Below are 263,327 nucleotides of genomic sequence, written 5' to 3' on the forward strand. Positions count from 1 at the left end.
CCAATGAGGTTGTGAAGGACAGGTTGAGGGAGATAAATGATGAAGCAGCATCAGATAACTTCTCCTTTCTGAACTGCACACAAGGTTCTCTTCATTGATAAGCCCTTCAAAAACCAGAAAGTGCTGCTGAAAGTTAGTAATATTATTCTGAGGATGTGACAGTCTGGGTTGGCTCCACATCCTCCACATCTGTCTACAACAAAACCAAGGATTTGGCAAACGAGAGCACACAGTCAGCAAGAGTAGGTATAAATGTAAATGAATGCTTTTATGTACAAATAGTCATGGGTTCAAGACCCTTAACGGTGCAATAGTCCATAAATAAATGAATAATCCATCGATAAAATCAAGTGATCAGTGGAGGTTAAAACACAGGTCTTGACATCTCCTCTGCTTACTCCATAAGGGTCTTGCAGCAGTCTTGAGATGCCTGCTGACAGGTGCAGTCAACCATTAAAATCCGACTCGTGTCCCTCACTGCCATTCCCCAACATCTGTGGAAGCAAACACTGAGAGCATGGGTCCTGCCCCTTAAAGTGTTCAATAGGAGTGACTCTATTCAGTGCCATTGAGGGCTGCACACGCTCCCCCTTGCTGGGACATTCCTCACCACCTGCCACCATCCCAAAACAGCATCGCTCCCAATCCTGCCTCTCACTCTTGTTTTCCTATTGACTTCCCTTTTTGCCCTACAGGTTCCCTTTTATGCACCGATTAGATGCGGGTGCTACAAGCAGCTGCTCTGAGGTGTAAATGAAGCACTTGACTGATCCGTCCACTTTTGCATGTGAATACACATTCAGCCAAATACTCCAATCAACTTTGGAGCGATGCGTGCACCCTCATACGTGCACTTACACTAGCATGCACGTTCCTGGACTTCTGATTATTTATTTACAATGCACAGTGCCATGAACCATTCTACTTCACAGTGCATTCAAAAAGCTGGAACTGGAAGGACAGTCTGAAAACCTTCTACTATGTACGGTCCAGCAGGAGTTACAGGTGCTTCATGGGGTGGCTGTTTCATTCACCATTTCTCCAACTGAGGAGTACAAAATTCAGAGGGCATTTACAATTAAATAGTTAGGTTTAGCCAAGTACTCACCTTCAGCGGTCAACATCTGGGAGGTGTTCCCAACAGCAAACTGTCCTTTTCACACCCCTAGTAGTTCGTAACCGAGGATGGGCCAGCAATAAGTGAGTGACAACAACAAGGTTTCTAACTGTACTGTCCAAAAGTGCCAAGTGTGTATTAATTTACATAAACAAAGTATCCAAAGTCCAGTTAAATAAATATTCCATAAATAAATGTTTACAAAAGCCAAAAGCATCATAAATAGTTCAAATCCTTCCGTGCTATCTATACAAATGTCCCTCTTGTAACGCCATGCTCCAAAGAAGCATACATGTGCATACAATGCCATAAACCATGACTTCTTCACTTTATTTCACCACTTTCCCAATGAAAAAACAAGTGATTAATATAAGGTGTTACAGATCTAATTATGCAATTTTCATTACGCTATAACTTATTAAGTTTATTACATAGAAAATCACCCGAAAAATCCCGGACCATCTAGAAGTGTGTGAACTGACGACATGAAGAATTGTCTTGGCGCCAAGCTGGAGTCGTCCCTGCATAAATCAAAGTCATCCTGACGATCTGGATCTGCATAATTAGATCTGGACCACCCTGTATATTCTCCCGTATATTAGCATTGTTACATTGCAATTTCTATTGCCACACTGATCGCAGTTCTTCACTTAATAAATCGCCCCATCTCTGCTGCTCCACATCTGAAGCTCTGGCACCCTTCTCTGTGAAATCGGTCGTGCCTGCAGCTCTGCAATGCTACACCTAGTCAGTTCATAGGGAGCCCTCGGTGCTTCCTCTCAAAGAATATGATCTATTTCCACCATAACTTCTACCTCTGCAAACCCATTGCTGGTTTGACACTTTATCCAGACAAAGGAAACTGCAAACTACCACTAAAAATCATTTTGCCCCCTAACACTGAGTGCCACACACTCATCCAGGCAAAGCCCTCCAAAAAAAATACCATCAACTTAAAGGCCTTCCGTTACAGAATTTACAGGCAGTTAATCCCGTCCTTCTCATTGAATCAGACCAGAGAAAAAAAAATTACTTATTATTATCTGTGCAGAAGTGTTATTTCAAATTTTTTAATGCATTGTGATAGTGCCTATTGTTAAAGGTGCTGAAATAAACCCGATGTAAAACAATTGAAGCCTAACAGAAATCAAACTGGGAAATGGGGCCAGTCCACTTCAGGGCACATCTATTCATGTCGAGCTAATTTGAGCCACAATTTACATTATCACACACATCTTTGGGACGTGGCTGGAAAAACAGTACCTGGTATACATTTCACAGCAGTTCTTGCCACGGTGCCACCCTAAGCAAAACATCCATCACATTCTTAATCCCACTTCATCAAATCCAGTAGCATGGCTGGTGTTTCCTTTTTGGACTTTGATGATGTATATGGCACCACCCCAAGTTGAGAGAGGGCTCTGCTGCTAACAGTATCGCCTCATTTTTTCTCCTCAGTACCAAGCAGATGACTAGTGAGATCAACTGAGCCAAGCCCGCTATGTCCTAAAAAGTCCTGCCTCTTCCAGTCAATCCCTTTAAATACAGACATCCCCAGAAGGAGCTGTCTCAGTTGGGATGTAGATGCTCTGTATGTCGAGTGTCCCTGACTTTGATTCTCTCAATAGAGCACCCTTGGCTTACCAGGCAATTCTTTTTTCCTCTCTCAATTGCCAATTGTTTTGTGGACTTTGTCATTAAACGGGGTGGTGCCCCAACTAATCTTGTGTTCTCCTCAATTCCTTTGCCTGTTTACAGTAGCAATCCAGAAACCAACCCTGTATGGGATAGCAGTGAGTTAGGCAAATGTGTATACACACACACACACACACATACACACACACACACACACACAACCTCTCCTACTCAGACCTCTTCAATTTAGGCTCCCCTTTGTATTTAAACTGCACATTTGTGGGATGTGGAAGAAGAGAACATGCATGGCCCACACAAAGTAATCAGGCCAGTCTCCTTGAGCTGTGAGGCAGTTGGATGAACCACTGCACTAATTAAATTCCTCCTTTCCATTTAGACAGTGTTTTTATTTCATTATTAAAGTTCCTAGTTCAAAAAATGTTTTTGTTGCATTAGCTTAATGAATAAATGGTTTTTGATGCAATTTTTAAAACTTTTTCAGGCATTTCTCACTACATCAAAGCGCTTTACATAGAGAATGGGGAGTCAATTCAACCACCACCAATGTGCAGCACTCACCTGGATAATGCGATGGCAGCAATTATTGCACCGTTATGCTCACCTCATATGAGGTATTTAAGGGGGAGTGAGATAGCCAATTAGAGACAGGGGATGATTAGGGGGCCAGAATGACCAGGTCATGGAAGGCAATTTAGTCTAGACATTGAGATACACCCTACCCTTTACAAAGTGTGTCCAGGGTTCTTTAATCACCACAAAGAGTCAGGATTTCGGCTTCATGTCTCATCTGAAGGATGGTGGCATTTTTACAGCACAGTGTTCCCATCACCGCACAGGGTCATTGGGTTCCACACACAGACCACAGGGTAAGCTCCAACTGTTGGTCATTCCAACACCTCTTCCAGGTGCAGCCCAAGCTTTTCCTTGGTAAGGTAGATCCAGCAACATTCTTTCATCTTAAGGGTGAATCACATACTTGAGGACATCAGTGGAAGTTAAGAGGAAGTGCATTTACAACTTGAGCCAGAAAGCACTTCTTTATGCAAAGAGTTGTGGGACTATGGAACAAACTACTGAGACATGGAGCTGAAGCAGAAACCTTGACAACTTTTCAGAAAAATCTGGATGAGATGTTGGGACAGCTTTGCTATCAGCTAAAGAAACAAGATTGATGGAGTTAATGGTCTCCTCTTTTTGTCAAATTTCTTATGTTCTTATGTAGATGGTCTCCCACCTAAGTACTGGCTGGGCCCTGACATGCTTAGTATCAGGTGTATTATGTGTTCTGAAGTCCATGTGGATGGCTGCTGGCATGTTTTCCATGAGACTAACAGTATAGTGCTATATGCCTATAAGAGCAAAACAAGTAAAAAGAGAGCTGTATGGATTACAGAGAAAAAGTGATGCGCTTAATGAATAGTTTGCTTTGCTTTGCTACTTGTTTCTGGTTAAAGCTGAATGAACGTTCATTCATCCATTTTCTATGCACCTTTCCCCATTACATGGTTACTTGGTACCACAACCAATTCTGGTAGAACCAAAACAGGATAAAACACAAGTCATACTTTTACACAATTTGCAAAAATAGAATATGCAAGTCAGATGTTTAGAACTTAAGAGCATGCCAAATATTAGTGACCTACAGATGTTTATTCAGAAATTGCCTAATACTGCTATGCAATGCAAACATGTATCAGTTCCTTTGTGAGAGATGTCCACTTCTTTCAAATTTTGGTGTCCCTGGTCACTTACAATACCAGTATTCAAAAGCAATTGTTATTTCAGCTTTTCACTTTTGTCCAGTGTCAACATAAATGACTAGTTCATAACAGTAAAGGAGGAGGATATTTAATGATGTTTGTTTGCTTGCTCTAGAAGTGAAACAACATTTGGCAGTTTGAGTTTTGGTATTTTCAAAAAGAAATTGTCCAAGTCTGTGTTGTTTGTGAGATCTCAGAACTTATTTGGTCTCTTCAGCTTTTGTCCAGTTACTTCTTTTTTAAATGGTCCTCTAATATAACAAATTTCTTATAAGCCTCTACTGATATCAATGGTGTTGCATAAATTACAACTAAAATATTACCTCTTATCAGATGCGGCCTTAGGGGTGTGTGGGGGCTCAGGCTGACCAACTCCACGCGGGGCCGGTTACGCCAAATGCTGGTACTGGTATGTGTGGACTGTATAAACTTGCACGCGAATTTAATAAAAATAATGTTAACATACACCGGATTTTCTTATTTCAGTATTCAGCTACATTTTTGCAAGATAACACATGGACTTTATCAAAATATAACTAGGCTAAACATTAAGCCCATTACAATAACGGGCGCTAGAACAGTAGTGCATAAACATTAGTAGGAACAGTCTATATTAAATGGCAAGGACCTTGACGTCATTCTGTTTGTTGTCTTAATTTTTTTTATTTTTTTTGTCAAAAATATTTTTGCAAGAAGCCTAAAGTAAAATAATAATAAAAATAAAATAGAAACGTATATGACAACACAGTAAGTATAATTAATACTGTCTTAGTGTAAAACTTTGTACTTTGTAACAATCTGTAAGACACAATATCTGAAGAAGATACTGTATTTAGGTAAAATTTTCTATTTTTTTACCTCATGAAATTTTTCTATAAAATTTAATTACAGACAACATTTCTTGTAAATATTCTTTCTGAGTTTGGCCAGAGTTTGCCTTGTTCAGGAATCTCTACAACCTTGACAACAACATCTGGAAAACTTCTAACTCTTGATAATGCAACATATAACTGCCTGTGGCTGAATACTGGTTCTGGCAAGTAAATGCCAACTTTTTCTAAGGTTTGCTCTTCTGAGTCTTTCTCTTTTAGCGTTTTTCTGATGATCGGTTTCTTCAATCGATCTACTTGCTCGTATTTTTCTTTGTCTTTCAGCCTTTCTTTTGTTGATGTTTACATGTTGAGCTTATCGTTCTTCCAGGAGATGTTGCTTATATAGGATTTGTCCGTGTCTTTTTTCCTACTTGACGTTTCCTTTTTTTTGGGTGGCATGATGTTAGTAGATACGTCCGTAATATTTTCTCCTACAGTAATACTGACTTGTATGTGGCTGTAATATGCATCACTGTATTGTGTGTCTTTAATTTTCTCTCGCAGTAATAATGGTTTGTATTTCCGTAAAATGCCTGCAATTTTCTCTGACAGTAATACTGGCTTTGTTGTCCGTAATATGACTTTCATTTTCTGTCACAACAGTGGCAATCAGCAGAGTGTCCCCAGCAACTGATGTAATGTGTGGCGTGTAGCTGATAATCGTGCCCGTGGTGTCTCCCCAGAAAGTACTGTTTAGTTCCTCAGCAAGTATTTTAATCTGTGCTGGCGTGCAGCTGATTATTGTATGTGTGGCGTCTCCGCAGCAACGGATTTTATGTGCGCGGCCACGACTACCCAATCAGCACTCTCCCCAGCAATGTTGTCCTTTATTTCTTATCATGTGCGGCCATAGCAAGGCCATTCAATGTGTGCCCAGCTTCCAGTGTGTGTGCTTTATTTACTTATCATGCGCGGCAGCAGCTAGGCCATTCACTGTGGGCCCGCACATGCGCACTTCACCAAAAGACACACGCACGGACACCTGGACGCACACAGGGGTTTTATTAAAGAGGATAATATAACCTGACAACTCCACTTGAACGGACATGTGGACCTCAAAAGTGCGGCCCCCTTAGGCGCGGGGCCTGATACGGTCGCCCCACTTGCTACCCCCAAACGCCACTCTTGCCTCTTATTAGAAATTAGCCGTGGTACTTGTCATAGATAGGTAATAGAATAACCTCTGCATTTGCTTGGGTGTCTGAACATTTGTTAACCGGCACTCCCTTTCTGTGTTTTTGTGTTCCTATAAGGCCTGTTTCTCAGATTCATTATTTTCAACGCACCTTCCACACCTCCTGTCTGGTTTTGCACTTACTGCCTTTGAAGGCGACTCTGTCAACATGCGTCTTTACTCCTCTTCCTGCGTCTCACATCCGCACTTCCTTTTTGGTTGCTTTACCAAAGCCAAAGTGACCAATCCGATTACTCTGACAGACTGGACACACAGACTTTAGTGTTTTATTATATAGTAGATGAGCTGTTTTATGAAATAAGCAATGATATTAAAACTTAAGAGGTTAGAAATGTGGTATCACATACAGTACATATTTGAATTAATGCTGTTAAAGAATTCAGAAATCCTACAGCAGCAATAAATAAACAAAGAGAATGGCTGAGGAAGCTGCTCATGTATAGGAGAAGAGAGAAGCCACTAATTATGATGTTATACCCCAATCTGTTTTGGTGGTTAGAACTTTAAATGTGATCATTCACCAAACTGGAAACCATTATATTTCACTGCACACAGTCATATATATGAGAAGATTTTGTGAGTTCATTTAATAAGGAACTTATTTATCACTAGGCAGCTCTAAAAAATTAAAAATAGATCTAGTGGTATCATAGATTTTGCATAAGTAACCAATGTTTCCCATACTCATCAAAATTGTTTCCGTGCATGTACTATTTTATTCTGTAAAAGTTTATTCTGTAAACCTTTTATCATTTACCAGTAGTTTTTTTTTTTTTAAATAATATTAAAGATATATGAACAAATTATTATGTAGTCCTTCCGTGATCTATTTGGCTTGCAAATGATAAATCTCTATATATAATCTTCATTTGGATCTTGATCTTTGTTTGTCCGCGAATGAATTAGAAGAAGAAGCACTAGATGGCAGTAGAGAGACAGCTAAAACATAGGCATTGCATTAAGAATCTCCTCCAGGCTTATACTACTGAAGACTGTAGTACGCCAGTCACACCTCAAAACACAGACATTCAAACTAAACAAATTGTTGTGCTTTAAATTAACTAAAGAGATCTTCATTTAGATCCTGATCTTTGTTTGTCCGCGAATTCCACGCATGCGTAGACCACCTTCCAGTTTAATACATTGTTGTTACTCACGGATGTCAACAATGCGCTGGAATAACAAAAGGGTTGGTGGACAGTGTTACGCTGGTTAGCTCCTGAGGCCTGGTTAGAGAATGAGATTGCCGAAGATAAAAGGTACGTGCATACGTAACATATGAATGAAAGAAAGACAGTGGGTAAAAAGAATGACAACGTAACAGCATGTTCCGGAAATTATTATTGTTACGTTGTAGCTGGCGACTGCTGCGCGTCTCACAGTTGTACCGTGGCTTGCTCACATGTCAGTGAAGTGATCCCTATTTATGCTTTAAAGAGCCTGGATACCTATGTGTCCCCCTTTTATAACCATAGCTCCGTGTATATTGCCTTACTCTTTGGATTGCCACAAAGCAACCTGCGAGACTGGAGAAAGGTTGAGAAGACATCGTGAGAGGAAACGACAGCGTTGTGAAAACGAGACGGACTGTGAACGGACAGAAGCAGAAATGCTCCTACACCACCACATAATTACTATTCGGACAGAGATTCCGAGTAGGCCGTTCCTATCGAATCAATGTCCAAGGGTTTTCTTTTATAATTTTGTTTCCCTTATAAAAAATCATAATGCTGCGTGACGAAGGGCCCAGTTCACGACTGGCAGCCGCGTTTAAACAGGGAGCCCTTCACAGACAACTTTAACACGCGCAACGTAGTTGGGCACACATGGCTAGTACTGTATAATGTTAGATTGGTTTTTAAGTGAGCAGCACGGTGGCACAGTGGTAGCGCTGCTGCCTCACAGCTAGGAGACCCACGTTCGCTTCCCAGGTCCTCCCTGCGTGGAGTTTGCATGTTCTCCCCGTGTCTGTGTGGGTTTCCACCCAAAGACATGCAGGTTAGGTGGATTGGTGATTCTAAATTGGTCCTAGTGTGTGCTTGGTGTGTGTGTGTGTGCACGCCCTGAGGTGGGTTGGCACCCTGCCCGGGATTGGTTCCTGCCTTGTGCCCTGTGTTGGCTGGAATTGGCTCCAGCAGACCCCCGTGACCCTGTGTTCGGATTCAGCAGGTTAGAAGATGGATGGATGGCTTTTAAGTCGTATAAAGTAAGGCAATCTATTATACGCTATAGGGAAACAGGACTGAAATCCTGAATTTGAAAGTGAAAAAAGTATAAAAGAATTTTTCTGTTCAACTATATTTTTGTAGTTTGTCATAGGGCTTAGTCTATGTTTAAAGCAAGTCACAGTGCCTTGTTTTTCTTATGCTTAAGATTTACCAAGTGAACAACGAGCTGCACAGCTGTAGACTGAGCTAAGAAGGTTATAATTTTATCTCTTTGCACTCTTATTGTGAAGTGCATATGAGAACTAGGCCAACTACAATATGGGGTAGAAACACTTCAGGGGGCATATTGTGTCTGATAGATCAGTAAGCTGAGCGTTCCCACTAAACCGTATAAAGCAACAATAAGTTCTCAGAACTTTTTTTTTTCTTCAGCAATTGCAAAATCATATAGAGAGAAATCATAATGTTTTTAAAGCTCTTCTAAAAACCTCAAAGCAGGTACCTTGGTATTTAGAGTGTCTTTATTTATAATGATCTCATACAGTTTAAATTAAAAAAAGAAATGTGCTTAGAAATAGTACAAAGCACAAAGGAGAAAATTGCACAAAGACACAGGGTAGATATTTTCCAGTCTGAGTGTGAGGATCTAGATGACTCATATAAAGAAAGCAATCTGCATACTTGGATTTATTATTTAGTGTGATTTTTCTTTTGCTCTTCTAACAAATAGCATTCTCTATTGTTGAGAATGCTTGTCAGTTTTTAGTTGGTGGTTGTGTCAGTGAATCTTCTTGAATCTGTATATTTTTGTGAGTGTCAGCCTTTAAAGATAAAGATTTAGAAACCATCAAGACTCAGGTGCTGTTACCTTTATGGGTGGATCTACTGGTAACAAAAAGCAACTGCTGCTTTCATGGATCAGCCTGCTGCCAACAGAAAGCTGTGGTCACCTTTGTGAGTCAGCCTGCTAAATGAAAAAAAGCCAATTTGATAACTCAAAAAAGGTGGAATTCTTCTTTAGCTGTTGACTTACTGACAGCAAAGAGCAGCACCGGCCTAATCAGGACATTGGGCTTGACAAACATATGGCTGCCATCTTTGACAATTAGCCAGATGACAACTAAAACAAAATTATAACTTTAAGTCTACGTTTATGTTTCATTGACCAGTTTGTGATTCAAGAAGAAGAACAGCACCTTAAATCCTTTAAGTTTTCTTTCTTTCTTTCTTTCTTTCTTTCTTTCTTTCTTTCTTTCTTTCTTTCTTTCTCCCCACTTATACTATGTTTTCTTTTGCCATTAACACCCACAAGTTATTATTAATGGTGTCTTAGGCAATGGGTGGCACGGTGGTGCAGTGGGTAGCGCTGCTGCCTCGCAGTAAGGCGACCTGGGTTCGCTTCATGGGTCCTCCCTGCGTGGAGTTTGCATGTTCTCCCCGTGTCTGCATAAGTTTCCTCCCACAGTCCAAAGACATTCAGGTTAGGTGCATTGGCGATCCTAAATTGTCCCTAGTGTGGGTGCTTAGTGTATGTGTGTGCCCTGCGGTGGGCTGGTGCCCTGCCCAGGGTTTGTTTCCTGCCTTGCACACTGTGTTGGCTGGGATTGGTTCCAGCAGATCCCCGTGACCCTGTGTTAGGATATAACGGGTTGAATAATGGATGAATGGATGTCTTTGGCAATGTATATGCATCCATGTTGAATGTAGCGGCAAATAAAATTGTGACTTGGTGTCAAGAAGCATTAAGAAAAAAATCAAGAAAGAAAAAAAATAGAAGATCCATTGATTCTTGTAGCAGAAAATTCAAGTATTTATTTCTAAAGGTCCATGAATATGTGACATGGAAATAAACATTTTTAATAAAGAATAGCCACTATCATCATTACAAATGTCGCCACCTGCTGGACGTTCTTTATTACAACAGGCTTGAGCAAAGCTGCCCTGTGCTGCCTCTGTGTGTTAACAGAGACAAGACTGGATAATACTGTATAACAAAGTAATAACCTTGAGTAAGTTAGGTTCATTTGTATAACAGGATTCAATCAGCACAAAGATACAGTAGATGGCATAACCTTTATCACTTCTGCTGTGTATCTTTTGTATATTTAAAGGTCCCAACATAGCTAAACAGATTGAAAGTTATCTTGACACATTCATATCTAAAGAGGAACTTAAAAAAATAAAAGATATTAACTGTCATTAACTTATTGCTCTTATTTTTTATTTTTTTTCTCCAGCTTTTGGAATTTTTTTTTTCTGTCCACCCTGGCCATCGGACCTTACTTATTCTATGTTAATTAATGTTGACTTATGTTTATTTTTTATTGTGTCTTCTATTTTTCTATTCATTTTGTAAAGCACTTTGAGCTACATTTTTTTGTATGAATATGTGCTATATAAATAAATGTTGATTGATTGATTGCTCCTTCAGTAATATGTCGGGTACAAATGGTACAGAATGTCTCCGTTAAACTGGCAGGCAAAGTCAGAAGCAGGTTCACATAAAAATAATAAACTACACAATGGCATGTTTTGTTTTTCTGCTCTAGTATGGAAGCAATTCCTCTCCAGCAAGAAGAAAAAGCCAAATTGGCAGTTATAGTACCTAAAGAAGAGATTTTTTACTTGAGAGATGATAGAAAGGGGATAAAGCAGCTAGAGGTAAATATAAAGAGAAAGCTTAATAATAATTGCCAAAAGTAAGGAAACAGAAGAGGGGTCAATGGCAGCATTCACTTCAGTATTGATGTTATTTTATAGCCTGTAAATATTAAAAGTTGCTTAGTAATAAAATACCAGAATGTTGATTGTCAGGGAGTTGTGCAATATGCACAGCAAAAAAGTTTTTTTTCACTGATTTCACCAAGGAGGTAACATAACCACCCTCATTCCACATCTTTAAGTTCTGCCTCACTGCTGTAAGCGCATTAGGTTTTCACAGGCTGGCGTTTATTAGTACATTGGCTCTCAGCCTTTAATTCCTCCAGTGTACCCCAATGTTCTACTAGTATATTTGAAGGCCCTCATACACAGGATATAGCATTTCCTCTCTTGCTACAGTTAACAAATGTCTTCGTTTTTGAACTTATATCTATTAACGAAAGCATATTTGCTGCTAGTGTTACACTGCCTGTGTTTTTAAAGCATAATACAAAATTAATAGGCCATTTCAAAAACAGCTTCTTTTTTTTATTAAACTAGGGGGCTCTGCCCCCTGCTCGCTTTGCTCGCTTACCCCCGTATTTGGTTTACTGGATATACAATTTAAAGAGATTGTTATTTTCATGGGAAATGTTACATATGCATTATTTTCTCTTTTACTTTAAAAACATTTGTAAAAACAATACTTGTCCTTTATTTCCGGCCCTGGGCGTGGTTACATCTCTTTCTCGCAGGATGTATAACGCTGCTCGCGTTGTGAAGGGGGGTGGCTGAACGCACGCTAAGGAGATGCCGTCAGATCATCTGCTGTCTTTCTGCTGCTGGCGAGCTGCCTGTTCTGCTTGTCGCATGTCTTTGTTTTAAGAGCTGGGAGCACATGATGTGTGTCTGTCAAAAGAAATCCAACAACTGCTAGGTTAGATGTCCATGGACTTGTTTAAAATAATGGCTCACTGCCTTGTCTCGCGTGACGTTGTAAAAACAACACCTGTCTTTTATTTCCGGCCCCAGTGTGTTTAAATCTCTTTCTCGCAGGATGTATAACACTGCTCGCGTTGTGAAGGGGGTGCAGCTGCTGTTCTTTTTGCCACTTCGTGTCTCTGCTGCTCACAGTGTGAAGAGGGGGGATTAGCGTGGCTGAACGCACACAAGGAGAAGTGGTCGGATCATCTGCTGTGAACTGCGTGTTTTGCTTGTCATTGTTTTAAGAGCTGGGAGCAAATTAAAGTGTCTCTCGCGGGACTTCAAATTGTCTTCTGAGACGATCACGTCTCATCTCCCTAGTCTGCCTCCCCAAGATTTTTTTTTATAATAGGGAGATGGTATTTTACTAGTGCCTGAATTTCTTAATCACTTTTATATAAAATCCACGTCTGTCTGCTTTTCACAAGAGAACTGCTTAACGGATTTAGATCAGGTTTTTTCTATAATTTGCTTGAACATTCTAGTTGATTTTGCGACCTCCCTCATCGAGCTAAGTATCATAGTTTGCTTGCAGGAGCGATTTATTTGTGCAGCGTTTCTCAACCTTTAAGTATTTGCGACCCGAGTTTTCATAACAGTTTTAATCGCGCCCCCCGTAACATTTTTTTGAAATGTAGATTCATATTTTATTATACCTACTTAACTTTTATCGACATTTATCTAAATCTATATTTATTGCTCTAGTATCAGAATGTAGTTTAAGTTAATTTGTTTTGGTTTCAACAGATGTTTTTTTTCATATTTTTGATTGTTGTTTTCTTTTTTTCACATCTTCGCTCCCCCCTTTTTGTTACTTCGCGCACCCCTAGGGGGCCCGCCCCACAGGTTGAGAATCACTGTATTTGCGCGAATCGGAGAGACGCTGAGGGGAGGGGGGTAGGGGGGGCTCCTCACTCATGTGCCAGCCCTGGGGGCGTATCTTAAATCTGCTTAGCTAGCAAACGAGAGAACTACTTCACGGATTTAGATCGGGGTTTTTTCTAGAATTTTGTTTGAACATTACGAATGATTTTGCAACTTCTCTCATTGCGCTAAGAATCATAGTTTGCTTGCAGAAGGGATTTATTCATGCTAATCCGAGACAGAGGCTGTGGGCCAAGGGGAGGGGAAAGCATGACGTCAGGAGTGGGGAGCCGGGCAAGGCACTCCTCTGTCCTTTTTCACTTCTATGTGGGCGAAGCCATGGGGGATGGCTAGTCATAACATAAAACAAGTGGGCATCTTTTAGGGATAAATAATAACAAATATTTACCAAAATACAGAATTTGTCATTGAAGATGTTTTTGATAACAACAAAATTTGCTCACTACTCATTTAGATTAAGTATTGCATTTTAACTTAAGCATAAAAGTATTTCTGAAAATAAAAAATCAGTAATTTTTAAAATGCAGAATTAATTGCTGCAGATAATTACATTACAACAACAACAACATTTATTTATATGGCATATTTTCATACAAATAATGCAACTCAAAGTGCTTTACATGATGAAGAAAAGAGAAATAAAAGACAAAGTAAGAATTAGAATAAGACAACACTAATTAATATAGAATAAGAGCAAGGTCCAATGGCCAGGGAGTACAGAAAAAAAACAAAAAACTCCAGACGGCTGGAATATAAAATAAAATCTGCGGGGCTTCAAGTCCATGAGACCGACCAGTCCCCTCTTGGCATTCTACCTAACATAAATGAAACAGTCCTCTTTGTATTTAGGGTTCTCATGGAAGGACTTGATGATGATGATCATGTAGACTTCTGACTTTTGATCCATCAATGTAGGACATCACGGTGCTTTGATTAGGTTGTGATGGCGCAGGTCGCCACCACAGAAAACCATAAAAGAAGCAGAAGAGAGAGTAGGGGTCAGTACAGATTTTAGAGCCACCATGAATAGTTATCATACTAAATTGAATACACAGAGTATCAAGATTAAATGAAGGTGAAGTTATCAGAAAGCCATGTTAAAGTAATGAGTTTTTAGCAGTTTTTTAGCTACTTTGTTATCCTTTTGATTCAGAACTTGAGCTAAAATTGCAAATACATTTTCCATCCACATACAGCAATTGAATCCATGGAAAAGACAAAAGTATTATGCAGGGACATGGCAGCAGTCGGGTAAACCACGAAAGGGTGGCCAGCCCAGACACCTATATAGCTTAAAAAAGCAAGCACAATGGTGGCAACAGCGTTCCATCATGCTGTCAAATCTTTGCTATCATGCTAAAACGCTACATTTTTCATGGCCGCGAAGCATGTCACCTTCTTTTAACTCTTTTCTGATGGGTCGTTATGAGCAGCCCACTCCCATTTTAACTATGGATTAGTAGCTGTGATAAGCGGTGCTGTGTAGATAAACACAAGTGACCAGCAAACCTAGAACTTCTGTGTAATTGTGAACAACAACAACAACAACAACATTTATTTATATAGCACATTTTCATACAAACAGTAGCTCAAAGTGCTTTACATATTAAAGAATAGAAAAATGAAAGACACAATTATAAAACAAAATAAATCAACATTAATTAACATTGAATAAGAGTAAGGTTCAATGGCCAGGGGGGACAGAAAAAACAAAAAAACTCCAGACGGCTGGAGAAAAATAAAATCTGTAGGGATTCCAGACCATGAGACCACCCAGTCCCCTCTGGGCATTCTACCTAACATAAATGAAACAGTCCTCTGTGGATTTAGGATTCTCACGGAAGGGCTTGATGATGATGATGGTCACGTAGACTTCTGCCTTTTAATCCGTCCATCATTGTTGGAGCATCATGAAGCTTTGAGTAGGTGCCACCACCACAAAGAAACCAGAAAAAGAAACAGAAAAGGGAGTAGGGGTCAGTGCCGATTTTAGAGCCACCATGAATAGTTATTATGATGAATTGAACATATAGAGTATCAGGATTAAGTTAAATTAAGTTAAATTGAAGTTATAAAAAGGCCATGTTAAAGTAATGTGTTTTCAGCAGTGTTTTAAAGTGCTCCACTGTATCAGCCTGGCGAATTCCTATTGGCAGGCTATTCCAGATTTTAGGTGCATAACAGCAGAAGGCCGCCTCACCACTTCTTTTAAGTTTTGTTCTTGGAATTCTAAGGAGACACTCATTTGAGGATCTGAGGTTACGATTTGGAATATAAGGTGTCAGACATTCCGATATATAAGATGGAGCGAGATTATTTAAGGCTTTATAAACCATAAGCAGAATTTTAAAGTCAATTCTGAAAGACACAGGTAACCAGTGTAGTGACATTAAAACTGGAGAAATGTGTTTGGATTTTCTTTTCCTAGTTAGGATTCTAGCAGCTGCATTCTGCACTAGTTGCAAGTGATTTATGTCTTTTTTGGGTAGTCCTGGGAGGAGTGTGTTACAGTAATCTAGTCGACTGAAAACAAACGCGTGAACTAATTTCTCAGCATCTTTCGGTGATATAAGAGGTCTAACTTTACTTATGTTTCTTAAGTGAAAAAATGCTGTCCTAGTGATCTGATTAATATGTGATTTAAAATTCAGATTACAGTCAACAATCACCCCTAAGCTTTTTACCTCCGTCTTGACTTTTAATCCTAATGTATCCAGTTTATTTCTAATAGCCTCATTGTATCCATTATTGCTAATCACTAAGATTTCAGTTTTCTCTTTATTTAACTTGAGAAAGTTACTATTCATCCATTCTGAGATACAAATCAGACGTTGTGTTAGTGAATCCAGAGAATCGGGGTCATCAGGTGCTATTGATAAGTACAGCTGTGAAGCATCCACCAGATCTCAGTCACTGTAATCACAGTTTAATGTCGGGTGTAAATGTAGTCCAGCTAAGCTAACTAAGGATAAAATCTATGGATATATGAAACACATTTTAAAGAGGGTCTTTAAGAAGAATAATTGTCACTGCAGGCCATATGTAACATGTTCTGAATATTGATGAAGCAGGCCACTTTAAAAAGATCCCAGGGCTGGGTTTGACTTGAGGACCTGAGGCTTGACATTCCTGCTGTAACTTGATTTTTAGTGAATTAAGTATTTGCTGCTATTTTAATATTATTTTCAGTCATCTTGTGACTGCCTTGTAAGTTTACTGGGGCCCCGTTATGGACTGCAGCCCCCAGTCTCTTTGGATTACATGGGTGACATTTTGCAACCCAGGAAAAATTACACACCATAGTCTCTTTGAGATCCCCTCCTTTTCTCTTCTCCCTGATTCCCACATAATGAACACCATTTCTTATATTTACGTCTCCTAATTCAGAATTTTTAGATGAGAGATTTGTCACTTTCATCTTGAGTGTTCAAATCATTTTCTCCTGGCGGCTCAACCAATTCAGAAGATCTCCAAGATTGTTGGATATATATTTTGTTCATCTTCTACTTCTGAGATTTCCTGGCAGATTTTGGCAAGGTTTTCTTGAAAAGAGTTTCTTATTATTGCATACTGGTCTGTCATAAATGTTTGGAAAGCCTTACTGATTTTTGAATTCAAAGTTTTGGCCCTGATTCTCTTTATATAATCTAATAATTAATAATTATTATTTTTTGTTTGTGGCCAGGGATTTGTGATGGTTCCCCTCTCTCCTTTTGGGAAATGATCATAACACCTAGTGTGAACTGAGGAATACTGCAGACACAAAACAAATTGGGAAAAATTGTTCAAATGTAAAGAGCAAAATGTGTAAAGTAAATGTGTAAACTAAAATTTGCAATTGTCATGAACTAAGTCCCAAAAGCATTTCTAAAAATGCCCACTAGAGGGGGAAATTCTATCAAAAAACCCTGACTAGGTACAAAAGAGCCTTGTAGAATCTTTATAAAATTTAGAATCTTTTCCAATCACATCGAAGTTCTGTGGAAGCACAAAGGCAAAATGGAGTTGCTTGTAAAAAGATGGTCATCCAAGTCAAACAAGTCCCAATACAGATTCCAATAGCAAGGTTAGGGCACAAAGCAGAAGGTTGATAAAACCCAGAAAATCACAAAGAACTTTAAATTTACAAAAAAGCACAAAAACTCACCATTGCTAAGCATCACAAACTGTGAGAGACCCTCTTATAGGGTGGAGTGTACTTCCTGTCGGTGACTGGCAAGAGGCCCCACCACCCACTAAACGCATGGAACATAACACAGGCAAAGAAAATACAGCAAATAATTAACAAAAGTGACATTAATGTAAATGAATGGCACAACAAAGAACAAAAAGAGCCTAAAACAAGACTTTCAATCCCAGCCAAGGGAGGGACCTTGCCCATGATATAACATTAATGGCAAAAATGTGCAAATGAAATGAACGGATATCATTGACTGTGGTTTACTGTAGTACTACATTCTTAGAAATCACTCTTTCTGGACTGATACACTATTTCCAGATATATCCAAGAATTAATTTGGATGGTGACAGGAAGTACGTCTAGAATCTGTAAGTGGACGATTTCAATCTGTAAGCAAGTTAATTCAATTTATATTGGATAAGGTTGGACTAGAACAGGCCTAACTGTTAACCAAACAGTTTCCTCCAATTATATGAGTACAGTAATTGCAATAATATCTGTCTTTAGGCAATAACTTAATAACACCTGAAGATGATATGTTTTGTGACTTTAAACAATTAAAACTTCAGGGGCATTTTGCTCTCATGTGCCACTACAATCCACTGGAAGATCTACCATTTTCATTGTAATACTTTGCAGTCCTTGCTGTGAGAAGCTGAAATGAAACTAATTTAGTCTTGATAGATACATGGAATGAAGGGCAGGCCATAAATGCCTAGTCCTAGGAGTGTAGATATGGGCCGCAATTCTGTATTTAGCAATGGTGCATGCCCTTCCAAGCTTTTCCTAGCTCTAGCTCACCCCTCTTCATAGATATTTGCATCTAATTCTGTTTCCACTTCTGTGACAAGTTGGAGAGTGTGTGCGCATCATTAACTAGAAAAATAGACTTCATTGCTAACATTTCCTAGTCCTTCCTTCATCACAGTTTTTCCTGATTCATTTTTCCCAAGATCACTTAGCTAACAGTGTTGTGATGTTTTGAACATTATATGTAAATTATGGGTATTTTAACAAATATATTTGAAAGTTCTACATCAGTGAAAGTGACAATTTGTGTCATAATGAGCAACAAAGTAAACACAGTAAAAGTGATGATGCTGACTACCCTGTAATAGGAAATGCATAATCAAACCAGCAAGGGTGCACTTCTTGACAAACAGGATATGTTACTTGTGTTTATTCTGCAGTAAAAATAGTCTGCTGTTTCTTTCTAAATATCATTCAGGTTGGATATTTGATGTCAAAACAGATTTCAGACCAGTGGTTCTTCTTGTCATAAAAACAAAAACATCTAATTTCCCATCACAAATTCATCTGTCCTGCAGTGGGCTGGCGCGCTGCCCGGGGTTTGTTCCTGCCTTGTGCCCTGTGTTGGCTGGGATTGGCTCCAGCAGACCCCCGTGACCCTGTAGATAGGATATAGCGGGTTGGATAATCGATGGATGGATGGATTCATCTGTTCATTTTTCTTTGCCATTAGAAAGGCAATTGGGAGTTTGCATTTCTCACAAATCAGGAATAATTGTTGGATGGGATGCCAAATTTTGCATTGCCAATTAAATAACCCTTAATATAAATGAAACAGCCAAGAAATTTGAGTTCCCATGCCATGTAGACACACATAGAATATAGAAACAACTAAATGATGGTCACTAGGCTAGGAATTGAAGCCAAGTCACTGGAACTGTGAGGCAGCAGCAGTAGCCAGTGTTCTGCCATGACACCTTCCTGCTACTCCTTTAACCACTAAACTAAGCATGTTGTTAGTTATAAACTGAAACCTACAAGGAAAGGATCCCAAGATATTTATACACTTTAGTACAGTAGTTTTTTGGTTTCTTCAGTGAAGAGCTGGCACCCTATTGGTGATTGCACTTTCTCAGTATCCAACAAAATGACTTGAGAATGATTTTGAATTGGCTCCTACATTGAACTTGTCATTGATGGAATAAACACCAGGTACCTACAATCAATAAAGATGGGGTAGAAAATAAATGAATTGGGATTTTATAGAAGTATGTACCCCTATCTTTCTTCTTGTATGGGTCTTTTTATTCTGAACAGTTGGTTGGTTATGTTCTACTATACAATTAAAGTCCACTGGCTAGCCGACTGTAGTTTTAAAAAAGTTATGACGTTTTAGATAGATAGATAGATAGATAGATAGATAGATAGATAGATAGATAGATAGATAGATAGATAGATAGATAGATAGATACTTTATTAATCCCAAGGGGAAATTCACATAATCCAGCAGTTTTAGAAAGGTTGCTGGGAAATAACACAAAGCAAATAATACAGAATAAATTCTTCAAACTCCTTTTTCACAAATTAGTTGGCTTAATTAATTGGTATACAAAAAAGTTATTAAAAGCAACCTTTATTATTAAAATAAATATGAATATAGGTACAGTCAATTGAGCGTCTTTGGTCAAGATGTAAAACAATTTCTCACCACATGGGGGAGATATACTAAAATAATTCTGACTTCCAAAATCTTCCTGCCCTAGAACTAAAAGCATATGACCAGTGGATTCCAAGTTGTCATTCCCTTTCTACTGACTGGCGTATAGTATATCTTATTCCTTATAAAGCATATAAATTACTTTTATTGCACACAAAAATATCAACTTTAGTGCCTGCCAGATTATCTCTTAATAATATGGCCTAGTAGAAAAGTGGCTGCACACTAAAATACAAATTAGCCTATTCAACTCCCAATATCCATGTATCATTCATGGAACTGTGAGAAAATCACTTCATATTCATGTGCCCCAATTGTAGAAATATATTCTGTGTTTACTATGAAAGGTGCCAAATTAAAGGTTAGTTGTTCTTTGTTTAATTTATCAGTTTGTGGGAGAGAAAAAAGCTAAATATAGTGTTATTCCTTTGCATGTTATCTACCCATTTTCTTCACTCTCGTTTGTTTTTCTATTCCAGGATATTGGAAGCAGCATCTAGAACAAGCTGTTCACAAGACACACTCATGTCAGACCCCTAGTCAGTCGCCCCCCCTTTTATCTGAGAGTTGACAATAGTGCTCATAGTAAGTGGCCAAATGCTTTAGCATATTTTTCAGTTCTGTTTAGTTCTATATAGTGTATGTGAATAGGCTCAGATCACAGTATACATATAAAATAACAAAATAGCTCATATTAAAAAAAATAGCATTCAGTAAAGTGCAGAACCTCATGGAAAACACACACATGATAGATCTAGCTGTCATAACCACTTGGAGGATTCTGTGGACATCCAGATGGACTGACTATAATAGCTGAGTGACAGAACTTTTAATGCATTACAGAATGGAAGTCAGACATTGCCATAATGGAAACACTAAAGGTTAGTACAGAATCCCTCAAGTTTAATGAAAGTTAGCTAAAGTCAAAGTCACTAACCAAATCAGAATCATTACCAGAAAAACTGATTAAAAACATTTGTTCACTAAGGTGTTCCTTTATTTAGCACCAAGACTTTTATAGGATGGTTCCATTGTGATGCTTTTAACATGACATGTAACATAAAAGCAACCAGACACATAAAATGACAGCACCCATAAAAATCTTACTAAATGATGATATCAAAAATGGGTAATAATAAACTATAAAACAAACAGCTCTTTTTATTTGGGCAATCCTGATACTTATATACACACTTAGGATACATAAGGATTTAGTCATCACTTTTTTATACTTATATACTTTTTTATATATTCTATAGGCAGTAAATCAAAAAATTGAATGTTGTTTTTTTTCTGTAAAATTTGTGTATGGTTGGTCTGGTTTTGTGAGAAAAGTGGAGTAACTTGCAATAAGTACTTAGCACCATTCATAGGACATAAACTGTTTGGTGAGGGGCACAAAGACAACATATTTTAAAAGACACTACTTACAGATGAATTATCAAGATAGTATGCAGAATCTGAAGCAGGCTTTTTAATGAAGCACGTTTGAGTGTATGTACAGTGTATGAGTGGCCACTAATGGATTAATGTGCCTGCTAACCCTTACCTAGCATCAGTTCCTGCCTTGCATCTGATATGTCTTCAGAGATGGGCTCTAACCTCCCACAGCTCTGTACTGGAATAAGCTGGTTTAAATGATTAGACTGGATTTAGATAGATAGATAGATAGATAGATAGATAGATAGATAGATAGATAGATAGATAGATAGATAGATAGATAGTGTGAGATGTGGCTGGCTTGTCATCCCGGCCAGTACCCCCAGGCCGCCAGATGGAGCCCTCCCTGCAGTATGGAGGTGCCCCGAAGACCAGCAGGGAGTCATGGACGTTGTAGTTTTTATCCTCAGCCCTGCTGCATACCACAGGGGCCGCAAGAGGGAGCTGCAGGGAGGACCAAAGACTTATTTGTGCCCTATGACCTGGAAGTTCGTCAAGGGAAGAGCAACAGGCTTCCGGGGTGAAGAAAAGAATTTTTACCTGACCCGGAAGTGATACAGGATCTCATGGACTGGAGATTGGGAACACTTCCGGGTCAGGATATATAAAAGGACTACGGGAGCTCCCAGACGGCGAGCTGAGCTGGGTGGAAGGGTGGCAACGCATCTGGGAGCTGGAGGATTGGTTTATTGTTTATTATTGTTATTATATGAGTATAGTTGAGGAGAGGGTGCTTTGTGCACTGTGGCAATTTAATAAACTCAATATTTGGACTTTTACCTGGTGTCTGGAGTCGTGGACAGGGGTTCAAGGGAGCAAGAGTGCCCCCTATCTGTCACAATAGATAGATAGATAGATAGATAGATAGATAGATAGATAGTCACATATGTTGAGGTATGTAATTACCCACCAGGATGAGAGGAGGCACTGTCACTATTGTCATCTCTGGACAGTGGCGAGAAACTGCCCATTGAGGGCAACTGCCCAAGCTTCCTGCGAGGAGGTGTTATTTTTGGTAAGAGCTACCCACCAGATGGAACTCCTCTAGAAAATAATGTATCTTGTGGCTAACAAGCCAATAGGTTTAATTTGATTTTTCAACCCTGCTATTTTTGGGATATGTATTATTGGGCATTAAATGGGATGAATCAGATGGCACCTCAAATATTTCCCTTTGTGGAGCTATTATTCCTGAACCCACCACAATAGATAGATAGATAGATAGATAGATAGATAGATAGATAGATAGATAGATAGATAGATAGATAGATAGATAGATAGATAGATAGATAGATAGATAGATAGGAAGTGAATAATAGGGGCTGCTCAGCATCCCAATAATAATAAAAAAAAACAAACTAAGTCATGCTCGTAATGTTTACTTACAGGGATTTATAGAAGACTGTTTATGATCATACTGTTGAGGTGTCATGAAATCCTGGATTCTTGTTCCATTATGAAGAAAGATATAAACTGCTCAGGTTTTCCATATGGTTTTATAAACTTTAACAGTAGCAGGGGAAGTGAAATGTGACAACAAGTGTTCATCCATCCATCCATTGTCCAACCCACTATATCCCAACACAGGGTCATGGGGGTCTGCTGGAGCCAATCCCAGCCAGCACAGGGCGCAAGGCAGGAACAAATCCTGGGAAGGGCGCCAGCCCACCACAGGGCACACACACACACACCCACACACCAAGCACAGTGTTAATGCTCCTTATACTGGTGTCTGGTGTTACAAGTAAATGGTAATATAAAGTACATTAGACTAAGACCAGTTGACAGTGTAGGAAAAGAAAACAAAGCTCCAAAAGTGGCAAATCGAAACTGGATTTAGGTTCTTGTTCTGTGCCTGCTTGTTCATCTGGGGAGCGCTCCTAACTTCTATAAATCTCATCTTACACCAGCATCACAGTAGGACAAAACTTTACATAATATTCAGGAAGCTGTCGACTTGGGATCTCTTTTATATTCACCGTCATCTGCATTTGTTGTACTGCACTGTTTTTGGACTTTTGTCACGAGTGTTTACTGTTGATCGTTTTGTGCTTAGTGTATTGTTGGGTTGCATTTGTTCTGTGTTAGTTAATTAATTATTACAATTCAGGTTATTCTGGTGGGTTCCTGCATTTGTGTTAAGTGTGTTTGCCATCATTGTTTATTTAATATATATCAGCTCCCCTGGTATTATTCAATATATTACAATGCAGAATAACATCTTTTTTTTTTGTAGAATTTGAGAAATGTGCATGCTGAGCTTGCCCTTACTGATGTTAACATCATCCATGCCCTCTAAGGTCCTGTTCCAAAGCTGTGAGAGCCATGATACCAAGCACAAGCACAGGAAACTAAGAAGAGAAAGAGAACAGAAAACACTATGTAAAAGTGAAACATGATGACTTTCAGTATCTGCAGTAACAATAACATCTCTAACAGGATTACATACTGTAATATAATTTAATCCAATTCATTGTCACAAAGGGGCTGAAACCTATCATAGTAACACTGGAAGCAAAGTAGAAACCAATGTTTTGTCAGTGTGCCAGTCTGCTGGTATACACAACTGCACTCACACTGGGTCAACTAGGAATCTAACAGCAACAGGTTGCTGTTTACTAAAATACAGTAAGACAGCTAAACCTAAACAGTACAGAAATAGGCTAATCAATGCCATTTCAAGATATAGCACATTGAAAATTTTACATCAGGGCTTCCTGGTCTGCGGTGGGCTGGCCTGCTCGGGGCTTTGTTCCTGCCTTGCGCCCTGTGTTGGCTCGGATTGGCTCCAGCAGACCCACATGACCCTGTGTTAGGATATAGCGGGTTGGAAAATAACTGACTGACTTCCTGGTTTCACAAGAGAACTTACAAGATGGTGCAGTGAGTGACTTTGCCATCTTGCAGAGCTTAGGTTTACATGTCTTCGCTGTGTTGTGTGTGAGTTGCAGTTTTCTTGTACAGTCCAAAGACATTTTGTTTGACTGATCTTGCATTTATTCAGGCACCCATTTCATTAATTAGTACATCTAGATTTCTTAGGCCACTTTATTCATGGTACTATGAACACTATGCGGTCCAATATATGTGGGCACCCCTCCAAGATACTAAGGTTAGGTGTTTCAGCCAAACATATTTGCTAATAGGTGCATAAAATCAAGCATAGCCATGCAATCTTCACTGGAAGAGCTCAGTCACTTTAAATGTGGCACTGTCATGGGGTACCACCTTTTCTGCTTCGCTAGATCTTCCCTGTCAGCTGTAAGTGCTATTAATGTGAAATGGAAGTACATTATCAAGAAAGAACAACAGCTCAGCCATGAATTCAGAAGAGTGGGGCTGCCAAGTGTTGAAGCGCATAGCACATAAAAAACGCCTATTCTGTGTTGCATCACTCACAACAGACTTCCAAACTGCCTCTGGAGGCCACATCAATGCAGGATCTGTGCGTCTGGAGCTTCATGAAATGGGTTTCCATGGCTGAGGAGCTGCACACAAGCCAAAGATCACTATATGCATTGCCAGGCATCAGCTGGAGTGGTGTAAAGCAAACTACCATTGGACTCTGTGGAGAGGTGGAAATCTGTTCTCTGGGGTGATGAATCACACTTCATTATCTGGCAGCATGATGCACAAATCTGGGTTTGGTAGATACCAGGAGAACGCTAACATCTAGACTGTACAGTGCTTACTTTAAAGTTTGGTGGAGAAGCAATAATGGCCTGAGGGTGTTTTTCAGGGTAATGTAACACCATAGAAAGAAGTTGTATACAGTTTTGTGCTTCCAACTTTGTGGCAACACTTTAGAGAAATGCCATTTTCTTTTCCAGGATGACTGTGTCACTGTACACAAAGCCAGTTTCTTAAAGACACGGAGAAACTCAAGCGGCCTGCACAGATTCCTGACCAGAACCATATTGATCACCAAAGGCAGGCCAGGCCTTCTTAATTCACATCTGTACCCGACCTAACAAATATTTTTTTTTTGGCCGAATGGGCACAAATTCCCTCAGATACACTCCAAAATCTTGTGGAAAGCCTTCTCAAACAATGGAGGCTGTTACAGTCACAGAAGAGTTGGGGTGTGGGTGGTGCAACTCCAGATCATATAGGTATGAAGGCCACATTTCCACAAACGTTTGACCACATATTGTAAAGTAAATATTGTGTATTTGAGTATCTTCCAAAGTCTACATTTATCCAGGTAAGCTCTCAATTCCAAATCTTTTTCCAAAAATCATAAACCAAGGTGGGAGTGTAGAGAAATTCTGTGTTTGGTTTAAAGAATTTGTGTAATAAAAAATAGGGACAGTCAAACAAAAATTACAAAAAGTTCTGTTTTACTTATTCTTTTTTAGTAGTACATACTGTATAACAATAAAAATATTGCATATTTTTTTATTTTGTTTATGTCAACACATGTTTACCAAAGAGAGATGTTGTTGTGCCCTGCATACTTTGAGAAACTGCACCCTTTTCAAATAAATGTCTGTGTAATTTAATGAACTTGATAAAAAAAAAGCTATCAATGGCATGTATATGTTTGGCAATGATTATGCATCTATTCACTGAGGCAAAGAATCTTAATACCATCTCATCTAAAGTGTTTCTAGCAATAACAGGTTTGGAAATGCTAATAAGACTCTGGCAGTTAGCCATGAGGTGGATCGCATTTCTGGTATACCACAGTAAATAATTAAAAGCCACCAAAATGAAGACTTTTAAATACTCTTTCAAGTTTGATCTGAATATATACAGTATATATAGTTTTATACTATGTCTGTGTGATTATTTTCTAAAGCAGCAGACTTCTCTAATAATGTGCAGCATAGTCTTTATGAAAACCATATAGTGTAGTATTTTACCTTCTAGTGTTTTGACTTCTTACCTGTTTTCTTTTTCTGAATGTACTTTGTCTGTGCCCTTCCTGCCTTATGTTTTTTGACCTCTGCTTGAATTCTGACCTCATATTTTGGGCTCATAAATTATAAAATATATTTCTTTCTTTCTGTAGCTTGACCCCCTGCCTCACTCCTGCTGGTCCCAGTCTTCCAAATCAGCTCAAAATCCAGACTGTGAATGCCTAGGTATTGTTCTACTGTACGCCTGCTTGCTTGGTTTATGACTTTGATAGTCGATAACAGAGGGCTTTGTTGAGTGAGTTTGTTGAGTCTCTGTGCTCACGGTCAGTCACGATAGTCCAGTAATACAGATTAGGACAATCTTTAGTAAAGATATGAGGCATGATAAACCAAGATAGAGTCAGGATAAAAAAAAAATAAGAATCTTTGTCCATATTTGACCTAGAATTTTAAAAAAGGCTTCCTCAAGTCACTTTATTATGTATAAGAAAATAGAAGTCCTCATCACAGACATATCTGTTGAGATGGGAGTTGGGTACAGAGATGGATACCATATTGATTACTAGAGGGAAGGTAAATTAAAGAATGCTGGGTATGTGAGTTATCTGTAGTATGTTTTGTCTGATTGTGTTTTTTTGGCTTAAAACTGATTATTTATTTAAATTTATTCCACTAGTAATCAAGGTTCTTGGCATTGTAATAGAATATTCACTAGGTGTGCCTCTGAGGTTTGTTGAGGTTTAGGACACTAAGCAGGTGCAGGCCTGTTCAGTACTTTTAGGATATCTAAAAAATTCGGACATTCTGCGATTATTACCAATGGGTAATGGCATTCGTGCCTATCGGACGGTCTCTCTCAACGACACATTACAATTGCCTAGTTTTTGTGTGTGTGTGTTTTTTCTTAATGTTTTTAAATTGTTTTGCCATTTGTTTTGTATTTTCTAGATCTTATTCACCCTGCACACAGGTACTGAGATCATTTTTGTTCCATGATCGTCACTATTTTCAGTGCAAACACTATCATTATAGTTCCTTTTCAGAGTCTGCTGTTATGTCATTCAGTTTTCTCCAAACTCTTCATGCTCAGATTGATCCATTGATCCATTAAAAGACAAGGTGAATCTAGTTTAGGGTCATAGTCACTTAGTTCACCATATACTCACCATTCTCTATTACACATACTGTAGCAATTTAGAGTAGCCAATTAAGGTAATCTGAACATTTTGAGAGAAAAAATGGTGTAGCAAAAGAGAAGCTGCCAAACATAGGGAATCATGTCCCTCCGCCATGCAGACAGAAAGTGGATCGGGATTTGAATCCAAGATCCTAGGGCTGAAATATAGTAACCCTCCCTCAATAGAAGAGAAACCCATCACAGGCAACAATCATGTGCACATACACTTATTCATACAAGACCAGTTTAGAGTCTTCAGTTAATCTAACATGTATCTCTTTAGGATGCAGGAGGAAATCCTATGCAGGCATGGGAAGAGCATGTAAACATGGCAAAGAACAGGGGTCAAACTGAAACTCAGAGGCACCAGAGATAACAAGTGCACCACCATGCTGTCCCCATCTCAAATCAATGAACATTTTTCCTTTATTATAACACTAAATTCTCAAAACCAGTTAAACCAGTCTATGGTTTCAGAGAAGCTTTAGTCTATGCTGGTCATATTGGGTGCAAGGCAGGAAAGACTTTCATATAGGGCGCCTCTTCATTGCAGGGTCCACTCACCCACATACCTCAATCAGACCCACATATAGGCCAGTTCGGAACTGCCAAATTAACCTAAAGAACATATCTTTGGGCATGTGAAAACCTAGGCAGACTTGGAGAGGATGTGCAAATTCAACATAGGCAACAACAAGGTGCGATATTCAAACTCGAGATTCTGGATCCATGACGTGGCAGCAATCCCCAATGTAATGCCTCTGCTTTGAATCACTTTGTGGCAAAGTGTTCAATTTGATTCAATTTATTTTTGTAGAGTACAGGAGCAGGCATCATTGTGCTGGACTTTATAAAAGCCAAAATGACTTTTTTCATAGACTTTTTATAAAAGAGAAATCTTAATACTAGAGTGGAAATCATTGTGTCATTGTGATAAGTGTTTGCATTTCTCTTTTTCTCTTGGAGTCTTGTGGTGGCACTTGTTATTGTCAGCATTGTGACCAAATTATCCCTCCTGACTTTGGAAGACAACTTTGAAATGAATGTGTCATCACCAGTGAAAAACTCACTGTCAAATCCTAACTATATTCCTCTAACATTGTTAACAGAAAATTGTGACGTGTTAAATAACTGAATGTCCATTTAAGAGCTATAATGCCAGTTTCATATTCATTGTGAACTGCCATATTGTGACTGATTGTTAATTTTCTTTAAAATTTTTTGTATAATGGAATTTTATGTGGCTCTTATCTCTTGCCTGTAGGCCTTAACTTAATATATAGATTACTATATTACATTAACTGTGGTGGGCTAGCGCCCTGCCTGGGGTTTGTTTCCTGCCTTAAGCTCTGTGTTGGCTGGGATTGGCTCCAGCAGACCCCCATGACCTTGTAGTTAGGATATAGCAGGTTGGATAATGGATGGATGGATATACGTATTACATTAACCATCTAGTCTTTAGGTATATACACATACTGTATGTATAATTCTATTAGTATGAGCATTTTGTGAGTTTTGTTGGTATATTGTAGTGCCATTTCCACAGATTTCTTTGGTACTTTTTTGCTTGAGATTTTGTTTGCTTTTTTACAGTTATGCGGGTTGCATCCTGCCCCTCACAAACAAGTTCTCGCACATGACATCACAAACACAATTTTGAAAATTCGGGCCACAAGCATGGTCATAAGAAAATTATTCACAGAAAATACTAATGGAAGATAATAGTTTTTGTGTGGTTGATGGAGCCAATGCCCTTTTTTTAGATATGGATTACAGCTCTAGGAAAATAGATCAGAGCCTCTTGTTTTGGATTTTTTTTGGATTTGTTGGGAAGATATCTGATCCTCTACTGTCCAATTTTCCTGACAGTGCAGGTGAGCAGTGTGTAATGACGGAGAACAACACTTTGTGCTTTGTTACTTGTCTGTCGCTTTGTCTGAGGCAATAGTGAAAACACTCCCAAACAGAAGTCTGCAGGCCTTTACATCCTGTGTTTCTGTGCAGCCACCCAATGCTTAACCTTGGCAGCTGTAGACTTTGTTAATAGTCTATTCACACAGTCTTCTGGCCCTTGGCCACTTAGCAGCTGCAGCGTCCTGTTTGTCTGCGCAGCTGGGCCATCCATCTTGGCATTAGTTGACTTCTCTGTCTATGCAGTCTACCATCTTTTCCTCATGAGCAGCAGCTACGTAGATGAGAATTTAGTTCATTCTCTTAAACTGTCTGTTGGGCAGACCTCAGTTTGTGAAGCTCAAGGAATTTGTCTTGATGTGGTTGTGAGCAACACTTGAGAACCACAAGGAAGAGTTCTTTCTCCTTTTCTTTTTACTCTGTACACCTCTGACTATAAATATAACATCAGGTCATGTCAATTTCAGGAATTCTCAGATGATTCTGCATTTATGGGGTGTACTGATAAGAGAGATGAGACAGAGTATAAGAAGTCAGAAGGAGAATTTTGTTTCTTGGTACAAAGAGAATTTCCGGCAGCTTAACATCAGCAAAACTAAGGGACTAGGTGTTGACTTTCCCACACCCAAGAGCCTCTATGCCTGGTCATTATTCAGGGAGTAGATGTAGAGTTGGTGCACTCCTACATGTACTTAGGGGGGGTCCACGTTAATGACAGGCTGGACAGGTTTTCTTTACACAGATGAGCTATATAGGAAAGGGCAGAGCAGGCGCATTTTCCCTAAGAAACTGCATTCCATTAATGTGGGAAGTGACATCCTTCCTATCTTCTGCTACTCTGTGATGGCCAGAGCAATTTTCTATGCTATAGTGTGCTAGGCTGGTAACATAATTTCAAGAGAAGTCCACCAAATCTACAAGCTAATTAAATGGGCAGGCTCACTTATGGGTCATACTATGGACCCCTGGAGATAGCAGCTAAAGAAAGAGTTTAAACAAAACTGAATGCCATTATGAAAAATGCTGTACACTCTGAGACACTAACACTGAGGGCTTTCAGCCAATTAATTATTCACCATAAATTTGTCAAGAAACGCCACTGGGGGTCCTTTACACAACAGCAATACACCTGTATAATACCTGACTATCAGAAGTTTTGTTTTTTTATTAAAATGTCCTTCTTTTCAGTCATTCCGATGTGTGTCCAGACCATTTTATATATATATATATAAAATATATATATATATATACATATATATATATATATATATATATATATATATATATATATATAGGGTGGCATGATGGCGCAGTGGGTAGCGCTGCTGCCTTGCAGATAGACGACCCGGGTTTGTTTCCTGGGTCCTCCCTCTGTGGTGTTTGCATGTTCTCCCTGTGTTTATGTGGGTTTCCTCCGGGTGTTCCGCTTTCCTCGAACAGTCCAAAGACATGCAGGTTAGGTACATTGATGATTCTAAATTGTCCCCAGTGTGTGTTTGGTGTGTGGGTGTGTGTGCACCCTGCAGTGAGTGGGCTGGCGCCCTGCCTGGGGTTTGTTTCCAGCCTTGCGCCATGTGTTGGCTGGAATTGGCTCCAGCAGACCCCCGTGACCCTGTAGTTAGGATATAGCGGGTTGGATACTGGATGGATATATATTATTCTAATTATTTATATATTCGTTTATTTAAAGAGTTTCAGGTAAAAGCTTAGTTTTTCCTTGATGACAAATAATATTCTATCTATCTGACTATCTATCTATATATCTATTCGTAAATAATTCCTGGTTATAAGTCTTTCATAGCTCATGGATTAGATTTTACCTTTTTCACTTCAGTGAGACTCTCTCTGCTTTTGCATTTCTCTGTATTGACCCCTGCTTGCCCCAACACTAAGGTCTGGTTGCTCGTTTTGCTGTTATTTAATGTTTTCCTCAACTATAATGTTCCATCAGATATGAAACAAGAATATAGTGTCTTGGGCCCACTGAAATACCATTACCATTTATTTGTTATTACTCTGATTCATTGTACACATCTCACATACATTTGTTTTTAATCCATACTTCATACAGGGAGGAATTATTCTTTAGGATTTCAAAAGAAAAATGCATTCTAATATCGACAGAACATGTTTTGAGTGTTTTAGTGAAGATGTATGCCCATGTGGCTGTGCATCTGTGGTAAATATTTTGTGAGCACTCCTACTATAACTTGAGAAGAAATTAACTGATTGTTGCAAAATTTTGTAGACTACTTGCACTTGTTAAGTCTTCTTGATTAGGGTTTTTGTGAATTGTAGTTATTTAGTTTTGTGCTTTTAAAGAGGAAAATCTTAAAACCAAACCTACTATAACCAAATGACTGTTCAAATGTTCATAAAATTCACCAAACACATTTAGGAGTGTCGAATTTATCATTTGAAGGCCAAAATTTTTAAATGCAGTAATATCAGCAGCTAAACTCTAATTACAAAGAAATATTTGCATTCACTAAATTACCAGGAAGCACTAACGTATTGATCTAAAAAAAAGTTTTCTTGCTTTGTCTTTTGCACTCAGCATATTCAGTTTGTGAGGTGGGGATGTTTGCCCCAAACCATCCCAAGTGTGTTATGGTAGGGATGAGTTTCTACTCCTATAGTCTTTAAATGTGATTATGTATAATGCGAGAAGCACCTATTGCTATAGCCATGTCTGTCTGCCCATCTGTCCACATAAAACAACTCACCTCCAGTGGAGAAATTTTGTTGAAATGTGGCACACTTATTCGTCAAAGAGATTAGTAGAGACATAACAGATGTACAAAGTTTTGAAATTTCAAAATCTTACATTAAAAAGGGAATCTGCAACTTTGCCTTAAAACAGATAAACATTCTGTGTGACTCCTACGATATCGTCATAACACTGGACAACAGAGAGCACACACAGCGTATGCGACAACATATCGTTCACGTTTATCGTTTGTCCATTGATGATATTGAATGCCAAAAAGTATATAATCTGATGCTACAGAAAGGTTTTTCCGTTGCATTGGGTTATGTTTATTTTTAAAATGTACAATGTGCTGTCTACACATGCAGCACACATTTATATGTATGGTAGAGTTTTTTTAGGAGACTTTTCTAATGTAGGTGGTTCATCGTAAAAAAACGCTTGCTACCTATCAGACTAAGTTAACGAGAACACCTATGATCTTTGCAGTTCAAAATCACTGCCCCTACTTTGAGCACCACCTACATAAGGTGCTGGGTTTATTTAGAAATATAACACTCAATGAGCTGTCTAATTATTCCCACTTAGCTTTAAGTAAAATTCACTTATGGTTGTCTCCAGATGAATATATTATATGTCTGGCTTCAGCAAGACTACCTATCTGGAAATTAATGGAATACGCAAGAAATTATGTAAGTGTTGTTCAGTAACCGTAGAGTGAACTAACACGTCATCACTATTTACATTACAGTATAAGCTATCACATCTGCGGTGGGTTGGCACCCTGCCCAGGATTGGTTCCTGCCTTGTGCCCTGTGTTGGCTGGGATTGGCTCCAGCAGACCCCCGTGACCCTGTATTCGGATTCAGCGGGTTAGAAAATGAATGGATGGATAAGCTATCACATGTTTGCATTAACTGCACAAAATTTTTGAAAAGAACAAGCATCATCAACCTGCAACTAAAAGGTGTTTGAACTAATTAATCGCACATGAAGGTGCAACTTCCCTAAAGCCCCATTCACATTACTATGTTTTTGTTTAAAAATGAAGACATTTGTCTTCATTTTTAACTTTTGTCCACAGTTCTCCAACATTTTTAACCTCCAAAAAGAAATACATCTGATAACGTTGTCCAGAACAGAATAATTTTTAAAATCCTGGTGCAGCATTTCAGCATAGAATAGATGAGCAAAAATGAAGATTTCTGAAAACACTTAAGTATCCATCATTGGTTGGCTAATGCTTATTACAGTTGATTCCGGTTAAATGGACCACTGATTAATCGGACCAGCCGCTTATTCGGACCGAATCCTAAAGAACCGAAACAGATCATATTACATAAGCCTAATATTGTATTTTGTATTTTGTACCAAAATTCCATTTAATCTGACCAAAGAACGTGACAGAGAATAAGAAAAAGAAGCCACAAGTCGCCCACGGAAAGCGGATGTAAAGCGGGTCAGCGACATCGGGAGGATCCCTGGGCTCCCCAGGAGAATTTATGCTTTTATCAAAGGTCAGGAAGTCGTAAAATTTGTACCAAGTGCAAACTAGTAGGGGTGAAAATGCCTGCCCTTTCTTTCCTAAAACGGACCGCCCAGTAGCCGGCGACATGAAGTTGAGTGTAAACAAGTGCAGTGCGTCAACAGAATGCGTCAGATCACACTAGACAAGTTCTTCAAACGTTGACTGGAATTTGGTAATGTAACCTTTTTTATTGTGCTTCACATGCTGAGTGTCATATACATCGTTCGCCATACGCGTGTGCAGCACAATAAAAGTCATAATGACATTTTAATATGTTACTTATAGCATGTCCCATCTTGGTTGCACATGTATAGGGCATGTTTGTGTAATCAGACCAGCTGGTTATTAGGACCAAAATGATTGCGTCCCGATGTGGTCCGATTAACAGGAATCGACTGTACATGGATCTTCCCGATTGGAGGATACTCGTTTCAATATACCATTCTGTGATTGGTCATCCTTCATGGAAGAAAAACATTTTAGAGCATAACAGGCAAAGAAGAGTTGCTTTAAATAACTTTTTGTGCAGTTTGAGTGCTGTATACATGCACAAAAGACCAAAAATATATAAATATTTATCAATAGTGCTTGATGACCCTGACGTTCTTGGGTCTCTGATCCTGTGTCTTTCTTGTATTTCTGAATGGGTGAGCAGTAACTTTCTCAAACTAAATAAGGAGAAATCAGAAATCTTAGTTATTGCCAAAAATGAACATAGTGAGGGTATTAGAAATAAACTTCATCCCTTAGGTTTAAAAGTCAAGTCAGAGGTAAAGAATTTAGGGGTAACAATTGACTCTGACTTAAATTTTCAATCACATATTAATCAGCTAGGACTGCATTTTTTCACTTAAGGAATATAGCAAAGGTTTGATATTTTATAACCTTACAAGATGCTGAACAATTAATTCACAGTTTTGTCAACTAGATTACTGTAATGCACTCTTACTACCTAAGAAAGACATCAATCGGTTACAGTTAGTGTAGAGTGCAGCAGCAAGAATCTTAAGTAGAAAAAGAAAATTTGAGCACATTTCACCAGTTTTAGCATTGTTTCATTAGTTACTTGTGTCATATAGAATTGACTTTAAAATACTAAAGGTTTACAAAGCCTTAAATAATCATGGCCTATTCTTCTGTTAACTTTTAAGGCTATCCACAACCTTGGTCCTCCATATCTGTCTGACCTCCTCCATGTTGTCATTCCCTCCCGCACCCTTAGATCCTCTTCTTCCATCCACTTGACTGTCCCCTTCGTCCGTCTTACCACCATGGGGAGCAGTGCATTCAATTGCTCTGCTCCCCAGCTCTGGAACTCACTGACATCTGAGCTTAGAAATATTGAATCATTTTCACTTTTCAAATCTAAACTTAAAATTCATTTGTTTAAGACTGCTTTTTCTCTTTAATTACAATTGCTCTGTCTGATTTTAATTTTTGTATTTTAGTTTTGTTTACATTCTGTGTTTTATCGATTGTTCGGTGTCCTTGAGTGTTTAGAAAGGCGCCTACGAATAAATAAAATGTGTTATTATTATTATTATTATTATTATTATTATTATCCTGTATTTTGGAATGTTTGTCCTCTTACATTCCAAGTTGTAACCTCAGGTCTTCAAATAAAGGTCTGCTTATAATTCCATGAGCCAACCAGATAGGAAGTGGTGAGGCGGCCTTTTGCTGTTATGTACTTAAATTTGGGAAAACTTTACAGATAGAAATTTGCCAGGCTAATACTGTAGAATAGTTTCAAAAACTGCTTACATTAAACATTATTTTAAATGCCTTTTTTATGGCTACATGTTAATTGTATTCCTGTTAGTCTATATGGGCATTGAATTATCATTTTACTCTGGGTTCTGCAGTTCTGTACTAATTCAAACTATTCTCTGCTGTCTGATCAAGGTACTTTCATGTAGAGGCTGAAAACCATGAGGACTGATTTAGAACATCTGTGTTAGCTAGAATGCCCAGTTGGGGCTGGACAGTCTTTTGGCCTTGGAGCCCCTTCAGATTTTGTTTTTTTCTTTGGCTAACTTGAGTTTTTTTTTTCTATCCTCCTGGCCATCTGACTTTACCTTTTTCTTTGTTACATACTATATAATATTATTGTCTAATCTTGTTTGTTTATATTTTATATTAACTTCCTTTTAATTTCTTCTTTGCACTTTGAGCTACACTGTATAAAAATCAATCCATCCATCCGTTATCCAACCCACTATATCCTAACTACAGGGTCACGGGGATCTGCTGGAGCCAATCCCAGGTAACACAGGGTGCAAGGCAGGAAACAAACCCCGGGCAGGGCGCCAGCCTACCACAGTTGTATAAAAATGTGCTGTGTAAATAAATGTTGTTGTTGTATACTACTGTACACTACAATTATACTAAATACTAGTTGCATGGTTAAGGTTTTTTTTTTAATGTTTTTGATATCTCTTTTGTAATAAACAAATTCAGACGAGAGCGTCAATAGGCTTTGCTCCCTTGGAACCAAGTTACCCGAACTATTCTATAACATTGCAGTAATTATTTAATGCTCTGATACTGATCTTTCTGATCATAAAATAGGTCATTACAATAGCAATTGACGAGAAGAATGCATTATTAATTTCAGAATTACAGTATTTGATGGTTCCTCTAGAGAGCCTCTTTCTCTTGTACAATTTGGTTCAAAAACTAATCAGCACATCGCCATCTCATAACGGACTTAATTTTTGAGTTATTTTTCCATCCAGCCGTTTTAGTTCTAAACCGTCCTCAAGAAACTGTGACACACAAACACACAGACAAGTGCACACCCATCATCAATATTTTCAGTATCAGTGGACCCTAAAATGTTGAGATCCGTCGAAAACCAGAGACAGAAATTGTTGACAAATCTAAAGCTTTTGCTCATCCCCAGTTGATGATAAGGTATGGTGGAGGAGGGTGCAAAGCAAAAACTAACCTAACACTATTAAAAATAATGGCTCGTTGATGGCACTTGATAGTTCTTTATAGTTACTTGCAGAACTATTAATTGAAAAAAAACATGCAATTCTGGGATGGGTTCTTTGCATATGAAGTTGGTTCTTTGCGCTTTCAAAAACAGCCTAATATGTACATAAAACTGAAATCTTTAATGATTGGTACCTTACTTAGCAGGACACTATAGATTAAGAAAATCTGAATTTAGCGTGTGTGATAGTATGTATAAGAGTCCTTTCAAACTCATAACCCATTAGTATTTCACAGTTCTGTTACCATCTAGTCCTAGTTATTTAGTAAATTCCTGTTACGGATCTAAATAAATAATGGTTTCTTCTGGAATTTTCATGCAGATGGGTCTTTTGAGAACCAAAAAATGATTTCCCTATGGCATCACTCAGAAGAACCACTCTGGCACCTTTATTTTTTAAGAGTGTACAATTAATCCCAGACCTTCAACAACTATTACTTTAAAAATCCAAAGCCTATTTGTGATCCGTTTTTAACGACATGACTTTCGTTGTAAAGTGCTGCTGAAATTCAGGTATCTAATACAGTCTACTAACACATTTTCTCACATTCCGTTATCACTATCATTTTGAAGAAAGTTATGACCCGACTTGCCACGGCTGCAAGCGCTTTGCCTTGCTTAGCAGCCAATAGCGGGAACGTAGACAGACTGAGAGAGAGAGAGAAAGAGAAAGAGAGGGGGCGCTACTCGTAGCTTAGAGTGTCACGGCCAGGCGAGGGGCGTGGTATGCTAATTAGATAGATATTCTCCGCCTGCAGCCATGGCGTTGTCTGAGTGGTACGCTGTGTTTCTATGCCTCGCTTCTGTCTTCGGCGGTGTATTTTGCTTTTGTCTAAGGAACAGGGGCACGCGAAAGGGCCGTTGGATTAAGGGCTTGTTTTTTACGGTGATGGCCAGAACGGAGAAGCCGCTTTTCAAATTTGCGTGAGTAAAAAAAAGAAAACCCTTTGTATTACTGCTTTTCTGCTAGTCGTTCCGCTTTTTTTTTTAACTGCTTTAATGAATGAGCATAATGAATGCAAAAAAGCAAATAAATCTCCGCTGTCACATGCAACTTCTGTGCAGCAGGTCTGATTTGCCGTCAGATGTTACCCGCGCTGTCGATGCATGTCGTTTCAGAAGCAGGTGAGAGGACTGATCTATTTTACCTTGCACTTCCATTGTGAAATTTCTTCGTAAACTTGCTTTGGTTTAAAGTCGTATATTCTTATTAGGAATTAATCAGAAACACTGAAAATATATCAATCGAACTGACTAATTGGATTTTAACAGAATTCGTTTTAGCACAAATAAAATTCGCGTCAACGTTGTTTGTTGCCAAGACGGTTTGTAAAGATAAAGACATCCGTCATGTGGTGATGATTATCATCTTTGTAGCACGCTGTTTTAAACTAAATACTGCTTACATGTTTGTGTGAATACTATATAGCGACACATTCCGCGTGCTCATATCGGGTGAATGTCCAGAAACGACACCTACGAATGTATCTCTATAGCGTATATAGGAAGTTTTGGTCTTATCTATACAGCAGACCCCTGTGACCCTGTAGCTGGGATATAGCGGGTTGGATAATGGATGGATATACAGTTATAGTATACTTGAATATACGATGTGGTACACAGTGACACACAACGGACAGCGTACAGTATATTTGTTATGTATCAATATTTCTGTATATGTCACTTGTGATTTTGAATGCACTTTATACGTATGAGTGTCTATAGTAAAGTATCACGATTTAATTTCGACGCAGCGAAAACATTAAATCATGAAACATTTGCTGACATTGTGATATGTAATATTAGCTTGGCTAATTTTACACATAAATGGGTCAGCGTGGACCGTACGCTGCCAGACGTGTTTTGAAAAGTTTACTTCCTGTAAAGTATCGCTAGCGATGCCTGAAACCTGGTGCCAGATCATTAGGCTTTCCCCGAAGGGGAATACATTTTGTCACCTTTCAGGTAGATGCATGCCTGTAACTGATGAGAAGCCCCATTAGCCTGCAAAATGCATTCCTGCATTCTCCTGGGGGCGTTTATTGAACTTCCTGAAAATTTCTCCTAAATGACCTTGCACATTACTGTTTCATTATGTGTTTGTGTGTGTGTGCGCATTTTTCAGCCAAATAACTCGGCTTTAGTTGTTGTTTGCAACAGGTAGTTAGTATTTTTTATTTTTATTTTATTTAGTCGTTTCCTACACTGTGGCTCAGTCTAGGCTTAGAAGACAATGGTCCAGAAAGTGGACAACATCCAAAAATCTTTAGTTATTTTCAACAGCAACTGTTCACATCCACTGATACAAGGGTGTCTGCAAAATATGCTAAGCACAGACAGGAGCCGATGGTGGTTCAGTTGCCAGTCCATTGTAGGGCATGCATGCCCATACAGACCAATTTAGAGATGTCAGTCAACCCAACATGCATATCTTTGGGGTACTAAAGGAAAATGGAGCACCTGGTATAATCCCAGGCAAAGTCTGCGAGAGTGCCAAATTCATGCAGACGTTAGCCATGCCAAGAATCAAACCTGAATAATAAAGTATTTATGCATTTGAAATAATGGAGGATTGGGTGTTTTTCCAGTGTCACTTTGTGAGTCAGTGACCAGGACTGAACAAATAATTTTGCGGGCCTTGGTTACCAGACCATGTTTCTTGCCAATTGAACAGCTTCTCAAGAATGTCATTATTTACTAAGAAATTAATTTTGATTATTCATGCTTTTGCTAAATTTCATTTATGAAACAACTGCATGATTTTTGAGTGTCCAGAAACTGACCAAAGGTTGGAATGGTAGGCAGGTGCACAATAAACTATGTATAGTTTAAATTACATGTTTGAAAATACATGACTGTATATGTGAAATAGGACTAGGTGAGAAACCAACAGATAAAGTGCTCAACCATTTTCTTGTTTTGCATGTTTCAGAAAATTAGATCACCCTGCATAGTGTTAAAAAACAATACAACAACCTTTTTCTGTACCATTCTGGTCAAAGGGCCATGGGCAGACCATCCTTGCTAGTTTCAAATTCTGACCAATGCTGCACTACCACTGATGTACTGTATGTTGGAACTGGAACAAAATAAAGAATGGTCTGGATAAGTTCATATTTACCTCCGCAGCATTCTTTAGGGTAAAGTCTTATGTTCTTGGTTAATGGATTACTCTGTTGTAAACTGTAAAGCATAACTAACTCATGTAAAACAAGTTACAGTTTATTTATTAATGTTTTTATATGCAAGCTTTCATTAATTAAAGATGTCTTAGCCACTCTTCTAAACTAGATCGATTGTGGATGTGTGGTTGGACTTATCTACTTTAAAATAACTTGCTTATTGCAGAAAGATTTGCTTCATTTGCTATTCTGAATGTTAATGAATTACTTTACTGTAATCTCAAATTTGTGTTAGAGAGCTGAGAGTTGAATATGTAGTTGTTTCATTACTTAAACACAATAGTAGGTGAACCAAACCTAAACAAATTAAAGATTTTTTTTATGTACTGATTTTGTTTGAGAAATATTTTATTTGAATACTAAATCTGCATTGTGATTGAGTATATTAACAGTGATATGCTTTCATGGTAATCCTCGTTTAAAAACAGCTGTCTAGTCATCAATCCGTTCATTTACCGTTAAATGATGGGGAAACTAGGGGAGCTGGAGCCTGTCCCAACAGCATTAGGATCTAGGTAGGGGCGAATTCTGGGTGGATTGCCAGTTTATCAATGGGGACACATAATGGCAAACCAATAGTCACAAAAATAACAGTTGCGTGTAGTATAAACTATAGACTGTGAAAACTAGAACATCTTTAGTGATAAGGATTATTATTTTTTTGGAACTGTAGGTATACTCTGTACACGAGAACAAAGCTTGGGTATATGTTCTACAAACGGCAGTTGAGAAAAGCTCGGGAATGCTATCCATCTGGTCACTCAACAGTGCAGCCATTAAGCATAAATGGTAAGTTTATCCTACTAAAATACTTGTAATTTGATCCTCTTTACTATCCTATTCTGTAAGAGACTTTTGTGGAAGTACAAAATGAATCAATCTTAAGTGCAGGGAACTGTTTCTATTAAACCTCTTTCCAACAGACAAAAAAGTGGTGTAGTTTTGTGCTTTACTTTTGGCTAAATATGCAGTCTTAACTCCTTCCTGTTCAGGTAGGAGACCAACAGTGACTATTCAAACATAAGAATCACTGACTTACTGCAGCAGTTCACTTCCGTGTACCAGAGTTTGGAAGTCTCCTACCACCGTCAGCGCGTCTTTAGAAATAAAGCATACTCGAAGACCCTAATCTTTAATTTTAACAGGAATGGATGTGTCCCATTAAAGCTTCCAGTATCCCTGGTCAGCTGACAAAAATCTTCATTCCTCTATTTTGAGGAAACCCATTACTAATCTAGCTTCATCGCTAAAGCATCATTCTGTGTTGGTGTGTGTAATTGCTGAATCCATCAACGTTCCATTTTATGTGGAAACTTTATATAAGCCAGACTTCTATGGGGATAGTTCTGCTAAAAAGAGGCACAAGACAGGAAAGCAGTTATACAATTCTAGACTATCATCACAAGACAGTCAGGCTTGTGCTTTTTACAGGGCTAACGCAGAGCCTCTATTTGATCTAGCAGTGTCTCTTTGAAAACAGGAAGAAATAGTGCATGGGGCATGTAAATTTCACACTCAAATGATCTTTTATTCAACAGCTATGAATGGAAAAATCTCTATTGAATCATGGACCAACTACCATATATAAATATGAATATAAATATATATATAAATATATATATAAATTCCAGATTCTAATATTACTTCATAATGATCTCAAATTCAATTAACTAAATTCTGGATTGCTGGGAACTGGAGCATTTCCCAGCAACATTAGGCGCAAAGCAGGAAAACAAACCAGGATGCAGTGTCGGGTCATCTGAGGGCCTTTTTTACATAAATGTCTACATTCGAGCAGTACCAGTTTACAATTGCATGTCTCTGTAAAAGTTGAGTACCCACAGAAAACACCTACACAGACACTGGTAGAATGTGCCAACTTCATTCAGAGAGCAACCAAGCTGAGGTTCAAATCCAGGATGCTTCAATCACAGTGATGCAATAATGCTAACCACTACCCCACATGCTAGTCTTGATGTGATTTAATAATATTGGTACAGATTAATAATCACAAAAAATATTATTAAAACATTTTGCAATGTTATTGTAAGAGTGATCCGTTTTTGTTTCAGTGTGGTTTCAGTACTGCTTTGTTATCTGTACATATAATTGGTTTTCAATTAGTTGAATGTTAGGGTTGTTTACAGTGACAAAAGGAGTTAGATGAGTTAAACATTTTTGGTATTCTCTAATTTTAGAATAATTTTTACTGTTCATACAAGTGTATTATTTATGATATGCTTGCCTTCTAATTTTCAGATGTGAAAATTGTGCCCATTCCTATTCTGTCAGACAACTACAGTTATCTTATTATAGACACGACATCTAATGTAGCGGTGGCTGTTGATCCTGCTGACCCTCAGATCGTTCAGGTAAGCAGGAGATCTTAATTTTTTTCTTTTTTAAAGGAAATGTAATTTGTTTTATTATCATGTTATGTACTTTACAGTAAAGAGGTCTACTAGAAAGTGTCATATCTTTATAATGTGGGCTCCTCTAAACAGTCCACTTCTGAACTTATATTTATATTTTATATTTAATAGTTTATAGCTGTCCGGGTGTGAAAGTGAGCTGAACTAATTATTTTTTCTAGAGGTTCACTTTCAGAAAGGCACATGGCAAAATGTCTTCTAAAGCTAAGTAGAAATAAGTAAAAGAAGCCTACATGTTTGTTTCAGATTCATCAAAATATTAATTAATGATCCTCAAGGGTTATATAGACAAATGCTTCAACAGTAGAACATTATAACTGGCGTGCATTTTGTTACATCTGGTGAAAAGATAAACATTCAATGGTAAGAACCTCATACGAGAAGTCTAGCCAGGTATTGGTGGTGTCATAGTGTGGGAATGCATAGCTGCATCAGGTCCTAGAAGACCAGTATTATTGATAAAAACAGAAATTCTTCCCTGAGGATCCTTAATGAAAACATCAAGCTATCTGTCCAGAGACTACTGTAAACTTCTTATTTGTTCACTTAGAATTTCTTTCCGGAAAGTAGCAGGCTTTGTTTGTTTGTCCTTTGGTAAATGTACTATGTTCAGTACTACAGACACAGTTGTGGAGTAAATAGCTTTCATTGCACCATCCAGATATAAAGTATGACTTGCTTTGACTTTTAAGTTTTTTTGTCACACAGGAGTGTTAATAATAGGAGGTCTCCATGCCTTAGTTTGATTACCACAGTAGAAAGATTAAATACAGAAAGTTTGTTATTCCTTTACCACTCTTCTCATACCAACTGGCAAAAGAAACTCATAATTAGTAAGCTTTGTGCTAATGTCAAAAACTAGGGCATTCTCCCACATCATTTTGGAGCAGTGATCATTATGTTTCTTTTGAATTTCAGAGTCTGCAAAATGCAAATACCATATTCATTTGGTGATGTTAGAAATTCTAGGGCAGTGCGGAGTATATTTAGGTCAGTCCTTTTGTGTTAAATAATATTCTGCACATTACAGTGTTTACCAGCTGAATGCAAAAGCAATACATGTCTTTTAGCTTGAGATTTAATGGGGTTCAGCAAAATCGCACATGTGTAAAGTGAGCTACTGTATATCAGTTTATTAGCATTTAGAGGTTACTTATACATTTACTGTTAATTTAAATAGTAGATGTTTGGTGTTGTTTGGTTCTGTAAACAGTTTGTCTCATTGCATTTTGGTTGCTGTCCTGTTCGTAGCACAAAAAATGTTGCTGCAATTGTTTAAAGCTGTGAAGTTAATGACTTAAAGTGCATTTTAACTGTTTCAAAAATTATATTAGGGATTTTATGTTGCTAATATGTTTTTATTTTTTTTTTCCCACACTTTTGAAGCACATCAGTTGTGTAGTGCTGATGCAGTTTGGACTTTTACCCTATGTGGAGACTTTCCTTTAAAATAAAGCAAACCTTAGACTTTAGGATAAGTAAATAAAAACATCACTGTTATCTCACAGTTTTGAAAAAGCTTTGTCTATCCTATTTCCTTTACAGAAATGAAGTGAGGTGATTCATTAAATATACAGGAAGTGTTTTATTTAAATGGCCTTGTTAATAGATTAGCTCTATTTTAATGAGCTGCAGTTTTTTAGTACATTTTGCTAGAACTTTAGTAAGCTGTTAGCTTGTAACATATAACTGTTAGAATCCACAGAGTATACAACATAATCATTTCTATAGAGTATTTTTTTTTTTGTAATATCATCCTGGCGCCTATCCAAATTTAGCGCATTACAGGGAACACTGCAGCAGCTCTCTGTAGTGCTAGAACTTGGATTCATTACAGCTATCCTGTCCAAGTTTGCTCTTAATCTGAGCCAGACTATGATTTTACTTAAATAACAAGTGGTGTTTTGCAACCTTGAAAAATAAACTCTAGTCCCAAAAATGATTCTATTAATTGCAGCTGACCAAGGTTGCAGGAGGAAGCTTTAGTTATGTAGGAATTCCCCTTTAAGACGCATTAAGCTGTTCATCGGTGGCTGCATGAGCAGCCTGTCTGATTAAGAACAATTCACTGAAAGGATTTTGCTTCTTTCACCATCCTTTCTTCTGTATTCTTCAGACAATAAAGACAGATATTTATAGACACAATGGAGTGCACAGCTGGAAATTACACAGGCAACAGAAGCTCGGTAGAGATCAGACAATTGCTTATCCTAGTGTATTTCTGGTTTGTTGGCTTCATTTATTTTTAATGCAATGATTTCCTGCATCTCCAAATTGCACTTGTGTGTATCCTTGAACTCTCATGTCCTGACTGGATAGATCAACCATGAATACGCCACCTGCAGATAGCTACGAAGTGTCAGTTTTAGTATGTAAAATGTCTGGTTTGAAAGGATTATGCCATTAACTTTTTCCATTTGGAATTTACCATTTTGTTTAAATACATTTTGGTATATATATATAGCCCTTTTAGACATTCTTTGTGTGATTGTTGGGCTATACAGAAATTATTGTCATTATTGTATATTATGTTAAGTTACTTCTCACAATTAATGGGTTTCTCAGTTTCATTGCAGTTTCTAAAGAAAGTCAGATTTTCTTGTGTTGGGGAAAAAAAAACAAACTATCAGAATGGGACTCTGAGAGCCTAGTCAGAATTCTGTGGAATCTTGACTTAGTACTGTAATTGCTTCCAGAGGTTGGAGTGTTGGCAAAAATGTTGAATTACAGTAAGTGTGTCCTATTGTGCTGTTCCTGTTATTGGTGTAAGTTATATTGGAAGATATGGAAAGTAAATGATCCTTATGTTGTCAACAAGCCTGTATAGGAAATTCTTTTTGGGAAATCTCTTAAATTAAAAACAAATACATAAGTAAATAATTAAAAAGGTACATTCAACACTCTAGTAATTTTCTGAATAACTTTTTTCCTTCATTGATATATGTAATTTGTATCCCAGTGGCAATAATTTTGGAATTAGCTGTAGTACAATGTCGGTCACAATCATGAACACATTCCCTTACCAGTCACCTGACCAGTGGTTTCTTGTCAGTTAATGATGCTTGAACCCTGGCTGGGGCACCTTGTGTATACATTTTGTGTTTGTTTTCTTCCAAAGTCAAATGCCCTCCATTAATGCAAATCATTAATGGTAGGATTTTTTAAATTAACTTGTACTGGATAATTTGATTATATTTGAATACAATACTGCATTTTTCTTTTAATTGAAAGAAAAGCTTAAAGTAACACAACTCTAAAAGAAACATCAACTTTACATGGGTGATTTTATATGTCTGTACATTTTACTTTTTTCTCTAGCCAAGATTATTAATATAACCTTAATTTCATATAGAATCATTCCCATAAATACCATCTCGAGGCAATTGTACATACTGTGTTGTAATACATCTGTTTCATTATACTGTGTATGTATGAGTATAGGTTGTGATTTGTTATGGTTGATACTGCAAATCAAAAGGGTGATGAAAGCAATAAAATTTTTTTTTTAGTTACTATCCTGTATGTTCTTCCTGCGATTATTACTATCAAAATGAAACTTCAGAGAAAAATAGATTAATTTTCACAGCTAAAATTAGATTAGAATAAATTTACTAATCCAAAAAGGAAATTTAGATGCATACAGCTGGAGAAACAAAAAGATATAGACTTACAGAGCTACATTTAGGTTCAGTTCATTTTACTGGCCTGCTGCTAGTGTTGTCTCTTGCAACCTCAGCAAAGTTTCCATAATTGCTTTTTGAGTCTTGCCAAGTTTTTGAACCCCAGCTTTCAGGGCACCATTCTTAGATTTAAAGAAAACATGCAGATGGTATTTGTGGAGCACTTTTGGAACACGTTGAATCTGCCCAGTTGTATTCTTATTATACTCGTACTAGCATGCAGCCTAAAACCTGCTTAATCCAATTCATGATTATGGGAGCGAATGTGCTAACTCCATAAAATAGATTGACTGATTGTGAGATTTAAGCCCAGAAAACAGTAGATCCATTATGCAGATATACTACCAGCACTGCAATAGTTATACCCAATGTCACAAGTTTCCTTATTCTATTGTTCCTTTAAATATTAAAAAAACACTTATTTCCTTATCACAAATCTACAAACAAGTTTAAGAAGGCTTGGCTCTAGCTATACTCTTGGCCACGATAAGACACTAAATCCACATGAGAGAGGAAATAGAACTGCATTGATGTGTTTCTAATGATACAAATATATAGAGATACTCATTCAGTGTTAAAACATGTCGGGCACATGCCAGCCTGCCATATGCATAGAGGTAGGTATGCAGACAGCTCACCCCCAAAGTGCCTGCTTAGGAATAAGATGAGGTACAGTAAGATATGATGCCATGTAAAAATGTTACTAGCAGCACAAAGATATTTGGAATGTAGATCTGGACAAGAAAACATGAAAGTAGGCATGACACTAAAGTTTTAAAATAGGTTTTTTAACGGAAAGAGTGAATAATCCAAAAAAGAGGTCAAACACTAGAAAAAAGTAAAAGAAACAAAATCATGAGGACAAATGCAAAGACCAAGAAAAAAGCAAAATGTCATAAACTGTTAAGACAAAGCAGAAGAGGCATAATCTGTGATATAAAATTTAAAAAGGAGTTGGGAGTATGATGCACTTCCATATAAGGAGTGTTTTAAATGGTAGTTGCCACAAAGGGAAACTTGTGCCAAGCTCAAGTAATGCCACTATCTGAACTCCCTTCTTTACTTCCCTTGTTCGTTCATCATGTACCTGCCACCCAGTAAGCTTTGTATGGTCTGGGAGCAGCCAGCAGTGAAAGGAATGAGGAACAGATACCAAGTTAAAGGTAGGACTAGATGCAGAGCCTCAGAAATTCCTGATTTTAAACTCCACCTGATATATGAGGTGAGACACAAAATAACCAAATTGGTAAAAAATATATATTTATTGATGAATTACAACATTCTAAACATTGTGACCTTGCTATATACTCCTCCTCCCGATCTCTACACCGCTCCATACCTATCTTCCATTGACTGAAACCGTGCTGGAAGTCTTCTTGCTTGAGGCTTTTCAACAGGCTTCCCGTTTTTGTCTTCACTTCATCCATTGAAGAAAAATGTGATCCCTTCAGGTCACTTTTGATTTTCGGGAACAAGTAAAAATCACGGAGCTAAATCTGGTGAATAGGGAGGATGATCAAGGACAGGAATGTTTTTGTCAGTCAAAAACTGCTTTACGGATAAAGAGAAAATTCGCGAGAAAGTTGATGTTGATTCGCTGTTTGATTTTTTTCACCCAACATTATCGCGGCAACTCATGAAGCGATTGTTGTGCAAATGCTTTTGTCCAGCCGACCTCCAGACGGTTTTCCAGGAAAGCCCCAAGCCCAGTCTGGTTATTTTTGTGTCTCACCTCGTATAGAAGAGGTTAGAGTTGGAGCCTTATTCAAACTTAAAGATAAAGGAGAGGGTTTTGTAGCCCATTTCAAACAATGCGGTGCTGGCATAAATTAACACATCGATTTAGGGGGCTTTGATACGGATAGGCTGAGCCTAGAAGAAGAGATGCATAGCAGGTAATATAAATTTTCTCTACCTTTACAGAGATTTAAATAAATGGTAATTCTCTGAATGTAATTCAGTCTGCCTCTTCAGCACATAGTTTATGTGGCTACCCTGTAACAGGTCTTTTACAGGAGTGTTTAAATATATCCACCCATTCATTCTAAAACCTGCCTAAACTAGTTCAGGGTCACAAGGACAAAGTCTGTGCCTGAAGGGAGGAATCAACTCTGGAACAAGACTCTGCATACATATATATTTATTTACACTCTGTCACACTATGCCAATTTGGAACTGCCAGTTAAATCTTTGGATATAGAAGAGAAACAAGAGCATCTTGAGAGAACCACAGGGAGACGAATGAAAAAAGATACAAACTTCCCAGAGCATCACAGCAGCCAGATCTCAGTCCTATGGGAAAGTATTGATAACAACTTTACAACTCTGCATAAATATGCACATTTTTAAATATAGTGGCATACATAACCTTTACAAAGTACTTACATAAACAAGATAAGGAAGCATAGATACAAGTCAAGTTACTTTTCAAGACATTTTCGGTTACTAAGAGGCTAAAGACCCCTTTTACTCTAAAGATTTGTGGTTTTATGTTTTGTTTTAAGTTGAAGAGGTCACCGAGTTCAGCAAAGAAGAATGACCAAGTATTATTTTCTTCTTGCATTTCGAATCTGACATGCCTGATACTTTGGTCTTGGAAAGGTTGAAAAGCTTGAGTTCTCTAAGTAATTAAGTACACTTAGCCAATCCCCAAGCTCCTGGTTTTCTGAAATTGCAGCCCTCAAAAGTATGGAGCTTGAGATACCAAACCCCTTCTGTTGGGGTTCTGTGTTTGTGGACCTTTCTGGACTAGTCTTGCAGCTGTTTTTAGCAGTGTCACTTCCATTTTAACTAACCTAAAGAGAAAAAGGGATATGCTGTTTTTTCAGCAGTTCTTGCATGGCTCTGTGGCTTTATGCCGGTTTTCCAGAGGGAGAGCACACTGTGACAGGTATTATTTATATATTTAATGGTTTTTAAAATGGCCTTCCTAGAGAGACCAAAAATATCAGTACTCTCTATTTCCTTAATTTAACATAAGGTAATATTAATTCTTTGATACATTTCAGTTGAGAAAACTTAGACACTGCATTGGTATTTGTTCTCATAACTTGTTTCATACCTTCGTACTGAAATAATATCTGTTCCAAACTACCCAAATGAAGGAGCAGGATTAAATATCTCTTTTGTCATTCATTCTAGCTTGTGTTGCCATTTATTCTGGGGGAAGTATGATACTGGAGTGCAAGAAGTGAACATTCTGGGAAACCGATATCCAGTCAGATTGGCAGTGCAGGCAAATAAAGCTATTTGGTTGAAATGCACAGTTTGGAGCAAATAGCAATTCATATGCTTGAGGTGACTGTCCAACAAAGCAGAGCTACAGTATAGGCAAGCAAATGATCCAAACTGCAAAAAGGGAGTTTGCATTTTACCCCATACCCAATGTATATACAGTATTAGCAAAACTTGTTTTAATCAAGCATATATTACAGTCCCACAAAAGTTAATGTCATTTTTTTAATCGTTAGTTTTTTTCAGAAATGCAGAGTGCATAATGTGATCAAGGTTTGAGAATAAGAAATTGAGAGATACTGAATGAATATTGGATTGGCCAGAAAGTCCTTCCAATAGTTTTATGACCATATTAGTTAACATTTTACCTAATATAGCTGTTTTAGTGCATTGTGTGAACCACATAATAGCTGTTGGCTTTTGAACAAGTTCAAGGTTACTGTCTTGTAAATAAGACGGAATACAATGAAATTCTTACATACTTTAATGACTCTTCAGAACAATAACCAACTTAAGATGCGCAAAACAAAACTAGTATACTGTACATGGTGTATGCAATATATGCAATGTTTGACTGTATTGTACACGCGTGTGTATGTTTGTATGTATATATACAAAAGCATAAACAACGCAATCACAAACTAGTCTCTTAAAGCACTTTATCATGACTGGATTAACTGTCCCTGGTCTGTATTCATTCACTTTTGTTTTTTTAGTCATAGGGATAACTGTTTTCCTTATGAAGTAGACCAGGACCACTGATTCCTCATGCAAAATATTAAAAATGTCACTGAACATCTCGGCTATTTGGTTTCATGAGCGATTTAAAACATGCCCCATCCAGAGTAGATGCCTTATGGACATTAACTCCTTTAAGACTACCTTATACCATACAGAAATAAACAAGGATGAATTAAGTAAGTTGTATTGCAAGAAAATTATCTTAATCCTTTGTCTTCATCCTTAAGACTTTGTTCTTTTACTTTGCAGAACTTTTTTTCAGATTTAGCTTCACTCACTCTGGTCACGTTAGAGCTCACTCGCCAGTATAACTGTGAGATAGTTTCCTGACCTTTCTTTCTTGGTTGCTTATTTCATCATATGCAATGTTGTGTTTTGTTTTTTTTAATCCTCCTGCATTTCCTGTCTGTTTGTGTTTTCTTTAAACTTTGTTAATCTTTATTAACATAGTGTAGTTCCTGATGAAAGTTCATTGCCATTGGGGTCAGTTAAGGACAATTGTCACATTAGAGAAACGGCAGAAAAACCTCATTCAGCACACTTAATACATTTGGCTGATAGATAAATAGTTTACATATTTATCCATCTATCTAAAAATGAAAAGTTGATTGACACTCTTACTCACGCAGTCATAAAGAAAAATACTGTTTCCCATTTTGTTTAAAAAGTTCAAGTTTGGCAGGATGGTACGTTAACGTAAGTAGGTATTTGCTAACAAAGAACATTTTAATGTACAGTAGAATCTCTGGTCATGAACGTTTCTGAACATGTACAAATCGGGTTACGACCAAAAAGTCTGCCAAAATTTTACATCTGTTCGACCATATGCTGCTGGAATAGGTGGTAAGACCGTTGCTAGTGTGGTTGAACGAGAAGCACCTTGCAGAGAATAGTGTAAGCAAGGCGATCATATGTGAGAAAGCCAGGAAGATTCATGGAGATTTACTGAAAAAAAAATCCTTCTTCGAGTGGCGAAGGTGAGGAATTTAAAGCCAGCAGAGGATGGTTTGAAAAGTTTTGCAAGAGAAGTGGCATTTAATTTTTTTCCCTGTGCTTAAAACTCATAAAAAAGTGTTTACAGCGAGTGGTTCGTAAGGGTCTAGCACAAACTCTTACAATGTCATTTTTCTCTGTTGTTCAAAGTTTTATCAGTGTTATTCAATGTTTTTACATTTAATTTACTATTACACTGTGCATTCTATGGTATAAGTTAACTATTTTTGTACTTAAAAATATATTTACATACAGTTTGTACGGTCTGGAACGGATTAATTGTATTTACATATAATCTTATGGGGAAATTACGTTCGGGTTGCGTCCAGAGTTTTGGAACGAATTACGGTCGTGACCAGAGGTACCACTGTATCTATATAAACCTCACACTGTTCCACAACATTCAGACTACTGTAGTTCTAAGGTGTCACCCATTGCACAGCTGTGCCTGGGCCCTAATTTGGGATCCTGAGGTGGTTCACCGTGTGGTGGTGTGGCAACACAATTTATCGGTGCATGCTCCCAACGTTGCTCTCTCTATATTTGGGCTAAATACCCTTAATAGAAAGACTAATTATTCAAAAATCTAAAAAATATATTGACTGATTTGATTAAAATTTGATGACATTATAAAAAAAGCAAATCAGCCGCATTTTTTTTTTGTGTAATACAGTAATCCCTCGCTATTATCGCGCTTCGACTTTCGCGGCTTCACGGATTTTATCTGTAAATATACAGTATAATGCAGATTTTTCGCGGGTTCTGTGGACAGTGGGTCTTTTTACTTCCTGTACATGCTTCCTCAGTTGGTTTGCCCAGTTGATTTCATACAAGGGACGCTATTGGCGGATGGCTGAGAAGCTAATCAATCAGAGCACACAGTTAAGTTCCTGTGTGCTGAATGGCTCAGCGACGGAGTGCTGAATTCGATTCCGCGGCGTTAACCAGGAAGTCTCGTCTTGCTCATTCAGCGTCAACGTGTTTCACTGTATAAAGAGTTAACTTTTGTGCTCTTTTGTGTTTATCTTTGTGCATAGTCAAGCCGTTCATTATGGCTCCAAAACGATCTGCTACTGCTTCAGGGCCCATGCCCAAACGCCAACGGAAGATGTTAACGATTGCCAAAAAGGTAAACGTTTTGGATATGTTGAAGCTGTAGGACGCCATTATGGCATCAATGAGGCTATAATTCTTTTTATTTAAAAAGTAGGAAAGGAATATAAGATCTACGGCCGCAGTGTCCTTTTAACCAGGGCGTAAAACAAGTTGTAAGTGGATGTAATTAGGCAGTAGTCTGGATGGAATCTGCTTTAGGGATTTGGATTGAAGACTGCTGGAAGAAGAACAACGGCGGTGCTACACAGTCACCTGAAGAGGCTCCTTTAGAAGGGCTGTAACGCTGTCCTTTGTTGTGCAGTAAAACGAAACTCATCGTTATCGGACAAGTCATCGTGTCATTGTTGGTGAGTAACCATAAAACATTTTATACTTTGTACATGTACATACGTTTAGGGTCACTGTACACACATTTACTGTATACAATTTTTCTTGCATTGTACGTATTTATTGCTGGTGGCCTGTCTATCGTAATGGCTGTAACATATGTGATATCGGAGACGCTTGATATCTTTAAAATAATATTTAGGTTTTACTGTATATAAACAGTGTGTTTACATACATAATTTCAATGAATCTTACCTAATAGCTAAGAGAATACAAAGGGTTTATGCTGTATAACTGTGCAGGGAATATTTATAAACAGTGTGGGAGAGTTTATAAGGGATTAAAATATATAAAAATAACCATACAAATATATGGTTTCTACTTCGTGGATTTTCACCTATCGCGGGGGGGTCTGGAACGCAACCCCTGCAATCAAGGAGGGATTACTGTACATTGATATTTATTAATATTATGCTATTTTATTTGCTCTTCGCTGCCCTGAGAGTGTGCTTTATGCAAATGAAGGACGTAGCAAAAGTGATTGATTGGGCCATGAGGGTTGGTGGACAGATAATTGAAGATGAGGTGGTAGAGGAGTGTGTGTATATCATGACTGAATCATGGCTGTCAAATGAAAACACCATTAACAGACACTTGGCCATGAACCCAGCATGTGCAGGCTTAAAATGAAGAACGTTCAAATAATAAAAAAGACTTTCAGACCAACACCCTCCATATCCCACCTTACTAATCCACCCCTCTTATAGAAATCTGGCAGACCCAAAGTCATAACCCAAGCAGAAGGCAAGTTTCTGAGGGTCATCGGCATGTGTGATTGGCACCTCACAGCACAACCACTTCAAGCACAGCTTAACAGTGGACGAAAAAGAAGACTCAGATTCTACTATGAAGAGGAGACTTTGTGCTGCAGGTTTGACAGGGCTTTCCTGAAAAGGACAAAATAGGGCCTTGAAATACCTGCTGTGGACTACTGAAGACTGAAAGAAAGTCCTATGGACCATTGAATCAAAATTTCTAATCTTCGGTTCATCACATGGTTCCTAATATGGATGGTTCCTCAGTGTGTGACAACTGTCAAACATAGAGGAGGAAGTGTGATGGTCTTTTGCTGGAGGCAGAATTGGTGACTTAAACAGAGTGCCTGGTATTCTGAATCAAAAGGGTTACCATAGTTTGGCTGGTATATGGTTAGCAAAAGGTTGCTACTTTGAGTCACAAATTTGAAGAACATTTTGTACATTTAATGATTACTTGATTTATTTGCCATTGTTTATTTGTTCTGTGTCCTGCGTTCATGATACATTAAGACATTAAACTGCGTGTATTTCCATTAAAACTGAACTTTTGACTGTGTGTGTATGCATATATAGTGTATGTACACATACGAGGTGTGGCAGAAAAGTAATGAGACTGATTTTTTATTTACCAAAGTTTTTATTTTTTTCAAACATCAATGTTATCCCCTTCAAAGTAGTTCCCTTGGGCAGCTACACACCAATGGAGACGTTGTTCCCACTGTTGGTAGCAGCGCTGGAAGTCTTCAACCATTATGGTCTTCAGCATGTCGGTTACACTCTTTTGGATGTTTTCTAAAGTCCCGAAATGACGTCCTTTGAGGACATTTTTCAGTTTAGGAAAAGGAAAAGTCACACGGACTGAGGTCAGGTGAATAAGGGGGCTGGGGAACCACAGGAATGCGTTTTTTCGATTGCCCTTCTGCTCAATTGTGAGGTTTTTCGGCACCATTTTGGCACAGACCTTTCGCATGTGCAAATGTTCAGTCAAAATTTGATGAACGGTAAATCTGTTCAAATTTAATTGTTCACTCAACATTCTTAATGTTAAACGATGGTCTGATCTCACAAGAGTGTTCACAGGTTCGATGTTTTCATTGGTTTTCGAAGTTGAAGGCCTCCCTGAAAAACTTGAGCTTGGGATAAAGAATGTTCCCCATAGGCCTGTTTTAACTTTTCAAACGTCACACTTGCCGATTCTCCAAGCTTAACACAAAATTTAATGGCACCACGTTGCTCCAAATTCCGCTGTTACATTTTACGTGACGCACAACCAAAAACACAACTTCGCTAATAGCAGTCACAAAAATCACGTAGTTAACGGAAGGAGTTGAAACTCACACTGAGCTATGGGAGGGTACTGATACACGTGCTCTATCAAGGACAACAGTGCAGCGTTGCCAGATCACTTGCAGTGTTGCCAGTCTCATTACTTTTCTGCCACACCTCGTACATACACTTGCACCACCGGCAGGTCAGGTGACTTGCTCAGGGTTAGGCAGTGAGTGTGTGAGGTGGAAATTGAGCTGGCAACATTCAGCTATAAAGCCCCACACTCTATGAAACAAATTTAAAGTTTTAATCATGTTAATTAATGCTTTATCACATCTTATTTTCCACATACCTATGGATTAATGTTTCTGTGATTTAAGGTCACCTTACATAACACAATGTGTTGCCAACTCTGTGCCAGATGGTGCTGAGTGATTAATTTGTCTTTTTTAAATGATGTTTGACTGAACAATGTGCAAAGCTTTTTTCTTTTACAGACAATCCAGCAGTAATTAAATCCTTTAAAAATAATGTAGTTAAAATATGCATCAATTTTTTTTTTTTTTTAAACTGCTGTTGCTTTTTTTAATGCTATTTTTGCTATTCATATTCCAGCCCTGGTACTTTCTTTATGGTGTCTGTGTTCTACCCACATTCACAAGAAATTTCTCCTAATTCTCTTAAGAGTTGCATTTTAAGATGGTTGGCTAATTAATTTAATTTAAGCTGGTAGTACTAATTAGCCTGCGGTGGGTGAGTGTGGACATGTTAGTGGATGTTCCATACGGTGGACTGGTGCCTCATACAGCAATGAGTTTTGTCTTGTACATAATTATGGTGGGATAGGCTCTGGCCTAACTGCCAACCTACTGCTGAACTGCATGAATTTAGATAATGAATAAATATATTAACAAAAAAATGTATTGCCTTTTCAATAATACTACTGCTATAATAACAGTTAATTGTTCTTTTGAAATGTTCTGGAATTATAAAGCATTTTTCTTCAATTTTAGAAACTGAATGCTGTCCTTAATAGCATATGTTTAATTCTGCAATTCAAATATACCTTGACATGATAATTACCCAAGATATGTTTTCCAAGAAAAAAATAAAACTTTCAGGAAAAAAAACTAAAAAAAAAAAAAACATGATCTTGTTTTTCAAAAACATTTTCTTAAACAGAAATGCTTTGGGGACTGTATGCAAGCTACTGTTGTACAGCCTGCAGCAATCTCTGTACATTTGTGTGTTTGTTTTCTAGTCACTCCTAACCAAAGCTGACAATGTAGAAAACTGAATGGGAGTTTTAACATCCAGACAGAATCCTGTTGCATTATGTTTACACTGTAGTTAACACACCTTTTTAGATTTTAATTTCTAGTAAGGCCTTTCTGAAAACATAATAATATGTGGTGGCAGGGTCGTGCCGTAGTTACGAATCTTGTCCTAAAGCTCCAATGGACAGGGGTTTAGATCCTGGTTCAAGCATTGTTTTGTATGAGAATGGAAATTCTCCTTGTGTCCACATAGATTTTCTTGGGTATTTCCAGTGTGATTCCCACAATTCAAAGACTTGTAGCCGAGGCTGGCTGAGGACTGTAGATTGGTCTGTACATTGTTTCTGGCTATGTGATGAATTGGCACTCTGCGTACAGGTGGTTTCTGTATCGTGCATACTATTACCAATATAGCTGTTGTCCCCACATGACCCTGAATTGGATTAATTGGGTTTGAAAATGTTGTATTTTATTTTCAGATTCTTTAATTTTGGGATTCTTGCCACAGCTCACTCTTGAACCTATTTCTTATGAGAAACATTTTTCTGTAACATTAACAGTGCCATTTCAAATGATGATTTTTAACTACTTGCAGTTTTTGCTTAAGTTAAAAGTTGATGCTGACAGAAAATGTAAAAAAAATTATGTATTAGTGCAATTAAAAATTCATATATTATTAGAAAAAGAGATGTGGGAAACGCATTCTAAAAAGATAACCAAAACAGGAGTAGAATGCAAGCTTTAAAGGCATTATTTCTCTTAAATATTTAATATTTTCCCACTGATGAATGAATATAGTATGGCAGAGGGGGGAAAAAAGTCTGGCTTCAGATTATGCCTTAGACTGTCTAAAATGCTTATGAAGTGCTCAAGTTTAATGCGCCTAATTGTCTGTCTGGTTTACTGGATTACGGGTATAATCAAATGGGGGTTGTTTGGTTCATCTCCCGTGGGTGTTACTGTCTAAAATATTTAACGGAGACTCTCAGCATTCCTTACATGTGTTTGTAGTGTGAATGTATGTTTTTTATATATATATATATATATATATATATATATATATATATATATATATATATATACACTAGTAATAATTAAGGCTTTCATTATGCAAACCATTTATTTATTTATTTTTCTCCATAGAATCAATAGTACAGTTATGATAAAACATATAGGAGCAGAGAAGTTTACATAACACTAGTAACATATTTTGAGTGAGAATTTTAAACACTGCAGTAAAAATTAATGTAGGAGCAAATCTGACATATAAACTAATAAAGAACAATTCAAGATGGACAGAAATGGCAATGGTTCTGATTTCTAAAGGGTCATTTCATTTGTAATCAGTTAAATGTGCAGGATATATAAATGGCAAAGAAAAATTCAAGTAACATTAAAAAAAAATGGCTTTTTTATGCTTTATTAGTCTCCAGAGAGAAATGTTGGCGTTACAGGAGTTCAAAGATTTTACAACATGAAACAAACAACAAATCCCCCTCAACCTTAGTACCCCCAACAAACAAACAATTGTCAGTGACATATATTTGAACTGACTCAATAAAAAAAAAAAAGTTGCCACAGTGAAGTATTATAAATGCATCTATCCTTAGGTATAAAGGAGCCCCAGTATCACATTTCCTGACAAGATGTGTTTCTCAAAATTTGAGAGCTAAAACTACATATAATGTGTCATAAAGGTATAACAAACAGATATTTTATTGTGCACATGGTATGAAATATTAAGCATCTGTCCTGTATAATTATGAAATTATTATACATAATTTTAATAGGAATTGCAGTTACCTCTCCAGATTAACAAATTTGATATTTGCGGTTTTTGATTATTTGAAAGTTGGCTGTGAACAATGAAATGGGAATGTTTTTGGAGCTTGCCAAAAGATTGCAGAAACCTGCAGACGATGCATAGGCCAAAAATGTATTAAACAATACTGAAATAAATTTGTACCACACAAAATCATATATAAATATTACTTTTATTCAATATTTATTAGTGTAAGTACATACTATATTACCAATATTAAAAGTTATTTTTGGGTAAAAAAAAAAAAAAATAAAACAGTGGGATCTATGCCAGCTGCCTTCCGCCTTCACAGCTCCCTTAATTATTCAGCAGTTCCAGACTATTCTTCAATTAAAAAAAATATTCACCATCCTGTTTCTGAGCCTTTCTAACTTCTAAATCTTTCTAACCTCCTATTCGGTCTTATAATGCAAGTCTTTGAAGATATCTGTCAGCAGTTGACTTTGCTCCTCCTTGTTTGTCTAATACTCGGAACATCCTCTTTCATCTCACCACCAAAGCCAAACTGACCAATCAGATTGCTCTGAAGGGCCGGACACACAGAGGTTAGTGTTTTATTATATAGTACATGTTGTTTTTTTTTCCCAGAGGATTTGTACAACCAACAGTTAAAAGATGGCAGTTACTGACTATTGTACAGTTTATGCTGTCCTGGATTAACAAGATTTACCTGGAAACTTGAGTCCTTTGCATGTCATTTCTATACTTCTGCTCTAATTGGATTTTTTGTTGTGTGCAATAGTCACTTTTTGGGCAAGACAAAATAAAGTTCTGGACCAAAGTGAAGGCGCTCATTGACAGTGTGCATTGCAACTTGTAGACTTGGACCTGTAATAAAGTACTGCATACAGATAAATTTCAAAGAAACTGGAAGGAATGGAAAAAAAATCTCAAATGAGTATAAAAAAGCAGCAAAGATAACCGTTACCTACACAGTAATTTATTTTTACACATTAAATGGCACATATGCAAAAGAGTTATCAGTTGCTTATGTGAGGTGTATTGTTTGCTCAAGTAATTTTAAGAATTTTTACTTATTGGCTAACTAGAAAGATTGCAATATGCAAGCTTTCGAGGCAACTCATGCCCCTTCTTCAGACAAGATGTTGACTGAAGAAGGGGCCTGAGTTGCCTCGAAAGCTTGCATATTGTAACCTTTCTAGTTAGCCAATAAAATGTGTGATTTTGCTTAACTTCTCACTTCATCCATAATGGGTAACATGGTACAACACCCTAGTACTACAGAATTCTTGCCTGAAGTGGAAAACACTTGGCACTAGTCTTGGTTAATTCTCATTCTGATTCCTTTTGGTGCCGAGTTTTAGTGGGAAATTGGAAACAAAAATCTATCTATAGTTATCCACCCATACAATGAGCTAGTCACTTTCAAAATTCCAACCTAGCTATAGGTTAATGGCTTTCTCAGCTGCCAATTAGTTGTTTTTCAATGTACAGTAATTGTAACAACATAATTGCAGGCTCTGGTGGAGGAGCCTCTAAATATTTAGTTCTTGCTGCACTAGTAGCCTGACCCCAGTTAAAAATTAGTTTGCAACTTTCTAGTTTGCTGTTGGTTTCTTTTAATTTGATCAAATCTATTTTGTTTTGTGCTCTATGTTTATTTTATCTTCTGAACTTTTCACATAATGTTTTCTTAGGTTTATGAAGAAAAATTTTGAATTTGATATTTAAAATAAACACATCTTTATCAAATCCTACTTATTGAATTGACTGTAGTTTATTATTATCTAGTGATTATATGTTATACACTGTAGCAGCATTTAAATGCCTTATTAAAGAACACAATGGCCATTCCACTACCTAAGAACCGGTCCTGTAACCTTGCTTGATTTGTCAGATTATTAAACGCATTATCACTAAATTCTAAAAAAAATCTCAAAGAACGCTGTGTAAACCTTTGACTTTTTCAATGAAAAGAAATGATTCTACTCATTTTCTTTTGAATATACTGCTACAAGTACGTTGGCACAGTAGTTCGCACTGGTGCTTCATAATTTTGCGTTTGAATCCTATCGGGTGCACTACCTGTGTGGAGCATATCTGCATGTTCTCCTCTGCGTCTGTGCAAGTTTTTCTCTTGGTAATTCAGTTTTGCTGCCACACTCCAAAAACATTAAAACGACGAGTTACGTAACTGTAGACTCGCCTGGTATGGTGTGCACTGTGCAAGCTACACTCCATCCAGGGTTACTTTCTGGCTCCCTGTGAAATTTAACTGCATAAGCAAATTAGTAAATGGATTTTCTTTCATTCAAAGCAGAAGTCATTTGTTTCCTTGCAGCATGCAAAGTGGGTAAAAATTAAACATAGATAAAAAAGAGCCCATCTGCAGGTGATCCTTCATTCTGGAACTAGCTGCTTCTGTTTCTGTTTATAGTATTCTTCCATGTAGCAAAATGGGCTGCGATACTAAGTCAGTCCTGCACAGTGTAAGATGAGGAGACCAGAGACGTAGAAAGGTTTGGGGCAGCCACCCGTTTAATTCGGTTTCCCGGCTGCAAAAGTCTTTGAGGCATATTTAAACAGTTGTTACACAACAGAGTCCAAAACAGAACTGCCTGCCTAAGCAAAGGCAGTGAGCTTTATAGCACAGAGGGCGGAAATGATGTCGTCCTCTGGGCCGGAACCGGAAGTGACATCATCCTTAGGGCCGGAACCGGAAGTGACCTCATTCTTGGGGCCGGAACCGGAAGTGATGTGTCCTTCCTGGAAATGGCGGCTCCTGGTGGGATTTCCCGGGTAAGACCTGCAGAGAACTCAGAAAGAGCGTCAGTGCACCCCCCCCTGGGCAGATGTATAAACAGTATTTCCTAAGCCCTTCAGCTGCTTCCCATGCACACGTGTGTGACAAGACTCCCCTCAGCCCAGACCCGTGGTCGGGCGACCTGCACCGAGGTCGGGGCCGGGAGAGGGCATCGGCGTTGGCATGAAGAGACCCCTGTCGATGAACGAGCGTATACTTGTACTGCTGCAGGTCAAGAAACCACCTCGTGACCCGTGGATTCGACTCCCTGTGAAGGGCCATCCACTTCAGAGGTGCATGATCCGTCACCAGAGTGAACACGCGACCCAAGAGGTAGTACCGCAGCTGAGTTACCGCCCATTTGATCGCCAGAGCCTCTTTCTCCACCGCCGCGCACCTGGTCTCCCTGTCCAACAGTTTCCGCTCAGGTACATAACGGGTGTTCAACACCGCCGACGCTTTGGCTCAACACGGCACCAAGCCTGTGTCCGGCGTCCGTCTGGAGGATAAAGGGAGAGAGAAGTTAGGGGAGATCAAGATAGGTGCTGAAGTCAGAGCCCTTTTTAAGTCACTGAATGCAGCCCCCGCTTTATCAGACCATACCACCGTATTAGGAGCTCTTTTCTTTGTCAAATCGGTCAAGGCGCCGCTCTCGGAGAAGCGAGGCACAAACCGGCGGTAGTACCCGCCAAACCGAGAAAGGATTGGACTTGCCGCTTGGTTTTGGACGGGCCAGGCCATTATGGCTTGCAACTTGGAACACTGTGGCCTCACAGTACCCGCCCACTAGGTAGCCCAAATATTTGGCTTCCCTCAATCCAAAGAAACATTTCTTGGGGTTGATTCGGAGCCCGGCCTCTCCCAGCGTCCGTAATACTGCTGTGACCTGCTGTATGTGTTCCTTCCAGGTGCTGGAATAAATGACGACGTCATCCAGATAGGCAGCACAGAACGAGTTATGGGGCCGGAGCACTTTGTCCACCAGACGCTGAAAAGTCGCAGGCCCGTGTAACCCAATGGAAGGACACGATACTGCCAGTGTCCGCTAGGAGTGCTAAACGCGTTTTTCCTTCGGACTCCGTTAAAGGAACCTGCCAGTACCCCTTTGTCATGTCAAGTGTAGTCAAGAATTTGGCTGGTCCCAGTCTCTCGAGGAGGTCATCCACGCGAGGCATGGGATAAGCATCGAATTTGGAAACTTGGTTAAGCCGACGGAAGTCATTGCAAAACCTCCAACTGCCGTCAGGCTTAGCAATCAAGACGATGGGACTGGACCAGGGACTACTACTTTCCTCTATTACTCCTAGTGCCAGCATTCGCTTGATTTCCAGTTCCACTTCTACTTTCTTTGCCTCCGGAGTCTGTAGGGTCGCCACGGACGATCACCCCGGTCAGTCAATATGTCGCGCAATCAGAGAGGTCCGACCGGGTTTTTCACTTACCACCTCTGGGACAGAGCGGATAGCTGCTTCGAGCTCTTGTTTCTGCCTGGGGGATAGCTGCTCGCCGAAATTAAGGGAACTTACTTCAGCGAAGAGAGAGCAGGGCTGTCCGGAGGAGGGATCGGGATCCCTCTCCTTCCACGGTTTCAGCAGGTTTACATGATATATTCGCTCAGCTGGTCGGCGATTGGGCTGTTTCACCAAATAGTCAACCAATCCCTTCCTTTCCTTAATTTCAGAGGGGCCTAGCCAATGGGCGAGCAGTTTAGAGTGAGAAGTTGGTACCAATACCATGACGCGATCCCCCGGTTGGAACTCCCGGAGAGTCGTGCCACGGTCATAAAGGCGGGCCTGTGCTGATTGCGCCTCTTCTATATGACTTTTTAGAATCGGTCTTATTGCATCAAATCTACCGCGCAATTGGGCGATATATTCCAAAATATTAGTGGAGGGCTGTGCCTCCCCTTCCCAGCCCTCTTTTAAAATATCCAATAAACCCCGGGGTTGTCTTCCGTACAGTAATTCAAATGGAGAGAACCCCGTAGAGGCTTGAGGAACTTCCGATATGCAAAGAGGACAAGGGGGAGGAGTTGGTCCCAATCCCTCCCATCCTTGCTGACTACCTTACGTAGCATTTGCTTGAGAGTTTGATTAAATCTCTCCACTAGGCCATCGGTTTGAGGATGATACACACGAGGTCTTTAAATGCTTTATTTTCAGTAACTTGGCAGTCTCCTTGAACGTTTCCGAGGTAAAAGGCGTTCCTTGGTCCGTCAGGACTTCTCTAGGAATGCCTACTCGCGAAAAGACTCCTACTAGTTCCCGTGCAATATTTTTTGTGGTAGCCGAGCGCAACGGAACGGCTTCAGGGAATCGGGTAGCATAATCCACGAGGACGAGTATATATTTATATCCTCGGCTGAGGGTTCTAGGGTCCTACTATGTCAACCCCAATCCTATCAAAGGGAACGCCAATAAGGGAAGGGGAATCAGAGGAGCACGGTCCTCCTAGGAATTTGCCGCAGTTGACATTCCGGACAGGAAACGCAAAAGCGTAACCTCCTCATTAATCCCCGGCCAGAAAAAACGGAGCTTAATTCGCTCTAATGTTTTATCGGAGCCGAGATGGCCTCCAAGAAGGTGGGAGTGTGCTACCTCGCAAACCTGCCGCCGTAGGTCCGCGGGATTAGCAACAACTTCCGGACCTTCCCTCATGTTCAGCGACCCGATACAACAAATCATTATCAACGACAAAGTGAGGTCCCTGTGGCATGGGCAAATGCGCGCTGGCCGTTAACGAGAACCACTGCATTCTTTATGTGTTTCAGAGAGTCGCCATTCCACTGTTCTCTCTTGAAAGAAGCCGGCGCTCTAAACTGAAAGTGCAACTCAGAGAGCGGGTCCGGTCTGACCTCAAGGGGCGGAGATTCCTCCCTCGCTGCCGGGGCGCTAGTGGATGACGTAGTAGCCCGCGACGGTCCGGGAGTGTCTTCGTCACTCTCTTGGCCTACCGCCCCACTCCCTGTCGGCTGATTACACGGTGTGGAAGCAACTTGAGATGAATCGTTGTCATCTATAACGAGGCCATAAGTTTTCGGGAATGCTTTCTAAACTACCGCCGTTACTATCAGACCAGTCTCGCCCGAGGATTACGGGAAACGGAGGATCCGGATGCACCGCCACGGTAAGCTGTCGAAGGGTTCCTCCGAGACATACGTAACACCGGGCGGTATTGTATGTGCGGATATCTCCGTGTATACATTTTAGACTGGTCTTCTTTTTAATCCACTGTTGCGGTAGAATAAAACGGCGAGCAACGACAGACACGCTACTGCCGGAATCGAACAGCGCTGTTATTTATGTCCATTAATAAGAAGCTCCCCGTATGTTTATCCGCCAGGGATTGCTAAGGGCACACAAACAACCCCGCCATTGTCCCCTACGGTCCGCCTTGTTCCCGACAGGTCGCAAGCCAGACGGCCCGGCGACTTCGAACAGGCTCTGGATTGCGTGGAAGGGACTGCTTTAGTAGGACATAGCTCCCGGTAGTCCACAGAGCGGCTGTTCTGCCTCCCAGGTTTCACAGCCGGCCTCTGGGTTTGCAAGGTGTAGCAGCTCGTCCATAGAATGGAATTCGCCCCAGGCCGGCTGGGCAAATTCCTGGGGTAGCTTTTTAGCAGCAAAAACAGGCCACTTGCTGCACTATTTGTAGGGGTCAACTCAATGGCCGTAGCCACTCACCCACCTTTTGCCAGAGAGCCATAGCCTGCTCTGACAGCCCTTTGTTTGGGTTAAACTCCCAGTTTATTATTTCTTTCACCTGCCAGCCTGGGGACAAACCCATCGTTAACAGGGACCTTGGTCCCGATGGGCAGCTCGGCTTTCCTGCCAAGGAGAGCATACTGAGCCACTCGAGTGTGTTCCCCAGAAGCCAGCCCACGCCTGTGGGTCCCCTCTACCTTCTCCACGAGATGGGTGGTCAACCCCGGGTTATGCTCATGGAGCAGAGCCTGCACCGCCCTTCCTGACCCTCCGCGCACTCCCTGCCCTGAAACTCGGCCCCGTACTCACCCACCTGGTTCCATGAAGTTCGTGTCCCGGTTCATCGGGACACCATCCTGCCGACTACGCCACTGTAAGATGAGGAGACCAGAGACGTAGAAAGGTTTGGGGCAGCCACCCGTTTAATTCGGTTTCCCGGCTGCAAAAGTCTTTGAGGCATATTTAAACAGTTGTTACACAACAGAGTCCAAAACAGAACTGCCTGCCTAAGCAAAGGCAGTGAGCTTTATAGCACAGAGGGCGGAAATGATGTCGTCCTCTGGGCCGGAACTGGAAGTGACATCATCCTTAGGGCCGGAACCGGAAGTGACCTCATTCTTGGGGCCGGAACCGGAAGTGATGTGTCCTTCCTGGAAATGGCGGCTCCTGGTGGGATTTCCCGGGTAAGACCTGCAGAGAACTCAGAAAGAGCGTCAGTGCACCCCCCCTGGGCAGATGTATAAACAGTATTTCCTAAGCCCTTCAGCTGCTTCCCATGCACACGTGTGTGACAACAGATTTCTGTTGGAGAGCAGCTTCTCTTTTAGAAAAGGCACGTCAGTATCTGGCCATTGACCTTGAACTCTTAAAAAAAGTGTCCTTTAAGAAAGTATTTAGTTAAATCTTTGAATATAAAGTGCAGATATTTAGATAAAACATTAGTTGAAAATGTACGTCCTTTCTGTGAACATGGACAAGTTTCAGGGTCACATTGATCCCCACACTTTTTTCATAGAATTTGCCTCACTGCACGCTTTTTAGGGTAGAATAGTACTATTAGGAAAGCAGACCCTGATGCGGACTAGGTCAATAGCATTAGTTTCCAGCAGACTTTCAGTACCATAAGAGGTTATCATTTTCCATCCATCCATTATCCAACCCACTATATCCTAACTACAGGGTCACGGGGGTCTGCTGGGGCCAATCTCAGCCAACACAGGGCACAAGGCAGGGAACAAACCCCAGGCAGGGCGCCAGCCCACTGTAGGGTTATCATTTTGCATCCACCAATTATATTACTGAACAGAGCCGTTACCAGATTCATAATTTGTTTCTCAGTAAATATAGGTCTGGCCATGTTGAAGGTAAACTACCTCATATCACTTACATGCTCCTTTTAATAAATGTAAAGTACAGTATCCTCTCATTCACACTTTAAACTGGCTGTACTGTCTCTTCCCACTCATTACTCTTTTCTTTAAAAACATTTTTATTGCCTGAATCTTAGTACTGCTAGACTCTAACTATCCTAATGGATTTTTTAATTTTTTTTGGTGCCTCATCAAGCCCCATAAGTCAGATTCAGAAACTTATTATCCAACCCCAGCAGTTTCATTCCATGTACAGTGGGGGAAATTATTTGTTCCCTGCTGAATTTGTAGGTTTGCTCACTTACAAAGAAATGAACAGTCTCAAATTTTATGGTAGTTTCATTTTAATGGAGAGAGACAGAATATCAATCAAAAATCCAGAAAAAACAAATTACATAAAAGTCAAGAAATAGCTTGTAGATGTTCACAATGCTGGAATGGACTACAAGACCATCAGCAAGAAGCTTGGTGAGGAGGTGTTAACTGTTGGTCTGAGTATTCAGAAACAGAAGAAATATAAAATGACCATCAATCGCCCTCGGTTTTGAGCTCCATGCAAGATCTTGCCTCATGGGGTGAGGATGATAATGAGAAAGGTAAGGGATCAGCCCAAAAATACACAAGAGGAGCTAGTTAATGATCTGAAGGCAGTTGGAACCACAGTCACCAAGAACACCATTGGTAACACACTACGCCATAATGGATTGAAATCTTGCAGGTCCCCCTGCTCAAGAAGGCACATTTACAGGCCCATCTTAAGTTTGCCAATGAACATCTAAATGATTCAGAGAAGGCTTTGGGAAAAAGTGCTGTGTTTTGCTGCTTTGTTCCAGTAATAAAGCAAAAAAGACATTGGACACTGTTAAGAGAGCCCTCGATAAAACCGCTCTTCACCCTGAGAAAAGTACAAAAGTCAAAATAAACATCTTGCTTACCCTCCCATTAAAGCTCTGCCTATTTTAGAGTACATTAAGCATGATTATCCTATCTTGCAGGCCAAGATCCTTCGTTTTCCCCGACACCTGCCCATGAACTTTCCCAGATGATTATCTTTCCTATCTGAAATTCTTCTTTTCAAAGTCCAAATATACAGTGCATTAGACAGTTCCTTTCACAACTGGAAGACATGATTCCATGTGGTGTAGTCAATCAACAGTAAAGGCTTCTTCATTTCACATAGCGGGCTTCCTATCTGTCTAAAAACCATAGATTAATTCTTACATAAGGGACATTTTGTACATTTCTAGTTTCTAACTGTGCTCTACTGCAATACTGAATGTGCAAAACATTTTACTGCTTATATCAAATTTGCTATTAAGTAGTTTTTGGCAAGAAATGGCAACTCTGTGTTGCACTCTATTTGTCTAACTTCTGTCTTTAAGGTGGGGTTCAATTTATTTATTATTATTTAAGGATTTATAAGTTTGATTGCCTTTTCTATATCATGGTGGTCCAATATCTATTCCAAACATGGTTCCTGTCTTTTACCCTACTGGGTTAAACATTTGCAACAATAAATTAAAATTAAAATGAAGTATGTAGAGCTCCAAGGTAGCAGGGGCTAATCAGGCCACCACTGTAAGAAACTAAAATACATCCTCTGTTTGCAGATTTTTTTTTTTTTAATAATCTTATTACTTGAATTTTTATTCTACATAACTGTAACATTTTTTTTCAGTGGAAGAAGAACACATTCCTGCAATGTGTTATTATTTGCAAATTGTATAATATACTTATTATAAGCATTTTCTAAATCTTTAATATTCATATCCAGATAAAAATCTTAGCCTGACTTCTGGATGTTGGACCTAAATTACAAATATTTGCTGATATCCAGTGTTGACTAATATTTAGGATTTGGGTTGGAGTTATACCTGTTTTAGTTTTGGTGAATTATATGTATTTGTAAATATTCAGTTTTATTTAAAAAAAAAAAATTTGCCAGCCATTTAAAAAAGGTCTTGTATATCTTTTGGTGATGTTTTTATTGATTCAGTGTGTGACAGCATTTTACATCACTAAAGATTTTTGTGGTTCCTGCTTGGCAAAAAAAATATTAATTTTTCCAATCTGTGCTTTGTGTTCATTACCCAACAAGGAAACAGATATGCTTGAGGGGGAACCATCTGTGTTTCCTGCTCTTGATATAAGAACTCCCGTTAGAAAATTGTCAGTTTCTGACCTAGTTTTGTTTGATCTGGATGCTTTTTATGTCAGTGCATTCAAGTGTAGTGATTGGTACTGAGTTTACACTACATTTGTAGATCTTCATTATCGACTTAATATTATTGCACTTAATATTTCTCTGTTGGTTTGCTCACAAGCATATACTGTAGCTATGTTAGACTAAATAGAATTGTTATTTTAGTGTCTACTGTACTTGGAAACTGATGCTAAGCTGTCATGTATCTTTAGGGTTCTCAAACATTTTTACAATCATTGGCCTTTTAAAAGTGGTTGTGATCTCAGGTAAGTTTCATTTTTATGAATCACACTGCATCTGTAAAGTCAAGGACAGCCTGGTGCTCATTGTTCTTCATTCTTTGTTTCTCAAACATTAATAGTTTTACATAAATCACTAGACAATCAGCTAAAACATTTTCTCAAGAGTTCTTGTTTTCAGGAAATTGTAACACAAGGTTTTATGTGTAATGTTTTGTTGAACATTATTTTCTTAAACCTTTCTTGTGTAAGAGTTCCTAATTTAATATGTCTGTTTTTAAGTAGTTTTCACATTGCACTTTGATTTGGGAACTAGTTACATTTAAGATATTAGTTATATTTTTGTAAAATATTCAGTTACTTTTTTTATAATTATTTTAGAAAGATGTTATATAAATGGCCTTTTAATAAAATATATTTTTATGTATAGCATAACAATACTGTTGTTAGCCTGATGACACAGTGCTTAGCACTGCTGCCTCACAAGGAGCTAAGCGCAACCTCCAATTAGCTACTTACTGTAAGTTTGATTCTCACAGCAGTCATCATTTTCTTTAGAGTTTGCATCTTCTCCATAAGCACATGTTAGTTTTCTGTCTGAAGTGCAGGTTAGATTAATTGACTTGAGTTGACTTAGATTAAGTAACTTGAGTTCATAGCTGGGTTCAGAAAACTGGTAGATGAACAGATTACTGTCCACTATATGGTAAGAAATTGCACTACGTTTTTTTTTTCAATTTCCCTGTCTGGGCACCTTTCATACTGTATATTTAGAAGATGCAGATAGTGTTCCCTTATAATTGCAATAATTACCTGTATGATTATAAACAAATTGTGTTTTAACTTCTCTTTTAATTATCTGGTTAACTTTTCATATTTTTGTATTTTTTTCCACTGTTATTTTTTGTTTATGTTGACCAGTACTTTTATTTAAAGTCACAAGATGAAACATACAACAAATTACATACAGCAATGGGCTACATGTAACAGCAAAAAAATTTTGGGGCTCCTTATATATGAGGTACACATAGGACAGAACCAGTTATCCAAGAGTGTCCACCAGGCTGAAAACAAACAGAGCAGTAAGACTTCTGGCCATTGCCATCCCAGTAACCCCTTTTTTCCCCCCCTTTTCTATTAAAAAGTGTTTTACAACCAGTGTGTTATGACAAGGTGGTGCACTGTGAAAGCTACCTAGGTGTGCTGTGGAAATCTGAGAGGGACCTGCTTCGCAAGTGATTGAGACCAGTTTGAGGAGGACAGGATCACCTGGAGAAGCTGGCATAGCTGCAGCTCCATGATCACCATGTTGCAGACACGGACGCATCTCCTGGTTGCCTGTTTGTGTATTAGCCAACGAGCCTAACAGGGCTGGTGGATAGCAGCCATACTAGTTGCCTGTGAGGCAGAGTGGTGGGCAAAAGGACAAGGCAGCTGGGAGATGCCAGCAAAGTGTTCACTAAGTGTTATGTCAGGGAATGCTGATCTCGGAGCTGCTTTTTCTACTTGCTTCTCCGGTAGTCGTCCCCATCACCGCACCGCCCCCCCACCCCCAAAACACACACACACACACCAGACAGTTAAGCACATGTATGAGGTATAATGTGTGGGCTGGCGCCCTGCCTGGGTATTTGTTCCTGCCTTGTGCCCTGTGCTGGCTGGGATTGGCTCCAGCAGACCCCCATGACCTTGTGTTAGGATATAGCAGGTTGAATAATGGATGGATGGAGATTACTAGAATAATGAATAATGGTGTGCCTTGGGATGTTCTTGGTTAGAAAAAGTATGCCACTATAGAAAAAAGGTTAGGAAGCATTGCTCTAGTGCATGAGTGTTACTATAATAGTCTGCGTTCATGGAAATGATCCAAACTGCCAAATTGTTTCTTAATCTTTATAGACCATTGTTTTAGTACTCTGATATATAAGATAAACATTTTTTTTCCCAGTGCAGTATAGATGTTCAGTAGTAATTGCTGTTTTGTACCAACTATCTTTACTGTTTAGTGGTAAGGAATATGATTTAATGTGTGGTGTTTAGCCTGAATATTGATCAAATACCTCTCTGAATTTCTGAGTAAATTTGTGTATTATTCAGATACTAAGATTAACAGATTTTTACTTTCACAAATGTTCTTTTCAGGCTTGCCTTGAACAAGAAGGAGTGAAACTTGAAGCAATTTTATGTACACACAAACACTGGTAAGCCAAAACGCTTTTAGAAAAATAATCTGTTCCTTCCTATGGTAAGGTAGCCCTGTGTGTTAAAAAAGTGTTGGTACTTTGTTATATGATACGAAGAGCATTGTGAACGCTGACCAGGTTTAACAGGTTTGAAAATGAATGGAAGGTTAAAATATTAATGTAAACTGTTAGTCTAAAAAGATCACATCTTTTTTATGTGAGGTTTTAGTTTGTAATACTATACTCTCTTGGCTTTAAATAATTCTGTTTTCTTTAGGGACCACAGTGGAGGTAACAAAGGCCTAAAAAAGTTAAATAGCTCCTGTCGAGTCTATGGGAATGCACTGGACAACATTCCTGGCCTTACAAAGTAAGTAGGATATACATCTGGCTAGGCAGTGTTAAGGTAAAGAGACCTCTGAGGTTTATTATGCATTCTGTGTTTCTTCTGGAGTAAGTGTATTGTATGCACATTTTAAAAATGTTTGTTACACTTTCCTCATGAGATTAATAAAGTTTACCTAATCTAAAAACTCGAGTTTTTGTTGAAAAACAGTTAAAATATTACAAAGTTATACTTAATTAAAGAATATGGCAAGGGAGTGGCATATGTTAAATTAATAAATATGAGGCTGTGTCTTTTAGTTGGGGGGCCAAGCCCTTTTGGATGTAGAAGAAGATTACAGACGGTTAGTCGTTCTCTGGTTTTCCCTTGATATTGGCCCTTCCTGATGTCTGAAATGTGTTCATGCTCATGATATTACCAAGCATATAGTAGTATAATAAGCCATCTGGTTTAGGTATGAGAACAATTTGCTCAATCATGGGCTTGTACTTAACTTACTAACTCAAAACTCATTTGCTCTATTTCCATTTCAGCCTTCAGTAGGGAGATAGATGATAAGGACTTCAGCAAAGCACTGTTTGGAAGGTCGGTAGTAGTATTGCTCAAGATTAAGTGTGTGAATCCAGGTTTGCTATCCCCAATATTGGCTACCTGATTTATTACACTTAGCAACTAGGTCAGTTAAGAAGAAGACGTGTTCCTCCCAGTGACTTCCCTATGACTGTACAGGACTTCAACACAGAGGAACACCTTAGACCAGGGGTGTCAAACTCCAGTCCTGGAGGGCCACTGTGGCTGCAGGTTTTCATCCTAACCATCTTCTAAATTAGTGACCAGTTTTGCTACTAATTACTTTTTTTTAATTAACTTGACTCATGGCCCCTTAGTTATTTCTTTTTCCTTAATTAGCAGCCAAACAATAATGAGACAGAAAACTAGCCACTACATGACCAGTTCACCTGTGCCTATCACACAATATCTGAAAATAAAGAAAAGTGAAGGTCTTAGTAAGGCTGATCTCTCAGGTCATCAAAACACTTTGACAATGTTTTTATGAAAAACAGAAAATCAACAGTTTTGGAAATGTCTGCTGTGGCAGAACGAGAGCACCAACAAGCCATGGAATTAAATAATGGGTTTAATTGGCAGCAAGCATCGGCTTCTCATTAAGAAACTGGTTGGAGTTTGAAGCTCCAGTTTAGCTGGTCATCTGTTGGCTCGTTTAATGCCTTATTTCTGTTTGGCTGCCATTTAATGAGGAAACGAATCAATTCAGAGGACTGAATCCTTCTAACAGGGCTATTAAAATGAAGGGAAAAAAAGTTAATTAGCAGTGAAAACTGGTCACTGATTAGGAAAAGGGTTAGAATGAAAACCTGTAGCCACCGCGACCCTCCAGGCCTGAGTTTGACACCCAGTATTTCAAGTGGTGATAACTGGGCCTTGTGATAGATAGATCGATAGAACTTTATAGTCCCCAGGGGAATATTTTGGCTTTTTACAGAATCTCTTTAAATAAATAAATACCTAAATATATTCACATACATATAGTATGGTTGGTAAAGTGTATAGTAGCAGTAGTAAAGTGTAAATGATTTTGTCAAAACTCATTTTAGATACTGTATTACAGTATAATCCTCACTACTTCTATTATCTTCTGAGGGATGCTGAAGAAATTAGTGAATGAATTGGGCAGTTATCTTTCCATAGATCAACTGCCTGACAGTGTGTTTACATGCGCTTTAATGACCCAGTTATACACAGAAACCCAGTTTGCAAAATGCCATGTAATTTCTTATTCTGGTGAGAGAAACCTGGTTATTTATCTGTCTAATTTCTCCATAATAACCTGGTTGTTTTGCCTTGTAAGCCCAGAAGGATTTTGTAGTCTGCATATGTCCTTTGCACTCTGTTCACCTGTGCATGCGTTAGCTTTGTACATGCTTTCTGGAGCCATAGGTACAGTAGAAGAATTTACAAGATAAATATTCTGAGGCAAATGCTTGGGTAATCATATTATTCTTTCTCCTGGTTGAAATAATCTGTCTCTATTTATTTTATTAAAATAAAAATACTGTTGATGTCAGTTTGAACTGTTCACATTTGGTCAAGGAAGTCCTTAAACTGCATGTCACCAGTGACATGCATGTCAGGGCTGAAAGGCTGCCTGCTGTCAATCAATCTTCATGGCCAATGCATTATTATGGATCACTGGGGGAATACCTAAGACTATGAAATACAAATCCATTAACATTATATTTGAAACTTATTTTCACATAAATGCTTTTCATAAAATAAATTTAGGAAACAAAGAATTATGCTAACAAGCCACTGTCAGTCTTAAATTGTCTCCTGTTAGATTTGACTTTAGCAAAGTGGTCGTCAGTCCAAAACATTTTGAGTTACCACAGTTGTAGTGCATCCTAACCTCACGCCCCAAGTACCAACCAAAAAAAAAAACACACACACTAACTAAAAGAACAGGTTCCGAAGAAATTTGTAAGCTATATTTAATTCCTGGTCCGTCAGCATGCCAACACACCCAAACCCTTCCAGCAATAGAAAGCTTGCTTTCTGGTTCAGTGTACAGCTTCCCAGATGCCACTGAATCCAGTCCTTCTACACTGTCTACAAAGGACATAACTTAATTTGTTGAAATGTTAATAGCAGCTAGTAATAATGGACTAAAATTCAAAATATTCAGAATGCCACTGTGTTATTTGGTCTTAATGTATATTTTGCAAATGATGTCCAGCAGCGAGAGTGAACTTTGCCCATACACCCTATATCAAAAGATAATCAACCTATGTTTCCTGTAAGCACTTTGCAATTTGTGACCTGTTTAATAAGGTAACTACAGTATGCATAAAAGTCTAGCTTTGTTTTTTTTTACTGTCTCTTGCGTGTACCACAGGGTACGTCTCAGTTCAAATGACATGAAGCCTAAAAGCAATGTAACTGAAGAAGCCCAGTTTCCTGCCAGTTCCTACAAATTGGAAGTCTGTGCAGATGCTGATGTACAACTGGCAGCATGCCATGGAAGTGGGGAGTGATGGTCATCTCTAGCTGTATTTAGTATATACATGTATTGACAGCGTTGACACATTGACACATCTGCTCATTTATTCAAGCAAGCGGGTAATTGCTACTGGCACCACATCAGAGCTAGAACAGTGGAGGGGACGCTAGCGCGTGCATGTTGGTTGTTGCTGCCACTCCTTCCTGTTAGCAACACTTTTTGTTAAAATTTGCATTAATCTTGCACTTTTTGCACTCCTTTCACTTTCTTTCATTGTATGTATAGTTAGTTCATGGATGCAGTCAACTCAAATTGTATTGATTGATTGTTTGGATTTATTTTATAGACTTTGGCTTGACTGGGTTTACAGTGTCGGGGACAACTGAATTTTTTTGTGGTTCATTGGATGAGACTTTCTTTTGTTTGCCTGCTCCTGCCTGATGTATGAACATTTTTTTTTCTTTGCACTGTGGAGATCTAGGAGCTGGGGATGTTCTGTCTCCTTGCTTTAAATGGTTATGCTGAATTGCTGTTCATTTCTTCTATATGTGATTCGACTGGGAATGACTGAGAATTGATCTGATGTTTACACACACCTGGCTTGCGGCTCTGGGGCAATCACACCTTTAATACCCAGTGTTATATGTATGTGGCTGTATGTTGAAACCTCCAAATTCTGGTAGTTATCTTTCATGTGTATCTTGCAATATCACCACACCATGCCCATCTTACCTTCTCCACTGTGCTGCACTGCATCTCTGATACTATCAGATAAATATCACTCTATACTCTGCTACAATACTCTTGTGAAAATATCCTTCTTATTTAATAGTTTGTTCAGAGCATTCCAGTCTGACCACTTCTCCTAAAAGACACTGACATTGTGTGGCACCCAAAATATTTACATTACGGGTCAGGTCACCACCACCGCCGGACTGTGGATGAAAAGTTCCCTGCCAGGATTTGTTCAGGAATACACCATGCTACTCATGGCTTTGGTAAGTAGAGTGTCAGTGTGCCAAATTTGCAGTGTGCTAAAATAACCTCTGGATATGGATCTGTACACAACAAACCATCATCAGCTAATATTGCATTGTTTAACTCAAGATCTCTTAATGGCAAACCATTGGTGCCATCAGAATTCATTACAGATTCCAAACCTGATATGCTATGCTTCAGAGAAACCTGGCAAAAACCAAACAAATTTACATCTCCCACAGAGACAACACCATCCAAATATGTTTAGTTCACAGACGCCCACAGGACAAGACAAGATGGAGGGGTCACAGTAATTAGTAGATTGGAGGTAAACATCAAAATAATCCCAAATGACTGAATATTATCTTTCAAGTGCCAATTTCAACACCCACATTGATATTCCTACCTATAAACTGAGAAATTAATTCCTGTCCTTGCTGGACAATTTTGATTTGATGCAACATGTTGATTTTCCTACCCACTCTGGTGGTCATATATTGGACCTGATCTGTACATCTGGCTTATCTGTAGGCAACACTTTTATAGTAGTTATGTTAGACTATCTGATCATAAAGCAGTACTTTTCACTGTCTCAATACCTCTCCTTCCTCCTACCTTTTAAACGTCAAATTTCTTTCAGAAATCTTAAAAATACCTGTCTATCTGTCCTTGCTGGATCAGTTTCTGATGTTATTCTGTCTTCCCCTATTCCATCAATGTTAGATAGTCTTGTTGACTGTGGAGTTTTCCTATAACCATTCAGCTCCATGGTACACCTCAGAATTATGGGCTATGAAAGCAGCTGGCCAATGCATTGAGGGAATGTTGCATTAGACTGGCCTCACTATGCTTATCCAGGCTTTCTCTGACCAATGAGCATCAATGAGCTTGCAGAGATGCACTAACAGCAGCCAATAATAATAGAAAGAGGCCATATTAACCTGTTGGTTTTATTCTTTATAGTTAATAAACTAATTCATCCTGCCCCTGACCCAATTACCTCTTCTCCTGAAGTCTGAAAAAAATCCTTAAATTGTCCTGTAATAAAATTAAAGATCTAAATAATCCAACGAACATAAATCCATCACCCATTTATCTTTCCCTGTCTTCCCATTTCATCCATTTCCTTTGCTAAATTTTTACCCAGTCACATCTGCATTTTTTAATGACCTGCTTTGTAAGATGAGGCTGACTACTTGTGTACTGGACCCCATCCCCACCACACTCCTTAAATCCTGCCTTCATACCATAATCCTGATTGTTACATCAATAATAAATACATCCCCAGACACTGGCTTTGTCCCAGCCATGTTTAAAATTGTATCTGTAACCCCAATGTTAAAAAGTCTGGTCTTGACACTGATAACAACAATTTTCGGCCCACCTCTCGCTCATCTCTTCTGTCAAAAGTTCTTGAAAAAGTTGTAGCCTGTCAACTCACTAATTACTTACCTTCATTACTTAACTTTAATAGAACCATTCAATCTGGTTTTAGATCACAACACAGTTGTGAAACTGCCCTATTTTGGGTAACTAATGATTTGCTTATGGCAGCAGACTCTGGAAAAACCAGCATATTAATTCTGTTAGACCTCAGTGCAGCATTTGACACTGTCAAAGATGATATTCTACGTACTGTCCAGAATGGAGAACATTCTGGGTATCTCTGGCACTTCCCTCCAGTGGTTTAGGTTCTCTCTGGCTGATAGGCAAGAGTTTGTTAGTCTTGGCAACTGCAGGTCCAGCTCAGCACCAGTCACACAAGGAGTTCTTCAGGTCTGTCCTCAGCCCTCTGTTTTTCTGTACTTGTACGCTTCCCTTTGGTCCATACTAGTTGCATCTTTGGGCTGGGTTGTCATTTTTATGCAGACGATACTCAACTCTATTTCAATGTTAAAAGTGGAACTTCATCACAGCTTTCTCAGCTTACAACTTGCATCAGTGAAATTAAAACTTGGATGGAGCTGAACTCCTTAAAATTAAATTGCAACAAAACTGAACTCCTGTAAACTGGCAGTAAAGTGCAACTTAAGAACATGAGCTGTTTTTTTTAATCATTCTTGACAATGATCTCATCAGACCATCTTCTGATGCCAGGAATGTTTTCAAACCCCTGTTGCAAGAGTCCTTATGTGGACCAGCAACAGCAAGCACATAACAACCATCCTGCTTCACCTCCACTGGCTTTGTGTGTATTAAAGGATCAAATATAAAATTCTGTTAATAACCTACAAAGCTTTAAATGGTCTCGCACCTGAGTACATCAGTGACATTCTCCATCACTATGCTCTCATTCGTCCACTAAAGTTATTTGATTCTAGCTATGTTGTAGTGCCCCACACTAACCAGCACTCTGTGGCTGACATGGCCTTCAGCTGTATAGCACCTAGACTTTGGAATGACCTCCAATTAGATTAGATCAGCTGACTCCTTTAATTTAAAAAATATTTAAAAAAATCTTAAAACTCCTCTGTTTGGAAGGCTTTTCACTTAACATTCTGATGCTCCTTTCAGCTTACCATCTTTGTCCAGATGCTCAGGATAATTTGTTTATTATATAACAAATTATGTTATTTGTTCAGACATTTCTTTTCGTATTGAATTTAGTAATTTACTCTGGTTTACTGTATTTTATTCTATTCAATGTTTTTTATATCCTGTATTTATCTGTTTAGTGTTCTATGCAGAAAATATTTCTATCCAATGTTACATATACCCTGTTGTTCTTTCTGAGACTCTGTGAAGCTCCTTGAGAATGGGAAAGGTGCTATATAAAGAAATAATAATTAATAAAAATAATAATAATAAATAATACTGTTGTTATTAAGAGAAACAATGCAGTGTGGGTAAAGACAGTTTATCGTTGCAGCAGTGGTAATGTGTGTGTTAACCATAGAGAGACGGTGAATGCAGAATTAAGGTGAACAACTACCAGTGTGTACATAAAGACCAGCTTTATTAATCTCACCAGCACTTGATGCACTCTCCTTGTGTCACGAGCCCTTCTAAATTGTAAATGTTTTTTGCTTATCACATGATGCAACCTAAGGTATTCGATGAATACTAATAATTAATAGTAACTATAATAATAAAAATAGTCAAATAACAGGCCTTGGGTACATTTTTATTTAAGTGTATTGAAAAAAAGTCTAGTACAGTTAAGCGCAGTTTATTGCTTGTACATTAGAAGTAATGTTTAATTGCAAATAATCTAACCTTTTGAAAGCTGTAAAAAAAAAAAAACTATGCAGAAATTAAGCCTGAAGGAAACTGTTGAATTTATATTCAGTAAATATTTCAAATTATTCTGCATGTTTATCTTATTAAAAAAAAAAAAAAATTCAGTGTGCACATATTTTTGAACAAATGTTATAGCATCGAATATGTATGTTTACCTTAAAAATGTAAACCATGTTCACTAATTTATCTATTTACTGATACAGTATATGCATAATAAAATAAATTAATAAAGAAGCAAACAAAATGATCCAGTTATTTAGTATAGTTGTGCTGTTCACATTTTCCTGCTCTTTCATAATTAGTAATAATATGTTTCGATTTCTGTGTTACAGTCCACTTTCTAATGAAGATTCAATAGAAGTTGGAAGACTGCATTTCAAGGCTTTCTTTACACCAGGCCATACTGTTGGCCACATGATTTATCTTCTTGATGGGAAGTCCATCGATGGCCCTTCCAGTCTCTTCTCAGGCGATCTTATTTTTCTTTCTGGTTGTGGTGAGTGATATGTGTCTGTTTGTTTACTTTTTATATTTTTATTTGCTATTAGCAGAACAGAAAAAATGAGAATCTTGTCATTTTGAAAATCTTGAGTTAGGCTTGAATGGATTATTTCTGGGCAACTTATGTTTGTTTTTCAAACTGAATAAAGTACATGCTGTTATAACGGAGAATAGCTCAAGTGCAAGCCAGCTTGGATATAATGAGTGTTCTGTGCAGTGTTCCTGTAGTATTAATCTTTATGAGAATAGCCATGCTGGTGTGTTTTAATCTGGAGGACAAGCACACAATAAAAATAATTTTGTCTACAGTTACCATAGATACCAAAATAATTAAATGATTATCAGCTTATACTTTAAAGCCACCTCCATATAATGGCTGTTCTTGCTTTATAACAGACATAGTTACCCCATTTTATGAAATAATTAATAATAATTCATCTTTGAGTACTGCAAAGTAAATATATCCTATTTTGAAATGCTGCCTTGTCAATAGAAAATGCCTGCCCTTATTCCCAGAAAGTATATTTAAAACTGAGTGTCTGTCTGAGAGGCCTTCTGTTATTTACCTCATTGAGCAGGAGACTTAACCCAACCCCCACACCAAACCACCTAGCTTCTAAGCCTCAATGTGTGTGTAATGTGAGGCTAAGCTCTGTCCCAGCCTCCTGCTGTTTAATGTGTGCCTGGACTATTACACTGCACCTTCCAAGGGAATGAAACCCAGGTTTCTGCACCATTTGTCTTTATCTAAGAATTCATGCTTTGGTGGTGTTTTGGCTAACTGCCACTGCTAGGTATGGATGAGGGACCTTCTGGTTTCATAGAAAGTATCTCATCTTGTTCAACAAAAAAAAAGACCGTGATCCTCAACCCCACATCTCATCAGTACTGGGGCAGTGTCTAATTTGGAAGTAGTGTGTTTTCTATGCGCGGCTTCAGAATGAGCTCTTTCCATGGCCCTATGTGTGTCTGGACTGTTATACTCATTAAACCATCAGTTCTACACAATCACATGTAGAGATTCCCCGTTATTTTAGATTGGCGAGGTCACATTCATTTCTCTGTGTCTTTATGCCAGAGATGTGCAGCAGGATACACCTATGGAAGCTGGACAACACTAATCATTTCATACTGAAAGTGCAAGCAAAAACATTCTAATGCGTGGTTCATCTGGTATATATCTAGTAGTGGAGGTGTTGGAATTTGTAGGATGGTCAGTAGTATCCCCTCTTGTTATTGTTTCACCATCCTTTTGGTTAGTCAGCAGTTTTCTTTGTGTACCACACATTGCAATTTTATTGTAATCATAAACTTTTTGCAGTATACATTTTAATAAAGTGTTTTTAATATAAGAAATGAAGTGCATAATGAAACAAAATCATAGTAACCATAGAACTCAATCAGCAGTTAAGTGTTCTGATATTTTATTTCTTGGTTTAGCCATGGGGAAACTAGCGTGCAAGCTTGGCAAATCTAGGTCAAGCCAAATGTCCAAGATTGTTTTAATGCAGTTGTCTGACTAAATAAACGGAAAAACTGCTGCCCATGAAGATTTTCTTTCAAGCAGAAAACAAATGAGAACCCTGTTGCCTCTGTAGAATTTGCCTGGCTTGACAGACAACATAAAAACATAGCCCACTTTTTGTTATGAGTCAGCAGATTATGCTGGCAAAACTGAAAAAATTCCAATTGCATGGAACTTAACAGGATGATGCTGGAAACTCCAGCATAACAAACAGCAGCTGTAGTAGGCCTATGGCAGTAGACAAGCAATTGGCTCACTATAGTGACACAACCCTTATTTGAGTAAAATCTGACATACTTTTTTTCTTTGTTTTTGGTTTTTGATGGCAAATTTTGAACACTGAATCAAAGCACTATTTGTTGGTAAAAATGTAATCAAGCAGTAGCCAGAAACGTTAAGAGGCACCTTGCCAGAATTGCTTCCAGCAGCTATTAAATTATCAAATATAAAAAATATTTGGGCAAACTTAAGGTCCCCCCAATGCTTTTCCCCTTCACTTCTTCATCCTCAACCTCACCATCCATGTGTGTCCACCTTAAGTTTTTAAAGTGATCTGTTTGCACTTTGGTTTTTATTCCTTTACATAAGCAGTTACAACTTGTAGCCTTTTGTTATTTGTAGTTATTTTTCAAAAAAAAAAAAACACCATTTAGTTAAATAGAAAAAAATGGCAAAATGTCCCTTTATATTTCTACATGTTCTATAGACTGCTGTTTGAGGTGAAGCAGTTCACACTATTTAAATTAAAAATTGCACTGTTTGCCTAAATATAAATTGCATTTTTAAAAATAAAAGCAGATCTAAAACTGATTGCAACAAGCATGTGTCATAACTTTTTGCCATTGTGCTTTTTTCTTTTTATTAATTATTTGAATAAAATTCATTGCCTACCGGTATACCCCTAGTTTGAGAACTTAACCAGCTTACAAGAAACCCTCCTCTGAGTCATAAGGTGCTTTCCCACTGCAGGAACTTTGTTTTCTGAAACCAGTGAGCTTCTACTGTATATGATGTAGGCTCTGGGCCACGTTCATGTGTTGAGTTCCCACCACGCAACAAGAATTGTACCCTTTATGCAAGATATGTGATGTGCAAAGGTCGTAGGTTAAACCGTTGACATCCTTTCAATAGGCAGCTGTACCGTCAAAACAATGGAGGAGGTGTTGTCCTTGTGCTGTGTGTTATTGTAAATGCATTTATTGCTATTTCAGAGAATTGATTTAAGGAATTAGTCAACAGGGTTACAAAACAGGAAAGTTAGAGCACAAAAGAGAAGGCGTTGGATTTCAGAGATTCAAGATTGTGCGGTGGAAATAAGATGTAAGCAAAAAGAGGGTAACAGTAATGTTAATCATTAAATGTACATTAATTAATGCTGTTATGAAATTCAAATTAAAAATAGATGGCATTAGTCCTTGTGGTCAGTCATTCGGCACAATTCATGGCCCATGCTCCACCCATGTTAGTTCCTTGTTGAACAAAAAGTACATACCCTGGAGTAGGGGCTTAAAAAAAGTACCAGGAACTGCAAATGTCCAAGGTTACCGTGGTGGGAATGGTACAAAAGGTCCTGAATTTCTAAAAAGTTCCTGTGGTGGGAAAGTGTCTATAGCCAGTTTCAAAGATACAGGGCACAATGGCTCCTGCTCGCTGCGAGACTGTCTGGTTCACAGGAACACATCATGACATGAATGATTTCACAGGGCTATGCACAGGAATAACAGAAAAGTAAAATCTCTAAACTGTAAGACTGTTGAACTTGCAAAGCAAATTTATATCCCCAGTTATGTCACACGTGTGCTACAATGACATTCATATTCTGCTCTGATGATAGCATGAAGCTACAGTTTGATGTAGAGGATGCAGTAATTGAGAACAGAAACTTAGCACACAACAAAGAAAAAAAAAAAAAGATGACATGTTGATGAATGTTGTAATGTTTTCTTCTCATAGTGATTTCTCTAAACATAAAATAAATACAGATAAACATGTGATTTCTTTGTTATATGGTATTCATTTCTGGGAAAAGTTGAAAATAGTTGGTGTCCCACCTTGTACCAAGTGTTCCTGCTGTAGGCTCCTTTTGACCATGAACTGGATTAGTAAGTTAGAAGTTGGATGCATGCACACGTTTACTCACCATATTAGAGTTAAGTTTACTAATACACCTTAGAGAGAACAATGACCACAGTACAGGCCCCTGAGGTGGTCATCTGGTCACCTCACCCTATGTGGAGATTCAAAAGTGAAATGTGATGCTAATGGCCCCTAGATTCAGAAATAATCTTTGGTGTGAATTGCTTTCCTTTTTCAAAATTTTAAATGCATTATTTTGTATATTTTGCTTTTGTTTACTACTTCAGTAGTCTGTTAAGGAACTCCGTCAGATTAATTTGATGGGTTTATCAAAGGAACCTCCTGTGTTGGATTTTATTTAGAATACTATTTTCAAACAGGCGGTCTTCTCATTTTTTTCTGATTATTGTTTTTTTTTTATAATTTACACAGGGTAGAGGTAAGACCTGTTGGTTTACAATTGTGGGATCCGTTTTGCCTCCTTTCTTGTAGACAGGAAGATCACTCACAATTTTAAAGTCGTTAATTACTTCCCAGTTGTGAACTGACTGCTAAAGGAAATTGTTTCTAAAATCTGAAAAGATGAGGGTGGAGGGAAATTATTCTGTTTATTGTATTGTGACTACTACATTTTAAACTACAGTGGCTGAGTGTCATATAGAAGAGAACTGAGTGATTTACCTGGATGCTTCAATTTATTTTGTTATTGTTTGTTTGTTTCATTAATTATTCTGTATATTGCCAAGAGACAGTCTTAATGTAAATTTTACAAACATATAATAATAAATTGTTTCCTTTTCTGATGACTAGTGCTGTTTATTTTTTTTTTCCTTTTAACTACAGGGAGAATGTTTGAGGGCAGTGCTTCAACTATGCTGGCATCATTAGACACTGTAGCTGGTCTGGGAGATGAAACACTTTTGTGGCCAGGTACAGTGTTTTTAGAAAACAAAATATTTCTCCATTGCTTTGGATTTTTGAATAAAAGGAATTGTATATAGCCTCATACAAATAATCTAAGAACATGTAGTTAACACATTACATAAAAATGACCATTGATTATTGTTTGTGAATGGTTTTAAAATCATTAGAAAAAAAATTCTGACTCTGATAGAACACTCTACTCTAGTATTGTCCTTTTAATTATAACTTGTAATCAAATGCTTGTTTAAAGAGTGTCTAAATGTGGAGATTGTGCTTTTACCACAGATATTCAGAAGTCTTGGCAATCCAGTTATTAAATAAATGGATAGCACTTAAAAAGTGTTGGAGCACACACCCCATGTGGTTGTTTTGTTCTCTAAAGGAAGCACACACTTTTTCCTGCTAATCCTCCATTCCTACAACCTTGCATCGCCAAGAAAAAGCTCAAATTTAGCTTAACTGTGTATCTACATTTCTGACACCACAACACTGCCCTCTAAGACCTGAGGTTAGAATAGAGTCACAGTACTTTTTCACTGCATAAGTGACTTCTAATTCCAGGAAGACACTGCATAACTGAAAAAAGTATTGATCAGATAGCCCAGCACCCTGGTTGATCAGGGGAAAAATGCATCTTGTGAATTTATAAGATGGAAGTGTTGACACTGTGTGGGGATTACAAGTGAATCTACCAGTCATCAAATGTTGGCACATAGTATCTGGATATGAAGTTGTTTTATTATTGTGCACATTATTATGCACTAAAAAATCTGACTGTAGCATGATTGTTGGTATCACGTTGTACCACTAAATATTTCCTTCACAAAATACTGTAACATCATTGAGGCATTTGACGGGTCAATGAAACATGTCAATTCTGCTTTGATCTTGAAAGCTAGTTAAAAGACCATGCACTAGATGTTATTATATATGTCTTTACCTTTACATTTTCCGTTGCATTATTTCATTTCATTTGAACAAATGTAATATTCTGCTTTTCAAAATATTTGCGGTGGGTTGGCGCCCTGCCCGGGATTGGTTCCTGCCTTGCCCTGTGTTGGCTGGGATTGGCTCCAGCAGACCCCCTGTGACCCTATGTTCGAATTAAACGGGTTGGAAAATGGATGGATGAAAGAAAGTATGACTTGGGGTATAGAAATGTATATTGTTAAAGGTATCTTAAAGCACTCAGCAGTGAAGTGAGAGGAAACCTGACATCTTCTAAAAATAAACGTATAAATGAACAAGTGTACCTTGTCATGATCCTTTAGCAATGTTCTATTGCATAATGATGCCTGGTACAAAGTACTTGAAATATGGCTTTAAATAGAACTTGAACTATGCATTGCCTTAACTTAGTTCATTAATTTGTCACCAGCAAGTGTAGTCTAAGGTTTTCTGTTAATGGAAAAGATTAGTATTCTTTTGTGCAATGCAAGAAAAAGAACAAAAAGTTCATAGGATGCAGCAAAATCATTCTATCTGTGCTTCTGGAATGTTTGCAGTAATAATGCATACGTTCAACAATAGTTTTAATCCTCTTAATTCAGTGGTGAAATTGAAATTCTGTACATAATATAATTTGTTTGATTGACACTGGTTCTTTCCTGAGCCATAACACTATGTAATACCTTTGAGGGAGTTTGGGGCAGTTAACATTCACAGGTCAAAAACTCTTAAACACATTATTACCCTTTTGTGGCTTTTCTCCTTTTTTTCTGCTTGTCTACTCTGTTAGGTGGGTTTCACCAACTAAGTGTAATGTGACTATGGGAATTTTGCTGGATCTGCCATGCATTTGATATTTCATTGTCACATGATGGAAGCTGCACATTTGAGGAAACGGTGTCAAGCTTGTTTTATAGAAATTGCTTAAAAATAAAGATGTTTTATCATCAAAATATGTAATTTAAAACAATTTTGGAACTATTCTGGTTAGTTGAATCACTGTGACAGTAGCCAACCCGCGGCATACCATACGCCGCATAATCAGGCCGATTTTTTAATGATTTTTAAGCACAGGGAGAAAATTTTACATTTGAAAAATCGGTAAGGTAATAAATCAGCAAGAAAAGCAACATTGTAACAATGTACGGAACGAACCAACACACAATCGTCCGTGAGCGAAAACTGGCGGACCCTCATCATGCCTTCTCCTGCCAGACGGAGGGATGCGAGTGCACTGCACTCAGGCACGGAGTGTGGAACAGCAGGAGAGGAGGACAACGTCCACTCAGCTCCCTCCGTCATGCTAGTCTGCTGATTTCTCGTTCAGTATGCACTGCCCACTCATGTGCCCACCTCCAACTCGTCACTGGAGTCACTGTCGTCTTTACACAGTCCAGATGCATCTGTGACTCACGTAGACGTTTCATTGCTCTGTGCGGTTTTGGCTGCTTTTCTATATATAATCCACCAAGACACCCGACCACGGTAGTAGCGAGGTGGGAGGGGGGTGTGCACAAAGGGTAGGGACGCAACCAGTGGGAGCGTATGAGTCGCACTTAGTGGGAATTCCACAGTTTGCAGCCCGAATGGGGTTCAACGGCTTACCCACGCCTCTCTGCGCCGGGTAGACACACGCCCAATCTCATGCATAGTTATTTATTGAATGCTAAACACTTCTGGAAAGACACGGTTGTCTAAAATGGGTTGGTGTGAGAATACAACAGTAAGTGAATGAAAAGATGGAACTCTGGAGAGAGCAACATATAATTGTGCGTGAGTGAAGAAGACGCATGTTTGTCGCGGATGCGAATTGCTGTATGTAGCGTGTAAAACAGTTTGCTATGGTGCTATTGGTTTGTAAAGACTGCTTACTTCATTGTGTTTTAACCTCAGTTGGAAAGGATTGTTTTAAGGATCCCATGGAATACCCCTCGCAAACCGTTTTACACGCTGCATATGGTAATTCACCTCCGCGAGAAACTTGCCTCTATGAACAGTCAACGTGGCTCGGAGGTGCCAGGAGTTGGTGGGCGTTGCTCCTCCCTGCATGCGCCATAGGTGTCTTACTTGTTGGCGGCTCAGTGAATCCACGCCCCTTCCGGTGTGCTTTCCATGGTTGTCTTGCCTTAGTGAATTATATACTGTATATAGATAGATTATTGATAAATCAGAGGTTTATGTGGGATTGTCCCTTAGTAACAGGTGCACAGTGGGAACCAGCCCTGGGCAAGGTGCCAGTTTGTTGGAGGGTCCACTCATGCAGACACTTTCCTGCACAAAGACAAAGGCCAACTTTGGAACTGCCAGCAAACATAGACAATATGACTTTGGGAATGTGGGAGGTTACCCATGGAGAACTTGCAGAATCCACACAGACATGGACATGGTTGTGGGATTTGAAACTGGGGTGTGTGATGAATCCATGAAGTGGTAGTGCTAACCTCTGCAGGATTATCCCCACTCCTTTTCTACAATATTATTTTTAATAATGAAATTAATACTAAATCAGGAGGACATCCATCCATCCATTTTCCAAACCGTTGAACCCGAACTCAGGGTCACAGGGGGGTCTGCTGGAGCCAATCCCAGCCAACACAGGGCGCAAGGCAGGAACCAATCCCAGGCAGGGCGCCAATCCACCGCAGGACACACACACACCAGGGCCAGTTTAGAATTGCCAACCGACCTAACCTGCATGTCTTTGGACTGTGGGAGGAAACCGGAGTACCCGGAGGAAACCCACGCCGACACGGGGAGAACATGCAAACTCCATGCAGGGGGGACCCGGGAAGCAAACCCGGGTCTCCTAACTGCAAGGCAGCAGCGCTACCACTGCGCCACCGTGCCGCCCTATTTTCTAGTTTTTCACATTGATATCTGTAGTTGACAACCAGTTTTATCCACTCACTCCCTGACAAGCAACAGAAATCTAAAAAAAGTAAAAAAAAAAAAAAAAAATATTCAGCACTAAAGAAGAAATTGCACCTAACTTGAATATTAATGCTGGTTTGACTTTGCACATGCCAGCAACTGTATCAACAGACTAACACATAAAGAACATTACTAAAGGCAGGAAATATGCAAGTCTCTTATTCAATACTTTTGAGTTCTTGCTTCCTTAACTATCTTTGTGGCTTGATTGATGGAGATGTTGAAGAAACCCCAATAGTTTATTTGAGATGGCATCAAATGTTAGGCTGTAGCAATTAATCCCTTGCTGTTGGTAGCCTTTGTTCTCAAAACTAAGAACCCGTTTTTCTTTTTTTCACTCTCCACTATTGTTTAAAAACGTTTCTCTTCCTGTGCCTAACATTCAGTCAAAAAATTGTTCAAAAGAATACTGTATTTGCCTTTTGATTATTCTTTCCTTTCTCCTGTAGTCATTGTCTCTTTATGGCAGTTTTCACTTGTTTTGTACACTTTAAATATCATGTCTGTCTTGTTTCATATGCATTATTTTTTCTTGTACTAGTTAAGTCTTATTTGTATATACAAATGTAAGCTAAATAAATATGTAAATGTATAAATATAGTAGAAAATACAGCATGTACAGTATGTCTACATAACCATTTAAAGCACGTCACAGCAACTTGTTTATTATTGATAATTTTTATTGCTTGTCAGTGTCTAGATTAGCATCTCAAGCATTGAATGATAAATATGAATTGAAAATAACAAAGTGATAAAGTAAAAGAATTTTTGGTTTAACAGTCTGTTTACATTTACTAGGTCACGAATATGCAGAAGATAATTTAACATTTGCTGCAGAGATTGAGCCAGGCAATGATGCTAGAGAAAGCAAATATGTGTGGGTTTTACAGCAGCGAGAAAAGAAATTATGTACAGTAAGTACTGTTAATTCCTGAGATGTGTAGTACATATTGTAGTCAAGTGTATACAGTGGGTACAGAAAGTATTCAGACCCCCTTCAATTTCTCACTCTTTGTTATATTGCAGCCATTTGCTAAAATCATTTAAATTAATATTTTTCCTCATTAATGTACACACAGCACCCCATATTGACAGACAAAAAAGACATTTTTGAAATTGTTGCCAATTTATTAAAAAAGAAAAACTGAAATATCACATGGTCCTAACTATTCAGACCCTTTGCTCAGTATTTAGTAGAAGCACCCTTTTGAGCTAATACAGCCACGAGTCTTGGGAAAGATGCAACAAGTTTTTCACACCTGGATTTGGGGACCCTCTGCCATTCCTCCTTGCAGATCCTCTCCAGTTCTGTCGGGTTGGATGGTAAACGTTGGTGGACAGCCATTTTTAGGTCTCTCCAGAGGTGCTCAATTGGGTTAAAGTCAGGGCTCTGGCTGGGCCTGTACTGCCTGTACTGTATTGGACAAGTGATGAGCAGTGCCTGGTTGTCTCCACACACTGAGGAGAGGCAAGACACATGACAGCCCGCATGGAGTTTGCTAAAAGACACCTGAAGGACTCCGAGATGGTGAGAAATAAGATTCTCTGGTCTGATGAGACCAAGGTAGAACTTTTTGGCCTTAATTCTAAGCGGTATGTGTGGAGACAACCAGGCACTGCTCATCACTTGTCCAATACAGTCCCCACAGTGAAGCATGGCGGTGGCAGTATCATGCTGTGGGGGTGTTTTTCAGCTGCAGGGACAGGACAACTGGTTGCAATCGAGGGAAAGATGAATGTGGCCAAGTACAGGGATATCCTGGACAAAAACCTTCTCCAGAGTGCTAAGGACCTCAGACTGGGCCGAAGGTTTACCTTCCAACAAGACCATGACCCTAAGCACACAGCTAAAATAACGAAGGAGCGGCTTCACAACAACTCTGTGACTGTTCTTGAATGGCCCAGCCAGAGCCCTGACTTAAACCCAATTGAGCATCTCTGGAGAGACCTAAAAATGGCTGTCCACCAACGTTTACCATCCAACCTGACAGAACTGGAGAGGATCTGCAAGGAGAAATGGCAGAGGATCCCCAAATCCTGGTGTGAAAAACTTGTTGCATCTTTCCCAAGACTCATGGCTGTATTAGCTCAAAAGGGTGCTTCTACTAAATACTGAGCAAAGGCTCTGAATAGTTAGGACCATGTGATATTTCAGTTTTTCTTTTTTAATAAATCTGCAACAATTTCAAAAATTCTTTTTTTTGTCTGTCAATATGGGGTGCTGTGTGTACATTAATGAGGAAAAAAAATAATTTAAAAGATTTTAGCAAATGGCTGCAATATAACAAAGAGTTAAAAATTGAAGGGGGTCTGAATACTTTCCGTACCCACTGTAGATAATATATTTTGTGTTATTCCTAGTTCATACATAAAACACCATGAAAATGTATTTGTCCCTTCCTAATTTCTTTTATTGAAAAATGTTGGCATTAAATGTTTCCATGTCTTCAAAAAAAAAAATCTGGTATTAGATAACGGGCACCTCTTTTTACATATGTCATGTATTGAATGTGCACAGTTATCCAACACCAACTAGTACTACAGAAAATGTAATTGCCCTCTTACACTTAATTGTTACTTCTGCCACCTATAAGTGTAATGACTACACCCAGACATGTCCTATAATTCATTATCTGTCTCTGTAGATGAATGTTACTCCACTCTTCCTTGAAGAACTGCTTTAATTTAGAAACAGTGGTTGGTTTTTGAGCATGAATTGTTTTTTCCAGGTCCTTCTAAAGAATCTTTGCTGTTTTTTTTAATCATTCTAGTGTAGACTTGATTTTGTGTTTTAGATCATGTCTTGCTGCATGATCCTTCACACTTCAGCTCATAGACTCAACATTCTCATTAAGAATTTACTAATAGAGAGCAGAATTCCTGATGGTATATTGTGAGAGGTCGCCCGAACACCATCAGACAGACACCAGTATCATACAAAAACACACACGTTTATTCTTCTGAAGTCCCAACACAGCACAAACACCCCTAATCATGGGCCTTTCAAACATCCGTGGACCGCCTTTCTTCCCTCTGTCGCTGGAGCTTCGTCCCCATCCAGCTCCCGACTCTTGCTCCATGACTGTAGGAAGGCGGCCCCCTTTATAGTCACCTGGACATGCTCCAGGTGCTCGCTGATGCTCTTCCGGTGGCTCTTCCTGGTGTGGCGGAAGTGCCGCATGAGCACCTGAAAGCACTCTGGTCGTTGTTGGAATGTCCTTCCACCACCTTCCCAGGTGTGGCGGAAGTGTAGATCTCTCGGGCTTGGGGCGCTCCATGGTGGTAGTCACGGACCACCACAGGCTTGAGCCTCCTTGCTACTTCCCCGTGGTCCCCTTGCTATCCAGGGCGGTTGCCCACTCAAGGTCTGGGGGACATATAGACTACCTCCCAGTCCTTCTAGGCGTCCCAGCTGGGTCTGGCCCCCAGCCTCCTGGGACATATTTATAATGAAGTTCTCACAAGAGGCCAGGTTCTTCCTGGAGAAGGAAAGATGAGCATTGATGTTCTTCTTTGGTATCAGTGGTTTCTGTTTTGCTACTTTCTAATGAAGCCTATTTGTTATCCGGAGCCTGTCTCATTGTGGAGCACTGACCTTTGCTGAAGTCAGCAAAGCTTGCAGGGCTTTTGATTGATTTTTTAGGGTGCTTTATGACTTTCTGCATGATCTTGTTATGTTGCTGTTGGATTCCATTTGTCAGACCATGCACTCCTGGAAAGTTTCATCATTGTTCCAAACGTTTTCCGTTTGGTAATTATTGTTCTCTTGGTTGTTTGGAGTCCCAGGGCCTAAGAAAATGGTGTTACAGCTCTTTTCAGACTGATATATATTGACAACTTTTTTCTGATCTATTTAGGATTTTCTTTAATCTTGACATTGTGTGCTCATTAAATCTTCATGCTGGTAATTTGGCTCTGATGGTAAGAGTCAAAATAAATAAGGTTTATATTGAGTGAGACTGGCTGTTATAAAGCTTGGCTGTGTTCAGTCAGGTGTGTCTAATTTTCCCTTCAATTGATTGGGTTTAACTAGGGACAGTTACTTTTTCACACAGTACCAGTTGGTTCTGGGTAACTTTTTGTTTATTAGATTAAGTTAAATAAGTTGGAAAATATGCTATTCGTTAATGTAGGTACTCTTTATCTAATGTTGCATTTTGGTTAAACACCTGAAAATATTCAATGTTAAAGTTTGCAGTAGTAGAGGAAATCACGAAGGATGCAGATACCTATTCATGGCACTGTGCTTTTTGCCACATATTCAGAAAGTGCAAGCTTGTTAAAATGTTATTTTATTTAAAACATTCCTGTATGAATGAGTGAAAAGAGAAAGAGAGTGCAAATTGTGCATTTAGTATTTGTAGGGATTTAAGATCACTTATTTTTAACTGGAGCATCTGTGACTGCATTTTTACAATGTGACAGCTCTGTGGCTGGTACTTTTTGTGATCTCACAAGTAGCCATGGTGGTGTGAAACCTTCAGAAACAGCCAGGGAAACAGGCCAGAATCCCACTAGCCTGCCCAGAGTTGGTGCACCAAAAGGCAGCCTAGCTTCAACTTGATAGGCTAGCTTCAGTCTACACCAGCAAAAATGCCCTTCACTCTCAAAACATATACATATATTCTGCAATGGCACAACCCTAAAAATGCCTCACAAGGGAGAAGACCACTGGCAACTCCTGGCTTGTATAGAGTAAGACCACTAGAAATCTTTATAAAGGTGGATTGTTTGAATGAAATGAAAGAATACAACAAAAGGTTCAAAAGACCAAAAAATAATCAAAATAAGACTTAAAAGGCAAAAGAGTTCTAAATGAAAATCCACAAGAATAAACTAGTAAATAACTAGAGGAAAAATACAAAGAAGAAAGAAGTTCCCACAATGACCCATGTCAGACTTCAGTTGCCAGGCTGGCTTTATATGGCTGGGGGTGTTCCCTTAATGTGATTGATGGGTGGCCCTGTCTCTTAGGATCCAACCATAAAATACAAGAAAACATACATAAGAAACGAAATAATAACTAAATAGAATAAAATTGACAGAAAGGATCACTTTACAAAAATGAAAAGACCAGTATTATCAGAAATGACAGAAAACAATGAACAATTAACAAAGACAGAAAAAAGAAATTTAAACATAAGCCAGCATGGCATGCATGTCTGTTTGACTGAAAACGATTGATCTATTTTACAAAGTTAATCTGAGGCTTTGTTTAACAGTGTCTAAAAATATAGCATTGTAATTAAGGGATATAAATGTGGCAATGAAAAATCACTAAACTTGATAAACTAGCAGAAAACATATTGCCTATTTTTAGCAATTTTAGAAACCTGTTATCTTTATATTGAACATGACTTGAAAAGAGTAGGTGGAGATGAAAACTGAAGAAATAAAAATGAGGAGACTTTTTAAATAAAAAAGGCCGTTGGGTAAAGTATTCAGGGACTAATAAGAAATAAAGAGATTACGAAAGCCAGCAAAAAAAACATGTTAAGCAATATGACTGGCAAAGGCTCATAGGTACATTTGGCCTAAAAAGTCATGGACAGACACAAGAGGAAAATGCAGATGTACTGCTGCCAGAACACCATTGATTCAGAATGTAAGACATTATTCTAGAATACTGTGCATAAAGAAATCCTAGAATATATTTTCCACAATAGTTCTATATTTTTATATTCTATAAGTTTAACACTTAGTTTGTTTTTGTTTATTTATTTCTTAGATTATATATGTCCAATATGTAGATTGTGACTGTGAACAGTTTAATTGTTACTGTAGAAATATCCTACTGTGATATTAAACATCATATGTAACTGGACTCTCCTTTTCCTGTGTCTTTAAGCATCATTTACTTTGCATTTTTATTAAAATGTGTAAAATGTGTTTTACCTTCATAAATGCTCACACAGAAAGCTGTATTCTGTTCACTATCATTGTTAAATGTTTTACAAATTTAGGTGCATCATTATGTCTGCATTTATATCTAAAATGGGTGTTTTTACAAGAACTTTTCAAGCAAGTGAGTAAGGAACTGAATTAGAAACACTGACAGTAGAGATTCAAGAGATTCTTTAATTACATGAATGAAATGTATACTGTACAGTCATAATACACATGCTGGTAATACATTAACTTTTTCAATCTAAACCAGTCTTTCGCCGGTATAGAAGAAGAATAATATTTGTGATTTAAAATGTTAAACGCTGTTAAGATGCGTGTTTTAGATGTAGGGTTCAAGAGGAAAGATAATGTTTTCATCATGCAGATGGGAGTATTTACACAGGATAGGCCACCTATCATTTTCTCATGGAGCATTCACCACTACTTCATCTCTTTCTCCTGTAACCGCCTATTGCAAATTGAAGTAAAAATAGAATTAGAAATAAGGAAATATTCATTATGTGAAGAAATATATATTTTTATGGTATGTGTTAAGGATTATTAGACTTAAAAAGAAAAATGTCAATGTCAAAAGAAGTATTACACCATCTCAGCAGGGTAAGTCCTGGGTGGGTCAAAATAAGTAAGAAGTAGGAGGCTCTGAACTCTTGGGAGCAACAATTTTAGATAAAACCCAAGGAGATCTGAAAAGGGACAGAAGTCATCCTGAAAATAGAGAAGAAGGTCTGAATCTGTAGTTGTGTTTCCATTGCAGTTATGCGCAAAATAGAAGCAGCACCTCTGAAAAGTCGACAAAAGCCAAATGTGAATGGTCTGTTTCCATTGAGCGTTTTTATGTAAATAAAGTTTGTTTTGTTAAAAATGGCAACCGATATGATGGATGCTAGTTCTGTTATTTCAATTGCTTCTACAATTGCTGTGTTGGTTTTTAACCGAAGTGAATACAATAAAGGGAAGACAAACTCCCTATACAGAACTTGGCAGAAGCCATGTATTAAGGATTTCTTTGAAATTGTCTGCAATGATTTTACTGAGCAGCTGTGGGTACAAAATTTTAGGATAAACAGCTCAACATTCATAGAATTTTGCAGCGCAATAGGTCCACTTGCATCCTCCTCTGCAGTAGCGCACATGAGGGAGCCAGTCCTGACCAAGAAGCACATAGCCATCGCGCTTTATAAACTGGCTATCTGTATGGAGTCCAGGGTTGTTGCTGGGACTTTTGGTGTGAGCAAAACCACGTTCACAGGTCTATATACAGAGTGTGTCGGGCCATGTGCACCTAACTATTGAAGCAATAAATCACTTTATCTGATGTGGAAGAGGCATGGCAGATTTTGCAGCGCAATTTCCAATGCACATAAAGGACAATTAATGCTGATATGTTTGTTTTTTTTTTTTTTTAATTTTAAAAGATTTGGGAACTCTGGTGAATATTAAACCCTAAATTAGTCTGTACAGTACACCCAAGAAAGATAACACATTCACCACAATATCTTATGAAAAACAATAATGTATTAAAGGATGCCAGTTCAGTATTCTTGCAAGACAACAAAATAATACATACCCACCCCCTGATAATTACATTATAGACCAAAACATGAAAAACAGAATCATAATAACCAGAATATGAAATTGCAATGGATTGTAAGCGTTCTGGTGTAGCAAGTCCCCAGCAAAAGAATAAAGTTGTTAGCTTACCAATCAGCCCAATGCAGGCACCCTCTTCTTCCACGTTCTTCACCTTTTAACACACTCCCATTTTTTTCGGCCACTTTGATTCTTCAGGATAGACTCCTATATCACCCAGCTCTTCCCTGATTTCCTTACTTTTTTCCTCTTCTCCACCTTTCATTTCCTTGTTATTAGTTTTTCGCCAATTAGCTCAATCAGGACCTTTTTCCAAATAATGTTGGGTAATTCCATTAAGGTCATAGACAAATTCATCAAGACATAAACATATTAAAAACCCCAGGAAAATACATGCCAAACATTCAGCAAGCAGATCCTATTAGTGATAACCATTACACTGTTATAAGAACAATATTTTCTTCTATTTTGCATTGAATCTTTTATCTTTGTGTTTTATTTTTGTGCTTTGATAAATAAGATAAACTCCTTAAATACTCATTTGGTCTAGGCTCTGGTCTCAGTGGTTCAGCTGGGGAGGGTATCAACTTAGGGGTTTCATTAAAGGACAAAGTAGAGTTAGGGATGTTAAATACAGGTCTATGTGACACTGGCCTCCAACAGGAAGTCTCAACACTGAATGCAAGGCCCAGAGATTTGGAACTGCAGGGTGGATCTAAGGTGGCCATTGCCTTGGCATCTCTCGACCCTTACCCTAGGAAAGAGAGACAAATAAATCTGGGTATTCCCCCCCCCCCAAGCCTGGATCTAGACAGTGTAGAAATGATTCATGCATCAAATAAATGATTGTGTAGGACCATTTCTGCAGCCCAAATTTAGAATTTTTGTACTACTTGTTTTTTTTATAATAGTAGTTCTCAAGTTTAACTGTTGCTAAGCGACATTCACATTTTTATAATAGGGATAGCAGTAAAAAAAAAACAAAAAAAAAACGACTAGTTGTTAATAACACTACATGAAAGTTAAAGCTAAAGAATTTGTACCAACACTGAAGGCTTTTTGCCTTTCAGTTTAAGAAAGTGATTAAACAGGTAAAAGATAAAATTAATGTATCTAGCAAATTCAGAACGAAAATTGAAACCTGAAAAAAATGACCTTAAAGTGTCTTTTTTAAGAGAGTTGTAATATGTAGCTCTTTTCAATATCCTTAATTGTTTTTCTGATAATAGTTTTAAACCAGAGTGAATTAATTTCTGTGTATGTATGTATGTGCTTGTGGAGGAGATATGTATTTGTGTGTATATATATTTGTGGAGGAGGTGTATATTAAGTGTATTAATTTTGTTTGTGCAATTCCAACTTCACTCTAGCAATAATTAGGTTTAATCTGAGTTAAAGTCAAATCTATCAACTCATTTTTAAGTAACTTGTCTTATAAAAAAGTGAATTTGTTGAGTAAGACCAAGCAATGTATTTCCCACCATATATCCCATAAAAATGCACTCATATTCACCTCTGTACAGGGAGATGGGGCTCGCAAAATTATGACCATTAAACAATGCAAACCCAACCTAACTCCTTAAAGAAGGGAAGTTGCCTCCCCCTTCTCCTCTTTTATCAAAATTCCCAGAAAAACATTACGCTGTCTAATCCTTCAGCATCTGTTAGTCTTAGTCACCCAGTTTTTTTTTTCTCCTTTACGCAATTTCAGATACTTTCATTCATTTCTATACAAGGCAGAGCACTTCATAGGAGGTTGACTCAGACTGCTGGACAGATTATCAAAGGCAGAGCAGCACAGTGATAACTAGTAATCCCTGAATTAATATTAATATTAAGTAGTATTAATAGTACTAGGGTGTTGTACTGACTTTTTCAGGCCCCTTCTTCAGGTAAGATGGAATAATTACATCTTGCCTGAAGAAGAGGCCTGAGTTATCTCAAAAGCTTGCATATTGTAATCTTTTTAGTTAGCCAATAAAAGGTGTAATTTGCTTGACTTCTCACTATATCAAAAGTAATGTAAAATACAAATCCGGTGTTAAATGCTTAACAGCAGGTAAACATACAAAATAAACCTATAGGGGCATATAGGCCTAGTAGAAATTCCAAATATTGTAAACCACAATAAAATCATTAATGGAGTCAACAACACTCTGCTTCAGATGGTTAGATTTTGAAACATAGTGGGATTTTTTGTATAGTAAATACAGTAGCACCAACAGAGTTACTTAGATTGAGCTGATTTTAGCAGGATACATTTCTCCATCAGATCACTGTTGATGTGCAGGACGGGTCAGTGGTGATTTTTGACCTAGTGGTTTATAGCGGGAGAGTAAAGGTGTCCCCAGATTCAAAGTAAAATAGCATGTTTCCACTTGTATGTGTAAACAGTTTCAGATTCAAACACAGAGTCTGTACATAACGCCATCTCTTTTCATGACAAGATACACAGAGAGGGTTCTCTTAGCTGTCTCCTAACTGCTTAATAATCGAGAAAATTACCTAGCGAGTGAGAGAATTCACTGTTTCATTTCGAGTGTAGCTGTTATGAGACATCTAGTATGCACTCTCAAAGGCATTTGTCTGTGTGGACATTAATAAGTCTGGAAAGCCTAAACCTTGGCATTGTGTTTTGAAGAAAACTGTAATAATGATGGATGCATCTAGCATATGGTATGAACCACGCTGGGGTCAGCTAAAGAGACCATCACAGCTTGAACTTAATGAAGGTGCGCTATGTTTGCTATAGCACAATATACATTTTAGAAATGACTGCAGCGTAAGGCACTCTTTAAACCTTTTAGATTTATAAACTATGCCTTTGAGCAGCAGAAGACTCTGCAGTCACAGAATGAAGGCAAGAAGGGATGCAGGCAATTTGCTTGTTCACTTTGCAGAGATGGGACAAAAAGATGTGCTCTGGACAAAGTCGACTTGGCACAAGTTTGAGTGAAATTCAACCCCAGTTTCTGTCAATTTATATCACATGATGCTGGCCCTGCATTCTGACCATCAAAGGTCATGCGAAAAGACAATTTCCCCTTGGCGATTAATAAAATATATTAATTCAAAAATCAATACAATTTTTTGGTCATATGATTTCTAAGCATCAGATTGAATAATAAAATCTAAATCAGTGACCCGTTGCAGTCCACATTGATAAACACTGGAAACTGTTCAGTAAACATGTTTTTACAGAAAAAGCAGTTGGGGGCTCCTTGTTATTCTTGTTCTTTAGTATAACCCTCATTCGGCAAAAAAGGTGATTGAATTTACCTTTTAAGAGTAATTGTAAGAATTCCCCAGATATATCAGTACATTCAATACAGATCTGAATTAAAAATGAGAACATCCTCCTCAGGGGAATCTTGTCTTTTTTGGATGGAATTTTTCTTCTGACTTGAATAGCTGGCTGGCATTGTCCCAGTACTCCAAGGAAAACATGGAGCCTTAGACTATCCTGGAATCAGCTTGCACAAGGAAGTTTGCCAAATTTGTATGAGGCACCAGGCCATACCAGGAGACCCCAAACAAAAAGAGAGGTGCCATTTATCATATAGACCTAATGTGAGAGAAAACCGAGATACCAGAAAAATTCTAATGGAGAGTGTGCTGTCTCTGTAGTGGCCCAAGGATCAAACCCAGCGGCTGTGCCAGCCACCGGCTGATTCTGCCGCTTACTTCGAGAAAAATATCTCAAAGACGTTTTCCCCCTTATCCAAAGGAAACTATCAGAATGGAGTTTTTTGGTCCAATAACTTCAAAATGTGTGTGTAAGAGAGGCTTTCTTTTCCCATTTACGTTTTTCAGAAATGTCAATAATTGAGAGCAGCAGTGCATGATGCCATTCCCTCCATGCCCTTTTCCCTTTGCTCATTAATAGTTTTTAATATTTGGGAAGATGATCTGCAATTGACAGATGGGGGTATTGTATTGTAGGTATCAAGTAGATATTTCAGATTTTTATCTCTATTAAATTTGCACACTATATTAAAAGCCTGCTTTCACTTTTGTCATTTTGGGGTATTGAGTGTTGATTGTGGGGAAAAAAATTAATTGAAATGACTGTAGCACAAGACTGCAAAAGGTGAAGGGCTCTGAATATTTACTTTGTGTGTGTGTGAATATCTAATGTTACATTTAATTATATATATTTGAATGTGGCATTTCTTAATAGGTGACATTAGTTGCTTGTTGAGCAGACACTTGAGTATATTTACTGGCACACAAGCCTTAAGCTTTATAATATTTGAATGCACATTTTTTTAATATTTCATTATTTTTAAACATTTACATGCTTCATTTCATTATATCTCTAATATTACATTATTTATCTTTTGTTTTTTGCAGTGCCCATCAACTATCCGAGAAGAGAAGGCGTACAACCCATTCCTGCGCAGCCATTCCTCTGACCTTCATCAAGCTTTGGGACTTCGACGTGAGCTTGAGGAAGACTGGAATCACTTCAGAGCAAGAGTTCTTGAGGAAGTGCGCAGGAGAAAGGATGTTTATAAAAGCAGATAGTGCTTATCCTACGCAGCGCTGCAGTTGCACCTTTTGTGGAAGGGAAAAAGCTTGGGATTCAAAGGCTGATGGGAAGTCCCTGTGCACGAATTTGAAGTGGACTTCTTTGTCACGTTGACTTGGTGAGGATTCATGCCTAAAGAATGAGCAGGCTGAGACTGTTCTGCGGGGGGATTTTTGAACCGAATGCGAGGAGGACATTTAGAACATTTTTAGCTTCTCTTTGTCTTGTTGTTTTCACAGCTGAAAATGGTCTTCCTATTTAAAATATCATGGTACTGTGGGAGGAAAACTGTGGATGTTTGTTTGAATATGGTTCATATTCAAGCCTCCAAGAAAATAAAGTAGCAAACTCTGTAAGGTGATTTCTTTAACCAGTACATAAGGATTAGTAATTTCTCAAGTTCAAGTTTTAATTACACCACAGTTTCAAAACAAAAAAAAAAAACTGCTACTTAACACTAGCCTTTAAGCACTTCTCTGAATTATGATTTTTCTTTTTTTAACGCACTTCAAGACTTGAAACTGCACTTAAATGTAGCTATTAAATTTTATAATAAAACCTATGCACTGCACAACAAAAAAAAATGTAATCATCGCTTCCTAAAGACTACAGAAGTAAAACTTCTCAAATTATTCTTATGCAACTTTCAGTGTTTTTAAATGCACAATGTGGTCAGTAGCAGAGGTGGAAATAGCAGAACCGTGTTTCATGTGATGATGTATAAAGTCTTAGTAAGATAATAAAGCGTAGAAAGTTTAAAAAAAAAACATAAAACTAGTAAGATAATAAAGCGTAGACAGTTAAAAAAAAAAAAAAATTGTGTGAGCAGATCGTGTTGGTGCTCACAAGACGCACACTGGGAGTGACGTTCTGCTCTGAAGCAGTAGGCCGCGTTCCTTGCTTTTCAGTTCAGAAGAATCTTCCAACCACAAGACTTGCCTTGAATTCTTTGCATCTTTTTTGTGATGGAGTAGAGAGATGGTGGTTTGTGATTTCCCCCAAAATCTGGACTATTCTTTCCTGTAGCCTTGTGTTTTGAAACAGATATTTTAGTTTTCTCTTTTCAATATTACAGTTTTTAGGCCTCTCTACTTGGAAAGTTTAAACACAATGTTGTTTCTGTGAAGAAAACTACTGTGAACAAATTTTAGTATAACTGGAAATTTCTTCTAGAGATTTGATTTTATATTTGTTATGTATAGTACTAATTACACTGGGATATTGTGGGGACAAGTAAGTATACTTTTTTGAAATTAAAAATGGCAAATGAATAAAATCCTGAAATAATCCTGTGTGTCTACAGTTTAACTTTACCTTTTACCTCTTTATATTCTCCACAGGTCCTCCTTCTTTTTTGACTCTCTTTAGTTTTCATGTTGTGAATTTGTTTTGTCTAGCAGTGCCATATTTTGCAGAGACATCTTGGTAGTATTTAACACCATACAGGTCAGAGACAGTGGAGGAGCAGTGGCACAGGTTTAAAATGTTTAACATGTAATGCAGGACAGGTAGATACATAAATCTGGAATTAGTAGGAAATTAAAAACAAAAAAACTCTGCAGTAGGTTAATAAATAGTTGAAGAAGAAACAGCTTTATAAGGTGTATAAGACTAATAACTCCAAAGTGAAGGGTGTATGAGAACATGATGGCAACCATTAAAAAGGATATTAGGGAGGAACGTAGAGTGGAATATACAGTAGCAGATAAGGTGAAAGATGACCCAAAGAGATACTTTCAATATTTTAGTAGTAAAAGAACAGTCAAGGAGTAGGTGAATTGCATCAGAAATAGTAAAGAGGAATTAAGAAGTACAGACAGAGAAATAGCAAATGCTGTAAACTTGCATTTTTCTGAGCCATAGAAGGGTCTACTAAAGAGGTACTTAATGATTTAGAAACTGTAGAGGGAGAAGAGCTGCTCCAGTTAAATAGGCCAGATAATATTGTTGGTACACAGAAGGAGTTTAGGGACTCAAACTCGACTTGATGTCATTTTCGAAGAAATAAGTGGATAAGACTGGTGAGCTTTGTTGGACTGAATGGCCTATTCTCGTCTAGAGTGTTCTAATGGCGGGCAATCAGAGAACTCATACAGAAAAACATCCAACACAGCATTTGCATTACGAAACTGCACAGCGCACCACACCTGTAATGAAATAAAAGCAGGCACGATGAACGCATCAAAATGTAGAGCTCTCACCACCATGCTTGGCCCCCAGTTTGATCCCGGGCTGCTGTACTGAGTTCACATGACCCCCACGCCCCATGCTGAGTTGCACATTTTCACTGAACATTCATTGCTTTCCCCAACAACAGTCCGCAGCCTTGACCACACTCTTGTTCCCCAGCCCCTTGTTAGTTTTTATGTATAAATTTGCTAGAATGTTTTTCACAACGTTGGGCAGCAAAACTGACCAAGTGGTGTTAAGTACAGGAGGCAAGGAGAGCTTCAGTTAAGCTGATTTGTTTTTTCTATGATATAAATGACTTTCTGTATTTTAAAATATCACAGTGCTGAGGAGTATTGACGTGTTACATGTTGGTCGGACATTCAAGTAAGAATGCATTCTGAGCACGTGATGATATTAGTACTACAAATCCAGTTTCCCCAGCAGGAGCTGCGATGGACCAGCATCTTCATGGCAGGTGCTGCAGGGAAAGCTGTGACTCAATGTGATGCAAGAAAATGTGACTAATGAACTATTCTGTGAAAGAGTGAAGAATGCCAGTCATCTTGATTGTACTCCCTGGGCAATTTGGACTCCAGCCCAGCCAAATGTGACAGGGGTCCATAAAAATGGAAATGCTGCATAGAGCTTTTCAGCAAGTTATATGTGAAATAGGGGGCTTACGCCCTGCTCACTCCGCTCGCCAACATCCCTTGCCAGCCACTTCGCGTCTCTGCCACTCGTGTTGTGAAGAGGGAGGCTGAACGCACCCTAAGGAGACGTGGTCGCTCGTGTGAAACCCCCTCTTAAACACCGATACAATGGGAAGCAAATAGTTTTTTTTTTTGCCCGATCAGCTGCTGGCTTGCTGTTGCTGCCGTGCTGTGTGATCTGCATCTCGCACTGTGCGTCAAAACATTTAAAGGCCTGTACGGCCACTGTCTTTTGTCACCTACTCTTTGTCTTTTATTTCCAGCCCTGGGTGTGGTTAAATCTCTTGCCGCAAAGTCTCATCTCGTTGGACGCGAGTTCTTGATATTTTAGTTTATAATTTAAAAATGGAATAAGAATCTGAAAATCTAACAGCGTCACATTAAAGTTCGATAAATACTGAAAAGAATAATACCAAAAATATATATGTAGGTTTTAAAATAAGCTCGATTTTAAAGCGTGACAAACAACATGACATAAAAAGTCACATAAAATTGTTGTACAAAATTGTTGCACTTTTAGGTTTAAGATTTTACATATAGAGAGCAGATAAAAACATGTTTGGGTGTAGTTAGACTATGTATATTAGGCAGTTATTCTGATACTCTTATTTAGTTGTCTATCATAATTGCCCTGTGTTAAATCCACACTATAGTGACGGTCTTGTGTGCGTCTGTGTTCAACTAATAACAGATTTTCACTTTTGGTTTAAATAGTTATACGGGGGTGCTTACCTTCAGCATTGTAAAGTGCCGATGAGAACTCCGCTAGAGGGAGAAACAGCAGGGCAGCTGCACAGGCGGGCACACATCCAAGGCGGTACAGGCGGGAGCTCATGGAGAGCTACAGGAGTCTTCACGCCCGGATATGGTGAGGTATCCCAGTGCGAGGTACCGAGCTGCAAGAAACAGTAAAAGTTAGCAAAGCCGTTTAAGTGAGAGAAACGGGCCCGAGAGGGGGATGAGTGTGATTACTTACCGGGGTGCAGTCATTGGCTTCATTCTGGGTTACAGTGCATAGAGCATATGAAGAGGAACGAAGTAATCGGACGGTGCGAGGCACCCAGTGAGACTGGAGGAATGGATCTGGGGGTGCATAACAATGGAAAGGTGGATTCTGAGATCGTCTTCATTTTTGGTCAGCAGTTAGCCTGTTGCTAGTGGACGGTGTCCCATTGTACTCCTGAGCAGTCTGCATAAGGACAGGAGGGGGTGCACTCACGCTTGACCGTCCCCAAGAGCACAGAGAAGTGGAGAGGATGCGGTGAGCTGGGACACGGATTTCGTTTGGTTAACTTTTCTTTTTAGAAGTGTTTAGGTCCCTTGAGCAACTTAAGAAATGCAAGAAGGGAGAAGACCTGGGATTTTGGTTGTGTTTTTGTTTTTGACTTGGAATGCTCTTGGAGACCCATTGAGGAGCCTGGACAAGGGAGAAGGGAAAGCGACTTGAGACACTGGGTTTTGTGTCTGTTTATTTCTTCATCATCATTCATACACCTGAGAGCTGTGATGATTGATTGAACTTGCTAGTGTGATTCTTTTCACTCACTTTCACTTTAGATTTTTGGATAATGTTTGATTTTGCCTTGTTTTTAATAAAGAACTGTTTATTTTAGTACCATCTTCTCTGTGTCCCTCTCACTGAACTTGGTTTATCCTCCGTATGACTACTCGATGCCCCCTGATCAAACTATTTCAAGGTATGTGATTATCACATGCCAGTAAAAACTTCCCTGCAACTATGGCACAAACATTTCACTATGCTATTGCAGTGTGTGTGACAACAAAGATCTAATTTCATCAAATGGCGCACTCTACATCTACAAATCTGGCCATCCCCCAGATGAATAGTTCCTTGAATATGATCATATCCTGACTAAAAGCAAACGCCTCACCTCATACTGCAGCCCTCAGTGTACAGTGTAGTGTTACATCATAATGAGCAAGTGGCACAGTGGTCAGCTTCACAGCTTCAGAAGTTAGACCTGCATGTTCTTTCAGTGTCTGCAGGACTGTTTTTCTGATGATTATGTACTTCTGGGGTGTATTGATATGAGGGATGAGACAGAAAATAGGAGATAAGTAGTGAATTTTGTTTCTTAGTGTAGAAAGAATTGCTTGCAATGTAAAATCAGCAAAACCAAGGAACTGGTTATTGACTTTTTCCACACCAAAGAGCCCCTGCGCCTGGTCAGTTTTCAGAAAGTGGCTGTGAAGGTGGTGTATTGCAAACAATAAGTGGGGGTCCAACTCGGTGACATGTTGGGCTGCTCTCATAACTTAGTGGAACCGTAGGAGACTGCCTTCACATCTTCTACAGCTCTGTGATGACCAATACAATGTTTTACACTCATTGTTTGAAGGCCATAAATTACATCATGTGAAAACCCTTCCAGAATATGTTTTGAATAAAAGATTTCTTGTTTCTTTACATGACACACAAGTAATTGTAACAGTTCATACACCTTTTTAAGTTTGTTCTTCAATATCCTCAATTTCATTTTTATTTTTGACCATTTTTTTCTGTGTACAAATAGAGTGCAGCCAAAAAACTATCTATCTATTATATAGTGCCTTTCCTATCTATCTATCTATTAATTATATAGTGCTTTTCACATCTATCTATGATGGCTTGAAAAATCAAGAAAATATCCACAAAGGGAGGGAGGGAAACTGGAAAACCCTCTGGCCCAAGAAAATAAGACAAGATCCTTTGACAGTTTTACGATTCAAAAGTCAATTTACATAAATGAAAAAATAGGCAGGATTCATGAATAAAGGAAATGGAAATGATTTGGATCAATCAACAAAATAAATAAATAATACTACCTTAAAACAAAAGCAAGAAGACGATAACCAAGGAATAGAAAAGCAAAACCAAAGAGCAGGCATTAGAAGGAATCCTCCATCTTAAAGGAATACTCCAGCCAAAAATATTTTTTATATGTTAGTTGCCCCTTGTAGTAGCTTGTAGAGATGGTAGAGAACAGATTTTAATCTCATGTTTCAATGTGGGACTGAGAGAACAATGTTTCTGACAGAATAGGTGTCTATGGTGACCACTGAGTGCCAATGGAAAACAATATCAAAAACTCCATTAAACAAATCTCACGTTACTCGTGTCCACATGTCAAGTCATCCAGTCGTATGCTCACAACTTTCCCAAAATGCCCTTGTTTACAAAAATGGAACGCGATCAGTAGCATTGGAATTGCAAACTTGCCTGCCGTTGTTACATTTATATTCATATCCACAAATGGAGTACTACGGGACTGTTTAGCAAGAGCAGTGCCAGTCAAAACTCATTTGGAGCCCCAGGCAGTAACAGGGGACTGTGCTCCTCGGTGTCCACAGCGGGTAGTCAGTATGACTTTGATGACTTGTCATCAATACCTAAATCCGTCACTGGCCAGGAGTCTGTGGAACTGCATTAGTGAAGTAACCTTCTTGTTGAAGTAACTTGAATATGTACAAGTCTGACGCATGTTCCCTTGCTGATCACATTTTCACTTTTCTTTAACTTTTAATCTTTAGTTTTACATGTCTCTCAGTGTATGCTTTTTGAAGTGAAGTGAAATATTAGCCAATGAATAAGCTGTTACTGGACTGGACTTCTGACCAATGAATGAAGTGGGGAGGCGGGTCTTCAGTTTGAATGCTTGGATGCATCTGAGAATGTTTCACTTTCACTCATGAAAGTGTTTTCCAGAAGTGAATTTAACAATATTTTAGTAAATATACATGTACAGTACATGTGTTTGAGATGTGCACATGACTGAATGACTTGGCAACATGAGAAATGTGACATTTTTTCATGGATGTTTTTATATTGTTTGCCGTTGTCCAGCGTTCATCACCATACATGTACATTATATCAGCAACTTATTGTTGTTCTAAATGGAAACATGAGATTACATTTTTTTTTCGGCCATAACTACAAACTACACTCACCTAAAGGATTATTAGGAACACCATACTAATACGGTGTTTGACCCCCTTTCGTCTTCAGGACTGCCTTAATTCTACGTGGCATTGATTCAACAAGGTGCTGAAAGCATTCTTTAGAAATGTTGGCCCATATTGATAGGATAGCATCTTGCAGTTGATGGAGATTTGTGGGATGCACATCCAGGGCATGAAGCTCCCGTTCCACCACATCCCAAAGATGCTCTATTGGGTTGAGATCTGGTGACTGTGGGGGCCATTTTAGTACAGTGAACTCATTGTCATGTTCAAGAAACCAATTTGAAATGATTCAAGCTTTGTGACATGGTTCATTATCCTGCTGGAAGTAGCCATCAGAGGATGGGTACATGGTGGTCATGAAGGGATGGACATGGTCAGAAACAATGCTCAGGTAGCCCGTGGCATTTGAACGATGCCCAATTGGCACTAAGGGGCCTAAAGTGTGCCAAGAAAACATCGCCCACACCATTACACCACCACCACCAGCCTGCACATTGGTAACAAAGCATGATGGATCCATGTTCTCATTCTGTTTACGCCAAATTCTGACTCTACCATTTGAATGTCTCAACAGAAATCGAGACTCATCAGAGCAGGCAACATTTTTCCAGTCTTCAACTGTCCAATTTTGGTGAGCTCGTGCAAATTGTAGCCTCTTTTTCCTATTCGTAATGGAGATGAGTGGTACCCGGTGGGGTCTTCTGCTGTTGTAGCCCATCCGCCTCAAGGTTGTGCGTGTTGTGGCTTCACAAATGCTTTGCTGCATACCTCGGTTGTAACGAGTGGTTATTTCACTCAAAGTTGCTCTTCTATCAGCTTGAATCAGTCGGCCCATTCTCCTCTGACCTCTAGCATCAACAAGGCATTTTCGCCCACAGGACTGCCGCATACTGGATGTTTTTCCCTTTTTACACCATTCTTTGTAAACCCTAGAAATGGTTGTGCGTGAAAATCCCAGTAACTGAGCAGCTTGTGAAATACTCAGACCGGCCCATCTGGCACCAACAACCATGCCACGCTCAAAATTGCTTAAATCACCTTTCTTTCCCATTCTGACATTCAGTTTGGAGTTCAGGAGATTGTCTTGACCGGGACCACACCCCTAAATGCATTGAAGCAACTGCCATGTGATTGGTTGATTAGATAATTGCATTAATGAGAAATTGAACAGGTGTTCCTAATAATCCTTTAGGTGAGTGTATATGAGGTAATTCATATAAAACAATATCATTTTTAGGTGGAACATCCCTGTAAATAACACTGGGGTGCTTCTCAACCTGCAGTACCAACTCCCTAAGCTTAATCTACAGGACACAAGGATCAAAATTTACAAAAAATGGACACAACCAAACTAACCTCATACATAATTAATATAAGAATTTTTTGTTAACACATACAACAAAAAATAATTCATTGAAAAATAACAAAGAAAATGCATGTACGCCAGAGCTATAGCATACAACTCATCCTTTTTTGGATGCTTTTTTACTCTCATTCTATTGACACTTTATTATCGCTGGTGCCAGCAGCAGTGCTTCTCCCTCCCTTCCTTACAGGAGGTTTACTGGTTGTCTGCATATGGTTCAGTTTAGTGTAATATCTGCATGGCATGACTGTATAATCAAACTTCCTTGTGTGAATATTGTGTGATCAAACCATCATTTTCATTCCAGAGTAGCCACTGATTTTAAGGCACACCTTCACTATCTCTAAAAAGCGGGTCCAGTCCCTGATTAAACGAACACTAATGCCCTTTGGGTGTGCACAGGTTGCCCAAGGTCAGATATTAAACCACTAAGCCTTCAATCTGTGAGCCAGCAGTGCTTGCCAATAAGGCCTAACTTGATTGCTGACACTACTGACTGATTAATTAAGCCCAGTCAGCTTTAGGGCTGCTACCAAAAAAAAAAAAGAAACAGTGACAGAGAGTAAGATTAATGAAATGGTGGCAACAACACTTGAAGTGATCAAAAGAGTTGACAGACAGCCAACAAGAGTTCTTAGCATGGTGACGCAATCATGCCGGTTAAAGGCAGGCTGCAAGTAAAGGCAAGTGGTGGTGAATACAAAGGATCTGCACAGCTGCCAAAGAAAGCAATGAAACGTACATTGATGATGTCCAAAAGACAGGGTGCAAGAAGAAGCAGTAGCAGCAGGCGTGACATGAGAAACGGTAAGGAAAACTATGCTGCAAATGTTACAGCGACAGTGAAGAACATGAGGCATTCAAGGTCACCATCTAGTAAAATCTGTAATAAGAGTGAAAATTATAGTCTGCATGTACAGCAGTGGAAGGAGAACAAAAACACAGCAGAAAGATTGGCAGTTACCGTATAAGAAGAAAATTGGAGTTCTGCAGAAAGAAAATCACCGGGTGACATGATTTAAAAAGATGAGAGAAGAACCCATATTGGAATGGTCCAGGTGACATGGAGGTAGGCCGGCTGGAATTCACTGTGTTTAGGAAAAACACAAAAATAAATGTAAATCTGGAAGGAACCTGGTAAATGTGAACAAAGGATGTGCTAGTAGACAAAATAATTAATTAATTACATTTACTGTATATAGCACTTAAAGTTCTTAACATAGAAAGTGGGGAACCCACCAAAACCCACCACACCAATGTGTACCATGTTCTCACAGGGATGGTGTGGCAGGAGCCATTTTTGTGCCAGTATGCTCACCAGACTGCTATTAGTTATTAGGTGGTGGAGTTGTGATATAGAGAGCCATTTAGAGACTACAGATAATTATTTGGCCAGATTGACCAGGCTCTGGAGGACAATTTAGCTAGAACATTGGAAAACATTGACATTACTTTTGCTTCTGATCCAAAGGACGGCAACATTTGTTCAGCACAACGTCCCTCTCACTGCACTGGGGCATTGAGATCCACACCATGACCACAGAAAGTGTCCACTCTTGACCTCACCAAACATCTCTTCGAGCAGCAATCTAAGCTTTCCTGGTTGGTCTCCCATTCAAGTGATACCCAGGCCAAAACATGCTTAGCTTCATGTGGATTACCTGTTCAGAAGTGCAGGTGGTGTGGCTGCTAGAAAGCCTTCTTGTTTCATTATAGGGTGTATAAAAAGAGATACAGACTCAAGGTAGGAATCAACAATGGGTGGGATGCCTGTCCACTGCAGTGCCCAGATGCACATACACACACATTCATATACACACACATACACACTTGCATCAGGCGAGTTTTATTCACTCATTTATTCATCCTCTGAATCCGCCCACCTATTATTGCATCCTCTTAATCCAGGCAAGATGTAATGAAGACAAAGGAGGAACCAAGCATGGATTAGATGCTAGTTCAGTCAGCTCTGGACAAACTCAACTCAGACTTAATTTCTAAAATGAAGCCGCCTACTTGTTCCCTAGATCCAGTGCCAACAAAACTAGCAAAAAGTGCAATGGATGTTCCTGCAAGCGCCTATTCTAATCTATTCTAAACATTATCACTAGTTCATTATTGCTTGGCACAGTACCTGATGCACTAAAAGTGTCAGTCATTAAACCATTACTTAAAAAGTCAGATCTTGACCCACACATACTAAATAATTATAGGCCTATTTCAAATTTATCGTCTCTCTCTAAAATACTAGAAAAAGTAGTCGCCAGTCAGCTTCAGTCACACCTTACGCATTACAATTTATTTGAGAAATTCCAGTTTAGTTTCAGCACTGGTCCCTATAGTACAGAAACGGCACTAACGCGGGTTGTAAATGACATTCTGATATCCTCTGATGAAGGAAACTCCACTGTAATTATGTTGTTAGACTTAAGTGCAGCATTTGAAACCATTGACCATTCTATTTTACTGCACAGGCTAAAGAATGATGTTGGGTTTACAGGCACGGTGCTCGCTTGGTTTAGTTCTTATTTATCAAATCGATTCCAACATGTACAGAAATGTGCTGACAGTACTCCATCATTATACACAGAAGTTCAATATGGTGTCCCGCAGGGCTCAGTACTGGGACCTTTACTGTTTTCACTTTACATGCTTCCACTGGGATCTCTCATTAGGAAACATAATGTTAATTTTCACTTGTATGCAGATGACACCCAGTTATACCTTTCATTTAAATCAAATGAAGTTTCTCCGATGTTGTCTTTAATTAGTTGTGTTAGTGAATTAAAGGAGTGGATGAATGAGATCTACTTGTCTTTAAATACAGATAAAACGGAGATGTTAATTGTTGCAGGGAATGACGCTGATCACAACAATATTCTGTCAACATTTAACTCAGTTGGAATCCCAATTAATTTTACTGAATCAGCCTGCAATCTAGGAGTTATTTTTGACACTAGAGTGTCATTTAAAGTGCATATTACAAAGTTGTCCAAAACATGTTTCTTCCATCTTAAAAATGTTAGGAAATTAAGGCGCTTTCTAAATAAACAGGATTCTGAGAAATTAATTCATGCATTTATCTCTAGTAGGATTGACTACTGCAATGCGGTGTTCACTGGCTGTTCAAACTGTTCTCTATACAGCCTCCAGTTAATCCAAAATGCGGCTGCAAGAATTAGTACAAGAACAAGAAAATATGAACACATAACCCCAGTTCTTAAATTCTTACACTGGCTCCCGGTTAAGTTTAGGGCAGATTTCAAAATCCTCCTTTTAACATATAAAGCATTAAATGGCCAAGGTCCGGCTTACTTGTCTGAACTTATCATGACTTACAAACCTGAGCGCACATTAAGATCTCAAGATGCCGGTCTGTTTAGGATTCCAAGGATTAATAAAATAACAGTGTGAGGTCGAGCTTTTAGTTACAGGGCCCCTAAATTGTGGAATGGTCTGCCTGCTTCTATAAGAGATGCCCCTTCGGTCTCAGCCTTTAAATCCCGGCTGAAGACTCACTACTTCAGTTTAGCATATCCTGACTAGAGCTGCTGATTAACTGTACAGACTGCATCTCTGTTGTTAGTCACTAGCACTAAAACATAAGTAACATGACAGTTAGAATTGAATACTAACCCTCACCTAAGTTTCTCATCTCGGTACTCAAATGTGGCACTTGGTGCCATGGCCCACCTGCCAAGTTGTTTGCCTGCCTGTGGTAAAGTCGTCCCTGATGGAGGATTGCAGGAATCATGGGAAAGAGGGGTCCTTTCATCGGATTGGCTGGCCGAGCACTGTTTTAGCCGTGGAATGGCCAAATGAGGGAGGCAGCTTAATGGATGAGGTCTCCAGGACTTTAAACAAATCCAAATCTTATTATGTGATATCATCTACTGTTAAATTCTGCTCTGTACTTCTAAAATTTTTATTTTTATGCTGTATTGAGGATTTGTTCTGTGTATTGTATTGTATTGACCCCCTTCTTTTGACACCCACTGCACGCCCAACCTACCTGGAAAGGGGTCTCTCTTTTTGAACTGCCTTTCCCAAGGTTTCTTCCATTTTTTCCCTACTAGGTTATTTTTTGTGAGTTTTTCCTTGTCTTCTTAGAGAGTCAAGGCTGGGGGGCTGTCAAGAGGCAGGGCCTGTTAAAGCCCATTGCGGCACTTCTTGTGTGATTTTGGGCTATACAAAAATAAACTGTATTGTATTGTATTGTACTCATTCACATAATGCCAATTTAATACATCATGCACATCTTCTGGCTTTGGAACCTGGTTTAACTGTACAAAACACACACACCAAATAATAAAGTACAAACTTATGAAATGTTTGGACTTAATCTAGTTCTGAATCTGTGATGCAGCAGCACTTAACCACTGTGTCACCACACCATTTAGGTGATCTAGGTATAAACACTTGGACTCATTATAACTGTCCAGTTCCCAAGTCATAACCTACAACATAATAATAATAATAATAATAATACCCAAACTGACTTAGCATAAGAGACACAGACACGGAAAAATAAAATTTAACGATCAAAATGGTAACAAGTCTACTGCTCTTTGCTACATTGCTAATGGCCAATTTAATTGAAACTATAATCATCTCCTAAATGGGCTCAAATTAAAACTTGTGTTAAAATGTAGTTAATGTTGTTCTCTGTTGTTCACCACCATCTAAGACAACGGTCGCCAACTCCAGTCATGGAGGACCACTGTGTTTTGCAGGTTTTCATTCTAACCCTTTTCAGAATGAGTGACCTGCTTTTGCTGCTAATTAACGTCTTTTGAATTAATTTTAATTAATTTGCTCTTGAAGACTCAGAACTCTTAATTGTTTCTTTTTCTTTAATTAGCAGCCAAACAATAACGAGATACAAAATAAGCCAAAACAATTGGTGTCCATCATACGGTATCTGAACATAAAGAAAGACGAAGGTCTCATGAATGTCGACCTGCTCAGGTCCCCAAAACTCTTAGAAAGAGAAAATCAACAATTTCGGAAATGTCTGCTAATGCACCACGAGAGCAGCAACAAGCCATGAAATTAAAGAATTGGTTTAATTAACAACAGGAATCAGCACCTCATTAAGCAGCTGGTTGGAGTGAAATTGGTTGGAGTTTGAGGCCCTGACTTAGTTGGGTCTTCTGTTGGCTCACTCACTTCACATTTCATTTCTGTTTGGATGCCATTTAAGGAATGAAGCAATTCTGAGGAACAATGAAGAAATTCAGGTGAACAAGTCTTAAAATAGCAATGCAATTAAAATTAATTTACAAGAAAGTAATTAATAGCACAAACAGGGCACTCAATTAAAAAAGGGTTAGAATGAAAACGTGCAGCCACGGTGGTCCTCCGGGACTGGACTTGGTGACCCCTGATCTAAGACATTCACTCTTGCCAAGCTAAAATAGTTCCCCATAGTCCATCTGTCACTGGAAAAATTCTCCAAGGTTGTGCATAGATTGGATAGTTCCAATGCATTATTTTTATATGTCAGTGAAGATAAAGTTTGTTGGTGAGGCTACCTTGGTAAGAGTATATCAGATGGTCACCATCATACAGTAAGTAGTAAAGCACCTGTTAGGCTGGCAGTTTAAAAACTGTAACAGGCTACAAAATACACTTCAGGTTTAAGTGGTAATAGAGTTACTTGATGCATTGTTTTTCCTTGGAGGAATGTTAAATGAAAAATTAAAAAAATGAATAAAACAAAACCTGCTGATACAGCCCAATACCGAAGTGTGTTCTGAAATGATAACCTTAAGGCACAAAGCATTGCCATAAGAAATCAAACGTCCCCCTTGACAATCTACAATTGTACATTCACTGTTTTGTATCCACACCCTGCACATTTCGTTCTCCCCAGTTCCGACTCCGCTCTTGTGTCTCCAGTTTTCTATGTACAGGTCTAGCGATGATGAATGATGATGATGATGATTCCACTCAAAGCAAAAGAGGTGGTAGGGTGCCATTTACAACAAAAATGCTGGAGCTGGCTCTGCCACCATGCCACACTTGCCTTACACGTTACCTCTAAGCCAAGAAAGTGATGCATTACATCCAAAAGTAGACATAACAGTGAAATATTCCTAATGCTAAAAAATGAACCTTGTAAAATGCAAAAACGAAACAAACAACAACAACGTCTTTGTTGACCCTGACTGCATTCAACGGCGTTGAAAAATTGATGGACTCACAAAGCGCGTCCTTCGCCTGCCAATCCAGGAAGTGGCAGGTGACGTTGACGAAAGGCGTTCGTTGTCATAGCAACACCGGGTCGCGCTCCAAGCCGGGACTGGCAGGCCAGGAAGTAGGCGCGTGAGCGCTTGGTGAAGCCCGACTTACCGTAGACACCGGCCGGTGAAGGTAAATCATGTAAATCTCGCCTCTTCACTTCAAACCGCCGGAAAGCAGCGCAGAAATGGCACTTTGCGTTTCACTCTTAATGTCTGCTGCAGATGCGAAGGCGTCTTAAACAATAGTAGTGTTTAAACCGTCTTACGCAGAGCACCGAAATACTAAAATTCTGCTTTTTTAAACTTTTAAATCGAAGGCGGTGCACTTGAATCCTTGTTACTGTTCTCCTTGGGGGCACTGGGTTCCAATACTGGCCCGGGCTCATTCTCTGTGGATTTTATACGTTCTCCGCGTGTGCAAGTGGGTTTTGCGTGGGTTACTTTGGTTTTCTTTCTCCATATGTAAAACCTGTTTATTCGCGACTCGTAACGTCATTCGATGCTTGAATGGGCCTCTCGATGGAAGGGCACCCCGTCCCAAGTTGGTTCCTGCTAGGCGCATGATGATGCCAGGCTCCGATCTCCCACGGCCAGAGTGGAAAATATAATCTCTAGTGAAACTCGGGTGCATACGTAGAGTAAAATGAAAGAGCACCTTGCACCGCCATTTCTTGATAGCTCTTGCTAGGCAGGATACAATTGGATTGTGTCTTGATCGGTGGACCCCATCATTCAGTTCTGGGGAGCCCTCTGTGGCTGCAGATTTTCGTCTCCAACTGTGTGCGCTTTGTATGGAATGTCACTTTAATAAAAAAAAAAAAAACTGTTATTTAACAGTTTCTCTGTTTTGGTGTAAATGCATACATTTTGCATTTTTTTTTAAATTTCAATTGGAATGTAGCAAGCATTTATGCATGTTACTTTGGGATAATTTGGTGTTGTTTATCTTGGTCTTTAAGACTTTTACCATCACCATCATGTGCTTTTCATTCCCCTTTTCCAGGGTTCTCATTATTTAAGCTGTTACTTACTAATAAGTACCTAGTGGTCTACACTGAGGGAGATGTGGCTTCTCAGCATTCAGTGTTGTTTCAACCTCTGTCTGCTCAGTTTGTTAATTCTCATTGAAAAAAGCAAATTAAACGCCATGGCAAAAATGTCAATATTTCTATGTATATTATAAATGTTTAACTCACACTATTATGGTTTCTTGAGTACGGGATAAGAGAAAAAATTTTAAGACTAGCTAATAAAACAATGAGATCAATTACAGAGAAAAATAAATAACCAAATGGGAAGCTGGGGGAACAAAATGGTACAGCCACAGTTGTTAAACTTGGCCACCACTGTTTCAGTGGTTTTCAAACTCAGTCCTGAGGACTCCATGTAGCTTCAGGTTTTTGTTTCAGCCACCTTCTGTTTTAATTGGACTTGTAGCCTAATTAAAAACAAGCTATTTTTCCCCAGTTTCTATGTTCTAGGGTCAAACAGTACATTTCTATTGGAATGGCACAAGCATTTCATTTTTTTTTTTTTACAGGAGAAACATTTTTACCTGGTTTTTAAGATTTTCTTCATCATGATGATTTTATTTGTTTTTTTCAAGTGTTCTGCTTATTTATTAATGAGGGTGGCACAGTGAGGGCAAAGGTGGTGCTGCTGCCTAACAGTAAGGAGACCAGGGTTTGTGTTCTGGGTTCTCCCTGCATGGAGTTTGCATGCTCTCCCCGCGTCTGTGTGGGTTTCCTCCCACAGTCCAAAGCCTTACAGATTAGCTGGTTTGGCAATGGTAAATTGGTCCAAGTGTGTGTGTGAGTGTATTCCCATGCGATGAACTGGTACCCTATGCCCTATGCTTGCTTAGATAGGCTCCAGCCCCCTGTGACCCTGCTCAGGATTAAGCGGGCTTAAAACATGGTATGATATTTATTAATGAGCGTGTCAGTGTATCAGATGCTGAAGTAGTTCTGGGCCTTTCAGCATTCAATGTCATTTGGCTGAATGTCTGGTCTTTGTCATTACAGTAGAGTCTCGCTTATCCAACCTTCGCTTATCCAACATTCCGTATTATCCGACGTCCCACTGCAAAAAAAAAGCATAAGTCGGCAACAAGAACTGCAAGTTGCGAGCTTGAGCTTTGTCTATTTTTTGTTGCTAAGTTCATTTTTTCAGTTAAATTTTTCAGTTGTTTTGTTGTAAAACATGATTACAGTGGATTATGCGGCCAGCCCTATCTGTGTGTCTCCCTCGTGTGCGTGCGTGTGTCTGTGTCTCTCTCTCGCGCTTGTGTGTGTGTCTGTCTGTGTCCTCGCTCTCTCTCACTGCACAGGGAATGCACAGGGAGAGACTGAACACGTGCGGAAATCATCGGCGCGCACAAACCGAAAGGGAAACTGGCTTGTTCCTATACCCAGTGTGTGGTCCTGAACAGAGGGAAAAGTTTGGCGTACTTTTTGGTCATAACCTGATTTGTACGTGTTCAGAGATGATCGTGAACCGAGCCACTGTATTAGGTTCATAATGTGTAAAATTATAACATAGTTTGACGTTTAATAGGCTTCTTCTTAACACCTTCCATTATCTGACATTTTCGCTTATCCGACGTTCTGCCGGCCCATTTGTGTCGGATAAGCGAGACTCTACTGTATTAGGGTAAAGTATAGGTAGCAAACTACACCAAAAAAGGGATATTAAACAGGAAAGTGACTAACAAGAGTTAAGCATTTATAGCTATATTAAAAATACATCCATCCATCCATCCATTATCCAACCCGCTATATCCGAATAGGGTCACAGGGGTCTGCTAGAGCCAATCCCAGCCAACACAGGGCGCAAGGCAGGAGCAAACTAAGGGCAGGTTGCCAGCCCACCGCAGGGCACACACACACTAGGGACAATTTAGAAAGTAAAAATACAACTATTTGTAAATGTCTTACAAATATAAAAATCACACTGCTCAGCATTTCCGAAAGCCGAATGAGAGTAGAGGAAAAAAATCCATCTAATTAAATAAATCAAAGGAGTTATAATGATTCACTGAATGTGAAACTGCTTAAAAGAACCGCTTTACCAAAGGCTGATATTTATAATTATTGTTATCAGGCAGTGTGGTGTAATGATTAAGGCTCTGACCCTAGGACTTCAAATGAGGTTGTGGGTCCAAATCCCAGTACTGACACTGCGTGACCATGAACCAGTCACTTCACCTGCCTATGCTCCAACTGGAAAAACAAATTAAATGAAACAAATTGTTTCTCAAATATAGCATGTTGCCTTGGATAAAGGCATCAGTCTAAAAAAATGTAATAATAATATTATTAGGTCTCTGGAGTTACTTACCTTTCAACACGCTATACACATGAGTAAAACATTCTTGTATTAGATCAATTTCCTAGTGACTTGGTTTTTGTTGATGGTCATTACAGAAAGCAGTTTTATAGGAAAATGCGTCTTATTGAGTTGAAACAGGTAATCAGTAGGAATAATGTAAACTGGAGTATGTATTATCATTATTAGATGTTTACGATTTTCACTTGTTTACATCATTCACTCAGGTATTTCTTTCTGTGTTTTTCATCAGTTGTACATTCAAGCTTGCATTTTTTTTTTGCAATAACATTTTTCTTTAACTCATTGCAAACAGCAATGACTTTTACAGGCTGCACATTTAGGCAGTTCATGTAATGAATTGAATGTTTTTACTTTTGGGGTTGTTTCCTCTAGTGCTTGAAGTGGAAGAAAATATCTGCTGGTATTGTGTTTTGGAGGGTTCTTAAATGATCATTTAAAGTTGGCAGATGCAAATGTATATGTAAAGAATGTTGGAGAGCATTGGGGAGTCATCTCCATTCAAAGTAAGCAGAATCGCATGTAAAGGTAAACAATTTCAGAGCTCCTTTCACGGTCTGTAGATGCAAAATATATTACAATGGAGTAGCTCGTGGGGGACCTGTTATGTTTAAACTTACACCATCTATTCCCTTGTCTTGGATCCACTTTCACCACTAGTTTTATCTCCCTGCCTTTTTGCTTCTAGTGAAGCAACACCAAAGCTCACAGACACCAGCACTCGAGCTTTATAGAGCTTTCTAACTTTGCCAAACTCTCTCTTTCCCATTTCACACCTTGTAGTATGTGGTAAACTCTGTTACATCAGGATTTTACTGTCCAGGACACTAACTCTTCTTAAGTTGTCCATACACCGTATTGGCTACTGCAGCTGTCAATCACTTCTGCTTCTCCCTCTGTTTGCATAAAGCCCCCTGTCAGTGCTGCACAGAGCATGTAAGCTAACATAATATTAATAAATATCGACAAACAAAAAATGTACCTATAAACTAGGTAGTTTCTTTTTTCTATAACATCACCAAATTTTAATCAATTCAGTAAAAACATTTTTGAGGTTTTGGGAAATTTAGTTATTCTATTGTAGGTCTTTTAAGAATTCTTTCTTAGAGGACACATACTGGCCTAGATGTACAATTCTTCCACATTGCAGCTTTTCACCTAAACCAGGCGCCACCAACTCCGGTCCTAGATGACCACTGTGGATGCAGATTTTCATTCTAACCCTTTTCTTAATGAGTGACCTGTTTTTGCTCCTAATTCACTTCTTTTGAATTCATTTCATTGCTATTGAAGACTCAGACCCCTCAATTGTTTCTTTTTTCTTAAATAGCAGCCAAACAATAATGAGATACAAAATGAACCAAAACAACTGGTGACCATCATACAATATCTGAAAATAAAGAAAGGCGAAGGTCTCAGGAATGTCGATCTGCTCAGGTCCCCAGTGCTCTTAGAAAGAGAAAATCAACAATTTCAGAAATGTCTGCTAATGCACCACGAGAGCAGCAACAAGCCACGGAATTAAAGAACGGGTTTAACTAACAACGAAACTCCGCGCCTAACTAAGTAACTGGTTGGAGTGAAATTGGTTGGAGTTTGAGGCCCTGACTTAGTTGGTCTTCTGTTGGCTCCCTCACTTCACATGTCATTTCTGGTTGGGTGCAATTTAAGGAAAGAAATGAAGCAATTCAGAGGAACAAATCTTAAAAAAGCAATTCAATTAAAATGAATTCACAAGAAGTTAATTAGCAGCACAAACAGGGCACTCGTTAAAAAAATTGGGTGTAAAAATTATTGGGTGTAAAGTCTTGTTTATTATGAATAAGTTCTTCTTAAATTTGCATATGCTGGATTTATGTCCAAGTGTCTGTTGATGGCGTTCTCATTTGATGACCAGGATTCAGCCAGCTCTCTAGCACTTTTATTATTGGCTTTAAATTTTACTTATACATCGTCCCAATTAAATGTATGTCCTGTTGATTTAGTATGCGTATAGATCAATGATAGTGAGTCCTTTCTTCTGACGGCGTTGCGGTGTTCCTGTATACGTGTTGCGATTCTTTTTGAAGTTTCTCCAATGTATACCGCTGAGCACAAACTGCATGGAATTTTGTACACTGCGTTTCGTGTTTCTGCTCTCGATTTCTTGTTTTTAGCATTAAAGAGGACCGTGCGTAGATTGTTCGTGGGTTTGTGTGCTATTCTGACACCTGACTTGGCCAGGATGTGTGCTGCACCTTCAGACACATTCTGGTGATAAGGGAGTGAGTGCCAGGTTGGGTGGGGGTTCTGATTCAAGTCAATTGTTTGTTGAGTTTTTTGGCGTCTTCTGTGTAGGCTTCGATTTATGAATGTTTTTGAGTATCCGTTTGAAGTGAAAAGGTGGAAGAGATAGCGTCTCTCTTTCTTTTTTGTTTCCTTCGTATTACAATGGGTGTGGACTCTTCTGAATAGAGTTTTAACACAGCTCCGTTTATGAGATACCGGGTGGTTGCTGGCGAAGTGCAATATCTTGTCTGCGGAGCATTCTTTACGATAAACACTAGTAGTCAGGGTGGCGTCATTATTTCTTTCAATGTAGATGTCCAGGAAGCTGATGTGTCGGTTAATTTCTTTCTCCATTGTGAATTGGATTGCCGGGAATATTGAGTTGATGTGCTTGTAGAATTCATTCAGCTGATCATTTTTTATTATGACGAATGTGTCGTCTACATAGCGTATCCAAATTTTGGGTGTGAACTGAGATAGAGGCACGTTTTCAAATCGCTGCATTACCAGTTCTGCTAGAAGTCCTATATATATATATTCTGTATCAGTTATGCCCATTGCATTGCATAATTTAGGATATTTAATCAGAATTTTCTCTTTCCAATTTTAAATAAAGTATATTTACTCACCACTTTGAGTGTTTTTAAAAAAAAATGTGTATGCCATAATGCACACAGTAAGCAGAAATTGTGTAGGTGCAAAAATGAGTGAACCCTGACCCGAATCAAACTGAAACAGGATCAGATGAGTCAATTAAAGAGTGTTAACCATACTAATTAATGAAAGTTATGATCGGAAATTATGTGTGAGGCAGGAGCAAACATAAATAAAAGAACACTCGTTAGTTATACATCATATTAGTCTAGTATCATGCCTTCAAGTAAGGAAACATCAACAAAACTGAGAAAACAAAGTTCTGTATGCTCATGAGTTTGGACAAGGTTAAAAAGAATTTCAAAACAGATTCAAATTCCATAAACCTACAGTTAGGAATACAGTATGCAAGTGTAAAGCATTTAAAAGAACAGCAACCCTGCCAGCCTTGCCAACACAACAAGACCACAAAATGAATTGGAAAAGAGGTAAAAATCTATAATTAATCTGTACAGATGAGCCAAAAATTGTACTATTTGGGCACAAGAATAGCTGGTAAAGAACAAACACAGCCTGCCACTAAGAAAACTGTATCTTGACTAATCAGCATGATGATGTCAGAGTTTTTCTATGGGAATGTCTTTCCTAACAGTGGCCTTGAGCAACTATGCATCATTGAGGGAATTGTGGGAGATATCAAGGAATTCTTGAGAAGAGTATCAGGTTATCAGTTTGAAAACTCAAATTGGGCAAAAAGTGGATGTTTTAAAAAGGCAACATTCATAATTATTCAGGTATGTCCACTAAACATTTGCTTAGGAAGAAGATATTCTGTATCCTGAAATTGAAAAACCAAAGCCCAATCTCAAAATCTTATTAAAATGCTGCAGCAGAAAATGAAGAGGACTGTTCAAATGAAACATTTTTCATACCTCACAGTGTTTGTGGAGGTTTGTAAAGCTCAGCGGATAAAAATCCCTCCTGCAAGATGTCAAACATTGATAATTGGTCATCGAAGGCGACGGCTAAATGAGATACTACAAATTATTGATTTACTTTCGCACATATGAATATCCAGTAATTGGTTAAATGTTACTGTCTAAAAACTCTATGAGTTTAAATCCCTTATGTGTGGCAAGACTTTACTTTATATTCATAAAGACTTCAACCTCACAATATCTCTATAACAAGGGTTTTCAAACTGGAGGCCACTATACTGAATTTCTGGGGCCCACAGCAGCCCGTCCAAGGTGGACTTTCATTAAAAAAAAAAAAGAGATCAAATTTTAAAGATTGTCTTTAGCACTCTTGTTTAGTTTTTAAATTAGTTTTTAAATAAATATAACTCAAAATGTTATTCATTTTTCTTTAAAATAGGCCTATATCATTGTAATTGTTGACTAGAGAAGCAGGTTTGCAGCCTGTGCAATATGCAGGCACTTTTTAGGTAATATGTGAGGGAACACGCAAAAAAATATAAAAAAATGGAACAAATTAGCCGAACCCATGTCTCCAGGCTTATCTTCGCTTCAATTGAAAAATTAAAAAAAAAAATTAAAAATGGAAAAAGTGACCCTATCGGCTTAACGCTTATCTTTAGGCTTGGCGTCATTTCAATTCCACCACTCTGTTTCCTAGTGCTCCTGCTGAAAGGCTACTCCCATGTCACCCATCCCACCTCGTTCTACTCTTCTGTGTCTACCACCCATGCCAATTTGAAGTATCCCCTACACTTTTACTCCCCACCTCTTTTAACTGATCCATGGCAGAATGGAGACTTCCTGAAAACCATGCATCAAAACTGAGGGACTTTTGTTTAAATGGGCATTTTAACAGGTGAGTGCTTTCTTTCTCGCCCCCTTAATCTCCCATGATTTCTCTCTCAGGTCCAATACAACATATTTACAGTATTTTGTCTGTAGTTTACGCAACATCTTAAATTTGCTATCATTTTTATAACAGTTGTGGAAATTGTCAGACAAATACAGAAGAATGTACAATAGGAAAGAAAGAGAATGTTAACAATTATTAGTAATAAAACAAAAACATATTTAACTTTAGTGTTTACTTATGCTAATCAATGGTGGAAATCTTTTGTTTCAGACAGAGTTGTCAATGCTGAGGGTCCTTCATCCTTCCATATAAAATTAAATGCAGGAACAGGAAGGATCGAGGAGTAGAACTGTGTTGCCAAGAAGCAGGCTGTGTCTTCATATTGACTATTTTGCTGTGTTTTTTATATGTTAATTGTGAATTATGAACACTTTATTGATGTGAATTTATATGGAACCATATTATTTTTGTAAATTAGAATAATGGAAATTCTATTTTTATTCCATATCAAAGTGCACTACTGTTCTTTCATTAAAATTAATGAATTTAAAAAGCATTTGTCTTATATAAGTAAAATTAAAAGACATACACCCACTTGAAAACCCATTAATAATCACTTGTTAAAGAAACATCCTTTTTAGTTGTGTATGCCTAATAAGAGTTCAGTATGTACCATTTTTAGAGCAAAAAAAAATTGTGAAAATTTGAAACATTCAAGTTTTGGAGGGAGGTATGCCATGAAAAAAGGTTGAGAACCTCTGGCCTAGAAATATCACACAACATTTGAGCACATATGTGTCAATAGTCTGCTGCAGTTAAGTATTAACTTTAATTAATAGGTCTGTTATTATCCAGATCATGCTGTGTGACTACTGTTAGCAGTAGCTGAGAATCTAAGGTCATGCTGTGCTTCAGAGTTGGGTTTATATTAGTGGGGGGCTCTGAACAGATGGTACAACATTTTGGGTGGCCTTGACTTAAAATATTTGGAAACCTTTGCTCTATAATATTTGAAACAATGACCACCTTGAAGGGTTCACAAACCTTCAAGTATAACATTTATGGAATTGTGTTAACATATTTGCAAGGTATACATTTTTAATACATTAGCTTGAGATGTGGATATGGAGAAAATAAACTGGACAGAACAAAACAAGGACATTTTAGAAGTGATAGGAGAGAACAGATTATTAATTAGTTCAAAAAAGAAATGACAGACTGTCAAATATGTTTTAGGAAGAGCGTTAACAGTGAAAATAATTACCAAATGGAGAAGAGAGGAAGCCTGAAAATGGTGAGATTAAGTGTACAAAATCTGTAAGAAAAAATAAGAGATGCAAGTTACTTCCATGCTAAGGTAACAAATATAGAGACGTGACATTTGTCCTACAGAAACATAATGAGCAGAATACATTTTTAAATGTCTGTTTTTAAGACCTACAATGAATTACAGGATGAAGGATTTGGAAAGTAGAAAGCATAGGCCATGAGATGAGAATAGCAGCTTCACTGAAACAGATGATAATGATATTCATTCTTAACACATTGATTTGTGGGACATCTTTCTAAAATGAAATTAGAACTTAATGTACCATTCCTCTAAACAGTGGTTATACCATCAATGTGTAATTTTTTAGGGATCATATCTAATAATAGTAATTAATATAAGTATGTGTTTTTTTGTTCAATCTAAATTAGAATGGCAGAACAGAACGATAACGATGGGCCAAAAGCCAGCGCTGAAGCAATCCAGTTTCTTACATCAATTTGTAAGTGTGTCTTTAAATAGAAACCATCTATTCATTTTCTAAACTTACACTTTTTCTTGCCCAAAACTGTATGAAGGTAAAACTCATTCTGGGAGCAGTGGTGACAAGGCAACAATCATCCTGAGAAGAGACCATAGAATAAAATGGGACACTTACACCACACCACATTAATGGTGTGTCTCCACTTAATCTAAGGACACGCCATTGGTCTGTAGAAGGAATCTATCTATCTATCTATCTATCTATCTATCTATCTATCTATCTAATCTATCAATTCCATTCATCTCCTTTTGCTAGAGTTTAAGTTTACAATGCCCTCCGTAGCTCCCTTTTCTAAGTTTTTCTATTTGCTTTAAGTCTAACTGTAGTTTTCTGCTTTTTAGAAACAGTACATCTTAAGCATACATCCTTTGATTGGTTCCAATGCACAATTTGTAGAGCATTTAGCTTTTATACATTCACTGGTAAACATAAGGGTTAATGCTGGCCTAGTGCTTTCAGTTCATACAGTATGGCAGTCCAGTAAGTAGCAGCTGTTGCAGAAAGGAACTGTACTTGTAATGCTAGCTTCATCTTGCTTTGCATTCCTTATTTACTCATTCCATCTTGCCTGAAGAAGGGGCCTGAGTTGCCTCGAAAGCTTGCATATTGTAATCTTTTTAGTTAGCCAATAAAAGGTGTCATTTTGCTTGACTTCTCACTGAAACAAGTCAGAAATAAAAATGTGTTTTTATGTTTCAGAAACATAATTCAAAGAAGTAAATTCTATACTAGCCATTTTAGGGCCATTTGCTATTTTTGGGGCTATGCTTTTCAGTAAATGGGTAATCACACTCTCAGAACTCTGAGGCTTTATAAACTGTTGTTTAGTGTGCTAAAGCCCAGTGTCAGTTTTGCTAAATTAATGTTTTTCATGAGAAAATGAATTAATGGAACACTTTAGTGTACAATGTAAAGGGTTAATACATTTTAATTTAAAGCAATTATATTTTCTTTTTGATCAGCGGCAGAAGAGCTACAGCTGTCTCTGTTTGCGGATTCTTTGGTAACAGTGTCAGATACAGGAAGAGAACTGGGAGAATTCACCATTACTATTCAGCAAGGATACTATCATGATGAAGAGTGTTTTCTGATTCATGCGAACAGCCATGGATCTATTGATGATATTCCCTGTGGAACGTCTATTACTGGTAAATTCCATCTACACTGTTTTGCCATTATATTTGGTAATAAAAGAAGATTCCCATCTAAAATTACTGCTTTTCCAGAATAATACTAATACCGTACTTATTTTCCATGTTGCTCACACATGTATCTATATTAGAATTACTCAGTTCAGCCACATGAGTTAGTTAACATGAATTTCTTGTGAACATACATCAGGTCAGAGCAGAACAAACCTGTGAATGTACTTCTGCATAGTGCAAAAACTACAGGAAAACTGCTTCATACCGTACAGCCTACCAAATAAACTTAAGTAGATCACCATGCAAATATAGGGCATCATTGGCTGTTTTTGGTTTATTTACAGTTTAAAATGTGGTGAAATGCTTAATACTTTATGACTTTTCATATATTGGTCATTCACAGTTAACACATTTTAAATGGTGAGATTGAAAATGTGTTCTTTCTGTATATCTGTTGTGGTAGATAGGGGGCGCTCTCGCTCCCTTGAACCCCTGTCCACGACTCCAGACACCAGGTAAAAGTCCAAACCTTGACTTTATTCAATCTCCACAGTGCACAAAGCACACTCTTCACCACAATACTCATATCAATCACAAATACTACACAATAAATCAATCCTCCACTCTCAGACGCGTTGCCACCCTTCCACCCAGCTCAGCTCGCCGTCTGGGAGTTCCCACAGTTCTTTTATATCTCCTGACCTGGAAGTGTTCCCAATCCCAAGTCCATGTGATTCTCAATCACTTCCGGGTCAGGTAAAAGTTCTTTTCTTCAACCCGGAAGCCTGTCGCTTTTCCTAGGACAAACTTCCGGGTCATAGGAAGAAATCTTCGGTCCTCCCTGCAGCTCCCTCTTGTGGACCCCATGGCATCCAGCAGGGCGGCGCATAAAAACTCCATTGTCCATGATGCCCTGCTGGTCTTCTGGGAACCTCCATGCTGCAAGGAGGACTCCACCTGGCGGCTTGGGGGTTTTGGCCGGGATAAACGGCCGGCCATCCTCCACACTGTTCATATTATAAGTGAATGTTGTAAACAAGTAACATACATTTCTAGTATTTGTTGACAGTAGCTTTTTCTATATTATAGCTAAGTTAATGTACTTTGTGGCAGTAAAGTGAAAGGATTTGTTCTATTGGTTTAAAAAAAAGAAAATACATAATATACTAGAGAAGGAAACAATGTTAATTGCGTTGATGTACATTTGTACAAACACATCTAAAAATAAATACAAACCTATGCTTGTTATACTTTGTATAAAAATGGTGAACATGGAAAATCACAGTATAACTTTGTGATGTCAACAACCTGAAAAAGGAAATGAAGTGTAAACATTTTTTTACAGTAAGATCTAATATTTCTTTCCAAACTATAAAATATACTGTGTCTCTCTATATATAAAATAATATTTTTGTGTCCTTCCACCAGCCTATGTTTCTAAGAAGCTTGAAACACTGGAACAACATCATCATGAATATGTGAAGGTACTGTGTTATCTGTATAACAAATATTTATTTTCAGATAAAAAGTATGTTCTAAGCATTTATATCTTTGCACAATTAATTAAAATACTATACATTTAAATAATACTATGGAAAACTTAGTTCTTTAATGGCTTGCTACAACACTTCTCTTACCACTATATGATGTGCAGACAGATTTGCAATTTTATCATTAGTTCTGCAAGCTGCTATGTTAGACAGTTTGTTGCTTTTATTGTGTATGTTTCTATTGTTTTAAATTGAAATCATAATTAATGCATCACAATTAAGTTAGGAGTATGTTACAAGTTACTTAATATACAGTATAAGAGATGATTGAATGGCACAAATCCTAAATATGAATTTGAATACAATTGTTTTATTCTATTAGTAGTATTTTCTTAATCAAATTTAGAATTTTCATATTATTTTAAGAGTCAAAACTCAAATATTATTTAGATATGTCTGTATAAGCACAAATAAGCATACATTCTAACTAGCTTTATTATTTCACCTTCTTACACTATATTGTTTAACAAAAAGAGCAACATATTACTGCTGAAAAAATTGTTCCTCTTAAATTTTAAACTTGAAATAATTCTTGTGTTTGTCGTGATTTTATCATTGTAGCTTAAGGACCATCCTTTAGACAGAAAATCCTATATGGTGAAGCAGGATGATCAGTTGGTTGTGAACAAAATTATCACTGAAGGAGAAGTAAGTTTTAAAATACATGAACAATTAAAACATTTCATGGGCCAAGAAGCACTTTGCAATGTTTTCTGTAACTAACTAACTCAAAACTGAATTACTAATAAAGGTCTTTGTGATTATAAATATCAAATTTAAATTTATGACAATCTGTGTAACATGTAAACTAAAAACTATTTTTGAAAATATTTTGTACTTATATGCATAAGTGACATATACTAGTTGTATCTCATCTAGACAGTATATATATATACACACACATACACCTGAAACCTTTTGCTACCCTCTATTACCCAGAATGTGTGGTCACCTCCTACCAAGCCTCCACAGCCATATTTTCTCTCAACAGAAGGTCGAACACCCTTCTCACCTGCATGATCTCTATCATTTCTACTCAGACAGGCCCTTTGTCTCACTATTAGCAATGCTCCTGCCTGTTGCCATTCCAAGGAACTGATCACACGTACTATGTACCACTCCCTAGTGATCCCAGGACTCTCACAGTTGCATGTGGGGGGACTAGTGTGATGTTCACTTTTCCAAGAAAGTCTTATGTAGGACTTTTGTCTTTGCCAACTGTTTGATAGATGGACATCCACTCACATGTATACCATCCATCTATCATTGATAATGCTTGCTTAATTTAGGTCAGTGTTGTGGGGGGCCAAAGCATAGCAGTGTATTAGCAGTAGGCTGATGAGCCCCATTGTTGGATGATGAGCCCCATCTCAGTGAGGACATGTGGCTTCGCCTGGAAAATATTAGGGAAACTGGTCTTATTTTAGGAGTGTGTTATAGACCACCTAATTCAGACAGTAATTTAAAAACACATCTTTTAGCAATATCAAAAGGCAAGTTTACAGGGAGATATTATAGTCATGGGGGACTTTAATTATCCAAATATTAACTGGGATAACCTTGCAGATGGAGGAGCACAAGAGTAGGAGTTTTTGGAAGTAATCAGCGACTGTTTTTAACACAGCATGTTAAAGCACCAACACGGGGTGAAGCCTGTCTGGATTTAGTATTCTGTAATAATCAGGATAGAATTGAGGGTGTAGAGGTGATTGAACCACTAGGGTCAAGTGACCATAATGTAATACAATTCTCAGTATTTTGTAAGAGTACAGATGCAAAGACTAAAATTGTTAAGTTGAACTTTGGTAGGGCTAATTTTGAGCAGATGCGACAAAGTCTAAGTAGGATAGACTGGGATAAGCTTTTAAATGTGGAGACAGTCGAGGAGCAGTGGAACAGGTTTAAAAATGTTTTACATGTAATGCAGGACAGATACATACCTAAATTTGGAATTAATAGGAAACTAAAAAACTCCACAGTGGATTAATAAAGATTTAAAAAGAAGTTGCAAAGGAAAAAACTGCTGTATAAGGCATATAAGACTAATGACTGCAAAGAGAATCGTAGAGCATATGAGAACATGAGGGCAACCATTAAGAAGGATATCAGGAGGCTAAAAGACAGTTGGAGAGGAATATAGCAGATAAGGCGAAAGAAGACCCCAAGAGATTCTTTCAGTATTTTAGTAGTAAAAGAACAGTTAAGGAGGAGGTCAAGTTCATCAGGAATAGTAAAGGGAATTAAAAGATACAGACAATGAAATAGCAGATGCCCTAAACTTACATTTTTCTGAGGTGTTTACAAGTGAGCAAGTGGATAACCTCCCAGAGGTAAACACAACTACTAAGGAGGTACTGAGGGATTTGGAAATTGTAGAGGGAGAAGTGCTGCTCAGATTAAATAAGATGAAATCAAACAAATCACCAGGCCCAGATAATATTTATCCTCGTGTTCTTAAGGAGGCTAGTGAGTACATATATAAACCCTTGACACATATTTTTAGGAAGTCACTGTGCACTGGAGAGATTCCAAAGGACTGGAAAATGGCAAATATCATCCCATTATATAAAAAGGGTGACAGGGCAGATCCAAGCAACTATAGGCCAGTAAGCTTAACATGCATCACAGGAAAATTAATGGAAGGAATTATTAAGGATAAGATTGAGCAACACATGGCAAGGACAGGAGTTATTCTGAACAGTCAGCATGGGTTCAGAAGAGGGGGGTTGTGTTTTACTAACCTGCTGGAGGAGGCAACAAAAGGATATGATCAAAGTGGAGCTTATGATATTATTTATCTGGACTTTCAGAAAGCATTTGATAAGGTGCCACATGAGAGGTTGGGCATCAAGTTAAAAGAAGTGGGAGTTCAGGGTGATGTTTTTAGATGGGTGCAGAATTGGCTCAGACACAGGAAGCAGAGGGTGATGGTGCGAGGAACCTCATCAGAACTGGCCGATGTTAAGAGTGGTGTTCCACAGGGGTCAGTGCTAGGGCCGCTGCTATTTTAAATATATATAAATGATTTAGATAGGAATATAAGTAACAAGCTGGTTAAGTTTGCAGATGATACCAAGATAGGTGGATTAGCAGATAATTTGGAATCTGTTATATCATTACAGAAGGACTTGGATAGCATACAGGCTTGGGCAGATTTGTGGCAGATGAAATTTAATGTCAGTAAATGTAAAGTATTACACATAGGAAGTAAAATATTAGGTTTGAATACACAATGGGCGGTCGGAAAATCGAGAGTACACCTTATGAGAAGGATTTAGGAGTCATAGTGGACTCTAAGCTATCAACTTCCAACAGTGTTCAGAAGCCATTAAGAAGGCTAACAGAATGTTAGGTTATATAGCACGATGTGTGGAGTACAAGTCCAAGGAGGTTATGCTCAACCTTTATAATGCACTGGTGAGGCCTCATCTTGAGTACTGTGTGCAGTTTTGGTCTCCAGGCTACAAAAAGGACATAGCAGCGCTAGAAAAGGTCCAGAGAAGAGCAACTATGCTGATTCCAGGTGTACAGGGGTTGAATTATGAGGAAAGATTAAAAGAGCTGAGCCTTTACAGTTTAAGCAAAAGAAGATTAAGAGGTGGCATGATTGAAGTGTTTAAAATTATGAAGGGAATTAGTACAGTGGATCGAGACTTGTATTTTAAAATGAGTTCATCAAGAACATAGGGACACAGTTGGAAACTTGTTAAGGGTAAATTTCACACAAACATTAGGAAGTTTTTCTTTACACAAAGAACGATAGACACTTGGAATAAGCTACCAAGTAGTGTGGTAGACAGTAAGACGTTAGGGACTTTCAAAACTCGACTTGATGTTTTCTTGGAAGAAATAAGTGGATAGGATTGGTGAGCTTTGTTCGGCTGAATGGCCTGTTTTCGTCTAGAGTGTTCTAATGTTCTAATTACTAGGCACAAACCAGACCTAAACATTATGGGCTACACAGGTTCACTTTAGAAGCACCAGTTAATCAAAGTACCAGAAGAAAAATACTATACAATACTTGTCCTTTATTTCCGGTCATAGTTAAATCTCTTTCTCGCAGGACGTATAACGCTGCTTACGTTGTGAAGGGGGGCGGCTGAATGAATGCTAAGGAGATGCTGTCGGATCATCTGTTGTCTTGCTGCTGATGCTGGCGAGTTGCCTGCTCTGTTTGTCGCGCTGCGTGTTGATCATTTAAAAGCCTGTACAGTAGCTGTCCCTTTGCCACTTTGCATCTCTGCTGCTCACGTTGTGAAGGGAAGTGGGGGGGGTTGGGGTGCTGAACGCACGCTAAGGAGATGTGTTCGGATCATGTGCTGGTGAGCTGGTTATGCTTGTCACTTGTCGTTGTTTTAAGAGCTAGGAGCACATGAAGTGTGCCTGCCAAAAAGCATTCTAACAACTGCTAGGCTAGATGTCCATGAACTTGTTTTAAATGTTGTCTCACTGCCTTGTCTCGCGTGATACTAAAGTGTGTCTTGCGGGACGTCAAGTTGTCTTCCGAGAAGATCACGTCTCATCTCCCTAGTCTCCCTCCCTAGATTTTTTTTTTTATAATAGAGAGATACTTTTACAATTTGAATATTTTACATATTTGCACCTGCCAAATGCTATGCATAATTTAGCTTTGAGAAGAACAATAGAATATTAAGCAAAACATGTCTCAGTCTTCTGTCTGAAATGTAATCATCTGTGTTTGATGTCTTTTAGAAGGTTATGAGACACGTTTTCACATTTCCATGGAACTCTATGGAGGGATTTGTGTCAGAGGCCTCTAATCTACTAATTTTAAGGGTTCTTGCTAAAAGACAGACTGTTGCTAAGGACATGCTTTTTCTTGCCTTTGATCCTGAAACCCATCTCTGCTCATCTTCTTACGTAAGTTTTGTTTTATATTTAGTATTTTTAGCAATACATGGATACAACCACTTTTTCTTAAATGCATTTGTAAGATCGCGTTTACAATGTGACATGCTGTATAATATAAACATCTGTTGTTTGCATACTTTAGTAGGAAATTGCGATATAATGATTTTTGCATATCTAAACCATTAAATATAAAAAGTAAACTATTATTACATAATTTGTTTTATTTTTGGGGATGATAGAGGGAACTGGGCACTAGGAACCAAATGATTGGAAACAATATGGTTGAGGTATTTGGAATTGAAAGAACAATCAATTCAGAACAAGATATATCTAGCACATGGCACTGTTTCTTCCTCTCAGATGGGTGAGTATTATTTTTGGTTTCCTACTACATTGTTATTGTTATCATATATAAAAGTTATTAATACTACATTGCTCTTCCATGCAAGCAGCACTCTCTGAATATACAGTAAACTAGGGGGCTCTACCCCCTGCTAGTTTTGCTCGCCAACCCCCATGCGGGTCCTACATGCTAGTCATTTCCAGAATATGCCACTTGCGACGAATTGTGCTGTGCTTTTGGATAAACATGAATATCAACTCTGTCTTTGATATATCCTTCTTTCGAAACTATTGTTGCTGACAATTCGTCACATGTTGGTTTATTATATATGCGAGCGTGATCTTTAGGATTCATATAGAAATCTAAGAAAACTTCTTTGTCCGTGTTTTTTAGATAAATTTCATTTAAAGTGCGATACTTTTGGACGTATGGATTTGTATCCATTATTGGCTGTAGAATTTCTAATATGTCCAATCATTTAACTCTTTCGAACCTAACCACCGAATTGTGGTTTCTTTGAAATTTAAAATTATAGTAGCTTTAATTGTTGTGGGACCACAGATTTTCATAGTGTATGGACCTGAATCATGTAAATCTAAGTTTTGAGTATTGAATGGTGCTAACGCAAACAGATAATTGATTATTGATTCTGATATTTTGCCTGTAGTGTTTGTGGATTTCACTTTCACCAAATAACAAATCTTTTATTTCTCGCGGATACGCCTCTTCATTGGGAAGAAACACTACTTTTCCCTGATGGCAACATGACGATCTACACGTCTCTGACTTAAACTTTAAAGCCAAACAGTATCTACATACTTCTGTCATATCACCTATGTCCATATATTCAATCTCTTTTCGCTGTTCTGTTATTTCACAGAGTAATACTTTCTGTTTGTTAGCGCTAATGCAATTTTTACTATCAGTTTTTTGAGACTTTCAAATTTAAGTGCTTTCATAATCTCTAAACTGCTCTGCATGTGTATCGCGCCAATGTTTTTGAACCTCTTTACGATGTTCTACTTTGTCTTCTACTCTGTGTCTTTTCTTCTTCTACTGTTTGTCTTTTATTTCCACCCCGCTTGGACTTGTTAGGTTTTCAATTCATCTCTTGGCACAAAGTCTTGTCTCACGGGACTTGAAATTCTCTCTCTGAAAATGTCTCGTCTCTCTGAAAAAGTCTTGTCTTGTCACAAGATTTTTTTTATATAATAGAGAGATATCTCTTTGATGTCACAGTATGAATAAACACACATACCTATGTGTTTTTTAGTGTGTTTGCATTGTGGAAAGCATAACCCCGGACACAGACAGACAGCAAAATGTCCAAAACACACTTCTTTATTTTTCCTTTGCATCACAATGCCTTCCTCCAACAACTCTTTTTTTCTCTCTTTCTCTTCTTCTTCTGTCCTCCACTCCCCTCCTCACAAGCTCCATCTCCTTCCTCCCATCTCTGGCTCGTCTACTGGAGGGAGGCGGCCCCTTTTATAATGACCCGGATGAACTCCAGGTGCTCCACCTGACGACACTTCCTGGTGTGGCGGAAGTGTCAGGAGAGCCCCTGGAAGCACTCCGGGTGCCCCTGGGATTTCTTCCGGCAACACTTCCTGGTGTGGCGGAAGTGCTGCTATCCAGGATTCCATAACCGTCCAGGCGCCCCCTGGTGGTGGCCACGTCCTCCCATAGGGGTGAGTGTCCCAGCTCTGTTCCCGTGGCACACAAGCAGACCTGGGCGGCTGCCCTCTCGTAGCCCAGGGGAGGTATCGTCCATCTCGGGGATCGTCCAGGCGTCCCGGCTGGGTGGGGTCCCCAGTCATCTGGGACAGCATATTATGCAAAACCATCTATTGCAATTGCTATGTCTGTCTATCTGTATGAAACAACTTGGCTCCCAGTGGACTGATTTTGTTGAAATTTAACACACATACTCTTCCCTGTTTAAGTTTAAGTTTCATTGAGATAGCTCAAATACAATGCGCTGTACAAATTTTTGAAATTTCAAAATCTCCCACTGAACCCAAACTCATTCTTCTTAAAAGATCAGATACAGATTTGTTTGCTGTTTCAAATTTACTTTGAGATGGGTCACTAAAACTTTTATATTTTGTATAAAAAACAAAAATTGAATCTTGAAATTAATCTGAAAGCAAAGGAATTATGTAAGTATTGCTCTGTAAGCACAGAGTAAACAAATAGATTAGACTTTATTTGACCACAGGGATAATTTAAAATTTGTCAGGAGCTTGTGAGTAAAAGCAAAAAAAAAACACTAATACTGTTGTAAAATTGTGCTTTTACATTATGCTAAATATGATACATAATATTTAAGTTGTGTAGTTTATTTCAGTATGTTTTCATCTTAGAATTATTTACATAATGACTCAACTTGTGGGCACAGAGCTTATATGAGAAATATTCTCATTAGGTTATTAATATTAAAGTAGTTTTCCAAGAGTGTCAGATTTGGGACTAGATAAAATTCTGGGGTGTATGCAAAATAGATATGGACAGGAATTCTGGGAAAATAAGTATAAAATTGTTAAAAGAGTGGATTTTTTGTTTAAGCTTAGATAAAGTGACCAGTGTGTGTTTGCTGGTAAGAATATGCAAAATGACGGGACACTAAAATGGAACATGTTTAAAAAAAATGTAATTAACAATCAATCAGACCATGGAAAAATATCAGTTGTCCCAGTTTTATTAGTCATACAAAAATTGCATAACATGGCTAGCATGACATTATGTATTCTAAGGATTTTAAAAATAAGCACTGATGAGTAGGAGAGAGAGAGAAACAACTGACAGAGATGACAACTTGGTCAAATCTTGACACCTAGAGACCACCTCTCCGCTCCCAAGCGTCACACTTGGCTTAAAAAACAAAGGTTGTAACAACCAAGACCTCAGCTACCTGATACCTATACAAAGCTTGCTGTGTGGCCCTGATTTGAATTGTTCAGGTTGTATGTTTTCACGTCTAACATTTACACCTGGCTTCTCCTTCAAATAAGCATACTTAATGATTGAAATTCTGTAGTTTGAGTATTGCTTTGTTCAAGTTGTTCTGTTATTTACTGACATTCAGCAATGACCGATGATTGTTAATGAAATGAACTGTGTCCATTTAGATTGCATACTGTCAGGGGCAGCAGTTAGCCCTTGACTTCTGTTAGATTGTGCAGCCCTTTCAAAGGTATTTATCAAGATACAAAAGCTGACAGGATTAGTGGTTTCTGACTTTTGCTGGGGTATTCTGAAGTGTAGCCATTTTACGGGAAGTAATCTGAAGATGGATCGACATGTAAGAAAATACCAGCAGGGATGACTGGCGAGAGGAGAGGCTTCTAGCCTAGGCCAGAGTTGAGATATCCTTGCTTTATATCTGAGCTTGTCTGTGCTGAGTGAATGTTGAATAGATAAGTTTTGCTTGAGATATTTGGCTAACAGTTCCAGTATTACCAACTCAGAGGTTAAAGTGCCTTTCATGGACACTTTTACAACCACAAAACAAAAACAAACAACACCTCCCTCCCAAAACACACATAAGAACTTTTGGCTTGGATAATAGAGAGCTGCTCCTGTCAATAACAGGACTGTGGGTGGGAGAAAGATGAGGTCATACCTGATCAGATTATATTACAGGTTTATATTTAAATGTATTAACATTTTAATAGAGCAGGTATAGCTTGTAGTATCCATGAATGGAACAGGCTGATTGACATGTGCTTCGATGTAATTTATTACCCCGGGTAGTAATATGGATGTTTTGTCCTCAGTTACACTAAAAAAAGCCTCACGGCTGCATTATCTATATTTAATGATTCAGTATTTGTCTGACATTAAAATTTAGCAGAAAAGCTCCAGACCTGCTCTCCGTCATGGGTTGAAGCAGCCAACTTTTTGTTATCCCTTCATGTACATATTTCAAAACTGTTACATTTATGAAATTTGCCACAACCATCAACTAACAAAAGGACATCAATCAACACCATTTTTTCATAACTTAAATTGGAATCTGTTAATGTATCTGTTAGAAAGATGGCAGTACATTTAGATGCTGCAGCTGCTCCAGGTCCGAAGAATTTGGTGCAAAATGTGTTAAATGTTGTCTCTCATGTGGATTGTATTACATACATTAGATAGATAGATACTTTATTAATCCCAAGGGGAAATTCACATACTCCAGCAGCAGCATACTGATAAAAACAATATTAAATTAAAGAGTGATAAAAATACAGGTAAAAAAGATGATAACATTATGCGGAAAACCTATTGTTGATATACAATGCTTTACAACAGCGATCACTACTCGGCATACAATTTTACCCCAGCCTTGGCATTCTGTGAAGATGAGGCTGAGAGAACACAGCTGCATGTGATTCGGCTGTCAAATGAAACATCCACCACCACTGAAACAATGTGAACAAAAACAGAGGCAAGGTAAATGAGCTGACATCCAAATCAGAATAGAAGAAAATCCAATCCGGCCAGTGCTGTTTTCTATCCTGCTTTCAAATACTTTCTCATTGGACAACAAGATGGATGACCTCAGGGTTCAACGGATAACCTAGCAAAATATGAGGGACAAATCACTGCTTTCCAGTGCTGGAATGTCTAACTGTGAAATACCGTCCTTTTTCCTTGACATGGGAGTTTGTTTACAAACTCATGCAATGCATCCTGGTGGTTTTTAGAACAGCGGCTTGAGATTTTAATCACGCAAACTTGAAGATGGTTATTCATAACTTTTATCAACACAGGAACTTTCAAATCTGATGGAGAAAAAACAAACTGGAACTTATGTTTACAAACTCATGATACTTACAAAGCCATAACCTTCTCAGTTTTTCTGGTCATGTTACCAAACACTGAATAAATGGTTCAAACCAAATCGCATACAGATCCGGGTGTAGCCAGTGGGTGCTGTTTTAGCCCTTGCAAGACTGGTTTGATCACATAGACTGTGCCATGTTTAAAACATCTGCCATCTATGGTCATCAGATCAACTTAGAGGAGTATGCATTATCAGTCAAAGACTACGTTAACAAGTGTGTAGATGATGTGACTGTCTAAAAAGATCATCAGAACTTGCAAATCAGAAACCGTAAGTGACATTTTTAAAATGCACTGTTAAAAGCCCAAAATGCTACCTTTAGGTCAGGTGACAAAGCAGGCTTCAGGACAGCGAGGGCCTAGGACAAATCTACCTCTCAGCATCAAAGCAGCTAAGCAAGAATATGGTAAGAAAATCCACAGCCACTTTCAGGACACCAGAGACACATGCCACATGTGGCAGAGAATTCAAGCCATTACATACTATAACACCACACCACCTGTCTGCGGTGGTGATGCCTCCCTTCCAGACGGAGTAAGCATCTTCTATGTGCAGTTTGATAGTCTGAGTGACATACTTGCATGGAAGTCCATCCCTTCTCAGGAAGAACAGGTACTGTGCTTGTCTATTGCTGACTTGAAACCCATGCAAAGCTACTGCACAAGAGAACATACCTGGCTGAGTGTGAAGGGAATTTGCAAAACAGGTGACGGATATCTTTACAGACAAATTCAACACTTCCCTGAGGCAGGTAGTCATCCCAAAGTGGGTCAAAATTACCACCATCATACCCATGCCGAAGTAGTCCTCTCTCTCTTTCCTCAATGACTATCACCCTATAGCAGTCACATCTGTCATCAAGAAGTCCTTTAAGAAGCTAGTTTTGGGCCACTTGAAAGCCAGAGTTCTCACATCACATGACCCTCTTTAATTTGCCTATTGACTGAACCTTTTTTACCGAAAATGCCATACGGTCTACTCTTCATCTGGCCCTGTCCCATCTGGACAAAATAGACACTTATGCTATAATGCTTTTCATTGACTTCAGTTCAGTTTTCAACACCATTATTCTTCTGAAGCTCATAGGGAAGTTGGGTGTGCTAGGCTACAACAGTTTCCTATGTGACTGGATCCTGAACTTCTTGACAGACAGACCGACCTCAAACAGTCTGCATCAGAAACACCATCTCCAGTACCATCATGCTGTACTCAGCCCACTTCTGTTCACTCTGCTGACCCACGATTGTACAGCTGCGTACAGCTCTAACACCATCATTATGCTTCCTCATAAAACAATGGTTTTGGGGTCTCATCGGCAATGGGTAAAGTCAGCTTTGGAGGACTGATGCAAGTGCAATAATCTGTCTCTTAATGTGGACAAGATGAAAGAGATGACTTTTGACTTCAGAAAGGCCCAAGCTGTCCATACCCCACTGCACATTGAGGCCTCTGTGGTGGAATTGGTCAAGAGCACTACATTCTTTGGTGTGCACCTAGCAGCTGAGCTTACTTGGTCAATTAACATTACCTTCATAACCAAGAAGGTGCAGCAAAAATCTCCGCTTCATTTGGCAGCTGAAGAAGACAAGTCTGCCCCCCCCCCATTCTCACCACATTCTACAGGGGCACCATCAAGAGTGTTCTGACCAGCTGCATCACTGTCTGGTTTGGGAACTGCTGTGTTTCTCACCGTAAGGTTGTACAATGGATAGTGTACACAGCAGAAAACATCAATAGAACCTCTCTGCCCTCCGTTAAACACATCTTTATAAAGCGTTGCAACGACAAAGCCTATAGCATTGTGCGGAACTGCTCCCAAACCTCCCACATTCTCTTTGTCCCACTTTCATCTGGCAGAAGACACTGTAGAATCAGAACTAGTTCTGCCAGGTTCTTCAACAGCTTCTGCCTCTTGGCTGTCTGGACTCTGAACTCTGTGCTGTCCCCATCCCTCAGATCTGCTCCTAGTAACTTTTTTATATGCAGTACATTTGTTACACTTCTTATGACTGTTTTTAATTATTAGTTGTTGTTATTATTTATTGCTATCTTTTTCAAATTGTTACTATCTATTCACTTACCTATTATTTATCTATCTATTTATAGTGCAGTATACTTCCTTAGTGGACTTATACAGGGTGGGGCATAAGGATCTCCCACATTTTGAAGGGATATAAAAAATGAACAAAGCTATCTAAAAAAAAGTTTATTTTTCTGAAAAGTACATAAAATCAGTTTTGTTTTAATGGGTTTTGAAAATCATATCAGACAAATTGCAGTTGTTGTTAGCAATACATTGCTGAAGACGTTCCCAGAAGATCTCCATCACTCTCTGGGTCATCTCAGGCAGAATGGCATCAATTTCCTGTCTGATCATTTCCCTCAAATCTTCAAGAGATCGAGGACGATGTTTGAAAACCTTTTCCTTTAGGTATCCCCAAAGGAAAATGTCACATTGGCTTAAATCTGGTGACCGTGCTGGCCACACCACGTCTCCCCTTAAAGAGATCAAATGCCCAGGGAACATTTCCCACAGCACTCCAAGCGAATGTGTTACTTGTGAGCTGTGGCCCCATCCTGTTGAAACCACATTGTTCTGTCCTAGGTCTGCCAGGTGATTTTCTTTTCAGTGTGGACACAGTTGCCCGAAAGTTAGAAATCCAGATGCATTTCGACCGAGCGCAAAGGGTGTACGGAACACTGTCTGCATTGCTATCACAGAATGGTTGTTCTTATAATATGCTTAAACAACAAAGCCCCCATTTTCACCGGTCCAACTCATGATGGGCACTGAAAACGGTAGAGCCTAACTTACCAAATGAGACCTACCCCACCTCTCTACCCCAACTACAGCTCGCACAGTTCTCCCTCAAAATGTGGGAGATCTTTATGCCCCACCCTGTACATAAACATAGGACCTGGGGAACATTGTTTCGTGCCACTGCACAAAAAAAATTTTAAAAATGACAACTAAGACATCAAATATGCCTGAATGTTACACCATGTGTACATTTTCAAACTTGTTAATTCTTGAATAATATTATATCATTTTCAGATATAAACTGAGTGATAAACATTTTAGTTTATATTAATTATTAATTTAAAATAAAACTTTACAGTATCTGTGTCTTCTGATTATTAAAAATATCACAGCATCAAAAATGGTAAACAAAGGCTTACATTTTAAGAAACAACTTCATACATAAAAACTGTTAATATACATTAAATATGTATAACTGGTAAAAAAAAAAAAAGTTTAGTAGCTGATAAACATTAATCCATATTTAACATTATTAAATATCATGAGGAAATGTCACCTGTTCTGCTTAATAAACAGTATCTTTGCCTAGGCCAAGGAAAATGTACTTCTGTAGTATTTGATGAGGCATTACAATCCACATTAGTGTGTGAGTGGTTCATTTCCTTCCTTAGAAGAGAAAAATGATAAGGTTATAATCAGAAGTTATGGCTGACTGCATCTATCACATAATTTACAATTTACTTTAGAAGCAGATGGAGCCAGTTCATTCCAGGAAAACAATAATTGAATGTTCACATAATAAGCTTGTATCATCCTGTTCCAAGAGGTCAGATTTCCCCTGCCCTGAATGAGAAGTCCTCAAATAACTAATTAGTCTCTAAGGGCACCGCTGCAGAATAGCCTTTCCTTTATCTGTTTGGATTGAACTTTCCAGTAATTGTTGAAAAATAATATTTTTTTTTTGTAGAATTGTTTGAAAATTCAGAGTGATCTTTCTGTATGTAATACATTTTAACTTTAGACTTATAAATAACATAAAAGTTATATTATTATGATTGCTATTTCCTTTTCCCCAACTAATGAATACATATGATTTTGAATTTTAAAAGAAAATTATTCACAAAAAACATAAAAAAGTGCTGTTTTGCTCAAATACTTGATTAGATGGTAAGTTTATGTACACATTATTTACAAAACAATTTTTATTTGTGATGATAAAGGCTTGCTAGCTTTTTCCTAATTAATTTAGAGGCCACAAATATGCTTTCTAATCTTAGTTTTGTGAGCACATTGTGGATTTGTGAATTCTAAATCAGAGGCAATTTACTCTTAATTTAATGCAACCTAATGTGTTGTTTCTCTGTGATTATCAGATTCAATTGAATACACTCATGTGTTAAGAGATGATTCATTAAGTTTAACAAAAATATTTTTGTATGCAGCAAAGATCATAAGGTGCTTCATAAACATTAGAAAACATTAAGAAAGACATTCAGAATGTACAGTACATTTTAGCAACTTCAGTAGGACAAATGTACTGCTGTGAAACAAGCTTAATATAATATTCTCAGACTTACCTAATCCAGTTCAGGGTCATGGTGGGCTGGAGCCGATCCTGGAAGCCCTGGGTTCAAGGCAAGATACAGTCATGGATAGGACTCCATTCTATAGCAGAGCCACAAAACAAACAGCTTTGATAAATTATAAGAATAGCAAAATACATGCTATGCAGAATAATTATCAATTGACAAGAACAAGAAGGAAAACAACTCATGGTAATTCATGAAGATTTTAATTATAATCCATTTGTAAGAAACTGGCTGGAATAAAATCATCCAGATCTGGGAAGCACTGTGGTACACAAACTCTGCTACTGAATAATATCTGTCTAGATTTGGCAGACCAATGGCATTTATTTCCTTTTTCCTTTTAAAACCAGTTTAAAATAGATTTTCATTTAGACCAATAAAGGCTACCTTTATTTTATATACTGTATATAATGAAAGTGATAACAGTTTTCTTTTTTCAGGCATCTAGCAAGCAGAGTGCAAGTTGGATCTCCTGTGACAATGAAGCTTTTAGTGTTACCATCATTAATACAAAAAGGTACACTTTCTATCATTTAACCCAAATTGGGCTGTTGGTAGCATAGTGGTCCACCTGGTACAATCTGTCTACATTATGGCATAATTTACATATTATCCCTATGTTCATGTAAGTTTCTAATCAAAGTAGGTTAAAGAAATATTTCACCCAAAAGTGATATTTTTGATATGCTACTTACCCCATGTAGTTTGTAGTGCTCGCAAAAAAAAATTAACCTCATGTTTTCATGCAGAATTGAAAGAAAAACGTTTATGATATAATAGAAGCCTATGGTGACCAGGGGCCTCATGTATAAACGGTGTGTACGCACAGAAATGTTGCATAAGAACTTTTCCACGTTCAAATCGCGATGCATAAAACCTACACTTGGCGTAAAGCCTCGCACTTTTCCACGGTACCTCATGCCTTGTCGTACGCAAGTTCTCCGCTCGGTTTTGCAGACTGGCGGCACCCAGCGTCAAAGCAATGCTACTGTTCCTGTGTGGTTACTCCTTATTTTCCTGACGCGGCTTTATAAATACACTGAAACTAACCGCATATTGTTCATTAGTGTAACGCATCTGATTGTAATTAACTTGTAACAATATAATGGTCCAGGGAACAGCCATAGTATTCCAAATACCATAACTGCTTGTTACTCTCACTTCTTCTTCTTCTTCTTTCAGCTCCTCCCGTTAGGAGTTGCCACAGCGGATCATCTTTTTCCATATTACTCTCACTGCATCACTCGGAGTATTTATATCACTGTGAGTGTGAATCACAGCAGCAGCTGATCGGAAAGAGAAATATCGGTATACAGTTTCATGGACATGCTGTCTCAGCCACTGCAAAACATTTTAAAGCCTTTCCTGCACGGACCTCGCGGTTCAGAAACAGTTTCATCCCAAGAACTTTAAACGCACTCAATCAATTGCACCTTGTAGAACTGTTTGTACTTATAAGTAGAATTACCTCACTGTAAACTTGCACTACAGTTATAATATTGCACAACCTGAGCCACTTTATAAAGCGCGTATTTACATATGATAACGATATCATTTTTAAGGTGAAATGCAGCAAAATATGTTTATTAAATTATACAGATAAAACTTTAACTTCATTTAAATAATCTATATTCTTCACTGGGAGTGTCGTTAAGGATAGAATAATTAAACATGTACTACGAAGATATTTCAATGTTCCTTAAACGTTTTGAAGAATCGGCGCTAAGCTTACAGATGGCTTAACTTCTATCACAGAGCTGATTGTGTGGCGATCGGTTACTTGGGGAAAGAAAAGCACTGACTGCAGTGACGGCTACGCCAATATATATTGAATATAACACAGAAGGAGAAAATAACACAGCTAAAAAACGCAGCGACAAATTTCGGCAAAATTTAAATGCTTGTGTCATGAGCACGAGGCGGCTATGCAGGGTCTGCAACGGACGAGGCCATCCACCGTGCATAAGATACTTTACTCACATTGGCGGGCGAAGGAGCCACCCGATTCTTCCTCTGCCCAGTGCCACCACAAACCTAGAGCCGCCCCTAAGTACTGCTGCAATAAATTATTTCATCGAAGTGAAACATGTTTAATAACGTGCTTTAACTCCTATCATCATGAAAATGATATCACGTATACATCTCAGTATTTTAGTTATTCAGAGAGCTGTAATATCACGAATGTAATAGATTCTGTGTCCAGTTGGAGGAAGAGAGCCGGTTTAAGAAGCAAGTAGTGATTCACACACATAGGCACATAGAAGATCAAAGAATTTAACGTGCTACTTTAATTACAATGTGATTTGAGAAACTGGTTAATTAAACGATTTTAAGATGAAGTTTATGATGTTCTACTGTACTTTAATGACAAAATAAACTACGTGATTAAAGTGGAAATGTCGAGATTGAAGTTGATATTTCGTGCTTTTTCCCCACTGTGTGCCTATTTTCTCTGTACCCTAATAAGCTTTCATATGACACTCAGACAGTGGGCTACAACTCGGCTTTTCACGGAGACTTTGATATGTGACTTCTTTTTTATTGCCGGCACTGTGCGATTTTGTGACCGTGAGCTTTCAAGTTCCTCTAACAAGCTATGTCACTCGATCAACTTCCTTTTGTTGATTATACCGCGGTTTATTTGAACAAATAGTATGTTTTTCTTTTGCCTCCACTTGGTATTCGCTGAAATTCTTATATTTTCCTCCGTGCTTTTCCCATTGTCTTTTCACAGAAGGCTGAGTTTAAGGGCGATATATATCCATTTGCATATTCAAAGAGGTGTAATTCTGGGAGGAGTTGGGGCGTTACATAATGCACGTGCACGAGCGTTAGTTTTCACACTGATCGGGATTTATGTAGCGGAAGAACGTGGAAGTTGGAGTACGCACAGATTCCTGCATCTGGAATTTTCTGTGCGTAAGCACATTTCGGCTTTTGTGCTTACGCCATGTTATAGTGCGAGTTCTACGCACGGCGTTATACATGAGGCCCCAGTTCTTTACAATGGCAAACAATGTGAAAACAATGTTAAGGGAAAGAAGAAGAAAAAATATCCCACGTAATCTACATGTCAGTTATTTATGTGTAAAACAAACATTTATTGCAAAAACGTTAACTATTTACTTCTAGAATCATCAGCACACATCATAAAGACAAACCTAAAGCCTCATGGGATGCTTCTTTTTGGGCCGAAGACCTGCCTCACCCCATCATTTGTTGGTCAAGAGTCCTGTCTTCATTCCAAAAAGCCAATCCCATGAGGCTTTAGATTTATGTTTATGATGTGCACTGATTATTTTGAAAGTAACTATTTAGCAATAGCAGAAAAGCTTGCGTTTTGCATGTTTTAAGCATGCAATTAGATAACCAACATGTGATTCATGTGATGTGAGTTATGCAATAATTTTTTCTTTTATCCACTATTTCACATTGTTTGCCATTGTGCAGCATTTGCCACTATTAGCTTTTGTCATAAACTTTTTTCTCTCAATTCTACATGAAAACTTGGCAAAAGCAAATTTTCTCGTCCACCACTACAAAGTATATAGAATAAGTAAAATATTTAAAAAATATCCTTTTTGTGTGGAGTATTACTGTCACGGGTTAAATCATCCCATCTTGAGTGACTATACAGACAAGTGTGCTGTGCAACGGAGTGGCTTTCCATCTAGGACCAGCTTCTGCCTTGTGACCCACATTACATAGAAGAGCACTAGATCTGGGCAAAGTCATACTGGCTTGGCAGGACATGGATAAACACATACAAGTAAAGTAAGTAAATAAGAGAGGATAATTGGCTATACAGTACAGTCTAATATTTTGGACACAGCATAAAACAACAGATTTTTTTCAGATGCATCACTGGTGTTGTGCAATGTGCAATGTATGATATCAAACTAGAAAAATATTCCTGCAGTTTTTTATTTTTGAGAGGTAGGAAATGCCTGAAATTCCTGTGGTTTTTAAAGCAATTTTTGTTATTTGGATTGTATAAAAGTTCAGAAGCAGTTATTTAGAACAGAGTTTTTCACACATGGCCAAATCTTACATTTAAGAGCCACCGGAGTCGGTAAAAACAAGTTTGGAGCTTCAGAACATATCATATGATTACCAAACACTTCAGAATGTCATCTATGAATTCTTTAAAAACCAAGTGTAAAAGTGACTCCTTATTAAACGCCTAGGCTGCCTATAGTCATGCTTCTATTGAAGTCATGTTAGAATAAGGTTGAGAAAGAACACGAACAGTGTCTGGCCCTCTACAAAAGACTGATCAAAGCTTACAATCATTCAGAATGGACCAGTTGTATCTGTATATTTTTTACATACTGGTTCTTTCTCATTTAAAACCAGGTTCAAGCAGTCTGACAGATGTTTGACATCTAATAAAGAAAAGCATGAACTCAAGTTTTTTATTATAGTTATACCTCTCACCATATAAATAGGAACCTCTTGTTGTATGTGTTAAAATATGCAGTGCCTATAAAAAGTATTTATCTTCTTGGAAGCTCTCACATTTTACTGTTACAAAACATTGAATCATAGCATATTTATATATTTTTTTACATTGATCAACAGATAAAGTCTCTTTAATGTCAGAATAAAAACAGATCTCTGCAAACTGGTTCAAATTGATTACAAATATCCATCCATCCATTATCCAACCCACTATATCCTAATTACAGGATCACGGTGTCTGCTGGAGCCAATCCCAGTCGACACAGGGTGCAAGGCAGGAAACAAACCCTGGGCAGGGTGCCAGTCCACCACAGGGCGCGCGCAGACACACACCAAGCACACACTAGGGACAATTTAGAATCGCCAATGCACCTAACCTGCATGTCTTTGGACTGTGGGAGGAAACCGACGCAGACACAGGGAGAACATGCAAACTCCACACAGGGAGGACCTGGGAAGCGAACCCGAGTGTCCTAACTGCGAGGCAGCCGCACTACCCACTGTGCCAAAGTGCCGCCCTAATTACAAATATGAAACATAAAATAAGAAATTGAACAGTTAGTTTTCTTTTTTGATATAATACACCTAAATCATTAGAGGAGTAGCTTTAGAAGTCACAGAATTAATTCAATGGAGATCACCTGACCTGGTCAAGGGGTTTCAGTTGACTGCAGTACAAATGCACCTCACCTGCAAGGTCCATATTGTGTTGAGTCAGTGTGGTGGCCTAACTTACACAATAAAGACAAAAGAACACATCAAATATCACCATGAACAGGTGATTGAAAAGTCAAAAGATGGAGACAAGAAATATCCAAGTCACTGAGTATCTTTTGGAGTACAGTTAAATCAATCATTAAGAAGTGGAAAGAGTCTGGCACAGCTACATATATCCTTCTGTCAAACTTCAGCAAAACTAAAACACATCCTGGTGGGCTGCAAGACGATACACCTAGTGGCACAACTGGGTACTATGTTGTCTTGGAGCAGTGCTGGCAAGGTGTTGAATAAATATCAATGCACTTCCTCTCCCTTTATCCCACTGTCCAGAAATAAAGTTTGTCTGGAAAGGTGAGGGTCATGTCAGACTCGCTACATCAAGACCAGACAGTGGGCAGCTCGGTGGGGTGTGTGATAGGAAGATGGTGGCAGACTTAGACCAGAGGCTTTGCTTTCCAGTTGAAATCATGACAACCAACCTCAGAGAAGACCTTGAGCTATGGTCAATCTTAATCCAGCACATTTACATTATTGAGCTTACAGTGCCCTGACAGGATGCAGTAGAGGAGGCTTATGAGCGCAAGTAGCTGAGGTATGCTGATCTTGTAGCCGATGTGCAACAACATGGCTGGAAAGCAAAGATCTGGAGGTGTAATGGGCCTATCCATGAAACATTGAGAAAAGAGGTTGCCTGCTTGAAAACCCAGAAGATAAAACCACTTTCTAGACCATCTCGTAGTTTTGAGTTGAAGGAGTGATTCTACCAAAGGACATCACTGGAACTGTTGCTGCTTGCATCATCAAAGGCTAGAAAAGCACAGAAGATGATCTTACAGAGTCTAGGTAGCATATCTCAGGTATACGATTAAGGGATAGTAACATCCAGTCCTACACAGCAAATATGCCCAGAGCAGGCTGGCCTCAAAAGCTGAGTGATCATGCAAGAAGAAGACTAGTGAGGAAAGCCAACAAGTGACCTATGACAAGGCCTGGAGTGGCTGAGAAAGAGTCCACATCTCAATCCAGTTGAGAATTTATGGCTGGACTTCAAAAAGACTATTCACTCACAATCCCCATATGCAACATGACAGAGTTTCAGCAGTTTTGTAAAGAAGAATGGGAAAATGTGGCAATGTTGGGGTGTGCAAAGCTGAAAGAGACCTGTGTACACAGATTGAAGGCTTTTATGGCAGCCAAAGATTCATCCACTAATGGGTGTGAATAGTTACGCAGTCAAGTCTTGTGCGTTTTATATTTGTAATCCGTTTACAGTATTTAGCAGAGAACTGTTTTCACTTAAAGATTCTTTTTCTGCTCATCAGTGTCAAAACGTCAAATTAAATCCACAGTAATTCAATGTTGTATAAAAATAAAATGTAAAAACCTCCAAGGGGTTGAATGCTTTTTACAGGTACAGTGTGTCTCCTTACAGGTTTTTCTTAGTAATTTGCAAGAGTGTATTGCTTTGGTGAGGCATGCACTGGTTACTTTCTTCTAGCGGCAGTGTTAAACTGGGTGTTAATCGCTGTTCATGCACTAGACAATGATGATTAGCAAACATTTCTGTGCACCCCTTGGGCAATGCTCTAGAAGAATTTCACACATTATTAAATGCATAAGAATTTACTGCCGTGACCTTTGTTCCCTGGCTTGTTGCAACAAGGCTGGCAACTGACATCTTCCCAAGCTCAGCTGGTCACATATTTGTTACACTTTAACATATTTTTAAGGCAAAGGAAATTGTGATTAGTCCTGTCAGCACAAGCACAATAAAGCTTTCAACAATGTTGGAAAAAGGCATTTGGTGTTTTCTCCTTTGCGTATCATCATTTAAGAGGGAAGTATTTTGCTATAAATTATGAACATCATCTCATCACGTACTGGACTTAAATGATATATATATATATATATATATATATATATATATATATTAATCTTTCAGAAAAGGACATGTCCATTATTTTAGGGTCATTGCTCTCTTCTTTTTGAATCTTAGTGTATTTATTACTAAAAATTTGATCTCACATATCCACCTTAATAATGTGATGCATAATAAGTGCAGCAACTCAAGTGGAACAGTACATCTAGAAACGCTAAGGTTACTGGTGCATAACTTTGGCAAATAAATCTGTTGCAGATACTGTAGTTCTGTAACTTACAATGGAAGTATTCTCTCCTATTCTCATAGATGAAGAGAACGATAAACCTGCTTTTGAAAAGAAGCCACTTGTTTGGGAAGAAGACGTGCAACTGTATTCGAGGTTTCTTGATAGAAAGGTAACTGTATCTAGTAGTAGTCTTTTTAACAGTATATTATGATTTGATAATTTTTATTTAAAATATATTAAATTTAGTCTACATATAGCCATATAATGTTTTTTGATTATATGTAAAAGCTGCTGATAAAAAATTGTACACTTTTGCAGGAGGAGCTAAAGGCAAGCCATGCTGTGTATCTTAGACATCATCCTGAACTGAAAGCACTAATGGCAGACTTCCTTCAGTTTCTGTTGCTCAGAAAACCAGCAGACATTTTCATCTTTGCTGCTGATTATTTTGCCCCCTTTTCTTCACAGAAGTATCCTGAACTTTCAGATAAGTCGCCTAGAATTGCCAGTACAGTAACTGAAAATGCACAAGAACTGTAAAACAAGAAGTGAATAAGAAAATGTCTAAAGGGCTTGCATACATGTATTAAGTGGAATTTTTAACTTAATGTACATATTTAATTTTAAGTATGCTGAATGTATTTAATGGTGCATAGAGAGTATAAAATCTTACTTTAGGCATTTTAATCTATCGTAACAATCTCCATTTTATTAAATAAATCTATTTGACTTGGGTTGTTTAATGCATTTGTTACGTTTCTATTATAAAGTGAATAATATTGATATAAATATAAACACTGGAATGATGCACATGGCACAGTGATTTTGCACATAAGCTCAAGGGCACTTTTATTTTCCTTTCCTGTTTTCTTGCAGCTCCTATTCCAATTCATGTTGTTCCTACTCTTGAGGTCATTGGGTATGCTGCCAAAACAACCAACCTGCAAGATTTCTGAAGTTTGTCCTCGTCTTCCCCTCGCAGAGGCCATCCCCTTGATACTGGTGTCTCTCACTCTTGCTCCTTGCCTCTGGGCCTTACTGCTCTCCTCTAAACCTCCTCACCAGGACTAGGGGACATCCATCAAGAAGCCCACTTTATTCATGCACTTGCATCAGAGCAGTCAACAGATGGAAGAAGACAACTGTGCAGCTCCCCTGTGTTTGGCTGGTATGTTACAGTTGTAGTACAAACTCCTTTTTCTTTGGCATTGCACATGTGGCTTACAGCTGCATCCCCTGCACTGACACTTTAGCTGAATCACATGTGCCACACCGGGCCTCTCTTTAGAACATATGTTTTAGTTCTGAATCTTTTACAACTGCACCAGTCACAGTTGAATGACACTGGTACTGGCTAAGTGTCTGTCCTTTGATTGTAGATTTGATTTTCTTCACGGACGGCATGGTGGCGCAGTGGTAGTGCTGCTGCCTCGCAGTTAGGAGACCCGGGTTCGCTTCCCAGGTACTCCCTGCGTGGAGTTTGCATGTTCTCCCCGTGTCTGCATGGGTTTCCTCCGGGCGCTCCGGTTTCCTCCCACAGTCCAAAGACATGCAGGTTAGGTGGATTGGCCCTAGTGTGTGCTTGGTGTTTGTGTGTGTCCTGCGGTGGGTTGGCACCCTGCCTAGGATTGGTTCCTGCCTTGTGCCCTGTGTTGGCTGGGATTGGCTCCAGCAGACCCCCATGACCCTGTGTTCGGATTCAGTGGGTTGGAAAATGAACGGATAGATTTTCTTCACAGCTTGCCCTCCTCAACAGCACCTCTGTGGCCGTGAGGCCTGTGGCTCAGTGTTATACCATTTACCACCGTACTGCATAAGCAAGGTGATTACAACTTGATCATTGCCAACCTTGATGGACAAAACTTTGCACAAATTATCAACCAAAACGTTGGGCTTAGGTGCACCTGAGAAACCAACAGTAAAATCTGCTGTCCTTCTTCTGTAACCTACTGTAAGTAAGTACAAGTTCAGTGCACTTTGGCCAACTTTATCTTGTACTCTACAGCAGAACTGCAGTTGCTTAGGGTGTGGCCGTAACAAAGGCTAGAGAGCAAGTGGCACAAGCCAACATAAAAGCAGTGCATTCATCTCACTGAAAGAAGGACTTGCTTGATCACCAACCCTCAGCAGACATATTTTTATACTTGCAGAAGAAGACCTCTGTGTGTAAAACCCCCAGAATTGTAACTGCCATACAGACAGCAATGACAAGGCACGACCAATGCCAAGGCAGAAAAGCTTCTGAACAAAGAAAGACAAAGCACTCCAGCATCCTTCCGTGTTTGGCAGATAAAAACTCCTCAGAGACCCCAAACCCTCATCCAGTTCCCTTTAGACTACAAGAAAAGAAAACAGAATGAGCATGTTGCTTATGCTTTTGTTTCAGAGAACGTATTGTTTGTAGATATGGGTAGATTAGTACTAAGGGTAAAGGGACTGTATGAAAATATGTATTTCTGGTTATTGGAGTTACCGTAACTGAAAGAAATAGCCAGTGTTAAGGATAACTCTTCATTTTTTAACAGGTTCGTCTTCTTAAATTCAGTAGGAAAGCTAAATTAACCTGTTAATGTAGAAAGGCATCAGTGAGGCAGCAGTTTCAAACAGCGTGTGTTACACACACTCACACACACAGCTACAGAAGTGCTGTAGAGGAGGGCGAGCTGTAAAGAAAATCAAATCTACAATCAAAGAACAGACACTAAGAAACGCGTAACGAGATGAGGACCAATCTGTGTATCTAAACAGAACTTCTACAAATACATTTCAAGCCTGCCCTGAATGACTAAGGTTTGCTTGGGTCATTGTTTTAGACATTAATGTAAGAAGGACGTATACATAGGCTGGTGTGTTCCTTCATAGGAGAGAGGAGATAAAGCCAAGCTAACTTAGTTTTATGTTTTGAGTTGCGTATTTATTTTCCTTATATACAGTGCCTATAAAAAGTATTTAACCCTTGGAACTTTTCACATTTTATTGTTATGCAACTTTTCAGTCACAGTGAAATTAGGCTTTTTGGCATTGATCAACAAAAAAAGATTCTTTAATGTCAAAATGAAAACAGATCTCGTCAAAGTGGTTCAAATTGAATGTAAAACACATGACAATTGATTCCATAAGTATTCCACTACTAAATCATCTCTAGTGCTGCCAGTTGGTTTTAGAAGTCAATGGGGATCTCCTGTCTGTAGTCAAGGGGTGTCCAGTGATCCAATGAGGCAGTCAAAAGGCACCTCATCTGGAAGGGGCACGCTTTTCAGTATGGTGGCCTGACTTACACAATAAAGTCAAAAGAACACTCCAAGCAACACTGTGAACAGAGGATTGAAAAGCACAAGTCAAAGGACGCAGACAAGAAAAAATCACAAGTCAACAACAACAACATTTATTTATATAGCACATTTTCATACAAACAGTAGCTCAAAGTGCTTTACATATTAAAGAATAGAAAAATGAAAGACACAATTATAAAACAAAATAAATCAACATTAACATCGAATAAGAGTAAGGTTCAATGGCCAGGAGGGACAGAAAAAACAAAAAAACTCCAGACGGCTGGAGAAAAAATAAAATCTGTAGGGATTCCAGACCATGAGACCGCCCAGTCCCCTCTGGGCATTCTACCTAACATAAATGAAACAGTCCTCTGTGGATTTAGGATTCTCACGGAAGGGCTTGATGATGATGATGGTCACGTAGACTTCTGCCATCATTGTTGGAGCATCATGAAGCTTTGAGTAGGTGGTGGTGGCGCAGTCACAGAATATACAGTTAAATCAAACATTACAAAATGGGAATAGTAAGGCAAAGCAGTAAATACAGCAGGCCCTCCACAAAACCTCAGGCAATCACGCAAGAAGAGTACCAACAGACCTATGCCAAGTCCAAAGGAGTGACAAGCTGCAGTGACTGAGATTGGACAGACAACATCTGTTACCTGGGTGCAGCATCATCAGTTGTAGATTTATAGGAGAGTGGCAATGAGAAATCAACTGTCTGGAAAACTCGGCCAGAGTGTTCAGCCAGAAGGCACATTGGAGTCTCTGAAATCAATTGGAAGAAGATTCTGTGATCTGATGAGACAAAAATTGAGGTTTTATAGACTAAATTAGTGTTTGAACACTGCACGTTATCAAACACACATCGTCCACACCATGAAGCATGGTGGTGACAACATCATGCTGTGGTGATGCATCTCTGCTTCAGGCCCTGGAAGGCTTGCAGGAATAAAATGAATGCAGCAAAATACGAGGAAATCCTGGAGGGAAACCTGATGTACTGATGCAAGACACCTGCACTTTGGGAGATTTGTTTTCTAGAGAGACAAAGACCCCAAGCATAAAGCCAAAGCTACACAGAAATGGCTTCAAACCAACAGGGTTAATGTCCTGAAATTGCAGAGTCAAGAGTCCAGGACTTTGTTAACTGCAGGAAGCATGTTTGGGTTATCTGCTTAAACCACAAAGAGGGAAAGTGAAGATTACTTTATGTATGTCTTCACCACTGATACATTTAAATATACTGTATCTCTTCAGTGAAATCAGAAACACAGATGTCCAGGCACTACATAGTGGATATCAAAAGGCCACACAGCCTTTTTTTTTATGTAAAGGCTGAAAACAAGACATATCATATCAGACCATGTTCAACTTTGAAGCAATCTCCGCAATAAAATTAAAAGTTAAGTGAAACTCAAATTGGTTATTTTTAGAAAAAAAAAAATGAAAATAGAAATGTTCAATATCTTGGTTGCATAATTATGCGCAGTCTTTCTATTAGGGAGTGAAACTTTACTAAGATTTAAAAACTCAAATTGCAAATCATGTACTGAGCTAATTTGCCTTCATGTTACATCTACTGATGTTACTAAGATTGGGCCTAAGTAAAATCAGATGTCCTGAAGATTTATTGGCTGCAGAGATCGCTAGTGTCCACACTAGATCTCCAGGATCCTACTGATGAAAGAGACATGCTTTCTTAGGACAAAGACAGAAACAAATTATATTTATCAGGGAATACTGTGAGTACAGTTATGAAGCAATGGAAGAAATATAGCACTACCTGGAAATTGCACAGGTCAGAATGTCCCTCCAGAAGAGATTACTAGGCAAGGAGGGAGCTCAAGGTTTAGGGTGCAGCAGGAATTTCAACTTTGTGATAGATAGATATGTGTAAATTAAGCTAGACTGAGTATTTCTCCTATGGCTATTCTAGATTCCTTCTACAGACCAATGGTGTGTCCTTAGATTAAGTGGAAACACACCATTAATGTGGTGTGGAGTGAGTGAGTGTCCCATTTTATTCTATGGTCTCATCTCAGGATGATTGTTGCATTGTCACCACTGCTCCCAGAATGAGTTTTACTGTCATACAGCTTTGGGTAAGAAAAAGTGTAAGTTTAGAAAATGGATAGATGGTTTCTATTTAAAGACACACTTACAAATTGATGTTAAGAAACTGGATTGCTTCAGTGCTGGCTTTTGGCCCCTCGTTAATGTTCCGTTCTGCCATTCTAATTTAGATTGAACAAAAAAAAAAAACCACACCCATACTTACATTAATTACTATTATTAGATATGATACCTGCAAAAATACATATTGATGTTACAACCACTGTTTTGAGAACATGTCTCACTATAAAGAACAGCCAACCTTCCAAAACCAAATGGAAAATGGACTAAAGAGACTAAGATCAAATCTTTGGGCTTAATTCAAAAAGATATGTTTGGTGCAAAGTCAACATGGCATTTTAGCTAACAAACACAGAATCTGCAGTGAAGGAGGGAGGTGGCGGTATCCCCTCAACGTGGACACAAATTAAAAGCTAGAAATACCAAGATACTACGCTTCAAAACTTGTTGCCCTTTGCCAGAATGCTAAAATTTAAGAATATCTTAACCTTTGAGCGTGGCAACTATAAGACGCAAACAGCCAACTGAACCAAGGAATAGCTACTTAAAAAAAAGACTATGGATCTCAAACCTGTAGAAAATCTGTGTACTCAGATGAAGAGGGCTGCACACAGGAGATCCACACAGGTGTGTCAGTCCAGTTGCTATGTCTCTTTTATTTCAATAAATTGTGCATCAGAAACATTAACGCTGCTTATACAAATCTCAAACCAAATGGCATATAATACAGACATATGCATTGCATGGTGCAGTGTATATATATCACTATATACATGGAAGATTTTTTCAAGTCCTGCAAGTTGAGACCACGGCCATGAGATTTTTTCAAGTCATGCCCTCCTCTCAACCATTTTAAATCATGCACACGATAATCTCGCCTCTCATTCATGTGAATGCTTTTGACAGACACATTTTCTGCTCTCTCGGCTCTTACAAATTTTAACATTTTCCCCACTTTAAGTTCCCAATTAAAGACGACTTATTATGTCAAAATCTTTCATCACGAAAGGTTATCAACAGAAAAAAATGAGTACACGGGCAATCCTAGCACCGAGAAACGAAGTCAAACAAATTAACACCAAAAATGTTGATCGGTTACACAGGAAATAGGTTAAATGCATATCAATAGACTATGTTGAAACAGTTGGTGGTAATCGTGCAGAAGATGAAAACATCAACTTAACAATATCCCGAAGAATATCTACAACTGTTAACACCGTCTGGTCTTCCACCACACGAATTACTGTAGAAAGAAGGATGTATCCAAGAAAGGTAATGTGGTACATCTTCCGTGGATAACATTCCACAACAAAGGAGATCTTGATATGCTATTCGTATCAAATTGTTTACTGTTTCCTGTTAGAATAGCTTTGGCAAAAACAATTATCAAATCTAAGAGCCAAACATTCGAAAAAGTAATTTTATTTAATAGATAGAAAGAAATGAAATTCACTCACAGGCAGTGTGGACGCAGACAGGCGGACACCAATGGTTGAACACCCAACACATGTTTATTGTACATACTATTTAGAAAGTGACAGCACACAACCCACTTTCACCCCAAAGTCCAGGCCTCTCAACCAATGCCTTCCTCTCTGGTCCGCCTCGCCTCCTCTCCTCTCCTCTCCTCTCCTCTCCTCTCCTCCCGAGCTCCGTCTTTCTTCCTCTCGACTCCATCCATCGAATGGAGGGAGGTGGCCCCTTTTATAATCACCCGGACGTGCTCCAGGTGCTTTCCAGTAAGCAACTGCCGGCACTCCCTGGTGTGGCGGAAGTGCCGGCTGTGCACCCAGAAGCACTCCGGGTGTCCCTGGTCTTCTTCCCCCCAGCACTTCCGGGTGTGGCGGAAGTGCTGAGGGCCAGGGCTCCTCAGGCAATCGGGCGCCCCCTGGCGCCGACCACAGGCCCCTATAGGGTTGAGCTCCTAAGCTCTGATCCCATGGTCCCCAAAACCACCAGGGCGGTCGCTCTCTCGTGGTCTGGAGGAGGCATAATCCCTCCTCTGGTCCTTCTGGGCGTCCCAGCTGGGTACCACTCCCAGCCGCTTGCCACAGCAGTTATATGTTGCATTGTCACGATGAAAGTCCAAACACCGAATCAAAACTCAATGCGATATTGATGACAATTTAATTCAAAAAATTGTTTTTACTCAAGTTTTACAGTAAATGTGTAAGTTTAAAAAGTATTTGCGTGTTAATTTCAAAGCCAAACAGAACGAAATCGTATTACACAACAAATAACGCTAACACAACATGAAACATAATTTACTTTCAAATTATTAGGTTTTACTCTTTTTTAATATGGTTAATTACTCGCTGTAATGAAAATAAAAATCTGTTTAAGTTGTACAACCGCATCCCCATAAACGAGCGACAGACCCGCAAAGAGGCCAGCGTGTAGCACAGGCATGGGGGTTGGCGAGCGAAGCCCCCTTGTATATATACAGTATATATATATATACTGTATATATATATATATATAAATACAGTACATTCATGAACATATATAATATGTAATGTACAGTACAGGCCAAAAGTTTGGACACACCTCCTCATTCAATGCGTTTTCTTTATTTTCATGACCAGTTACATTGGTAGATTCTCACTGAAGGCATCAAAACTATGAATGAACACATGTGGAGTTATGTACTTAACAAAAAAAGGTGAAATAACTGAAAACATGTTTTATATTCTAGTTTCTTCAAAACAGCCACCCTTTGCTCTGATTACTGCTTTGCACACTCTTGGCATTCTCTCGATGAGCTTCAACAGGTAGTCACCTGAAATGGTTTTCACTTCACAGGTGTGCCTTATCAGGGTTATTTAGTGGAATTTCTTGCTTTATCAATGGGGTTGGGACCAGCAGTTGTGTTGTGCAGAAGTCAGCTTAGTTGGACGATCATTTATTTTTCAACAGGACAAAGACCCCAAACACACCTCCAGGCTGTGTAAGGGCTATTTGACCAAGAAGGAGAGTGATGGAGTGCTGTAAATGGTCATGAAAATAAAGAAAACACATTCAATCAATCAACATTTATTTATATAGCACATATTCATACAAAAAAATGTAGCTCAAAGTGCTTTACAAAATGAAGAATAGAAAAATAGAAGACACAATAAAAAATAAACATATGTCAACATTAATTAACATAGAATATGTAAGGTCTGATGGCCAGGGTGGACAGAAAACACAAAAAAAAAAACTCCAAAGGCTGGAGAAAAAAAATAAAATCTGTAGGGATTCCAGACCACGAGACCGCCCAGGCCCCTCTGGGCAATCTACCTAACATAAGTCAAACAGTCCTCTTTGTATTTAGGGTTTTCATGGAAGGACCTGATGATGATGGTCACGTAGACTTCTGGCTTTCAGTCCATCAATGTTGGTGCATCATGATGCTTTGAGGAGGTGTGTCCAAACTTTTGGCCGGTACTGTATATATAGTAAAATGCACATGCATTGAAATGGTTGTTTGGAGAGTGTGTCAAAATAATAAAAAAACTGCAGCCCCTTGCCTTTATGCCGCCATTTGGTTTATTCCAATGGGGCAGCGCCATTATTTTTTGTTATTAGTGCTACAAGGCATAAAATATTGCTTTGTGCCTATGACTGTACCAGGGGATGAAGGTGCCAAAAGTATTAATAGATTTTCACAGACTATGTACAGCACATACCCAAAATTACCCACTCATTTTCTGGCATTCGTGTTGTATCTTGTGTCTGCAGTTGAAATTCAGATATAACTGATGTGTAACTGCTAGCTCGTGACCTCGGTCAGATGCACCTTTTCACGAGTTAGCCTGATGTGACAGATTGCCGCCTCGCAGATAGCTGTATAAACATTCTGCTGTATTACCGTAAGTCTGTGTACTGTATATATAATACACGTGTGTCCACATGCTGATGACGCTTCTCATCACTGTTTGTGTTATAAGATACTTTAAAAGTGATGACAAGCACACGGCATAACGACTTCAACCAGTTTCTCTGGTTCTCCTGATTTTTCTTTCTGTTATCTGATAAGACCAATCCAAGCAAACAAAACTAGATGGCGGCCGGGGTGTGGGTTATGAAAAGGAAACTTTATAGTTTATACAGCTAGAATACAAGTCAGAGTACAGTGCACTGAGGAGTCATCAGTTTGGTTGGAAAAGTTAAACAGTTTAAATTCCTGTAAAGTTCAAAATACTGTAAGTATTCCAAATTTCGACTGAACGTGAGAATGTGTAATCTCCACACACAACACCATATTTTTTTACAGCCTTTTTCGTGTGTATACAGCACACGTGTAGTAACACATCTGAACAGAGCATACATACATGGGTAGAGTGTCAGATAAAAGTAAATGCAGCATAGCAGGGTAGACGAGGGGACGGTGGTCTTGCTTCTTTTTACATTACTCTTTACTCTTTGCGGTGTGTTTGTGTGATCCATGCTTCTTGGAACATACCAACCTGGGATGGAGTAAAACCAGCGTTTACCACACCTGTATTATAGCATAAATAAAAATAAACTGCTCTATAGAACAAACCAGAAATGTTTTAAAGTAATGCATTTTTCACACAAACAGAAAACAAGGAAGCACTGCTGACATTTGTTGTGTAAACCCGCACAAGAAAGTGTGAGCGACAATGAAATATTCTAAAGGTTCCACACACACACTCTCACTTTTGTATACACAGGCACACTATAAATTACCAACATAAATAACTACAGGAAATCATGTTAGATAATCAATTGTTGTCCAGAGTACCATCAGGCCAACAATGTACAACTTTTGAGTTGCTGAATCAGATTACTTTAACTTTGTTAAATATAAGAATCTCTGAAATTTTGAGAACAAAAGTGAAGATTATAATGAAAAGTTTCTCCGACACAAGGAGACCACATAGACTCTATGCAGACTTTAAGTCAAGAATCAAACGGAGTCTCCTGGAGGTCTAAGGCAGCAGTTCAGACCTACAATAAGAGCCTGCTTTATAGCACTGTGTGGTGTCAGCCAAGCCAATGCTTTTAGCTCCTCTGGATCAATGGCCATGTTTATTTCTTCAAAGGACAGGAGTTTTTATGTGTTGTTTTTCGTACGGTTCCTCTTTAATAGACCTGCTTGTGATATTATTTTATTGTTTTGATATTTTTAGTAGATAAAGCATAAGGATACTGCAGAGGCGGCCTTAGGAGTACGCGGGGCCTTGGGCGAGTGTCATATACGGGGCCGAGAGCCATAGTGTAGGCTATATACCGTTACCACCACACTCACGGGCTTGTCCACCTCTAATGCTGTATGCCTTATTATTGTTAAAAAACATGGTGCCTTATGTAGGTACCATTGGCCATTTGATTATATTATGTATTGTAATTGTTCTTATATTGGTTAAGTGGCCTTTAACCAACTTAATTAATGATTCAAAAACATGCATGCAAAATTAACAAACTAGATAACAGTCATTTCTGCCAAACCCGCTGGAGTCAGCAAATTTATTTAATTACGGAGAACCAGAACACTTGTAATAAAACGAACACTTACCAAACAGCTGCCTTGACAGTCATAGACGGCGTGCGATAGGAGCTATTTCTTGGAGGCGATGACTCTGAGGCGTCCGTTAGGAACGCCCTGCCGAGGACCACTCCTTTCACCCAAAAGCAAGAAACATGATTCCTCACTCTATATTTCGACAAGAAAGAAGAGTCGAGAGAAGGCCATTTGGAGACACCTGCATGGTATTAGCGTCGCCTTCTTTGCTGACTCAGTGTAAATCTGAAACTGAAGGGCGTAATTATTACGGTATTTTGAAACCATAGATGTCGTGCTTAGAGCTTTCTTGGTTATTGGTATAAATGCCGGGAAAGGCTTCTAAAGTGACAAGTCCTCGTTTATGAGTGGTTTCCGAAGAAATCCACCACGTACCGTATTTCAGTCTATAACAGATCTGAATGTCTTGCAGAGGCCCCGCATATTTGTATGATGAGCTGACGGTGACAAAAGAATCTCCCATCGCGGAGCCCCCCTCAGGCGCGGGGCCTGGGGCGATTGCCCTAGTCGCCACCCCCAAAGGCCACCTCTGGATACTGCTTCGAGCCAAGTAATGTTAGGTCTGAATATGGTCTTTGCCAAAAATACATACGTTTCCGCTAATTGTATATGGGCCACATTTATATATCTTTACATGAATATCTTAAGACTCTGAAGAAGACCTGTGCTCAGAACACACTTCCAGATAGAAGATTTCTGTTGTTAAATAAACTGAAGTCCTGGCTGTCTGTCATAGTGAAGACTCTTGTCATTTCAAAGGAACTTGCTTCTGCACATGGACATTATTACTGTATCAGCTACAACCCTTATACAGGATACACCTTCCTCATGTCTGCGTGGGTTTCCTCCCACAGTCCAAAGATATGCAGGTTAGATGAACTGGTGATCCTATATTGGCCCTAGTGTACAGGGTGGTCCAGATTTAATTATGCAGACCCAAATCATCTGGATAACTTTGATTTATGCGGGGACGATTGCAGTTTGGCGCGAAGACGATTCTTCATGTCATCAGTTCGCACACTTCTCGATGGTCCAGGATTTTTCGGGTGATTTGGTATGTAATAAACTTAATAAGTTATAACGTAATGAAAATTGCATAATTAGATCTGGACCACCCTATATGTGTTTTATGTGTGTGTGTGTGTGCCTTGTGATGGGCTCACGCCTTTTCCTGTGATTGTTCCTGCATTGCATCCAGTGCTTGCTGGGATTGGCTCCAGCTTTCCTGCTACCATGCTCTGAAAAAGCAGGTTTGAAAAATGGATCATTTGTCTAGAGGATTTGTCCCATGGTGATTGCTTATATGTGCTAATATATGCTCATGTCAGGCTCAAAAGTAAGTTTTACTCCCTTTACTATTATTACAAAAAGTTAAAGAATATTTTGATTTTACTACACTTTGTGATTTGCTCTTATTGAAGGTACAGTTTGATAAGCCTCCTATTAAAATCCTTTTTTCCCCAAAAAATATCCACTTTTTTCCCTTTCAGCTCTGACAGCTGACCAGAAACAAAGACCCGAGGGGATGTTAGCCCTTTGAGCCATTCCAAGACAATACAGGAAATAATGAATATCAAAAATGAAATGTTCTATTTGCAATTTGTCACACTAATGGACAACTGCAAAAAGAACTAATTTGCACATTTGCAACATAAAATGGAAAGTGACATACTGTATGGCCAGGAGTACCTCATCTCTGCCTGGGAGGGTTGCAATGCCTGTGGTTTGGTCACTTAGTCAGAGGCTGGGTCCTCACAAGTTCAAGCTTTTCTAGAAGATTTTCACTTTCCTGTGTACCCTTTATGTTGCCTTGGAAAGGAAATGAGGAACATCTGAGTTGAGTTTAAGAGGATTTGCTGACACATTTTTTTGTTCTTCTGAATTCTCAGTTTTATTGCTAAATGTGATGAGGTTCTTTAAACCACAGTCATGCCTGCCACCAATTCACTGACCTGTCTAAAAACATATGTGACAACTGCTCAGGGATTCTGTTTCTGAAGAGCAGTAACAATGCATTATACGAGGGGGATTCAAGCTAAAGTTATAAAATGGGATTTAACCTTAACAAAACTGATAATGTCATTTCTCAATGTGGTCTCCATCCTTCTCAATGCACTTGTGCCACCTGCCTGGAAGTGCCTGGATTCCAGCAGAATAAAAGGTTTTGTCATGCACCACTTTCTTCACAGGTGAATAATAAACGTGTCTGCAAACATTACATTGATGACATACAGAGACGCGCCAATTGCATGTGTCAGCCCAGTGTGTGAGGGGCAGCAGAGTCTGAGATGAGGAGAGGCTCGCTGCTGCCACACCTTGCGTTTCTCCCCTGTATTTGAACAGGAAATGCGTCAATTCAGCGGTTTTGACTATAAAAATGGTCAAAATTACTGGAATCATACAGAAAACAAATTTATAGCACAGACCAGTGGACACATTTATTTTATGTTATTAGTAGTTTTGTTACCTCCCCTGACCACATGTCCCTGCCTGCGTGTCTGTCTATCGGGTTTAAGGGGCAACAGTGACACCTAGCGTACACAATATATATAGATATATGTGAATATACCTGTAGATATATGTAGAAAAAAGACAATAACAAACAACACATCTCTCTATTACAAAAAAAAAAATCTTGGGGATGCAGACTAGGGAGACGAGATGTGATCGTCTCAGAAGGCAATTTGAAGTCCCGCGAGAGACACTTTAACCAGCTCCCAGCTCTTAAAACAATGACAAGTGACAATCAAAACATGCAGCCCGCAGCAGATGATCCAACCACTTCTCCTTGCGTGTGTTCTGCCACCCTAAACCCCCACAACGTGAGCAGCACAGACACAAAGTGGCAAAAAGGACAGCGACTGTACAGGCTTTAAAATGATCAACAGGCTGCGCAACAGCAGCTGCCCCCGCCCTTCACAACGCGAGCAGCATTATAAATAAAGCGAGAAAGAGATTTAACCACGCACGGGGCCAGAAATAAAGGACAAGTATTGTTCTAACAACGTCAAACGAGACAAGGCAGCGAGCCATCATTTAAAACAAGTCCACGGACATCCAACCTAGCAGTTGTTGGATTGCTTTTGGCAGACGCGCATCATGTGCTCCCAGCTCTTAAAACAATGACATGCGACAAACAGAACAGGTAGCTCACCAGCAGCAGAAAGACAGCAGATGATCTGACGGCATCTCCTTAGCGTGCGTTTAGCGCCCTCACAACGCACGCAGCGTTATACATCCTGAGTGAAGGGGCCGGAAATAAAGGACAAGTATTATTCTTACAAAAGTTTTTAAAGTAAAAGTGAAAATAATGCATATGTAACAATTACCATGAAAATAACAATCTCTTTAAATTGTATATCCGGTAAACCAAACCCAGGGCTGGGCGAGCGAAGCGAAACTTTAATTGACTTTTTCTAACCTACGGCAAAGGCACATAACTTAGTAATTCTGATCTTACTATCCATGTGTTAAAGATGTGCTATGTTCTTTAGCTGGTTATGAAACTTCTGTTGCCTGCAAGTGGCATTCATTTCCTCACAGCTGGCGCCTGCACACAGAATTCTCTCTCCGGGAGTGAGTGTGTGTATTTGAAATGCTGCTCTGCACTTTCTGACTGGGTTTAGGAGGAAACTTATAAAACTGTGCTACAACCTTTCCTTCACAAGGTGATTATCTGTCCATGAATATGATATCAACACCATAATATACTAGCTGGCTTTGTCCTGTCTACTAAATTACGATCAATAGCTCTCGGAATCAAAGTATATGAACTTATAGTTTGGTGTATGTGATGCTTTATTCCTAGCTGAGGTCTTACAAGGGTGTTTTAAGGAAGGAATAGAGGGCTTGCCATTGGTATCCTGGGTGCACATAAGCCTGTTGTCCTGTTTGACCCCTGGTGCATAGTTCTGTCCGTCAATGTTACTTATCCTTGTTTGATAGTCCTTTGTTTGGAACCAGGGTGTCTAGCTTGTGCCTTCAGCAGAAGTCCCTGCAATGCTATAAGGTCTGGTATCAATCATCTCATCAGATAAGCTACAGAAGTTGTATTCCAAAGGGAATCGCAGTGAAAAAGAGGCTGATAGTAAGAGTACCTGGCAGTTGATTGCTAACCCAGGACTTGGGTTCCAGCCAGGCGAAATGGGTAATGTCAGTCTGTCCTACAATACAGTAGTTACTTTTACACCACACATTAATGTACTCATACTCATTACAAGTAAAGGAAAACAATCAGTCTAAACACACAAGGCATTAAGTTCAATAACCAATTAATCTTGATTGCTAAAGACATTACCTGCCCTGAAAAGCTTAAGCAAGAGTGGCCCTCCATGGGGTATACCTGATGAAGTTCTTCACCCCAGTTTACTGCTGAGGAGTTAGCACCCACTTTCTAGTATGTGGTAGATGCTGGGTTACAAAAGGAAAAGGTGCTGCGTTGCTATGGCAAGTCTCTGTGATGAACCTGTAAAAGATGACACATTGTTCAGTCTGAAACATCTGCCTTCTTTTCACACCAACAGCACTTTTAGGCAGTATTATCCTCCTGATCAGGTGTGGAATCAGTTAATGAGGCACTGATCTCCTGGTTTCCATGACAACAAAGGTTTCCAAATCCATGCTGCCTAAGATAATGCTATGTATAATACTGTCAATTAGATTACATAAAGTGAACAGTATCAATAATAAGTTATTCACGAAATAAACTTTACCAATGTTAACATGTAACCTACAAAAGTGAGTCCTGTGACTAGAGTCAAGGTCTCCGATTGCTCTCAAATGTATGGGCTCATAACAAAACATTTTCAAAACTCTTAATCCACGCCAGGGTCACAGCCAGGCAGAGCCTATCCAATCAGCAGGGAGCACAAAACATGAAGGAACCAACTGCGGACAGTTCAATACAAGACCTCTTCATATACACACACCCACCCACACACCCATAAAGGTTCAGTTTAGAATCCACAATTGAACTCTGCATTGATCCTAAACTTTAGTCAGACTGGCAGACCTCTTGCAAGCTTGAGAGAGATGGTAATGAAAGTTTTTAATTTTATCAATTTTCAATGCCTAACTGTGTGTTACAGATTTTACAACCCACGCTGTCACTGAGCACTCCATTAATAAGGGCCTACAATACTGTCAACCAAACTGAACACAATTCCTTCTTGTTTATCCTCCTAGAAGTTGCTACGTGATCTGATTTCCACTCGAGAACCATTTTGCGTTAAGAGTGCATGTTGTCTCCATAATTATGTGGGTTTCCAGTTACAGTCCAGTCCAGAAATATGCAGTTGGGATTGATGAGCAACTATAAATTGCCTATTTGTGAGTGTGTCAATGTGCCCAGAGACAGCCTGCAGTCCCATCCAGAGTTGCTTCCCCGACTGACTAGTAAAGGAGTTGGTACCTATACTGGAAATACAAATTCAAGAAATAGATGAATGACATTCATTTCAGTCCATCCTGTTAGAGAAAGAGAGAGGTTGTCAGAAAAACCTTAAAAAGTCACCAGAACAGACTGTTTAGTAAAGAAAAACACACCAAAATATAATTAGGAATTTAAAAAAACAAATATACTGTTGATCAGGAAAGAAATGGGCCCAATGTAGAAGACTGTGGGGCTAATAATCTGCACATTGTTGCTTCAGTCTGACACTTCTTTCTCACTATCTGACCCTGACACTTAACCTGACTATGCGGTATGCACCATTCATTTGTTACTGGCACATCCACACTGCTTAACCCAATTCACGTGTGGCAGGACTGGAGCTTGTCCCAGGCACATTAACAGTCCCAACTCTGGACAGGGCATCAATTTACCCAAAATGTCCATTAAACACATAGCCACAGGGGGCCACTTTAGAGAAGACAACTAACATAACATGCATGGCATTAGAATGTGGGCAGAAAAGCAGAAATCGCACATAAACAAGGGAAAACATGCAAACTCAAAGAAACAGCAACCAGAAGTTAAATTCAGGACTCTGAAGCAGTCAGATGGCAGTGCTAACCACTGTGTCACCTTGCTGCCAATAAAAAGTATACATAGCTATAAAATTACATGGAATAGCACTGTTAGTATGCAGGTAGTTTGCACTGATAAATGGTTGAGTGATAATAAATTTATATGTAAGCTTTCATTACATATTCAAGTAGACAATGTCAATGCAGCGGTATCTTGACCACTGAAAACTGTTCTGCTTGGACAAAATAGGCTGCATGTGCTCAAATGAACCCAATACAATTCATCCATCTATCATTTTTAGCAACTACTTTTTCCACTACGTTGTATAGGGAGCCAAAGCTCAATATGAGAGGGCTCAGACTGTGAACCAGCTCTTGGTGGGATGGGATCCTAGGCCATCAAAGAGCACACTCTCACGTACTCCAGCATTCTCTAACATCAGGTTGATTTGTAGTCACCATTCAAATGAACAGCAATCTTTGGGACTCGCACCCTGTCATCGTCTGGTTCCTGCCTGATTCCTGAAAGGGTTCAGTCTCCCATAACCCTGAACAGGATTGAACAGCTTAATGTTAAGTCAAGTTATCTTCTCTTTTGGATGTGGTAGGACACTGGAGTTAAGATGGCTGGTGGGTATTAGCTGATCTCCTCTTCTTTCTACATTTTGTCAGGTTCCGGAGACAAAACATATGCAGACAAGAGAAGAATGTGCATAATCCAGCTCGAAAGTCAATAGTCGGCAAATTGAATTTGGGCTTCTTTTTCATTTGTTCTGCTGTAACTCTTTAGGAGATAAAGTTTACTTGAAATGGTGCCATCCGAGAGCGAACAGAAGAAACCAAACTTTATAGATGTGTATAGATTTCCATATTTGAGGTAAAGAAGCTCATACAATGATAGACACTTGGAATAAGCTACCAAGTAGTGTGGTAGACAGTAAGACGTTAGGGACTTTCAAAACTCGACTTGATGTTTTCTTGGAGGAAACAAGTGGATAGGACTGGCGAGCTTTGTTGGGCTGAATGGCCTGTTCTCGTCTAGATTGTTCTAATGTTCTAATACAATGAGTCTGCAGGGACTAAACTAAACCAGGGGTCCACAATCACAGTCCTGGAGGGCTGCAGTGGCTACAGGTTTTCATTCCAGCCAGTTTCCTACTTAGAAGCCAATCCATGCTCCAGGACCGTGATTGAGGACCCGATTTCCAGTTAAACATTTTGGCCACTAGCCACCCTGCCTGCTACCAAAATCGTGGGAATCGCAGTCTTAGATCCAGTGTTGAACTTCACTGAGGCTGAATGTGCAAACATTGGTTTTACTGAGCAGTTTACAATTTCATAACATATGGGAGTCTAACATGTCCGCTTGCCTACAAATGATGGGGTAATATAGTATTTCAGCCAGCTGGGGTGGCACGCTATAGTTAACTGGTCTCACTTTTTGAAAGTTACTTTTTATTATTGCCTTTTGATTTGGCTTTATAACTAACAGTGGATCCCCCAGATGTTTATTTTCTCCAAGGATACTGCTGACTGGTATTTTTATTTTTCCTAACTAACAATAGCCATGGAATACTAATGAACAGATATTGTTAACTTATATACTACTCAAAAAAATTAAAGGAACACTTTTTAATCCGAGTATAGCATTATGTCAATGAACCGTCTGGGCTATTGATCTGGTCAGTTAAGCAGCAGAGGGGGTTGTTAATCAGTTTCAGCTGCTTTGGTGTTAATGAAATTAACAACTGAGGGGCAACAATGAGAAGACCCCCAAAGCAGGAATGGTTTAACAGGTGGAGGCCACTGACATTTTTCCCTCCTCATATTTCTGACTGTATTTTCACTAGTTTTGTATTTGGCTACGGTCAGTGTCATTACAATATCTGGTCCCTACTGGGGTAGCACAGGTAGTCCAACTTCTCCAGGATGGCACATCAATACGTGCCAATGCCAGAAGGTTTGCTGTGTCTCCCAGCACAGTCTCAATGGCATGGAGGAGATTCCAGAAGACAGGCAGTTACTCTAGGAGAGCTGGACAGGGCCGTAGGAGGTCAATAACCCTTCAGCAGGTCCGGTATCTGCTCCTTTGGGCAAGGAGGAACAGGATGAGCACTGCCAGAGCCTACAAAATGACCTCCAGCAGGCCACTGGTGTGAATGTCTCTGACCAAACTATCAGAAATAGACTTCATGAGGATGGCCTGAGGGCCCGACGTCCTCTAGTGGGCCCTGTGTTCACTGCCTGGCACTGCGTAGCGCGATTGGCATTTACCACAGAGTACCAGAATCAGCAGGTTCACCACCGGCGCCTTGTACTTTTAACAGATGAGAGCAGGTTCACCCTGAGCATATGTGACTGACGTGAAAAGGTCTGGAGAAGCCGGAAGAATGTTACGCTGCCTGTAACATCGTTCAGCATGACCGGTTTGGTGATGGGTAAGTGATGGTCTGGGGAGGCATATCCATGGAAGGACACACAGACCTCTGAAGGCTAAACAACAGCACCTTGACTGCCATTGGGCATCGGGATGAAATCCTTGAACCCATTGTCAGACCCTATGCTGGTGCAGTGGGTCCAGGGTTCATCCTGGTGCACGACAATGCCCGGCCTCACGTGGCGAGAATATGCAGGCAGTTCCTTGAGGATGAAGAAATTGATACCATTGATTGGCCCACATGCTTGCCTGACCTAAATCTAATAGAGCACCTCTGGGACATTATGTTTCGGTCCATCTGACCCCACCATGATGCACCTCAGACTGTGCAGGTGTTCAGTGATGCCCTGGTCCAGATATGGGAGGAGATCACCTAGGACACCATCCATCGTTTCATTAGGAGCATGCCCGACATTGTCAGGCTTGTGGGAGACAGACAAACTACTGAGTATGATTTGGAGTTGCTGCAATGAAATTTTGGCAAAATAGACTAGCCTGCCACATCAGTTTTTCACTTTGATTTTTGGGGTGTCTTTGAATGAAACCCTCTGTAGGTTGATAATTTAATTTAATTTCCTAACACATTACCCAGTCCATATCAGCAGAGACATCCAGCAGGATTTCTTTTCCCATTGAGATCTGTATTTTCAAAGTGTTCCTTTAATTTTTTTGAGCAGTTTATATGATTCAGTTTGGAACTAGTTTTCTATCTGTTTAAACAAATCGGTATATTTGCATTGTATATTTAGTAATTAGTAATGTTTGTAGTCTGAGCCTGCAGTCGGTAAAGAGCAAAAATAAACTCAATTGACTATTAGTGGGAAAAAGTGATTATCACTGAACAATATACATACATTAAAATTTTGCATAGTTTATATTAAGCAGCTAAATATTCTGTGTTCAGAGATAATGATTATCAAGTAAAGCGAATACCGAACTTTCAAAAAAAGGGAACAGGCACGTTCTTCTATGGCTGTTCCTCCGCATATGCTGTAGTTAAGAACATAACCGCAGGCCGGTAAATATTAGTGATATGATGCATGGGTCACTGTCACTGAATATCGTTAAATGACATTAGTGTAATTAAGGTTGTTGCCGTGGTACAGGCCAGCCAACAAATCCGTTTACGCCTGCACGACGCAATGTGGTTAACTCACTCTCTCCGGGTCTAATCTGACCACGACTTGAAGTTCCTCCAATCTGTACTATTCCTCCACTGGTTGAGGGCACAGCCCCTTGGCGGTTTGCTTGTTGGTTTTGTTACGTTTCTGGAAACATGCTAAATCATAGCAGATATTACTTTACAAGAGTTTAAGAAAAAATTCTAAAAATGATTATTCGGTTTTCCTGACCTATCTGTAAACCTCAGCGTAATGTTACCGTCACTAAAATGATGTTTTAGGACTCAGAACTCTGTGGCACACTTCAACAAGATTGACAGTTGAGCAATCAATCAAAGCGTAAATTCTGACAGGCAACGTCAGGGTGAGTTGTGATTGGTCAAAACAGCCAACGACACACCCATTACACATTCCCCGCCCCTGCTCGTGTACTCGACTTGGGTTTCTTGGATTTGTCCGCTTTTTTGGTCTGTTGTGGCTTTTTAGAATTCAGTTGATGCGTGACGGTTCATTGAGGAGCAGTGTGTTTCGTTGTTCCGGAGCTCCTTAGTTTAGCTAGCCTGGACCCGTTTGTTAGCCGTAAGTTCAACGGCGCAGTATTCATTTTTGTAGAATTCATCATGTTTGTTAAAGTACTTACCGCCCCTTCTTCGTTCTCCAATTTATTTCGTCGGGAGTTTACTAGTGTTTCAATCTGGGGCCCAAACCTCGCGGGCGCTGCGTTGGCGTTTTTCTTGGACAATTTAAAATTATTTTATCACTACACAATATTCATTATTAAATGATGTAAGAACATTATTTGTTTTTTTGTGACAAATTATTTGACGTTAACTGTTTTAACTATATTTCGGTGTTCATGTCGTTCATAGCCTTATCGAGTTAGCGCAACGTTGTTATTTGTAGATTAACTGTGGAGTGTTCGGTTAATATCCATCAGAAGGAACGCCATCAGATACCCCCAGAAACGGAAGACAATGTTTTAAATTTCATATGATCCATAATCCAGATTAGCACGTTAATAATACGTTAGCTCTGATAGGAAGTGGGCTGGCAAACAACATTCAGAGTAAGGGTCTTAAACTCCGTTCGTGGAGATTTTTTTTTGGCTGCCATTAAACAGAAATACTAGCCAGTCACACACGTCACTGCCTTATTTAACTGACCTTCATTTTTATGATCTCGAAATCTATATTGCTTTTTTTTCCTTCACCAAATGTCTGTTAGCAGTAAACCCTGCATTGCCCAGGATTAAAAAGCACTTGGATTGGTAGTCTCAGAAAATAAAATATAAGAAATGTGTCATGTTGCCTAGTGAGTACACTACACTCCCCACGTATTAAAATTGTTTGCAGTGAAAACCTGAAGCCATCCAGGAACTTTGTTGCAATGGTCCAAGTGTTTCATAACCTGGAGCAACCACTGAGAATTGTTCCATCACGTTTGTCCCAACCAAATTCCTGTGTCCACTTTACTTTTTACAAGCATGTCTTCGTCCAATTTGAGTGCCATCTTTATATTACAGTTTGCACTTTATATAAATTCAAAAAGCAAAGATGGTTTCAGATTTTTGTTGTTGCAGTTTTTCCTCATAGTGCATAATACCATTAGGTGGCTTGAGAACAACAGCAACATCCCAGTTTCTTTCTTAAAGGTATAGCTTTGATCAAACACAAACATTTTTATATTGGGGCTGAATTAAGTCTAGCGGAAAGGGTCGGCATGCTGCGCACACACACATTTACAGATTGCAACAAGCTGCCATCAGAATACAATAACAGAACTCATCATGTAGTTTGTGATACTGACTTATTTACAGTACACATATCTGTACCTATACATATTATACTTTTAAAAGGTGGTTAGGCTGATAAGAGCTGTTGACAAAAAAGAAGAGGAAACCAAACTTGAAATGAAATCCCTGCGGGCCCTCAGCCCCTGAGGAGAGTATGGTGAATGCAGGCCAACTGTCGGCTCATCTGTCCCTGGGCTCTCCAGCTTGGTGCAGGATGTGTAAATTTCACAGCAGCTGCTGTTTTGCCTTCCAACCAGTCACTGATTAATCAAAGGCTGTTTCTTCCCTTTAACTAAGCCCTACTTCATAGACTTAATGTGTTTATTCTGAAGAGTCCAAATGCAGACCTGTTGCTAGCTAGATGTTTATTTTTTCTTGTACTGTTTTCTAGTCAGACGTACATTTTTCTCACATTTTCCTTATTGTGGACAAATGTTTTAGTTAATCGCCCCTCATTGTCTATTAGACAAAACATTTGTTCGTTTTCAATAATGGTTTATGCCACTGCCTGGTAACCAATATTTATTCCTGAAACTTAATGTTGGTGTTTTTGAAAATATGGTATATTCTGTAAGGTTTTATCTACACACTCCTGTGGAACAGGCAGGCTGATGTTTGGTCCTAGAGGGCCACAGTCACTGCAGTTCTTTGTTTCAACCCAATTTCCTATTTAGAAGCCAACTAAACCATCCATCCATTTTCCAACCCGCTGAATCCGAACATAGGGTCACGGGGGTCTGCTGGAGCCAATCCCAGGGCAGAAGGCAGGAACCAATCCTGGGCAGGGTGCCAACCCACCGCAGGACACACACAAACACACCCACACACCCACACACCAAGCCCAATTTAGAATCGCCAATCCACCTAACCTGCATGTCTTTGGACTGTGGGAGGAAACCGGAGCGCCCAGAGGAAACCCACGCAGACACGGGGAGAACATGCAAACTCCACGCAGGGAGGACCCGGGAAGCGAGCCTGGCGGGTCTCCTAACTGCGAGGCAGCAGCACTACCGTTGCGCCACCATGCCACCCGCAGCCAGCTAAACATTTATTTTAATTAACTTTCTTATTAAGATTCCTAAACATAATATGGGTTGGAGACGGTGGCACTGACAAGAAAGCTAGAGACAGAGATGGAGGTAGCAGAGTTAAAGATGCTAAGATTTGCATTGGGGGTGACGAGGATGGACAGGATTAGAAATGAGAACATTAGAGGGCCAGCTCAAGTTGGATGGTTGGGAGACAAAGTCAGAGAGGTGAGATTGTGTTGGTTTGGACATGTGCAGAGGAGAGATGCTGAGTATATTAGGAGAAGGATGTTAAGGATAGAGCTGCCAGGCAAGAGGAAAAGAGGAAGCCCTAAGAGAAGGTTTATAGATGTGGTGAGAGAGGACATGCAGGTGACGGATGTGACAGAACAAAATGCAGAGGACAGAAAGATATGGAAGAAGATGGTCCATTGTAGCAACCCCTAATGGGAGCAGCCAAAAGAAGAAGATTAAGATTCTTAAACCATAACATCATCTTTTAGTCTCAGATGACTCCATTCACTGTCCTAATGTCTTAATGTTTTCTTAAACAGTTTCCAAAAAACAATATGATAAAAAAAGAAGCCAGCAGCTCCCCATCTAAGTTGGGTCTCGATTACAGTGTTTGTCATGAAGTTTCTGTTTTGGATAAGATAGAATTACTAGTGTGCTTGGGCCATAAAGCATTTGGTTAATATTCACAGAAAAGGAAATCATGCAATACAAGGCTGATTTTGATATAGCAGAATGAAAGCACTAACAAGTCATAAAAGCTTTGATAAAGGTGGGATATGAATTAAGCAATTGGTTTGGAACAAAAAACCGGCAACCACTGTGTCCCTCCAGGACTAAATTTACGGTGCTGCGGTGGATCAGGGTATGAATCCACAGTCTCCAGGTTTAGTCTTAGGGGATTTCCAGTGGCTGCAGGTTTTTGTTGCAAGCAATTTAATAATAATATTAAATTAAATACCAAATTAAATATTAATAATATAATTTTCATAATTTTACTTCTAGCTAATCTCATTGTTTAATTGCTATTTTTTTCTTCAACTTTAATAAAAGAGGGGTAGTGTGAGATTTACATTCATTGGTAATATTCATATTTTTGCTATCATGTTAATTCTGAATTCACTATTGTCTTTGTCCTTCACTGGCTTCAGTGAAGTTTCTTAATTGTATTCCCATAACAACAGTTAACAATGAGTGGAGTACAACAACAACATTTATTTATATGGCACATTTTCATACAAATAATGCAGCTCAAAGTGCTTTACATGATGAGGAAAAGAGAAATAAAAGAAAGTAAGAATTAGAATCTAAGACAACATTAATTAACATAGAATAAAAGTAAGGCCCGATGGCCAGGGAGGACAGAAAAAACAAACAAAAAAAAACTCCAGACGGCTGGAGAGAAAAAATAAAATCTGTAGGGATTCCAGACCACGAGACCGCCCAGGCCCCTCTGGGCAATCTACCTAACATTAATGAAACAGACCTCTTTGTATTTAGGGTTCTCACGGAAGGACTTGATGATGATGGTCATGTAGACTTCTGGCTTTTAATCCATCAATGTAGGACATGACGGTGCTTTGATTAGGTGGTGAGGGCGTAGATCACCACCACAGAAAACTGGGAAAAGAAACAGTAGAGAGAGTTGGGGTCAGTACGGATTTTAGAACCACCATGAATAGTTATTATAATGAATTGAATATACAGAGTATCAGGATTAAATTAAAGTGAAGTTATGAGAAGGCCATGTTAAAGTAATGTGTTTTCAGCAGTGTTTTAAAGTGCTCCACTGTATCAGCCTGGCGAATTCCTATTGGCAGGCTATTCCAGATTTTAGGTGCATAACAGCAGAAGGCCGCCTCACCACTTCTTTTAAGTTTTGCTGTTGGAATTCTAAGCAGACACTCATTTGAGGATCTAAGGTTACGATTTGGAATATAAGATGTCAGACACTCCGATATATAAAATGGAGCGAGATTATTTAAGGCTTTATAAACCATAAGCAGTATTTTAAAGTCAATTCTGAATGACACAGGCAACCAGTGTAGTGACATTAAAACAGGAGAAATGTGTTTGGATTTTCTTTTTCTAGTTAGGAATCTAGCAGCTGCATTCTACACTCATTGCAGTCGATTTATATCTTTTTTGGGTAGTCCTGAGAGGAGTGCGTTACAGTAATCTAGTCGACTGAAAACAAACGCGTGAACTAATTTCTCAGCATCTTTCAATGATATAAGAGGTCTAACTTTACTTATGTTTCTTAAGTGAAAAAAATGCTGTCCTAGTGATCTGATTAATATGCGATTTAAAATTCAGATTCCAGTCAACAACTACCCCTAAGCTTTTTACCTGCGTCTTGACTTTTAATCCTAATGCATCAAGTTTATTTCTAATAAACTCATTGTATCGATTATTGCCAATCACTAAAATTTCTGTTTTTTCTTTATTTAGCTTGAGAAAATTACTATTCGTCCAATTAGAAACACACGTAAGACATTGTGTTAGTGAATCAATAGAATCAGGGTCATCAGGTGCTATTGATAAATACAGATGTGTGTCATCAGCATAGCTATGGTAGCTCACGTTGTGCCCCAAGATAATCTGACCTAACAGAAGCATGTAGATTGAGAAGAGCAGCGGACCCAGGATAGAGCCTTGTGGAACACCGTATAGAATATCAAGTAGACAAGCAAATGATACTTAATAATGATAGTGTCAGGCCACTAATAAAAATGGCATCACAGGAAAATTAATGGAAGGAATTATTAAGGATAAGATTGAGCAACACATGGCAAGGACAGAAGTTATTCTGAACAGTCAGCATGGGTTCAGAAGAGGGAGGTCGTGTTTTACTAACATGTTGGAATTCTATGAGGAGGCAACAAAAGGATACGATCAAAGTGGAGCTTATGATATTATTTATCTGGACTTTCAGAAAGCATTTGGTAAGGTGCCACATGAGAGGTTGGGCATCAAAAAGTGGGAGTTCAGGGTGATGTTTTTCGATGGGTGCAGAATTGGCTCAGACACAGGAAGCATAGGGTGATGGTGCGAGGAACCTCATCAGAACTGGCCGATGTTAAGAGTGGTGTTCCACAGGGGTCAGTGCTAGGGCCGCTGCTATTTTTAATATATAGAAATGATTTAGATAGGAATATAAGTAACAAGCTGGTTAAGTTTGCAGATGATACCAAGATAGGTGGATTAGCAGATAATTTGGAATCCGTTATATCATTACAGAAGGACTTGGATAGCATACAGGCTTGGGCAGATTTGTGGCAGATGAAATTTAATGTCAGTAAATGTAAAGTATTACACATAGGAAGTAAAAATGTTAGGTTTGAATACATAATGGGCGGCCAGAAAATCGAGAGTACACCTTATGAGAAGGATTTAGGAGTCATAGTGGACTCCAAGCTATCGACTTCCTGACAGTGTTCAGAAGCCATTAAGAAGGCTAACAGAATGTTAGGTTATATAGCACTGTGTGTAGAGTACAAGTCCAAGGAGGTTATGCTCAACCTTTATAATGCACTGGTGAGGCCTCATCTTGAGTACTGTGTGCAGTTTTGGTCTCCAGGCTACAAAAAGGACATAGCAGCACTAGAAAAGGTCCAGAGAAGAGCGACTAGGCTGATTCCAGGTCTACAGGGGATACATTATGAGGAAAGATTAAAAGGGCTGAGCCTATAAAGTTTAAGCAAAAGAAGATTAAAAGGTGACATGATTGAAGTATTTAAAATTATGAAGGGAATTAGTACAGTGGATTGAGACTGTGACTTTAAAATGAGTTCATCAAGAACACAGGACACAGTTGGACACTTGTTAAGGTTACATTTCGCACAAACATTATGAAGTTTTTCTTTATATAAAGAACGATAGACTCTTGGAATAAGCTACCAAGTAGTGTGGTAGACAGTAAGACTTTAGGGACTTTCAAAACTCAATGTTTTTTGGAAGAAATAAGTGGATAGGACTGGCAAGCTTTGTTGGGCTGAATGGCCTGTTCTCGTCTAGAGTGTTCTAATGCATATAGGAAAATATTAAAAGTCTCACCACAGGTTCCCACCATGTATATATCTGACTATATTGTCTCATACCATTTTCTTCCCTGGGAAGGGTCACAGATGAATGGAGCCCATCCCAGCAAGCACAGTGTTCAAGACAATCCCCTGCAAAGGGTGCCAGTCTATTACAGGGTGAACATACACCACACACCCACTAGAGCCAATTTAGCCTTTTATTTTTTTAGACTATGGGGATTCGCTTGCCAACCCAGCCCCCCCGCCTCTGGCCTGCGCTACACACCAGCCACTTTGTGTCTCTGCCACTCGCGTATGTGGATTTCACTTTCACCAAAAAACAAATCTTTTAACTCTCGCAGATACACCTCTTTTGTGAAGAAACACTACTTTTCCCTGATGGCAACACGAATTAGACGATCTACAAGTCTCCGACTTAAAGTTTAAATCCAAACAATATATTCAATCTCTTTTTGCTGTTCTGTTATTTTACCGAGTAATAATTCTCATTTGTTTGCGCTAATGTGATCTTTAATATAATTTTTTTGAGACTTTTGAATTTTAGTACATTCATTATCTCTAACCTGCTCTGCATGTGAATCGCACCAACATTTTTGAATTCTTTACGACGTTCTAGTTTGTCATCTACTCTTTGTCTTTTATTTATGACCCCGGGAGTGATTAAATCTCTTGGCACAAAGTCTCATCTCGCGGGAAGTGATTGTATCTCTCTGAAAAAGTCATGTCTCATAGAAGGCTAAAGAGTATTGTCTTGTCCCAGGATTTTTGTATTATAATAGAGAGACTTACTTTAATATTTAGGAAAAAGAGGCAGACAATTTAGTTTAACAAGTTACTGTGTGTAAAAGAAATGTCACATGCATGACTGTGTCACAAAATGCAGCTCAGAACTATGAATCTGTCACCAGTGGGTCTGAGTAACACACATAACCTAACATAATATTCTCCGCCTCATTTAATCCAGCAGAGAGTTTTGGGGCCGAGAATTATCTCAGAAGTATTGGATATAAAGAGTGACCCTAATCCAAAGGCTCGGCAAAGGCAAGCAGTTTAAAGAAGAAAAGCAGATCATTTCAACAAAGTGGCCTCTGCTTTCTAATGAAGGGCCGCACTGTTAAACAATACATCGCCTTCTGATGCATTACCGCCACCTGCTGTATTATACATGTATTGTCTCTGACAACCTCTAACTCGAATCCCATCCCTTAGCCTCTGCCTTCTTGCTGTGAAATTTCATGAAAATTTAACCAGCACATACAAATCAATGTTAATTTCTAGGTTACTATTTATGAAAAGCTACATTCTTTATATTCCTTATTTAAGAAATCACTTTCCTAAATTTATTATCAATTTCTTCGAGAGAGGTATTGCCATTCATTATTTTTTCAAGATGTCCTGAATACAGATTGAGCTCACAGCTGGTAGCTTGGAAACTGCTTTCATTTTTCTCATGCCTTTTAATATTTTTCAGTGTATTCCACCATCAGCACAGTTACCATGCGTTTAGACCTGCTTAGGGCATTACGGTGGTGCAGTGGTCTTTGCTTCTTCAGCATTTGATTCCTGAATTGGCCATTGTCTGCTGATTGGCAACTCTAATTGGCTGCATATGAGTGACAGAGACTGAAATGTAAGAATGTCTAGTAAATTATTAAAGTAAATGTGGGGCTGTAAAATGAACACGTAAGAATCTCCAAATGAGGTCTGCACTGCCATTTCTGACCTGTTCAATAGTTTGGAAGCCACAGAGTCCCAGCCTGTACGTTTATTCTGCAAATCTATTTTAATTGTGGCCTGCAATCTGTTATCTTCAATCTTGAAAGTCATTGCTGTTAGAGAAAATCATACAGGCATTGAAAAATTACCTAGTAAGTGCAGCATCAGCCTAAAGGTCATGTCTAATATTGGAAGCATAAGTGAAGTCTACTTCAAAACCTTTAGAAATGACATTTTGGTGAAAGGCGTAGGTACTTAGATAATGACTCAATCTGCATTATAGCTGAATTCTTTGTAAAAAAATATGCTGGGCATGAAAATCAGAATTTGGAAGATAATGCTTACATGATATGGAGTAGGAAGTGTTTATACCTGGGATTTAAAAGTGTGTAATTTAAATACATAAAAATGTTCTTACAGTTCTTATTTATGTAATACTAAAGTACAGTTTTATATTTTTTTCAGCCATTAGCAAGTGAAATGGAAGTTGAATCTACTAGTATGACTATGGATTGTTCAGTTGAAAAAGGTACCAAATACATAGTGGATTGGTAATTCCGTAAATCTGACCATCTTCACTGTTAAGAAATATGATGGCCAACTGGAAATGTTATCCAAAATGTTGCTGTTATATGATAATGTCTCAGATGAAATATCTTTAGACATATCAAAAATGTTTTCATTCATTGTTAAGAATAATATAGGAGATAAAGTGTATGCTTTCCAGAATGATCTCCAACAGATAGTCTATTTTAGCTTTTGTAGAGATTAGGACAGTTTAACAAGTTACTGTGTATAAAAGAAATGTCATATGCATGACTGTGTCACAAAATGCGGCTCAGAACTATGGAATTTGTCACCAGGGGGTCTGAGTAGCACACGTTAACGTAACATAACATAATATTCCCCGTCTCATTTAATCCAGCTGAGAGTTTTGGGGCCGAGAATTATCTCAGAAGCATTGGTTATACAGCAAGAACCCAACCTCAGGTCGGGGAGTTGAATGCATTCAGTACTTTTTGAAATGCAATATTATTATGTGTTTTGTAAAAGTTCTTTAAGATCACAAATAAAAATTTCCTTTTAGAAACCTATGAGGTTCAGTGATTATCTGTACATCTTAAATTCTTTCCTCCAGTCTCTATGCATAACCCATATATGAAATATGGCTAATTAGAAAATGTTTATTTTGCTCCTTAGAATCTCCGGCGTCTTTCATTTACGTGGCTGAGTTCAAAGAACCAGGCAGTAATTGCCAATTGCATGCTTACAACAGTCATTTCCTTTATTACACTGCAGTTCCTTTTTAATTTGATTTGAAACTGGCCCAGTATGACTAAGAGTGCGTCTTTAAGTGTGTATGATAGACTAGCACCCTGGGGACAGGCACAGAATCTCTGTGAAGACGACCTTGATAAGGGGGCTATTCATCTGATGAACAGAAATTGGAGTTTCATTCTTTTGTATCTTACTGCACCTGTGACTTGCATTCACTGCTGAGAGATAGAGATAGAGATAGAGATAGAGATAGAGAGAGAGAGATAGAGAGAGATAGATAGATATAGATAGATAGATAGATAGATAGATAGATAGATAGATACTGTAGATATAGATAGATAGATAGATACTGTAGATATAGATAGATAGATAGATAGATAGATAGATAGATAGATAGATAGATAGATAGATAGATACTGTAGATATAGATAGATAGATAGATACTGTAGATATAGATAGATAGATAGATAGATATAGATAGATATAGATATAGATAGATAGATAGATAGATATAGATATAGATAGATAGATAGATAGATAGATAGATACTTTATTAATCCCAAGGGGAAATTCACATAATCCAGCAACAGTATACTGATACAAAAAAAAACAATATTAAATTAAAAAGTAATAAAAATGCATGTAAAAACAGACAATAACTTTGAATAATGTTAGCGTTTCTCCCCCGGGTGGAGCTGAAGAGTCGCATAGTGTGGAGGAGGAACAATCTCCTCAGTCTGTCAGTGGAGCAGGACAGTGACAGCAGTCTGTCGCTGAAGCTGCTCCTCTGTCTGGAGATGATCCTGTTCAGTGGATTCAGTGGATTCTCCATGATTGACAGGAATTTGCTCAGAGCCCGTCACTCCACCACAGATGTTAAACTGTCCAGCTTCATTCTTACAATAGAGCCTGCCTTCCTAACAAGTTTGTCCAGGTGTGAGACGTCCTTCATCTTTATGCTACCTGTAGAAATGATGTAATAGACCCTGGCTCCACAGACTTCTAGTTTTGGATTCATTTGATTCAGTAAATCAATGGATATTTGTAACATTTGTACCAGAGAACTATGTATATATTAAGTTTCCCTGATGTACATTATACCAGGGGTGTCGAACTCCAGTCCTGGAGGGCCGCAATGGCTGTAGGCTTTCATTCTAATCATCTTCTTAATTAGTGACCAGTTTTTGCTGCTAATTAACTTCTTTCTTCTTAATTTTAATTAACTTGACTCAGGCCCCCTTAGTTGTTTCTTTTTCCAACAATAATGAGACAATAAATGAGCTGCCACATGAGCGGCTCACCTGTGCCCATCACACAATATCTGAAAATAAAGGTGAAGGTCTCAGTAAGGCTGATCTCTCAGGTCACCAAAACATCTTGATGGGGCTCAAAAACAAGCTTAATTAACAGAATGGATGGGATTCTCATTAAAAGTCTAGTTGGAGTGAAATTGGTTGGAGTTTGAAGCCCCGTTTTCGCTGGTCATCTGTTGGCTTGTTTCTCATTTCTGTTTGGCTGTCATTTAATGAAGAAAACAATCAATTCAGAGCACTGAATCTTTAAAAACAGGGCTATTAAAATGAAGGGAGAAAGAATTTAATTAGCAGTGAAAACTGGAAAAGGGTGAGAATGAAAACCTGCAGCTGCTGCGGCCCACCAGGACTGGAGTTCGACACCCCTGATCTAAGAAAAAGCTTGGGTTGCTTCTGGAAGAGGTGTCGCTGAGACCAGCAGGGGGCGCTTATCCTGTGTTTGGATTCCAATGCCCCAGTGCAGTGACGGGGACACTTTGCTGTAAATATGGCACCGTCCTTTGGATGAGATTTAAAACCAAGGTCATGACTCTCTGTGGTCATTAAAGGTCGCTGAGCCCAATCTTTCAAAAATAGTAGGATTTATCCTGATGTCCTGGCTAAATTGCCCACCATGGCCTGGTCATTCTGGCCCCCTTTTCATCCCCTGTCCCTTACTGGCTAATTATCTTTCTCACTCCTTCACCGCCTAATAGCTGACGTGTGCTGAGTGTACCGGTGCAAGAATAGCTGCCATCTCATCATCCAGGTGGGTGCTACACACGGAAGGTGGTTCATCTCGTTTCCCTTTGTCTATGTAAAGACATACACATTGTCCTGGCTGTGACAGAAGGTCTGAGGGGCCACATTGTCACATGCAACAATTATTTGTACTTCCTTTGAAAACAATCGATTCAGAGCACTGAATCTTTAAAAACAGGGCTATTAAAACGAAGGGAGAAAGAATTTACTTAGCAGTGAAAACTGGAAAAGCGTGAGAATGAAAACCTGCAGCCACTGCGGCCCTCCAGGACTGGAGTTCGACACCCCTGCATTATACAGTAGTTCATTACAGATCACAGTATTTAGTATTTCATCATAATATTTTAGTTTTATGTAAACCTGTAGAAAATTCCTTGTCAATTTGTGTGTGCATTGCGTTTAAAAAAGCCGGATGTTTCTATGATTTCTCATATTTCATAAGGCCTCAGAAAAACTTTTAAGAGGAGGCTAGTGACACTGTTGCTATTTGCCAGTTCTTAAAAAATTCAGTTACTAAATGAGAAGCAGCTGTTAATTTACACAGAATAAGTTGTGAAAAATGTGTAATCAGATTCCTAATTTTACCCTTACCCAAGTAGCCTTTATTCTATACTTATTACCTTTTCACTTTATTCATTAACATGGCGTGTCCCACAATGGTAGCCCTTTAGGTTTAGAAAACAGAGTGGATGTGGAAGTCTGTATTTTCAGATTAGCCATTGCATCCTGTACAGTGTGAGTAGGTCCATTATTATGAAGTAGAATGGGGCATGGTCAAAAAATAAATCATAAAAATGCTTTAATGACAATTTATATTTAGGCTTTCCTTTTTCTTATTATTAACAGTTTAATTTTTCTTCACAACCTTTGGTAAAATACTGCAATATAGGAAACAGTCCCTGGAGACTTGAATACAGAATGATAATAACCTCAAATATTTGTTCATATGAATCTTTTGCAGAGCATATATTCATTTACCTACTTTAGCTGATGTTAATTCACTGCAGGATGATGGCTCGTCCACCATCTTCTGTCATGTGCTTTTGACATCGAGTTATACCCGCCAATTTTGACTGTGTTGTCAGTACAGCATGCCTTGGCTGTCCTCCGGGTGCTCTTTATTTAAAGGTATCCATTCCAGTATCTCTTTTGTCCTTCTCTTGTAGTCTCTCTGTGCAATCTGACCTACTGATTACCATTTGGAGAAATTTCAATGTTGTTTTAATAACACAGACGTTTGTTTGGTTTCTAATCCAAGTAACAGTTTTTCTGTCAAACCATGTCGTGTTAAGTATTTGTCATTCCATATTTCTTTAGTTGACTTTGAGTATTTATAGTATTTAAGATACATATTTAAGGCAATGAAATGCAATGCTCTTCATCCTGATTTCCTGCTATTATCATTTTTAGGTAACTTTGCACTTGATTTAGGATTTCACTTTGTATTTTGGTTGGTTATGACTGCGCGCTGTTGTTAAAACCCACTGAGTTTAACCACAAGTTCAATTTCAACTCGGATTGCTAGCATCATTTAATTTGGTCATCATCTGCTGAAATTTGTGTATGTAAATGTAAATGTGATTAATAATGACTGTTGATTTTATGCCTTTGCTTTTCCAGTATAGCATTTCTTCTATTCAAGCTATAAATATGGGAGATATAGTATTACCTTGTCTAATACATTTTTTAATTTTTATATATTGTGAATTTCATTTAAAATATAGTGATGCTATTGCATTTGTAAACACTACTGGACAAAAGTGTTAAAAGTCCAGTGAATAACCTTAAATAATACAAAACCATGTTTTAAAATGCCAGAGGTTAAGAGAACTAGTTTAGGTTACCAACAACTGATATTATTCAAAAAGGCCTTTTTGAGGGTCCAAGTAATGGGTTAACAGCTTTCTGCAGCAATGTGACTTAATTGTGCCTTCAAAGTCGATGCAAACAGTTCTCATAGCATCCCAGCTTTTGTTGATTATTTACAAACCTTCTGTCTGTATAAAGGCGGTACTGTGTTGCTACATCCTCTGACGCATTATTTGGACAATGCTGCTCTATACAGTGGTGTGAAAAACTATTTGCCCCCTTCCTGATTTCTTATTCCTTTGCATGTTTGTCATCATATTGCTATCATAATGGCAAGAAAAAGGCAATTAACAATTGAAAACAGACATATCATTAAACCTTAAAAGTGTAGCTCTTTTAGAGAAATTGCATTTCCTGTGTCATCAAAAAAGAATTTGGAAACTGGTGGAAACAGTGACTGGAACAGATCTGGCAGACCCAAAGCCACAACAGAATCAGAACAACAACAACATTTACTTATATAGCACATTTTCATACAAATAATATAGCTCAAAGTGCTTTACATGATGAAGAAAAGAGAAATAAAAGACAAAGTAAGAATTAGAATAAGACAACACTCATTAACATAGAATAAGAGTAAGGTCCGATGGCCAGGAAGGACAGAAAAAAACAAAGAAAACTCCAGACGGCTGGAGAGAAAAAATAAAATCTGCAGGGGTTCCAGGCCACAAGACTGCCCAGTCCCCTCTGGGCATTCTACCTAACCTAAATGAAAAAGTCATATTTGTATTTAGGGTTCTCTTGGAAGGACTTAGAAGAAGACAAGTTTCTTAGCATAGTTTCTTAACAGCTTGTGTTATAGGAGTCTCACAGGACTGTGGTCAAAGTAAGTCATTCATTTGAAGTTAAACTGTCACACTTCTTCCTTTTGAGTGCTGTTTTCTGTAGCCCTACCAAATTAGTTCTGTTGCTTGACAATAATTGTGCACAAAGTATTGATGCTGATTCTGCGAGTTTGATTTTTTTTTTATTTCATGCTATTAAAACTATTCATTTCCAATTACCGGCTCACACTGCTGTGGTATGTGTTTCACTGTGGATCAGATAAACTGAATCCCCCTTTATGTTACCATTTATGCATGTGTACTCTTTAAGGCTTGGGTTCCAAACTGGAAACGCCAACTTTGGAGGATCACTGTGAACAAATGGCCTCCTTCTAGGGTGTGACTAGACAGCAGACTTTGATAAAATATAATGCAGTATGCTAAAATGGGTGGCATTACCCCTATGGGTTCAACTGCATGCCTGTCCTTCTTGCAACCAATCATTCACCCAATATTTTTAACCAACATTTATAAGCCTTTTTCCTTCTATTTCATTGAGATTTTCCTATGATTGTGATCATGTCTGTTCAAGTTTGGGAATATGCAATGACACTCCGCTTCTTCTAAAGTAAGATGTTGGCTATTAGAATTTTCCCTTTGTGTCTTTCACTTATGAAAGACATCTAAATCTGTGATCTATGATTTGCTTTATGTGACTGCTAAATGAAGGTGTTTATTTTCAAACCTTCCTTTTTGTTGGGTGTTTCTTTTGAGCGGCAGTGTGTGGTGGCAAAACGCATCAAAACTAAAGAACTGTATTTCTGTAGAAAATTGTAAAAACATTTTCAGAACACATTTTTCACAATTAAGGGTGTTCAGCATATTCTATTCACATGATGATGTTATGAGGGTAAATCAAAAAGTAAAGGCACTTTAAGAATGATGTGGTAACCGCAGCAGATTGAAGTTGACACAATACAACTCGTTCTTGATGGCTTATGGGTAGTTTGAACACTCACAACACAGCACTCTGCCATTAGTCTAGTTGAAGTCAATGTCAAATGAACATGGACACTCCACTGTGGGATTACACCATTGTTGAACAACATGCCGTAATGAGATTTCTTCGGGCAGTGGGAGTGACACCTGCAGTATTTAACTGAAGGATGTTGGCTCAGTATGGAAGTGAAAACAGTATGCCTCAACAAAATAGAAAGGTTTAAAACACAAAGAACAAATGTAACTGACGAACCTCAATCTGGTTCACCATCAACATTGTGCACACAAGCGCACATCGACATGGTGAATATCTTCATCAGAGAAGACAGACATATTATATTACATTTGGATATCGGCTAAGGATCTGAACATGGCATAATTCACGATGATTTTGGGATACTGTAAAGTTTGTGCAAGATGGGTTCCCTAACAGCCAAAAACCTTTGGTGAATTTCAGCAGGATTCACTCCCTCTGCACCCACAGTGGAGTATCCATGTTGTTATCACCTTAGCTTTAGTTAGACTAACTGGCATAATGTGTTCAAACTACCCATAAGCCATTGCAAATTTGTTGTATGACATTAGCTTTTATCCGTTGCAGCTACCGTGTAATTTTTAAATTGCCTTTACTTTCATACTAGTACTACTGCTACTATAACATGCAACAGAATGTTGTCTAATAAGGAAACTTTATCTCCACAGTTGTGCACAACTATACGTCCTTTCATCTTCTCACCGTCCTTTACTCAAGTCAGTGTCAAACGAAGCAAAAACCTTTCCCACCAGTACCGCGCACGAGCAAGGCATACCCTCAAACTTTCTAACCCGAGTACAATTTAGAATTGTAGCTTAGCTGGATCTGCACACTGTCTGTATGTGGGAGAAAAGATGAGTATTTGGGGAAACATTTGATATAGATAAAGATCAGCATGGGAATGAAACTTGAGTCCCAGAAGTCATGAAATCGTAATACTAACCAAAACACCTCCACCTTACAAGACAACTACAGAATCATAAATCTAGCTTCCAAGTTAATGTAATAAATATGTAGAGTTGAGCTTTATTTAGGACATTCAACCTTTACTGGAAAAATGGTGTTGAAACGAAACAGCGCCATATTGGAAGGAAACAAAATACGGATTATAGTCAAATAAACAGAATTTTAACGTGTAAGTAAAAAGTCTTTAAAGATTCCATTTTAAAGCACTCGTATTGCCATCTGCTCTAGAAACAAAGTTAGTTGCTTAAATCACACTTTTCTTGACTCGTTTTTCTGTTTATTTTTATCACTAGCATGTCGTCACATATTGCCAGTTTGATTCTTAATTATCCTTGATGTTTTTAATGAACTGTAAGTTACCAACATTCAGAAACAACTCAGTATTCAACTAATCAACTCTTTTTTTTATTTTCAGTTGCCAAGCTCATTTATAAAGAAAAACAGTAATTAGCAAAGATTTAGCTCAGGACCAAACATGTCTAGTGCAAAATAACATTGTGTGTGTGTGTACTGTACATTTACAATGGGTGGTGGAAATGTCATATTAGGAGATGCACCAGCAAAAACAAACACGTTTTATTTTTCAGTGTAAGCCCTGTGAGTACTAATGCACATGATTTAATCTTCAGAGGTTTTCGCTTAACTAAAACCATTTGTGTAGCCACTGTAATTTAGGCTGCTTTGACGTGTTTATTGTTAGCATGGCATGTTTCATGATGGGAGCTCTTCAGGTCTAGAAAGCAGAGCGGTTGTGGCATCTCTTCCAATCCGCAGTCTTCCCAGTTTAGCTTTTGCAGATCTGTACAGTATGAGGAGGGTTATCATCATGAAGTAGAAGGGGGAAGGTCAACATGTCCTCCTGATTGTTTGTGACAAAGGCTAAGGCAAACGAGTGTACGATTTACCAGTTATGTGGACCTTTTGAGGTGTGAAATAAATATGGACTACACCCTCGACCTCATAAAAAAATATGCACTTGATTTTGCCAGCTTTGGCTTGGACTTTAAATGTCTTTGCTTACATTGTTGTTTAGACTCTGGGTCATAGTAATGGTCTCCAAGTTTCATCCCCAGTTTTGAAATGTTTTCTAAGCTTCTCCTAGTCCAAAATGTATTGGCTTGAAGATCTACTTAGAAAGTTGGATGCGGTGGTGCTTTATTTTAGAAGCCAGTATTTGGGGCACCCATGTGTACTTACCTTGCTCATATTTAATGTTTTTAACTGACCTAAGACTAATTCCCACAGCAAGGGTACTCAACTCCGGCTCTGGTTTTCATAGATTAGATAGATAGATAGATAGATAGAGAGAGAGAGAGAGAGAGAGAGATAGATAGATAGATAGATAGATAGATAGATAGATAGAGAGAGAGATAGAGAGATAGAGAGATAGATACTTTATTAATCCCAATGAGAAATTCACATACTCCAACAGCAGCATACTGATAAAAACAATATTAATTAAAGAGTGATAAAAATTCAGGTAAAACAGACAATAACTTTGTATAATGTTAACGTTTCCCCAATGGGTGGAATTGAAGAGTCGCATAGTGTGGGGTCTCCTCAGTCTGTCAGTGGAGCAGGACGGTGACAGCAGTCTGTCGCTGAAACTGCTCCTCTGTCTGGAGATGATCCTGTTCAGTGGATGCAGTGGGTTCTCCATGATTGACAGGAGCCTGCCTAGCGCCCGTCGCTCTGCCACAGATGTCAAACTGTCCAGCTCCATGCCTACAATAGAGCCTGCCTTCCTCACCAGTTTGTCCAGGCGTGAGGACTCCTTCTTCTTTAAGCTGCATCCCCAGCACACCACCGCATTGAAGAGGGCACTCGCCAAAACTGTCTGATAGAACATCTGCAGGACGCCAGCCTTCTAAGGAAGTATAGTCAGCTCTGTCCTCTCTTGCACAGAACATCAGCATTGGCAGTCCAGTCCAATTTATCATCCAGCTGCACTCCCAGGTATTTATAGGTCTGCACCCTCTGCACACAGTTACCTCTGATCATCACGGGGTCCATGAGGAGCCTGGTCTTCCTAAATTCCACCACCAGCTTCTTGGTTTTGCTGGTGTTCAGGTGTAGGTGGTTTGAGTCGCACCATTTAACAAAGTCTTTGATTAGCTTCCTGTACTCCTCCTCCTGCCCACTCCTGATGCAGTTCACAAATAGCAGTGTTGTCACCGAACTTTTGCACGTGACAGGACTCCGAGTTGTATTGGAAGTCATTAACTAGTTTGTTACGATTTAGAACCCATAATTGCCAATTTCAGTTGTTAATTGCTGTTTTTAGGTTATAATTGTTGCCTGCTTTCTTAACCAACCATCAGTTAGTAGTGAGGTGCCAATAATAAAGGGACCACCAGTTGTGTAACTAACTTGCTTCCATGTAAACCTGTGTATATACATCATGAAGTATCTGTGTTAATACAATGTTTTGAAATAAATGAGAGAGAAGATAAGGACCAAGAAATAAAAATCTGTTCTGGACTTCAAAACATACAGATAATGTTCTCAGAAAATGAAAAATCTACGATGCATGAAAGATTTGTCTTGGATGAACGAAAGCACTAACAAGCCATACAGTTAAACACCAAGTTTCATTATCTGCTAGGCCCGGCTTCTAATTACAGAACTGCTTGGAATGAAAGCCTGCGCCCCACTGCGGATCTCCAGGATGCGAGTTGAGTACCCCTGCCCTGTGCTGTCGTTTACCTCTCACGCTGTCCCACTTTGAGACTTCATTATGATTGATGCTGAAGGCTAGCCAGATCCCAAGTCCTCTCTAAGAGACATCCTGCTCTAACGGAATTCTCCAGCCCACCTCTTGATATGTTAACATTTTACCAGCTGACACCTTGGCTTACATACTTTATGTTTCAGGGCAGTTGATATGGTTATATCACACGACTTTGCAATCTACTCATCTATAGCATTAGGGTTAATTCTATATAGAAAACCTAAGTTGAGTTTATGGCTCAATTAAGCAAGATCTTATATTCTTAATTCAATTCTACCCAGAGCTCCTACAAGAGGAGGAACGCAAACCTACTTTTGAAAAGGAGTCACTTGTCTGGGTGGAGGACTTGCAAGTGTATTCAAGATTTCTTGACATAAAGGTAGCTAAGTTAGAGTTTTTGGTAAAAACTAAAGTACTTGTTTTTGAGTCAAAAAATCTGCAGTCAATTTTGTTATTTTTAAATCTTTTACAGGAATTGCTGACAGCAAGCCATCTTACATATTTCAAGCATCACCCTGAGCTGAAAGCCCTAATACAAGATTTCCTGCTGTACTTGTTGCTTAGAAAACCAGAGGACATTTTCACATTTGCTGCTGATTTTTTTGTGCAATTTTCCTCCCGGAACATTCCATTTCGTAAATTGAGCACTAGACCTTTCACAGACGAGGACAGTTAAGTTAGGTATTTCAGGTGTCAGACTCAAGTGCAATATGACCATCATGAGAAAAGTATGAACAGAATGTGCAAAAACTGGGGAAAGAATGTACTGTTGTCATAATTCTTAAAACGATGTTTCAATTAATGTCTACGGAATCTGGCAGAAAACACAACTAGTTGAATTTTTTTGTATGCTGATTGTCTTTAAGTAGTATGTGAATATAAATACTTTTAATAAATATGGCCTTATGATTTATGGCAGAAAAACCAAGAATTAATAATTCAGTGATCTGTCATCCACTTGTGATCATCATTACTCTTTTCTGACCCTTAATTTGTGCTTTCATGCCGTCTGAAATTGTTGGTTTCATTAATGAATAATAGTTTTATTTTAAATAAATGATCTCTTGCACCACTGCTATGAAGCATGGGCATTCCTTAAGCATCCTTAAATGGATGCCCATTAATCTTAGAAGGACACAAAAACCACAAGGCTGACCTATACAGTAAGTATACTTAACGTTTCATAGCTAGTTTTAGGGTGGCACGGTGGCGCAGTGGTAGCGCTGCTGCCTCGCAGTTAGGTTCGTTTCCTGCATGTTCTCCCCGTGTCTGCGTGGGTTTCCTCCGGGTACTCCGGTTTCCTCCCACAGTCCAAAGACATGCAGGTTAGGTGCACTGGTGATCCTAAATTGTCCCTATTGTGTGCTTGGTGTGTGGTTGTGTGTGCCCTGCGGTGGGCAGGCGCCCTACCTGGGGTTTGTTTCCTGCCTTGCGCCCTGTGTTGGCTCCAGCAGACCCCCGTGACCCTGTAGTTAGGATATAGTTAGTTGGATGATGGATAGCTAGTTTGAATTTCCTCTGCGCTTTACCTGAAGAATGGAAATATCGTAGAAACGTAAACCACTAAACACTTTGGACAGCCTCCATCCTGCTGGCTAGGGTGACCCAATAGTCTGTCGCATCCTAATCTCAAAAGTGACACAATGGCTGCATGTTCTTTGCTGTTAATGAAAGTGTCATTTAAGTAGAAAGGTCATTTCTGTGTTTTTGTGGCACCTTCAGTTCCTCACAGCACATGTTTTCATTTTCTGAGAAACGTTAATTGAATTATTACATCTCAGTTCTTCTTCTTTTGCTTGTATTCCGTTTAAATACTAAATTCAGTTATGATGATAACATTTCAATGAAAATGGTATAAAAATTGGTAAATTCAGGCTATGTTCATGAACGCTGTTTTTAAATGAAAACAATCTTTGTGCACACTAGTGTTATATGCAAGTATCTCCATCAACACTAAAGCGACCCCAAATGCATATGGTGTAGATGTTTAGCTACACCTGGTGTGCACATATCAGTGGCAAACTCCATGAAGGGATGGTCAGTCATCAGATTTATGGCAAAACTGTAGTGGTCAGTAAATTATTTCCCTTTTGCATGTGAATGCAGCATTCAAAATGTACAAAAAGAAATTTTGATGCATACACTATGTCCGCTATGTTGGAGTTTGGTTTACTTCCATGAAGGGTGACCAATCGGGGAATGAGACGTTGCTCAGCAGGCATTTACTGTAGTATATGGCTCCAGGGAGCACTTTCAGAAGCCTTCATTTTTAGGAGTTAAAAACGCTGGGGCAGTCTGGACAAAAAGGCAAAAATGGAAACTAATGTCTACGTTTTTAAACAAACATATACTGTAGTAGTGTGGATGCAGCCTGAAGTGAAACTATGAAAGTAGCTCCTCCAATGTTGGCTGTTTACAACTCTGCTAAACATGTAAAGTCATCTTTCTGAATTTCTCAATAGAATTAACATAGGACTGTTAGCCACTTGTGAAATTCCTGTCTGTACATCTATTTAAATGTCCAATCACGTCCACAGTAGGAATTCCTGTACCTTGAGTTGTAATTAAGATGTCATTCGGAGTGAAAATCTGAATCCATTTTGGCTCCGGTGAAACATATTCTAAGGCCTTTGCACCACAATCAGTGTCGTCCAAAATGCAGACAACCAATCATAGCTGTTATGGCTAGATTCAAAACTTTGACGACAGGCTAAGTTTTAATAATGCTATGTTTAGGAAGTACATCCACCTACAGACCTTTAATACAATCCAATTTTTGCCTGCTTTTCCAGGATTAAGCGGTTTATAAAAACTGATAGACAGTCAAACAACAAAATAAGATCTAATATTGTACAACATTGTTTAAAGTATAGGGCAGCACAGTGGCACAGTGGGTAGTGCTGCTGCCTCGCAGAAAGGAGACCCGGGTTTGATTCCTGCATGTTTTCCCCGTGCCTGCGTGGGTTTCCTCCGGGTACTCCGGTTTCCTCCCACAGTCCAAAGACATGCAGGTTAGGTGCATTGGCGATTCTAAATTGTCTCTAATGTGTGCTTGGTGTGTGTGTGTCTGTGTGCGCTCCCTGCCTGGGGTTTGTTTCCTGCCTTGCACCCTGTGTTGGCTGGGATTGGCTCCAGCAGACCCCCGTGACCCTGTAGTTAGGATATAGCGGGTAGTGCTGACCAACTAGCTGGAGTACTCACCACCATCTTCAATAGCACAGTCTGTGGTTCCTATGTGCTTCAAAAGATCCACAATCATTCCTCTTCAAAAGAATAATAAGCCCACGTGCCTGAATGACTACCGACCTGTTGCACTGACATCAGTAGTCATGAAGGTGCTCGAGAGGCTACTGAAAGACATTATCTTATCCTCCATCCCAAGCACCGTTGACCTACTCCAGTTTGCCTAGCGTCTTAACAGAGCGATGGAGGATGCCATTTCCCACGTGCTGCACACCACCCTCAGCCATGTGGACAAGAAACAGGGGAACTATGTGAGATTGTTGCTCATTGACTATAGATCAGCATTCAATACAATAATACCCTGTAGGCTGTTTGTGAAACTGAGGGACTTAGGACTCAACAACTGCTTGTGTACGTGGGTGCTGGACTTCCTCATTGGCAGAACACAGGCAGTAAGGGTTGGTAACTGTGTTTCTAACACCATCACCATCAACACAGGAGCTCCTCAAGGGTGTGTTCTTAGCCCCCTGCTGTACTCCCTCTACACCCATGACTGCACGTCCACGCATTCCTCCAACACTATGGTGAAGTTTGCAGGTGACACAGTGGTACTGGACTTCATTGTGAACAATGATGAGACGGCCTACATGGATGAAGTTGCAAACCTGCCTCCAGCTCAACATCAGCAAAACCAAGGAGCAGGTGGTGGACTTCAGCAGGAGACAGCAGCGGGACTATAAGCCCCTCATCATTAACGGTACTCAAGTGGAAAGGGTGAACAGTTTTAAATACCTGGGGGTTCACATCTCTGAGGACCTGACATGGTCTGAACACATCCAAGTTCAGACCAAAAGGGCAAAGCGGAGACTCTACCATCTCAGACAGCTTAGGAAGTTTGGGGTTTCTTCAGGGATTCTAAAGACGTTCTACTCTGGCGCTGTGGAAAGTATCCTGACACAGAACATTACATCCTGGTTTGGAAACTGCTGTGTTCAGGACTCTGTGCAGCAGAACACTGCTGCAGGTCAGCTCTACCATCTATGCAGGACATTTACACCAGAAGATGCAGGACCAGAGCTCTCAGGATTATCAAAGGCTCCTCTCATCCCAGCAATAGCCTGTTTCATCTGTTAATATCAGACAAAAGGTTTTGTAGCATCCTGGCCAGGACAGAGAGACTCAGAAGGAGTTTCTATCCTCAAGCCATAAGACTGTTAAATCAGAACATGCCATCTCATCCATGACCCTCCACATACTTAGACTGGACTGTAAATTGTACTAAACCGTCTACCCTTACCTTGTTTTGGAATTGGTCTGTCATTTAGCTATGCACCTGTCTAACTTTGGTTTTGCACAATAATCTCTGCACTATTGCAACTTAACACTTAATTCTACTTTATTCACATAATTTTACTTATTTGTTATGTTCTATTATACTGTTATCTTTCAGTCTATGACTTTTTGTTAATCTAACTGATATTTTTCTAACTTTGCACAGTTTTTGATAAGCGGATCAGGATGCATTTCACTGCGTGTTGTCCTGTATAACTATGCATGTGACAAATAAAGAATCTTGTATAATAAATAGATGTTTAAAGTATGCCACTGTAATCTGTAACGTTTATTTCAAACCCCATTATTTTATAGCTCACACCACACAATAAATTGTGAAAGAGATGGACAGAGGCATGTGAAGGACACATACAGACTGCTTATTTTAAACGTGCTGATGTCTGTAGAACACAGACAGAGTCTATAGAAGCCATAAATGATGAGAGTAGGTGAAGGTATTGTTTTGGCACAGTCCAGAAATAATATAGACAGCTCTATGGCAGTAAAGCATATCTGACAAGAATTCTATGCATAGGTGAGCGTTTCTAATGATGAGGATCCATCACAAAGTTCAAAGCTGTCTCCATTCAGCCAAACATTCCTGCTGAATGGGCATATCGTTGTCAGCATTTCCCCACCTGAAGAACTGGCTGTGATACCTGTACTGTTCCTTGGCTTCTCTTGTGCCTGGATATGTATGTACAGTATAAATGAGTTATACGTTGTATTTTTTGGGAATGGAAGTTATCTTTTAAAGCAAGTTGAATACATTTATCTCTTTTTGTACTGTATTTCTTCCGTCTGTTAATTTCTCCCATAGATACAAAAGAGATGGGTATGTGGCTCCAGTCTATCCATCCTGCCATTTCCCAACCCGCTGAATCCGAACACAGTGTCACGGGGGTCTGCTGGAGCCAATCCCAGCCAACACAGGGCACAAGGCAGGAACCAATCCTGGGCAGGGTGCCAACCCACCGCAGGGCTCCAGTCTATTTTGTATCAATAAAGAGTATAATCCTAGAGAGCAAGCGCTGGATACAATTGGCATAGTCAGCAGGATGCAGTTTCATACTGAGCCACTTGCTTTAATTGTAGTGACAATGGGACCAGCCTTGTGTGGATGGAGACCATGGACATCCATGGCTGTGTAAAACGTCTGTTCTGCATAAATAAAAAGTATAATCCAAGGGAGTGAGTGCCCCCTGCTGGATACAAATATAGACTGTTTTTTTCTGTTCCTCTGGATTTCCTTTAAGATCAAAGCTAGTCTAAGTAATCTTATCCCTGCTGATATATATGGATGAACAACGCCTCAGAATTCCGAAGAAGAGAATGGCAGATTCACTGCAATACTTTGCTGCTGTCCACTCCAAAATCTGACCATAGCTACACTTGACTATCCTCCAACATGCCTGTTACCGTCTTACCTGCTGATTTATTTTTTGCCTTGCATATTGGATTTAACATTTAAACATATTCCCAGATTATCCAATAGAGGCACATTTTGCAGCAAAAATGTCTGATCAGTCAACATGCTTGCATAAAAAAGCCTGATAACTGATTTCCTTTCCTTTGTCAATATCTGGATGACTTTTCCTGCTCTTACACTAAATGATTAAGAAATCACGTCATATCAGCCGTCACTTCAGTTCATGTATCTGGGCATTAGGCAGCCAGAGCCAAATTCTAAACCAACCCTGAGAAGATGTTTGGTACGCTCGCCGACTCTTTTGTGTTCCTGTGCCTTTTAGCTGGTCTGTATATAATGCCTTTTGACGCCTGTTTTCTTCATCATGTTGTTTGCTCCCGAGAATATTCTAGTGCAGAATTTTTACAGACAGATTGGCTTTCACAGCATGCTGACTTCTCATTATGTCTCCCTACTACTATTCTCGTCAAGCCACACAGGTAGTTCAAGCACCAACTGCAGATTTTATTCTTCTCAATTTCTGTGCCAGCTGAGTTCTGACAGAGTGTAATAATTAAGGGTAATATGAGTTTGTCACAGTATCCTGAGAGTGCAGTGCGGATGGAACAATTGGAAGAAGGTATCGGGAGTATTGTGTGATGGAAGAAGTAAGGAGGAGGTTAAAGGTGAGGATTTTAAGATCGCGGTAAGACCAGCATTGATGTATGGAGCTTAGACATGGGTAGTATAGGGAGCGCAGAAATGAGAGTGTTGAGGCGGATGTGTGGAGTACAAATAAGAAGTCAGACAATCAGAGGTGCAACACCAGTGGGAGAGATAGCTAAGAAAGTACAGGAAAGTAGTCTGAAGTGGTATAGAGCAGGGGTCGCCAACTCCAGTCCTGGAAGACCACCATGGCTGCAGGTTTTCATTCTAACGCTTTTCTGAATGAGTGACCTGTTTTTGTTGCTAATTAACTTCTTTTGAACTGATTTGAATTGATTTGCTCTTGAAAACTCAGACCCTAAATTGTCCCTAGTATGTGCTTGGTGTGTGGGTGCCCTGCGGGGGGCTGGTGCCCTGCCCGGGGTTTGTTTCCTGCCTTGCGCCCTGTGTTGGCTCCAGCAGACTCCTGTAACCCTGTAGTTAGGATATAGTGGGTTGGATAATGGATGGATGGATGGATGGAAATGAGTATAATAGCTAGGTGTAAGTTGAAACCCACTGTGGAATTCAACAAGCCCCAGCACAGACAGACAGACAGACCACACAGACCACACACGTTTATTTTCTCCTTTTCAGCCTTTACACAACACACTGCACAAATCACCCCAATTAGGCTCAGTCCCATCTTTCTTTCTCTCTCTCGTCTCTGCCATCTTCACTCCTCCACTCGTAAGCTCTGTCCTCCACCTCCCGACTCCGGCTCCTCGAATGGAGTGAGGAGGCCTTTTGTGCTCCAGGTGATCCCTGATCCTCTTCTGGCAGCACTTTCAGGTGTGGCAGAAGGCTCCGGAGCTGTCCTGGCGCCCCCTGCCAGTGGGCTCAAGCCCATGGCCCTGATGTCATCCAGGGGGGCTGCCGTCTCGTGTTCCGCGGGAGGAACTGCTGTTGACATGTCCTTTCCCCTTGTCCTCTCATCAGAAGGACATCCTGACCGTCTGCCGCAGCACATTGTCATGAGGAGGAAGTGCAGACTGCACACAGACAGTGACCTGGGACAGCGAGGCATCAGCGATGTGCAGACTATGCACTGTGTATGCACAAAGTAATGGATGAAATTATAAAGTCGGCACCCATTTCAAAACTTCCATCTGTATAATTCAAGCAGCAATGTGTTTATTAAGAGGAAATTTAACTTGGAAAGGAAACACATTCACTGAGAAAAAGAAGAGTTGAAAGAAATCAATTTCTCCACTGAAAAGCGTGGCTCCTGGCAAAGCAGAAACACATGAGCAGATGGGAAATCTTTCTTTTTAAGGCTGCAGTGGCGTCTTGAAGAGCTCTGCCTCCTGCCAATGTAACAAGTTCAGTTACTTAAGTGTGGCTCTACAAGTCTGCTGGATTCTCTCCTCCTGTCCTTGACAGATACTGCGCATTCTGGTCTTCAGTCCAACACAGCATTCATTTCTTTTACTCTCTGCTCACATTTGGACAAATGCTAACGCAGCTTGAGGCTGCAAAGACTTTTATATTTAGGGAATGTTGGATCAAATGAGTCTGTACCATTAAAAGTGCGTTCAAGGTGGGCCTGCTGTGTGTCAGTTCTGAACATTAAAGATATGGGATGTTTAACTCTCTACTGAAGTTATCAAGGAAAGCTTCAGGTAATCTGTAGACAGACAGACAGACAGACAGACAGACAGATAGATAGATAGATAGATAGATAGATAGATAGATAGATAGATAGATAGATAAAGGCATTAAATTAATAGATAGATAGATAGATAGATAGATAGATAGATAGATAGATGTGAAAGGCACTATATAATAGACACAATAGATAGATAGATAGATAGATAGATAGATAGATAGATAGATAGATAGATAGATAGATAAAGGCACTATATGATAGATAGATAGATAGATAGATAGATAGATAGATAGATAGATAGATAGATAGATAGATAGATAGATATGAAAGGCACTATATAATAGATAGATAGATAGATAGATAGATAGATAGATAGATAGATAGATAGATAAAGGCACTATATGATAGATAGATAGATAGATAGATAGATAGATAGATAGATAGATAGATAGATAGATAGATAGATAAAGGCTTTTTTAGTTTTTTTGGGATTTTATTTACAGGCGGACATCACGCAGTGCCATTCAGGCCTTTTACAGTTCATCAACACCGCAACCGGCACACAAGAAACACATAAAGAATCAACATCCCAAAAAGAGTGAAACTGTGCAATATTTACAGTGAATAAGGCAAATCCTGCAAGAAAAAACAAAGAACAATAAATGTACTGCAGATACACAGAAAAAAATGTCAGTCTTCCTCAATGAAAATGCTAGCAGGAAGATACTCCACAATAACACAGCCCCCCAAAGAGCACGATTCACAAAAATTTTTACAAAGAATAAAAAAATCTATATAGAAAAAGACAAAAAGGGCACCACACTCCTAACTGATGTAAATACCTCCACCAAACAAGAACTTGTATCAACTTTGAGATATTTCTCTCTGTTGTATAAACAAATCCTGAGACGAGACGAGACTTTTTCAGAGAGATACTTTCACGTCCAGCGAGACGAAACTTTGTGCCAAGAGATTTAACCAGGCCCGGGATCAGAAATAAAAGACAAAGAGTAGATGACAAAAGAATGTCATAAAGAATTCAAATACGTTGGTGCGATTCATATGCAGAGCAGGTCAGAGATAATGAAAGTACTAAAATTCAAAAGTCTCAAAAAAATGATAGTAAAGATAGCATTAGCGCAAACAAACAGAAATTATTACTCTGTGAAATAACAGAACAGTGAAAAGAGATCAAATATATTGTTCGGATTTAAACTTAAAGTCGGAGACTTGTAGATCGTCTAATTTGTCTAAGTAGTGTTTCTTTCCAATGAAGAGGCGTATCCGTGAGAATTAAAAGATGTGTTGTTTGGTGAAAGTGAAATCGACATACGCAAGTGGCAGAGACGTGATGTGGCTGGCGCATAGCACAGACAGGGGTGCTGGCAAGCGAGCAGGGGGCAAAGCCCTCTAGTACAACATTAAGAAAATATACACAAAAGTAGGCACAAGCAATTATGGTTGATGTGCTTTACGAGGTTAGCTACACCAAACTGTCACCACTACAAGTGTAATCAAGGAAGTGCCTTTTATATTTGGCCCAATTTTGCCAACCAATCCTAGAGCTCTCTGACTAATCGTGGGAGACGCGGACACGTTTTTGCTTCACGTTGGATTCTGACACTATTTAAATGCAAGCAGCCTCATGGATACCACGCGAGCACACATGGGATTTGGGGCTCAAGCACTCTCTGACTCCTTACTGAAGGTTGTGCTGTGTCCCATTTACCTCGGATGTTGGATGTCAGAGCTGGGAATGACGTCACACCCGAGGTGAGCACATTCCAGGAAAACATTTGGAAAATCAATATGGATACTTCCAGGAAAACCTTTTGTTGTGCTTGACCCATCGGAATAAATAGCAGTTGAGAACAACACATCATATGGTATTTCGTGTATCCAATCACCATTGCAACATGTCTAGAGGTAAAAGTTGAACAGCATTGTGTGTACAAATCATTTAATGAGACACAAATAGACAGAAGTGCTAATAATCAGTACAACACTGCAGTTCCTGGTGTATGTGGCCATTTAGGATTGACGTTATAACCTGAGGTCGGACAAGCTCATACATGACAGACCAGCCCAGAGTTTTTGAGGAGGAAATCGGACTTGTCAGGCATTCCAGTTGAAACTCCCAACTAGAAATTACGACTTCCCAGTTTAAATGGAACGCAGCATAAGTTAATAACACTTTTACGAAAACTCTGGTTAGGTTAACTTTAGGAATCACAAAACTAAATGCTCTGCAAGTTTTTCTTATTGCAGCAGCGGGTGGCCACGAGCCGCCAGTAATGAAAGCGGACACACGGAGTGAAGCCACGTAGGCCTCCATAGTGACACAGATGCTAGGTCACCAGAGTCTTCTTTCATTCACTAGTGCTGAACATCAAAGGTAAGAAAGTGTCCTTCTTGCGTTTTCTATTCTCTTTTCCTTGACTTTAAAGATACACTGGTGGTCAAAAATTTTGAGAATGACACAAGCATTGGTTTTCACAAAGTTTGCAGTTTCTGTGTTTTTAGATCTTTTTGTTAGATGTTTCTATGGTATACTGAAGTAAAATTACAAGCCTTCCATAAGTTTCAAAGGCTTTTATTGACAGTTACATTACGTTTATGTAAAGTGTCAATATTTGCAGGGTTGGCCCTTCTTTTCCAAGACCTCTGCAATTCAGTAGGCATGGTAGCAAAACTTCTTCCGAGAGCGACTTCTCCCAACCATCCAAGAACAGTTTGGTGACCCACAATGCCTTTTCCAGCATGTTGGAGCCCCGGGCCATAAGGTAAAAGTGACAACTAAGTTGCTCGGGGTACAAAACATCAAAATTTTGGGTCCATGGCCAGGAAACTCCCCAGATTTGAATCCCATTGAGAACTTGTGGTCAATCCTCAAGAGGCGGGCGGACAAACAAAAACGCACAAATTCTGACAAACCTCCAAGCATTGATTATGCAAGAGCGGGCTGCCATCAGTCAGGATTTGGCCCAGGAGTTGACTGACAGCCTGACAGGGCGAATTGCAGAGGTCTTGAAAAAGAATACTGCAAATATTGGCTCTTTGCATAACAATAATGTCATTGTCAATAAAAAACCCTTGAAACGTATGAAATGCTTGTAATTCTACTTCAGTATACCATAGAAACATCTGACAAAAAAGATCTAGAAACAACAAACTTTGTGAAAACCAATACTTGTGTCATTCTCAAAAGTTTTCCCCACGACGGTACATGAGGTCATTTTCCTTCTGCCTCGGTAATGCCTGGCATCCACAGCCACATACCACTTCCAGAGCCAATTAGAAATGCTAACGTCTTCGGGAGTAAAAGGAGGTGCACAGTGCAGCCACCTAACCATTTAACGATCCTGCTTAGAGAGATTTTATGATTACAAGGAGGACAACTTATATAAAATGTCCTAATTTGGGATGTGTTATTCACGCCAGCATCAGGAATGTATTCAATCTGGCTAGAAAATAAGAAAGCTTACATGGATTACCGGCATCTGTTTACAACAAACTACAAAGAAATTAGGAAAGATGAGGCATAATAAGAAAATTCTCTGCTACGTACATCGCTAAGCCCTTTATGTTGTTCTGTGTGCGTCATCAATACGTTTTTATATAATTATTCAAATGTAATGCTTCTATCCTCTTGTTCTTTTTTATACTTCAAATGCACTTATAGATTATAGAAAACAAATCCCAGTAATAGTAACATGCAACTGAGGATTAATATAACAAGGAGAATGAAGGAACATGGCATGTTAGTCACTGCCATTGGGCTGAAATGTCCATGGACACCTTTTTTAACTCTTATAATCTGTGTGGATCAAAATGTGACCTGTTGTGAAAACTTCAGCTTAGTGAGAACACCATAAATGTTCCTGTGTCAGCCTGAAATTTGCTATTTTCTCCTAAAGTCATTCAAAATGTCCTAAAATGTAACCATTGCCACATTTCTTTTGTATAGATGCCACACACTTTTGACCAAATATTCTGCATTAGACTACCTAGGATTGTTAAATGAAGGAAACCGTCGAGTCTTGGGACAAGTTTACAATAATGAAGTGGGCCTCACCTGACTTGGCTCTCGTTCACTGCCTGAAGGGAGAAGGGTGAATTGGTACCTCAAAAACAGCACGAGGACTGGCTTGGTTCCCATAATATAAGATGCCTAGCCTGCTAAAAGTGACCCTTATTGTTCAGACGCACAAAAATTTTAAAGACGACACAACAAAAGAAACCAGTTGATTGGTTAATATGCAAATTATTCAGAAGGGTAGAGACAGAGTATAACTATATAACTATATATTATATATATATAACTATGTCATATCTGCTGGTACTGCCATTCCTCTGCCCACTAATTTTCTCCAGCTATGACAGAGACGGATTCTGCACAAGATGTCACTGACTGAATTTTCAATGAAGAACATTTCCAGGAAGAGAAGAAGTATCAGAAGCACTGTGATGCATGTTCCAGCTTTGCCTCAAAGGTTTGCTGTGGAAAGTCACAAGTGGTATGTCAGCAGCCATACCACCTGCACTTCAGAACAGGACATCCACCTGAGCTAAGGATGTTCGGTCCTGGTCAGACTATCGAGGACATGGGTGTCGAACTCCAGTCCTGGAGGGCCGCAGTGGCTGCAGCGTTTAAGTGTGTATGACAGACTAGCACCCTGGGGACAGGCACAGAATCTCTGTGAAGACGACCTTGATAAGGGGGCTATTCATCTGATGAACAGATATTGGAGTTTCATTCTTTTGTATCTTACTGCTGTGGACGCGGCCCGGACACAGACAGGCTGACATGTTGCTTTTCAACCACCACACGTTTATTTACAATATTTACAATTGTTCGTAACGGTCACACAGACCCAATAATGGTCACTAAGACCCCAAATTAGTGCACAAACCCCAAACACACACAGTCCTGGCCACAATATGCCTTTCTTCGGGCCGCCTCCACTCTCCTCTCTTGCCTCGTCCTCCTTCCACCCGACTCTAGCGCTGAATGAAGGGAGACGGTCCCTTTTAAACAGGACCTGGATGAGCCCCAGGTGTTCCAGGCATTCCTCCTCTGGCCACGCCCCAGCGTGGCGGAAGTGCCGGCTGTCCTCCCGGCAGCTCTCTGGGTGCCGTCCTAAATCTTCCCCCTAGCACTTCCTGGTGTGGCGGAAGTGCTGGAGTAACAGGTCCCCAAGGCATTGGGGCGCCTCCTGGCGGTGACCACGGGCCCCTACAGGGTGGAGCTTCCATGCCCCCAGAGAAACCAGGAAGGCAGCCCCCACGTGATCCAGGGTCCCTCACGGCGTCCCGGCCGGGTCGTTGCCCCTGGCATCCCTGACACTGCCCTGTGACTTGCATTCACTGCTGATGTAATAGACCCTGGCTCCACAGACTTCTAGTTTTGGATTCATCTGATTCAGTAAATCAATGGATATTTGTAACATTTGTACCAGAGAACTATGTATATATTAAGTTTCCCTGATGTACATTATACCAGGGGTGTCGAACTCCAGTCCTGGAGGGCCGCAATGGCTGTAGGCTTTCATTCTAATCATCTTCTTAATTAGTGACCAGTTTTTGCTGCTAATTAACTTCTTTCGTCTTAATTTTAATTAACTTGACTCAGGCCCCCTTAGTTGTTTCTTTTTCCAACAATAATGAGACAATAAATGAGCTGCCACATGAGTAGCTCACCTGTGCCCATCACACAATATCTGAAAATAAAGGTGAAGGTCTCAGTAAGGCTGATCTCTCAGGGCACCAAAACATCTTGATGGGGCTCAAAAACAAGCTTAATTAACAGAATGGATGGGATTCTCATTAAAAGTCTAGTTGGAGTGAAATTGGTTGGAGTTTGAAGCCCCGTTTTCGCTGGTCATCTGTTGGCTTGTTTCTCATTTCTGTTTGGCTGTCATTTAATGAAGAAAACAATCAATTCAGAGCACTGAATCTTGAAAAACAGGGCTATTAAAATGAAGGGAGAAAGAATTTAATTAGCAGTGAAAACTGGAAAAGGGTGAGAATGAAAACCTGCAGCTGCTGCGGCCCACCAGGACTGGAGTTCGACACCCCTGATCTAAGAAAAAGCTTGGGTTGCTTCTGGAAGAGGTGTCGCTGAGACCAGCAGGGGGCGCTTATCCTGTGTTTGGATTCCAATGCCCCAGTGCAGTGACGGGGACACTTTGCTGTAAATATGGCACCGTCCTTTGGATGAGATTTAAAACCAAGGTCATGACTCTCTGTGGTCATTAAAGGTCGCTGAGCCCAATCTTTCAAAAAGTGTAGGATTTATCCTGATGTCCTGGCTAAATTGCCCACCATGGCCTGGTCATTCTGGCCCCCTTTTCATCCCCTGTCTCTTACTGGCTAATTATCTTTCTCACTCCTTCACCGCCTAATAGCTAACGTGTGCTGAGTGTACCGGTGCAAGAATAGCTGCCATCTCATCATCCAGGTGGGTGCTACACACAGAAGGTGGTTCATCTCGTTTCCCTTTGTCTATGTAAAGACATACACATTGTCCTGGCTGTGACAGAAGGTCTGAGGGGCCACATTGTCACATGCAACAATTATTTGTACTTCCTTTGAATCTGGCCTGCAGCTCTTGAAGAAAAGTAGGAACTGTGTGGCTAAACAAGCCTGAGCTCCAACCTGCTCTGACTGCAACAAAAACCAGAGATACTGTATATGTCTTCTAAATTTGCTTTTGCCATACATCTTGAGGAGGGAACAACAATTTCATCCTAATCAGTATACTTTACAAGGGGTGCCGGAGTCAAGACTATAACGCCAGCAAAGGTGAGATAGATAATCTTGATAAAGTCACGTGTACGGAAAGGTCTGAGTGGAGGGCTGCTCACCGGCCTCTTGCCGTAGTCCATAACGTAACCTAGAACTCCTTTGTGATCCGGATGAGTTCAACCCGACCTGGAAAACAAGCAAGAGGAACTGGAGGAGGCAGGATGGGTGATAGTTACTCATCTCAATGAAAGATGGAAACACCTTCCCTGCACACCAGGGCCGCATGAGAGTCTGACCATGACGGAGGTGAGGTTACACAAGGGTGAGAACAGGAGGAGATGCAATTTCACAAGACCACCATAACTCACACCAAGTGTGGAAAGTTCCTGTGCAAAGGCCTTATGTTTAAAGTTTCCACCTACTGCAAGAAAGCAGACTACAAGAAGCAGACTTTGTAATTTTAGTTGTGAGATTGTGTCATGTGATTGTATAATAGTAATATTCTGTTGTTGACTGACTGACTCACTGACTTGTTTGTGCTGCTTGATTGTGTACCGCTATAATGTTCAATAAAATCTCTCTATTATAAAAGGAAATCCTGGGACGAGACTTTCTCTGAGATCATTTCAACTCCAGCGAGAGATCATTTCAGGTCCTGCGAGATGAGACTTTTTGTCAAGTCTCGCCCTCCTCTCAAACATTTATAACCATTTTCACGGTCCAATCATGTCTCATTCGCGTGAATGCTATCGTCAGACGCAGTTCCTGGAAATAAAAGACAAAGAGTAGAAGACAAAGTGGAACATCGTGAAGTGGTTAAAAAACGTTGGCACAATACACATGCAGAGCAGGTTAGAGATTATGGAAGTACTAAAATTCGAAAGCCTCAAAAAACTGATAGTAAAGATCGCATTAGCTTACTCTGTGAAATAACGGAACAGTGAAAAGAGATCGAATATATGGACATAGTGATATGACAGAATTATGTAGATATTGCTCGGGTTTAAAGTTTAATTAGGAGACTTGTAGATCGTCTAATTTGTGTTGCCATCGGGGAAAAGTAGCATTTCTTCACAATGAAGAGGCCTATCCTCGAGAATTAAAAGATTGTTTTTTGGTGGAAGTGAAATCCACAGACGCGAGCGGCACAGACGTGAAGTGGCTGGCACACAGCGCAGGCTGGGGTTGGGTTGGCAAGTGAAGCCAGCAGGGTATATAAAAAAAAATAAATAAGTAAAACCATTTTAGTTACGTTAATTATAAATGCACTGAAAAGCAAACAAGAAATTTTTCTTTAACCACAATTTTCCTGGTTATATATAACTAAATAAAATCGTGGGGTGCACATAAATTCATTGATTCAAACAATTTTTGAAACTTGTTTAGCCTGGTAGGGAATTGAAATTAGCTATTCTATGAATTGATTGAGTGAATTAATTTACTTGCGCCCCATGATTTTATTTAGTTACATATAACCACGAAAATTGTGGTTAAAGAAAAAAATATTTTTTTTGGCTTTATAGTGCATTTATAACTAAAGTAAATAAAATCGTTCTACTTAAAAAAAATTATATATTTTATTTTTTAGTATTTTGCAAATGATTTTTCTTTAATCATTATTCTGAATGGGAAGCTTATTTAAAAGTATTGCATAATATATCTTCTTTGCAGAATTATTTGAATACAAAAAAAATGCTATTTTGCTCTCAATTGTTCTGTTCAGGCTCTTATGGGTTTAGCGCTCGGTCGCTGTGAAAATAACAGATTGACGACAGAAGGTCAAGTTTACGGCACTACTTTCTCGCCGTGATCACCAAGGCTGCTCCTTCGCAACAATAAACAAGTGAAGTCGGCACGCAGATTTACCGGCTGCACTCACTGGAAGAGGCAACAAGTGGGGCAATCCGCTGCGTCTCTCATTCGGACGCTCCGATATCTCGCTATATTCTCTCTCCGTCATTGTTGTGTGTGCGTCAATTGGAATCGCATCACCATTGATTACGGCGAAATGTGTTCGCTTCGCCAAAAGTGGCTTTAAAATCAGTGGCAAGATTTGACCCAGACACACAAACAGACAGACAGAGGAGTCAAATTAAATAAAATCGTTTAATAAAAAGTGTTCTTGCCATCTTTTCTGTAAATCAAACCCATTTCATGATTTGCACTTGTCAGGGATTCTCTTCTAAGGTATTTTCTTAATTACTTCCTAAAAATATTCCTTCTCACAAATATGGAAACAAATCGCCACTTTTTGTATTTTATGTAATACGTTAAGCCAAGACAATGATAAATGTTCAAGGGGATAACTCTACTTAACTTTCTTTGGTGAAGGTGGGAGCAAAACAAATCCAAATCAGTGAGAGGTATAAACGCTAAAAGTCGGATTTTTGACACACTAATGAAATATTATTTTCTCATTTACTGATGATTAAAAAATGGATTTTGAATGAAAACCAAATGTGGAGATATATTTGTGATGCAGGGATTAATCACAGATGGGTAGACAGGGCGTGCCCATGCAGTCAAGATCCAGACTGTGAACAGTACAGTATGTAACATCTGACTTAAGGTTCCTCTGCCGCTGCGTCTCCAGCTTTCCTATTTAGAGTCACAGCAGACATATAGTACAATTGTAACAAGCCACTAGGGGGCGGACAGCCACCCTAACCCAGACACACACAGGCAGGACACCCGTATTTATTTACAGCAAAACGTGCACATACAGTATCACCAGCTCATCTATACACAGTCCCTCCCTTCTTGCCGCCAGTCCATCCACCTCCACTCCCCCTCAGGCTTTGTCTTCTTCTTCTTCCTCCCCAATTTGGTTTCTTCAATGCAGTGAGACGGCTCCTCTTATTCAGGTCCCGGGAGTGTTTCAGGTGGCTCATCAGTATTACCTGGAATCACTCTCGGGTGTGCTGGAGGTCCGCTATAGGCCTCTGCAGCTCCCCATAGGGACCCCCACCGAACCCAAGAGGGCTTCACCAAACTCCAGCTCAAAACATGCCCTGCGGGAATCCGTGGTACCACAGACGCCCAGGAGGGCTCCCCTCTAGTGTCCCAGGAGAGGTCTAGCCTCACCAACGCCCTCTCCCCTGGTCCTTCCACTCTGTTGGCATCCCAGGCAGGTAGTGGCTGTGGCCGCCCATCACACCATAAACAACCAAAACCGTAGGATGCCCTGGTTCTAACCAGACTCCCCTATCAGTCATCAGACCAAAACGCTGCAAACTCCTTTCCCATCTCCGTGTGTCTCACACAACTGCTGCTCTGTCTCCCAGATCCTAATCGGCTCTTGTACCCCCGCATGCCTCGTAAACCTCCAGGTTCTGACCGAGGCCTCGGTGCTCTTCTCTGTCATTAGGTGGAGATCAGGCAGTGTGAAGACCAGCTGTAGAGGGAGAAGGTACACTTTCATGAAGCATTCCTGTACCAGCACTCTTAAAAATAAAAGTGCCAGGGTGGTTCTTCAGAGCAGTGCCATAGGGGAACCATTTTTGGTTTCCAAAAGAACCATCCACGTGAAAGTTCCAGAAAGGAGTCCTTATTTAATTTGATTCATAACAGGCTCCATAAATGACCATGAGCACGATAACAGATTTGTGAAATACCGATTTTAAAAGGACTCTCTCTACATACAATAGCACCGGCTACGTTCAGGTTTTCTTGATCTGTTTGTATTCTGCTAGGTAGCCTACCATACATTAAAGATTTTTGTTTTCTCCACATATGAGGAACCTTTTCAAAGCCCTAAGAATATTAATTTTTTACATTTAAGTTGTCTCACTTAAAGCTTTTCCAATGTTGTATCTGTCCTGGTGTCTGTATACACTCCCCTTTCTGTATTACATCTCACCTGAAGAAGCGGCCTGAGTTGCCTCGAAAGCGTGCATATTGTAATCTTTTTAGTTAGCCAATAAAAGGGGTCATTTTGCTTGACTTCTCACCAAGCCCTAAGAATTAAATTAATGTGCAGAAAACTCTTCCCAGTACAGAATGGTTCTTTGTAAAGCAAGGATTCTGTGAAGAACCAGACAAGCCAGTAACGTGTCATTACAGAACCACTACTTTTAAAGGTGTGGCTGGCACTTAAAATAACGTTTTCAAGCACACCTTGGCACCATTGGATTCAATGCGGGAGCCACCTATGGATGGGCTGCTGGTCCTTTACAGGGCCCACTCACCAACCTCTTGGCCAATTGAGAGTTGCTAATTAACATTTCTTGTGTGTTTGAGGAGCCACACTGATACAGAGAGAGCATACAAATTCCTCACAGACACTCCTAACCACCGCACCACTGAGGTCTCTCTGTCAAGCCTAATTAAGACAACGTTTAGTTGTCACAGGTTTGATGTTGTTAAGTGGTAATGCAATTGAAGATCCAGAGAAATAAACAAAGCTAAGTGTTAACCAGTGGACAGCAGAGAATCGGGTAACAAAACCACAGTTCACTTGAAACAAATTCTGCAGAAGACGTGTCCTTGCTCTTTACAACATATTTGACAGCACCCCCTAGTGGACGCCAAATTCATTCTGTGCTTGAAGTCATGAACTGAAAACAGAAACACGGAAGGTGATGCACTGATACAAAGAAAAATACAAGCCACAAAGTGCCAATGCTGAATATCGACTATATCTTCTGTAATACCTTTATATGTTTAATATGTCACTGTGCTCTGTACAAAAAAATATTTTATAAATCTGCTTCTTCTCATATGTACAGCTAACACAAGGCCAGATTGAGCACATTTAGAACTGCTAGGCAAGCATCTTAAAGACAAGACAGGTTACGAACAACTGCAAATGGGCAACGTGTACTATTTCTGTGTGTCCGAGTCAGCAGGGTATTGTATCCTCTCTGTGCCTCGTTTGGAATGGCAAGATTTACTGAAGTGAGGGCCTGCACGTGGAGAAAGAGTTTAAAGCCCTGGAACATTGCCCGGCACACCTTTGAAGCCGACGGATGGATGGGAGATAATGTCATCCAATCCTGAAAATCCTTCCAACGCAGCAACACAAAAGTCGGTGAAAAGTCTGGCCATTGGCGTCCTCGTCTGTTATGCCGCATAAATCGTCATTAAAGAAAACTAAGTTATTTCTCCTAGGTGATTTCTAACCGCCATATCACTAAGGGAGGGGTATCACCTTTTAATATTATATCTATATAGTTTCAGGTTATTTAAAACGCCGCAATTACAAAAGAACTTATTTCAACAAGGGAACTAACGCCCCCTGCTGGACAGATCTTCTAATTTATTAAACCTTTGACGTTAGCTCACAAATATGCAAAATAGATTTTCACTGATCTCATTGTAACAGGTCAATCAGTAAATAACTTTACACAGTGGATTCAAAAAGTAGTAAGACCCGTTCACTTCCTGCGTAATTTACCGTTTTGTAAAATTCATTTTGAATGGATACATTTTCCATTTTTACCCACCAGTCCTCACTCAATGATCCATAATGAAAAGGTGAAAACAAACCTTCAGACAGGTTTGGAAATTATTAAAAATCTCTCAGTTATGTAAGTGCTGTGGCACTCCCGATTGTGGTCAGGGGGTATCCTTATGCTTTAATTCTCCTTGATTGGAGTTCACAAGTGGCAGACTGAATTGATTAGACGTCGTTTAGAAAGACACACACTTGTGTATATAAAGTCCACAATTCACAATGCATGTCAGGACAAAAACCAAGCCATGAAGTCCAGCAAACTCTCTGTAGACCTCGGCCACAAAACGGTGGTGAGGCGTAGATCAGGACAAGGGTATAAAAGCATTTCTAAAGCTTTGAATGTGCACAGTGTACTCCATAATTGTGAAACAGAAGATGTTTGGAACCACCAGGAATTTTCACAGAGATGTCCATCCAGCCAGACTGTGTAACCGGGCAAGAAGCGCCACTCTTGAGTAAAGTGAATATGACAGTTTAAAGAAGTCTGAGAGTAGGAGGGGAACGTTTCTCTGGTCTGATGAGACACAAATTAAACTCTTTTGGTGGAACTCCAAGCCCTAAATCTGGTGAAGACCAGGAATGGCTCACTACCTGCCTAATACCATCTCTAAAGTGTAGCATGGTGGTGGTAGCATCATGCAATGGGGGTGCATTTCAGTGGCAGTGGCAGAGAGAGACTGGTCAGAATTGATGGAAGAGCAAATACCGCCAAATACAGAGAGGTCATTGACAACCTGCTCCAGAATGCAAGCAACCTCAGACTGGGTGACAGTTCACCTTTCAGCATGACAATGACCTGAAACATACAGCCAAGACCATGCTGGAGTGGCTTTGGGAGAAGTCTCGGACTGTCCATGAGCGACCCAGCCAAAGCCCAGACTTAAACCTTAGAGAACATGCATGGATAGACCTCAAGATGGAAGTTCACAGACACTACCCACCCAATCGTTTGGAGTATGAGAGCATCTGCTAGGAAGAATGGGAGAAACTGCCCAACTCCAGGTGTTCAAAACTTGTACAAGAAAACCCCAAGAAAACTTAAAGCTGTTCAGGCTTCCAAAGGGGGTTCCTCCAGCTATACTGCTCAAAATATTAAGGGAATATTTACTCATCACAATCTAACACCAAGTCAGTTAAACTTCAGCATAAGCATAAACGATTGTGATTTCAACTTCACCTGCTTTGGTGAAAATGAAGGTGACAACGGGTGCACTGGAGAGGCAACAGCAAGACAACCCCCTAAAAAGGGAATGGTTTTGTGGGTGATGGCCACAGACAATCGCTCTCTCCTTACCCTTCCTGACTTATTCTTCTCTAGTTTGTCACTACAGGTAGTATGAGGCGGGACCTGCAGCTGATTCAGATGGCAGAGGTAGTTCGGCCCCTCCTGGATGGCACATCCATATCTTGCTGTCACAAGAAGGTCTGCTGTGTCTCCCAGCACAGTCTCATGACCATGGAGGAGACAGCTGGACATGGGACGTTACATTTGGATGACATTGTGTATTAAATTAAATAAATAAGCCTCAAAATCAGAAGATGTTCCCTCTGAATGCATCCACCTATTATTAGGACAGCTTACAACATTTAATATAAAAAGAATTCCAAAAGTTACAAGCAGTTTCTCACATGATTTTTAATTAACCGAGTTAGTCCAGTTTTATGGTGGCAGTATTCTCGATTGTACCCCAGTATCATTGGGCACAAGTCAAACACTTGCCCTGGTTGGATGGCCAAGAACACACTTATGCTGACATCCATAGTTTTACAAATGGCTCAAGTATACATTTAAAAAGCTAAAATGGCAAAAAGGAACTAAAAAAAAAAAAAACAAAACAAAAAAAAATAAAAAAAAATAACGATGTCATCATGTAATCATCGGCTTTTTGACTCTTAACTGATTTTGGGATTACATACACTTTATAAATAAAATGTACTGTATTCCTAGCGCCTTAGAGGTAACATAAACAAAATGCTGAACATAGCGAATCATTCTCAAACACATGCAGTATCACAGGAAATCTTCTTTTAAGTTTGCATGAAATACTTTAAGTAAAAATTTGCAAGTGAAAAAATAAAAAAAGAACGACCAAATAAAGACAAAGCCTTATGTTTAATGAGTACTTCAAAAGTTTGGCTGACGTATTTAACCAAAGCGACTTACAAAATAATTTTATAGACCTATGGAGTGGTTTGCACAAATTTAAATTCTAATGAATTAAAGTATAAATACGGTTTATGTAAATTTATTTTTAATACATACCGTTTCAAATGCGACAAATCAACCAGAGTACAGTATTCAACTTTATTTACTTCGATGACTGTTCATTGGTCGCAAAAGGAGACGACTAATACAACTACAATTCCCACAATCCACCGTACCACTCATGACGTCATTCTACCGGGACTGCCAGTCGGAAATCAGGATCGTTGGAGATCTAAAAAGACGGTATATTTCTCAGTTTGTATCGTTTTTGTCCTAACTGAGAAAGTGTTTATTTATTTTATTATGATAAAGTGACACAATATTATGTGCTTTCACAGAATTGTCAAGGCTTCGTTGTGATATAAATTCCTTAAATTATGTCGTACAGTATATCTTACAATTGTTTTTGTAGATCAGGTGGTGGTGTTATTGTACAACGTTCACAGCGATATATATATATATATATATATATATATATATATATATATATATATATATATGAGGCTTTTCAAACGTTGTAAATTTTATATATGTGTAACCCTGCGAAATGACTTTTAATTTTATTAAACGTTATTATTTTCTGATACAGTACTTCACAGCACTTACAGGATTAATTTACAAAGATGCTGAAAGCTGTCATTCTAATAGGAGGACCACAAAAAGGTACGGTATACTTTAACTATTTCATAAAAGTTTTTGAAGTGTACAGACTGGAATGAATAGCGATGACGTGGCAAACAGTAGACCAATGAAAGGCCAAAGTTGGCGAGTGCGCAGCTACCAGTGCGTCCTTAGCAAGCAATAATTATTATTAATTATTATACACCAGAGGGTATTTACATTAGTTAAATTAAAAAGGTTATTAAATGTTACAAAGGTATCAATTCAGATTAAGTATTTTCTTTCTGCTTTGCAAAAGTTCAGATTGAAACCATGATCGATTCCCACCTGTTGCGCTCCTGGGGATCAAAATGTGACTCAGTGCATCCAAAGAAGCCCGCAACTTAATTTGAGTGTAGCTGATAACCTAATTCGATTTTATTGATCATCTCGTTGAATTTGTTCTTATTATCTTGTCCTACTTATTACTGGGCGTGCTTATTGTATTCCTGGTATTTTCACGGTAGTCATTTGACGGAGCTGTTACCATTGACAGCTGGCGCTTTAAATCCCGCTTCATCAGTACTTTCTGTGCATTTTGTCCATGTAATTTTATCCTTCGACTACCGTTTACCATTACATTCTAAAAGGCAGTTGTTAAGTTGATTGGTGTGACCAGACTGTCCCACAATGTGTGAATGAGTGTGCCTTGAGGTGGATGGACAGCGCAGCGATCAGGTTTGGATCCTGACTTGATTCTTTTATTAGGACTAGGCTGCGGCTGCTGCTGCTGCATTCTGTACTGGGGCTGGCAATTCGCTTAAGAAAATTAATGAATCCAAAAACAGATAGTACTTTATTTATCCCAAGGGGAAATGTATCTGTTTACAGAAGCTTGAAAAATATTACAGGCAACAACCCCTTAAAACACACAACAAGACTTATAACAAAGATGAAAAAACATCTGACTTGGCTAATGGTAACAGATCATTCAGAGTGAGACATTATCAAGGCATACTGCCATAGGCATGAAGGATCCCCAGTAGCGTGTTTTAATTTTACTTTTCAGTTCTGGTGAGTAATTAGTTGGGTGAATGTCCCCAATGCTAGAGTGTCATAAAGGGGAAGTGCAGCATTGGTCGTAATGGAAGCGAATTTTGTCTTCATTCTCTCCTCCACTTGGTCAACAGTGCATCATATAACTGAGTCCGCCTTATTTATTTACTTTTTGGTTTTCAATTACAATTTATATTCTTCATTACTTGTTGATTGTAGCTCATGTGAGTGTAATATTTTGCTGATATCTATAAATGCCCTAATTATTTAATGCAGTCTTTATCTCCATTAAGTCTGGAATATATTTTTTGTACATACAAGACAGAAAGCAGAAAAGGCTCCTTTACACAAATTAAAGTAGTTTAAAAAATACAGTTTATACCTTGAAAAGTTTCTTTAGTTAATATTTGCTTTTTGCTTTCTTAATGTAGTCAGGTGTTACATAATGAATTTTATTTTGAAGTAATCAGTGAAGACACTGAACTTTTCTGATTCAGTAACATGTCATGCCTCTGTTTTATAGGAAGTTACTTTTTCATTGCCGTTTGGTAACTTAGAGCCGTGTACAGCTTACAAGCATCTGTGCATTTGTGCGTTTATATCTTTTCAAACAAGTGAAGTTGATGACATTTTGATGAGGTTGTTTTGTTAAAGCTTTTTTTTTGATTCAGAGCTTATTTTTTACATGAAAAAATGTTTTAATTCATGTGCTTTATTAGATATATAAAATGGAACTAAGTAACAAAACAATATTGCCTACGTGGCTGTCTTCAGTTTGGCTTAAATATGTCATGTCAAATTTTCTGTGTTGTGTGCATAGTACAATGGAATTCTTACTGCCATATCAATAATAAAAAATAAAGTATACATCGTGTGCAACATATAATTACATTCAGTATATATATATATAACATGTATATTCAAAAGCTGTATTTTGTTTATCTGAGATGTATTGGCTCTTTTGTCACAACTTCAATGAGAAACAATCACAATTATTTACATTAGACTAAAACACATACACAAGTCAAATAGTATTAGTGCCTAGCCTTTGGTAAAGATGGATGTTTGCATTGAGTATTTGTTGAAATGTCACTGATTTATTTTATATATTTTAGGGACTCGATTCCGTCCTCTTTCGTTTGAGGTTCCCAAGCCACTCTTTCCTGTAGCAGGAGTACCCATGCTCCAGCATCACATTGAGGCCTGTGTAAAGGTAAGCCTAATAGCCAGGACCCCTGAGCTGATGGGAATACCAGGAGTTGTGTGCTTATAATGGAGGTACAGTTTTACCACTCAGTGTTCACTCACATATCACTGTTCTAATCACATGTGAACAAAAGAATCAACCAGCGCAGACAGACAGACAATGAAAGGAGTTGTTCCCATGACCATTGCTACATCACAAACCTTCAGATGTCTTTTTTATGTTGGCATTATGGCATATCCTGAAGCTCGGCAGAAAGAAATGAAACAAAACAGAGAGAGATAAAATTAAAGAGCTAAAAAGGAAGTTACGAAAGAAAGGAAAAAACAGTTGCATAAGGCATATAAGACTTGTAACTCTTGAGCTAACTGTATGGCATATGAGAGCAACAGTTAAAAAGGAGGGTAGGATAGCTAAAGACCGTTGAAGAAAAATATTACAGAAAAGGTGAAAGATGACCCAAAGAGATTCTTTCAATATTTTTGTAATTAAAAGAATGGTCAAGAAGGAGGTGAGGAGTGTTGGGAATGGTAAGGGTGAGCAAGAATATACCGTCAGTGAAACACAAAATGTTTTGAACGTGTACTTTATTGGGGTGTAAAGAAGTCAAAAACCTTCAAACAGCAGCAGGGACTACTAAGGAGGTTCTTAGTGATTTACAAATTTTAGAGGGAGAAGTGCTGCTAAGATTAAATAGGCTGAAATCTAACAAATCTAACTGGTCCTGGTTAGTGAGTATAAATATAAACCCTTGGCACATCATTTTTGAAAACCTCTGAATAATTTGGAAACTCCTAAAGATTTGAGACTAGCAAATATTATCCCATTATGTAAAAGGGTGATTGGCCAGATCCAACTAACTATAGGCTAGTAAGCTTAACGTGCATTACAGGTAAAATAATGAAAACAATTATTTAGGAAACGTCTGAGCAGTTTGTGTCTAGAAATGGAGTATTAGAAAAACTCAACACGCGTTCAGATGTGGAACGTTACATTTCACTCATGTTGCAATTCAGTAAGGAAGCAACAAAAGCATACAATAAGAGAGTTGCAGATTTATCTTGATTTTCAGAAGGTTTTGGTAAGATACTTTCTGAAAGGGTAGAGGTCAAGCTAAAAGAAGTGGGAATTCAGGGTGCTGTTTGTAGGTGGGTACAAAAATGACTGAAACACACAGGAAGCAAAGGGTTATAATGAGGGGGAACGTTTTGTAGAATTAGGTGGGGTTAAAAGTGGTGCCCCACAGGGATCAGTGCTGGGGCTGCTGCTCTCTTTAATGTACATTAACAATCTGGACAAAAATATAATAAACCAGCTGGTTAGGTACACAGATGATACCAAACTAGGTGGTGTGGCATCGACGCCCAAGAGGACCGGAGGAGGGCTTGTGCCTCCTCCAGACCGCGAGGGGGCGTCCACCCTGGTTACGTTAGAGGCCTCGGGTAAAGGGCTTGGAAGCCCAGCCCTGTAGGGACCCGTGGCCACCGCTAGGCGGCGCCCCGGTGCCTGAATATCCCCGGAGCCCAGCACTTCCGCCAAAATCTACTTTTTGTTTAACTTTAATTGCATGCCACCTACATTGACAGTACACTGCTTAATTACTGGGTCTTTAACAGCTACATATTCCTTCTACGCCAACTATATTTGCTGTCTTTTCACTCCTTTGGAGATTCTGCCCTTCAAAAGAATTTTTTTGTGAAAGATAGTGCCGGGGGGAAGACAACAGGGGACACCCGGACGGCTTCCGGGTGCGCAGCCGGCACTTCCGCCACACTGGGGTGTGTTTATGGAGGAGTGCGGGAAGCAGCTGGAGCCCATCCGGGTTCCTATTTATAGTGGCCGCCTTCGGTCGATGGCGGAAGTTGGGTGGAAGAGGACGGAGCTGGAGAGAGGACTGGAGGCAGCCAGGAGAAAGGCACAAAGTACTGTGAGGCCTGGACTTTGGGGGAACGGTGCAAAAGGCACTGGGAAGTGCACTGACATTATTATTGTAAATAATTGTAAAATAAACGTGTGTTGGGTGAATATAAGATGTCCGTCTGCGTGTGTCCGGGCCAGCTTCCACAGTGGAAAGGTAGAATGTAGAACCAAGTAAATTGTTACAGAGGTATTTGTGCAGTATACAAGCTTGGATTTGTGACAGATGTTATTTAATGTAAGTAAATGTAAAGGAAGTAAAACTGCTAGATATGAATACACTACAGGATGGCTGAAAATAGAAAGTACAATTTATGAGAAGGACCCAAGAGTCATAGTGGACTCATCATAGTCTGCATCCAGGCAGTGTACAGAAGCGATTAACAAAGCTAATAGGATGTATTTAGTGCAAGTCAGAGGAGGTTATGCTTAAGCTTTAAAGCACACCAGTGCACTCTCAGCTGGGGCACCTTATGAGGTTTTGGTCTCTTATCACAAAAAGGACATAGCAGCACTAGAGAAAGTCCAGAGGAGAAGGACTGGGCTGATTTCAGGCCTAAGAGGTACAGTATGAGCTATGAGGAGAGACTGAAGGAGCTGAACCTTTTCAGTTTATGCAGACAGAGATGAAGAGGGGTCATGACTGAAGTTTTTAAAATTATAAAAAGAAGTAGTATAGTGGATCCAGGCCATTACTGTACATTTACTTTTCACAAGATGCATTAAGTAAAATCTTCCAGGATGAAGCCTAAAAATAAGAACATTTATATTAAGCAGAATGTCCAGTGGTGGCTGGATGGTCTTTTGGCTTTAGAACCCCTGCATGTTTTGTTTTTTCTCCAGTTTTTTTTTTTAAATTATTGTCCCTGGCCATCTGACCTTGTCACTGGACTCATCTTTAGTGATTTAAAAAAACAATTCTATATATAAAGACTCCACTTTTCTATTATTTATATATACATTTCATGTGTCTATTTTTTCTATGTCATTTGCTCTTTATTCTTATCTAACTTTATTGTGTTTTTCCTTTCTTGTAACTATTTCTTTGATATCTTGTAAAGCACATTGTTCTGTGTCCTGTGTATGACAATTTGCTATTGATAAAAGTGTTGTTTAAAATGAGTTCAACAAGAATATGGAGACACAGATGAAAACTTGTCAAGGGCAGATTTCACACAAATTTTACAAAAGTTTCATTTATTTCACGTGGAATACATTAACAGTAGTGTGGTGGAGAGGAGGATTTTAGGGACCTTCAGATCTCTTGTTGGATGGTATTCTGGACAATCAAAGTGAATAGGATGGACAAGCTTGTTGGGCTGAATGGCCCTTTCTCACCACAATTTATTTGATTTTCTGAATCTTAGAAATCGGTTGTCTTTTTTTGTAGGTGCCAAACATGAAGGAGATTTTATTAATTGGCTTTTACCAACCAAATGAAGAGCTTAATCGATTCTTATCAAGTGCACAGCAGGAATTTCGAGTATCTATCAGGTATGTCCAAGTGAGATTTTAAACCGTTTTTTTATTTAAGATAATTCTTGTTTTGTAAATTGTTATTCTAACCCTACTATGTATGAAACTTATTTGCATGTAAAGTTGGACGCGCTTGACCAGTCTAAAAAGACAGACACCATAAGGTACTGGCTGGTGAAGCAGGCTGTGAGGTATTATGAAAAGTTCCAAGAGCTTTCAAGACAGGATTCACAAATGTCTCTTTGTAGGTTATATCTGAGACCATCAGGTTTCTGCTCCTTCTGGAATTTCATCAAAGTTGTTGCTCCAGGATATTCATTTACAGTACCTTTAACCAATCAGATTCAGTAAGCCTCTGGCATCTTCAGTTAGTTCAGGTTCAAGTTTATTGTCATGCACACAGTAAGGAAACACATTTCCCTGTACAATGAAATTCTTTCTTTGCTGTCCACACCAAATGACAAAACCAATGTATAAAGAGAAACATAAATAATAAGTAGCAGACAGATAATAAGTTACAGAGGCAGGATAAAGTATAACAATAGAAGTATAAAGTGTAATTGTGCAGGTAGGTGTGTGATGGACAAGTCAAATACAGTTGTGTGAGGGAGATAGAATAGAAAAGCCATGCAAAGTCAACTTAATGAAGAAAAACAAACAAACAAAAAAAACTCCTGCAAAATCCTTTGACCTTCAAGGAAGACAGTCTGTCATCTGTTGAATTACTAAAGTAAGCAGACTGTTTACATTCAATGTTAAAGCAGGTGAAAGTATGTGCCTTTGTGAATAAAATCCTTAGTTTAGGCTGTCAGTGGCTTACTTTAATGTTAATTGATTGCAGGTTTATGGCTATCCCAGGACATCTCTCATGATTTGGTCCTGGTTGTACTGGAACAGAAACCCAACAATATCAGAGCCACCTTCTGTATTAGCCTGTGGGATGAAGAAGTGGCAAAATAATTCATAAAAGACATTAGAAGTCTTTCACAAAAAAAATCTTTTGAAGGGCAGAACCTCCAAAGGAGTGAAAAGACAGCAAATATAGTTGGCGTAGAAGGAATATGTAGCTGTTAAAGACCCAGTAATTAAGCAGTGTACTGTCAATGTAGGTGGCATGCAATTAAAGTTAAACAAAAAGTAGATTGTGGTGGTAGGCGGGGACGGTGATCTATTAACTTTATTAGGATAAATTTAGACATTTCAAGGTTAAAAATCTTTATAAAACATACATCGTCTTCTGAGAACAAACAACTTTCTACTAATGGTAAATGTACATTTTTATCAACAAGAGTGGGAATGTTAGAAAGTTTAATTTATCAAAGAGAGAGGAGGTTAGGAGCATGGGCTGATACAGCGCACTGCCGCACCCACCACATGACAAACCAGCTCAGGATCCCAGATTAGGACCCAAGTGCAGCCATGCAATGGGTGACACCTCAGCACCACACTAGTTCAGATGGAGTGGAACCAGTTTGAGGTTTTTTTATGGTGGCTGGAGTGCCAATTCTGCCACCAGCCCCCAGGTTTTTCCCTACAAGTTGGAGGGTCTACTTGCAGGGCTTGGATGCAGATTAATGTCATACCATGGATAGAGCAATTGCAATTTAAGGGCCTTGCTCAAGGACCCAATGAAGTAGAGTCACCTTTGCCGTTTACAGGATTCGAACCGGCAACCAGTGTCTAGCCTCAGAGCCACCACTCCGCCCCAGGTTATCAAAAAACTGAAAAAAATCTGTGCACTTTTTCAAACTAACTGACACATCCAAAAATCCTAACATTTGCTGTTCCCAATGATATTGGTCTACAGATAAATAATCACATAACAAACAGCGTTATTCAGTTAGACTGACTTGAATAGGTGGGTTCCAGGCAAAACAAATTTAGGTTTTCATCCTTTTTCTGGTTTCATTTTATTCATAAAATGTATTTGGCAAAACTGTTGTGGGTGTCATGATGTTCAAGTGTCCTCAGTTGAAATCCCACATTTGTTTGCTGTGTGTTTGGAAATTTCTTTGTGTTTATAAACTGTATGGCTAAAGGATGTGGACATTAGACCATTACATGTATGTGGACTTGATGGGCATCCCATTCCAAAACCATGGACATCAGTTCCAGAATAATTAAGTCTTAGATGACACCAAGGATCTCAACTTTTAGATTATGTGTTTGTTACCTTTCATCAACTTTGTTGTAAATGTGGAGTTCCTTCATCACACTTATGTTTCTATTGACAAGTTCAGAACCTGGTAAAAAAAGAATTTGCCTAACATTCCCAATCCTCCATGAATGTTTACACTTGAAAATATTTTAACTAGTAAAGAAGAATATTGGCTGCATTTCCACACTTTATCAAATATTGTGATGGTTTTAGACCACCTTCAACAATGCTGTGAAATGAGACCTATTTCAAAATCTAAGACAAGTAAAATTTAATTCATTCATTTTTTTAATCAATTTGTGCAAATATCCTGTATTGCTGTTGAAAAAAATCATACATGGCACACAGCTGGCTTCTTATGGACACCCGTTTCCAATAAATGCTGGGTTTGAAGAGATGTCGCAGCAAATAGACGCCGGTCTCCAATAGTAGCCGGTCTCCTTTAAGCGCCGGTCTGTAGTAAACACCGGTCTGTAGTAAACGCCAATCTCCAATGACCCACCACCTTTTTCGTATGCTAATCCTCTTTTCGTACCACCTGGGCTACCGCCCTCCTGTAGTGAATCATACGGTAAGTACCTTTCTGTGTCAAAAATGTTTTGTCGTCGGATGCTATCGAGGAAGGGAGAAAGTCAAAATGAAATTTCTTTGTGTACATTTTGCCCTTTCGTCTCCACGTCAATCATAACCCCACAGGGAGGGCAGAGGTGGGTGGAAGGGGCAGGAAGAACATGAAAATGCTATCTTCGACACGTTAATCCTCTCCTTTGACCAGGGAAGAAGGGGCTTTATGTGGCTGGGCAGACAGTACATGATCACGTGAAAAAGTCTGCGCCCTCTTCCTCGGTGATCTGTTAACCTTTACCTCCACTGACACTTTGGCCTTCGGAAGGGTCGTGCGGGTGTCTGTTAGTGTTACTGTGTTCTTGTGGGCCTGTGTTTGTAGTTTGAGCGATAAGAAGGAAATGGTCATTTGATTTAGCATTCAAACACCGTGTGGTAACATATGCAAAAGAACATTCAGGCGAAGAAGCTGCACGACATTTTGGGGTGGATCAAAAACTTATCCGAGAATGACGCAAGCAGATGACTGATATTGAGAAAATGGCGGCAGAAAAAGGTACCGGAAGTAAACAATTGCCTGGTGGAGGAGCTAAGAAAATGAGCGAAGAATTAGATGAACTGGTGTTAACATGGATTATTGAACAAAGACTGAAAGGTGCGCGTGTCTCCAGGAAAATGGTCCACACGAAAGCGAAGAGGATTTTTGATATGGAGATTGATGATGCTTCAAAAGGAAAAGAAACATTCGTAGCCAGTGCTGGCTGGCTTGACAAATTTATGAAACACCATCATTTATCACTCCATCGGAAGACATCGCTGGCGCAGAAGGATCCAGAACAAGTTATTGACAAGCTTGTCTCTTTTGTGATATGGGTTGCCAATCAGCGAACTGCAGATGGAGTTAAGGACGGTGAAATCATTGGAATAGACGAGACATCTGCTTGGTTCGACATGCCTGGTTCTACAACAGTCGAACCAGCTGGCAATAGGAGTGTTACATTAAAAACTTCTGGTAACGAGAAATCTCATTTTACTTACACATTGGCAGCGAAAGCAGATGGCACAAAATTGAAGCAGTTTATTGTATTTCGGGGTGCAAAGCGAGAAGTGGCAAGACTACAGGATGTCCAAGAAGCTGTGGTAGCGACCTCAACAAACGGATGATTCAGGAATTAACAATAATGTGGTTGCAGAAAGTGTTTTCTGTTTCCAGAAGAGACTTCTTGTCTGGGACGCTTACCGCTGTCACATCAGTGAGGAAACGAAACAAGAACTGAAGAAATATAAAATGTCAACGGCAGTTATCCCTGGTGGTTGCACCAAGTACGTCCAACTTGCTGATGTTGTTTGGAACAAGCCCCTTCGAGAGTTGTATGATAATTGGATGGCAGGGGAAGAAGATAAGGGTTTTACAGCTGGCGGAAATTTGAGAGCGCCGGCACTACGTTTGTTAATAACGTGGATAATCTCAGCTTGGCAAGAAATCACCCCAGAAATGATAAGAAAATCCTTCAAGGATTGTGGACTCATCAATGCATGCAATGGATCTGAGGACGATCTTATCCACTGCTTTAAGGAGGGCCAGCCATTCCATGCTGGAAGTGCAAAACTGATTACCGCGTGACAACAAGCAATGGGAGTACCTGTGTTGCCATCACAAGAAGAGGAAGATGAAGAACTCGCAAATAACGAAGCAATCATTACCGATTCAAACGACGAGTAGATGGTAAGTACTGTACTTTATTGTATCTTATCCAATCTCATGTCGTAATGTATACGTATATGCGTGAGTTTGGAGCTTATTGCATTTCCTTGTCAGGCTGATGAGTGCTTTCGTGCGAAATTCAGACTGGTGCAGGCCAGTGCTGGTGGCATCATTGGCAAGAAAGTTCAGTAGACGTCTACCGTACCTGTTTTTCATGCTTACTAATAATAATAATACTGTATACTGCTTTAATAATACCGTACTGCTGTACTGATAATTTCATTAAATCCTGAAATGTTCATCCGGTGTTGTTGCCTACATTTTGTGGCCGTAAATACGGTACCATACCATATTTTACTGCCAAATGAACCCCATTTACCCATCACCATTCCGTCTACGAGGCGAATAATAGCTGGTCTCCAACAACCGCTGGTCTCTTTTAAATGCCGGGACGTCCAAATAATTTTTTGAATAAACGCCGGGGATACTATTGGAGGATATATGGTATATATATATTGGATCACTGGGGGTCGCCTTCCTGGTTGCTTTGGGGGCCATGGGTACAACGCATGGAAGCTCCACCCTGTAGGGGCCCGTGGTCACCGCCAGGAGGCGCCCCAATGCCTTGGGATGTTACCCCAGCACTTCCGCCACACCAGGAAGTGCTGGGGGGAAGAATTAGGACGGCGCCGGAGAGCTGCCGGAGGACAGTCGCACTTCCGCCACGCTGGGGCGTGGCTAGAGGAGGAATGCCGGGAACACCTGGGGCTCATCCGGGTCCTGTATAAAAGGGGCCGTCTCCCTTCATTCTAAGCTAGAGTCGGGTGGAAGAGGACGAGGCACTTGGAGAGTGTGGAGGCGGCCCGAAGAGCAGGCATTTGTGGCCAGGACTGTGTTTGGGGTTTGTGCACTTTTGGAATGGGTCTGAGTGACCATTTATTGTATACATTTTTTAAATAATAAACATGTCCGCCTGTCTGTGTCCGGGTCGGCTCCACAATATATATATATATATATATATATATATATATATATATATATATATATATATATATATATATATATATATATATATATATATATATATACACACACACACACACATACATATATACAAGGGGTCCTCAGGTTATGACGTCTTGACATATGACGTTTCAAATTTACAACGCTCACTCCCATATCAACTTAAAAAAATTTAGACGCAAGTGTTTCAGCTTACGCCGTTAGCGTCATGCTTACAGACCATGTGGGCGAACTAGTTAGGCTGCATGTGGCACAAGTCTTCCAATCGTGTTGCTTTGTTTGCTGACTTGTTGGTTCTTATCATGCCTCCTAAATGAGTATTCAGATGGTAGTGCTTCGAAGAAGAGGAAACCCATCACGATGGAAGTGAAATTAGATATTGTAAAGAGATCAGAAGGAATAAAGGGTAAGGAATTTTTTTTCACTAATTTTTTTTGTCATTTTTTCTGTTAATACAGTACAGTATATTTATGTCCTTTTCCTTTTTCTGTTGCTTAGTTGTGTTTTTATTTTCTAGATTATGATTTTACAAATGTGTTAGGATAGGTAAATGACTTAGGATAGGGTGTGTTTCGACTTACACCAAAATTTGGGTTACATCACTGTTGTAGAAGCGGAACTGTGTAGTAACCAGTCATATGAAAAAGTGTGGGGACCCTTCTTAATTCTTTGGATTTTTGTTTATCATTGGCTGAGCCTTCAAAGTAGCAACTTCCTTTTAATATACTGTATGACATGCCTTATGGAAACAGTAGTATTTCAGCAGTGACATAAAGTTTATTGGATTAACAGAAAATATGCAATATGCATCATAACAACAAAATTAGACAGGTGCATAAATTTGGGCACCCCAACAGAGATATTACATCAATACTTAGTTGAGCCTCCTTTTGCAAATATAACAGCCTCTAGACGCCTCCTATAGCCTTTGATGAGTGTCTGGATTCTGGATGGAGGTATTTATGACAATTCTTCCATACAAAATCTCTCCAGTTCAGTTAAATTTGATGGCTGCCGAGCATGGACAGCCTGCTTCAAATCATCCCACAGATTTCTGATGATATTCAAGTCTGGGGACTGTGACAGCCATTTCAGAACATTGTACTTATCCCTCCGCACGAATGCTTTTGTAGATTTCGAACTGTGTTTTGGGTCATTGTCTTGTTGGAATATCCAACCCCTGCGTAACTTCAACTTTGTGACTGATGCTTTAACATTATCCTAAAGAATTTGTTGATATTGGGTTGAATTCACGTGACCCTCGACTTTAACAAGGGCCCCAGTCCCTGAACTAGCCACACAGCATGATGGAACCTCCACCAAATTTAACAGTAGGTAGCAGGTGTTTTACTTGGAATGCAGTGTTGTTCTTCTGCCATGCAAAGCACTTTTTGTTATGACCAAATAACTCTATTTTTGTCTCATCAGTCCAAAGCACTTTGTTCCAAAATGAATCTGGCTTGTCTAAATGAACATTTGCATACAACAAGTGACTCTGTGGTGTGAGTGTAGAAAGGGCTTCTTTCTCATCACCCTACCATACAGATGTTCTTTGCGCCGAATTGTAGAACGATGTACAGATACACCGTCTGCAGCAAGATGTTCCTGCAGGCCTTTGGAGGTGATCTGTGGGCTGTCTGTAACCATTCTCACAATCCTGTACATATTCCGCTCCTGTATTTTTCTTGGCCTGCCAGACCTGGGTTTAACAGCAACTGTGCCTGTGGCCTTCCATTTCCTGATTACATTCCTTAATGTTGAAACTGACTTAAAATTCTGCGATAGCTTTTTGTAGCCTTCCTCTAAACCAGGAAACTGAGCAATCTTTGTTTTCAGATCTTTTGAGAGTTGCTTTGAGGATCCCATGCTGTCTGTCACTCTTCAGAGGAGAGTCAAAGGGAAGCACAACTTGCAATATACCACCTTAAATACCTTTTCTCATGATTGGACACACCTGTCTATGAAGTCCAAGGCTTAATGAACCAATTTGGTGCTGCTAGTAATCAGTATTGGGTAGTTAGATGCATTCAAATCAGCAAAATTATAAGGGGGCACAAATTTTTGCACAGCCAAAAAATCACATTTGATTTAATTTCATACAATCAAATACTGCTTCACTAAAAATCTTTGTTCAGAAAACACCCCAGTGCTCAGATGTTCCTAGGAAACGAAAGACATACCACTGTTATCTTTTTTGTTGAAAGTAGAGTAAGTTATGTTTTGGGGCTGTCCAAAATTAAAACCCTTTTGGAAAATATATTTTATCTTAATGTAGGATGTACAGTCATTGCAAATCCCTTGACGGCAGTGCTTTGAATTATTTCAGACAAGTTTAGACAATCTGGTGACAAACTTGACTATTTCCCACACAATTCAGCTCAACATGAAGATTCCTAATGCACCCTCTATGACTCATTTGGAAAATGATATATTGTCTAAAACTAGAAGAAAAATCGCATTTTCTTTTTGACAAGCTGTGCACAGCTTCTTTAGAATTTAGTGAGAATTCAGTAATGTTATTCTAAAATAAGTCTGCTGAGCTCCAGCCAGGATCTCTTCGTGTTTTAATTGATATGGAGTTGTATAACACAGTAGGCCTCTTTTTAGTACTAATTAGTTCTGTTTTTTGGATGAGGGTGGGTGTTTTGGTGTGGTTTATGATTATAACTCTTGTTTCTCTGGTATTGATTATGTTTCTAATTGAACATTTTCATCCATCCATTTTCCAACCCGCTGAATCCTAACTACAGGGTCATGGGGGTCTGCTGGAGCCAATCCCAGCCAACACAGGGCACAAGGTAGGAACCAATCCTGGGCAGGGTGCCAACCCACAGCAGGACACACACAAACACACCCACACACCAAGCACACACTAGGGCCAATTTAGAATCGCCAATCCACCTAACCTGCATGTCTTTGAGAGGAAACCCACGCAGACACAGGGAGAACATGCAAACTCCACGCAGGGGGACCCGAAAGTTTAACCCAGGTCTCCTAACTGCGAGGCAGCAGTGCTACCACTGCGCCACCGTGCCGCCCCATTGAACATTTTAAATTTCTTTATTAAATTTCACTTGTCTGTGATTGCAGTATTGTAGCAGTTTCCTTGCAATTCATATTTTTGTAACAAATAAAATATTAATTCAAAATATTGTTTGGCATATAAGATCCTCACAGTGTCTACCAGGGTGTTGTGCTTTTCATGATTTTTGCATTGTTCCTTACTTAATTTTCTACTGTTCTGTAATCTTGCTAGATTTGTAAAGAAGAGATTGTGTATATTATGGTACCGCAGTATCTAATATACACTGTACACCTGAATGTGTGTCTGTTTAGAATGCAAATCTACGCCGTTGAACTTATCTACTCCAAATTTTGCACAGATTCTGCATTTGTACAGGGGAAGACCATTTGTTAGGTTTTATTCCCAAGTCCAACCCCTCCAAATGTGAGAAGCTTTATTTGGTGACTGCACCTCCACTTTATTAGTGAAGTGCCCCTAGGAAGCATTTTTGGGATTTGGCACAGGAATGCAAAGTGGCGTCCCACAGTGTAAGTAATCCATAAAATTTTGGTTTTGGGTCAGACTTTTTCCCAATGCAGAAATTAATATTCTGACTATCGCTGCACTTTGTTCCACCCTGTTCATGCCAGGTACCCCGGCTAGTTTAATATTTAAACCTGAAGGGGCGTTTGTCTGGTATGCAGGTCTACAATGTTGCACTAGTGTTCATTAGTTTTAACACAGATTCCAGACTTGACAAGATCATATGCCAGGTTGTGTTCTAAAGTCCAGCCCCTCCAAACTTGAGAAGCTTTATTTAGTGGAGTTTGCATGTTCTCCCCGTGTCTGTGTGGGTTTCCTCCCCAATTTTACAGGGGAAAACCATAGACTGCTTTGTTACAAAATTTTTCCCCCCTCTGGAACTTTAAGGACTACACTGCCACCTTATTAGAGAAGTGCATGTTTGGGACTTGAACTGATATGCAAAGTTGTACCTTATGTGTACTTAGCCAGTAACATTTTTGTTTTTTGGATAAAATGTATATTTTTTTTTACCAGGAAAAATGTATTTAGTTAAAGCAGCACCTACACTTTATCCCACCCCAGTTAGAGGTGAGCACCCCTACTAGTGCAGAACAAAGGGTGAACCTCGCTGTAGGCTTCATCGCAAGTGAGATTTACAGGAAAGTTCAAAGGTTATTTAAGGACTGAGGCTTGTCGTTTTTTATAGTTAAATGCGTTTTTTCTTGGCAGTAGACTCAATCTCTGTTCTAATGCCTGAGCACTGGATTGGTTATATTAGAATGCCAATGAGAAAAGTGCTTGAGATCTTATGAGTATGAGTGGATACAGGAGTCCTAAACACATCCTTTGTTTGGCAGGTGAGCACAGCAGAGACACTAAGCTTTGTTTACATCCTTTCTCAATATCAGACCCCAGAAAATACCTCTGAAAACAGTTAAACGACTTATTTAATTCATTTGGCAATGCAAAATCAAAGAGCCACTCCATACTCGCATGCTTCTTTTCAGCCTGTGTGTTCACAGCTGCCATGGTGTTAATTCCTTGCATGCTGCCCTGTAATTCCCTCAAGCTTCTGCTCAGTCTAGGTTTCATAATGAGTCTCTGCTTGTTTCAAGGCCACATTAATATGTGTGTTGACCTCCTTTTTCTGTGGGAAAAAAAAAATCCCGTTTTCTCTTATTAAGCAAATTCCAAGTGCCTTTTTATTTCATAGTTTACTACTGGGAGAAGCTGCAATCAGCTGTGTTAGGACTATTGTATCACAACAGAATATAATGAATTTTCATACCATTGTGTGTCTGCTTATCCAGATTGAACATTTCCAGATGGGAGATTAAAAAAAGAACACTTTAGGGCATCAATACTTGAGACAGCCAATGTTCTACTGTTATTACTTTCCACTTTCATCTTTTGATTAATGAAACAAGTCAAATAAGATGATTACAGAGCTGGCAAGGGAGGAAAATAAATAAAAAAAAAAACCAACCTGGAAGCTTCCGGTTCTCGGCCATCGCTATCCAGATTTCTAAACACGCGCCTGGTACACATCTCATAATGATACTGATCTTTCAATGAAGTGTGCAGCAAATGTTCAGTCTTAGATAAGATTCCTTTAAACCTTTCAAACAAATTATCCAATTTTGGGTGATGAGGGCCAGAGCCTATCCGGGCAGCACAAGGTGCAAGGCCCATTCTCACACACACACAGTCTTTTAAACTGGAGTGTATTCAGATTAACCAATTAATATACTCCTTGCAACTTTGGGAAAACGTAATGGAAAATGGGTGTACATGAAAGAAGACCAAAGCAGACATTAGAAGAATGTGGAAACTACAAACAGTCAGGAACAAAGTGGTTTCAGCACCGCTTCTAAAGTAGGAGCCTTCTCAAGTTGCACCCATAAATAAAGCAGAAAATGTACATAAAGTAGATATTTACCATAAATATTGACTTGGAGGGGTAGTCAGGTACACACCAATGTGCTGAAAAGTATTATTATTAGTATTATTTATTTTCTGTATACTATTTATTCATTGTTATTCATATCTAAATCTAATAACTACTTCTTTGAAATGTGCTATAGAAATAAATTTTGTTGTTGAAAAGAAAATCTTTCTGAACAAGGAACAGTTAAGGGTGTCGGGAATGAATCAAAATTCAGTAGCACATTACAAATTTCTAAACATCCTTTTTGGAACCTTGTTACGCCATCACACACAACTTATTATTATCAGTTTCCATTAACTACTTATTATCTACTTACACAGTAATTGGAATTCAAGAGCAGTAGATTTAAGAACTCTGTATACTTCCAATGCATTCTAGTGGCCTGATGTACCAAAGTGCTTATTGTTTTTTATATACAGCAGAAATCTATAGGAATGTTAGGTGTGGGATTCTAATTATAATAATCATTTTTTGATCACTTATTTTCTTGTACCTGTGAAATAGTGTTTTATGTTAGTACATTCTTGCTGCAGGGTTGCTTCTCCTAATTTTCAGTTTCAGTTGTGACATCAATTTAATTTGTTACTGCAAGAGATTCTGAAGATTAATGCAGTTTTCTATGTTGGTTTAGTATTGGACACTTCTATTCATTTTGTGCTGTCAAAGTATGAACTACACATTTACTGCCTAAAAATGGCCGAATTAGTAAATCTAAGGGTTACACAAACAATTATAAATATACTAGGGGGTTTGTCCCCCTGCTCGCTTTGCTTGCCAACCTTCCCCGGCCTGCGCTATGTGCCAGCCACTTCACATCTCTGCTGCTCTAGAAGAGGGGGCTGAACGCACCCCAAGGAGACATGGCTGCTCCTCCGAAACCCCCTCTTAAATGGTGATACAATGGGAAACAAATACAGTTTATTATTATTATTATTTTTTAACCTCCTCTTTGCTCGATCAGCTGCTGGCTTGCTGCCGCCCCCGCCCCAGAGGAGGTACTTCCAGTTTCCTTTTTTTTTTTTTCATTTTCGGGGAATGATTTGCATAAGGCGCACCGTTTAAAGGGAGAGAAGAGAGCCAAGAAGAAGACGGGGGAAAAATCGACAAAAGCAGATCAGCTACTGCATGGGCCATGTGGCGAAGTCCAGGGGCTTCTACAGTCCTGTTGGTTATGTGGAAGTAATTCTTTTTATCCGGTGAATTGAACGTTCCGCTGTTCCCACGGACTCGGGTGAGCTTGTCAAAGGACTCACTGTTCTGTATCATGGCCCAAGACTGACTGTAAAGCTTTTATGGGGAAGATTTGATTGCTGCTAGGAGTCAGTAATTGCTAGAACTCTTTGTTTTGCCTGCAAGCATCAGGGGTCAGAACTGTGGACTTATTTATAAGCTCTGGAAGGGGAACTGGGGGAGGAATATTCTTATCGTGTCTATACAGTATATATTTGTATTGTCACATATAAGGGTTATTTAGGGTTGGGGGGGGCATATGGAAGGGATTGTTTTCTCTTTTATTTAATATATTCCTCATGTGATTATAGAGATTGACCATTAGTTTTTTTGTGGACTATAAATGCGCCGACCTTAGGGGTAAATAAGGGGTATACGGGAGCTTTATTGGGGTGTGATATTGGTCTAACCTTTTATCATCTGCTGCCACTTAGGACAGGTTAGCAGTAGCGATCATCTCATGTCAGTGTGCCTGGACAAATTGTTACAACACAAATTAAAAAGTGAAGTTATGGAACATTAGAAAAACAGTACTATTACAATAAGAATAATATGTCATCTCTCACCAGTAACAGGTTTTTAACATTACGTAATAGTTTTAAATTTCTATCTGGACTGCTGAGCTTGAATTGTCAGCAGTATCAGGTGCAAAACAGCAACTTTACCTGGGCAGAGCAGCAGTCCATCACTGTGCCTAGTGACGCAGTCACACAGGGCCAGTTTGGAAATGGCAGTCGGTCTGATCCGCGTGTCTTTGGGATGTGGGACAAAAGCCAGACAAATATTTTATCCATAATGAAAGACTAATATTCTGGAATAAAGTATCCTTGTTTGTTTCATAAATGTGCAATTTATTGAGTTTAGCGAAGGGAGGAGAAAAAAAGTATTCAACCAGTAAAATTTTGGAAGTTTAACAAGAATATGAAAAACCTAAAGGGGCAAGAACTTTGAATTCCAGTTTAAACAGCATATTAATTCACGGGCACCTCCAGCAAATGGAAAAGTAATAAAACTACTCTCTCACTTTGCATCCACATACAAGATTTACTTTTATTCTGCATATAGCATCCAATCCAAAATATTATTATCAATGCAGCGAATTTCAGGATTTTCTATACCTTTCTGTTGCTCCATGTTTATAGTATTTTTGTAAGGTATAATATTTAGCTTACAAGCTGAAATTTTTTAAATAATAATGCACATTTCTTTGAAATTATGTCTCATGCTAATTAAGCCAAATATGTTTCTCATTAAAAACTGTACATTTTTGTAAATTAAAAATTGATGTGATGTTTCTACATTTCCAGGTATCTTCAAGAATATGCAGCACTGAGTACTGGAGGTGGGATTTATCATTTTCGGGATCAGATCCTGTCAGGAGGTCCAGAGGCATTCTTTGTAATGAATGCAGATGTCTGTTCAGAATTTCCTCTTCCTGAGATGCTGGAATTCCAGAAGGAACACGATGACGGCCGCAGCTTTGTTATTCAGGGTACAACTGTAAGTTGATTTCAGTTCTCTTAGCCAACCTTGATAAAGTTTTAGTACTGCAGGCTGTATGTGATGTTATTCTAGAATTTAGAAATGTTACATCTTGCTAAAAGCATTTCTCAAATATCTGCATCTTGATCACAATACTTTAATTTAAAAACGTGAATCATATTTTTAAGTTTTGCACTAATGACACTCAAACTCTTCTTCAGAATGCAATGCTCAGGACAAATAGAGAAGGGGAGTAATTATACATGATGTAAATAGGATGATTATCTCTTTATCTTTTGAATTCTTCCATGCATTCCTGTCCTCACTGCAGAAGCCTGGAATGTTTTGCTGCTTTTGGCTTGGTTTTCATGTTTTAGGCGTAATTGCTTGTTTTATTGTGGGCTTAATAGCAAACCAGGCATAAGGGCCTGCTAGATTTTAAAGTCTACTTGTATAAATCCATATTCACCGAAGTCACTCAAACAGTGTCTTTATTAAAGTATGCTTTTTGTTAGAGTCAGTAAAGTCAAATTAAAAATACTGACACAGCTCTTTAGGCACTGATGTACAGTAGTTGGTTTAAAACTGAGTTTATTCTGCCACCTTGTGGCTAATGTGTGCAAGTTGTAGTCCTATTAATGAATTTGTCAGTGGATCTCAGACTCAGTTTGGAGGACGGGCCATTTGTGGCTGCAGGTTTTTGGACTCCTACCCTGATTAAGCAAGCTTTGTGGGGTCTGGTTTTGGTCAGAGTAGAAATTACTAAACTAAGTTTGGTACATGTTTATTTATTAATTTTTGTGGTATTTGGTACACTGTATTAATCTTCGAGGGGAAATTGCCTTTTCTCATGCCCTTTGCCAGTCAGAGTGAAGGAGCAGCCACTGTATAGCACCCTGAAGCAATTTTCAGGTTAAGGGCCAAACAGAGTAGGATCTCTTTTGGTTTGACCCGGCAACCTTCCAGATATATTAAAATGGATCAAGCATTGTTTTTTAGGTACGTTTGCATATAATGTGAAAAGCACCTGCTGCGATTGCCATGTTTCTCTGTATGCATTAAAACAATTCAGCTACCAGCAAACTGATTTTTTGGAAATATGACACACTTATTCTTCGAGGAAATTTATTGGGAAACTGAAATTTTTGTTGAGATATTTTGTATAGAGCTCACTATACAGCTTTTTGAAATTTCAAAATCTCCCATTAAAAGCATTTGTGAATTTGTAAACTACTGAATTTTAAAACACAGAGACATTCTGTGCAACTTTAATTATGGATTAGTTTACTGTTTCAAACTTCAGCTTGTATTTTTCCTTCGTTTGACTTCCACTCCTGACAGTAAAACAGATCCCCAGTATAAGTTCATCAAATGCCAGGTGTACATCTGCTCACTTATCCTGCTGCTTGAGGTCAGTTAAGTAAGAAGAAAGGAATTATATGTATGTCTGCATTGCACATTGTAATGATTTCGAATTTTTCTGGCACTATAATTTATCGGCAAAATTCCACACCTGTTCTCCATTATGGGCCGAAGCAGCCAATGATTTTATCTTGACACTCAGCAGAGATTTTAACTCTTCATTTGGTACTTTTTTCCAGAAATGTTATGTTAAAGAAATTTGAACTACAATTAATCCTAGACCCTCAAGAACGAACAATAGCACATCAGTCGATGTCATTTTTCAGTCACTTGAATTGGAATCTGCTGTGTATGGAAGCTGCTAATTCACCACAAGGTTATCTTGGCGTTTTAACTACATGATATTGTAAAGTTCTGTGAACAAGCTTGTATTTTACGTAGTCTACTAAAGCATTTAATTACATTCCATTATCACTTACTTTTTAATATGACTCATTGTTACAAAATATTTAATAAACAAAAATGTGCTGATTCTGATGAACTAAAATATTTAAAAATGCTCCAACTTTCAAACCTGTTAACTAAGCCCCGTAATTGGATACCCCTGAACGTTATGCCATGCACTTGTTACAACTTGATTTTTAAGGTTTTCCTTATCATTGTCTTTTTGTTTTACAGGTATTCTATTTTTTATTTACTAATGAACAATGCTAGTGTATCTGACACTGAAATAGTTGCTGCTTTTCAGCGTTCAGTGTCACTTGCTTGGGTGTCTGGTCCGCTTATTGTTAAATGCAGATATTTCTAAATGGCATGTAAATGTAAAACTCACAGTGATGGGATTTTCTGAATGCATAATAGAAAAATAAAACCCAGCTAATTAAATGAAGTCACTCTGAAGTAAAATGCCTCACAGATACTGAATCTGATTTGGACAAAAACCTGCAGTGACATTAGGCTGAGTTTATAATGATTTAATTGCTCAAATTAAAAATACAGTAGTAAACTCAAATTTAAGCAATTATGTCCAGCAGGGAGTGTATGTGTCCTAACGTAGGATTGTTTGAACCTTCATTAATCACAAAATATCAAGACAAGAGAAATATGATGCACTGAAAGGATATACTTAACTTGCTTTAAAATGCAGCTTTTGCTCCTAATATACAATGCTGTATAATTTGCATACTTAAAAAAACAGCCAAAGAGAAGCCAATGGAACAGTGCAGTCGTCATTGGATTCTTCTTTGGCAGAGTGCAGGAGGCATTGTTCTTGGTCCCACTTGAGCTGCAGGCTTCTGCCCTGAGGCTGCGTGAGAGGCCTTAAATATCCACACATTCTGCATATTCATTGAGCTATTTGTGGTCAATACGAGCTATGGCTAACTAGCAGCTGAGCTCTTTGCATATGGATTAGGCTCTCTAAAACCCCACTATAGCACCTTCTTTCATTAGCTGCACACAGTGCGCCTGTCCCAGTCAATAACCTCCATTTTCATCTTTTGCTGTATTTGTTTTAATTGCCCGGAAAGATTTTTTTACTTTCTTTAGTTAATGAAAACTGCATGTTAACTAACATAATTAGGCTCACAAAACAGAATTATGAAACAGTTATTTCTCATTTCTGGTAATAGTAATTTATTATGATTATTAATTCATATATGATCATCTGTGCTAATTAGCCGTATTGCCACTTTGCAAATGCAAGAAATATTAGCTTTTTCACATACACTATAAATTCAAGCAAACTGCAGCAGCTTTAGTTTGGAAATTGCAGCCATGTTGTCCCATGCTGCACAGGGCCATATGCTAAGAAACTGCTCAGTTAAAAGCAACTTACACAGTATTTCAGACTTCATCTCGTACTCCGACTACACCAGCATTTCAGTTGCTTGGGATGGAGAGCTTTGGTCAGTCAAGCTTCAAGCACATTCCTTGCTGTTAAACAACTACTCATGATGATATTCTGTATATTTAATATTAGAAATCCATTTGATCTGCCATAACATCCACTTTCTTTATGATTATTTTGAGAAGTGCAGTAAAACCTTAATCTCTATATTGCAAACACTCCTGCTTATTGACTCCCCACACTCCTGCTCAGAACTTCCTTACGCCGCACCTTCCTTTTTCTTCTAACTTCTCCTGTCACTCATCTCCTAAGAGGCATGTCCACCCTACAGAACAGAAGCTCTTCACCTAGTCCCATCACTTACAGCATTCGTTCCACCCTTTCTGCTCCTGTACAGTGCATCACAAGCTGCCTGTACGTCAAAATATATTAATACATAATATAACAGAATTTAAAAAGAAAATTACAATATAGAACAGAATTAATACAGAACAACATTACCATCAGTGGTTTCCATTTTCAACACATTTTCAATTTTGTCTGCATCACACTTTATATTGCTCACTGTTCTCCCTACACAGTAAATTGAAGCAATACTTAAAACACTTTCTCCATTTCATAAATGTTTAATAATTTCACTTTCTATGATGATTCCAACACCACACGCATACATTTATTGGCCATAACAATGTATAGTAAATTAATTATAATGAAAGAGAAAGTTACAAGACGCTATTAAAACTGAAGGTACGTAACTGACTCTGTAATACTGGGGAAGGACAAACACTACACGCTAACAGAAGGGAAAGTTGTTCCATTGTGCAAAGCTCACAGCATACTGCATGGCATTGGTAGTACAGTAATAGGTGGGCGCTGGTATGCACAATTTTTGTTTTGGCCCTGACACTTAATGGAGACTGATAGTTAATCAAGTGACAGATAATTGAGGGTTTTCTGTATAACCTGTGTCCTGAAATGTGGACATCTCCTGCTTTCAGGTTTGACTCAAACATTTAGCATGTACTTTTAAAACTTAGTTGTGCTCATATATTTACATACACACAATTTGTGAAATATTGGCCATTGTATGGAAAATATAAGTAGACATGCAGAAAGATTTCCTTTTAATTAGGGAGTGAGCTCAGGTGAGGCAATATTATCACATCGTGTGTGCCCATTTTAAATCATAATGATAACTGAAATCACCCAAATGGGCCAGAACCAAAGTTTACATACCCTTGAATGTTGAGGCTGAATATATACACACACAAATTGACACACACAGGTTCAAATTAAGGGGGATGTCCACAACTGTAACCTCTTTGATTGAAATCAGTGTCTGTGTATAAATAGTCAATTTAAATTCCTGCAGAGCTGCACTGACTTTGCTAGATTGTTATACCTGCATTTTTATCACTCTTAATTTAATATTGTTTTTTTATCAGTATGCTGCTGCTGGAGTATGTGAATTTCCCCTTGGGATTAATAAAGTATCTATCTACTGAGCCAAGGGGAAAGCAAAAGAACTTTCAAAGGACATGCAAAATTGTGGATTTGTGTAAATCAGGAAAAGGATATACAAACCAGATTCCAAAAAAGTTGGGACACTATACAAATTGTGAATAAAAACTGAATGCAATGATGTGGAGGTGCCAACTTCTAATATTTTATTCAGAATAGAACATAAATCACGGAACAAAAGTTTAAACTGAGAAAATGTATCATTTTAAGGGAAAAATATGTTGATTCAGAATTTCATGGTGTCAACAAATCCCAAAAAAGTTGGGACAAGGCCATTTTCACCACTGTGTGGCATCTCCCCTTCTTCTTACAACACTCAACAGACGTCTGGGGACCGAGGAGACCAGTTTCTCAAGTTTAGAAATAGGAATGCTCTCCCATTCTTGTCTAATACAGGCCTCTAACTGTTCAATCGTCTTGGGCCTTCTTTGTCGACCTTCCTCTTTATGATGCGCCAAATGTTCTCTATAGGTGAAAGATCTGGACTGCAGACTGGCCATTTCAGTACCCGGATCCTTCTCCTACGCAGCCATGATGTTGTGATTGATGCAGAATGTGGTCTGGCATTATCTTGTTGAAAAATGCAGGGTCTTCCCTGAAAGAGATGACGTCTGGATGGGAGCATATGTTGTTCTAGAACCTGAATATATTTTTCTGCATTGATGGTGCCTTTCCAGACATGCAAGCTGCCCATGCCACACGCACTCATGCAACCCCATACCATCAGAGATGCAGGCTTCTGAACTGAGCGTTGATAACAACTTGGGTTGTCCTTGTCCTCTTTGGTCCGGATGACATGGCGTCCCAGATTTCCAAAAGAACTTGAATCGTGACTCGCCTGACCACAGAACAGTCTTCCATTTTGCCACACTCCATTTTAAATGATCCCTGGCCCAGTGAAACGCCTGAGCTTGTGGATCTTGCTTAGAAATGGCTTCTTCTTTGCACTGTAGAGTTTCAGCTGGCAACGCGGATGGCACGGTGGATTGTGTTCACTGACAATGGTTTCTGGAAGTATTCCTGAGCCCATTCTGTGATTTCCTTTACAGTAGCATTCCTGTTTGTGGTGCAGTGTCGCTTAAGGGCCCGGAGATCACGGGCATCCAGTATGGTTTTACGGCCTTGACCCTTACGCACAGAGATTGTTCCAGATTCTCTGAATCTTCGGATGATGTTATGCACAGTTGATGATGATAGATGCAAAGTCTTTGCAATTTTTCGCTGGGTAACACCTTTCTGATATTGCTCCACTATCTTTCTGCGCAGCATTGTGGGAATTGGTGATCCTCTACCCATCTTGGCTTCTGAGAGACACTGCCACTCTGAGAAGCTCTTTTTATACCCAATCATGTTGCCAATTGACCTAATTAGTGTTAATTGGTCTTCCAGCTCTTCGTTACGCTCAAATTTACTTTTTCCAGGCTCTTATTGCTACTTGTCCCAACTTTTTTGGGATTGGTTGACACCGTGAAATTTTGAATCAACATATTTTTCCTTTAAAATGATACATTTACTCGGATTAAACATTTGATCTGTCATCTACGTTCTATTACAAATAAAATATTGACATTTGCCATCTCCACATCATTGCATTCAGTTTTTATTCACAATTTGTTTAGTGTCCCAACTTTTTTGGAATCCGGTTTGTAAAAAGATATCCAGAGATTTGAAAATGCATGTCAGTAGTGGAAAGTTAGGGGTTCTGTTGTTACCAGGCCATGGTCAGGTAGACCAACTGAGATTTAATCAACAACTGCCAGGATCACTTGTTGAGCTGCCAAGAACCTGGATCTTACAAAATGACAATGATCCAAAGCACAAGGCCAAGTTGAGCCTTCAAGCCTTACAGCACAGAAAAGTGAGTGTGCTAGAGTGGCCATCAAAGACTCCTGACCTCAATTTCATTGAGCCAGTTTGGGGAGATCAAATGTGCAGTTAATGCAAGGCAACCCAAGAATTTACAAGACCTGAAGGCTTTACGCCAAGAAGAATGGGCAGCTCTACCACCTGAGAAAATCAAGGGTCACGTCCACAAATATAATAAAAGACAGCATGCCGTCACTGATGGTAAAAGGGACAATAAACAGTAGTAAGAACTAAGGGTATGCAAACTTTTCAACAGGGATCATCTCATTATTTTCCTTATTCCTATATTTTGTTTAAGGGTTGTGCTGTTCTGTGATGCCTTATAGTTTAATTTGGATTCTATTAAAATTAAGTGAAATGTCTTTTGCCTGATCAGTCATCTTTTCTTTTAAGTATGGCACATCTTACAAATTCTGCCAGGGTTTGTAAACTTATTAGCACAACTGTATATTATCTATATTGTGTGTTATTATAAATGTAATACATATTCAGTAGGGTAGTGCATTATAATCTGTAAATTTCACAAAAATGTTCTATTAATAATCATGAAGTTTCTAAAATTTATAACTGTTTGAACTATTTCTAAACGTATAGGCTAACAGGAAACAATCCTTGAACTATGGCTGTATTGTTGAAAATCAAGATACAAATGAGGTAAGAAATACTTTAGTAAGACAAAATATCCTTGGAATAACTGTTGTTTCTTAACATTTTTAAACAATTTGTTTAAATATATATTTTTACTATTTTACACAAGGGCTGAGGTGATTATACAAGGAAATACATTGTAACTTTTTACAAATTTGTTTCTCGTGCAGGTTAAGTCACTTTACCTAAGGTCACACAATGTGCAGAGGCAGAATCTGAAGAGAAATCTTATTTAAGGCCCAATGCGTTAGCCACTAGATCCCACTGCCTTGGCCATCTTGCCAGACTGGCCCCAGTTCCACACTTTTAAACATACAAATTAAGGCCTCTAACCCAGAAAAAGCATGGATTGAGCTCTTTAAGGCATAGCAGTGTATTCTCCTGCAGGTGGAGCAAAACTCCATTCCCCAAAGCCTTCACTTAACAAGGGTCACTTGTACAAAGTTTATGTTTATTTACAAGTGTCAAGAAGTAAAAATAAAGGATAAAATCCTACCTTGAGTTATTGTATGCTTTCATTTACTTACTGTATTCCACTGCAATACAGTCTGTGTTAGTGGGCAAAGCCATACGTCACATCCAGAGACAGACGAGACTGTACATTTACTAATTTGTCTGACTTGCAACATTTATGATACAACTAGGCTGACCCGCCTTTTAAGGCGACCGACTTTTAAGTTGACCACTTCTTAAGGCAATTCAATATGTAGATCAATTTGATATTTTATACAAACTCATTAATTTGGTTATATTGCATTTGAGCGGTATTACTTTAATGCTCGTAGTTTCTGTTATTTTTGTGATGAAATTTAAACTTTTTTTCTATATTGAGGTCGCCCTTTTGAACCCCCCTGATATTTACTATGCGGTGAGGTATTTGTACTCCATCAACATTATTTCCAGAGACATAATTTTGTCTTTTTCCAGCGCATCGCGCACAAAAGCAAGGGAACGATATATAAATGTAATTGTTGCAATTTAACTACTCAATAAAAGTTAAATGCCTTATTTATTATAAACTAGCAAAATACCCGCGCTTTGCAGCGGAGGAGTAGTGTGTTAAAGAAGTAATGAAAAAGAAAAGGAAATATTTTAAAAATAACGCAACATGATTGTCATTGTAATTGTTTTGTGACTGTTATGAGTGTTGCTGTCATCAAGGATTTGATTATCATTATTTCTTTCAATCAGGTTTGTATTTGGAGGATGTGTTGTGTTCAAGTGACGTTCCGTGTTTGTCAACCGTTGTAAAGATAACAGGTTTCATTCATCGATTCCTTTCTTACTGCATCAATAAACAGCTCGTCTTCCTCTTTATATGAGACATCACACACTGCATGCACAGGTTTTTTTTAAACACTGTCTTCCTTTAGCTGGACATAGACTTTTTCCACCGTGTGCTTTGTTCAGTCAGTTTACGTGAGCCGCTCGGAATACATGCATCGAAGGTTCTCAGCTGTGCATGTGCTATCTCGTGCAATGTCCACTGCTTTATTTAATGTTAGCTAAGACCCGGCACTTAAAAATTTCTCTTGCAGTTTTGCCGAGTTTGTGCCAAACACCACCCTGACCATCTCATCTTCGTTTTCATAAGCACAGTCCTAAACCCGCGAATATTTAGCAGCAGAGTGTTTCTATTGGATTGCCGCGGACGGACGGCCTTATATGGGCAGGCACTCAATTATGTGGGAGGCGTGGCGATGAGAGATGCAACTCCGCCTCACACGGAGGATGGTAGGGAGAAGAGGATACTTTTGGCTTTTTAAATATATTTTTAATATAGGCATTTTTAATACATTTAATTGAGTAACCCATTACCATGAACAGGAAAAGTAGGCTATAAAATGTTTGGATATGTAAATCAAATGTAGAAAAAATGAAAATTTGAAGTGAATGATTCGGTGCAGGGCAGCACAATGGTTAGCACTGCTGTCTTAGGCCGAGTTTATACTTCACGTGATGTGTGTGCCTAAGAATGCGCGGTGTACCATTTATACCTGTGCGCGTCCATTAAATTCCCAGGAAACCTTGCCACAATATCTCTGAAAAGGATGGATATTTGATGATTAAAACCTTCAATCCAGGGATGTGTCCATTCCAGCAAGCATTGGGCATGAGGCAGAAACAATCTGTAGATGGGCCATCAGCTCATCACAAGGTGAATACAAGCACACACATACACTAGTGTCATTTTAGCTTCAGCAAATCCCCAAACCTGCATGTCCTTGGAAGGAAACCGGAGCACACTGTGGAAACCCACCAGAAAAACAAGCAAACTCTGGCAGGGAACACCAGGGACTCTTACCACTCCACCACCGTGCTGCCCCCACATGTATAATTATTCACAGTATTCATTATTTAAATGAAGTTAACGATTTATCTGTAAAATGTAATATACATACTTTAAAGCATTTCATCATGCAAGTGATATCAAGTATGGTATCAAGATGGTATGCGAGACCTTTAAAATGTATCGCGTCATTACGATGGGGAATATGTGACGTTTGAAAAGAAACACCACGAATACATTTGTATGTCAGCATTTTGCTTCACCATATTGAACCATTCATCAAATATCAAGGCACGCACATTGATCCTATACGATCTGCAAAGTGGCTTGCTGTCACATGTTGATAGTAAACAGAGACTGACATCACATTCCGACTTGAATACACTGTGTCCCCCTCATCAAATGAATGCCGGGAATACGTGGCAGCCATGATGCGTGTGTGTACATGTTCTGACCGTGAAGTATAAACCGTATAAAGTATAAGGCCTGGTCATCGTCTGTGTGGATTTTGTGCCCTTGTCATCAGAGATGTGCAGATTAGATTAACTGGTGATTCCACATTGACCATGTGCTTGAGTGGGCCCTGCAATGGAATTGTGTTGTGCCCTCTGCGGACTGGTAAGGCTCTGGGTTGCAACAACTATGAATTGGACTACTGTAGATGCGCTTTATCAAGTGTTAGTTCTGGAGGGATCTGCTCTGACAACAGCGATGAAGAATTTACATGGGGAGGTACGTGTGTCACACTAGCACAGAGGTCTTAATTCTCCCATTCTCTTGATTTAAATTATTTGTACAGACCATGAAAAGTGGGGCATTACTGTCCTTCTGACTATTAAAAAAGAGATACCAGAAAAGTTATTACAGAGATAAAGTTAAAAAAAAATAATTAAAATGATACATATACTGTATGTGTCTGGTCTATTGTGATTTTGTTTTATTACAGAGTCAGTTATTGTAGGTAGTTGTTCATAATATAATTGAGAGAGAATTTTTATATTTAAATTATTTCCTCATGGAATGTTAAATGGTGCAAAGTCCACTAAAAATACAAGATTCTGTATTAAACAAACCACCCTTACTGAAATGCATTAAAGTAACTCAGAGTTATGCACTTTGCTGTTTATTTTTGGTTGCATTTTATCCTGCAGAACTGGTTGCAGCCCTAGTGAGGTGGCCAGTGTTGTGGAGAAAGATCTGTTTGCTCTTGCATAAAACACGCAGAGCTTCTGGGTGGGCAATCAGAATTTAGACTGTATTGCATAATTGCTCAAATGCTGTCTCAGTTCAATGACGTGAGCGTCGCAAGTCTGGCAATACCTTGTTTTAATAGAATTTCTTACAATAACATTACCTCACTCTATGTATTTTTCTCCACATTATCTGACTCCCACATCCCGGTGTTTTTCCCTAGTCACCAATATTTTCTAAAGCCTAATTAACATTGATACGTTTCTAAGGTGATGTAATTGCCCCATTATCGCCCACCATTACCCTGACCCAAAGGTCATATTGGCCATCTGGCCGAAGGAGCGACCCCATCTTCTATTTACCTGTCGTATTCCTTCCCTTCAACTTGTAAATTTTACCAATGCATTCTTGTGCTTAATGGGCACAAATAATATCCTAAAGGCCATGATTGCCTTTTCACCATTATCTTATGACCTATGAAATATATTGCTGCCTTCAGGCCACAGGAGTGTCCATCTCTTACTTACATGGCTCATTCTAAAGCCTCCCTTTTGTAGCTAGTGGTGGCCTTCCAGATTACTTTACAGTAAAGGTATGAGCTTTTAATTTTTAAACTCTGACGCTATGCCGGGCTATCAGTTACACTCACTACATGCTGAAGCTACCTATTGCAATATATGATTTAACTTTTTAATCAAATTAAGACTTGAATTACTTAATAGTTTTAATTTCAATACCAGAACACCAAAAAGCACACTCCCAATTAGATTGTTCAAGGAAACTGGAACCCTGGGATTAAATTTACATGCAGGTTGGGCAGAAGAGGTGTGTATTGGCAACAATACTCGCTGCCTGGCATAAAAGTTATGGGAAAAGTGTCAATGGCTAATCTTCTTCGGGTAATTATGTTAGCTGAAAAAACTGCAATAATACAGAAAATCCATAAACACTGGCAAATATATTTGAATAGCATCTCACCATTTTAGATTTAAATAAATTTACAAAGCAGTTTTCACAATTAAACTAAGACAAAGTACAAAATACAATTAACAAAAATACTTTTGTCTATTCTACAGGTGCTGCATTATGTGGAGAAACCAAGCACTTTTGTAAGCGATATCATCAACTGTGGAATTTATCTTTTTACACCAGAAATTTTCCACCATATAGGATTAGTTTTTCAGAAACATCAGCAGGATCTTTTATTGTGAGTAGCTGCTTAATTTTAAACAATTCCCAAGGTTCTGCTGTTTCCATGCATTTCTTTCTTTATTTCTATTCATTTGTCTTTTTTCCTTCCTCTTCATTTTTCTGCCATCATTCTGTTTCTTGAACCCACTCATCAGATATCCTTACGACGGGTAAGTGGGAATGTTGATGTGTGATATTAACAGAATTGTGCAGTGTTGTGTGGAAAAACATCTCCTTGCTTTGTTTTAGAGTCTTACCACAGGATTCATTAAACAGTCAACAATTTGATCATAAACAGTGTGACAGATGAAGTGAGGGCTGGCTTACTTTATACGTAGACGACATATGAGTGTGCTGAGCAATGAAGCAGCACCAAGTCCCGTGTTCCTGTCTTGTGCAGATGCTGCTCCCCTTGAGCCCGAATTGGATTGACTAGGTTAGATGAAGGAAAGGTGCTTCTATCAACAGTGTGAAAAATATATCAAAACGTTATGAAAAAGTTTTTTTTCAGTAAAAATGGGATGTTTTTTTTTTCTGATTTTAAATGATCTTTTTACTTTCTCTTATACGAAGTATAGGGAAAGTATTGTAATCATCCAAAGATTTGATATCGAGATTTTGATGAATCTCAATGTTTTAGACCCCCCTGACTTTCTCATTTAGGAAGTATAGGAAAAGTATTGGAATCCTCTAAAAATCCATTTTGAGATTTTAATGAATCTCGATGTTTTAGACCTCCCTGAGTCTGAAAATACCGTTTTTGGAATTATGTCTGTGTGTGTATGTAAACATGATAACCTGAGTATGTTTTCACTTAGGTCAACCAAATTTTGCATACAAGTATTAGGTGCAAAATGTAGATTTCTATCAACTTTTGAGCAATTTCCATTAACCAGAGATGGTACTTTACCTTTCATTCATGCAGTTGCAGACTCCGATTTATTCAACTTTTTGAGGCAGGAGATGAGCAGTAGGGGGCAGTAAAGGTTGTAGCCAAGACTTGGTTCACAATTCTCACTAAACGAAATGTAACAGAAATCTTGTCTTTTTCATAAAAGAGGTGATGGTTTAGCTAATAACTCTAATATAAATTTGACATGAAGAGGTCACTTGTAATTGCTATGTATAAACACAATGAATCACCATTGTGAGTTTAACCCTTAACTACTCACGTATTTGTATTTTGTACACCAATCTCAGTTATTTTTTCCCCAAAGTCCTTTTACTTGAACCTGCTGCCAGCATCCGCCATCTGTCCTCGGCTTGATTCGCTACAAATACAGTATCGCAATGGTTTCCCTCCAGTGTGCTCCAGCCGGTTTTATGAGTGCATACACAGTTTCATATGGTGCATTTGGTACACCGCTCAGTTACTTACGTATGTATGACAACAATGAGATGTCCTTCTTGCAATGACTTTGTCTGCAAAGAATATTCAACAACTGAAGTGAAATGTGATACGTGTGCAAATCCTGCAGTGGATGAAAGTGTGATCAGTGAGGAATGAGCACTGGAGAAGTGTGGATCTGGTTAATTTCCAGATAGCCCTAGACTGTGTCATACTATTCAGTAATGTGGTACTAAATTACATTAAAAACATGTACAATTTAAAATTATTGCAATATTTTATATTACAGCCTCACAACGGGCATATAAATAGCCATTTTAACACTGGTGCATAAAGTACACCACGCAAGTATTTATGAGATGAGAAGTGGTGCGAGTAGTTAAGGGTTAAAAATGGTCCAAATGTTTCTAGAATTCAACTTAAGTTGCATTGTAAAGTGCTAAAATTTAGAACTGACATGCTAATGTTAAGCAGACGCACTAAACTAAAATTTCGCCAGTGTTACTGAATAACTCTTATCAGCTCCTATAATGTGTGTTGTGTTACCCAGCTTCACGTGGCACATTTCCTAAGTCAGTGGCTGTTGGGTATTGTGCTGTTAATCGGATGTATCAGAAGTACTGTATACATAGTCCTTTTCTGTATATAATGTTATTTATTTGGGGTTAATATTATTAGTTCACTGGGGCTCCATACTCTTGAACATGTGACATAAAGTTCCCCAGGAGTTAGTACAATACAATTTTAACAGAAAACAGTATTATTTTCAATTCAAACAGGTAATTACAAGGAATAATCGGAATGTGGGGTACAAGTACAATTTCACTCTGCAGCACAACCTGTAAAAAAAGTTGGCTGCAGTCAGGACTGAGTGTAATATACAAGGTTTTGGAGCGTTTAGGTCAACAGCAAAAATACTGAATTGTGGTTTAACTTATGATGTACGACATTGACTTTCACGGGTTGGGCATTTACTTGGGACGTAGAAATAAGTAGAACGATTTAAGCACTGTGCAGAAAAAAATGGGAGTGAGCAATAATATTGTGAATGATGTGCAATCTCCCAGCGCATGAAGTGGAACCAAATTACTGGCAGCACTCTTTGTAGTCAGCGTCTTGCTCCTTCACGCCTTTTGTTATTACTTTTACATTGCAGAATATTAATTGAATGTGTCAGGAGGGGTGGTCTGAGCACTGAGCTACACTAACTAACCTTGGCCCACTTAAAAGCACTGCAGTGTGCACCTCCTGTAATGTTCTAGTGGGGGACATCTTTACTGGGCTGAGCAAGTGTTTAAACTTCCCAAGACCGCTGCTGCTCCCAGGGCTTGAAGTGAGCTGCCATGCTGTAATGGGCGTTCACTGTTTCTGCTTTGCAAACCTTCACATTGTAGTCTAAATTCTAAGGGGACACCCCACTTCTCTGCAATATTGCACTTATTTTTCTATCTTGTTCAAAATATATGTACAGTAATCCCTCGCTATATCACGCTTCGACTTTCGCGGCTTCACTCTATCACGGATTTTATACGCAAGCATATCTAAATATATAACGCGGATTTTTCGCTACTTCGCAGGTTCTGCGGACAATGGGTCTCTTTACTTCCGGTACATGCTTCCTCAGTTGGTTTGCCCTGTTGATTTCATACAAGGGACGCTATTGGCGGATGGCTGAGAAGCTAACCAATCACAGCACGCAGTTAAGTTCCTGTGTGCTGATTGGCTCAGTGACGGAGCGCCGAATTCGATTCCGCGGCATTAACCAGGAAGTCTCGTCTCGCTCATTCAGCATCAACGTGTTTCGCTATGTAAAGAGTTAACTTTGTGCTCATTTGTGTTTATCTTTGTGCGTATTCAAGCCCTTCATTATGGCTCCAAAATGATCTGCTTCTGCGGCAGTACCCAAGCGCCAACGGAAGATGTTAACGATTGCCGAAAAGGTAAAAGTTGAAGGAAGGGAAAAGTTACACCGCTGTAGGACGCCATTACGGCATCACCATTATGGCATCAATGAGTCCACGATTCTTTTTATTTTAAAAAGGAGGAAAAGAATATAAGATCTACGGCCGCAGTGTCGTTTTTAACCAGGGCGCAAAACGAGTTGTAAGTGGACGTAATAAGGCAGTAGTCCAGATGGAATCTGCTTTAGGGATTTGGATTGAAGACTTCTGGAAGAAGAACAACAACGGTGGTGCTACACAGTCGCCTGAAGAGGCTCCTTTAGAAGGGCTGTACCACTCTCCTTTGTTGTGCAGTAAAATGAAACTCATCATTATCGGACAAGTTGTCGTCGTCATTGTTGGTAAGTAACCATAATTCAATTTTCTACTTACAGTACCTGGTACATGTATGTACGTTTAGTGTCACTGTACATATATTTACTGTATATAATTTTTCTTGCATAGTACGTATTTATTGCTGGTGGCCTGTCTATCGTAATGTCTGTAACGTGTGATATCGGAGACGCTCGATATCTTTAAAATAATATTTAGGTTTTACTGTATATAAACAGTGTGTTTACATACATAATTTCAATTAATCTTACCTAATATCTAAGAGAAAACAGAGTTTATGCTGTATAATTGTGCGGGGAATATTTATAAACAGTGTGGGGGAGTTTATAAGTGCTTAAAATATATAAAAGTAAGCATACAAACATATGGTTTCTACTTCGCGGATTTTCACCTATCGCTTGGGGGTTGTAGGTCTGGAACACAACTCCCACGATCGAGGAGGGATTACTGTACTGTATATAAATACGATCAACAATCCACAGAGACAATCTCCCCTTTGAATTTGTAATTTTTTAATATTTCATCACGAAGAGAAAGAAGAAGTGGACAGAATAGGGAATACTGCATATACCCTAGGGGGTAACTTGCTAACAGGTCTACTTTGAGGTTTGGAGATTTTTTGTCTTTCCGCTTCTTTCCTAGTAGCGGCCTTCATTTGCATAAAGCGGCAGCCCCCACTTCTGTGTCATTTGTTCCCTTCCTTCACAGCTCTAGCAGAAAAAAAGATGTGGGTACCTAAGAATAGCCCACTCAAAGCATTATTAATCAACAAATATGGACAAATAAAAAATACATGTTGGCTATTTTTTTCCTGTAACGTCTCCAATGTCAATCAAATCTGTCAAGGTGTTTTTTTATATATATATATACACACTTACCAGCCACTTTATTAGGTAGACCTTGCTAGTACAGTACCAGGTCAGACCCTCTTTTGCCTTCAGAACTGCCATAATTCTTTGTGGCATCAATTCAACAAGGTGCTGGAAACATTCCTCAGGGATTTTAGTGCATATTGGCATGATAGCATCACACAGTTGGTGCAGATTTGTCAACTGCACATCCTTGATATGAATCTCCCGTTCCACCACATCCCAAAGGTGCTCTATTGGATTGAGATCTTGTGACTGTGGAGGCCATTTGAGTAGAGTGAACTCATTATCATGTTCAAGAAGCAAGTGTGAGGTGATCTGAGCTTTGTGACATGGCTCATTATCCTGCTGGAAGTAGCCATCAGAAGATGGGGTACACTGCAATTATGAAGGGATAGACATGGTCAGCAACAATATTAAGGTAGGCTGTGGCATTTAAACAGTGCTCAACTGGTGCTAAGGGGTACAAAGTGTGCCAAGAAAATATCCCCCATACCATTACACTGAATCCACAAGCCTGAACCACTGATGCAAATCAGAATGGATCCATGCTTTCATATTGTTGTTGCCAAATTCTGACCCCACCATCTGAATATCGCAGCAGAAATTGATTGGGAGTTGATCAGGCCAGGGTACATTTTTTCCAATCTTTTATTGTCCGATTTTGGTGAACCTGTATGAATTATTGCCTCAGTTGCCTATTCTTAGCTGACATGAGTATCACCCGGTGTGGTCTCCTGCTGCTGTAGCCTATCTGCTTCAAGGTTCAACATGCTGTGTGTTCAGAGATGCTCTTCTGCATATCTCAGTTGTAACAAGTGGTTATCTGAGTTAATGTTGCCTTTCAATTAGCTCAAACCAGTTTGGCCGCTCTTCTGACCTCTGGCATCAACAAGGCATTTTTGTTCAGAGAACTGACGCTTAATGTATATTTTCACTTTTTCGGACCATTCTTTGTAAACCCTGGAGATGGTTGTCTGTGAAACTCCCAGGAGATCAGCAGTTCCTGAAATACTCAGACCAGGCTGTCTGGCACCAACAACCAGGCCACATTCCAAGTCACTTAAATCACCTTTCGTCACCATTCTGATGCTCAGTTTTAACGTCAGCACGTTGTGTCTTGACAATGTCTACCTGGATAAAATGAGTTGCTGCCATGTGATTGGCTGATTAGATATTTGTGTCAACAAACATTTGAACAGGTGTACCTACTAAAGTGGCCAGTGAGTGAATGAGTGTTTAAACTCCGTGACATCTACTATCCACTTTCGGGGGGGTGTGGGGTTTGTTGGGGGAGTGGGGTGATGGTGATTGACCTCCAAGGTGGTTCTTTTTATTTTATTGTAGAATCAATTCTCTGCAGCAGCCAGCAGGGTGGCCGTTCTCATCCCTACCACCTTCGCCGTCACTTCCCCTACCTCTTCATATCTTAAATCATTCTTGAGGCACATTGAAGACTTAAGAAAAATTTTTAAAAATGTACTAAGTAATTGCAACACAAACACCGACTTACTCAGAAAGCAGCAAGCACGTCAACCTCTGAGCAAACGAATGCTAAACGTACAGAGAAAGAGTCTGAAAACTATGAATGCTCAAGATAGGTGTATTCACGTGCAGTGCACCGTTACTGGTATATAAATTATATATACATATATATAATAGATTTAGGCATTAAAAAAAGCTTGACTCTAGTTCAGAGTTGGGACAGCCTGGTTCTACAGTAGACTGCCATAGCAAAGACTGACTTTTTTGTAAATGTTCTGATAAATGTCACATCCTGTTATGGAGGCACTTATTTAACTTTACCAATCCAGAGTTTAAAGCAGCCTGTTTTTTTTTTGTTTTTGTTTTTTTTGTTTTTTTTGTTTTAACTCTGATTCAGGCTGATCTCTTATTTGGTTAAAGGCTTGCTACTTGTATATTTACTGAGCGTACAATGGTGTGATTGTCAGTTATTATTAATACTAATATTTAAACTGGTGTTTGCTTAAGTTTGTCATTTTTACAGGATCTTTTTAGAATTTAATGATTCAGCACATGCTAAAGACTAAAAAATGATTTATGATTAAGAATACAGTATATCAGTACCAACATGCTTGAAAACCGTTACACATTAGTTTAGGTATCCATTATAAACCGCTTTTTTCAGTATGTATTTTATAAAACATATTATAAAATTTGAGAGTGAGAAATGGTATAAGGGCGAAAGGGCGAAGTCACTGCAGCCCTAATGTGTTTGCCTGGTAATGTTGGATTATGTGCAGAACATAAAAAGGTTAAATTCCACTGTAGTTAACTTAAAAGTTGAAAATAAACTGATGCTTCAATTGATTATTTTTGTAAGCAAAGTGATTTTGTTTTGGTTGGATTTACAACAAGAGAAACATTGAGGTGTCCCAGGTGCCATTGAGTCAATGCATTGAGCCTTTCCAAGTTCCCAGGCTTCATAACATGTGGCACATTTCACCCAAAAAAAATACGACTCCCAATTTGTAATATTTCAGTTGAGGTCACTATGAAGCTGCAAATGTAAGCAAAACTCAAACATTATCTTTACACTTCTACTGCTGCCTCTTTCATAACACAGTGGAAATGCACAATAAAAAGACATCAAGTGTTTCATCTCATTATGCCACCTTCATTTAAAGTTTCACATTAACTTGGTCCCTAATAAAGGTGTTCATTTTTTCTTGTAAGTTTCTTTGAGTATGTTTTTTTGAGTGATATTTAACCTTGCAACACAACTTGTGCTTATTGTTGGCGTTCTTGTAAGAGAAGGTAAACTGGACTAAGAACAAGCTAGCATGTCGCTTATTAAAACAGAGCTGAACTGTAAAAAAAAATGGCACATGCTAACTTGTGGGCAATTCAGCAAAGACTTGTAAAAATCTTTCTGGCTCTGTTGGCACCCATTCAGTCTTCCTATACTGGCTAGGGATGTTTGATATATAAAAATTAAAAAAATATCCCTGCACACTGTAGCCAGGAAGTCCACTTGGCCCATTTTTGCTAAATTGATGCCACCTTTGCGCTCCTCACCCACAGGCTGAATCAGCGCATTCCCTTTTGTTTGTCAGCTTCTGACAGACATGAGCTTAGTGGTGCAAGTTGACCCTATCTATATATGGAATATATGGAATATCATTATTCCAGAACCTGGGGCCTGGTCAGCAGTTTAGTGATGTAAAGTCAACCTCACATCTACATACGTCATCTTTGGATGCTTTTGCTTTGTGATAGCGGGGCATCTCCCCCACTGCATTTGAGGTGCGCCACAGTAAGTGTCGTTTAGGCACTTTACCCTTTCCACTTGTAGACGCATATTTCTGCATTCTCCTTACTAGTTCACGCCATTGGCTGAGGTGCACTGCCTTAACTCGACTTATAGTTTGTCTCGAATTTGAACTTCTGGATGTGAGCAGAGGGTGCCAGTTGCAAACCTTTAAAAAAATGTTTTTTTTTTTTATTATTTCATTTTGGCTCAGAGTAGGCTTTGGCCACCTGGTACCCTGAGATGGATTTTGCTGTTTCAATCTTTAACAACCAGAATACCGAAGAAAGTTGCACTTAATTGCACTTATAGTTGAATTTAAATTTCCTTTTGGTTAACAGAGAAGAACAAATAAATGGCTGGCAGCGGGCAGAAGTCATTCGCCTTGAGCAGGACATCTTTACAGCGCTGGCAGGTCAAGGAAAGCTATATGTCTACACGACAAACAGATTTTGGAGTCAAATAAAATCTGCTGGGTAAGTGAAGAGACGCACCCTCAAGTCGAGCTGTGACTGCACATCCAACATTCCCTTATCTATAATGTCAAACAAGGAGAATTTTCATTTTATGGTTATTGTTTATTTAGCTAACTTCAGTGTAGAGAAATACAGGGATCATCTAGTGTTTCAAAGCTGCCATTTTGTGTTTGTCCCCAAGTGTGTATGTAGCAGAGGGGAAAATACCCAGAAAGCTATATAGTACGGCACTGTTATCTTGGTGTTTGATAAATATGATTACATCAAAGTGTAAATCGGAGTATTTATCACGTTAATTTTGAGCACACACTCCTAAACAATGTCATTTTTGCACACCCTTGTGGTAATGTGCCTGCTAGGCATTACCAGTTTAAACAAAAGCGATTTTGTCACAAAATAAGTGAAAGCACTTACCTGTTTAAGTTGTTAAAGTGCAAGGTGTGATTCGTGGACATTTTGTCTTTGGCTGTGGCGTCCTGCTGCATGTGCCCACCGAAGCATCTTGCACTTTAATGACTTAAACAGGCGTTTTTCACTTTTACTTTGTGACAAAATCGACGTTTGTCTAAACTGGTAATGCCTAGCAGGCACATTACCACAAACTTTTAATTCCAAAAGTTATAAATATGAGCATGACATTTAAACTTTATTCATGTGTTGATATATTTCCTGTTTTTAACATTTTCATTTTTGTTTAATTTTAAAAGCCAGTGATGCTATTTAATAGTCTAACAAACTTTGACAGCGAGTACATAAAACATTTGTTTCTTCCTCTTCTTGTATATGGTTAAAGATCTGCAATATATGCGAGCCGTCTATACCTAAGCCAGTACCACAAAACTCACCCAGAAAGACTGGCGAGAAATCGGGAAGGAAGTCCCATAATTATTGGTAAATACATTCAATTTGTGTAAATCTGAGTAATCTATATAATCACAAAAATGTCACTAACACAAATGGTTCCCCTTGCAGGTAATGTTTATATTCATCCAACTGCTGCCATTGATCCTACTGCTGTGGTGAGTGACTATCTGTATTTGAAGGCCTGGCGTGCTGTAGCACTACATACAAACTCTCCATGAATGGCCAGAGTGTAGGAATATCAACATGTTTTGAATCCTGTTGGGCACCTCATCTTAAAAAGCACTTGCTGTACAAGCAGTGTGATTCTATTGTTTGTATTACTTGTCACGTCCTCATAGTGCCACTTGGGGGTCTGTTAGCAAGGTACTCGACCTTTCAGTGTTCTGTAAGTTTATCAACTTTCAGTCGGCTAAATTCCCTTTAAAGAGCCAATCACTTTGTTCCTTAAAAATACCTGGCTGGGAATTCATTTATATACTTTATTTTTTCATAAATATTTGCATAGATGTGTATTATTTTGTAGCATTTTATTAGATTACTAGGCTGCATTTGGCTTCTTTAATATAGGACTGATTAAAAACTGTTCCGTTCATTTTGGTTTTGTATTTTGCTTCTTATGGAGTACAGGCTCAGAGCAGCTTAACAAGTTTACAGGTCAAATACAAATGCATAATCTGTACACATAAAATAAAGATTAGGTTAGACACTCATTAAAACAAAGCAATTTCAAACTGAGGAACATAAATTGAACTTAATGCTATACAATATCTGTAAAAAGGTAATCATCCCTATGGAAGATTTTATTGTAATACTGTAAAACAGTACAAGTGTATTTAATTTGTTGTTTTTGACACTGAACAACAGAAAAATACTTTTTGAAGTCAAAGTGAAAACAGATCTCTGCAAAGTGATCCAAATACATTACAATTATAAAACACAAACTAATGGATCACATGCTGTTAAGTCTTCCTGCCTATGAGTTTGTACACAGTAGACTCACCTTTGCAGCCTCCAGTCTGTATGCGCAGGTCTCTGTCTTCTCTCTCTGTCAGCTTTGCACATCCGGACAGTTACATTTTTGCCAATTCCTCTTTGTAAAATTGCTCAAGTTCTGTCAGGTTAAATGTTCAGCCTTTGTCAAGGCCAGCCGCACACTCACCTGGACTGTAGTGTGGACTCTGACTCCGCCACTCCAGGACATTAACATTGTTGTTTTGAAGTCATCCCCGTGCAGCCTTGGCTTTATCCTTGGGGTGTTTCTTGCAGACTACATCAGGTTTTCCTGCATTCAATTACTCCATATCCTTAAGACTTCTAGGACCTGCTGCAGAGAAACATCCCACTGCATGTTGTCACCACCATGCTTGACAACAGGACAGCGTTTCTTTTGTTATGTGCTGTGTTCGACTTATGCCAAATATGGTATTTAATCTGATAGTTAAAACTCAATTATAGTCCCAGACTTTTTTTTTTTTTTTAAGCAGTGGATTTCTCTCTGTCACTTTCCCATAAAGCACATGGGCAGCAATTGTATGCAGTCTCTCCAATCTTTTCCGCTGTAGTTTGTCACTCCTTTAGAGTTCCGTGTTTTGTCAGCCTCCTTCCTTCACTAGTCGCCTTCTTGCACACTCGTTTTTTGTGGACAGCAGATTTACCGCTGTGCTTTACTCTTTCATGACTGATTCTACTTTAAGCTAAGACAGGTTTAGTCACTTGGGTATTTTCTTGTATTCATCCCCTGACTTGTGCTTTTCAATCATTTTTCAACAGAGTTGCATAGAGTGTACGTTTTGTTCACATTGTGTAGACATAAGTATTGCTCTCTCTATAGACCTGGGTTCACGTCTTCATGTGGGTTTTCTCTGGGTATTCTGGATTTCTTCCAGCTCCTACAAATGTGCATGTTGGCAAACCTAATCTGACTTGGCAAGTGTGTGTAAAAGCCATACCATACCATACGACAGGACTTTTACAGCAGTTTTCAGTCATAGACTTCATTTACGTAATCTTAGCGAGTTGGGCGCAGTTGCAGTGTGCTCCTCAGGTAGTGTGACAGGTGGACTAGCCTATTACCTGCCTTGAGGTTTGGTTTTGTCTAATGTCACAGGGATGCACTCTGTGTCCATCGCTTACCTGAGAGTATAATGTGCAGAATGTCACAATGAGAATAAGGCACACGTTTTTGACCTGGCAAACAAAACAGAAGCTCATCTGTCTTGTTTTACATACCAGGATAGAATGAAAATGAAAAAAAAAAAATCATTCACATGGAAACCAGCTTCACCACGCAGCATATTACTGGCATAAGCTTGCAATAATTTATAACTGTGAAATTTTGCTAAAAAGTCGCCATGTATTCATTGTAGTTTGATGTCTTGCAATTTGTAGTTCTGTAAATTTGACTGCTCCAGCAACAAGATCATCAACTGCAGTTATCAAGTTTGACATCACCCTCCAACTAAAAGTCTTGTCGTGCGACAATGACTTTAGGGGATGCCTTGCAGTATTCTGGCATTGAACCCTCTTTTGATCCTAGTGGTGCCAGTGTAGACTTTGAATTTGTAGATTCAGGAAAATAATGAATGGTCCTGTCCGGGGTTGGCTTTTGTTTTGCATCTCATGCTAGTATGATAGGCTTCATCTCATTGTAGCCATGTAATGCCAATAATAATGTTAATAAAATAATAAAATTATTTCTGTTCCTTTCTATAGCTGGGACCCAATGTTTCAATAGGAAAAGGAGTTTCCATAGGAGCTGGAGTTAGAGTAAGAGAGTCCATTATACTTCATGGAGCTACATTACAGGTACACATTACATGTTTATTATTTATTGAAAGAAGTAAACACTATAGTTGTATTCAACATTTTTTCCAGAAGTATAAACTTCAGGTAATTATTCAGATAAGGTTCTAAAAAATATCAGTCAACCTGTATTTCAGTGAAACATTCCTTCATCCCAGCTTAGTCTGCACTTTGAATCAGGGTGCTCCTCATTTTCAGCTCTCTCACAGGAGATGTGAAGAAAGAATGTGGCCCCAGACTCTGCACATCTGGTCCGGTCCTGCCTTGTCCCCTATTCAACATGGTCTTCCTCTTCTCGTCTGGCTGTGCAAATGCCCAGCTCATCCTGCTAAACTCTAACCAACTCGGAGAAGAAAGACCCCCTGATGTTTCAGCATCTCATCTGGTGCTGTGAAATCTGAAGTCACTGGGCAAACTCGATTTACCAGCTCTGGATAAACCAAAAAAAGTGACTGAGATAACAGCAAGACCTAGAGTGCACCATGTTACACTTCATTATGGACCATTTGAAAAGGTGCACTACTAGTCCGATAAACAGGAGATCATGAACATGAGTGAACAAACATACAAATGAGGGAAAGGTTTGCAATAACTCTGTAGGGTAGTCATTCCCTGTAGCTCCAGTCTCAGGAGGTAGGATTGAAGTTTGCATGTTCTCTTCCACATTCTAAAGATGCACTTGTTTAACTTGTGACTCTAAACTGGCCCTGTATGATTGCTCCACTATGGGACTATGAACTCACCGGTGCTAGCTCGCTGTTTTTGACTTGTAATATGTACGTGTGAACAAACCATGTCACATTTTTATTTTGGTTTTAAATAATACAAAAAAAAAAATTACTCTTGTTCAAATGGTACATGATAGGAGCCACTATTAAATAAAATTATTTTTTTTACCCCTTTAGGATCACTGTTGTGTCCTTAACAGCATCGTTGGATGGGATAGCACTATTGGAAAATGGGCAAGAGTTGAAGGTACTCCAAGTGATCCCAATCCTAATGATCCATATGCAAAAATAGACAGTGAAACACTCTTCAGAGATGGAAAGCTAACACCTTCGATAACAATCCTAGGTGAGTAGTCCTCACAGGTGTACACTGCCATTGTTCACATAATATAACCCTGAGGCTGTATTAACATGTAATAGCTGCAATATGCTTTGTAGACAAAAATATCCGATTAGTTAAGTTCTCTCTCTCTCTCATTTTTTTTTTTAAGCAAAAATTTAACACAGTCATGTATAAAGTAGCATAGCATGTCTGGCAGAAGATCTTTTCAGTTAGTATTTCCTTTGTATAATATAAAACTAATACAAAATCCAAAAAAAGTGCACAGATTGCCCCGTCCAAATGCAACATAACAGAGTTATACAGTGTGTGCTTTACCTACTTTCAGATATTCTACACTCAAAGTATCCAATTGTATAATAATGACAGGCTTGGGAATGTGCAGTTGACCTATGGTAGCAGTTTCGGCTATGTATTAGTAATGTAAGGCAAATAGGCATGATTGTTTGATTACGAATCTTTGCCAAAAATAATGTTTTCCATGGAGAAGAATAAATATATAATCTTTCTACTAGTTCACCAGTACTAAAAAATAGATTTTTATTGCATCATCCACTCTTAGCCATTTGGTGGCAGCACCTAATTGGTCAGTGGAGCCCTAAAGATCTGTCAAATACTTTGTGCAGAAAGAATACCAAATTGCAAATCTAAAGAGGCATGTGGGATCCTTTTATTTTTATTCCTAACAGCAGAACCATATTAAGTCCCAAATGAAAATATTCAGATATTTGAGACCAAATATTTTACTTTTTCACTATGTTATATAGATGTCAAAATTCTAAGGCTGTTGTATAATTAGCTGAAAATACATGGTTCTTTATTGCAGCGTGAAAGGGAAAAGCATGAACAGCATTTACATTTTAGATATTAACTGTGGATGCAGGAATACATCTATAGTAAAAAAAAAAAAAAAAATTACTGATGACTTATCTTTTACACTTTGTCTCTTATTAGACACGTGGATTGTTTCCAATGGTTGTGTAAAACTAAATGCTTTGTTCAGGACATAGATAAATCTCTTTTTTTCTTTCTTTTTAGGATGTAACGTGAGCATTCCATCAGAAGTAATAATTCTCAATTCTATTGTTCTGCCACACAAAGATCTGAATAGAAGCTTTAAAAATCAGATTATACTGTAAAATGTTTTCTTGCATATTTATACTTTGTAATATTTTCATTGTAAAAACATTTTGGTAATAAATACTGTGAATATAAATCTAACAAGGTTTTGTATCTCTGATTATTTATAAAAGAATCCTTAACTTTGATAATATATGATAAATATGGATAGCAACAGTTAAAATTTACTAAATATACCTGATACTTTTCAGGAGTCCAATCATCCAGTTTGTGGTGAGTTATTTTAGTAGTTTGGATTGCTTTTCTAAAAATGCTATTACTTTCTCAAGTGCTTGTGCACACTGTATTCTGTATAAATAGTACTCTATTCTGTAAATCTAGTACTGTGGAACCTTGGATTGCGAGCATAATTTGTCCTGGAAACATGCTTGTAATCCAAAGCACTTGTATGTCAAAGCAAAATTTCCCCATAAGAAATAATGGAAACTCAGATGATTCGTTTCACGACTTAAAACTATTCATATAAAAATGATCAGTACAAAATATAAAGTAAAAATACATAAAACAAATTAACTTGCACTTTACCTTTGAAAAGAATCAACGCTGGTGTGAGGGAAATGAAAGAGAGGAGGGTTATTGTGTAGGACGACTTTCACTCTAACAATCCCTGCTATCCGATGGCTCACTGGATTCTTTTTTTGCGACTTTAACAAGGAATCCAATGACAGCTGCTTTTGCCTGAAGAGTCACTACACTTGGACACAAAATAAAAAAATGCTTTACGCACGGTTTCTAAACTCTTTTGGAATTCCACCCAATGGGACGACACGCGGAAGAGTGTCCCGAAGCAACCGCTGGCTCCCAGCGCAGTAGCAGTTCACCGTAAAAGCGAATCCAAAAGATTGCAGACATGCTATAAGTGCCTGCCGTTGATGGGTGATACAAGGATCATTATAAAATGTGCAGGCACATATTACTTGGCCATTAACCTGGCCATGACCTTGCCTGACTGCTGTGTCTGTGTATAGGAGAGTGGCAGATCCTGCCACAATAAATATACCGTGCTGTTCCTGTTTCAAGCTGAATAAAGCTGGTGTTGCTAAAGTACTGAGACTCAGTATTGTGTTTTGGGGTGCAAGACAGGGACTCGCAAGTTACAACACACACGGTCACAGCATATGCTTGTACAGATGTTGACTATATGAGTGAGGCACGCCGACTGAGGCAGAGTATGGGAGACGATTACCCACAATCCCACAGCACGAGAGAGAGAGCGCCATCAGCTCAGTTGTAATCATGCGACGCTCAGCAGACAAATCGTACACGTACTACTCTTATTGCAAGACCTCACTTGTTTAACAAGTTAAAATTAACAATTTTATCTCGTCTTGGAAAACACTTGCAATCCAAAGTTTTACTGTAATTAAAATTATAGGACTGAATAAATAGAAAAAGTGTCACTGAACAGAGTTTAAATCTGGAAGGGAATCACACTGGCACTGAAAGGGTTCATATACAAATTATAGTGAAGTAAACTGTACATTCATGGTTACTTTGTCAAAATTTCATGAAGAGAAATTAACTTTCCAAATGAATTGACTTAGAAGATGAGAGCTCTGTAGGCCAGGGCCCACAACCATCGATCATAGATTGTGGAGGGCTACACTGGCTATAAATTTTAGCCACTTTTAGTTAGTAACCAGTTACTGTTACTAATGGAATATACTTTTAAGTATGTTGCTTTTAAATATTGATAACCCTTTTTATTTTCTTCAACTGACAGCCAAATAATGATGAGATACCAAGTTAACCAAAAGATGACCAACTCACTTTATCCCATCAAATATTTTTGAAATTGAAATGTCTAGTATAGCAGAACGAGAGCAGTAACCAGCCACAGAGCTAAACAACATGCTTCATTGCTACAAGAACTGGCTTCAAATAAAAAAATGTTTTGAGGTCCCCACATTTCTTCACTTTGAATTACATTAAATTAATATAGCTTATTTAAGAGACAGATATTCTACATAGTGGATCAGTTTCTTTGAATTCTTCACAATGTATTGCTGCAATATGAAATCAGTGTAACTAATTAGCATAAACTGCCATGTTTTCTGCGGTTTTAATTAACACAAAATCAAATACTCTAGCATCTTACATAGATATACATAGATCTTCTAGCATCTATGAAAATCTGTAGAAAAAGATGCAGCTCTCCTCCACCCCAGAAACAAAAAACTTTATATGCAGTATTAAAGTGCTCTTCACACAACTGTGGCTAACCACACCGAGGTATTAATCAGTGAGTAACTGGATAATAACCTTTTTGATTTTAAAGGCCACAACTGTACAGATCACAGACTTGTGTGTAATAGTAAGCTTCTCAAGAGACTAAGGCATGTGTATTACAATGCAGTGACTGCAGTTTCTCTCATAGGCGCCAGGCTAGGTTTATTTGTTGGGGATGCTGAGAGTTTACTCAGTAGTACTTTAGTATGATACAGAGTTAGAAAAGGAGAAGCATAACTCAATGATGTGAGCTATACTTCTGAACACACTGTATGCAATACTGAACACCAAGGTCATACTTGCAACATCATGAAAGCATTCCTTATTGCAAGGTGAATTTCTTTATTCTATTTCTTTTGATGTGTGACAGCACAATCTGCCACTAAAGAAATAAATCCTCATTTAAGTGATATCCCCACTCACTTGCACTTATTAACCCCATACAGTCTGGTGAATTCCTTATAAAACTAAAGAGAAATGTTTCCACATAGAGCATCTGTACCATGACCTCCTTTATAAACTTCACTAAAGGTAACTAAACATGCTCTTCCTGTCTGATAGAAGGTTTTATCTAAGTTTTACCCAAGAAGTTGGATATATACAAATCCTAAAATTAACAATAATTCAAAAGGGCAAAATTCTTCCTCTAAAAAACAAATGGAACAAAGCTGACGAAGATGCAGTCCTAAACTAAAGGGACAAGCACCATCTTTTCTGTTGAGGGGATTGAGTGGTTGGAGTCAGGTTCTGTGTTGCAAAGCAGAAGTCCAGCCTCACTGAAGGAAAGCAGAACATATAAATGCAACAGGTTTGTCTGGCTGAGATAAAAGGGATTGACTGGTAAATAATCCTCCAGCAGAGTAAGTTCATAAAGTTAAGAGAGGATCATTTTACTCTCTCGCACTAAGATACCACAAGGTACAGTGGTGAACCAAAAGACTTGGATGGCAAGTATTTACAAGTAATTAAAATTACTAGGACATTTCTGAAGGATCTAAAACATTTAAAGGACCTTCGCTTGTTTTGGTAACAGCAGCAATCAGGCAGTACCCATTACTGCTTTGTACTTGTGGTTTTAAGACACACTAATTTATAAACTGCTAGGATCAACAGAAATCATATACAGTGTGTGTGATTTGTGAGCAAAAGTGAGTTGCTCCAGGTTGTGTGTTGGCGCATGGGTTATAATACAGTGTGCAATGAGTGCTTAACATAAGAAAATATTTCAGTTGTTCTTACTGAATGGTTCAAGATGATATCTACCCCATATCAAAACAACAAGAGGCAAGGTTTAAAACAGGGACCTTACCCAATACATGACTCCCAGTCTCTCTTGGCATTTTGTACTTTGGGGGTGGGGTGTTCACATGAGCTCTGAAAACCACAAGATAATATGCAGAATATATACATTTTTTTAACAGAAAGACAAAAAAAACAAAAAATAAATTTACATTTTCCTTAACCAACTACTACTTACATCACTTATATCCTGTTGACATGCACTTGACTTGACCGGAGTATCAAGCTACCACAACTCATGTTTGTATTTGCATGTAGATCCTGTGTCCATGTTTCTATTTCTGCTGTGACTTCCCAGCTATCTCTAACCATAATAAAACTCACAAGACTATAGTGATAGCAATGTTTAAAAAAAAATATTGGACTCTACTCTATAAGGAATATGGAAACTCTTCCCTCAATTTTTTTTTAAGGAAAGAATGTTTTACTCGAATATAAATAGTTATAGAAAGAAACGCGATTTAAAAATCAACTGTACAAAGCATGTGCAAACTATACAGGTTTACAAAAAGTCATTCTGGCAGAGCATGAACCCTATTACAAACATAAAACCCTTCTTGACCCTTCCCTTTCAATGGGTCTCTGGTGCACTCCTAGCAGTCTACCAGTCTAAGAATCTGTCAGAGATGGGACAAATATCATCCAGGGTGTTTTGTGATTACCATCTCAGATTTTTGAATCATTTTACCATGTCTCAATAACACATGCAATCAATCACAAAGAACCTTGCATCACTGATAAAATAATCCTAATTACAATGTGTTGGTGTTACTGTTTACAAAGTAAGGTTGATTAATAGCCTACCTGCTGTAAGGCTTAGAATGTGTTATACAAAAGAATGGCATGTTTGCTACATCTGTTATAAAATACAATTATATTATATATATTTTTTTTTTAAATGAGCGTCCAGTTTCTATAGTCTAATATGCTGGACAGTTTGGTTTGCATATGTCAGTTAAAGAAACCAGACTCTCCAGAGTGGGCAGTGATCCAAGTGAGATGTACACTCAGTGCATTAGTGACACATAATGGTTTATTCAAGACTACAGTATATTTTAATTCCCTTTCTTTGTAGTTCAAAAACAACTGAAAGCAATACCAGCATGTGTCATAGAGCAAGGAGGTTGACTTAAACTGATGTCACAGTATTGGCAGGTATCTTCTCCAGTGAGTAGACCAGTGCAATATTAATGTCACAGCAAACAAAATTAATTGGTGACAAAGATATCCACCATATCCCTCCTCCCTGCTCAATAATTGTCTTGTGGGATGGGTCATCTTCTCCCAACAAACAAAAGGCCTGGGATCTCTATACTCAGTCCATAGAGGGCACATTGGTTTGTGTTTCAAATAGGCCTTAGTATTAATGGAACTGAAAAATATTCCAATTAGTTGCTAGTTTTAACTGTGTCAATCCAAAAATAAACAGAATTAACTTAATGGCTAAAGCTACGACGACTTCGCTTTTTAAGATTATGATGGTTTCTTTTAAAAATTTGTGTTTCTCTATTTAATTTTTGCTTGCTAATAATCACAAAAGCAGAAAACAAGTAGCTGTGACTATCATTTTGTTTTTTTGTTAACCCAGAGTGTGACTAAATTATGTAATTATGGTTAAACCAGAGTGAGACTCGAGGCAAAGTTTAAGGATCTGCTGTATATTTCTATAAATATTCTGTTGCCATCTAGTGGATGAAATAAAATGCTGCGCAAAAAAAAAAAAAAAAGTACTAGTAGGTTGAGAGACATCCTCAGGGTGTCACACATTGAGGTGCTGGCGAGAAATGAACCAACAACCTTCTGGTTTTAAGTCCACTGCCTTAAGACACTTCTTGGCATAGTGGGTTCATAACATAAAAGGTCCACAAGTTCATGGATAAAATTCTTGAGGCAAGACTACCTTTAAAATGTTCCTTAATTAAGTGGTTAAGAAACACCTGATAATGTACATCACACAGCCATGAGGTTACCTCTTTCACTCCTATGTTGTCTACCTTCTACCTGCATTTATATTTTGACATTCCTTTTCTAACTAATTTTAGGTTTACTGGACTACTGTGATATATTCATTATCTCTGTGTAGTTAATAGCAAGCAAATATTTTTGGGTAAGTTTGTTGCAAGCATTCTTCTGTTTTTAAAAAGGGGAATCTTCCTTTTAACCATTTGCAACTGGTACATTATTCCAGTATATCACCATCTGTTTTAATAATTTAATTCACCTGCAACTGTCTGGAGGGAGGATTCATGGTGTCTTGAACATCTCCTGTACAAGCAGCAGACGACAAAATAGCTTATACATTGTGTATGGGAGAAGTGAACATTTTTAGGAAGGGCACCTTAAATATATTACAATGAAAAATTAGTTTTTTCAATTAGTTTTCAGTATGTTTCTTTCCTCAACTTTTTCTGACTTTACCTTAGCTTATTAATGCACTACACTATAAATCAATCTATCTATATATACACACACATATATACATACTAGCAGAATACCCGCGCTTCGCAGCGGAGAAGTAATGTGTTAAAGAAGGTACGAAAAAGAAAAATTTTAAAAATAACGTAACATGGTTGTTAATGTAATTGTTTTGTCACTGTTATGAGTGTCGCTGTGAGATATATATATATATATATATAGCAAAATACCTGCGCTTCGCAGCGATGTCATGTGTTAAAGAAGTTATGAAAAAGAAAAGGAAACATTTTAAAAATAATGTAACATGATTGTCAAAGTAATTGTTTTGTGTATTTGGCAGCAGTGTCACGAAGTTGTTTTCGGTAGCTGCATCAGAAAATGTACAACGATGTCTGACACGCCTCCTTTTTACTGTTTTCTCACAGCTTGGATTGCTGCTGAGATATTTATATATATATATATATATATATATATATATATATATATATATATATATATATATATATATATATATATATATATATATATATATATATATATATATATATATATATATATATATATATATATATATATATATATATATACATATACACACACACACACATACATATACTTGTGTGTATGTTTGTATGTGTCTATGTGTGTGTGTATAGGTTTGGTCACTGAGTGCAAGGGAAAAATAATAAATTATAGTCTATAAGTTATTAAACAGTAAAACATTAACGCTTTAAGAAGTACAGGTACATTGAAATTACATTTTCTATGTGAACGTTCAAATTTGTGCCTCTGGTAATGTGCCTTACCGCAATTTAAAGACAATTAGTTTTGTGTCCTCTGCAGTGTTGAGAGAAAGGCTTTGGTTTGGGATAAAAGGAAAAAGGTGTAAAGAAAGGAAAGTTGCCTTTTTCTTTTATATAGTATAGAGAGATGTGTTCGCTGACGCTATGATCGCCTTTTGGGGACAGTCGCGGTGGGTCTTGTGTAGACTGGTGAGACGCCCCGCCATTAATCGGCTGTGATGGCACTGTCAGTCCTCCACTCCTGTGCGTGTCTTCATAATCCGAGCTGAGGACCTCATAATCGTATACGCAAAAGAAAGTGTGAATCGCCTTAATATTATTTTGCCGTGGTGTAGAAAAGGGGTCCCGTGTTTGCACTTGTCTGGGCTATAGCGCAGGGGGAGGATGAAAAAATTAAAAGTGCTCACTTTGACTTAAGGCAGAAGCGCAGTCAGCGCCTCAAAGGCCGGCACAGCTATGCACGCAGCTGGCTGCTCGACTTTTGCTGGGCAGGAGACCCCAGTTTTGCAGACACGCTCATGATATCAAAAGTCTCAGCGCTCTTTGGAGGTCATTCATATATTATATATATAGCAAAATACCGCCTCGAGCGGAGAAGTAGTGTGTTAAAGAAGTAATGAAAAGAAAAGGAAACATTTTAATAATAACGTAACATGATTGACATTGTCATGAGTGTTGCTGTCATATATATGCCTGCCTAAATAAGTCACCCTCGCTTTGCTCTTACTTTTTACCGCTCATTTAATCATGGCTAGTGGCGGAAAAATTATAAAATGGAAGGAGGATGGCTTTACCAAAACAATTATTGATGGCGAATCGATTATTCATAAAGCTTAAATTGGTGATCTGTTTTTCCTGTGTTAACCGAATATTTTATCATACTTCTTCACAAACTAAGGTGGAGCGAGGGTAAAATGAATCGGGATGCGCTGATCAATGTAATGGTGTACCAGGAAATCATGCATTGACAAAAGCTCCCTTTGCTTGTAATGCAAAGTGTGATTAAATGCATTATTTTTAACGCTATGGAGCACATGCATCAAGCTTCTCAGCTGTGCTTGTGCTAAGAAAAGGAAAGATTTTAAAAATAATGTAACACGATTGTCAATGTGACCTTTTGTAA

At 39.0% G+C, this 263,327-nt stretch overlaps 3 protein-coding genes across 10 annotated transcripts; all 3 read left to right on the forward strand.

The window, feature by feature from the left end:
- The first annotated feature begins 37,296 nt into the window (after positions 1-37,296).
- pnkd (PNKD metallo-beta-lactamase domain containing) lies at positions 37,297-99,711 on the forward strand. The gene is made up of 9 exons (XM_039757388.1): positions 37,297-37,477; positions 40,409-40,524; positions 41,995-42,107; positions 69,867-69,925; positions 70,185-70,277; positions 77,823-77,986; positions 82,436-82,522; positions 87,194-87,309; positions 98,246-99,711. Exons 1-9 carry the CDS (start codon positions 37,314-37,316, stop codon positions 98,417-98,419), a joined length of 1,086 nt encoding a protein of 361 aa, XP_039613322.1. The 5' UTR covers positions 37,297-37,313; the 3' UTR covers positions 98,420-99,711.
- Positions 99,712-111,823: 12,112 nt separating this feature from the next.
- LOC120531720 (ciliogenesis associated TTC17 interacting protein) lies at positions 111,824-192,222 on the forward strand. 7 transcript variants are annotated; one of them, XR_005634142.1, is made up of 14 exons: positions 111,824-113,009; positions 120,728-120,925; positions 122,621-122,691; positions 123,696-123,881; positions 125,307-125,362; positions 125,990-126,076; positions 130,142-130,309; positions 130,540-130,664; positions 140,271-140,347; positions 147,200-147,288; positions 147,438-148,287; positions 176,642-176,705; positions 187,153-187,250; positions 187,344-188,091. XR_005634142.1 is itself a non-coding variant. In XM_039757387.1 (11 exons), exons 2-11 carry the CDS (start codon positions 120,852-120,854, stop codon positions 147,657-147,659), a joined length of 1,155 nt encoding a protein of 384 aa, XP_039613321.1. In that variant the 5' UTR covers positions 111,824-113,009; positions 120,728-120,851; the 3' UTR covers positions 147,660-148,563. The 7 variants fall into 7 exon arrangements, 1 of the variants encoding a protein (XP_039613321.1); XR_005634145.1 differs by lacking the exon at positions 187,153-187,250 and having other exon boundaries at positions 187,344-188,090; XR_005634143.1 differs by lacking the exon at positions 176,642-176,705 and having other exon boundaries at positions 187,344-188,090.
- Positions 192,223-209,671: 17,449 nt separating this feature from the next.
- gmppaa (GDP-mannose pyrophosphorylase Aa) lies at positions 209,672-255,539 on the forward strand. 2 transcript variants are annotated; one of them, XM_039757389.1, is made up of 14 exons: positions 209,672-209,759; positions 210,106-210,179; positions 212,288-212,385; positions 215,684-215,787; positions 229,234-229,426; positions 236,601-236,660; positions 241,212-241,342; positions 241,482-241,496; positions 249,450-249,584; positions 250,378-250,475; positions 250,557-250,603; positions 253,161-253,253; positions 254,156-254,324; positions 255,357-255,539. In XM_039757389.1, exons 2-14 carry the CDS (start codon positions 210,140-210,142, stop codon positions 255,455-255,457), a joined length of 1,284 nt encoding a protein of 427 aa, XP_039613323.1. In that variant the 5' UTR covers positions 209,672-209,759; positions 210,106-210,139; the 3' UTR covers positions 255,458-255,539. The 2 variants fall into 2 exon arrangements, with proteins under 2 accessions (XP_039613323.1, XP_039613324.1); XM_039757390.1 differs by lacking the exon at positions 241,482-241,496.
- Positions 255,540-263,327: the final 7,788 nt, after the last annotated feature.

This window comes from Polypterus senegalus, chromosome 6, assembly GCF_016835505.1.
Source record: "Polypterus senegalus isolate Bchr_013 chromosome 6, ASM1683550v1, whole genome shotgun sequence".
NCBI classification, from domain to species: domain Eukaryota; kingdom Metazoa; phylum Chordata; class Cladistia; order Polypteriformes; family Polypteridae; genus Polypterus; species Polypterus senegalus.

Excerpts from the sequence above, each read along its gene's own strand:
- gmppaa (XM_039757389.1), top strand. The coding sequence starts at position 210,140 with ATGCTGAAAGCTGTCATTCTAATAGGAGGACCACAAAAAG. Across the intron at positions 229,427-236,600 it reads TTGTTATTCAGGGTACAACT|GCTAACAGGAAACAATCCTT; the intron begins GTAAGTTGATTT and ends CTAAACGTATAG. Across the intron at positions 236,661-241,211 it reads AAAATCAAGATACAAATGAG|GTGCTGCATTATGTGGAGAA; the intron begins GTAAGAAATACT and ends TCTATTCTACAG.
- LOC120531720 (XM_039757387.1), top strand. The coding sequence starts at position 120,852 with ATGGCAGAATGGAGACTTCCTGAAAACCATGCATCAAAACTGAGGGAC. Across the intron at positions 120,926-122,620 it reads TTAAATGGGCATTTTAACAG|AATGGCAGAACAGAACGATA; the intron begins GTGAGTGCTTTC and ends AATCTAAATTAG. Across the intron at positions 122,692-123,695 it reads CCAGTTTCTTACATCAATTT|CGGCAGAAGAGCTACAGCTG; the intron begins GTAAGTGTGTCT and ends CTTTTTGATCAG.
- pnkd (XM_039757388.1), top strand. The coding sequence starts at position 37,314 with ATGGCGTTGTCTGAGTGGTACGCTGTGTTTCTATGCCTCGCTTCTGTC. Across the intron at positions 42,108-69,866 it reads CTGACCCTCAGATCGTTCAG|GCTTGCCTTGAACAAGAAGG; the intron begins GTAAGCAGGAGA and ends TGTTCTTTTCAG. Across the intron at positions 87,310-98,245 it reads GAGAAAAGAAATTATGTACA|TGCCCATCAACTATCCGAGA; the intron begins GTAAGTACTGTT and ends TGTTTTTTGCAG.